Genomic DNA, 278,348 nt, shown 5'->3' with positions numbered 1-278,348 from the left:
GTCTTTCTCTGATTGACTTATTTCCCTCAGCATAACACCCTCCAGTTCCATCCACGTCGTTGCAAATGGCAAGATCTCATTCCTTTTGATGGCTGCATAATATTCCATTGTGTATATATACCACATCTTCTTTATCCATTCATCTGTCGATGGACATCTTGGCTCTTTCCACAGTTTGGCTATTGTGGACATTGCTGCTATAAACATCGGGGTGCACGTACCCCTTCGGATCCCTACATTTGTATCTTTGTGGTAAATACGAAACTGGATCGCTTTCTTATGCCACACACAAAAATAAACTCAAAATGGATTAAGGACCTAATTGTGAGACCTGAAATCATAAAAATCCTAGAAGAGAGCACAAGCACCGTGATTTCTCTGACACTGATCGTAGCAACATCCTTCTAGATAGGTCTCCTGAGGCAAGGGAAACAAGCAAAAATAAACTACTGGGACTACCTCAAAACAAAAAGCTTCTGCATAGCAAAGGAAACCACCAACAAAACTAAAAGACAACCTACTGAATAGGAGAAGATATTTACAAATGACATAACCGATAAAGATTTAGTATCCAAAATATACAAAGAACTATACAACACCAAAAAAAATCAAATAATCCAATTATAAAATGGACAGAAGACCTGAAGAGACATTTCCCTAAAGAAGACATCCAGATGGCCAACAGACATGAAAAGATGCTCAAAATCACTCATCACCAGGGAAATGCAAATCAAAACTACAATGAGCTATCACCTCACACCTGTCAGAACGGCTAAAATAAAAACCACAAGAAACAAGAGGTGCTGGCAAGGATGTGGAGGAAAAGGCACCCTGGTGCACTGTTGGCGGGAATGCACACTGGTGCAGCCACTGCGGAAAACAGTATGGAGGGTCCTCAAAAAGTTAAAAACAGAACTACCCTACGATCCAGTAATCACACTACTCTATCTACCCAAAGAACACAAAAACACTAATTTGAAGGGATACATGCACTCCCGTGTTTACTGCAGCATTATTTACAAATAGCCAAGATATGGAAGCAGCCCAAGCGTCCGTCAACAGATGAATGGATCAAGATATGGTATTTACATACAATGGATATTATTTAGCCATTAAAAAAAATGAAATCTCGCCATTTGCAACAATATGGATGGAGCTGCTGTGTATTATGGTTAAGAGAGAGAAGCCACTCAGATTAAAGACAAACACCATGATTTCACTCATATGTGGAACTTAAGAAACAAAACAAATGAAGGAAAAAAAAGACAAACCAAGAAACAGACTCTTAACTAGAGAGGGCAAACTAACGGTCACCAGGGGGGAGGTGGGTGGGGGGGCAGGGGAACAGGTGAAGGGGATGAAGAGGAGACTTATCAGGATGAACACTGAGTAACATACGGAACTGCTGCGTCCCTATGTTGTACAGCTGAAACTAACAGGACACTGTATGTTAACTACACTGGAATTAAAGTAAAATAAAAAAATTTTCAGGTCTCTGTAGCTTCACCAAACATTTAAGAAAAAAAAAATCAGTCTTAGAGAATTCTTCCCAAGAATATATAAAGGAGTGTTTCCCGACTTCTGAGTCCTATACAACCCTGACACTAAAATCTGACAGACATTACGAAAAAAGAAAACCAAAGACTCATATCTCTGGTAAATGTAGAAACAAAAATCCTAAATATGGGCCAAATGAATGTAGCAATACATTAAAATTTCATGACCAAGTGGGATTTATCTCAGAAATGTAAGAGTTGCTCAACATTAAAAAGGTCAATGGAATTCACCACATTAACAGAATAAAGGCTTTAAAAACAGTCAGCATTTGATAAAATCCAAACTCTATTCAAGATGAACTATCAGTCAACAATTAAAAAAAGCTAACTCCCTCAAACTTATAAAGGGTATTTATATTTTTAAAAAACCTGCACAGCTAATGTCACGCTTAAGACTAAGATACCGAGACAGTGACCCAATCATTTTAAATGAAAACCTTAAAAGCTATGCTGCGGACTCAGAGTCATTAAGGCAACACTCATTTCTGAAGTGTGGTCTAATTAAAAGATGCACTTAAATACTTACTGAAGTGTGTAAGCTCCTTGCTTCTGTAAGTAAATAAAAATATTTACTAAGTGTTGCTGTGTTTGCTGTGTGTTTTCAGTCAAGTTGTTCGACCTGTGTTGTTTTTGCACCTAATCTCACAGCTTAGGAAACGTGATCACCAAATTTAACAGGATTACGTGTAAAACAAAGATCAAGGGAAAATTGTGGGAACGCCTTAAGACATTTCTATAAGGAAAATGATGAGCTTTAGGGTATGAACTTCATGACATTTTTTTGCTGTTGTATTACAAGCCTTTCCCCTCTTTTTCTCCTTCTTGATTCTATGATAAATTACTTAATAACTTAACACTTAATAAGTAACTTAATTGAACTTTAACCATTAAATAAAAATACTGATTTTATTTTCACCTAAATTTTCGATGTAAAGGGATCATAATAAAATTTCCTGGCATAGGACCTCCTGTACGGATGTCATGTATTACCTTTCGCAGTGGTCCATACTGTTTTCTGTACTTCTTGTTCCAAGACGTTCCTATCTTTTTCAAGAGTTTCTGGCCCAGCTGATCAACAGGAATTACATTATTCTCCTCCTTTTGAAAGAAACAATCATTTAAGAAAATGTGATGAGATGTAACTGTAACATTTATGAGTTCAAAGGGACCAACAGGATTAAATCCAATTAAATGGGCCTAAGACAGCGAACATGTAAGTGGATTAACCATAACTGTTTCAAAATAAAAAATTTTTTTTAAAAAGTAGATTAAGCCTCAGTGTAGAAAACTTGAATTGTGCATTCCTGCACCAAAGTTTAAACGCTTATTTATTTATTTTTAAAGACTTATTTTAGGGAAAGAGAGAGAGAGCATGTGCACGCATGAATGGGAGGAGGCGCAGAGGGAGAGAGAGAATCCTAAGCAGACTCCCTGCTAAGGGCAGAGCCTGATGTGGAGCTCCATCTCACAACCCTAAGATCATGGCCTGAGCTGAAATGAAGAGTTGGACGTTCAACGACTAAGCCACCCAGGCGCCCCAAGTTTAAACGTTTAAAGAGTATCCAAAGAGTATTCTGAGATTGGGTAAATTCCTGATATTTTGTGGGATTTTTACAAGAAATATTTAAGTGCGCCTGGGTGTCTCAGTCGTTAAGCATCTGCCTTTGGCTCGGATCACGATCCCGGGGTCCTGGGATCGAGCCCCGCATCGGGCTCCCCGCTCCGCGGGAAGCCTGCTTCTCCCTCTCCCGCTCCCCCTGCTTGTGTTCCTTCTCTCGCTGTCAAATAAATAAATAAAACCTTTAAAAAAAAAAAAAGAAATATTTAAGTGCAAAAGTGGATTATCAGTATCTCTTCTGAATGTTTCCAAATATAAACAAGTTCTAAAAGGGAGTAAGAAGCGACTATTTTGGGCTGAAATGTGTCCATCCCCCACCCCCCTGCCAATTCATATGTTGACTCCTTAACCCTCAAGATTTCAACTTTGACTTTATTTGGATAGGGCCTGAAGTGTTGATGTTAAAAATGAGGTCATTAGGATGGGTCCTAGTCTAATCTGACTGGAGTCCTTATAGGAAGAAGAAAAGACACACAGAGATCCTCGAGATGCATAGGTACAGAGGAAAGACCATGTGAGCACACAGCGAGGAGGTGGCCATCTGCCAGCCACGGAGAGGCCTCGGGAGAGAACAAACCTGTTGGCACCTTGATCTTGGACTCCCAGCCTCCACGACTGGGGGAAAATAAATTTGTTGTTTTTAGTCCCCCAGTCTGTGGTCCTTTATTATGGCAGCCCCAGCAGACTGATACAGTGGCCACAGACCAAGGTGGTTAAAGGACTCACCCGAGGTCCATGGTAAAGAGTTAAGAAAGTCTTTTCAAGAATGGATAAATACATGCAAGGAACTTACCACCTTTACAACACAGCGCTAAGGAAACGTTAAAAAGTCATATACTTGAGGCATTATCGGTGTATCAATATTAGGAATGAAAAAGGGGGCATAACCTCAGGAACTACAGAGTAGAAGGATAAGATGGGAAGACAGCAAATTCCAAAAATAATACGTACATTTAGGTAAATCCCACTTCTATTTAAAAGGACAGTAATACCCAAAACCCTATAACCCAATCCCAATATATGTACATAAACACAAAGAAGACAGAATGCAAAGAATATACATCAAAGTGTTATCAACTATTGGGTACTTGGTTTATTTATACTTTTAACATATTTCCCAGTTTTTTTTCTCTCAAATTTTCTACCACCAACATTAATTTTTTAATAACCAGAAAGTGTCCCAATAAACAAACTGTAAAAATAGAGAACGTCCCAAAGGAATAAGACTACAAATAGTACCGATATCAGTTCTGTCAATGAATTCTCACACATATGCGTACATATCTGAAACACACACACAAATATAAACTCTCTCTCTACCTGTAGTAAGATCACTTTCAGAATTATCAGTGGATCATCGTCAATCTCTTCTTCATTCTGGAGATCTTTTAAATTCACATCTGGTTTGCTTTTTTCCTCCTAGAAAGGAAAACAATAAAAATTTATCCCTTAAAAGGTAATTAACAAAATAGAAATGTTCATGTTGTGGAAGTTTCAAAATGGAGAAATGACGATAAAAACATCGTTATAACTTATGTATACTTTGGAATTCTGCAGACCTGGCTTTGATTTCCAGCTCTGGTTGACTAATCCCAGATACGTCATTTAATCTCTCTGGCATGATCTGTGAACGGGACCATGAGATAACTCCCAGCACAAGACACACATGGTAGGTCCTGACAGGTTCCCAGTAGGTACCACTTCAGCTGCACCCTACAAATCCTGACATGTTGTGTGTCACTGGCAAGTGCAGCTTAGTGCTTGCTTCTATTTCCTGATCATCCAAATTTGCACCCCACTCTATGAAGTTATTAGGGAACATGTCAAAATAAGGTATTTTTACTCATTGATTTTTTTTATATATGCCATCTTGCAAAAGTATTTTCATTTGACACAAAACCATAAATCAAACAGACCTAATAACAAGAGACAAAAATAATAAAGAGACAGCAAAACAAAATGGTAGACTAAATACAACTATTCTACTAAAAGATTACTAAAAATGCTGGATGTAAACACAACAAAACAAACAAAGGCACTTTTTTTTAAAACACACACTGAATTACCAAGAGACTATCAGGGAAATCCTCAGAGAACAAGTGAAATGGGAACCCAGGGAGGAAATCCAGAGTTGAGGCCTCCAGCTGTCCCACCTTGCTGACACAGCTTCCACTCTGATGCTCATACAGGATGAGGTCTGAGAGACAAAGTCCAAGGACCCCCCCAAAGTATGGAGTTGAACCACTGGTTTTCCAAACAACCAGTTCTCTGCCCCTCTGACACCATCTGGGTGTCACAATTCAGTTCAGTTTTGATACCAACTTCATGCAGTCCCACAAGACTGCCCCCACATCAGACAACAGCCACAAATGGGGTCCCGGGCCACCTGCACTTCTGCCTGGCTGATTACAAGTTCTACGGTTCCTACAATCCCCACTTCAGGTTTGATAATTTCCTGGAATGGCTCACAGAGCTCAGTACCTTATACACAGAACTATAGTTTAGTACAAAGGCTACAAATGAACAGCCAGATGAAGAGGTACACAGGACGAGGTCAGGAAGGGCCCTGAGGGCAGGAGCCTCTGTCCCCATGGAGTCAGGGTGGCCACCCTCCCTGCATGTTCACCATCCAGAAGCTCCTTAGTCTCCTGGTTTGAATTTTTTTTCTTTTTTAAGATTTTATTTATTTGAGAGAGAAAGAGAGCGCGAGCTCACGCACGAGCAGGGGTACAGGGAGAGGTTTTGAGAAGCAGACTCCCTGCCGAGCAGGGTGCCCGACATGGGGCTTAATCCCAGAATCCTGAGATCATGACCTGAGCTGAAGGCAGACACTTAACTAACAGCCACCCAGGCGTACCTTGCTTCAGAGTTTTAACTGAAGTTTCAACATGTAGGCATGACTGACTGACTGAACTCAATCACCAGCTCCTCTTCCCTCCACAGATCAGGAGCTGAGGCTAAAAACACCAATGCTCTATTCATGTGGTTGTTTCCTCTGGTGACCAGGCCTCACTCTGAAGAGATCTAGGCCCCACCAAGAGTCATCCCATTAGCATGAACTCAGGTGTGGTTGAAAGGGGTTCATTATGAACAACAAAAGACATGCCTATCACTCATGCAATTTCATGGACCTCTATTCCAGGAACCTGGGATAAAGACCAAGTACACACTTTTTTCTTTTTTTTTTTTTTTTAAAGATTTACTTATTTGAGAGAGAGAGAGAGAGATTGAAAGAGTACACATGAGCCGGGTTCAGAGGGGCAGAGGGAGATGGAGAGAAAGAATCTCAAGCAGACTCCCTCCCCATTGAGCACAGAGCCTGACGCAGGGCTCAATCTCACGACCCATGACATCATGACCTGAGCTGAAATCATGAGTCAGACACTTAACTGACTTAGCCACCCCAAGCGCCCCAAGTATATACTTTTTAATTATACCACAAAGATAAATTTCAGCAGGCAGCTAGAAAGAGCTACCTACCTTCTCAGTACAAATATGACCTAGACAAAATACACCCCACAATAAAGGACAATGAGGAACTCGCTTGCTTTGACCTCGATATTAGATAAAGGTAGAAAAACATTTCTAATAATTTGTAATCACAAGTAGGTCCCCATTTGGGTTTGTGGTCCAAACTTACACTAGCTGTATGGCTCTAAAACCATTAAATCAGGATCTGATTTTAAAGTAGGGTTGGAAGTGACCCCAGGCATGTGATAGAGATAAACACTTTTTTCGGAGGAAGGCACTTTCAACTCAGTCCTCAAATTACTCCAGTAAATCACATTCTTAAAAAACCAACCAAACAAGGCTACAGTCTAAAATAACCAGATCATAAGGAAGTAGAATCAGCAGATATCCAGGGGCGCCTGGGTGGCTCAGATGGTTAAGCGTCTGCCTTCGGCTCAGGTCACGATCCCGGGGTCCTGGGATCAAGCCCCACATCGGGCTCCTGGCTCAGCAGGGAGAGCCTGCTTCTCCCTCTCCCTCTGCCTCTCTCCCTGCTCATGCTCTCTCTCGCTCTCTCTGTATCTTTGTGTCTCAGAGGAATAAATAAAATCTTAAAAAAAAGAATCAGCAGATACCCAAATCAGACCTACAAAGTCTTCAGATACTGCAATTATCAGACCAATAAAATAGCACGTTTAGTATGTTTAAGACGTGATTAAGGAAAAAGAGATTTAAAAATGGTAGAAGGGGAGAGGTAGGCCAGCACTGCCCCCTATTTGACATGCTGGTACAGGTGACAAACAGGCGAGGCCCAGCCCTCCTCCACTTTGCCAGTGTCCAACCCTGGCCTTGCTGGGACAGTAGAAACTAGTTCCGGGCTGCCTACCGGGAGCTGTTGTGAAGCCTTCTCTGACCCACTTCCTCAAATGTGCAAGATAATGTCACTCAACCATCGATGAAGCAAAAGGTCGCTAAAGAAGCAGAAAGCAAAGATCAGGCTCCTTTTCACAGCCAGATCTAGAGTCACATTTTGAATAGTTAATGGCCTCCATACTAGAAGAAAGGGATCATCTTCTAGACAAAGAGAGACAGAAATGTTGCCTTTATTATTTTTATTGTTTTTTAAAATAAATTCTACCCCCAAAACGGGGCTCAAACTTACCACCCTGAGATCAAGAGTTGCACATTCTACCGACTGAGCCAGCCAGGAGCCCCTGAAATGTTGCCTTAAAACCAGGGAAAATTATGTCTGACTGGTCATGTAAGTTTTCTTTGCATACAGTACCCACTAAAGAACTCCATGCATGCAGGGAACAGCTTCTTGAAAGGGAAGAAAGAATTGCCAAACTCTAAGAAGAAAGAACAAGACCAGGCTATGATTAGAACATACGGAATCCTAGGTCTCTGGGCACAAGAAATCTCTCAGAATAATGGTAATAAAAAGACAGGCCGGGTCCAGCAGGTATATGTACTGAAGTTGAAATTCTTAAAGCACTACTGATTATTTGAATACCATAGAGCTCTGGATGAAAAAGTAGTGATTCTGGAAAAACACAATAAGGAAAAAAATTTAACAAATGGGATGCTTCACAGAAGGCATGAACAAGGAGGAATACAAAGCACAAATGGAAAGCGATCTTCTGATTGTTCTTCAAGCCTGGAGGAAGACCTTGCTAATGTAACAAAGCTTCAGGAACAGAGAAGCAGTGTGGAGAGCAAAACCAAACGACAGAGTGCCTGTGTGCCCTCTCAAGTCACACAGCAGACTCAGGAGAAGAGCCCGACGATGCCAGGGAAGAGCAAAGGGATTCTGAGGAAGTGCACACGTAAGCGCAGAGCTGTCCAAGGAAGCACAACCCAGAAGGAAGACACGGGAGAGAGAATCACCGCTCGAGACACGTGACCTCACCACTGTACGAGGCTATCTCTGTGAGTGACCTCAACGATAAAATGGAAAATAAAACTGCAAATAAATATTTGATGGGTCAAAGACTGACGCTAAACCTCAGCACCTCTAAAAGTGCCGGAAATCAGACAGTGGCTGAACAAAACCTGGAGCGGCGCTGAGGAGAGCGGAGGCGCACGCCCTGAGCTGGAAGCTGAACCAGGGTGGAAAGCGGGAGCACTTCCTCAGACTGAAGAGACAGGGCAACACTGGAAAAAAAGGTTACACAGATGAAGGCATACCTGGAAAAAAGAAGCCAAGACTATGGTGGGCAAAGCTAAGAAAAGAAATGAACCACATAATAAATATTTATTAGACCTGTTCACAAGCTTATTATTGGCATCTGAGAAAAACCTTCAACATCATTTTTTTAGGGAAAGTGAAATTAAGCTCAAATAATTGTTTGGGGGGGGGAGGCTGCTCTAGAGAACCCGAACTCTCTACTACAGGACCCTGGAAATAAGAAAGCAGCAAAGACAGGCAGCATGATAGGAATCAGCTCCAACTAAGCACAGAAACCTTGAGGGCCGAATGAGACCAGATGAGGGTAGGAGACCTTCTCTTGGTCTGAATGGGAATGTGTCCCACAAACCAGCGTCTTGGCAAATGTGGCATAAGCATTTGGGAGTGATGCTTGTACGGCGTTCTCGGCCGAACGAAATGGAAGGTCAAGGACTGGAAAGGGTGAAACAAAACAGTCTTTCTCCAAAGATGTCTGCAACATAAGAGGGTTTAGCAAGATGGCTGATTTGTAAAATCAATAAACTAACAGTAACTGCATTTCATACACTAGCCACAAACAGTCCAAAAAATACACAGTTGAGACAAAGCCCCACAGAACATCTCCCTGGTAAATACCAAATAAAAAGTCTGACTTTTTAAATATCCATATACTTTTTAATACCAAAATACAATGGACGGAGCATGAGAAATGCAGACAGATGTTCTGAAAAGCAAACAATGCCAAGGAGAACATGCATCTAGAACACTGGTGTCACCCAGAGAAGCTGTATTACTATATGTGGTGCAACTACTGATTAACAATAGCACCTGTCTGATAATCGGGAAGACATCATAAGCATCCTACATCCTCCCACGATGATTTGTAACTTATAGGCGGAAATTTCACTGTGTTTTAGGTACATGTTAGAAAACTGGTTGAGAGGCTGGGGTTGGTGTGTAACATACTTTGAGTCTTCCCGTTGCAAATAACTGGAAATAGACGTCCAGGTGGTGCTTTCCCTCAGAACATCTGCAAATTCTTAAGAAAATTACAAAGCTTTTTCAATAAGAAGCTCTAAAATATGAAAAGATTTATCTGACTTACAGATGTAGGTTCAAAATTCTACTACTTCTGAGAATGGGTGTTGTGTGTGTGTGAATACTGACAAGCTGATTCTAGAAATGGTCACAGAAGTATAAAAGGCCAAGACACTCCTGAAGAGTAACACCACACAGGGAGACTTGCCCTACCAGATATCATGACTGCTATAATGCTACAGAAACTAACAATGTGGTATTGGCCTAAGAATAGAGAAAAGGAACAATGAAACAGAATAGAGGGGCCCCAAAGGACTCATACATAAATAAACAATTGATATAAAAGAACTGGCACTGTGGACTGGTGGGGAAAGACTGGATTATTCAATAAATGGTAATGGGCAACCGGGTTAAAAAAAGAAAAAAAATCACACCCCATTCATAGGAAACCATTCCAGAACGACTGAGAAGTTTTAAATGTAAAAGGCAAAACTATAAAACCTTTAGAAGACAGTATAGGAGGAAAATCTTCATCATCTTTGGCTGGTGCCACAAAAGACAAAGAGAAGCCGAGGGACAGTTATTGATTACAGGAGATCTAAGAGATATGCTAACTAAATATAATGCAGGACCCTGCAGTTGACACTAGAGTGGGGAAGAAAATGCTATAAAGGATCTGAGGAGACAACCGGTGGAATGTGGAAGTTTCCGACTTTGATCTAAAACACCTTATTCTCAGGAGATAAACACGGAAGTACTTAGGGGTAGAGGGATCTGACGTCTTCAGCTTAATTTCAGATGGTTCAGTACTCATAAGATAATGTTAACTGTGTGTGTATGTTTGCACAGACTTGGCAAATTGTTAACAACTGAAGGATGCAGGTGAAGAGTATCTATAGAAGGTGTTCCTACAATGCTGGTTATTTTTCTGTTAGAAACAAAAATTTAAAACTTCTAACTGTATTGACTTTCCATGCCTATAAAAATTTCCGAGGGTGAATATATACATAATACGTGGCAAAAGATGATCCTCACCAAAACAGTAAGACTAGAACTAATTGCTATGCTTACCTGAGATTGCCAGTTTCCCAGATGATCAACATCTTTAATATACACGTGGTAATGTCCTCCATAGCAACCACCTTTATGTATAATAACCGAGAAAAGATCATATACATGCTCCAAGTCATCCAAGTCACTCTGTGGGAAAAAGAGCGTAAACAGTGAGAGTTTATGTAAAATGGGAAAGACACATGACCAAAGAGAAGAAAGAATTTCAACTATTAAAATAAGAAACCTGTTTAATATCATTATTTAGGGGTAAATTAAGATAAATTTGAGTAATTGGCTTTAAATTTCAACATTCTTAATTCTTAGATTGAAAACTGTCATTCATCTAATACCAATCACACAACAACCAAGCAAATTCTGCCTCTTAAATATGAAAACACACAAAATGTTATTTTTATGTACTTTGGCTAAGATCACGTATGCCAAAGTGCTAATAAAACACACTCCCCAATGCATCTGCGATAGTTTTAGCAAGAGAAAACCACCTTTGTCTTATACCTACTATGCCGCTTCAGAAATGTGTTCTTTAGCTGTTGAATTTGTCCTATATTCCAACATGGGCCTCAGAGTCAGAGCCATATCCACTACCACCCTCCTGACATTGCGCTCCGCAGAACAGGAATGAAGCAATTATGAATACTAGCTGTTTGTTTAGAGGCAGTTTAGTGGGATGAACAAGTTCTTTCTTCTATGATCAATCTTTTCTATAATTAACATGCTCTATAATTATGACTGACCCAACTGATGAACACTTATACTGGCATTAAAAAAAAAAAATCTACTTTGGGTTGAGATACTTTGCATGTGAACATGCTACTTGAAGGGTGCCAATTATCGAAGAAACTTATTTCCCTGAAACATTGTACTCTTATTTTTTTGTACTTTTAAAGTAAGCAGTATTTTTAAAATGTCTGGTTCAGGCAAAAGAGAGATGAACAAAGATGCAAAGTGACAATTTTTTTCATAAATAATAAAAAAGTAAAATTATGGTCAATTTCTTAGCTAGTGCTCAATGGTTCACCTATTTCAATTTTGTAATTTCAAAGTATGTTAAAATAATGTGACAAACTACTTTTTTTATTTTTAATTTTTTTAAGATTTTATTTATTTGACAGAGAGAGAGACAGCGAGAGAGGGAACACAAGCAGGGGGAGTGGGAGAGGCAGAAGCAGGCTTCCCGCTGAGCAGGGAGCCCGATGTGGGGCTCGATCCCAGGACCCCGGGATCATGACCTGAGCCGAAGACAGACGCTTAACGACTGAGCCACCCAGGCGCCCCAAAACTACTTTTTTAAAGAGCTAAAATTTGTCCATATGAGATGATACATGTTAACTAAATCTAGTGTGGTCATTTTGCAATATATGTAAATCAAACCATCATCCTGTACACCTTAAACGTACAGTGATGTCTGTCAATTATTTCTCAACAAAACTGGAAAATTATAAAAGAATTAACTCAGTTATCCTGAAAAAAAATTATTGTTGTTGTTGTTAAGTAGGCTTCACGCCCAGCACGGAGCCCAGTGCAAGGGCTCGTGACCCTGAGATCAAGACCCGAGCTGAGATCAAGAGTCGGATGCTTAATCGACTGAGCCGCCCGGGCGCCCCCAAAAACTGTTCTGTTCAGGCAGTAAATGGGGGGGTATATTAACTTACTCTGGAAAAACTGTTCATTCTGTATGTGCCAATCAAACAAAACCCAAAAAGCTCAGCTATGAGGCTTGAAGTAGAAGGCGGCCCATCCGAATGGAAGAATAAAGAAAATATAATTTTTATACAAAGAAACTCAATAGCTACTTAATAAATGTTCTTTCTGGTCTTGATAAACATACAAATAATGATTTGTAGTAAGAAATGCAGCAGTCTCATGACTCTGATCTTGGCATGTACAGCGATTATATAGAAAATATTTTAAAATGGCTTATAAAGTACATTGTATAATTAATTTGTTTTCAAAACTTTCCTTCCTGTATCTCAAAGATTATGAATTCTAGCAAAGTTCCAATCACCTATTCACTTTCTAGACGTGTAATTCATTATTGCATCTCATGTAAACTAAATCTAAATAACAAGGTACTAATTAATGGTCATTTCTCCTAATGTTGGGTCATTTCTAATTTTGTTCTTAAGTTTTCTTTTCAAAGATTTTTCAAGGAGCGTTTAATAAAAAGAACTGAGAACAAATCTGTATTTTGGGAATTCAAAACTACTGTAATAAACCGGCAGTTCTCAGCTGGGACTGATTTTATCCACGCTCTCCCCCAGGAGACACAGGCACTTGGTAAGGCCTGGACACTTTTGTCACCACTGGGGGTGGGGTGGGAGGGTGGGATGCTACTGTCATCTAGCAGGCAGAAGCCAGGGAGGCAGCTTCCAACCCTACAACACAGGAGATACAGACCCCACAACAAAGAACTACCCAACTCAAAATATTAACTGTGCCAGGTTAAAAGATTCTGCAATAAGCCAACTGAAAATGAGACCAAAAAAAGACTCAATCTTGAGAGGAGAAAAGAAAGAATTTCACAATAAAATAATTCAAACCTGTTCACAAAAAGGCTTGAGATTGATCCGGAGAGGGAACGTGTAACAGCTAGTTTCCTTGTATCGTTCACGCTTCACAAAATCAAAATTAAATCTTAATAATGAAACAGTAAGAAAGGGAGGCAGCTTACGTAATTTGGCCGACTGTTGAAAGAAAAATTTTTACAGTTGTTTTAAAAGCAGAGTTATAGAAAAGAATACATAATGTTTCTTAAGATATGAAAAAGCAACCCGTGATGCAGTTTTAAGAGAAACGTATCCTTCAATCACATAAATTCATCATCTTGGATTCAAGTGAGCTCTTGATATGAATTCATCTCTTTTATGGAACTAAAGGTGATACTGCTCATTTATGTTAACTAAAAATTTACAACCCAAGTTCATGTTTTTAGCATTGATATCCTATAATCAAAGCTATCCGACAAGCGTGTTGTAACTGGTGCCCCCCCCTTCTAACACTGCTCCTTCCCTGTGTGAGTCCTGGCCTCCTCGGTGCCTCCACTTTGCCTAGCACGCACACGGTCCTTTTATTTACTGAAGGACTGGAGCTCTTCACCTGGGACCTATGGACCTATTTCAGTGGATGTGAACCCTTGAAATTACATGGTCTGCGTACTTGTATTTTTATGGGGAGAAGATCCACAGTTTTCATTAGACTTTCAAAAGGCTCTCACTCCCCAAATGTTAAGACCCATTGATTGGGGTTTTATAATGACTGTCCTTAAAAGCAGGTAAAAAGGTTTTTTTTTATTTCCTTGCTTTAAAACAAAATGCTAGATGATGCTGCGTTTTATTTAAAAGTCATCAGCTTCCCAACCCCTTAACACTAATGGTATGTTGGGTAGGGAGTGGCAAAAAAAAATCCTTTCCATCTATAAAGCTGTCCTTAATTATAATATTATCCTTACATATAAATATCTAACATTCCTAAAAAGAAATTTAAAACAATTCCACAAATTGGGGGTTAAAAAAGTTAAGTGAAAAAACAGCAATGTAACACGGCAGATTCTCCAACATGTTAAAAAAAATATACATCTAAAAAACCCAAGTATTTCTTCTATACTACAGCTGAGAAAAGTCCGCTCAGAATAAGAAAACCTACATTGATTTAGGTACACAACAAATGGAAATTTAGGGTGCAATTTTAAAAGTATTGAGATGAAAAAATTTCCACTGAAAAAGAATTAAACCAGTAACATAAAAAGTACATGCCAAGAACTGCTTTTGTTGAGCTAAAGGTTCTTGTTTTACTAATGTGCAAATAAGTTCAACCAAAATTAGGAATGTGTTTAAGTATCCTTCCAAGACTTTTCATCTTCTGAATTTTATATTTATTAGATCGTAGCTTTAAACACCAAAGGTGAAATGAAAAATTGATAAGCGAAAGATAAACCTATTTGCGCGTCACAAAAAGGCAAAGGTTGGATGGAAATACACATTAAACAGTGTAAAATTACCCTGGTTTCCAATCCTATTGTGAAAGCTACAGGCATGGAGTTTTTTTGTTTTGTTTTGTTTTGTTTTGTTTTAACATTCTCACCTACAACCTCCAGGATCTAAATCAATATGGTATGTTCTATGAATCAGTCCTCATTATGTTTGTTGGAAAATTCAGTAACTGTCAGCTCTAGGAACGGTGCTTTCTGTTACAGGTAGCTGCAAAGACCCATCTTTTGTGGGAGCCCTACAAGCCAGTGCCCACTAACCACCGACTGGAGAGCCCATCACATCATCCAGCAGCAGTGGAATAGTTAAGTTACTAAGGCTTGTCTTCCTCTCATCCCTGAGTAAGAAACCCACAGGTACCCTGTCAGGCCCTTTAATCAGCAAGATGAGTACCCCCACTGGGGGAGGCAGAAGGGGCGTATTAGACTTGCTAATCAGGGAGGGTGTACCTATCAATATTGTAAAGCAACTCCATGTGCAGAAAACGAAGCTGTTTTCGCAGTAGTAAGCAAAGAAAGGAAAGCTCAATGAGCTTCTCGGCAGAAACAAAAATCCATCGCCCTCCTCCTTATGTTCGTTTGCAAAAAGCAAGGATATGGGGAGTTTATTTTAAAAAAAGGCACACTTAAGAAACACTGAAGTACACATAAATTTTTCCTGGGACAGAAAGAAGTTGAGAGACCTGTTGGGTTGAAAGCTTAAAAAAATTCTTGATTGTAAAAATTTAAAATACAGACATATGTAGAAAGTAACTGTCTTTTCAATCCTTAGCTGCAATTAAGAGGTTCATGTGTAGCTTCCAGACTTTCTCACACAAGCTGACTTCACTTGGCAAACCTTCATGCTACCAAGTACTGAGTGGGCCCCTGGGAGAAGGCAGGTATCTGGCTTACCTTGGCAGCTTTAACCAGCCTGTCACAAGTCCCACAGTGGTATAAGTTGTCACAGTCAAACATTTCCTCTTCTACATACATGGTCCAGAGGGCATCTTCCAAACCTGACACATTTTTTACTGCTACTGTTAGATCTAAGAAGTCTTCCTGAAATACACATGATTATAATATTGAAAAAACAATTTCACAGCGGTTCACGAACACACCACCAACTCCTAAACATACTGGGAATAACAGATAACTTTTCCCTAAAACACTGTATGTGTGAAGGTATAGACCTCCCAATCAGATACTGTGAAATTGATCACACAAAATTACCCTAAAACAAATTATAATTTGGCTTAAAATACATCAGGATTTTCCTTAAGTTCGTTGTAGCTATAATCAAGCCTATTTTAGCAGGAACTAAAACAAACCACCGAAAACACATCTGAACTGGTAAGTGTGTGGTGCCTATCAGTTCTGTCTCAGTCCTGGGCAGGGCTGGAGTCTCTAGCATAAACCCCACTTCCTTCTCCTCTTCTGCTAGGGCTGGCTTAAGATATACTAAGGAAGTTGTAAGAAAAAAATTGTTTTGAGCCAGGATTAAAAGGTATTTTTATGAAAATTAAGAGGAGAGCATTTTGCAAACAGGAGTCTATCGACTCTACTATAACTACATTTGAATTATAATTTACTTGTAGTAAAAAACACTTAAAATCTGACAAGTTGAAATCATTCAGTTTTGTGTGTTTGTGCACTAGCATTACTCCGAGGGGCTATTACAGGGACTGTAAAATAATGAGTTCTAACTAGTTCGTGGTGGAAATCTAAATACAAACAACACATACAATTTATAATATGTATGTATGAAAAGTTAAAGTTGATAATTATGTGCCTTCATATACATTATTTCTTGAAATTTCTTTGTGAATTATTACAGTATAGTTAAGGCAATCATATGGTAATCCAAAGACACACAACATCTTAATATTTCCAATCTAGGCTGACTAAACTCTCTAGTAGCACAGGCAAAAGGACCAAAAAGTATTTTTCATTCCCAGGTCTTTCATAAAAAGCAAAAAAAATATATATATATATCTCTATGTATCCAAAAAAGCAATTAACGCAAAATTTAGAAAATGGCATTTAATTTTTTACCCACAGTCAATCACAGCAATTTTCTATTAACTCTTGCGATAACAAAAGGAGATTTTCATTAAGCGACAACTATTCAGTGATGCAATCATGTGCCGTACAAGATTTATAGAGCAAGAGGAGATTATTCTACTTCATGAGCAAATTTCCGATTTCTAATTTCCAATGGATTAAATGGACAACATAAGCTCATGCACATACAAATGCACTTTCTGAAGGACATTAATAAATGAAATCTAATATTTAATTATCGGTTTATCAATGTAAACATTCCTTAGTAATCTCTATTTTTATTACTTCTTTAATTAATTTTTGTTAGAATACTCCCACCAACCATGATATTGACTTTTCTCATGAGGGCACAGACCTCTACCTATAAACATCCCCCAAATTTATTTTCTGAATATCAGAGAACTGAATAAAAGATTAAAGCTATGCTTTAAGACATTTGCTTCTTTCAGTTTATAAGAAGAAATCTGGATTATAAATTTAGGATTGAAGTGTAGAATAAAAGAAAAAAAAACCTGATAAGGTTATTTCTAGTAATAAACACTTTGCTCCTCACGATATTACAGATCACAGATTTAATCATGTGCGTTATAAATTACGACACAACTTATTACTACAACACACTTGCATATTCACCTGCTTTTCACTGACATTCTTACACTCTTTACAAACAACCTGGTTAACAACGGTTCCATGATACAGACGATTGATGAGGTCATGGCCGGAGGTCCCGACTAAAGAGGTTTCCAAAGCACTAAAGAGAATTCGATTCAGTTCCTGCACATCATGTTGCCTCATTTCCTATAAAACAGGTAACTTTTAAATGTAATTTTGTGCTTCAGATTTTTAAAAACAGATTTTTAAAATGGTATTAGGTAAAAAAACACAAGATTTATCTAGAAATCCAAAGGTAAGTCTTGATCAAATATTAAGGATGACTAAGCTAAACAAACCGAGATCAGGTTAAGAGATCACCACTGCTTTTAGTTTCACTCCAAAATGAAATATGAACAGGTGGTGTTCAGTGTGTACATATAACTCAACTCACTTGCAACAGGAAAGTGCTTTTGTTCGTGTGGGAAACCACACATATGCCCGCGCCCCAGAAGCAGAGGAGGGAAGAACCCAAGAGGCACAGAGCAGTCTCTCAGAGCTGGCAACATCTCACTTACATCAGGGGATCTGAATTATCAGCATTTGAAAGGAACCAGAATTTACTGCTTACAGATACAAACCAAGTACCACAGAGATGAGAAAAATTCCGATGGCACTCGCTTCACTCCACCACGAGTCATGCAACTGTGTGAGAACAGACTGAATGCCTTAAGAACGACTGATAAACCAGAGGCAAGGGGGACACCAACACTCAGAAGTGGAGCAGAGGAGGAAGACAGTGGGGGGGTGGGGGAGACCAGGAGATGAGGTCACGAACAGGTGCTGACTTGTACCCTGAAGAGTGAATCTTACGGCATGTGAACTGTATCTCAACAGAGAGGCCATTTTTAGAACAAAGAAGGAACAAGTGGGAGCTGGTGCTTTGACGGGGTCGGGGGTGGGGAGGGGTGGTGAATGCCCGAGAGCCCGCTGAGAGCACAGAAGTGTCTCCTAGAACTTGGCACATGGATGTCATGAGTGACTCTGACAAGAAAGGCAGAAAGGAGGCAGATGAACAAATGGAAGGTGCAGAAGTAGAGACCATGAGGAAAGACAATTTTAAAGAAAAGTGTCATGTGAAAAGAAGCTGATAAAGTGGATGAGAGCTGGAGCAGTAAGTGGGCCTCAGGATCTTTTTTCTTGTTTTTCAACATACAAGACACTAAATTTCTCCTGTATCACTGCCTCTGAAGGGAACCTGTGCAAGTTTTTAAGCTCTGTTTCTGAACAATTCTAAGTTTGGCAAAGATGTCTCTGAGTCCCTCTCTCCCAATCCTAGCAGGTTTCCTGAGAGATTTTATTTAGAGATTAATAAATAGGGTTTTCACTGCTTTAAGAGTATGAAATCAGCAACTCAGTGGAAGCTCATGATCAAAAACGAAAATCCATCAGCTGATGATGAGATTAAAAAAAATGTGGCCCATCCCTCCAGCAGGATATTACTTGGCAATAAAAAGGGATGGAGTGCTGATACATATTGTAACATGCTTGAATCTTGAAAACATGATTTTAAGTGAATAAAACTACTTTAAAAAGATCTCATATCGTATAATTCCATGTCTATTTCTGTGAAATACACAAAACAGGCAAATCTGGGAAGGCAGAAAGGTGGTGAGTGGTTGCCAGGGTCTAGGGGGGAAGAGTGACTGCTAATGGGTATGGGGTTTCTTTTTGGGGTGAAGAAAATGTTCTAAAATTGACTGTTTTGATGGTTGTACAACTCTGTGAATATACTGAACAAATGCTGACTTGTACCCTGAAGAGTGAATCTATAGGCATGTGAACTGTATCTCAACAGAGAGGCCATTTTTAAAACAAGGAAGGAACAAGGAATTAACCCTAAGCACCTGCCCTACACCAGAAATTTAACTGTGTGATACCCCATTTTCTTCAAAGCCTAAGCCCTACCTCTTCAATCTCACAGCCTTGTCTGGTTTAGGAGCGTTCCTCATTAGAAGACCACACTGTAAAGTTTACTTTGAAGGCAATATAACATTCTTCTGGTCATTGCCTCTTTAAATTCTCCCACACCTCTCTCTTTCAAGAATACATGTAGTCCATAAAAAAATCGCAGCTCATCAGTATTGACAACAAGCACCTTTACTCACTGTTGACATGTTCAGTTTGCATAGAGTGAAGTACTCTTTAGAAACTCCAACAGAAAATCAGACAACGTCCACACACAGGAGGATACAGGAAGAAAATGAAGAGAGTCTGGAGAAAAGCAGGACATGGAAAATGCAAAGACCTGCCAAGAATGTTTTTACCCTTTTGCTTGAAGCGAGTGTTCCAATGAGAATACCCAGACCCAAACACAAAAGCACGTCATAAAGGCAGACAGAACTATTGCCAGTCAGCTTTTTGGGCTGATTAGCAGTTTGTTACATAAATGGTAATTTGCATGTAGATGTTGTATCCCAACTCGACTATATAAAGGGTAGAAATTGTAAAAGCCAGTTCTACTTCTCCCTCTATCTACAATCCTCTCTCCCATGCCAAATCATTCCCATTCATAAAATCCTGCACAGGGCAAGTGTCTAGAAATATACCTCTGGCTTGTAGTTATTGAACATGAGAAGTAAATATTTAAACTATTTCTTCAGACCCTAAGACAAAATTAAAGGAAGTTAGATAATGTTATTAAACCAGTGTTTACTCTTTATTGCTGATAACTTTGTTCCTTGGAGAAGCTGATCTTCATACCTCATTGCTGGTCCACCCGAAGCTGTCAGTGAGGTCTGCTGTGGATGCTGCATCCTGGTCTAAGAGCAGAAGCTGGGCAAACAACCGTTGTAACTGTAAAGGTATGATCCGAACCTGATCGAGAAGCAAATGCATTTCTAAATGAAATCGGTTCACATCAGTTGGGGTGTTTTAAAAGAACTGCAAACTAGATTTCTCCTCTTTCCTAGTTCATTCAGTTCAATCTGGAGGAAGTTTAAAACTATTACACAGGATGAAGTAAGATTCACTCTTCTTCTAAAATTCTAATTCAATCCAAAAAGTTTTAGCTATCTGGAGTTTTCTACCTTGACATAGTACAGATCAATACGAACACCCCCGTAGGCCCCAAGAAACCACCTGACTGATTGCTGCCAATCATTTCAGTCTCTTGCTAGTTCACTCCTTCTCTGAAACCTCTCAGATAGAGACACACTCCCTGTGAGGAAAATTCCAGTCACGACTCTCACTTGCTGTGGAGTCTGGACACCTCCGAGAGCTGGATGCACCTGCCTCACGGTCTTCCTGCTTTATCTGGTGTGGGGAGGGTTAGGGCAGGCAGAGAAGGGTGCTCAGAGCCTCGTGGGCAGACTGGACTTTCATATATAAAGCAAGAATAAGACTTCAGACACTTCTATGGCAATTTGACGTTAGAGTATGATCTGCGAGAGATTGGGAAGAAAAGGAAATACACAAAAATTGGCTCTTTGCAGCACAGGTGGTTTGAGAAGAGCTGGGCCAGATTACAGAAGACTATTTTTTTTTTTAAAGATTTTATTTATTTATTTGACAGAGAGAGAGAGAGAAAGAGATCAGAAGTAGGCAGACAGGCAGGCAGGCAGAGGGAGAGTGAGAAGCAGGCTCCCCACTGAGCAGGGAGCCCGATGTGGGGTTCAATCCCAGGACCCTGGGATCATGACCTGAGCCGAAGGCGGATGCTTAACCAACTGAGCCACCCAGGCACCCCAAAGAAGACTCCTATTAAGAAACGCAGATTTTAGCCTGAAAGCAATAAACTTCTGAATGGTATTTAAAGCCAGGAAGAAGAAGATGAGATATGTACTTATAATAAACCGATTCCTCACTCAGCTTATTTCCAGAATATCAAACTGAAAGAACACCAGTCTCTACTTTTTGTTGTTGTTACAAATCTGTGCATTAAGTAGATGTCCTGGTAGGCTAGTGTGGGTCAGCTGCAAATATCTTCTCGACCAAGCTAGGTCTATAAAGCAGTACCAGCTCTATATTTGAAGTAATTCTTTTTTGAAAGGAAGATTCCATTCAGTCCCACATATAGGCCAAGTCACTTCTTGAAAAAAAAGATTAATATTTGGTAATTAATAAAATTATGAATTTCTATGAATAAGGAACTCAATTCCTTCCTTAAAAAACATTTCTTTAATACTCCAAAGAAAGACCCTGTAAATCATAGATTTAATACCTTTGCATCAGGTTTATCCTTATCTTCGAACGAACCAAGCTCTTCTGGGCCAAGGGAAAACAAAGCTTCTAAACAAAACGTAGAATCAGAGAGATAAATGATGTTATTTCATCTTAAAAAACGGTTTTAGAAAACCAAAGCCTCCAGTAAATAAAATCAGTTAAAGATTCAGAAGCACGATGGTGGCAGTATTTATACTGTTACTCTACACATTTTACTTCCCGATAACATTACTTTTGACCCCCGACTCTATATAAAGTGTCATGCTAAGGTTTCAGTACAGAAGATCTATAAAAGGAAAACTATGCTTATAAAAGTTAAAAACAGTAACATCAGAAATCTCTGATGGCTTCCTATTGCCTATGACAGTGGGTCCCAAAAGCCACATGAGGAAATATACAGTATATAATAGCGTCATGTGTGTTCATTCACAAGCCACGTGTGAGGCTTCCAACCATCCTTTTGAGAGAAAGGCCACCTTTAACTCTCAACGCCCTTACTTTTTTTGGTATAAGAATGTCTTTTCTGTGTTAAAGGCAGTAACAGAGGGTTAGTGACCTTACCTGGAACAGTAAGTTGGTAACCCAGGGCCAGTCTCCACAGTTGTTTTACACTCCCAAGTCTACGCATGCCACTCACGAGGGCGTATCGGAATCGTACAGGGAGGCTGTACTCAAACTAGCTGGGAACTCCTACTGCGAAACTTTGATCTACTCTAGGGGGAGAAGGAATGGGATGGGTACTGGGTCCCTCTGAAAACCCCGCTGCCCTGGTTACGAATGTTATATTCCTCCTAAGCTCCTGGCACGAACTGGGAAGAAACGAACTACAAACATACGGCTTAAAGCACAAAACCATACAAGGACTTTTACAATTATTACCCAGTACTCTCAGCCACCCTGACTAGTACAGTGGAACCCAATCAAGCCCTACTCAAGATACCATCCCAAAAAGTTCCAGAATTCTTCTCCCCACCAGTACTCTGCCAGTTCTTACCCCTTCTGAATTACATCTCCCCTTCAATAAGCATCAGGATTCCTACGAAGCCTTATATGGAATGCAGAGCCCACATTAAGATACAAGCCCACAGGCTTGGCCAGCGATCTCCTTTGCTGAGAGTAAGATGGCCTGGGCTCTTGCTCAGTTGCCTTCTCCATTCAGCCCTAACCCTTGCTCAGTGGCCCTCTGTATGACCTGGACTGCTTGCCCACCAATCACCTTTCTCAGTCTCTTTTAAGGCTAATTTTCTACTTCAACTATATTAAAACTTGGAAAAATTTAACTCTCCCTAGCAATCTGTTGAAATGTACGTTGCAAGTTTCTAACGGTGGAATAGCTGAATACGTTAGGGAGAGATTTTTACGGAGAGGATGGAGTCAAGGACAAATGCCACCATTCTGAAATCCCACATGCAGCTTAATCCATTAGAATAGCCCTGGGGGAGGGGATAATGGTAAATATTTACTAAATCTCTGGAGGCAGGAAGTCTTTCTAAACTTAGAAGCCAACAGAAAATGTCAAAAAATTTGCCAAATTCGGTAGTGATGGGAAGATGGATGAGATACTGGATACAGGATGAGCCAAGCTGTCTGTCCTCAGTGTAAGGAGACACTGTGGAGAGCTGAGCCAGTCATGCAGCTTTGTGGCTGAAGGCCCCAGTCAGGGCCATGTGAAGGTAATGTTCATATTGAAACCAAGGGATCAAAGAGACTAAGACCCTTGTGGAGGAAGCTAGTGTGCAGAGATGGGAATGGGACAAACAGAGAGAAAAACAGGGGCAAGAAATCAAGGCTCCAATGAGGTCAGGCTGGCTTCCCGTAGTGGTTTCAAGGAGATTCCCCCATATTCGTACAGTAAATTCCCCTTTTAATTGAGCTAATACACGTGGGTTTCTGTTTCTTATACATAGTCCCTTCTCTGACATACTGGGTCTTTGGACTTTGCAGATTTTAGAAAGGTAATACGAAGGGTCACAGTAGGTTAACCCTACATCCCCAGCAGGGTTTGGGATAAACAGTATCCATTAATCAAGGAATTAATATTCCTGTAATAAATGTATGAATATCCACCCAACTGAGATAACCAAGACTATAAACAGCCTCACATCAGGTCAGGTTCTGATGCCAAACCAGTTCAGATCAGGTGTCAGAACATTCTGGATTTCAGAATTGCAGATAAATGACTGTGGACTGTATAAATAATGTGACGCCCCGTCCCCACTCCAAAAGGCAGGACAGAATTGTTTTGGGTAACTCTGGCTGGAGTGTTTATTACTTTAGGGAAATTTTAAAACTCAAAAAAAAAAAATAGCATAACAATAACGAAGGCTGGCAAAATTCTTTGTTGTATTTTAAATTACAGGAATTAGAAATCGATTGCCTTATTTTTTGTTACTAAAAATTACTATGCTTGCACAGAGTATATTTAATTTAAGCTTCACATTTCCCTACGGAGAAAATTAGCATTTCTTACATTAGCAACAATAAACGCATACTGGGGAATACTCCTTTAAGATAATTTGTAATTTTGCCTAATTGATTACGTGTAGAGATAAGAGTACATATTACTAATCAAAAGCATGGAACAGCATACCTCTGAATTCAGGTGTGAAATGAAGAGTCTGAAGAAGGGAATTGAGGTAACAGGTTCCACCCTGATTTCTAATTCCGCTTAAATTGGTGAATTCTCTAGGAGCTGGTGGCTCCAAAGCTTTGGTCTTTAATTTCTTCTCTTTTCCATACTCATAATTTGACACACTGGAATAATCTTCTTCAAATAGATCCCCAAACATTGTGAAACTAGAGCCTACCCTTAAAAAAAAAAAAAAAAATGACATGTTATACAAAGGCTTTTAGTTTTAAAACAAAATTGTCCACACCTCTCCCAATCTTATACTTGGGATTATCTATCAGAAAGTTTATCCAGTAGTTTGGGTTTTGGAGACTGCAAGACCTGGATTTTCTCATCCTTGCTCCACAGTACCTGGGTGACCTCAGGCAAGTTACCTAACCCGTGTCCTTATATGTAAAATGGGATACCAACTACCATGCAGGGTCATTTAAACCAAATGAGAGGCTTTTAAGAAAGGCACTTGGTGCACAGCGTTTGGCTCACAATAAATAATAGCTGCTTTAAAAAAAAAAAGGCATAGTGAAAAAAGAAAGAAAACCCCTCATTCCACCTCATCTACTGCTGGGGGTGGCAAAGCCAATCCTAGATTCTGAGAGTTGACAAGGGCCTGGGGACCATCAACCACTTCCTGAAATCTCAGCTTCTCACACTTCTTGTGCCAGATTATGACACTCAAAAGAAATTAGATGGAACAAATTAATCTTTTACAGCAGTTTAGTACATGGTCCCAAAGCTAAAGAGCCAGAAGGAGGTTCACTGGGAAAAAAAAAAAAGACTGCCATTAAAACCAACGAGCCTAAAGGCCCTCCACGATGTATCCAGTCGATGCCAACACTAGCTGTGAGGACCTGCAGGGCCCGCTCAAGGTCTCACCTCGAGTGTGGCGGAGGGTCACTTGGAGATGAGAAATGCAAAGCGCCTAGCACAGTTCCTAAGGGACAGGAAGCGCCGAAATGCAAGAGATTCCTTTTCAACCCGTTCCTCGGGGAAAAAAAAAAAAAGGCACCAAAAAATGGAACTTGAAAGGCCGGCCTCGAGTTCGTGGTCTGGATTTCGGTTTCCCCCACGCCCTGGTCGAGGCCAGGACCCCCAGCCCTCCAACGCCACTATGGGGCCCAGAGGCGCGAGAAAGCAGAAGGTCCCCGTAGCCCCGTACCGCTGACCCGACGCCAGAAAAGCGCCGCGTCCGGAGGCCGCCGGGGCAGCCCCTCGCTTCGCAGTCCTCAGGCGTGCCGCCCACAGCTTCCCTGCGCCTCCCACGTCCCCACCCCGAGAACCCCAGCTGCCAGCCCCACTTACTGCCTAAAGCCCAGCCCCACGAGCCGGCCCAGGCCCACATTCGGAACACACATACGCGCCCCAGGCGGGCGCAGCCATGCTGGCGTGGGCAACTCCCCCGCGGGCTGGAGCGTGGGCCGTTTATGGAACGCGCGGACTACGTTTCCCAGGATGCCCCGCGAGAGCGCCGGGCCGCCGCGCGGGACCTTATGGGCAATGTAGTTCCAAAATAGTCTTTCGGCGTGGTTAATTTACAAGTTACCTGAACGTTGGAAACTGTAGGGCTTCAGGTTTGTCACGCTCTTCCGAAGACATTTCCCAAATGTGTCCCCAGTGAACAATGTTCCACGTAACCTGTGCAATATCTTCAGTGTTTATTTTGTCTGCACCAACTCTAAGTAGCATACACAGGAATACATAAAAACCTTAAAAATCTCCTCTCGCCCCGTTGGACACCTTTAGTGGACTATTTCAATGGCCTGTTTAGGCTCTACTTCTGGCATCTCCCCTGTCTAATCCAGCTTCCATCCAGGAGTGGATGAGCAAGACAGGGAGAACGTCGTTTTTACTTCAGCGAAAGGTTTGAGAGATTAAGAACAGCTATAGTGATCGATGAAATTGCAAGGCAGGTGTCAAAGCGAACCCTCAGGGATTTGTACTTGGAACATTTTAGGGAGATTCGTGTGGCTGCGCTGTTCAGGAAGTGTTGATAGGGAAAGAACTGGAGACAGAGGACCAGCTAGGAGGCTAAGGGTTAGATTAGGAAACCACAGTAGGAATGGCTGTTCCCAGTTAACAGTCATCACTGGGCTACCTTGGCAGCCTCCTCTTCATGAAGCTCCGTGGCATTCTATCCTGCCCTTTGAATGCTTCTCCCTTCCCTGCTGTGCTTCATGCCCCTCTTCCTTAAAAGTAGATATTCCTCAAACTTCCATTCCCTGACCAAGAATGAATGCCAGAAGATTAGCTCCAGGAAGACACAGGCTCTCCGTTCTGCAGAACTGTATCCCAGCCACCTCAACAGTTCCTGGCTCATTAAAGGTTTTTAATAAATATTTGTTGAGTGAATGAATGAATGAGTGGCCTGTTAAAACCACCATCCTTCTCCTCCTCCAGCATCAAAGTCTTGTAGCTGTATTTGGAATTTCATCTTTTTGTCCATGAAGTGTGACTCAAAGTATTGCCTGGACAATGCTTCTTGCATTTCTACAGCTCCCTCTCTGCCCATCAGACTCTCACTGAGCCTCACCTGCATTAGGCCAACAGCCTTTTCAGTGGACTCCCACTTTATCCATCCCATCCTACATGTCACTCACTACGAGATCCACCTTGAGGTCACACTTTTTTTTTTTTTTTTTTTTTTACCAAGAAGCTCAGTGTTTCCCCAGTGTCTTCTGTAGAAACTCCTCATTTTGATGTTCTTAGTCCACTGTGGTCCCAACACACTTCACTCTGTATTTCTCACTACTCACCTGTTTTCTAGTTAAAGTGTTTCCAGGGGTGCTGTCTGCCTTCCTCCTTCAGTGACCTGTTTCATGTTGTCCTCTCTGTGAGGGATATCTGTCCTCCCGGATCCTCCCTTCACTGCTTTCAATGAAAGTCATCTCAAACTCTAACTCATCCATAAAGGTTTTCTAGATCTCTAAACAAGATCTGACCTTTTCTCTCACTAAGCCTTCAGGATTATGTGTAACTCTCTTATAACCCATGAATCTGGCAATCACATCTGATCATTTTGTCAGTATCTCCAAGTCAGGGATCATACCTTTATTTGCCCTGTCACCTCTACAGCAGTTAACACTAAAAATATGAGTTGCATTATCATTAATAACACCAATATGTGGCTTTGTAGTTTATGGTGAAATTTTAGAATTTTTTTAAAGGATGTATTTATTTATTTGAGAGAGAGAGCGAGCATGCATGTGCGAGTGGGAGGAGGGGCAGAGGGAGAGGGAGAGATTTTCAAGCAGACTCCCTATGGAGCTGGGAGCCCAATGCTGGGCTTGATCCTAGGACCCTGAGATCATGACGTGACCTGAAATCAAGACTGGATGCTTAACTGACTGAGCCACCCAGGTGACCCTTTATGGTGAAATTTTAAATCCTTTATTTGCTCCCCAGAAAATTGGAGTTGAACCTATAAAACTATTGACCAGACTCTGCGCTCATGAAGGTTTCACAGGATTTCAGCCTTGTGAGGTGCTGTGCAAGAAAAGTTAACGATGCTTTAAAAAAGTTGTGAGCATTTATATTGCAGATGGTTTCTAAGCACTATCTCATTTAATTCTCATAACAATGCCCCCTGGTGGGAACTGATATCATTCCCATTCTATAGATGAGGAGACTGAGGTCCTGGGAGGTATGTAATTCCTACAAAGTTACACAGACTCTCCAACCAAGATTTGAGTCCTCTGGATCTGTCTCTAGGGCTTGCACTCTTAATCACTGATTCTACCTTGCCTCTCTAAAGTCAGTCACCTACTTGCTGGCTTGGCCATCCTCTCTCCCTCCTTCTTTCTCTTCTTCCTTCCCTTCTTTTTTCTTCTTCTTCTTCTTTTTTTTTTTTTAGCATGATAAGTAATTTTTTTTAAAAGATTTTATTTATTTATTTGACACAGAGAGAGAACAAGTAGGCCGAGAGGCAGGAAGGGGGAGAGGGAGAAGCAGGCTCCCGCAGAGCGGGGAGCCCGACGAGGGACTCGATCCCAGGATCCTGCGATCATGACCTGAACCGAAGGCAGCTGCTTAACCGGCTAAGCCACCCAGGCGCCCCCTTCTTCTTTCTTTTTGCGATATTGATGAGCCCTTCTCCTGTGTCTGGCACTGGGGATATTACAAAGAGTGAGACAGAGATTGTGGGAGCACTGCTACCAGCCTGTTCAATATGCTTCTCTCCTTCTTCTTTACTAACAGACCCCCAATTTTATAAGGGGCAGGATTTCCCCCTCTCTGAGTGGTCACGTGACACAGTTCTAGCCAATGAGTAATAATGATGGCTAACACATAGCCCCGCTGGCATGCCAGGCAGGAAGTGTGTTCGTATACTGTTAACCTTAAAGATAAAAACTCTCATTTATTTTACCAGCAAAAATGGGTTTATTTGGGAATAGCAGAAAATTATATTCTATTCCGGACATGGAAGCTATGGCAAAACCATAGGCAAGTTCAGAGAACAAAAGAGAAGAATGGTGCTTTCATAGGGGGAAGGGGGTTGTTGGAAGGGGCTCTTATAAACAAAAAGTCCACTAGAATAAACTGGAGGTTCTAAGGGCTGTGGTTTTTCACTGGCTGAGTTGTGGCAGCCCCTCATTGGCTGGGCCGTTGCTGGGCAAGGAGACAATCCTTCCTCCTCCAGGGGGTGGTAAAGTATAGGCTTCTTCCTGTTGGGAATGCAAGGTACTGTCTCTTCCTATTGGGGTCTGCAATTGCAGACGTGGGGTAGGGTAGGAGAGCTCCCCCTTCTGGCCAACCGACTGCATTTTATTTTATTTTATTTAAAAAAAAGATTTACTTATTTGAGAAAGAGAGAGAGCATGAGCAGGAGGGCTAAAGGCAGAACAAGAGAGAATCCAAAGCCAACTCCGTGCTCAACATGGAGCCTGAGTTGGGGCACCATCTCACGACCCTGAAATCATGACCAGAGCTGAAACCAAGAGTCTGACAGTTAACCGACTATGCCACCCAGGAAGCCCAACCAACTCCTTTTAAATGAGGTTTTCTTTATTCAGTTTCACGATATGAATTTATTTAATTAAGTGTCCACAACAATCCTGTGAGGTGTTATAATAGCAGAAGCCATTCCTTGGGGCTTCCAGGAAAATCTTTGAAAAGAGACTCAAATTGTTTTGCCCTTACCCCTCCTTCTCTTACCCTAGAGATGTAGACACGATGGCTAGGGCTCTGGCAGCCACTAAAAACATGAGGATGCAGATCACTCCATAAAGACAGAAGGAATCTAGATTGCTGATGACACTATAAAACTGTCCTATCAGTCCTTGAGTATTTACCTCTTGATTTCTTTTCTGCAAGAGAAAAAGTATGCCTTCATTTAAGTTACTGTGTGGTGGTGTCTCTGGCGTTCAAAGCTGAAAAAAATTCCTAACTGGGACACAAGGCTTCAGGAGGGCAAAGTGAGTAGAGAAGAGCAAGAGATAAAAAGTAAAAATATGACATGTCATTAGAGTGATATTCTTTCCTTGCACGTGTAACTTGTATAAAAGTTAAGCAGGACAAAGCCAGTGATGCAGGAAGTTTTAATCCCTGAGAGATGTGGATGCAGTTTACTAAACCACCACTTCTGAGTAATGGGGAGAAACTCAGCAGGCAATACTCACCAGGATCTAACTTTCTCCTGATTAAAATTCAGGATCAGGCTCCTGGGTGGCTCAGTGGGTTAAGCATCAACCTTTGGCTTAGGTCATGATCTCCAGGTCCTGGGATCAAGCCCCATGTCTGGCTTCCTGCTCAGTGGGGAGTCTGCTTCTCTCTCTCTCAGTCTCCCTCTCTCTCTCCCTGTGCCCCTCCCCACTGCTCGTTCTCTCTTCCTCGCTCTCTCCCTTTTGCAAATAAATAAATAAAATCTTAAAATAAAATAAAATTCAGGCCCAACAACTCACATGTCCATCGATGGATGAACAGATAAACAAAATGAGTATATACATGTAAAGGAATATTATTCAGCCTTTAAAATGCTGATACATGCTATCAAATGGACACAAAAGGACAAATACTGTATGATCCACTTATATAAGGTACCTAGATTAGGCAAATTGATAGAGACATAAAATAGAATGTTCGTTTCCAGGGACTAGGGGGAAGGGAGAATGGAGAGCTAATGTTTAATGGGTTGCACAATGTGAATGTATTTAATGTCACTGGATTGAACCTTTAAAAACAGTTAAAATGTTAATCTTATGTAACATACATTTTACCACACTAAATCAAAAAATTTTTAAATTATTTTTAAATCAAATGTAATGTATTTTGTGCAACTATAACCACTATCCATCTCCAGAAGTCTTTCATCTTGCAAAACTGAAACTCTATACCCATTAAATAATAATTAACAATGACCCCCTACCCCCAGCCCCTGGCAATCACCTTTCTACTTTTGAAAAAATATCCCCTTTACCCCAATGCTCATGCTTACCATACCATTATTTTTGTCACTATGAGTTCTTAAAAAAAAATACAGATCTTCCTCAACTTACAATGGGGTTATGTCCTGATAAATATTATAAGTCAAAAATGCATTTAATACACCTAACCTACTGAACATCATAGGTTAGCCTAGCCCAACTTAAATGTGCTCAGAACACTTCCATTAGCTTGCAGTTGGGTAAAATCATCTGACACAGGCATATTTTATAATAAAGTGTTGAATATCTCATGTGATTTATTGAATACTGTACTGAAAGTGAAAAACAGAGTGGTTATATGGATGCAGAATGGTTATCACTGTATCAGTTGTTTATCCTTGTGTTCATGGGGCTGGTTGGGAGCTGTGGCTCATGGCCACTGCCCAGAATCAACAGAAAGGATTATACTACATACTGCTAGCCTTGGAAAAGATCCAAATTCAAAATTGTAGGTAAGGTTTCTACTGGAGGTATATCATTTTCACGCCATCATATAGTCAAAATATCGTAAGTCAAACCATTGTTAATTCAGGGACCGTTTGTATATATATTCCATATATCAGTAAGATCAGGCAATATTTATCTTTCTGTATCTGGCTTATTTCACTTAGCATAATGTCCTCCAGGTCCATCTGTGTTGCAGGATCTCCTTTTTTATAGCTGAATAATATTTCCTTGTATATGTATACATATATATATATATATATATATATATACATACATACATATATACCACATCTTTATCCATTCATCCATCAATGGGCATTTAGGTTGTTTTCATATCTTGGCTAGTGTGAGTAATGCTACCATGAATAAGGAAGTGAAGACACATTTTCAAGATCCTGGTTTCATTTCCTTTAGGTGTATACCCAAAAGTGAGATTGCTGGCATATGGTACTTCCGTTTTTAATTTATTGGGAGACTTACATACTATGTCCTTCAGTGGCTATAACAATACATATTCGCACCAACAGTGTACGAAAGTTCACTTTTTTCTTTTTGAAGATTTTATTTATTTATTTGATAGAGAGATAGAGAGAGAGCACAAGTAGGCAGAGTGGCAGGCAGAGGGAGAGGGAGAAGCAGGCTCTCCACTGAGCAGGGAGCTGGACGTCGGGCTCGATCCCAGGACCCCAGGATCATGACCTGAGCCGAAGGCAGCTGCTTAACCGACTGAGCCACCCAGGCGCCCCAAAAGTTCAATTTTTTCTACATCTAACACTTGTTTTATTTTGACTTTGTGAGAATACATTCTAAAAGCTGCTAAGTGATATCTGGTTTTGGTTCTGATTTGCATTTCCCTGGTAATTAGTGATGTTGAGCATCTTGTCATGTACCTATTGGCTGGCCATTTGTATGTCTTCTTTGGAAAAATGTCTATTTAGGTCCTATGCCCATTTAAAAAATTTTATTTATTTTTTATTGTAAAAGTCCCTTAGATATTTTGGGTATTAACTCTGTCAGAATTATAGTTTGCAAATATTTTCTTTTATTCCATAGGTTGCCTTTTCATTTTGTTGTTTCTTTTGCTGTGCAAACCCTTTTTAGTTTGATGTAAACTACTTGTTTAATTTTGCTTTAAACTACTTGTTTAATTTTGCCTTTCCTTTTGGCGTCAAATCCAAAAAATTATTGCCAAGACCAATGTTCAGAAGCTTTCCCCATCTTTCTTCTAGGAGTTTTACTTGTGTGACTTACATTTCTAGCTTTAATCTATTTTGAGTTGATTTTTGTGTATGGTGTAAGATAAGGGTCTAATTTCTTTTTCTTTCTTTTTCTCTTTTGTTTTGAGTGTAGATATCCAATTTTCCCAACACCATTTATTGAACAGACTATCCTTTCCCCATTGTGTATTCTTGGCAGCTTTGTTGAAAATTATGCAATCCATATATGCATGGATTTATTTCTGGGGTTTCTATTCCTTTTCACTGATCTATGTGTCTGTTTTTATGCTAATACCATATTGTTTTGATTACTACCACTTTGTAATATAGTTTGAAGTCATGAAGTATGATGCCTCCAGCTTTGTTCTTTTTGTTCAAGGTTGCTTAGCTATTGGGGATCTTTTGTGGTTCTATGCAAATTTTAGAATTGTTATTTTTATTTCTGTGAAAAAAAATGCCATTAAAATTTTGATAGAGATTGCATTGAATCTGTAGATCACTTTGGATAGTATGACCATCTTAATAATAAGACTTCTTACAGTCCATGAACACTGAATATTTTTCCATTTATTTGTGTCTTCTTCAAATTCGTTCATCAATGTCTCATAGTTTTCGGTGTACAGATCTTTCACATCTCCCTTTGGTTCCCTTCCGCGGGAAGCCTGCTTCTCCCTCTCCCTCTGCCCCTGATTGTGTTCCATCTCTCACCGTGTCTCTCTCTGTCAAATAAATAAATAAGATTTTATTTATTTTATTCCCGCAGAGCAGGGAGCCCAATGTGGGGCTCGATCCCAGGGCCCTGGGATCATGATCTGAGCCGAAGGCAAGCACTTAACTGACTGAGCCACCCAGATGCCAAAAAGTACAATTGATTTTTGAGTATTGATCTTGTATCCTGCAACTGTGCTAAACTTATTTATTTGTTCTAGGATATTTTGTCGACTCCATTGGAATTCCTTTAGAAATGATCCTGTTGTCTGTGAATAAGGCAGTTAGACTCTTTCTTTCCAATCTCGATTCCTTTTATTTTTCTTGACAGACTGCATTGGATAGAATCTCCAGAACAATATAGAATAGAAGCGGTAAGACAGTCATCCTTGACTTGTATCTGATTAGGAGTAAAGCATTCAGTCATTCACCACTAAACTTGATGTTAGTTATAGGTTTTTCATAAATGCTCTTTATTAGGTAGAGAACCTTCCCTTCTTGTCCTAGTTTTGTGATGATTTTTATCAGGAATGGACGTTGGATTTTGTCAAATATGTTTTCTGTGCCTATGGAGATGATTGTATGGTTGTACTTTTTCAGTTTATTTATATGGTGAATTATCTTGATTGATTTTCTTTTTTTTTAAGATTTTATTTATTTAACAGAGAGAGAGCGAGAGAGGGAACACAAGCAGGGGGAGTGTGAGAAGGAGAAGCAGGCTTCCCGCTGAGCAGGGAGGCCGATGCGGGGCTTGATCCCAGGACCCTGGGATCATGACCTGAGCCGAAGGCAGTCGCTTAATGACTGAGCCATTCAGGCGCCCCTTGATTGATTTTCTAATGTTAAAGCACTCTTGTATTCCTAGGATAAGTCCCACTATCATTTTGTATATTAATATTATATGTCTTTTATATTTTTATATACATTTATATAATTTAACTTGATTTACTAAAATTTTGTTTAGAATTTTTTCATTATATTTATGAGGGGTATGGGTTTCTACATTTTTCTTTTTTATGATGTCTATCTAGTTTTGGTATGTGGCAATGCTGGTCTCACACACCAATTCTGTGGTCTCCTAAAAGATTAGGAAGTTCTCTATGCATCTGTTCTCTAGAATATATCTTCCCTCATTTCAGAATATAATCTGGAATAATAATTGGTTTTATTTCTTCCTCCAATGGGTGGTAGCTTTTATCACAGAAGCCATCTGGGCTTGAAGATTTCTTTGTGGGGAAAGTTTGAATTCAAATTTAATTCAACTTAAAACATACAAGTTATTTTTATTCAACTTATTTCTTTCTTCTTGATTAAATTCCAGTAGTTTGCATCTTTTGAGGAATTTGTCCATTTCATCTAAGTTGTAGAATATATTGGCATAAATCTGTTCTTGATATTCTCTCTTATTATTCTTTTTTAAAATTTAAATTCAATTTAATAACATGTAATGTATTATTTGTCTCAGCAGTACAGGTCTGTTATTGATCAGTCTTATATAATATCCAACCCAATAATATGTTGCTCATTACAGCACATACCCTCCCCAGTGTCCATCACCCAGTTACCCCACCCCTCCACCACTTTCCCCTCCAGCAACCCTCAGTTTCTTTCCTGTGATTAAGAGTCTGTTATGGTTTGTCTCCCTCTCTGGTGTTGTCTTGTTTCATATTTTCCTCTCTTCCCCTATGATCCTCTGCCTTGCTTCTTAAATTCCTCATATCAGTGAGATCATATGATAATTGTCTTTGTCTGATTGACTTACTTCGCTTCGCCTAATACCCTCTAGTTCCATCCACATCTTCACAAATGGCAAGATTTCATTTTTTTGATGGCTGCATAATATTCCATTGTATATATATACCATATCTTCTTTATCCATTCATCTGTCTATGGGACATCTGGGCTCTTTCCATAGTTTGGCTATTGTGAACTTTGCTGCTATAAACATTGAGGCACATGTGCCCTTTTGGATCTCTACATTTGTATCTTTGTGGTAAATACCCAGTAGTGCAATTGCCGGGTCGTAGGGTAGCTCTATTTTCAACTTTTTGAGGAACCTCCATACTGTTTTCCAGAGTGGTTGCACCAGCTTGCATTCCCACCAACAGTGTAGGAGGGTTCCCTTTCTCCGCATCCTCGCCAACATCTGTTGTTTCTTGACTTGTTAATTTTAGCCATTCTGACTGGTGTGAGGTGGTATCTCATTGTGGTTTTGATTTGTATTTCCCTGATGCCGAATGATGTTGAGCACTTTTTCATGTATCTGTTGGCCACTTGGATGTCTTCTTTGGCAAAATGTTCGTGTCTTCTGCCCATTTCTTGATTGGATTATTTGTTCTTTGGGTATTAAGCTCTTTATAGATAAGTTCTTTATAGATTTCGGATACTAGCCCTTTATCTGATATGTCATTTGTAAATATCTTCTCCCATTCTGTCGGTTGTCTTTTGGTTTTGTTGACTGTTTCCTTTGTTGTGCAAAAGCTTTTGTCTTGACAAAGTACCAATAGTTCATTTTTGCCTTTGTTTCCTTGCCTTTGGCGATGTTTCTAGGAAGAAGTCGCTGCGGCTGAGGTCGAAGAGGTTGCTGCCTGTGTTCTCCTTTAGGATTTTGATGGATTCCTGTCTCACATTTAGGTCTTTCAACCATTTTGACTTTACTTTTGTGTATAGTGTAAGAAAAATGATCCAGTTTCATTCTTCTGCATGTGGCTGTCCGATTTTCCCAGCACCATTTGTTGAAGAGACTGTCTTTTTTTCCCACTGGATATTCTTTCCTGCTTTGTTGAAAATTAGTTGACCATAGAGTTGAGGGTCCATTTCTGGGTTCTCTATTCTGCTCCATTGATCTATGTGTCTGCTTTTGTGCCAGTACCATACTGTCTCGATGATTACAGCTTTGTAATAGTGCTGGAAGTCCGGAATTGTGATGCCACCAGCTTTGCTTTTCTTTTTCAACATTCCTCTGGCTATTCGGGGTCTTTTCTGGTTCCATACAAATTTTAGGATTATTTGTTCCATTTCTTTGAAAAAAGTTGATGGTACTTTGAGAGGGATTGCATTGAATGTGTAGGTTGTTCTAGATAGTATAGACATTTTAGCAATATTTGTTCTTCTAACCCATGAGCATGGAACATTTTTGCATTTCTTTGTGTCTTCCTCAATTTCTTCCATGAATATTCTATAGTTTTCTGAGTACAGATCCTTTGCCTCTTTGGTTAGGCTTATTCCTAGGTATCTTATGGTTTTGGGTGCAATTGTAAATGGAATCAACTCCTTAATTTCTCTTTCTTCTGTTTCATTGTTGGTGTATAGAAATGCAACTGATTTCTGGCATTGATTTTATACCCTGCCACTTTACTGAATTCCTGTATGAGTTCTAGCAATTTTGGGGTGGAGTCTTTGAGTTTTCCACATAAAGTATCCTGTCATCTGCAAACAGTGAGAGTTTGACTTCTTTGCCAATTCAGATGCCTTTGATTTCTTTTTGTTGTCTGATTGCTGTGGCTAGGACTTCTAGTACTGTGTTTAATAGCAGTGGCGACAGTGGACATCCCTGCCGTGTTCCTGACCTTAGGGTCAGTTTTTCCCCATTGAGAATGATATTGGCTGTGGGTTTTTCGTAGATGTCTTTTATGACATTGACGTATGCACCTTCTATCTCTACACTGTGAAGGGTTTCATCAAGAAAGGATGCTGTACTTTGTCAAATGCTTCTTCTGCATCTATTGAGAGAATCATACGGTTCTTGTCATTTCTTTTATTTATGTAGTTTATCATTTGATTGATTTGCGGAGGTTGAACCAACCTTGCAGCCCAGGAGTAAATCCCACTTGGTCGTGGTGAATAATCCTTTTAATGTGCTGTTGGATCCTATTGGCTAGTATCTTGGTGAGAATTTTTGCATCCATGTTCATCAGGGATATTGGTCTGTAATTCTACTTTGTGGTGGGGTCTTTGGTTTTGGGATCAAGGTACTGCTGGTCTCATAGAAAGAGTTTGGAAGTTTTCCTTCCATTTCGATATTTTGAAATGGTTTCAGAAGAATAGGTATTAAATATTCTTTAAATATTTGGTAGAATTCCCCTGGGAAGCCATCTGGCCCTGGGCTCTTGTTTGTTGGGAGATTTTTGATGACTGCTTCAATTTCCTCAGTGGTTATGGATCTGTTCAGGTTTTCTATTTTTTCCTGGTTCTGTTTTGGTAGTTTATACATCCCTGGGAATGCATCCATTTCTTCCAGATTGCCTAATTTGTTGGCATATAGTTGCTCATAATATGTTCTTCTAATTGTTTGTATTTCTTCGGGGTTGGCTGTGATCTGCCCTCCTTCATTCATGATTTTACTTATTTGGGTCCTTTTTCTTTTCTTTGGATAAGTCTGGCCAGGGGTTTATCAATCTTATGAATTCTTTCAAAGAACAAGCTCCTAGTTCCCTCAATCTGTTCTACTGTTCATTTGGTTTCTATTTCATTGATTTCTGCTCTAATCTTTATTATTTCTCTTCTCCTGCTGGGTTTAGGCTTTATTTGCTGTTCTTTCTCCAGCTCCTTTAGATGTAGGGTTAGGTTGTGTATTTGAGACCTTTCTTGCTTCTTGAGAAAGGTTTGTAGTGCTACGTACTTCCCTTTTAGGACCGCCTTTGCTGCATCCTGAAGATTTTGAACAGTTGTGCTTTCCTTTTCATTTGTTTCCATGAATTTTTAAAATTCTTCTTTAATTGCTTTGTTGACCCATTCATTCTTTAGTAGGATGCTCTTTAGCCTCCATGTATCTGAGGTCTCTCCAACCTTCCTCTTGTGACTGAGTTCCAGTTTCAGAGCACTGTGGCCCGAAAATATGCAGGGAGTGATCCCAATCTTCTGGTACCTGTTAAGACCTGATTTGTGACCCAGGATGTGACCTATTCTGGAGAATTTTCCGTGTGTACTAGAGAAGAATGTATATTCTGTTGCTTTGGGATGGAATATTCTGAATATATCTGTGAAGTCCATCTGGTCCAGTGTATCATTCAAAGCCCTCATTTCCTTGCTGATCTTCTGCTTCGATGACCTGTCCATTGCAGTGAGGGGGGTGTTAAAGTCCCCTATTAGTATTGTATTATTATTGATGTGTTTCTTTGATTTTGTTATTAATTGGCTTATATAATTGGCTGCTCCCATGTTAGGGACATAAATATTTACAATTGTTAGATCTTCTTGTTGGCTAGACCCTTTAAGTATGATATAGTGTCCTTCCTCATCTCTTATTAGTTTTTGGTTTAAAATCTAATTTGTCTGATATAAGGATTGCCACCCCAGCTTTCTTTTGATGTCCATTAGCATGATAAATGGTTTTCCACTCCCTCATTTTCAATCTGGTGGTGTGTTTGGGTCTAAAACGAGTCTCTTGCAGACAGCATATTGATGGGTCTTGCTTTTTATCCAATCTGATACCCTGTGTCTTTTGATTGGGGCATTTAGCCCATTTACTTTCAGAGTAACTATTGAAAGATATGAATTTAGTGCCATTGTATTGCCCGTAAAGTGACTGTCACTGTGTATTGTCTCTGTTCCTTTCTGGTCTATGTTACTTTTGGACTCTCTCTTTGCTTAGAGGACCTCTTTCAAAGTTTCCTGTAGAGCTGGTTTGGTGATCACAAATTCTTTTAGTTTCTGTTTGTCCTGGAAGCTTTTTTATCACTCCTTCTATTTTGAATGACATCCTAGCTGGATAAAGTATCGTTGGCTGCATATTTTTCTCATTTAGTACCCTGAATAGATCATGCCAGTCCTTTCTGGCCTGCCAGGTCTCCATGGATGGGTCTGCTGCCAGTCTAATGTTTCCACCCTTGGAGCTTACAGACCTCTTATCCCCGAGCTGCTTTCAGGATTGTCTCTTTGTCTCTGAGATTTGTAAGTTTCACTATTATATGTTGGGGTGTTGACTTATTTTTATTGATTTTGAGGAGGTTCTCTGTGCCTCCTGGATTTTAATGCCTGTTTCCTTCCCCAGATTAGGGAAGTTCTCCAGTATAATTTTCTCCAATATACTTTCTGCCCCTCTATCTTTCCTCTTTTTCTGGGAACCCAATTATTCTAAAATTGTTCCACTTTATGGTATCACTTATTTCTCGAATTCTGCCCTTGTGATCCAGTAGTGTTTACCTCTCTTTTTCTCAGCTTCTTTATTCTCCATCATTGGTCTTCTATATCACTAATTCTCTCTTTTGCTTAATTTACCCTAATCATTAGAGCCTTCATTTTTTTTATTGCACCTCATTAATAGTCCTTTTTTTCCCCAGCTTTGTTAGATTTAATTCTTTTATTTCTCCAGGAAGAGATTCTCTTGTGTCTTCTATCCCTTTTTCAAGCCCAGCTAGTATCTTTATAATCATTATTCTGAACTCTAGTTCTGACATCTTACTAATGGTCATATTGATTACGTCCCTGGCAGTCAGTACTGCCTCTTTGTTTTCTTTTTTGAGGTGAGTTTTTCCATCTTGTCATTCTTTCCAGCAAAGAATAGATGAATGAAAGAACAAAATACTAAAATGGCAATAACGAACCCAGAGAAATATACACTTGCAGAAAGTGGTCACTTTTCTCTTTGTAGAGTTGTAGCTATTCTTTGCTTAGATCTCCAGTTGAGTTTGCAGGTGTTCAGAATGATTTGATAGATATCTAGCTGAATTCCTGGGACCAGATGAAATTAAGGTCTCCTGCCCCTTGCCATCTTGGTCTCGAACCTCTTATTTTTCTTTTAACAACTGTGGAATCTGTAGTGATGCCACATTTCTCATTCCTGATATTGGTAATTTTTCCTTTTTTCTCTCTCTCTCTCTTTTTTTTCCTGGTCAGTTAAGTTAGAATTTTATCAGGTAAATTCATCTTCTCAAAGAACCAGCTTTTGGGTTCACTGATTATCTCTATTGTTCTTCTATTTTCTGTTTTATTTATATCTATTCGGAAGTAAGCCTCCTGGGAAGGTAGATCATTTTGCCCCATTTTTATTTTTCAGACATTCATCTGAAAGTCCCTCAGTCACTGAAGTATATGGTGACTAAGCAAATGTCTAATAATAGTTCAGGCATCTCAGAAGGAGCCATGTTGGCTCCTAACAATGATTATGCCCCCCAGGTGAGCTCTAGAATCCGTTAATAAATGTTTCTCTTATTTGACGTACACCACTGAGCTCATCCATAAAGGTTTCTAGAAAACTTGCATAGTGTAATTCAGTCCAATGCAACAAACATTCCTTGTGTGTTTTCTCTGAGTGAGGCATAGCATGGGTCCTGTCAGAGGAGGGTGCAAATATGGAGAAGATATATCCTCTGGCCTCAACGAGTGCTGGGTAGAGTGTGGGAGACAGATAAAGAGATGCCTGAAGTAGGGTAACAGGCCGATTGGGGCGAGCCCACAGCAGAGAGGTCTAGACAGAGGAATGCAGAAGCAGAGAGGAAAGAGAGAGCAGAGTGCTTCTGGCAAGCATAGGGCAGGTGACCACCCACTGCACTGTGATGCATCTAGAGAACGTGATTTTAAAATAGATGACATCACATTCCATCAATCACATCCCTAGAATGGTCCATGGAGGTGGGGTCGTCACTCTTGGCATTTTGGAGACCTCAGAGGATTTGGATATGGAACAAACAAGTGGCAATGCCAGATATTTCAGAGACTTTTGTGAACACAGTTCCACTGCCCATGAGGAAGGTAGTGGTAAGTGATTCAGGTCTTTCCTTGGAAACTGAGACGCCAATCTCTTTCTGACCAAATTGTCTTATGTAGTCTGAGGATAAAACCTAAATTTTCCTTGGAAAAAATTGCAAAATATCATGTTTATTGATGTTTACTTTCATTTTTATCACTCTGAGTCCTCAAAAGCATTGCTTAATAATTCTTTTCCCAAATGACTGTTGCCTGTGAATCAGTGCGTGATCTCCGTCCAAGGCAAAGATCAAAAGTTACTCTTATCTGGAAAACATACACACATGTGTCTCGGCAAATGGGACTCATTCATTATTGTTCTGGTGAGTGAATCATTGGTAGTGCTTTTTCTTAAATGAATGTGTGACTACACACCCTCTCCTGGGACTGTATTACACCAGCTCAGAATCCAAGCAGCTGGATTGCTCTGGGCTCCATTTTCCCCAATGGCTCCTGTGATTTTGACCAGCTTCCCTCCTCTCTGTGTGTGTCTCCTGCTGACTTATGGCTTTGCTGAGGCAGGCAAATTGCTGGTAGTACCCATGGATGGGAGCCACTGGTTTACCACGTGTTCGGTGGTGGAGGAACTCATCCACAGAGGGCATGAGGTGGTTTTAATCATGCCAGAGGTGAGTTGGCAACTGGGAAAATCTTCCAATTTTACAGTGAAGACTTATTCCACAGCTTACACTCTGGAGGAGTTCAATCAGCATTTCAAGATTTTCTCTGACTCTCAATGGAAAACTCGGCAACAAAGTTTACTTTCTTTGATAATGAGTTCATCCAGCAACATTTTTCAAGACCTTTTTTTACATTGTAAGAATTTGTTTAACGACACAAAATTAATAGAATACATAAAGGAGAGTTCTTTTGATGCAGTGTTTATGGATCCTTTTGATATGTGTGGCTTAATTGTAGCCAAGTATTTCTCACTCCCATCTGTGGTCTTCACTAGGGGAGTATTTTGCCATTAGCTTGAAGAAGGCACACAGTGTCCCAGACCCGCATCCTATGTTCCTAGATTTTTCTTAGCATTCTCAGATACCATGACTTTCAGAGAGAGAGTATGGAATCATATCTTCTCCTTGGAGGAACATCTATTTTGTTATTTTTTTAAAAAAAAATGCTATAGAGGTTGCATCCGAGATTCTCCAAAAGACTGTCACACCATATGATCTCTACAGCCAAACGTCGATTTGGTTGTTAAGAACTGACTTTATTTTGGAATATCCCGGACCTGTGATGCCCAACATGGTCTTCATCGGAGGCATCAACTGCTAGGAGAGAAAGCCATTGCCAAAGGTAAGTTACCTCTTCTTTTGCATAGTAAGAATAACCTCGCTTTGGACATTAAAAAAAAAAATTCCTTACTGAACTGTGGTTTGTCATTTACATTCGTCACATCTGGAAATTTTTTCCTGGTTGAATGAATTATTTTGTGCCAATTTATTGAATTGTGCATTAGCAAATTGTATAAAGTTGCCCTCTTTGATATGCGTATGTACACAATTGATATAATTGTATATAATTTCTAGGCTGTGTTTTGTAATACTATCCTTGGGAAACTACTGAAAACACAGTAAGAAAAGAAACTTCCATTTTTGTTAATCTAATGCCAACCCTTATAGGAAAATGCTCTTAGGAGTTCTGTATGCTGCTTTTCCAATTTTTCTGAAATTATTTTATATATATATATGTATATATCTAATGTAAATTCTCACACCTGTTTTATTAAAAGAAAATCTAGTAAAAGATTGGACATATTGTTCTTTACCTTGCCTTTTTCACTTACTAACCAATCATTAACATCTTTATAGTCAACCCCTACAAATCTGTCACATTCTTTGTAATAGTTGCATAAAATTCTTTACTTTGGATGTACCATAGTTCATTCGACTAAGCAATACTGATAGGTATTTAAGCTTTTCCCACTGTTTGCTTTATAAGGAAGACTGTACTAACCATTCTTAAATAATTTCTTTGCATTCCCACATTTCTATATTCTTGCTCTTATCTCTGTAGGCTGCATGTCCTTAGCAGTAGGGCACACATTGGTATGCACACATTGCGTTTTAATACCTTTGACAGATTGCTTTCAAAAGATTGAACAGTCTGACACTTTGGTCAACAGTAGTGAGTCCTCTAGTGTTTCCGTAACTTCCCCAGCTTCAGATGTTGTCAAACTTTTAAAACTCTTTTGGCAAAAGAATAATTCTGCATAGCAGCTTTAATTTTCGTAGATTGGCCTTTTGATTTCAACTTTCAGGAAGTACGTATTCAGATTCTTTAATCATTTTTCTCGGGCTATTTGTCTTTTTATAGGTAATGACTAAGTCTCTTGAGTATTAGGAATATTAATATTAACACTTTTTATGAACTGCAAATATTTTTTCCTTGGTTATTCTTCATCTTTTGTCATAGAAGGTTTTCATTTTTGGATAGTCAAACTTTTTAACTTTTTTTCTAGTGGTTTCTGGATTTCAACTTGTTTAGGTCTTTCTAAGCCTGAGGGATATAAACGTTTTTTCCATACTATGTCTTAGTATTTTTAATTCCTCCAGGGTTAACAGTTAAATTTTTGGCAGTGAAGACATTACATAGTGTAAGGATCTAACTTTGTTATTTTTCTAAATGGGTAGTCATTGTCCCAACATCATTTAATAAAAAAATCCATTCTTTATCTGTTGAATCCAAATGCGTCTTTATCCTATTTTAAACTTCCATATTTATTTGCATCTACTTTTGAACTCTCAGTTTTGTTCCATCGATTGATGTATTTACTCATGTGCCAGTATCATATTTTGATTGTAGTAGCTTTGTAGTAAGTTTTAATATGTGGTGAGGCAAGTCCCATACATCAGTATTTTTCTAAATTTTCTTGGTGATTCTTGTTATTTACTCTCCTTCACAAAATTGAAAATTGTTTAGTCTCATTCCAAATGGAGAAATAAAGTATTAGGGTTCTGCTAAAAGACATAAAATTCTTTTATTAATTTGAGAAAGATCGACGTCTTTTTGCTTGGAAGACTTCCTACTTCTGGTTGTAGTATTTCTCTTTATTTATTCAGATCTTGCTTTATGTCTATCAATAAAGTTTTGCATTTTACTTTATGTCTTTCCCTTCTCTTATTAAAATTTTTTCCTACGCATATTATTATTTTTGAAATTATTGTGATCATGCTGTTTTTCATTGCTATTTTGAACTGATTATTAGTCATTAAAGTGTAGTTTTGGTTTTGGCACATTTATCTTGTATCTAGCCATATTACTAATTTCTCTTTTAGTTGGTAAGACTCTTAGGTATATAATATCACCTGCAGGTAAAAATCCCTCCCCATATTCATACCTCTTATGTTGCTTTATTGGAGCACATAACCTCCAAAAGCACGACACCTCCAAGTGTCGAACAATTAGTTCAGAACAATTATTCAATAGTTCCTGAATAATGTCGAATACTTGGTCTGGCCAGTTTGATTTGGGGTTCAGTTGTTGCAATTGGAAAGGTCTTGACAAATACAAGAGTAAGATTCTTGGTGACTACATTGCCTCTAACTCCTGATGAAACACCTGGTGGCATGTTTCAGGGGAGTATTTTATTAGATATGTACTATACATTTTATCTATTGATCTGGCTGCTGACACGGCTCAGCACATTTTGTAAAAGTCATACTGTCTCATATATTGGGAGCCTTATTCTCCCCTTTGAACTAAGGAGTGGCTAGGAATGGATCCTGCCCTCAGGGGATCTGTGTGGTGAACATGCTGCTTCTATAACTCAGACTACTCACAGCCTGAACCACGTCTGGTGAGGACAGCATTATGTAAGGGGGCTCTGCTCACCTTGCCTTGCCCACTGTGGGCACCAGGATCTTCACATAGCTGAAAAAGTTGTGCTCAGATTAGGTACACACATGCATATATGAAACCTAAGATGATAATGATGGGTTTATTTAGCATGACTGCAAGCAAATGAGAATTGGGGTATTTGTTGGCGTGGAGGATGTACAGACTTATATAATGCATGCCATTGATATCAAGAAATTTGGGGGACGTGGGACGCCTGGGTGGCTCAGCCGGTTAAGCGTCTGCCTTCAGCTCAGGTCATGATCCCAGGGTCCTGGGATCGGGTCCTGCATCGGGCTCCCTGCTCAGTGGGGAGTCTGCTTCTCCCTCTGCCTGCCGCTCCCCCTGCTTGTGCTCACTTGCTCTCACTCTCCTCTCTCTCTCTGACAAATAAATAAAATCTTAAAAAAAAAAAAGAAATTTGGGGGACGTAAGAATAACAAGCACTTTCCATCATCCATATGTTAAAAGTGAATTGAAATGTCGTAGCAGAGATCACTTGTTTTGTTTGTGTAAATTTAAGATGCTGCATCAGAGACTGGCAAACTTTTTTGTAAAGGGCAAGAGAGCAAATGTTTCAGACTTTGCAGGTCATATATGATCTCTGTCCTATAACTTTGTTTGTTTGTTTGTTTGCAGGTCTTTAAAAATGTAAAATCCATTCTTAGCTCATGGGTCATACAAAAATAAGTTGCTCAGATTTTCCCATCCCTTTGGAGGTGGAGAACAAGATTTCTGGGCCCCCCTAGGGGAAAGAGAGAAATGAAATGACTGAGGAAGAAGGGGGAGCTAGTAATAAAACGGAAGTTTTAGATATACGGTAATACTGTACTCACCCTGAAAAAAGCCATTGCACCACCAGATCATGAGAAGTATAATAACGTAAATGAATGCTACTGGCACAAGGCAGGGTTACTTAAAGGAGTAATAAATTTGAATTTATTACATTTGGGAGGTAACTGAAGTCCTTCTGATCAGGTGTGAGCCCATGGTTTGTGTTTGCATTTATTTTTTAGGCAAAGTACTGTGATTGGATGTAAAGGTCATGTTTTTTGCTACTACAGTTGGGATTCCACTGTCCCCCTGCATGCATCTTTCCATCAGTAACAAGTGCATTGGAAGCAGGGCTTATTTTGTAATGCTCTTGACCCCCAGGTGCCACTCCTTTAGGATTTCGCATGTCCCTGAACCTTTGTGGTTGATGGGGTCTCTGTCCTGGCCATCTGACTCCCCTTCTCCTTCGTTCTTTTCCTTCTGGATTTTCCCGGGGTGGGGGCAGAAATGTCCCTCACCTCCAAAGTGATGTGACATTTCCTGGGTCACGTCATTGGGCTTTCTCTCCCTTGCACATCCCAGGAGTGCTTCAAGTAATGCTTTGTAAAGGTAGAAAACAAAAGCCTTTTCTTTCTTCCTGGAAAGACACTCAATTCCATAGACCTTGCTGGGAAGCTATCATGCACATTACTAAGAGATACTGAAATGTGGTGGTCCTACACTGATGTTTTCCATATTTGCACCTGGAATACAATGGTGTTAGGTCTGTGCTCTAGCTAGAAGGGCCATTTGAGCTCTGGTCCACGGGACAGACCCAGGAAGTGGAAATGTCCACACTGTGTGTGGATGTGCACAGAAAGGGGAGCACGGAATCCCATGGCTGGGAAAATCAGGGTGGGTTCCAGAGAGGAGGTGATTCAGAACTGGGACAGGAGGGCTATCTAGAAAAGTGGGAGGGGAGTTAAACCTTACAGATAGTCTAGCACCAGGCCTGCCTTGCCCTTTTATGGTCTCTCGGACATAGGCCAGTGGTTGCTCAAACACCCAGTTTCATACCGGCCCGACCCCTCCTCAGAGTAGGACAGAACTGGGGTGCACACTAGCCTTGGGGAAGTGGGAAAGAGGAAGAGCTAAACCTTCTCCAGAGTGGCTGTCAGGTACCTGGGGCTGGGCGCAGGAGGAGCCTGAGCACAGCCCAAAGGTGTCAGTGGTGTCCTCAGTTGAGCTCCTATTAACTTGGGATTGATACCCACACACCTAGGCTGGTAGAAGCCAGCCAGAGCCTGCCCAGAGGCACCTGTTTGTGGCTCTTGTGTGGTGATGGTGCAGCAGGTGGGTCTAAGTCCCTAATAAGAGAGCTGGCAGAACAGTGCCACCTGCGTGGCATCATTTGCCTGTCTTCCCTGCTAGAGGTGCTCTCCTGGAGGCCAGGAGGGAGCCTCCATCTTTTTTTTTTTTTTTTTTTCTAAATAAACTTCAGTTTTTAGAGAAGTTTTAGGTTGACAGCAAAATTGAGTGGAAGGAGCAAAGGTATCCCATATACCCCCTGGACCCTTATTGGCCCCTAATGTCTAGTCCCATGCTCAGAACCCAGCACATTCTCAGCAGATGTTTGGTGAATAAGTGAATTTTCAGCCAACAGATGGGAAAGTGAAATCATGCTCTTTCTAAAATCCAGGTGATTAGGCCTGTCAAAATTAGGCATGGCTTTCTGCTCTTGTCAAGAACAGGCTGTGGTTCTCTTGATGGCGATGAGACTGAGTTGCAGGTTTCTGAGAGGCTGAGCCTCCCGGTTTGCTCTGTATCAGCAAAAGTGCCAAGTACCACCTGGGTATCACCTGAACCCTTGCCCTCTACCCAAGGGTCCTGCAGCTTCCTGAACCAGTGGTGGACTAGGTCACTCAGAGGAGTTTAGAGATATATAAAGCCATATAGGATTTTATAGCTACCTATTATATAGAGATCTGTAAAATGTACTGAACCATATACAGTTTTATATATGTGTGGATATATAGATCTACAAATGTATCTAAAATATATATGGTTTTCTATATCTATTAAAGGATGCATATGTATGAAAACTTTTAATATATGTGAAAGGTTATATATTTATAAATATATGTTTCTATTTTTAAAGCATATATTTATAAATATAAGTTTAAAGTAAGTATAATTCTTGCTTTACACCCAATGTGTGGTTTGAACACACAACCCCAAGATCAAGATCACATGCTCTACTGACTGAGCCAGCCGGGTGTCCCAAAGTAAGTATAGTTCTTAAAGAGGAACTCCGGTCTTAAAGAGGACCCTTTAACAAAGAACGTTGGATATAGCATAACTGCAAAAGCAAATGTTCATCAAAAGACCTATAAACAAAGAGGCAACCCACAGAATGGGAGAAGATATTTGCAAATGACAGTACAGATAAAGGGCTGGTATCCAAGATCTATAAAGAACTTCTCAAACTCAACACCCAAAAAACAAATAATCAAGTCAAAAAGTGGGCAGAAGATATGAAAAGACACTTCTCTGAAGAAGACATACAAAGGGCTAACAGACATGAAAAAATGTTCATCATCATTAGCCATCAGGGAAATTCAAATCAAAACCACATTGAGATACCACCTTAAACCAGTTAGAATGGCAAAATGGACAGGGAAAGAAACAACAAATGTTGGAGAGGTTGTGGAGAAACGGGAAACCTCTTACACTGTTGGTGGGAATGCAAGTTGGTACAGCCGCTTTGGAAAACAGTGTGGAGGTGTCTCAAAAATTTAAAAGTAGAGCTACCCTATGACCCAGTAATTGCACTTCTGGGTATTTACCCCAAAGACACAGATGTAGTGAAAAGAAGGGCCAGATGCACCCCAATGTTCATAGCTACAATGTCCGCAATAGCCAAACTGTGGAAAGAACCGAGGTGCCCTTCAACAGATGAATGGATAAAGAAGATGTGGTCCATAGATACAATGGAATATGACTCAGTCATCAGAAAGGATGAACACCCAACTTTTACATCAACATGGATGGGACTGGAGGAGATTATGCTAAGTGAAATAAGTCAAGCAGAGAAAGTCAATTATCATCATATGGTTTCACTTATTTGTGGAACATAAGGCATAGCACGGAGGACATTAGGAGAAGGAAGGGAAAAATGAAGGGGGGGGAATCAGAGGGAGAGACGAACCATGAGAGATTATGGACTCTGAGAGACAAACAGGGTTTTAGAGGGGAGGGGGGGATTGGTTAGCCGGGTGATGGGTATTAAGGAGGGCATGTACTGCATGGAGCACTGGGTGTTGTATGAAAACAATGGATCGTGGATCACCACATCAAAAACTAATGATGTATTGTATGGTGCTAACATAATAAAATTTAAAAAATAAAAATAAAAATGCACCCCCCCAAAAAAACCCACAAAACCTATGGACATTGCGTATGTCTCCTGCCTTGTTTTAATGGGCAGGATGTCTCTTGGAAAAAGCACATAGTTTGTTGTACCTTGCTTGAGAACAGGAGTCATAGTCTGAATCTCATCTGTCTGATAGAAGAACACATGGCCTGATAACAGTGTGTGTTATGCACGTGTGTCTTTGGTCGTGTGCCGTGTCTCAAGTGCCATGAGGGGGATTTTCTTGAGAGTCTCCTATAACAAAATCTCCCTTAGTCTGTCCAGGGGAATTATATTCAAGGATGTAATTAAATACTTTAACAAGGATGACAAATCGTCATTCAGGAGAACACTAAGATAGTTTTAATGGGAGAAGAAATCACTTCCAGTGTTTTTCAATTTTTGGTGAGTTCCCACGGAATTGATTAAGGGGTCCAGCTGGAAAGAATACAATTCAGGGCCGTTGTTCCAGCTCTGGAGAACTGGAAACAGGATGAGTTTACACAGCAATGAAAGATCTATGCTTCCTCATTTCTCTCAGCTTCTGGCTCCATTCCAAAATTCAAATTCAAATTCAAATTTATCTGTTAGTGGGGAAACACAGCACCTCTTACCAAGATTGTTTATTTCAACTTTTTATCGTCAAAGTTTTCAAACATTGGCGAAAGAAGAGACTGTTGAGTAATTAACACCCCTATATCCATCCTTAAGGTTAAATAATTTTCAATATTTTGCTGTACTGGTTCATCTATTCCCTTTTTTATTTCTTAAAATTTTTTCGACTTTTATTATTTTTAAATTTTATTTATTTATTTATTTTTTTGATGTAGTGTTCCATGATTTATTGTTTGCATATAACACCCAGTGCTCCATGCAATACGTGCCCTCCTTAATACCCATCACCAGGCTAACCCATCCCCCCACCCTCCTCCCCTCTAAAACCCTCAGTTTGTTTCTCAGAGTCCATAGTCTCTCATGGTTTGTCTCCCCCTCCGATTTCCCCCCCTTCATTTTTCCCTCCTACTACCTTCTTCTTCTTCTTCTTCCTTAACATATAATGTATTATTTGTTTCAGAGGTACAGGTCTGTGATTCATCAGTCTTACACAATTCACAGCCCTTACCATAGCACATACCCTCCCCAATGTCTATCACCCAGCCACCCCATCCCTCCCACCCTCCACCACCCCAGCAACCCTCAGTTTGTTTCTTGAGATTAAGAATTCCTCATATCAGTGAGGTCATATGATACATGTCTTTCTCTGACTTTTTTCGCTCAGCATAACACCCTCCAGTTCCATCCACGTCGTTGCAAATGATAAGCTCTCATTCCTTTTGATGGCTGCATAATATTCCATTGTAAATATATACCATATCTTCTTTATCCATTCATCTGTCGATGGACATCTTGGCTCTTTCCACAGTTTGGCTATTGTGGACATTGTTCCTATAATCATTGGGGGTGCATGTACCCCTTTGGATCCCTACATTTGTATCTTTGGGGTAAATACCTAGCAGTGCAATTGCTGGATCGTATGGTAGCTCTATTTTCAGCTTTTTGAGGAACCTCCATACTGTTTTCCAGAGTGGTTGCACCAGCTTGCATTCCCACCAACAGTGTAGGAGGGTTCCCCTTTTCTGCATCCCCGCCAATATCTGTCATTTCCTGACTTGTTAATTTTAGCCATTCTGACTGGTGTGAGGTGGTATCTCATTGATGTTTTGATTTGGATTTCCCTGATGCCGAGCGATGTTGAGCACTTTTTCATGTGTCTGTTGGCCATTTGGATGTCTTCTTTGGAAAAATGTCTTTTCATGTCTTCTGCCCATTTCTTGATCGGATTATTTGTTCTCTGGGTGTTGAGTTTGATAAATTCTTTATAGATTTTGGATACTAGCCCTTTATCTGATGTGTCATTTTCAAATATCTTCTCCCATTCTATTGGTTGTCTTTTGTTTTTGTTGACTGTTTCTTTGGCTGTGCAAAAGCTTTTTATCTTGATGAAATCCCAATAGTTCATTTTTGCCCTTGCTTCCCTTGCCTTTGGTGATGTTTCTAGGAAGAAGTTGCTGCGGCTGAGGTCGAAGAGGTTGCTGCCTGTGTTCTCCTTTAGGATTTTGATGGACTCCTGTGTCACATTGAGGTCTTTCAACCATTTTGAGTCTATTTTTGTGTGTGGTGTAAGGAAATGGTCCAGTTTCATTCTTCTGCATGTGGCTGTCCAATTTTCCCAACACCATTTGTTGAGGAGACTCTTTTTTCCATTGGACATTCTTTCTTGCTTTGTCGAAGATGAGTTGACCATAGAGTTGAGGGTCCATTTCTGGGCTCTCTATTCCGTTCCATTGATCTATGTGTCTGTTTTTGTGCCAGTACCATACTGTCTCGATGATGACAGCTTTGTAATAGAGCTCGAAGTCCGGAATCGTGATGCCGCCAGCTTTGCTTTTCTTTTTCAACATTCCTCTGGCTATTCGGGGTCTTTTCTGGTTCCATACAAATTTTAGGATTATTTGTTCCATTTCTTTGAAAAAAGTTGATGGTATTTTGAGAGGGATTGCATGGAATGTGTAGATTGCTCTAGGGAGCACTGACATCTTCACAATATTTGTTCTTTCAATCCATGAGCATGGAACGTTTTTCCATTTCTTTGTGTCTTCCTCAATTTCTTTCATGAGTATTTCATAGTTTTCTGAGAACAGATCCTTTGCCTCTTTGGTTAGGTTTATTCCTAGGTATCTTATGGTTTTGGGTGCAGTTGTAAATGGGATTGACTCCTTAATTTCTCTTTCTTCTGTCTTGTTGTTGGTGTATAGGAATGCCACTGATTTCTGTGCATTGATTTTATGTCCTGCCACTTTACTGAATTCCTGGATGAGTTCTAGCAGTTTTGGGGTGGAGTCTTTTGGGTTTTCCACATAAAGTATCATATCATCTGCAAACAGTGAGAGTTGGACTTCTTCTTTGCTGATTTGGATGCCTTTGATTTCTCTTTGTTGTCTGATTGCTGTGGTTAGGACTTCTAATACTATGTTGAATAGCAGTGGTGAGAGTGGACATCCCTGCCGCATTCCTGACCTTAGGGGGATAGCTCTCAGTTTTTCCCCATTGAGAATGATATTTGCTGTAGGTTTTTCATAGATGGCTTTTAGGATATTGAGGTATATACCCTCTATCCCTATACTCTGAAGAGTTTTGATCAAGAAAGGATGCTGTACTTTGTCAAATGCTTTTTCTGCATCTATTGAGAGGATCATATGATTCTTGTTCGTTCTTTTGTTAATTTATTGTATCACGTTGATTGATTTGCGGATGTTGAACCAACCTTGCAGCCCAGGGATAAATTGGGTGTGGTGAATAATCCTTTCAATGTACTGTTGGATCCTACTGGCTAGTATTTTGGTGAGAATTTTTGCATCCATGTTCATCAAGGATATTGGTCTGTAATTCTCCTTTTTGATGCGGTCTTTGGTTTGGGGATCAAAGTAATGGTGGCCCATAAAATGAGTTTGGAAGTTTTCCTTCCATTTCTATTTTTTGGAACAGTTTCAGAAGAATAGGTATTAATTCTTCTTTAAATGTTTGGGAGAATTCCCCTGGGAAGCCATCTGGCCCCGGGCTTTTGTTTATTGGGAGATTTTTGATGACTGCTTCAATTTCTTCAGTGGTTATAGGTCTGTTCAGGTTTTCTACTTCTTCCTGGTTCAGTTTTGGTAGTTGATACATCTCTAGGAATGCACCCATTTCTTCCAGGTTATCCAATTTGCTGGCATAGAGTTGCTCATAATATGTTCTTATAATCGTTTGTATTTCTTTGGTGTTGGTTGTGATCTCTCCTCTTTCATTCATGATTTTGTTGATTTGGGTCATTTCTCTTTTCTTTTTGATAAGTCTGGCCAGGGGTTTATCAATCTTATTAATTCTTTCAAAGAACCAGCTCCTTGTTTCGTTGATCTGTTCTACTGTTCTTTTGGTTTCTATTTCATTGATTTCTGCTCTGATCTTTATTATTTCTCTTCTCCTGCTGGGTTTAGGCTTTATTTGCTGTTCTCTCTCCAGCTCCTTTAGGTGTAGGGTTAGGTTGTGGATTTGAGACCTTTCTTGTTTCTTGAGAAAGGCTTGTATTGCTATATACTTTCCTCTTAGGACTGCCTTTGCTGCATCCCAAAGATTTTGAACAGTTGTGTTTTCATTTTCATTGGTTTCCATGAATTTTTAAAATTCTTCTTTAATTTCCTGGCTGACCCATTCATTCTTTAGTAGGATGCTCTTTAGCCTCCATGTATTTGAGTTCTTTTCGACTTTCCTCTTGTGATTGAGTTCTAGTTTCAAAGCATTGTGGTCTGAAAATATGCAGGGAATGATCCCAGTCTTTTGGTGCCGGTTGAGACCTGATTTGTGACCTAGGATGTGATCTATTCTGGAGAATGTTCCATGGGCACTAGAGAAGAATGTGTATTCTGTTACTTTGGGATGGAATGTTCTGAATATGTCTGTGAAGTCCATTGGGTCCAGTGTGTCATTTAAAGTCTTTATTTCCTTGTTGATCTTTTGCTTAGATGATCTGTCCGTTTCAGTCAGGGGGGTGTGAAAGTCCCCCACTATTATTGTATTGTTGTCAATGTGTTTCTTTGCTTTTGTTATTAATTGGCTTATATAATTGGCTGCTCCCATGTTAGGGGCATAGATATTTACAATTGTTAGATCTTCTTGTTGGGTAGACCCTTTAAGTAGAATATGGTGTCCTTCCTCATCTCTTATTAAAGTCTTTGGTTTAAAATCTAATTTGTCTGATATAAGGATTGCCACCCCAGCTTTCTTTTGGTGTCCATTAGCATGGTAAATGGTTTTCCACCCCCTCACTTTCAATGTGGGGGTGTCTTCGGGTCTAAAATGAGTCTCTTGCAGACAGCATATCAATGGGTCTTGTTTTTTAATCCAATCTGATAGCCTGTGTCTTTTGATTGGGGCATTTAGCCCATTTACATTCAGGGTAACTATTGAAAGATATGAATTTAGTGCCATTGTATTGCCTATAAGGTGACTGTTACTGTATATTGTCTCTATTCCTTTCTGGTCTATGTTACTTTTTGGCTCTCTCCTTGCTTAGAGGACCCCTTTCAATATTTCTTTTTTTTTTTAAAGATTTTATTTATTCATTCATGAGAGACAGAGGGATAGAGAGAGAGAGAGAGAGAGAGAGAGAGAGAAGCAGAGGGAGAAGCAGGCTCCCAAGGAGTAGGGAGCCTGATGCGGGACTCGATCCCAGGACCCTGGGATCATGACCTGAGCCGAAGGCAGACGCTTAACCATCTGAGCCACCCAGGCGCCCTCAATATTTCTTGTAGGGCTGGTTTTGTGTTTGCAAATTCCTTTAGTTTTTGTTTGTCCTGGAAGCTTTTTATCTCTCCTTCTATTTTCAATGACAGCCTGGATATAGTATTCTTGGCTGCATATTTTTCTCGTTTAGTGCTCTGAATATATCATGCCAGTCCTTTCTGGCCTGCCAGGTCTCTGTGAATAGGTCTCTTGCCAATCTAATGTTTCTACCATTGTAGGTTACATCTGTCTTCTCCCAAGCTACTTTCAGGATTTTCTCTTTGTCTCTGAGACTCGTAAGTTTTACTATTAGATGTCAGGGTGTTGACCTATTTTTATTGATTTTGAGAGGGGTTCTCTGTGCGTCCTGGAGTTTGATGCCTGTTTCCTTCCTGAAATTAGGGAAGTTCTCTGCTATAATTTGCTCCAATATACCTTCTGCCCCCCTCTCTCTTTCTTCTTCTTCTGGGATCCCAATTAGTCTAATGTTTCATCTTTTTTTTTTTAAGATTTTTATTTATTTATTCATGAGAGACAGAGAGAGAGAGAGAGAGAGAGAGAGAGGCAGAGGGAGAAGCAGGCTCCCAAGGAGCAGGGAGCCTGATGTGGGACTCGACTCCAGGGCTCTGGGATCATGACCTGAGCCGAAGGCAGACGCTGAACCGTCTGAGCCACCCAGGCGCCCATAATGTTGTTTCGTCTTACGGTATCGCTTATCTCTCGAATTCTGCCCTTGTGATCCAGTAGTTGTTTATCTCTCTTTTTCTCAGCTTCTTTATTTTCCATCATTTGGTCTCCTATATCACTGATTCTCTCTTCTGCCTCATTTATCCTAGCAGTTAGTGCCCCCGTTTTTTTTAAAGATTTTATTTATTTAGTTTTTTGAGAGAGAGAGAGAATGAGAGAGAGAGAGAGCACATGAGAGGGGGGAGGGTCAGAGGGAGAAGCAGACTCCTCACTCAGCAGGGAGCCCAATGCGGGACTCGATCCAGGGACTCCAGGATCATCACCTGAGCCAAAGGCAGTCACTCAAGCACCTCATTAATAGCCTTTTTGATTTTGACTGGGTTAGATTTTAGTTCTTTTATTTCTCCAGAAAGTGTTTCTCTAATAACTGCCATGCTTTTTTCAAGCCCAGCTAGTATCTTTAAAATCATCATTCTGAACTCTAGGTCCAACATCGTACTAATGTCCGTATTGAGTAGGTCCCTGGCGGTCGGTACTGCCTCTTGTTCTTTTTGTTGAGGTGATTTTTTCCGTCTTGTCATTTTGTCCAGAGGAGAATAGATGAATGAGAGAACAAAATGTTAACAGGGTAACAACGTCCCCAGAAAATACACTCTAAACAAATCAGAAAAGACCTTCCAGAAAGTGGTCACTTTTCTGTTCAGAGAGTTGTTGCTATTCTTTTCTTCGATCTCCTGTTGAGTTCGTAGGTGTTCAGAATGGTTTGATCCCTATTCAGCTGAATTCCTGAGACCAGACAAAATCTAGGTCTCCTACTCTTCCGCCATCTTGCTCCTCCCCCTTTTCCCAGGCTTCTTGCTGAACAACACAAAGACCAGAGCAAGGCTCTGCTAGGAAGGGCCCAGGCCAAAGTCCTCAGCAGAATGGGGGTCTGGTGTGAAGCAGCTGAGGTCTGTAGCACATCTCGCTTCTCCCACCTCCCACCTCCACATATTTGCTTAAGCCTTTCTGCCTCCCAATGTACTGCTCTTAGAAAGGACCTGCTTAGCTCCTGCCTACTCTGGAGGGGTGGACCTGTTCTGTGCTCACTTTGTAACCATCTTGGGGTCTTACTGCTATCTAGATGGACACAAACCAGGATGCTGCCCCCCTCTAGACTCTGATCATTGTAAGTGGGAAATCCTGCTGGCATCCCTCCCTGGAGGAGGTTACAATTAATTTGCATCTTGGCTGCGTTCCTGGGGATGTGCTTGGGATGGTGCCTTCTGTGCCATTCCTCAGGCTTCTTCTCCTTTCCTAGGTCCCAGCATGCGTCTGGAGCCAACAGGCCTGGGTTATGACAAGACCTTTTGTGACAATTCAGTTGTGCGTGACTATCTGTGGGCGAGTCTGTTCTAGCCATGCAAGGAACCACCTTTCCCTTAGACAGCCTTGTTTCCACATCTATCATCCTCTTGGACCTCCCCCGGTCATGTGGTCGGATAAACATGACCCCTCTCTCTCTGGGTCTCCGTTGAGAAACCAGACAGTCAGGAGATGGGTCATGCCCCAGGCTGACAGGGAGCAGGGCTGGAAGCGGGCTCCAAGCTGTCCAAATCCTGCTCCAGGGCCCTCTCCACCTGCTGGCTACACTTAGACTTCTGAGATCTTAACTTTCTAAAAGGCAAGTGACCCATCACATGCTCATAATGCCATTGACCAGTTTCTTCTCAAAAAAGAGCATATGGTTCCTTAAATTTCATATGTGAATTCTCACAACTTGGAAAGAAACATGAAAATGAAACGTAGGAGGGAGGTGCCTGGGTGGCTCAGTTGGTTTTAAGCATCTGGCTCTTGGTTTCAGCTCAGGTCTTGATCTCAGGGTGGTGAGTTCAAGCCCCATGATGGGCTCCATGCTGGGCATGGAGTCTGCTTTAAAAAAAGAAAAAAAAAAAAAGGAAAAAAAGAGAAAAGAAATGTAGGAACAAAACAGGTAAACCAAAGTCTCGTTCATTAATCAGCAAACATTTATGGAGAGCCTACTGTATGCTTGGCATTCTTCTAGACACAGGGCATACAGCAGAGAACAAAACAAATATTGTTCCTGCCCTCAGGGTGCTCCCATTCTAGTTGGGGGAGACACATAAGTAAACAATAGGTCAGGTAGTGATGAATGAAACAGAGAAATATAAGGAGGGTGAAGGGCTTCCCAGTGTTGGGCTGCGTTATTTAATAATAAGCTCACCGGAGAAGGTCCCTTGGACATGACACTGACTGAAGCTGACATGAAGGGAGGGAGTGAACCATGTGGATATGGGGGGCAGGGAAGAGGTGATCTCTTGGCTTGTATCATTAACTAGGGCAATGGCCTACAAAAGCTCAAATATGTACTATTTAGGCCTTTCCAGAAAAAAAAATTGCTATCCCCTGATCTAGAGCAGTGATTTTCAAAGTACAGAAACTGAGGGATCCCTGAGACCCTTCCTGGGAGTTTCTGAGGTCAAATGATTTCATAATAGTGCTAAGACGTTACTTGCTTTTTCCACTTCATCTTCTCACCATGGTACTGTGGAGTTTTCCAAAGGCTCCGTGACGTGTGGTGTTGGACAGGCTGAGTGCAGAGGTGGGTGGCAGAGTCCTGCTGTCCTCTACCAAGCCAGACAGACGTTCATACCACAAGGGCTTGCTTGCAGAATGTGTAAAACAATGTCGCACTTCTGACCAATTTTTTGTTTGTTTGGGGAAATAGAGTATTTTTTTTCACAAAAGATATCGGTCATGCTAACTTGTCATGGGCTTATTCTTGTTATTGTAAATGAGTGAGGAAGTCTTTTTTATATGTGTCAGTTTTAGTTTCTAAAACGGTTCATCTGGATAGACATGACCCACATAAACAAAAGTTTTGGGGGGGGTCTTCCATTGTTGCCAAGAGGGTAAAGGAGTCCTGAGATGGAAAGGTTTGAGAATGGCAGATCTGGAAGGGTCGGTCCAGTTCTTGTATTTCCTTCTGAGCTGCAGAAGTTCCCCCAAAATGCCCTTTCTGTAAAGCAGCAAGCCTCAGTTTCTTGCATGTACAAGGATGATCGGACCTGTACTTTGGGGTTTGAATTGTGTGAGATGATAGATGAGCGCTATGGGTTAACTTGTGTCCCTGGAAAGATGTGTTGAAGTCCTAATACCCAGGACCTTGGAATGTGACCTTTTTTGGAAATACGTTAGTTAAGAGGAGATCATTGGCGGTGGGCGTTAATCCAGTATGATGTCCTAATGAAAGGGGAAATTCGGACACAGACAAACACAGGAAGAAGGGTGAACATGAAGGTAGAGATGCAGTGATGCCTGCATCTATCTAGTAATGCCAAAGATTGCCAGCAAACCACCAGGAGCTAGGAGAGAGGAACAGACTCTGTCTTGGAGCCTCCAGGACTCAACTTTGCTGATGCCTTGGTCTCAGACTTCCGGCCTGCAGAACTATGGGAATACGTTTCTGTTGTTTGGGCCAGCCAGTGTGGGATACTTTGTTGCAGAGACCCTAGGACGCTAAGACAATGGGAACCTGTTTTGCAAGCCAGAAAGCCTTCTGCAGGTGTCAAGGCTCCTGAAGCTAGAGCCTCTTTTTTATTTTTTATTTATTTATTTATTTTTATTTATTTTTTTTAATTTTTTTATTGTTATGTTAATCACCATATATTACATCATTAGTTTTTGATGCAGTGTTCCATGATTCATTGTTTGTTCATAACACCCAGTGCTCCATGCAGAACGTGCCCTCCTCAATACCCATCACCAGGCTAACCCATCCCCCCACCCCCCTACCCTCTAGAACCCTCAGTTTGTTTTTCAGAGTCCATCATCTCTCATGGTTCGTCTCCCCCTCTGACATACTCCCCTTTTCTTCCTCTCCTGTTATCTTCTTCTTTTCCTTTTTTCTTAAAATATGTTGCGTTATTTGTTTCAGAAGTACAGATCTGTGATTCAACAGTCTTGCACAATTCACAGCGCTCACCGTAGCACATACCCTCCCCAATGTCTATCACCCAGCCACCCCATCCCTCCCACCCCCAACCACTCCAGTAACACTCAGTTTGTTTCCTGAGATTAAGAATTCCTCATATCAGTGAGGTCATGTGATACATGTCTTTCTCTGATTGACTTATTTCACTCAGCATAACACCCTCCAGTTCCATCCACGTCGTTGCAAATGGCAAGATCTCATTCCTTTTGATGGCTGCATAATATTCCATTGTGTATATATACCACATCTTCTTTATCCATTCATCTGTCGATGGGCATCTTGGCTCTTTCCACAGTTTGGCTATTGTGGACATTGCTGCTATAAACATTGGGGTACACGTACCCCTTCGGGTCCCTACATTTGTATCTTTGTGGTAAATACCCAGTAGTGCAATTGCTGGATCGAACGGTAGCTCTAATTTCAACTGTTTGAGGAACCTCCATACTGTTTTCCAGAGGGGTTGCACCAGCTTGCATTCCCACCAACAGTGTAGGAGGGTTCCCCTTTCTCCACATCCCCGCCAACATCTGTCGTTCCCTGACTTGTTAATTTTAGCCATTCTGACGGGTGTGAGGTGGTATCTCATTGAGGTTTTGATTTGGATTTCCCTGATGCCGAGTGATGTTGAGCACTTTTTCATGTGCCTGTTGGCCATTTGGATGTCTTCTTTGAGCCTCCTTTTTATTTTGACTGCTGGGTTGGTCAGTTGCTGTCGTCAAATGCCTTGTCACCGGATGCCTTCCCATGGTTTTATATTTCTATATTTTCTTCCCTTTTAATTTTTCCACCTCCTCTTCTGTCCCCTTGTATTCCTCCTATACTCTCGCATTGACAGTGCAGAGCTGGATCTTTCAATTGCTGAGATTTTAGGAGCTACTTTCTGACCACCAGAGTGCTCCTTAGTTCATATCACATAGAACCCAGCTGCCTGATGACAGCCAGAGGGAGCCCCTCCAAGGCACCTGTCCTGGGCACCCACGGATTACGAACTGACTCACTAATTTTCACAGCCCTCCCCCCACCCCTCCGGGGGGTGGTACAGAGGCAACTCCCGTTTGAGAAATGGCAAGTCAGGCCCAGAGCAGTGGGAATGCACAGCTCGGAAGGGGTAGGCTGACTCCAAAACTTTTACTTTTAACCACGGTCAACGTGGGAATTCTGGTTTTAGAGCATGTATCTTCAGGATTAGATTCCGTCTTCTGATAGAACAGAAAGCTCCCCCAAACAGTGGTTTACCCCAGAGAATGGGGGGAGCTAGATCAGACTTCTCTCTGTCCCCTCAGCTTCCTGCAGTCCACTTTTTAGTGCAGCTATGGCTATGGTAGCCAGATCACCAGGAACTGGAGTAGGCAGCTCCTTTCTGTTGTTTCAAATCTTGAATTTGGCATCTGCTGACACTTCCTTTCGGAGAAAAGTTGAGGGAGCGGAGAAGGGCTGAGAGCTATTCATCTGTGGACCTCATCCCCAAACTGTGGAATCCAGAAAACTCAGGACAGAGGCCTGCCACCAGCCTCCAGGGCCCTCGCAAGCTGTCCTCCAAGTGTGACTGGGTTTGGGAAGGGGAGGCCGAGTGGTGGAGAGAAGGAGAAAAATAAACCCAGAAGCTCAGGTGAAATCTGATAAGGGACCTCATTGGTTCAGGTTCACTTGAGCTATAAAAATGGTTAAATATTAATTTAGGTTCTTTTAAAACAAGGGGCAAAATTCAGAGCAAGGAGAGGTGGGCAGGGGCTATAAAGAGCACTGGTTTGTTTAGGGAAAAGAGCCAGGAGCCATGAGGTTTAGAGAGCATGAACTGTTTATTCTTTTTTTTTTTTTTTAAATTTATTTATTCATGAGAGACAGAGCGAGAGAGAGAGAGAGGCAGAGGGAGAAGCAGGCTCCCAAGGAGCAGGGAGCCCGATGCGGGACTCGATCCCAGGACCCTGGGATCATGACCTGAGCCGAAGGCAGATGCTTAACCATCTGAGCCACCCAGGTGCCCCTGAACTGTTTATTCTTGTTGCTACCTGTACTCTCCCCCAGATGGCCGGCCTCCTCCACATGTTTCAGAAAGTTCTCTTCTTAGTGCTCTGGGCGGGGGTTGTAGGTGACAAGATGCTGGTGGTCTCTCAGGTTGGAAGCCACTGGCTCAGTATGAAGAACATAGTTGAGCTCCTCAGTGAAAAGGGGCATGACATTGTGGTGCTGGTACCAGAAGTCAATTTATGCTTCTGAAGGAATCCAAGCACTACACAAGAAAAATCTACCCAGTGCCATTCGACCAGAAAGAGCTGGAGAATCGTTACCACTCTTTTGGAAACAATCACTTTGCTGAGAGATGGCTCCTGAACGCTGCTCAGATGGAGTACGGGAATAGCGTAATTGTTATTGACATGTACTTCACCAACTGCCAGAGCCTCCTGGAGGACTCGGCCACCCTGAGTGTCCTCAGGGAGAGCAAGTTCGATGCCCTTTACACAGACCCAGCCCTATCCTGCGGGGTCATCCTGGCCGAGTACCTGGGCCTGCCCTCTATGTACCTCTTCAGGGGGCTTCCCATGCTCCCTGGAGCATACAATGAGCAGGAGCCCAAACCCTGTGTCCCACATTCCCAGATGCTACACTCAGTTCTCAGACCAGATGACGTTCCCCCAACGGGTGGCCAACTACCTCGTTAATTACTTGGAGACCTATCTGTTCTACTGCCTGTAGTCAAAGTATGAAGACCTCACCTCCAATATCCTCAAGAGAGCTGTGCACTTACCCACCTTGTATCAGAGGGGCTCCATTTGGCCGTTAAGATATGACTTTGTGTTTGAGTAACCCAGACCGGTCATGCCCAATATGGTTTTCATTGGAGGGACCAACTGCAAGAAGAAAGGAGTCCTGTCTCAGGTTGGTAGTTTTATTTCTTTCTGATTGCTCTGCTTCTTTATGGGCAGATGTTGTTCTTACATGCTCAATCTTCCCTCACTCATTGCGCTCTTAGCCAACTGTCACCTGTGAGGGCTTCCTGAAGAAGGGGATGCTGGGCTCAGAGTAGAAGGGTATGAGTCTGAGGCTGAGGTTCTGAATGAGGCTGAGGCTTTGGATGAAGACAGGGGGCATGCCTGGCAACAATAGGAGGTTATCTTCAGCGAGGTCATCTGGGGACAGTCACAGAACATAAGAATGAGCCTTAGAAATTTCCAGTCTAAATCATACACCCACCTGTTGAAGAAGCAAGTGAAGGCTTGAACAAGAGGATGCACTGCTGAGAGGAGAGTCCATGGGGAAACCCATTCTCCCACCTCTGTAACCTGCTTTTTTCTGGGCCCACAAAGCAGAGATCATCAAACAGCAGCTAGTGGACCAAATCTGCCCAGAGGGCTGTTTTTTTTTATATGGCCCAGAGCTAAGAATGGTTTTTATATTTTTATTTCATGTTTTAATTTTTATTTTATTTGAGAGAGAAGGCGAGAGCAAGTGTGGGGGGCGTGGAGAGGGGTAGAAGGAGATGGAGAAGCAGGCTTCCTGCTGAGCAGGGAGCCCAACTTGGGGCTCGATCGCAGAACCCCGGGATCATGACCTGAGCCAAAGGCAGACACTTAACCAACTGAGCCACACAGTCACCTTGTTTTTATATTTTTAAAGGGATATTAAAAACAGCAACCACAAAGAATACGTGGCAGAGAGGCATGTGGCCCACTGAGCCTACATATTTACTACCTGACCTTTTATAGAAAAAGTATATTGACCTCTGACCTAAGGCAAATGTTCTTAGATGCCTTCCTGACATATGGGAAGAGAGCCCAGAGCTACTATGGAAAGTTAAAAACTTGTGAGTTCTTTGTTTTTGTTTTAATATTTATACCTTTGAAAGGCTTCAGATCACTCTTTCCCAGCAGAATTCTCTTTTTCAATGCATTTTTCATCAGAAAGAAAGCCTCAAATAGGTCCCAGAGACCCTCATCCCTCTTCTTTCACATCTGACAATTTCTTTGTTAGCACGTTGGACAGTTGGCCATACCCCTGAGAGCTGGCAGGAGCAGGGGCAATGAGCATAATTGGACTGGTTCCAGGAAGTGTGGGGCACAGAATACAAATCCCACATGCCAGGAAAATTTAACCAAGAAATTAATAAGCAAAAATATTATAAGAAACATTTGGCATAAAAAGGAAAAAAATCGCTTTTTTGGTAACTTTCGTCCCGACCATCCTATTTTTGCAAAAAGAATTAGATTTAGTCATATTGCAAAGCAAACTGTAGTGAATGCATTTTTTTGAGCATCATGAACTTACATTGGCATCTCAGCTGTTACCCAAATGTCCACCATAGAGAACCTTCTGTATTACACGATATGTAATTATCAACTTGTATTTTTATATTAGGAATTAAAGTGATCAAAATCAGAGGGTTTTTTTTGCTGTTGTTGTTAGATGATCAAACCATTTCAACGCTGTGGGGAAAAATGTGTACTTGACGTGATGGAAATGTTTTGGAATCATATAGAGGTGGTCGTTGCATAACATGGTGAATATACTAAATGCATTTACCATTCACTTAAAATCGCTAATTGTGTTATGTGACTTCATCTAAAAAGATTACTTAAAAAAGAAGATACATCATAGATCAGGAAAAATAAAGACCTGGTTTATAGCTGGAAACAAACCAACAACAACAAAACAAACCTAAACACTCCTTAGGAGGCAAATAACTCGATCAGGCAACACAGAGCCACCATACAAGGGTCCACTAAAAGTTTAGAAACATATTTGACTTCAGAAATAATCTAAGAAATTCAAATTAATAAACAATGAAATTCAATTTTGCTCATCAAATTGGCAAGCATGTTTTATAGGTAACTATTGGCCTACCTACAAAACAACTATAATTAAGTTTCTTATTATGCTCTTGCTAATGTGCAGAGCCTTTTGAAAACCAGAGCCTGGTGAACGCTCCTTGCAATAATGCTATGATTCACAATCTGGGGAGGTGTGTTTATTCTCAGGGTCACCTGTGTGCTGCCAAGCTTGCGTGTGTAACAGAGCATGAGATCACTCCCCAACACCCACAGTAGCGTGACTGACTACAGCTCCTCCTGTCTCCTCTGCCCCGGGAGGGACTCAGCCCCCTCAGAGGGCTTCCTGGTTGTTTTTGCACAAGATGCTCCCAGAGAAGCTGCTCAGGCACCTGGCTGATGGTTCGCACTGGGGAGACCAGATGTCCTGAAGCCACTTATCCCGGTCTCCACCCAGGGCCTCCTTTCCAACCCCGTGCACCCTGTCACCTGGTCTCTCCTTTTCCCTCTGCCCACAGGGGCTGTAATCCAGGCCAGATGCTGGAACACTCTCTCCGCTGTCCTTGTTTCTTAGTTGAGACTCATCTGTCCCATGGCTAATCTCTTTTCCTTAGGTTTCCAATATCTCCATTTTTAAAAAAGTTTGAAAGTGATCTCTACACCCAACGTGGAGCTCGAACTCATGACCCTGAGATCAAGAGTCAGACGCTCTCCCGACTGAGCCATTTTAGAAGGGTTTGATGTGACATTTCAGTATTAGAAGGGCCGTTGAGGTGTTTTCCTTAGAATAAAGGAATTCAGAGATAAATCCTACTCTCTTCCACTTGCAAAGCAGAGAACTGCTCAAAGCTTCAGGGACAGGTTTTTACTCTCCCTTTTAGGGGCCACACAGTCCCAGGGAGCTCAGGCTCTCGGACTAGCACATCCTCTCTGCCTAGCCTGCTGTGGGAGGGAATGCACCAGAGCCCAGCCCTAGCTTGAGCCAGGATGGGAAAGGACCAGGTTTCCCTCCCCTGCTGGCTCCAGGGATCCCTTCTTTGTCCTCATTCCATTAGTAGAGTAAGGACTATAAGACTTGGCTTTAAGTCCAGCTGTGTGGCCAAGGCAGGTGGCCTATCTCTGGTGTTCATTTCTCCATCTGTGAAATGGGAACACTCTAGAGGTCAAGGCTGGGGGCAGGGAAGATAGAGTTTATGGGAAAACTTTGAAACTGTAAATGCAACACATGCAGGACAGGCTGCTTTAGGCTGGAGTAACAGGATGGAGGCCCTTCAGACAGGAGATAGTCCAGTTTTCCCACACATGAGCAAACCAAATTTTCCAGGCAAGCTGAGTGAGCTCCCTGAGGCGACCGGCTGCAGCAAGGGGCTGAGGCAGGGTAGAACCCACCACCTTGTTACTCTCCCACCCGGAGGCCACATGTTTGCCCAGAACTCTTTTCCCAGCTATACCAGACCTGGAGGGTAGCAGCCCCATGAAGGGAAGGAAGGAGGCAGAAAGATGAGTCAGCAGATCTGAGGAGCTTTGGCCTTGGACTTGAGTCTTCTCATCTCACAGTGGGGCTGACAGCATGTGCCTCACTCCTCACAGGCTGTTTGAGGATCATGAGGGCAATGTGTGAAGGGACTCAGTGGACTATCAGGGGAAGTCATGGCTCCTGGCCCTCTCTTCTCTGGACCTTCTCTCAATGCAGGCTGAAATGTTCTTTCTGCAAGCTGATACGAACAACATGACTTTCTCACACCATTCTTTGGGGAGCATTTTCTCAGAAAACTAGATCCCAATTCCTCAGGACTCGTTCTTCTGTTCCCAGGTTGCCTTGTGTTCTGGAGTCATCTAGAGAGTGGTTCTCAAATAGGGGCAATTTTGCAACCCTGGGGGGCAACATCTAGAGACATGTTTGATGTCACAATTAGGGGATGACACTGTCTAATTTTAGAGGCCAGGGATGCTGTTAGAAATCCTTTGTAAAGCACAAGAAATACCCACCCACCCACACCCAACAAAGAATTATCTGTCCCCCAATAGTGCTGAAGTTGAGAAATGCTGATCTAAATCAATGCCACGTGACTATCAGTGACTTCTACCAGCAGGGCCCCAGCTGGATGGTGAGGGGCCCCAGGGATCCTTTGCCCACTCCCTGAGCCATCTGGTCTCCCTTCAGGGGTCTCTACAAGTAATAGTCACTTGGGCTTCAGTCTCTACATTTGTTGGTTGAGCTGAGGATTGAATTCCAGGCAAGTCAGGGGAACAAAACCCCAAAATGCCAAGTCATTCTTAATAGGTACTTTTTAAAGTACATGACTTAGGCCAATGTCTACAATGCCTTTCATGGTTTGTTTTTCTTTCAAAAAGGATTTTGAAATGTGTTTATCTTTATGACTGATCGGACATGCAGAACATTTTGACAGTATTGTTTCTGTTAATAAGTAATTATCCAGAGTAGCTAAATATTAGCAGGAGTCAGCATTTTTAAAAAGATTTTATTTATTTATTTGACAGAGAGAGACATAGCGAGAGAGGGAACACAAGGAGAACTGGTAGAGGGAGAAGCAGGCTTCCGGCGGAGCAGGGAGCCCGATGTGGGGCTCGATCCCAGGACTCTGGGATCATGACCTGAGCCGAAGGCAGACGCTTAATGACTGAGCCACCCAGGTGCCCCTGGGAGTCAGCATTTTTTTGAAAAAGTATTCAACATGAGTATCTGAAAAACTCGAGAACCTTGCTTGATTAATAATTGACATAATTCTAAGAGAATGAGATTAAGTGGGTTTAAAAAAACAAACAAATATCCTGAGCTATAAGTCATGGATCATACAATTCATTCATGGCAAGTTTACGGTTCAGTGGTTTCTAGCATATCTTTAGCAACCATCACCACAATTGGTTTTGGAATGTTTGCAGTCACCCCTAAAAGAAACTCCCACCCCATTAGCAGTCACACTTCAGCTCCTGGCAATCACTGATTTATTCTTCTGTCTCTATGGATTTGCCTATTCTGATCATCTCAAATAAATGGGAATCACAGAATATGTGACTGGCTTTTTTAACGTGGCATAATGTTTTCGGGGTTCATTCATGTTGTAGCATTATTTTTTATTACTGAATAATATTTCCTTCTATGGATATACCACACTTCATGTATCTACCCATCAGTCGATGGACTTTGGGGTTGTTTCTACTTCTTGGCCATTATAAATAATGCTGCTGTGAACATTCATGGGCAAGTTTTGTGTGGACATATGTTTTCAATTCTGTTGGATATGTACCGAGGAGTGGAATGGCTAGGTTGTGTGATTACTCTATGTTTTATCTTTGAGGAACTGCCAGATTGTTGTTCAAAGTGCCTGCTCCATTTGTTTTATTGCAACAAAATACACATAAAATAAAATTCACCATTTTAAAGTGTGCAATTCAGTGGTGTTTGGTACACCCGGCATGTACACTGTCACCACTACCTAGTTCCAGAAGATTCTTGTCACCCCAAAAGGACATGCACATACCTTTTAAGTAGTCTCTCTGCATTCTGCCCTCCCCAACCCCTAGCGACCACCAATCTGCTTTCTGTCTATAGATTTGCCTATTCTAGATATTTCACAGAAATGAAATCGTACAATGGGTGGCCTTTTGTATCTGACTTCTTTACTTAATGTAATGTTTCAAGGTTCATCCATGTTGTAGCATGTGTTGGTACTTAATTCCTTTTTTTTTTTAAGATTTATATATTTATTTGGGGGAGGAGGGGCAGAGAGAGAGAGGGAGGGAAAGAGAGAATCCTGGAACATACTCCCCGCTGAGTGTGGAGCCTGACACGGGCGCTCCATCCCAGGACTCTGAGACCGTGACCTGAGTGGAAACCAAGAGTCGGACGCTTAACGGACTGAGCCACCAAGGTGCCCTGGTACTTCATTTCTTTTTATGGCTGAATAATATTCCATTGTGTGGATGGACCACTGTTTGTACATTTATCAGTTGATGGACATTTCTTTTTTTTTTTTTTTAAGATTTATTTATTTATTTGAGAGAGCGAGAATGAGAGAGAGCACATGAGAGGGGGTTGGGTCAGAGGGAGAAGCAGGCTCCCTGATGAGCAGGGAGCCTGATGTGGGACTTGATCCCCGGACTCCGGGACCATGACCTGAGCCGAAGGCAGTCGCTTAACCAACTGAGCCACCCAGGCGCCCGGACATTTCTTTTTTTTTTTTTTTTAAGTTTTATTTATTTAAGTAATCTCTGCATCCATTGTGGAGCTTGACCTCACCATCTCAAAATCAAGAGCTGCATGATCTTCTGACGGAGCCAGACAGGTGCCTGATGCTGGACATTTATGTCATCAGTTGATGGGTTTACACTCTTTGCCATTGTGAATAGTGCTGCTATGAGCATTTGTGGACAACTCTTTGTTTAACAGTTGTTTTCAGTTCTTTTGAGTATATCCCCAGGAGCAGAATTGCTGGGTCAGATAGTATTTCTATGTGTAACTTATGGAGGAACTGACAAACTGTTTTCCACAGTGGCTACACCATTTTATATTCCTACAAGTAAGGTATGGATATTCCAGTTTCTCCACATCTTTGCCAACACTTGTTATTTTGCATTTAAAATTTTTTATTATAGCTATCCTAGTGGGCAAGAGGTGATATCTCATTTTTATTTGCATTGCCCTAATGACTACTGATGTTGAGCTTGTTGACTGTTCTTATATCTTCTTTGGACAATAATCTATTCAAATCCTTTGTTTAGTTAAAAAATTTGTTTTTGTTGTTGTTGTTGAGTGTTGGAGGGAGTAATTGGGAGGGATGCTCATGCTGGTTTACCTGGGGGCTGGACAGGCCATTGGAAGCTTCTCGGCTCCTTCGCTGTCCTGGGGATGTATGTTCTGCCCACCATTCTCCAGTGGGAGCTGTTTCCAAGGATGTAGCCTTGAGAGAGTCAGGTGTTGTTGATGGTATACTATCTGGATCATATAGAGGACTGAACCCAGTTAAGGCCTCTATGTAAACTTTTAAGATTTGGCAGGCAGGGGCAGAGATCTACTGGTCTTGTGGGCACTCAAGACAAGCCTTGTGAGTGAGTTCCCTTTTTATTACCCCTGCCACCCACCATCTGGAGTGGCCTGCCTCTTTGTTCAGTCTCTCCTTGCCCTCTGTGTATGGTGGCCAGTTTGTGAGCCAACAATTAGTGAACCAGCCAGGAAACTGAAGAAATGGGCCTTGGGAAAGGGTGTCAGGAGCATTATAATGTTAAATCTTCCCATCCCGTCTCCTTATTTATTCTGTCTAGATTTGTGTCTTAGAGTTGCTAAAGAACAAAAGTCCAACTGAGTAAATTTGCAGATCTAATTGGCCTTATTAAGGATTCATGAATTGGGCAACATCCCATCTAGGAAGTACAGGGGAGCTCTGAGGCATTGTATGAAATGGGTGGTTTTCATGGGAAGGAGGTTGGGGTAAGGAAGTTATTAGTAACTTCCTTAGTGAAAGACCCCTGTCCCTAAACAGAGTAGTAGAAGACTGGAGAAGAGGAGTGGAGTCAGCTTGATCCGAGGCTGGCTGACCACTACCTCTTGTTCCGAGGAAAGCAGGCTCTGGGGGAGGGTGCTCTCTGGTCCCACTATGTCATCGATAAAGGTTGTTTTGCCCATTTATGCTTTAGATAACAGCAACTTTTATTCTGTGAAGTAAATATAGAACCCTCAACAAATCCTTGTGTTGTCCTCATGTCTCCAGCACAGGATCCTTTGAGATATTTACATATTTGATGGCCGCTTCAAGTAGATCCTTCCCTGACCATTGCAAGAGATGTCCTGGTGTGGAAAAGGAACAAAATCAAAGGGCTAGTGCCTCCCTTCCTGTTTAGAGAAAGCTGTCTTAGCAATGTTATATATTCTTCTGGGTGTGCTCCACGTTCCCCACAAATGGGAGGAAAGAGTTTTAGAGATCTCAGGTAAGGTCACATCCAACAGAGAGGTCATCCTTGGAGACTGGGGCATTGGTGACTCCTCAGACCTCAGAAATAGGAGGAGATCAAGTGAAATGGGCATCCACAGCCCTGTTTTGGGAACTGGATAAAAAGCAACAGAGTGAATTAGAGTGTTCCCTGGAGAAAGCAGCCAAGGCAGATGAGTTTTTCCATGATAAGGGAGATTGATCTCTCCCTGCGTGGAAGCAGAAGGGTAAGGCCGGTGGTGAAAGTGAGGGATAGATCTAGTCTGTAATAATTAACACAAGAAGGGCATACTGCCTGCCAGTTACCTGCCATTCTAAGTGGCTCAATGATAAGATAAAGACAAAGGAAATAAAGGCATAGGAGGCATAGCCTGATCTGAAAAGTCAGCTGCTTTGGGCTTCTATGGACAGGGCTGCAAGATTCCTGGTTCCCCTGCCAACACTCATGGGGCTATTGATTTTCCTGTGCGTCAGACCCGGGGCTGAAGGGGGGAAGGTGCTGGTGGTGCCCATGGATGGCAGCCACTGGCTCAGCATGAAGGAGGCCGTGCAGGAGCTCCATGCTAGAGGCCACCAAATGGTGGTTGTTTCACCAGAGTTGAACATGCATATCAAAGAGGATTTTTTCACCCTGACAACCTATGCCTCTCCGTACACCCAGGATGAATTTAATCATCTCCTGCTGGGCCAGACTTATCTGATATTTGAAAGAACGCATTTTCTAAAGATGTTTTTGAAAGCTATGGAAAGTTTAAAGAGTGCTGCTTTGGTTTTTCAAAGGTCTTGTGAGGAGCTGCTGCATAACAAGGAGCTGATCAGGCACCTGAATGCCAGCTCCTTTGAGGTGGTTTTAACTGATCCCGTTTACCCCTGTGGGGCAGTACTGGCTAAGTACCTGTCACTACCTGCTGTGTCTTTTTTGAGTTCCATTCCATGTGACTTAGATGTTGAGGGGGCACAGTGCCCAAACCCTTCCTCATATATTCCCAGGTTATTCACAATGAATTCAGACCACATGACATTCCTGCAAAGGGTCAAGAACATGCTCTACCCTCTGGCCCTGAAGTACATTTGCCACATTTCTTTCACTCCTTATGCAAGCCTTGCGTCTGAGCTTCTTCAGAAGAGAGGTGTCAATGGTGGACGTTTTCAGCTTCGCATCCGTGTGGCTGTTCAGAGGAGACTTTGTCCTGGACTACCCCAGGCCAATCATGCCCAACATGGTCTTCAGTGGGGGTATAAACTGTGGTCACAGGAAGCCATTGTCTCAGGTCTGTATTAGTGCTTATGTCCAATCAATGTTCCAGCTGGAACACGTTTTTTTGGTTGTTGTTGTTTGTTTGTTTTGTTTTTGTTTTTAATTTACTTCCAGGTGCTTATTTATCTGCCAGTCTTTCTAAGATTTCTACTTCTCATTCTCCTAACAGTTTGGTGAGATAAATGTTAAAGTACCTCCACTAGGGTAGTAAAGGTTTGCAATGGTCACCAAAAGAAATGAGAGGCAGGGGTGCCGGTCTGCGATAGGATTGACAAGCACTGGTGTGAGTCAACCAGGACTGTCCTTTCGTAAAGGCACCATTTTCGTGGTTGTGCAATTTTCTCAAACTGTGTAGGAGCAGGGATGCTGAGTTGTGAGCTGATCCACCAGGGGATTTTGCTTGTGGGGTGTTTGCTTGTTCAGGAGGACAAAGGAACCAAGAAATTGCGTTTGTTGACATGATAGTTTTTAGTGGCCCTGTCTCAGAAGGGACTAGAGTGTGATCTGATCACAGGAGACCTAAACACCAAAAGGAAGCAGAAGTGTCAGAGAGCTTGAATAAATTAAGTGGAAGTGAGAAAATGTGGAAGAGATAAGAAGGGGTCTGTGTGGTCCAAGAAAGAAGTAAGTGAGTTCAACTTTTCAGAGATGGAGCTGTGCCGACAAAGTTTTCTGACCAGGAGTTGATGTCAGGGATATGACATGGGGACAATCAGAGTTGGACTGCAGGTTGGATAGGTCTTATACTTGGGATGCCGAAGTCATCAAAGGATGGTGGGAGGGACTTGGAAGATCAAACTATGAGCCTATAAACCCAGTGAAGGGGGCGGGCAGTGATGAAGAGAACAGAGTCTAAAAGGGGAAAGGGGATGTTAGGAGGAGAAATCAAGAGTTGGACGCTTAACCTACTGCGCCACCCCTATACCGCGTCTTTATCCATTCACCTATTTTATTTTATCATCCATTCTATTTATTTTATTTTATTTTATTTTTTTTAAAGATTTTATTTATTTATTTGACAGAGAGAGACACAGCAAGAGAAGGAACACAAGCAGGGAAAGTAGGAGAGGGAGAAGCAGGCTTCCCGCCGAGCAAGGAGCCCGATGCGGGGCTCGATCCCAGGACCCCGGGATCACGACCTGAGCTGAAGGCAGACGCTCAACGACTGAGCCACCCAGGCGCCCCCTATTTTTTTTATTTTAATTTTATTATGTTATGTTAGTCACCATACAATACATCATTAGTTTTTGATGTGGTGATCCACGATCCATTGTTTTCGTATACCACCCAGTGCTCCATGCAGTACGTGCCCCCCTTAATACCCATCACCAGGCTAACCAATCCCCCCTCCCCACTTCCCTCTAAAACCCTGTTTGTTTCTCAGAGCCCACAGTCTCTCACGGTTCGTCTCCCCCTCCGATTCCCCCCTTCATCTTTCCCTTCCTTCTCCTAATGTCCTCCATGCTGTTCCTTATGTTCCACAAATAAGTGAAACCATATGATAATTGACTTTCTCTTCTTGACTTATTTCATTTAGCATAATCTCCTCCCGTCCCAACCATGTTGATGTAAAAGTTGGGTGTTCATCCTTTCTGATGGCTGAGTCATATTCCATCGTATCTATGGACCACACCTTCTTTATCCATTCGTCTGTTGAAGGGCATCTTGGCTCTTTCCACAGTTTGGCTATTGCTACTATATCATCCATTCTATTGATGGACATTTGGGCTCTTTCCATAATTTGGCTATTGTAGATTATGCTGCTATAAACATCAGGGTGCATGGATTCCCTTCAAATTAGTACTTTTGTATTCTTTAGGTACATAGTAGTGCGATTGCTGGATTGTAAGGTTGTTCTATTTTTAACTTTTTAAAAATTTTCTTATTATTTATTTATTTATTTATTTATTTGTTTTTAACTTTTTGAGGAAACTCCATACTGTTTTCCAGAGTGGCTGCATCTTTTAGTTTTCCTATGTGAATATATTCTCTGGAGTTAACTGCACTGGTTCAAATTCTCCCATTTTTCTAGCTGAATGGGCAGGTGAGCAAGTGACCTAACTATTCTGACCTCACTATTGTCACAATGAGTACACAATAAGTATTTTCTATTATCATTATTTAAAAAGTGCCCAGCAGGACAAGGTATGTCATCTGAAGACCTTTAGATATGTTTGTGCCAAATTTATTGGGTACACGAGAGATCATTTATATTGAAATTCTCAAGCATTATAGGTGATAAGCATACCATTATTGCTTTTGTTCCACTAAATTCTTTTTTACCTTGAGATCTTGTCACCCTTATTTATTTGGTTTGGTTTACCCTTAAATGTGACTTCTTTAAGTAGTTTATGGAAATTTTCTCCAAGTATGAAAGATTGGAGTCTAAGTCTTTCATATTTTTGCTCCTTTTCTTTCTCCTTTAAGATTTATGATGGGTGAGGGGCACCTGGGTGGCTCAGTCAGTTAAGCATGTGACTCTTGATTTCGGCTAAGTCTTGGTATCAGGATCGTGAATTGAAGCCTCACGTTGGGCTCCACGCTGGGCATGGAGTCTACTTAAAAAATTTTTTTTATGATGGGTGAAATTATTTTATTGGTTTTCTCAAAGAAATAATTTTGGGAATTGCTTATTCTTTTTACTATTTTTGTTTTCTATTTCATTAATCCCAGCTTGCTTTTTATTAATGATGGTCATTCTTGTGTCTTTTGGTTTATTTTATAGTTATTTTTCTAATATTCTTTAGGTAAGCATTAAGTTCCTTTCTGTAAGAGTTTTCTTAATAATGAAACATTGAAGTTCATAGAACATTTTCTATGTCTCCTAGGTTTTGGCATTAATCATTTTTTTTCTCTTTGTTTTGTTTTTGGTCATTTAATTTTCTGGTTTGGATTTCTTTAGGTCCATGGCTATCTTCAAACCTGTTTATTCCCACATAGTTAAAATTTATTTTAGCTATCTCTCTCTTATTTTTTTTCTAATTATTTTAGATTTTAATCAGAGAATGTTTCTTATGAAATCCCTACGTTAAATAATTTGATAGGTTTTCTTTGTGGTCTAGTACAGAACTGCCCAATGGAAGTATAATGCAGGCCATATATATAATTAAAAAAATTAGTAGACATGTTACAAAAAAGGCAAAAAGAGGGCTAAAATTAATTATATCTTATTTAATCAAATATATCTAAACATACTTTCAACATATACTCAATATAAAATTATTGAGATATTTTACATTCTTTTGCTTTCATACTAAGTCTTCAAAATCTGATACGTATTTTATACTTACAGCATATCTCAATTTGGACTGGCCACATTTCAAGTGCTTAGTAGTCACGTGTAGCTTCCTTATTTAACTGGTGTGTTCCATGGGAAGGGGCTGGTAGTGAGTCCTTGGAAATAGTCCACTGCAGGGTCCTCCAGATGGTCATCTTTGCACCAGAGAAAGTGCTGTTTTCTCTGCTCTGAAAGCCTACTCAAGCTATTCCATAAATGAGGAATACTGATATACAGGACTGTAATTTTGGAGCCAAGACATTTTTTAAAAGCAGCTTTCAGTTTTGAAAATTCTTTAGAGAAAATGCTTTTATATTTCTGCCAAAGAGAAACTTCCCACTTAGCAGCACTAATCCAGATCTCTAACTGAATGCTGTTTGTTTCAACAAATGCTGTTAAAACCCCTGGCAACCTGCAATCTACTGTCTTCCCTAACTTGACCACTCTAGGTACCTTATATAAATGGAATCATAGAGTATTTGTCTTTTTTCGACTGACTTATTTCACTTAGCCTAATGTCCTCAAGGCTCGTTCATGTTGCAGCATATGCCAGAGTTTCCTTACTTTTAAAGGCTGAATAATATTCCATTGAATGAATTGACCGCATTTGCCTATATATTCATCCATTGACTTGTAGGTTGCTTCCACTAGAGCTGTTAAGATCCATGACTGGATCCAACTTGAAGGCTTTCCTGACCAATGGAGGCTTATGTTAACCAACTGTATAGACACAAATGCACTTATTCTGTCCCATACAGAGTGGTGATTTTTAACCCTTAATTAGCATAACCACCATGAAATTGTGCACCCGCTTTTCTTATCACTTCAAAACTCTTGACATCCCTTCTCTCCCTGCTCCTCCTCCCCTCCCCACCAACAACTATGAATATCTTCACTGGTCTGAGTTCCCTAGCCTAGCAAGCAAATGAGCTGATTTTTTAAAAGCCCCGGTACTCTGTGTTATTCTGATACTTCTTGTACAATTAGTGGGTGAGAAGCACTGCCTGGGTACCTCAGTGACCATTTGATGTAGTTTTAACAGACTGTGTGCCCTCGTGGGACAGTAGTGGCTGAATCCTATGTTCCTGCTGCATAACTGTTTGCATGCCATTCCATGGGAATTGGACTTTACAGGCATCAAATTCGATTTCATATATTCCTGGTTGTGCTCAAGTCACACGACCTTCCTGGAAAGGATATGCTGCACTTTTAGTCGGTCTAGTTCAGTTGCCTTTTTGCTCCCATGCCTTATGCAAAGTTTTCCTTAGACATGACCAAAGGGGATGGCACAATTTGTGATGGACTATCCCAAGGCAACCATGCCCAAAACGGTTTTCACTGGGGGTATAAACTGTGCACAACAGAGATGTACCCTCTCAGATGTATGCTGCCTCACCCAAACTGTACTCCAAGCTTTCCAATATTCTTGGCTTTTGTCAACCTAATTTGAAATGAGATACATCCTGCACGCAGCAATGGGATAGTTTTGTGTAGCCTCACAGAAACACTTTCCACATTTTCATCAATCATAGTTGTAGAACCAAGTTGGGTACAGGCTAGCAATCAGATTTGTATTAAGGCTTTGAGTTATCACTACCACTGGTTCTTTTTTTTTATTGCTTAAGTGACCTGAATAAAGTCCACAGGATGCTCTTAACTAATCATACAACTGTAATGCACTTAAGCATTTTGCTCAAGCCTCTGGAGGGAACGTGTTCCTGCTTACACTGCCTTCAGTCCCCCGAAACGGACTTCAGACTTCTGACCTCCAGATCTTTAAGAGAATAAATCTGCGTTGTCTTAAGCCACCAAATTTGTGGTAATCTGTTACAGTAGCCATAGGAAACGAATACATCCACTTTGCCAGGTTTACGTTTTTTAAAAAGCCTAGGCTTATTATATTGAAACGGAGAACTCTCACTAGTCACCAGCATTTATGTGGGACTAAAAACCATCCTTAAGCCAGAGGTATTGGTGTATTCACATCTTTTACTGTTATGTGTTGAAAAAAACTGAAGTAAAACGATTTATCTTGGCAACGTTAACTTCAGAGAAAACTACCTGGCTGACATTTCAAAACAAAATGGAAAGGCAAGGTTCAAGGTGCTGGAACATTTTGTCCTAGTACTAAGAAATAATCACCGCTTCGGGATTATGTTTAATAAATAGCAAAGTGCATAGAGCTATTTACAACAGTTTTAAAGACAAACAGAGGTCCCATTCGTGCAGTCCCAACAATAACAACAAAGAGGCACTGGCATATGACTGTTTATAAATTCCTGAGAACAGTTGTTCTGAAAGTAGAGTGCCCTTGTAAGCCTCAAAAAAAAAAAAGAAAAAGAAAAGAAAAGAAAAGAAAGTCCATTCCTCACAGGGTGCTCTAAATCAAACGTGGCCTGGAACTACTCGGTGTCGACGCGCAGCAGCTGCTCTTGGCCATTTATCGTCAGGGACTTCAGCTCTCCGTCTTCTTCCACCTCCACTCTTTCTTGGCCATTCTCAACGATTCTCTTGGTGGTGATGTTTTTGCCACTGACGATGTCGGCGGAAGTCGCCACGGACCGGAAGTTGCGGGACCCACCCCTTCCACAAGACACGGCGAAGGAAGAAAGGCCTCCGCTCCCCAGGGAACCAAAGGAACTGAATCCTGTGTCAAAAGAAGAAAAACCACCCCCAAAGGCTGGAAATTCACTGAAGGCCGAGAAGAAGGGCGCGGTTCCTCCGCTTCTGATTCCCCGGGAGCTCCTCCGACCGCCCACGATGTTCTCCGGCGGGTCTCCGAAGAAGTCGAACGAAAATGGGTCGCGGCCCCGGAAGAACTCCCTGAAGACCTCAGCCGGGTCGCGGAAGGTGAAGACGTACCCGAACGGGTCGCGGCAGGGCCCGCCGCCGCCGCCGCCGCCCTCCCCCACTCCCGCCTCGCCATACCGGTCGTAGACGTCCCTCTTTCTGGCGTCGGACAAGACCTCGTAGGCCTGGGCCACTTGCTTGAACCGCCTCTCCGCCGCCGCCTTGTTCTCAGGGTTTTTGTCGGGGTGCCACTTGAGCGCCAGCTTGCGGTATGCTTTCTTGATGGCCTCGGGCGTCGCCTGGCGGGGCACGCCCAGCACCTCGTAGTAGTCCACCATGTCGGAAGGCCCAGCACGACACGACCCGCGGGCCACTGGCACGACGACGGGCGGCGCTGGCTGCCCCCGGGGCACGGGCCCGAGCGCCCCGCGAGCCCACGCCGTCCAGAAGAGGCGCCCTTGTGACGGAGCCCGCATCTCATTGGTCGAGACGGCATCCCAGAATGCACTGCGGGGTGGGGGGCGCGGCTTGCCGCCCTTCCGTGAGGGCCTGTGTGGCGTGTCTCGCCCTGGCGCGGACGCCCCGCCCATTGAGGCCCCGCCCCCCCGCCCCCAAAGCGAGCTGGAGTCTCCAAATCGCCCCCCCCCCCGCCCCCACCCTGCCGGCGCAGGAAGAAGAGGAAGTTAGCGGGAGGAAGGCGGTCTGGGGCTGTGGCGGCCGGGGCGAAGGATTGTGCCGACGTGGGCTTTCTGTCAGGCTTCTCCTCGCCTGTGGGCGTAGAGTGATGGGGGCGCGTTTCGTCTGACCTCGTGCTCAAGGACAGCCGCATCATTTGTCCAGAACAGCAGTTCTCTGGTTTTTTGTCTCCAGGACCCTTTTGCTTTTTTTTAATGTAGGTTGTATCTATCGACACCTACCCCATTAGAAATTAAAGCAATGGAAAAAACTCGTTAGTGAATTTAATAGCAATGAAACCTTATATGGTAACATAAATCATATTTTTATGGGAAAATCACTTTTTAAAAAAGATTTTAGAGAGAGCGAGAGCACGCATGCGCTTGCGCGAGGGTGGGGGAGGGGCAGAGGGGGAGGGGGAGGGAAAGAATCCCCAAGCTGACTCCGCTCTCATCGCAGAGACTGCGTGGGGCTTCATCTCAGGACCTGGAGGTCATGACCCCAACCGAAATCAAGAGTCCTGTGCTTAACTGACTGAGCCACCCTGGCGCCCCCAAATAACTTTTTCAAAGCGAAAATATTAGTGAAGAGGGGCATCATACTACATCTTCCACGTTTCTCTGGTTTTAAAGAAGAGAAGGGGACTCTTCCATCGGCTTCTGCAGCCAATCTATGGCTATATCACGGGTGATGTGGCCACGCAGAAACTCCACTGTACCCTTAAGGGAGCATGTGAGTGAAAAAGCCAAATATCATTATGGAAATAGTTTGACTTTGCAAAATTCCCCTAAAAAATTCTTGGGTATCCCCAGGGTGTCCTGGCCCATAGTTTGAGAGCTCCTGGTCTAGTTTATCAAAACGATTAAAACTTGCCGGCCATGCTTGTAGTGCTGTTGGTCAACGTTGCTGCAGTAATTATTTCCACTAAAACTGCTATACCATGACCATGACTTTCTTTTTGGCATTTTTGGACATTTGACCTCTCCCTACTTTCTCCTTATTCTCTGACACTATATTTTTTTTGCTTTGATAAATGGCAAGGCAATACCAATAAAGGTCACTTAGTTCTAAGAGGAAAATGATTAACCAGTGAACTCTAATATTTCATCATGAAGGGTAGTAGATCCAATGAGGCACTCTATGTCACCAGGACAAACTTCATGTCACCTTGAGGGGCCGAGTACGATCCTGGAGCTGGCGCTTTATAGTCATGCAATAAACAGCAGTAGGAAGTGGATTGAGAGTAGAGTCTAGTGTGAACAAAGCCATGTGGGAAAAGCCTGTTTGGGGAAGGTCAAGTGATCCAGAATGAGTGGAGGGAAAGGGGCAGAGGGGGAGGGGTCAGGTGAAAGGGCTGGAGAGGAGGAATGAGCTTGGACAGGTGGGCTGAAGGTCCATTCCAGGGAATTTTGAGGGCAAGGCTGAAGAGTCTAAATTTTATCCTGGATCCTAGGAAGCTGTTGACCAAGGTTTCAGGGATGGTGGTGGGGTGGGGCAGTGCAGGGAGCAGCTGAATGCTGGGACTCAGAAAGGGTAGATAGGGGTTGGGGGCCCCCACACAGGACTATGGCAGCTGGGTCTCAGAGACAGTGGATTCAGCACTTGCTTGCTCGGATATGGGGCCTAGACTGAAGGAGGGAAGGGTCACATCTATACAAAAACATTTACTGAGTGCTTACTGTCTGCAAAACCATGGACTGGCACCCAAGTGAGTGATTCCAAGGCTGAAACCCTGCTTGTAAGGGCAGAGTCATGTCCCCAAACCATCCAGGTACACAGAAGCCTCAAAAAGTCCTGAGGCTCTGTGTGATGCAGAAAAGTCATAAAATCATTATAATGGTGACTGTGTGTTTACAGCTCTTTTGCTATGGATAATTTACACGTGAACTCTTACGACATCGAGAGTTGAGAAGAATTATTGCCCCTAATGTTTAAACTGGACTATGAATTTCAGAATTGCGGATAGGGGCACACCAATGGGTTGAAGCCTTGCTGCCTCTTTTCTAGCCACCTAGAACCTTAGCCCAGGAGAAGGGGAAGTGCTTGGGGTGGGGTGGGGCTCTGTGTGGGTGGGGAGCTTCAGAGTGCATGTGTGTTTGAGCATGTGTGTACGCGTGCACCCATATATAAGCGTATGTGAGCCTGGAGATCTGTGGAGGAAGGATGTATAGGGAAAAGGGATATGTATGGAGTATGGTACTCTAAGTACCTGTTCTAAGTACCAGAATGGAGGAGTCCCTGTGAATATGCCCCACAGTACATCACAATTTTAAGAGTTAGCAGTTTCTCCGTGACCTTCCTATCAGGTCCCTGAATATGGGTGGCTAGTGATGTCCACAGTCAAAATATTGAGATCTGCACTCCCATCCTGGGATTGTAACATACAGCAACAGATCCCCAAAGGACAGGGTGAGATGATCAGTTCTGTCTGCACTCAGATTTGCCTTTTCTTCGGGAAGGGCATTTCTGTTGGCGACTACCATGCTTGCTCCCTGACCCTACCCTGGAGCTTTTGGGGCACCAGCTAGTGCTGGGTATTACTGTGTGAGCACATCTGCCTTCTCCCCATTTATTTCGATTGGGTAGTGACCGTGGGGATCACCGCTTTACTTCTGGCTCCTAGTTGGCTGTAAATTTCCAGCCTGGCCCTAAGATCTGGATAGTGGCCACGGGGAGTTGTGGTTAAGAGCAGGGTCTCCACGCTCTGCCGCTCAGGGCCTGCGTCTCAGCTCTGTCACTTAGTAAATGCAGGACTCTGGTTGGTCGTATTATCGCTCTGAGCCTCAGTGTCTTCCTTCGTAAAATGGGAATAATAGTATCTGCCTTTAAGGGATACTTTTAGGGGATTACGTAAGATGTGTTGTAAAGTGCTTAGCCCCGTACTTGATACCTAGTACATACTCCATACATATATGTTCTTACTGGTTTTGTTCACCTTTCCAGTTTGCTTCAACCGGGTCGTCAGAATTTCTCAGAGTGTCTGCTCTCACTGCTGCCTGTCTGAGCGAAGGCACGTCTGTCCTGAGAAAGGCCTTCTGCGCATGTATGCGCGAGTGGGCTTCCCTTCCTGCCATTCACTAGCCAGCAGCATCCGTCTCCTTCTTGACATGCTTCCCAACCTCTGACGTGCCTGTTTATCTACTTTCATTGTCAGTCTGTCTCTTCTGATGGAGCCCGAGTTCTGGGGAAGAGGGAGACTCATTTGTGGTGGTCTCTGTGGGCACTCCCTAGGCCCGGTGCCATGTAGGACTAAATAAGTATTTTGTTGGATGAATGCATCCAAATCATGATGGGTTGGGCAAGACCCTGAGTGACCGTGGGAAGGACATCCTGCAAGACTGCTATGGGCCAAAAGTAGGCTTGCAGTGTCATGCTCTTCTCTTTCTAAAAGGCATATTCTGCTTTCTATTTCATTCCTAAAAAGGAAGTCTAATTTGTCACCACATAACCTTTTTCTCCCCTCTTGGTCCATGGAAATACTCATTTAATGCATTCAAAGGTGCTGGAGCTGCTCTCCCTTCTCTGGCCCCTCAAGAATGTGATTTGAGTGGTTGGTAAAGAATTCCAGCCAGTTAAACTGTTGCTGCCTATCAAGAAAGCTAGTACGCTTGTCGGGATGAGCACCGGGTGATGGATGGAAGTGTTGAATTGTACACCTGAAACCAATATTACACGGTATGTTAACCTAACTGGAAATAAAAGAAAAACTTGAGTAAATAAATAAAAACTAAAAATCTTGGGGAAAAGAAAAGAAACCTAGTAAAGCTCTGCCCTCGTTAGCTCTAAAGGTAAACTTCCTGCTATTTTCAGCTGACTGACCAGCTATAATCATGTGATACAATCAACCATTAACTTTGAGTATAGATTGATTCTTGCGACAGGAAAGTAGGAGAAGGCAGATTTTGGCAGGAGAGAGTCTTGGTGGCAAAGGCAGGGGAACCATGGCGGCAGGGTCCCAGGGTCTACGTCCGCTTGTCCTAGGTCTGCTGCTGTGCGCACTGAACCCCACTGTGTCCCAGGGTGGGAAGCTGTTGTTGGTCCCGGTGGATGGCAGCCATTGGCTGAGCATGCTCGGGATCGTCCAGCAGCTGCACCAGAGGGGACATGACATAGTGGTCCTAGCTCACGAGGCCTCCGTGCACATCAAAGAAGGAGCATTATACACCTTGAAGAGGTACCCTGTGCCATTCCGAAGGGAGGACGTGGAAGCGGCTTTTATCAGACTTGGGCACGGTGTTTTTGAGAATGAGCCTTTGCTGCAGCGTGTGGTCAAAATGTATAAGAAAGTCAAGGAGGACTCTGCCCTGCTTTTGTCTGCCTGCTCCCACTTACTGCACAACAAGGAGCTAATGGCCTCGCTGGTGGAAAGCAGCTTCGATGCCGTGTTGACAGACCCTTTCCTCCCTTGTGGCCCCATCGTGGCCCTGTACCTGGGTCTGCCTGCCGTGTTCTTCTTGAATGCGCTGCCGTGTGGCCTAGATTTTCAAGGTACCCTGTGTCCCAACCCACCATCCTATGTGCCCAGGGCTCTGTCCCTTAACTCAGATCACATGACCTTCCTACCGCGGGTGAAGAACATGCTCATTTTCTTGTCAGAGAGCTTTCTGTGCAATGTGGTTTATTCCCCGTACGGACCACTTGCCTCTGAAGTCCTTCAGAAAGATATGACTGTCCAGGACCTGATGGGCTCTGCATCTCTCTGGCTTCTCAGAAGTGACTTTGTCAAGGATTACTCCAGGCCCATCATGCCCAACATGGTTTTTGTTGGTGGGATCAACTGTGCCAGCAAAAGCCCACTGTCCAAGGTGTGTATTTGAGGGGGAACTTTACAAGTCCATATCCTTGCAAGTACTTTGGATGGATGAACTTGCCTCCAATATATGCTGAATGAGCATGCTGAAATAGTCTCAAATGCCCTCTTTCACTAGTTTCTACCTTACAAATCTCCCGGGTCTGGGTTGTAATTTATATCTGTCTTAGGCATCCTCTTCTGGGTTATTTCTTTGTATAGGACACTTTAGGAAAGTATACTTTGGGCATTTTCTTCTGTGTGCTCCACTGAACAGTAATCAATTAGCTGCGACAAAGGCTAATTGTCATAAGCACAGAGCAATGAGTGTAGGGATCCTTGCAGAGAACACAGATTTGCATGCACCTTGCCCTGGATTGGGTCAGACACACAAGGGTCAAGACTGCTGAAGCAATTCTTTGACATCTATGGGTCCTGATGGCAAAAGTCGCCGTTATGTTTCTGGTTAAAGATCCAGTTGCTAAATATTCTGATAGGAAGCTCGCTCCTGTGGTCCCTTCTCTTCTAATAAGTAAATACCGTACAATCAGATTCTGGCACTGGGCAGAAAGGTCCTGAGTTTCATTCTCTGCAATGCTTATGAATGAATTGTTTCCCATACAGAATTTGAGGTATGCAAAAAAGTAGCATTCACATCCTCTTCCAGTCTCAACGGAGGTGATAGAGAATAACAGGAGAACCTCTGTCAGATGAGGGGTTGGGAAGAATTTTCCAAGGAGGTGACATTTCAGTGGGCATTCATTTATTTTTCAAGTACTGGTTGAGGATTAACGGGTAGGCCCAGGCACTTTGCAGGTGCTGAGTCTGGCTACTACTAAGGGACTGTCATCACCCTCGGAGAGCCCTGAATCTTATTCCCAGAGTGACTCGAACGTGATTCACATCCTAAATGATCATGTCATTGTCATGGCGTGGAGAAACTATGGATGGCAGAAAAAAAAACACCACGTGAGAAATCCGGTGCTGTGTGGATGCCTCCACCCCATTGCTGCGTGACAAGATTCCCTCTGTGGGGCTCTGATTCCTCCCCCATAATGTGAAGAGCGATCTGGTGACCTCCTCAGATCTCCCACCAGTGAGATTCTGACACCCCATGGCCTGTTGGAGAAGGATATGTCTGATGGGGTGGTCTGGTTAAGAAAGAAGGAGATGGTGTTGATTTTTTGGAAAGGAAAATGAGAAAACCGCATGTTATAGAAAACCAGTAATAATTCTTTCATATATAGGAAAAGGTGAAATATTACCAAACCAAGGGTCACATCACAGATCAAAGAAAAGAGAGCTAGTCAGCATGTCTAAGTTAGAGTGGAATTAAAGAGGAATATTTTTGGCATCATTATATAGGATCCAAGTGAAAACAATTGTGTTTCGCCTTTACTTTGAAATGTAAAACTTTGGGGATGTGCATGCATAAACGAAAATTCCACTTGAAATAGAAGGGCTTGCTTATAAATCTGTGTGGGTATCCTCCATTACACTGGCCTTCTTTCTATTCCTGGGACATTCCAAAATCTTTCACTGTTCAGGACCCTTGAACATGATGTTCTGTCCTTCTGGGATGCTGTGCCTGAATTTGTGAGGTGGCTGTCTTCTTGTTTTTTAGGTCAGCTGTAATGGCACTTCTTCAGGGAGTCCTTCTCTCTAAGATAGGATCCTATGCTCTTTCCTTCATAGCACATCAAGTACTGTGATCATCTCATTTAGATAATTGTTTATTGATCATCTCTTCCATACATGTGGGGGCAGGGACCACTGCTGCCCGTTACCATGCCCTTAACACCTGGCAATGGGTTTGCACGTGGTTGGTGTCTCGTAAATATCAGCATCTTGGGCATATAATTAGCACTTGCTAAAAGTTTGTTAAAGGAATGAATGAAAACCACGAACGGGTATGAACTGAGGACTAGTCACCAGATAGGCAGTAATCTCCCCCCGTTCTTTATACTCCTACAATTACATAAAACATATGTGCTTTTTTTTTTTCTTTTTTCTTAGGTGATTTTTTTAAAATTGAAATTCAATTAGCCAACATATAGTACATCATTAGTTTTTGATGTAATGTTCAATGATTCATTAGTTGTGTATAACACCCAGTGCTCTCATCAGATCACGTGCCCTCCTTAATGCCCATCACCCAGTTACCCCAACCCCCCACTCCCCTCCATTCCACAACCCTCCTGTATTCTGTTAACCACGTAATCTTGTTCCCTAGGAAGAACACTGAAGTTTATATTCCAGGGCCTTGCTCTTGTTGTTACTTCAAATATCACCTTACCAAGGATCAAGCTCTTTGTAGTTTTCTTCATATTTGTTCTGTTCCTTTCTTGTTCAGTTTTTCTTAAGTATTTTACACTTTTTTTTTTTTTTTGGTCACTCCTGTGAATGTGATAGTTTTTCCATTTCTGTTTGTAGCTGGTTATCTACTCACTATTCAGCCCCAAATCAAAATTGAGCCTAATCAAAATATTGATTTCATCATTAAAAAAAACTAGCATGCAGACTTTTATCGTAAATAAAATATGGTTTCTTCTGTTCTGAATTCTATGCCAGGTATTGGTCTTATTGAATTCACTAGAATGTTTAAAAACAGTTGAATAATTTTGGCAATCGCAAGGATTCTTGTCTTGCTCCTGATTATAATGAAGATTGATTTTCATTTCATCATTTTATATCATGTTTGCCATTGTTTTTTGGCAAATAGTCTTTATTTATTTAGGTAATTTCTTTCTTTACTTTAGGATGTTTACTAGGAGGGGCTACAGGACTTTATCTACCATCTTTCTCAATATCATAGTTTTGTCATCATTTATCGATATATTTTCTTTGCCTGAAATTTGTCTAAGTGCTGAGCTGTAATGATTATGTGCTGTTTGCAGCTTTGTTTGGTGCAAGCAAGCCTTGGTGTGAGAATGTCTCTGTAAGTTGTACCGGATGGCAACCCTCTTTGTCTTACTTAGTATTTTTAATTTGAAATTCCACTTTTTTTGATACTAATATTACCATTTCTGTATTATCTTGTTTACCTTTCCCTAGTGCCTCTTTGGTACCCCTTTGTCTTCAAGATTTTTTCTTTTTTTTTTAAACAACACGGAGCTGATATTTTTAACCTGGTTGGAAAACTTTTGCCTGTTTGCACTTAATTTAACAATTGCTAGATTTGATTCTAACTTTACCAGTTTATTTTTATTTTACTTGGTCATTATCCCTTTTCTTGGCAAGTGGCTGTTTATTTTCTTTTTCCCCCTTGGTTAATTAAAGAATGCTTTTCTAGGCTTCCATTACTCTAGTGGAAATCATCCTGGTCCCAGTGCTCTTGGTCAAAGTCCTGAACTTCAAGAATAGAGATAACAACGTTTAGCTGATAAAGAGAGTCCATGTGGAAGGCACACCTGGTGTTGGGCATGTCTGGGATGCCTGGCAGATAAAAGATAGTAGGACAGTATTAAGAACAAAGCTCAAGGATTCTAAGATGTCCTTCCCCACTCAGGGTGAGAGACCATCTTTGGGGACATGTGGGGATTCAGAGATGATATCCATCCAGACATGTTGGGTCTGAGGGAAACAGCCAAACAGAAGGTCAGTGAGAACAGAGACTTGACAATGGCAAGGAGAAGAAACACTGGTGAGCGGGGAAGCTGGCAGTCTTTGTCCGTGGCTCTGAATCCGTAGTGATAAAGCAACAGTTTTCCAACATGCTAAGTGCTTACCGAGCATTTTGAGAAACAGATGACATTTGGGAAGAGAAAATCTAATAGAAGCCTGGAGCTCAAAATACTAAACTCTCAGCAAAAGTTAGGACCTGTGTCAAAGTCATCGACAGGGTGGGCAAGTGCTTTCACGTCGGAGGGGGCCTCATCCTTTTTGGAAGGGGTAAGAGGTGGGGCAGTCGAGGGTTATTTTCGTTAACCTGTCACTTCCCTCTTTGGCCACTCTAGAGTCTGTGAAGTCAGGGCCAGATTTGGGGAAGTTTTGCCAAGTAGAGTGTGGACCTCACCATTGCTGAATTCCAGAAGAGCTGGCCCCGAAGAGGTATTGGTCGCAATAACACAATCTCTGCAGTTTGCCCTTCTGTGATCTGTAGATGAACCTCTGTGACATTTAAACTTCAGTCTTGCTATGTACCTTTGGGTGTTTATGGACCTGTGGGTTCCATTTTATGATAATCACACCCTGCTGGGTGCCGAGTGGGTGTGGGAGAGTGTGCAAGGAGGGGAAATCAGACATGGCCCTTTGTAGATATGGTGAAAGTAAGAGTGGGTTTCATAAAGGAGGGAAGGTCCTAGGAAGTGAGGTGATCTGTTTACCTTCACTCAGAAAAAGGAGCTCAAAAGGTACTTGGAGATGAGCCTTCCTTCCGAGGAAAGAAGGATGTGGTGCAATCCAGGGGAGGAAGGACTTCAGGAAAACCGTCCTTAGGATGTTTTTGTCATAGACCAGAAATGCAGCGTGGTGGTGGGGAAGATGATGCTGGCCTCCCTGACCTTTCAGATGAGCCCAGTGGAGAAGGCTGGCACACACCTGCTAGGAGCCTGAGGCCTTGAAGAGAGCTGGTGGGGGTGGACCAGACTGGGGCCTCCCCCCTGAGGGGGGCTGCAGTGTTTGGGCTTTATTTGTCACGCTCTGAACCGAACCTGAAAGAAGTCTCTTAAAATCACACGTGCTGAGCCCTGTGGGAAATGCTTTCCATGTCACACTCAGGGTGGCCAGGGTTCTGGTTTGAACAGAACTGAAAGTCCCATATCTCAGGAAACCCCTCAGTTCTGGGCAAACCCCAGCACATCACACAGTCTCATTAATGTCCTTGGCGTTCTTGGGAAACATAAAACCATTTGGAAGACTCTAGGGGAGTTCATTAGATCATGAAAACCTACAGTTGGGGGAAAATTGCCACACTCGCACCTACTCTATTTCCTTTATGTGGAATTGCCACTCTGTGTGTGTGCGTGCCCCCCCACACGTGTGTATGCAGGTGTGTGCCTGTGTGTGTGCATGTGTGTATGCCCAAGTGTGTATATGTTTCCTGAAGACCACAGCACACTGGAGTTGGCATTTGAAGGTTGGGGCCAGATCAGGCTAGGCTGAGATTATTGCTGAGGGTTGAGTCTGGGGGCTTCTTTCCCCTTAATGCTGCTCTTCTTCTGATTGGATCATTTTTTGTTGCTTCCTCTCAGAGCTTTTGTCTGACATTCATCTCTAAAGTCTATTCCTTGTTACTTTAGGGGTAGAGGCTTGAGAGGTCATAATCTGTGATCTGTACTTACTAGTGGGGTCCCAGCCATCACTGTCTCTCACCCTTATACATGCAGACACTTCTGAAGATCCCATCCGCCTGCTTCATCCAAGGGAACCATGGATTGTCCATTTTCTAGTAGTTTTAAGTTTCATTATTGACTAGAAAACCACTCACAGTTCATTCCTTATTCCTTGGGTCATCTGGCGCGGAAGTTTCTTCAGAAACAAGTCCCATTGCTTTGTCTTGAGTTTCGTCCTTATGTAGCCAAGCCTGTAATGCCCAATGGTGGTCTTGGTTGGAGGAGTCGGAGCAGCCTTAGAGTTGCAGTTCTTCCTCGGATGATGGTGATGGATATATTGCTAGAAGGGATCAGCTTCTGGAATGGGACAGGAACGCTCTGCGGAGGTCATGTGCTAGGTGGGTTGAGACTCACTGCTTGTTTATCCTTCCCACTGGTGGCTGGTACTCAGGGTTTGCTCACATGCCCTTGACCCTCTCTGAACTCTGCAGAAGGGTCTCAGATTCTGGTGCACCCTTGGCAAGGTTTTCTGTCCCATTTTGCACCTCTCATATCTAGAGAGAAATATTTTGCTTTTTACAGTACATTATGAAGCCAGCAAACAAAGATTCAGGTATCTTTCTATATGTTCTTGCTAAGGTAGGAAAGTTGACTTAGACTCTTCAGAAAGCTCTTCTCCAGGAAAGGTAGGAAATTGCCTGGTTGACTGGTTAAGTTTCAGCACGGAGTTGACATGAATATGATCCCTAATCACCCCAATGTATTGGCTGCCACATGGAAGACTGCTGTAGGCTGTGGGGAAGCAAGAATTGTTACAGGCTGTCCTGGCTATTTGAGGTTTTTTCTTAACCACGAGCCTCATCTTCAACACTATTTGCAGCTTTCTGCTTTGGCTCCATTCATTCTTTTAACATAAAAGGAATATTCCAGAAGCCTTGGAAAATAATACACATCTTTACTGTAGATTTTCACAAAGGGGCGGTGCAGGAGTTTTAGAGTCTGCAGAAAGCTTTCTGAAATCCTCCTCGGACAGCTTTCCTCTCTCCCAAGGTCTCCCGTCACTGATCTGCTAAATGGCTCTCTCCCTTCTCTGTGGTGCTCATTCACCTTTCCCTCCTCCTTCCGTACTGCCTTCTGCTCTCTCCTTTAGTTCCCTTCCTGAAAGCCTGTTTTCTCCCAAGACCCTTCCAGCTGCTTGAAGCCCCTGGGAAGTGGATCTGGTCTTATCTCTGATTGTTTTTCCTTCGGGAAATTAGCATACTACCTGGATTCTGCATCTCAAAGAAGAAGAGGAGAACCCAGGAGACAACCCAATATGCAAGAAGCCTTCCTCCTTTGGAAGGGAGTAAGGGGAGGAGGGAGGAAGGCTGTAATGTGCGTTAATATTTTGTATCTCTAACACACACACACACACACACACACACACACACACACACACCTTTAATCACTTGTTAAGATGAAGACATCTGATTCATAGCTGAATGTATGCAGTTCCCGAAGAAGGTGAGAAAAAAGTTAACTGGAAATTTCTCTTGTGGTTCTAGGAATTTGAAACCTATGTTAATGCTTCCGGAGAACATGGAATTGTGGTTTTCTCTTTGGGCTCCATGGTCTCAGAGATTCCTGAGAAGAAAGCTATGGAAATTGCTGATGCTTTGGGCAAAATATCTCAGACAGTAAGAAGATTCCATACCATTCTATCTTCCCAAGAGTTGGAAGCCCAGACTTCTAGCATCGATGTTAATCCTATGAGTTGGACTTTTGGTTTGGGTTTCCCTGCAACTTCTCAATTATTAATCCAAAGTTCTCTTTGCCATGTCACTCTTAACTACTCTGTTAAACCACGGTCTGCGTGACATGGAGGTCTCATTTTCTCTAAGAAACTCAAAAGTGTACTAAGGAAAATTTATTTTATTTTATTTTATTAACTAATTTATTTGTAAGGATTTTATTTTTTTAAGTAATCTCTGTATCCAACCTGGGTCTCGAACACACAACCCTGAGATCAAGAGTGGCATGCTCCACTGATTAAGCCAGCCAGGGGCCCCAAGGAGAATTTATTTTAAAGATAAAGTAGACAGGGTAATGTACAGGATAGTGTTTCTTCATGTTATGCAAGAGTATTTCCACAAAAAGCTGCTGGTCAGGACACTGGATTCATTTCTTATATTTCTGCTTCTCTAATTCTACATCCACTCACTTTATTAAGTAAATTCCCTTTGAAGTGCAGAAAAGTGCAAAAGTTGTAACTGTATAACTTGATGAATTTGCACAAATACACAGAATGTTACCAGTCCCCAAAGCCTTCCCAGTCCTGACACCTCCCACCCTTGCCAAGGTTATGTTCATTCAGAGGACTCCACATTGTGGCTACAATGGCAGATGTTTTTGAATCATTGTGTTCCTTAAACGCTGTTCTTGTCTCTGCAAGGTCCTGTGGCGGTATACTGGCACTCCACCCCCAAATCTCGCGAAGAACACAATCCTTGTCAAGTGGCTGCCCCAGAATGATCTGCTTGGTATGTGGGCAGGATTGGGTGTGTTGGTCAAACCCAAGTGAAATTAGGGAAGTGGCTCACGCTGGGCTGTTCTAAAGGATTGTTTAGCTGGGAAATATTATGGCCAAAGTATTCCACATTGCTTTTTTATCCAGTGGGGCATCTCAACCCACATTTTCCTCTGCAGACTTCTGCAGGAGCCACATGTGGATGGCACTGAGTCCTCAGAACGCTTTCAGAACCTAGATGGTGTCAGACTGTGAAACTTGGTGACTTGACCGCTGGCGTCCCTCCCTGCTTTGCTTCTCAGGTCACCCGAAAACTCGGGCCTTTATCACACATTCTGGCTCCCATGGCATATATGAGGCAATTTGCAACGGCGTTCCAATGGTGATGCTGCCCTTGTTTGGTGATCAGATGGACAACGCGAAGCGCATGGAGACCCGGGGCGCTGGCGTGACCTTGAACATCCTGGAAATGACTTCTGAAGATTTAGCAAATGCCATAAAAACTGTCATCAATGACAAAAGGTAAGAGAGAAGGTACAGAGGAATGTTGCCTGTATTTTGGCCATCTCATTCAGAACAAATATGCAAATGTGAAAACAAATGAATAAAAACCCAATTTATAAGTAAGGTGATTTGGGGATTATTATTATTCATTTTTATAAAAGGATGCTTTAACTCCTATAGAACTTATCATCGAAATGATTTTAAATATTATTTCCCTCGGTAGGATTAAAACTTCAATTAATTAAAAAATACAGTCACCAAGTAGACATCTGATCTGTAAATTCCTGCAAAGAGAGAAATATTCCATTACAAGAAGCATAGTGTCCATGAGATAAGAACAAGCCAGGAGCTTAGAAGTACATCCCTCTCTAGCACCGAAGCAAATGAGAAGTTTTGTTCATGGGGATTTATAAGGGGGATGGGTCATGTGATCGCACAGACAAAGGCTTATAATAAGAGCAAAGATCAGTCTGCTCAAATGTGGCTCTGAAAACAATTCAAGAGGCAAAAGCCATCAGATCAAGTGATCTCTGCATGAAATTTATCGTATTGCTGTCAAGTTCCCTAGTAATAATAGACTGGCCAAAACCTTATGGGAAGAAGTGATGGCCAGGGGTGGACTTCATCCAACCATTAATGTGTGCGTGTGTGCACGCGTGCGTGGGCATGTGTGGGTGCCTGTGCATACGTGTGTGTCTAAGAGCGTGTCAGGAGTCTTGACCCATAGTTGCTTCATTTTGAAAGAGATGTCAATCAGAGGGACAGGTGTGAAAAGACTGGAGTGTGTTCAGATGGGAGGAGACATGCCACAGGGGGGCACGGTGAGCCTGGGGAAGGACAAACGGAGAAATGGGGCACTCACGTGTGTGGTGCTGATGGATGAGAAAGAAAAGTCCACATAACCCCCGGGGTAAATGCCCAGTGTGTCCAGAGCAGCGGGTGGCATCCCTCCATCCTGATGGGCCTCTTTGGACAGTCCAGCTTGCCGGCATCAGGCCGTGCTGCCCCCATGTCGAAGGCACTGAAACCCCGACTTCTCTCCACGCGCTGACGAAAAAACTCATTCCTGAGGTTCGCATTAGTAGTACAATTTTGATCTTCTGTTGAGTGGTACATATACTACCTGGAACCTACAAATGACTTGGTAGAGGTTCTCTTATGTTTAAAAAAAAAACCTTCATCAATCAGCTTAAGTTACCAGCAGACTTCATCTATTTGCTCGGGAGTCATCTCTGCCTAATCGTGAACCTCCATATTCCCAACATGCCAAGCTGGGACATAAAATTAAAGACAAATGGAAAAATTTTGAACATCAGATGACGCACCCAGGCCATAACAAGTGCTCAGTAAATGGTGGATGAATGAATGAAAGTTCTAGAAAATCTATTTTGTTTAAGTGGAGATTTATATAAAAGGAAGATGTTTAACAAGACTTATGGCCAAATATTATTATCACAGTATAGTAATGTATCCAGATATAATGACAGGCCTGTTTAAAGATAGCGGTTGTCATAACTGCTCTTGAATAAGATTGAATAAGAGTGTCTTACTCTGGTCTTTCTTCTCCTTTTTTTCCCTCTTCCAACTCTCTCTCTTTCTTCTTCTAGGGCATCCACACTAAGGGTCAAGTCATCTAACCCAGTTTGGCTTTGGATGTTCCGATTCAGCTATCCACACTGTCCAAAACCAACAAAAATCTGTTTGTTGAACAGGCTGCATAGACACAACCTCGTGCTCACGTTAGCGCTTGGGTGGTGTGATGTGTCACCACTTGCAGATGGCACTTATAAGTCACTTTTGCTTTGACTAGATGTGATTGTTTATTTTTTTATTTTTATTTTTTTAAAGATTTTATTTATTTATTTGAGAGAGGGAATGAGAGATAGCGAGCACGAGAGGGAAGAGGGTCAGAGGGAGAAGCAGACTCCCCGCCGAGCAGGGAGCCCGATGTGGGACTCGATCCCAGGACTCCAGGACCATGACCCGAGCCGAAGGCAGTCGCTTAACCAACTGAGCCACCCAGGCGCCCTAGATGTGATTGTTTAAAACCGTGAAAGGAAAACTGCTCCTAATTTCTGACACACCCTTTTCTTTTATTTCTTTCTCTTACTGTAAAAGTATCTAATTTCCTACAAAAATACCAAGAAAAAGAAAAGAAGAAAATAGGAAGCAAGGTTCAAATAATTTAATATTATAATTTTGGCTTCCAGTTTTCTTTCTACATTTTTTTTTTAAATTTCAGAGATAAAGACCATTTAGTGTGTGTGTGTGTGTGTGTGTGTGTGTGTGTGTGTGTGTGTGTGTTTTGTCTATAATGGAAACACATTTCCTCTGCCAAGGTTAGCAACTTCCCAACCACAGCAAGCCTAAAGGGAGAATGGTTCACTGAGGCCAACGTTCCAGACACTCATAACTGTCTCTGTGTTTAGCTATAAGGAGAACATCATGCACCTCTCCGGGCTGCACAAGGACCGCCCCATCGAGCCCCTGGACCTGGCTGTGTTCTGGGTGGAGTTTGTGATGAGGCACAAGGGGGCTCCACACCTGCGCGCTGTAGCCCACGATCTCACCTGGTACCAGTACCACTCTCTGGATGTGATCGGCTTCCTCCTGGCCATTGTGCTGGGGGTTGTCTTCATCACTTATGAATGTTGCGCCTTGGGCTGCCGGAAGTGCTTTGGGAAGAAAGGACGAGTTAAGAAATCTCACAAATCCAAGGCACACTGAGAAGTAGGTGGGAAATGAGATGACCCAAAGTTGCAACCACAGGCAACGTTAAATTCATGTTCTGCTTATTAAAGAAATACTTAGCCCTGAATGAGATACCCCTGAGTGTTTTTTTAAAAATAAAAACAATCTAATTGCTAGTGACACCTACAGGTTGAGACACTTGAATCGCTTCTGCCCCCTCTGGTATCTTTAATCTGGACTACCCTTGTCATCTTTAAAATGACTTGCCAAAAGGGTCGGACAGGTCCCTCCTGCACTTTGCATTACTTTTCTTACTTAGAAGTGAGGCCTCTTTGGGGGGCACAGATTTCAGAGTTCCTCCCCAGCCCCACCCCGCAACCTGGGAGGACGGTTCTAACATCATCGTCTGGCTTCTGTAGACTGTTGTGATCAATTCCTTCACCAGTGACGGCAGGTCTTAACTTAATGCTCGCGCTTCACAGATGTCACTTTGTGTATTTAAAGAAGGAGACACCAGGGCATAGTGCTTTGTACTTGAAATAAATGAATGATACAGGATCTTTTGAGAATAGTGTCTGATTTCTGTCTTTAGGGAAAAGAATGGTGTATAAAACTGATGAGTGATGTGTTCAAGAGGATAATCATGGCTTGTGGCAAATGGATGTCATTTGAGAAAAGCCCAAAGTAGAGTGTCTCACAAGTGTATTTTCTCTGATGTTTCCCACAAGTGAAAACATTAATAAATTCATATAAATTATATTTCTTAGGTGTTCTTCTCTTCATTGTCGTAACCATTTCTTGGTTAACTACATGTGCTGATTACAAAAATGATACATGATTACAACAGAATTAGAAAAATATAGAGGTGCACACATACACACACAAGAAAATAAAAATCGGGTAATCATGTTCCCCAGAAATAACCACAGTTACTATTTTGGCAAATGTATATTCTTATAAAATACTGCAGCTACACCAAATATATCTAGCACTTTCTAACACTCTTTTTCACTTCACCCTACCAGGAATGCCCTTCCCACACTTTTCTATAACATTTAATTCATTTTTAGTGGCCAAGAAGTAATTATTGCTTGGATGTGGCAGGATTGATTTAACTAAGACTTCTGGGTGGATTCACTTTTAGTTTTCTTTGATAAAGGAGCCCTCCTTGAATAGTCCAATGGCTAGATCTTTGCACATCTTTGTGACTGTCTCCATCAACTCCATGGTTGTCTAAGCCTGGGTTCCCTTGAGGCAAGGATTCCAGGGCAAGTAGCTTATTTGGTAAGTGAAGGAAGCCCTGACATGGGAGTGGGGAGTGGGACCGGGAGTGAGGGCCTCCAAGAAGCTGCTCTCCTGTGGGCGGCTGGAGCTGAATCCCTCTGTTGATGCTGGGGGCCGATGTAAGACGCCAGACTTATCCCATCTTAGCGAGACGCCAAGTCTGAGCACCCGCCCTGTCCATGACCGGCTGCTCCCAGGTCCTGTTAATGTCCCTTCGCCTCCAGTCAGCCACGAGGGCAGGCAAGGGGACCCTAAAGGCCGGAAAGAGCCCCCGGGAGAGAAACTGAGGTGTGGCGTTGGAGGCGGGCCCTAACACAGAAGGACACAGGGATCTTGGGTCGGGCACCACAGCATTGCAACCCTGAGCGGATGGCTTGAGTTATTCCCAGACTGCGCACAGAGAGGTGCTCTCCGTGTGTGGGAGAGCCATTTCCTGCACCCTCTTTGGTGTAAAGTATTATCTTGAAGGAAAGTATCAGTTGGTAGATGGACAGTGGGATCTTGTTTTAAATTTTTTTAAAAGATTTATTTATTTGAGAGAGAGAGAGAGAGGGAGGAAGAGGGTGAGCTGAAGGAGGGGCAGAGAGAGAGGGAGAGAGAGAATTTCAAACAGACTCCCCACTGAGCACAGAGCACAAAGCCCAACATAGGGCTCGATCTCGTGACCCTGAGATCATGACCTGAGCCAAAACCAAGAGTCAGAAGCTTAATGGAGACTGAGCCACCCAGGCACCCTGCTGGGGTCTTGTTTTAAATGTGTTTCTATTACTATTATTACTTCAAAGGTTGTTGTTGTTGTTGTTGTTGTTTTTAAAGCTTCTGAGCCATTTGTGTTTCTTTTTTGGAGAATATCCTTCCCTGCCTTCCTATGGGGTGTATTACTCTGAGGCTTTGTTCAGAGAGTTTACTGCATTAATGAAAATATCCTTCCGACTTGTACTGTATTTTCTCCCCCTTGTTCTGTGCCTTTAATTTGGCTCACACTTTTTTGCGTGTTTGTGTGTTACAAGTGAAAGTTTTAAATGTGTAGGCTTCAAGCTGGAGCTGGGGTCACGTGGATAGCTAGTTTCTAGCTGACCCCAGCCCCATATATTCCTTCCCTTGGCTTCTTTTGGGAAGCTGTTCACGCCAGATCCCTCCCCACATCTTTGAGCCTTGCAGGGACTCATGGACTTCGTCCACCGTCCTCTAAGGCCCTTCTTGGTCCGTCCAGGGACCAGTTCCTGGGCTTACTGCCCCTGGTTCCCTGCCACCCCCATCTCTCCGGACCTGAGCTGCTCTGGCCTCCACCAGCTCGTACTCCTTCACACTTCTATTTTTCTGGCCCCTATGTCCTCTTGTTGGGATATCCTAAGCAAAAAAAGGGGGCCTCCTTATAAGGAGGCAGACTTCCTAAGGATGTGGGGCTCATGGCCAGGCCCCAGCGGTGCCGAGCGGAGCCTCTCTTGCCTGGCCCGGTCCCTGCACACTCTAGGGGCTGGCCCTGCTCTTCCTTCTCCTCTTGGCCTTGCCTGCTCCTCAGTCCCCAAGATCCCACAGGACCGCGGGGGACTGACCAGATTCTCTCTTACCCAGAGGGGAAGAATCCGATTGGTCCAGGTCAGGTGTCCACTCCCGGCCATCCGATCGGGAATGTTGAGGGAGGGATTGCACAGGGAAGACGTGGCCTCGGGGAGCCATAACTGACCCCAAGGGTCAGGAAAGAGGGAGCCCAGTGAGCTGGGGGAGACATTCCCAAATGTGTCCACTCCATACGTACGTTGTGTCCAGTTTTTCTACTTCCTGCCTTGGCAATTTCATGCATTTAAACCCACAGGTTTCTACAATTCAGTTTTTTCTTGTTTTCAAGGTAGTTCCTGTAGAAGGCGGGAAGCTCAGTTGAGTAACAGCACGTAAGAGTGACTGACTTCATGGATGGATTGTATGGGAGTCGAATACTATTGTCCTAATCTGAAGAAAAAAAAAAAAAAACCCTGAGAAGTATTTTTATTTCAGAAAACCAAGCAGAACCCACTTCTCTCTCCTTGACCCCATTGTCTCAGTGTCTTCTCTGGGTAGTGCGTTTCACTCTTGGCCATGGCTGACACATTCATTATGTATGCAACCACAAAATGGCCCCATACTCCACCCCTCCTGACAGCCGTCACGAGGCGGCTCTGCAGCTCTTCCCATCGAGAGGCGGGATCCATTTCCCCACTGCCTCGAGACCTGGCTGGCCTGGGACCTGTGTTTAGCTAGTAGCATGTGGTAGAGGGGCGGGTGCCATGTTCCTGCTCACTCTCGTGGAAGCCCACCTGCCTCTGTGAGAACAGCCTGGGCTAGCCCTGCTGTGGGACAGACATGTGTCCCAATCACCCTAGGCACTTCAACCAGTAGCTAGCCAACTGCCAGACCTGCCAAGCTGTGGGAGGCTGTCCTAGACCAGCCAGCCTTCACCCAGCCCACCAGCTGACTGCAGATGGAAGAGTGACTCCATGGCTGGATATGGCCCCGATCAACAGAACCACCCAGTTGACCCGTAGATTTATGAACAATGATAAATGGTTGTTTTCAGTTGTTAAGCTTTGAGGTGGTTTGTTACACAGCAATAGCTAACGGATACGTTCAGTCCTAGCTCTCAGTCCACAGTCTTTCATGCGTTGGGTCTTTCGACTGTCAGAGGACACAGGTGTCCTACCCACCTCTGTATCCACTGCTACCCGGAGAGCTATGTCAGCTGCACACAACAGGCAGGCAGCTAGGGTCTGCGGAATGGAATGGCACCCATGGCACTTGAGTGATCCCAAGTGAAGGAGAAGAGCAGGCCCAGAGGGGAGTGGAAGGCGGTAGGGCCGAGGTAGCTATGAAAGAGGGGCAGGGGATAACGGTCTTCTTGTGCCTGTTCCATATTGGTTAGTACGTCACCAAAGGGCAGAGAGAGGAACAGTGCAGGAATTTATGGGGAAGAAGGGTTTGGCACTATGCTGGGGAAGCTTGTTTTCCAAGCATCCGGCTTCAATGAAGTAGAGCTGGGCTAGGAAGGGTCACGAGCACCCTGGTATCAGAGGTGTCCAAGCTGAGGAACTTCCTCTCGGGAGGGAGAACAAACTTCGAGTGGGAATTTTAATAAAGCAGTCTTGGACCTAGGTGCTTCTGAGTCTTGTTCTGTTGCCCTGGAATGCACAGAAAGGTTTCCAAAGGCCAATATTTCATTGCTCAGACTCTTGATCTGGCCTGTCTCACAGCTACAACTGACAGGCGAATCCTTGGGCCCCACTTCGGGCTCAGGGAAACAGGGTCCCTACCTTCTCCCCTGTCCTTGAGATGCTTTATCTTCTAAGTATTCTGCCAGGGGAACCCCCTTCCCCATCCTGTAATTTGTCCAGGAGCCCTCTCTCACCCAGCCCACGCCAGCTGCCCCGACCACAGCTTCCCACCCTGAGGTCCTATGACCACATGTTGGAAGAGGTCACTGAGAAGACATGACTGCCAGTTGGCCTGTGAGCTGGGCCTGGGAAATTGGAGGCTCCCCATACCCTCTCCTGTCCTTGGAATGAAGGTTCTGCTTGCCTGCCCACTACCAGAGGCTGGTCCAAGGACACGGCCTTGAGGTGCTGATATGGTGTTGAGGTCATCTGGATGGTATACGTGACTGAACCCAATTAAGGCCTCTGTGTGAACTTTTAAGATGAGGTTGGCAGGTGCAGGGATCCATTGGTCTTGCTGCTGCCCAGGATGATCATTGCCTGTAAGTTCTCTTGCTTATTAAAGCTGCCCCCTACCAACCTGGAGTGGCCTCTCTTGGGTCTCTCCCTGCTCTCTGAGTACAAGGGGCCAGCTTCAGGTTTCACCCAGGAAGCCCCCGTGGAGCTTGCAAACCACCAGTGCATCCCCAGGGGACTTGGTAGTGAATCGCCCCCACTGCCCCCATGCCCCTTTCCCAAACAGGCCACCGTACTTCACCACACATGTGGGTAACAGAAACATTGAGTGACAACATAAGGTGAGGTTTTAATCACAGGGCCCTGTGCACTCCTCAAAGCCCTCACTTGATAAAGACTCAGGAAGGCAGTTAGATCTCAAAGTTCCAAGGGTCTGCGACCTAACGGTGATGATTCTAATGAAACCCTCCCACCCGACCAGGGGGCCCATTCCTCACCCGCATTACAACTGAGAAGCCAACTGTCCCACTTCTTCGACAACCCCTCCTGCTATTGTCCACATTACCATCGATGTGTATTAGGCAAAGAACGGGGCTTTTTCTTGTGGTATATTTTTGTTCCATCCAGGAAAGGACTCCAAGGAAAGGTCAGTATTTAGGTCCCAGAGTAGCTCTTTAAAGGATGCCCAGGAGGGAACGAGCACAGGACAGATCTGGGAGTGTTCAGCCCTCCATTTTGACATCTGTGTTGTTTGCCAACCCTTAAGAAGCTGCTGATGTTGCAAAAGCCCCTTGAGAGGAGCAATGAGGGCAGCTAAGGTGGATTTCTTGTTAATCATTAGTTTTCAGTATCGAGAGAAGAGAGAGGAAGAGCCCTTCTTAATGAAGTGTATTAGTTAGCTACTGCTGTGTAACAAATGAATTGACTTCATGCCTTAAAACAACACCCATCTATTATCACACAGTTTCTGTGGGTCAGGATTCTGGGTGGGTAGGGTCTCACAGGCTGCATTCAAGGTGTGAACAGAGCCGTGTCCTCTCTGGAGCTCGGTTCTCGTCCAAGCTTATGTGGTTGTTGGCAAAATCCAGTTCCTTGTGGTTGTAGGACTGGGGCCCTCACTTTCTTGCCACATGGCCCCTTCCACAGGCAGTTTGTGTCATTCGGTTTCCATTTCAATGTTAGTGTGAGAATCCCTCTCCAGTCTTGTATGAGATTGTGTGACCATGGGAGAGGCTTCCCATCACCTATGCCATGGTCCACTGCTTAGAACATGGGTCTAGGGCGCCTGGGTGGCTCAGTTGGTTGGGCGACTGCCTTCAGCTCAGGTCATGATCCTGGAGTCCCGGGATCGAGTCCCGCATCGGGCTCCCTGCTGCTCAGCAGGGAGTCTGCTTCTCCCTCTGACCCTCCCCCCTCTCATGTGCTCTCTCTCTCTCTCATTCTCGTTCTCTCAAATAAATAAATAAATAAATAAAATCTTTGGGGGAAAAAAAAAAGGACATGGGTCCAACCAAGTCACGGTTCTGCCCACACTCAAGGGGAGAGGGTCATACAGGGCATGACTCACTGGGGGTCATCTTAGGGTGTGTTGACGCACCAACTATTTTACAAATTTGGTCTCCTTTAGAGGAGGTTGAGGAAGAGATGACAGAAGCAGCCGCAGACTCAAATGAGGACCCGTCAGAGGAAATGGAGGACCTGGAACCTCTGGAACAAGGTAACAGGGGTGAGAAAGTCAGCCCCAACCCTGCATTCCTGCCTCCCTCCCCTACCCCCCGTCCTGGCCACCAACTCTCTGGGGGCAGGTCCCAGCCTCGGTCTCAGTGTCTCCTTCTGCACGGTGGACAGGGAGGCCCGGCTCAATCACGGGGCAGGTGGAGCTGAAGCTGTGCGGCATTGGGAAGGCCTGGGCACGGGAGCACCTCCCGTGACGGCCCTCTCAGTACCACACCTGTGCCACGTTGTCTCAGGTACTTTCCAACAAGTCACAAACCTCCTCAACATCATGGACAGCGGGCCAGCCAAGACGGACGCTGCCGGGGCAGGTCCTGACATGCGGAAGACACTGGCCTCGGTGATAATCACGGAGAAGGCCACCACAGAGCCCTCGGTGGTGATGAACGCTCTCATCCACTGCCTGCAGGTGCCGGAGGTAGGTCCTGCTCGCCCTCGGCTGCCCCTCTGAGCCCGGCCACCTGGGGACTGCTTGTGTGCCCAGTCACGGCTCAGTGCACGTTACTGACTATGGCAAGCATGGGGCCAGGTGCTGGGGCACAGAGATGGGCGAGACTGTGAAGTTCTTACTCGGAGGGCCGACGGGGGCCTGGGGCTTTCGTAATTTTTGAAAAGCTGCCTTATTCTGACACAGTGGATTTGGGAGCCATTGTCCTAGGGCGCGCGGACTTAGTTACAAGGTGTTGAGCAGGACTGAAGCAGGTGGACGCAGGGCAGCACAGACCCAACAGAGCTGGATACAGGGTCGACTTGGCCAGTGGGGAGACCAGCTGGAGTCGGGGCTGGGGTGGAGGGTGTTGGAGGGAGTGATGGGAAGTGTAATGGAAAATCACAGTGAGTCTTGTTAAGACAGGGCAGAGTTTGGATCAGAGCATCAGAATTCCCTGGAAAGCTTCTCAAAAACCCAGATGACTGGGCCCCGCCCTGAGACTTACCGATTCAGTAAGGTCTGTGGGGATGGCCCAAGAATCAGCATTTCTAACGCCTTCCCAGGTGATGCTGATGCTGCTGGTCTGGAGACCACACTTGGAGAGCTGCTGGATTTTAGACTATCCTGTAGCCTTTGGGGGTGGGAAGCACAAGAGTTCTTTGTAGGAGTTCTTGATTTTATGGGAAGATGTGTGCAGGCTGAGAGGAAGGTGGGCCAGAGTCTGGGAGCACAGGCAAAGGGTTTTTGTAACAGATTTATAAAATGCAGGTTTTCTTATTATGCTGATGTCAACACTCAGGAGGTGAGGGCAGGCCACACCATGCAGGACCCCAGGAGCCAGCATCAGGGTTGGCCAGGAGGCAGAGGGAGTGAGGAGAAAATGTGGACAAGGGTCTATATTGTGGTCTCTGTCGGGGAGGATGGGGCAATTTGAATAATTGAGTAATAATGGGCACGGGGCATGAGGACTGTCCAGGTCATCTGACATCTGGCTCCCAAGTGTGAGAATCTGATGGGGGAGGAAGTTGGGGTGCAGGCTCTGGATTGGTTGGTTTGCATTTGAAAAGCATGCTCTGGGCTGAGTTGTTTGCTCCCTGTGGTAATTGGCTCATCCTGGGAGGGGCTGTCTCCCGAGGATCAGCGAGGCCCCAAGATGTCGGGAAATATAAAAAAAATTTAAGCACAGGATTAATACCCAGGCCATAATCAGTGATAAGCGGCAATAAATAGACAATAAACAAGTAGGCATATTTTAAAAATGAACATGTTTCAAAGATTTGTTATTCATTAAATAGTGAAGGAACCGGCAACATATTAAAATCTGTTAAGATAAGCATTTTACTTACAGAGATTTATATACTCTACCCGGCAAAACTCATTTACGTTGCCATGTACAGGAACAATGTTTGTTGCTACGGAGGAAACATTTGCATTGATATCAGTTTCTTAAGACTGAGCTTCTGTCCCCATGGAGCCATAACCTAGCCTAGAGGATCACGGGAGATCAAGGACATGCTCTCCTTGAGGCCCCATAATCCGAGAGCGTCTGCAGACTCTGCAGGCGGCACCCAGACCTCCTCGGGTGCCTGTTTTATACTAGTTTCCAAGGCTTGGACAGTTTTTGTCTCGTGACCATAAATATTCTCCAGAGATTCCTCCTGATCACAGATAAGGCTGGTCTTGTACTTTACCTGACGGTTAACGTAGGTGCTACAGGAGTGTTAATTAAACATACAGACCTCCTTGTGTTCTCTTTGAAAATCTAGTGCATGCGTTCTCAACAGGGGTGATACTGTCCCAAAGTGGGTAAAATGGGTTCTGGGGTAGGAGGGGACATGAAGAAAACCTTAGTTTTTTTTATGTATAAAACACGGAGATGTATATAGCCCATAAACAGATACATAATATATTGTGGTGTTAAGGTTTCATGGTGGGGGAGGGGGAAATCAGGAAAAAATGTCTAAGAAGGATCTTTAGGGAGCAATTAAAAAAAAAAAAAGATAGAAGGACACTGGTCCAGGGCCAGGCAGTACTGCACAGCCGAGGCCCCACAGTTTTCTTCCTTCCAGCGGTTTTCATGAGGAATCTCTGATTGGAGTTTAGAATCGTTGGTTTTTTTGCTATGCCAAGACCAGGCAAACAAGGCCAAAACTCTCTGGAGCAGATTTCACTAGGAGAACATACACATTTGGGTGAATTCCTTTCTTCTTGAGGTGCCCACACTTTCCAAGGCCTCTGGGCTGTTGGGAAGTGACCGCCCTATCACCTGAGAGCAGAGGTCGCCTTCCCAGGGCTTTGCAGGCCATGGCCCACACTCATCCTTTAAAGAGCGGCTCATCATACCTGATTAAGTAAGAGTTATTCTCAAATGCGGATCTGCAGGCGTGGTCTGGGTTGTACCGTCTATTTGTCCAATTCTGTCCTAAACCAGGTTGTTTAAAATGGTGATAAGGCTATCTAGAAATCAAAGCAGAGTAAGAGGCACACTTCCTGACCTCGGGTCCTCCCACACCAGGGCGAAGGGCAGGGCAGTCTGCTTTCTTGGACTTTCAAGGGGGCCGGTGCTGGAGGGCACCTCTCTCCCAGAATCTCCACGTGTTCTGAGCCCCGTCCTACAGAGGTCTCATTACAGAGGCACGGTGGATCAAGTCATTGGCTATGGTTCATCCATTCAGATTCCAGCCCCTCTGAAAGGTCCAACCCTCTAATTGAAGGGTTGGTTCTCCAGGCAGCCAGCCCCCATCCTTAGAGGCTTTCCAAGTCACCCCATTAACATAACAAAGGACACTCTAGATTGCCCTCCTCACTTAGGAAACGCCAAGTTTTAGGAGGTCTGTGCCAGAAAGGGGACAAAGATCACATATACGTATCTTACAAATCACGGGTACATGGGAGGAGGGCCGGTGGAGGAAGATGATGGTGGACGGTGCGGGGCGCGGGGCGGGGTCCAGGATCTTGCCACTCGTCATACTTGTTTCCCAGATTTCTACCCAGCGCACAGTCAACATCTACAACATCCTCCAGGAGATCATCCAGCAGGAGGGGGAGCTGGAGGAGCAGGGAGTCCAGAGGCTGGTCACCATCGCCTCCAAGGAGATGAGGCAGACCCTGGAGGTAGGAGAGCCCTCCCCCCACCCCCTCAAACCCCCACCAACCCAGGGGCTGGGCCGCAGGCATGGCCTGGGATGCGCAAGGCCCTGGTCCAGTGACCTCAGGGGGCAAGAAGAGGCTGAGCCCAAGGAGCACACGGGGCCGGAGCAGGTGTGGGGCAGGAGGGTTTTCATGAAGGCCGAGCGGATGGTGGAGCCCCATGTCCCTCTCCCGTCCCCTGCAGGTGGAGGGCTACGTGAAGGCAGAGGTGGCCAGTGACACACTGGTGGCTCTGTCCCGAAACCACTTCAGCATGGTCATGTACGAGCTGCAGCACCACCTCAAGCCCCTCAACCTCACGGACGAATTTGTCATCATCACCTTGGCGAAGCTAGCCAACGGCAATGGTAGGTGCCCGCGGGTCCTCAGCCCTGTGTCCGGCCCCGAGGGCCTGCCCGGCGCCCCCTCCTGGTCTCTGCCTCTCTCTTCTCTGACCACCCCCCCTTCCTCTCTTTTCTACTTTTAAAATGATACGCATCACGTGCAAAGGCCCTGAGGCAGGAAAAGGCTTGGTTCCTCTGAGGAACTGAGGGGTTACCATGGTTGTAGTTAGGGTGGGGGAGATGGTGTAAAGAGGGGTTGGAGAGGGCACCTGGGTGGCTCAGTTGGTTAAGCGACTGCCTTCGGCTCAGGTCATGATCCTGGAGTCCCGGGATCGAGTCCCGCGTCGGGCTCCCTGCTCGGCGGGGAGTCTGCTTCTCCCTCTGACCCTCCCCCCGTCTCATGTGCTCTCTCTCTCTCATTCTCTCTCGCAAATAAATAAATAAAATAATAAAAAAAAAAAAAGAGGGGTTGGAGAGGCTGTCAGGGCCTCGGGGGCGGGGGGGGGGGAGGGCCCGTGTGGTGGTGTCTGGACTTTATTTGAGGGCCCTGAAAAGCTGTTGAGGGATTCAGAGCTACAGTTGCCTTGTGGAAGGTAGGTTCTGGGAAGACCATTCTAGCTGTTGTGTGGACAGAGAAGGGATAAGAGGTGTGTACCTGAGAGGCGCTGGTGGCTAGGGCTCGGGAGAATTTGGGGAGCGGTGGACAGAAGGGAGATACAAGGGAGACTCCAGTGGATGGGACTTGCTGATGACATGTGTGCTGAAGGTGAAGGAATAATTGGAAGTGGCCAAGGATGACTCCCAGTCTTCAGGTTTGAGCAGCTGGCTGTACGGTGCGTGCCCTGAGTTCACATGCATGTGGGACGTCTGATGAATGGGGACAGGGAGCCAGCGGGTGTGCGGATGCAGAACTCGAGGGCAAGGTGGGGGGCCTTCCTCACAGGGTCCTCAGCATGCAGGTGGTGCTCAAAGCGGCCCACGCCTGCGGAGTGGCGCAGAGAGAGGAGAGGCGAGGCCAGCACCCGCCGGGGAAGCCCAGCGCAGGGAGAGAGGTGACAGGGACTCGGGGACAGTGCTTGGCGTGGAGCCTGCGAGGCTAGTGACTCAGGAAGGGCCCAGGGGCGCGTGTGTCCCGTTTGGCACGGGCTCCGGTCGCACGGGGCCGGGTGGATGGAGAGAGACGGCAGAGAGACAGTGGGGCCGGGAGGACTAGCCACTCTGAGGGGGCAGCTGGAGGGACCGGGCCTGGGGGGGGGGTTCCGTCCCCCCCCCAGCCCCTCCTCACTCCCCCGCCCACCTCTCGGTTTCCTTCCTCTCTCTCTTCTGGTCCGTCTTCCTCACTGGCTGTCTCCTAGGTTCTTCCTTCATCCAAGGACATTTGTGGGACACCTAAAGAGCCGGGCGTGTACCCCCGTGAGCCACGCTGGGTCTCCCCTCCCCAACTTGCAGCTCTGCACACTCTTCCCTGCGGCTGTCTCTGCTTCTTCCACCTCCTTCTGTCTCCTTGTCCCTGGCTCCTTCCCCCGCCACTTGTTTCTAGCTCCTTTCTTTCCCAACACACTGACGTCCATGCTGTTTCCTGCGGCCCTGGCCATGCGCTCTGCCCGGTGGGGGCTGCAGGCGGCGGGCGGCGGGTTGTCCTCTCGCCTCGGCCCCGCTGACTCCCTGCCTCCTCTCGCCCCACTGCACAGTGTTTGAGTTCATGCCATACATGGGCATCACCTTGGCCACCATATTCACGATGCTGAGACTCGCCACTGAGGCCAAGATGCGCCAGGTGATCTGCAGCGGTACGTGTCCGGCCCGGTCACGGGAGGAGGGACTGCGGCGAACAGGTGGAGGGGTTCATTGAACAGGAGGTGGGTTGTTCATTTCTTCCCAAACATTGGCCGAATCGCCTGCGTCGCGTGGCCTCTGATTGCCTCTCGGGGAGGGGGCAGGGCACGGGTGGCGGCACCGCGGCGCGTGCTTTCGGGAGAATGCGGCTTCGCGGGAGCAAGTCGTCACTGTGACTCAGTTTAGCTGGCTCTAATTTCAAGCAGGACGGTGAGATTCACAGGACAGGAACCAGGGAAAATGGGTCTATGGTGGGCCTGCCCAAGTCAGGCCGAAGACAGGGTTTTCCTGGCTGGCTGAGGCCATCGGGGTCACCTGCTGGTTCCAGAAGTGTCGCGAGTGCACTCTGCTGGAGGAGGTGGTCTGGGGACACCTGGTCCCCCTCCTGCCCCTCTGGGCTCACTGCTTCCCCCCCACTCGGCAGCCATGGAGACCTTCTGTGAGACAGTGCAGTTTTACCTGAAGCATCTGGAGGACAGCGTGTACCCTGTGATGACCGAGGATCAGTTTGCCATGAAGTTGTTCCCCATGTACCGCTATTTTGTGACCGTGTGGCTGAGGAACCACAACCCTGAGGTGAGAAACACCTTTCTCGGGTGGGGAGGAAGGTCCCGTGGTCCCCCCAGGTCATGGCTCCCCAGCTGGTGTGGCCAGGAGGGCTGAGAGGCCACTGGGTCCAGCCTCATTCCCAGAACCCGGGAGAGAGACAGTGACCTGATAAACAGAGTTGCTGAACCGTGTGGGCCCTGGATCCTCAGGAGGCCGGCTTGAGAAAGGCCCCGGGATCGCTGGATGAGGGTCCCCGTTACAGCGCCTTTTACCTAGGGGAGCTATTTCCACGTCAACTCTGTGCTATGGGACTGTTTTGCAGATGAGGAAACTGAGGCGCTCAGAGAGGTTCTCCTAAGTGACAGAGCTGGGACTCGCAGGGACAGTCCGGCCTCATTGCCTGCCTGTGGGGTCTCGGGCGGGGGCCTCGACTACTTCCCAGGTCCCCTCTCTCACGCGTCCTTGACTCTCTGGATGGGGTGACATCACTGGGCCTTGCTGAGGGTCCTGGGCTCCTTGGGTAGGTGAAGCTGGGGGTCATCAAGTCCTTGAAGCCCATGCTGAACCTCCTCCTGCCCAACGATGACCTGCGGGATCAGTTGTACGACTACATCCCCCTGCTGCTGGCGGAGTACCGAGGCAACCTGGAGGCGCTCTTTATCACGCAGGTGAGAGGTTGCTGGGCGGCAGCCGGCCTGGAGGCTGGGTGTCACCCGGGGAGAAGTTGGGCCTGGTACCTGTGGGGTTTTTGCTGTTCCAGGCGGAAGGGATGAGATCCCTAAGGGTCTTGGAGGCCACGGTGAGGTTGTGTGTTAGTTTCCCGGGGCTGCCATAACAGAGAACCACAAAGCGGGTGGCCTAAAGTAACAGAAACGGATTCTCTCATAGTTCCAGGGGTCGAGGTGTTGGTGGGGCTGCGATCCTTCCATAGGCCCTGGGGAAGAATCCTTTCTTGCCTCTTCCAGCTTCTGGTGGCCACATCGTTCCAGTGTGATTGCCCCCCCTCCCTCACGTGGTCTCTTCTCTGTGTCTGCCTCTGTGTCCTCTCCTTTTCTTATAAGGACACCGGTTGCTGGACTTAAGGCCCACCTTAAATCCAGGATGGTCTCATGTGCGACCCCTAACTAATTACATCTGGAAAGCCTCATTTTCAGATAAGGCCATGTTCTGAGGTTCCAGGTGTACATGCATTTTAGGGGGACCCTTTAAGCCATGACAGCCCTTAACCCACATAAGATGGAGTCTTGGCAGTGTTCTGCATGGAGGCGTGACGCAGGCTGAATGTATTGTAAGGGGATCACTCATCTGCAGACGAGGCGTGCTCCTCAACTCTAAAAGCAAGGAGCAGAAATTAATGTGGTAGATCTAAGGGGCCGCCTGTAGATCACTCTGACAAAAGAATGGGATTCATCTCCAGGTGGATAGAAGAGAAAGGGGAAGAGGGCCTTGAATGCCACGCTCAGTGGCCTCACACAGCACTTTGCAAGCTTTACTGTGTGTAGGCATTCCCGGGAGGCTGGCTGAAATGGAGGGTTGCATTCAGCAGGTCTGAAGCAGGGACGGAGAGGCTGCTTTTTTTTTTTTTTTTCTTTCTTTCTTTCTTTCTTTCTTTTTTTCTTTCTTTTTTTTTTTCTTTCTTTTGAGAAAAAGAGAGGAAGGGGGAAGCACATGGGAGGGGGGAGGGTCAGAGGGAGAAGCAGACTCCCCGCTGAGCAGGGAGCCCGATGTGGGACTCGATGCCGGGACTCCATCCAGGGACTCCAGGATCATGACCTGAGCTGAAGGCAGTCGCTTAACTGACTGAGCCACGCAGGTGCCCTGAGAGGCTGCATTTCTAACTAGCTCCCGGGGGATGCTGATACCACCGGCTGATGGGCCACGCTGAGTAGCAAGAGTCTAGAGTTAAACTGACCCTGAATCGGCAGAAGGTCATCTGCAATCATCCGCCTCTCCATTGTAGGTCTTGAGGCAGATCCTGGAAATGTCGGTCACCACCAACACTCCGGTCCCCCAAATGCAGCTTCACACCATTTTCACAGAACTCCACACCCAGGTGAGGCCAGCAAGCTTGGCTGAGAACCGGCGTTCTCAGGGTGGATCAGTGGGAAGTGGGTTGCAGCAGGTGGTGTGGCCGACCAGGGGAAAGGGTGTGATGGTGGTGGAGCGCCCGTCTCGCCCATCTGGCTCCTGTATCCCACGGGGGTGCGAGGCGGTGGTGCGCACGTGGCTCTGGCACGACGGCGCTGGGCCGCCCCTGCACGTGCGTCCCCCTCCAGGTGCGATCTCCCCACCCTCCCTGCACGCCCGCTCCCCAGGTGTGTGCCAGGGCTCCTGCCCACCAGCGGTACAGCAGCCAAAACCTGACGGAGATCATACACTGCTTCATAGCCCTTGGTGAGCGCCCCCCCCTGCCCCCCAGGTCCACTGTGAGCCTACGGGAGCCCCAGCCCCTGTGAGGCCTGGGCCCAGGGCTGCCTTTTCTGGCTCATTCTGGCTCCGAGGGCATGAGTAAAGCTGTCCTTCCTCCTGCAGCCCGGTCCTACCCCAAGGAGCTGATGAAGTTCTTCCTCAGTCAGATGGAGATGAGCAAGGAGGCCATCCGCGTGGGGACCCTGACACTGATTAGGGCAGTGGTGAGCGCAGATGGTGAGCAAGAGCGGGAAGCCAGGCGGGAGGCCGGGGAGGCAGGTCTCACCCAATCTGGGCCTTCATCATTTCCTCTTTTATAGACACGACTGGGTGGACCAAGGTTGCTTCATATTTTCTGCCCTTGAACCTAACCAGCACTGTGACCCCCATGACCCGCACCCTCAACCTTCCCCTCAAACTCTGAATCCCAGCTTCCACCTGAGTCTGAATTTCAGACTGTTAACCTGAATCCTAGAACTACCCCCCAAATGTGAAATCAAAGGCCTTAAATAAGGCCTAGTTATATCGTGTAGGTGTAGTCCTAAAGCCCCACTGTCCCAATGCCCAAACGTAGTCAAAACTCCTGATTCTAAATCCCTAAGCCCAAACTCTGAACCTGGCCTTGCCATCAAAAGGGAAATCCCGTCCTCAATGATGACACCAGCTCAGACAGCACCTTTGTGTGAAATTGGAACAAGGCACCCCTTGCTGGCAGCATGTGGCCCTGCAAGTACATGATTTGTTTAGAAGAGCATGGGCCACCCAGTTGAAAACTGGGTGCCCTTGTGCAGTACGCAGACTGGGCAACTGTATATAAAGCACATTCTACTGACAGTAAAGTCTTCTCTGAAAAAACCCGCAAATTTAAGCAACAATGAGACCATTTTTATGTGTCTGACAGACAGAGGTGATAATGACTAGTGTTGGCCTAGCCATTTTTCTTTAAGAGGCTTGATAGTAAAAATATTTTTGGCTTTACAGGCCATATGATCTCTGTGACAGTTACTCAAGTGTGCAAAAGCAATCATACACTGCAGAGTGTGGCTGTGTTCTAATAAAACTTTATTTACAAAAACAGGCTTAGGGCTGGTTTTAGTCTGCGGGTTATATTTTGCTAATCCCTGTGCTAGAATAATTAGAAACTAGTTTCTTGCACTTTATTGACAAGGGTGTAGATTGATAAAGCGTTCTGAGTGCTCAGTTGCATAGGGACCGAAACTTGGGCTCAACCATCTAACTTTCTGACCATTGTCCAAAGGAACTCATTGCCCAAAGGTAACTGGACAGCAATGTTCATTAGCACGTTGTGCATAAAAGCAACACATTAGAAGCAACCTAACTGTTTTTCTATAGGGAATTTCTGGAACAAATGATAGTTTATCCACAGAGTAGAATATGACTCAACCATAAAGGGCGTAGTCAATTTATGCTTTTTCCGTGGACAAGATGCCCTCTCTATATTAAGTGCCCCAGCATGGTATGGGGCAGTGTATGCAGCATGACCTTGGTTACTTGCAAGAAATCTATAAATGAGCTTAGGGACGCACCTGAACTGTCGAGTGGTTTTTATTTTAACCTTGCAGTGAGCATATACTATTTTTATTTTATCTTTATTATTTATTTATTTATTTGGATGGATTTTATTCAGAAAATAATTTTTGAATAATTTTCTAACTTCTTAGGGAAAAAAAGGATGACAATGTGTTTTCTTACTGCTTACATCAAAATACATTCAATTTGGAGAAGATTTTAATGTAAGCCCTCTTACAGAGGCCGGTTTTCCTCTTTTAGAGCCCAGAATGAATATCAGGACCATCTGCCTGGCCATCCGGGTCGTCAAGAATACCCTCTGTGACACCCGCTTCAAGGTAACAGGGCAGAGACCTGGAAGGGGTTGGTGTTCAGGGCACTCTGCGGGGGGAGCAGAGGGAAGTCCTGCAGGTGGCCCTCATTCTTCTCCCGCTCTGTGGGTGGGGGCTGCCTGCCGAAGGCTCTTTGCTGGAAAACCTAGCTTCCTGGCCAGCACTGAGTAGGGCTGGAGGGGAGAGGCTCCCCGGAGTTGTGGTCCTGCTCCTGAGACACCTGCTCTTGTCAAGGACCTGGAGTTTCCCAATGAAGGGTCTCGGACACTGTCCTGGACAGAGGAGAGGCTGAGTGAATCCAGCTTCATCCAGAGCCATGTGGCTGCCTCAGGGTTTTATATAAAACCTTTCCTGTGTTTGAAAAAAGCAACTGAGGAATACACCCTGTACCCTTCAAATAAAAGCTAAAAAAAAAAAAAACCCCACAGTCCAGGCTCCACTGGAGCCACGACCACCTTGGAATGTAGCTTCAGGTCTGGCCCGCAGGCCCTGGAGGCCGCGGCACGGCCTCTGGGGAAGGGAGGTCCAGGAGGGCGAGGGTCTGCACAAATGGGAGGGGACATGAGGTGGGGCGGGGGAGGGATTTGGGCTGGAGATTTAAAGCAGAGCTCTTCTCAAAATGTGGAGGCTGTCAAGGGAAGACAAACCCCCCACGTAGCAAGCCTGAGCCCAGGATAAGAGTCAGCCTGTCCCTCTGCCTGAGGATGGAGCAGCCTGTCTAGAAGGCAGTGTGCTCTAGGCTCAGACAAGGCTCCTGGGTGGCCATGCTGCACACGGGGAGTCCCTGGGTGGGGCAGGGGGTGGTGGACGGAGTGGGCAGTAGCCCCCAAGGCCCCTTCCCACCCGGAGCACCCCCAATTCCTAGCTGTCTCATGGGACAGGATTGGGTGTTAGGTGCCAAGCCCTCCACCCTGGAGCCCACCCCAGTTCCCGCTTGTCCGCCGCCCTGTCCCCTCAGGTGAGGGTGGCTACTCTCCGCGTCATCGGCCAGTTGGCTCTGTCCGGTTACCAGGACAGAATCAAAGGCTGGGGCCTGAAGTACGTGTCGGTGCAGCTGACTCTATCCACCTACAAACTGGTGAGTGGCCCTGATGGGAAGCCCAGGGTGCGGCTGGTCTGTGCAAGTGGTTTCCAGAGCGTTGAGGAAGGAGTCTGCCTGCGGCACCTGTGCTATAGATCCCGCACGAATCTGCCTTCATGACACCAGCGCCCGGGCACACGGCAGCTGTAGGTAGGGGTGTGTGCAGGCCGTCCAGAAAACTCTGGAGACCCAGTATCCGGGCATGGAGCCTCACGGGGGTGAGGAGACCACACCCAAGACTGCAGCAAGCCCCGGCCGGCACACGAGCCGGGACCCCCTCGATTCTGGCTTTCAGACAAATCACCGAGAGAGCTTTTATCAGAGGGACCTGGAGGAGAAGATGGTCCACAAAGTCACCATGGACACCGTGAAGATCATAACCTCTTCCGTCAGTGGGATGACCAACGTGAGTGTGCCCCCCGCCCCCTGGGCCGGGCCCCTGCAGCTGACGGCTTGACTTGTGTGCGCCCTTCCCCGGGCTCAGAAGGGAACGGTGCATGCCCAGAATTCCACGCTGTTGCTTCTCCCATTCCCACTGTCGGAGATGCCTGGAGGGGTCCCCGATCTTCCCACTGCCTGAGCTATTGTTCTTGAAGATCCGGTTCCAGAGCTGGGTCCTTGATGGGAACTTAGTCCCCCAGAGGCTGAGGCGGTGCCTGGCACACTGACTTATAACCAGTAATGTGTCGATTACCTTAAAGCCCCTTCAGTCCAGGTGCCTGTGTGTGTGTGTGTGTGTGTGTGTAGAGATGATTTTAACGGATTAATTCCACAAGCATCCAGTGAGTTCCTACCATGTGAAGACATGAAGGCATATGCTAGAAGTGCTCAGTATAACCCTAAGGAGGTCACAGGCGGAAGGGGAAACGGATGTGCCAACTTTTCATTGCAATACAGTGTGACATAGCGAAGAAAAGTAGAAAAAATTTACCGTGATAGCACAACGAAGGGATCACTGTCCATTAAGTGAGGCCTTGGGCTGGATGCTCCCTGTCCGGGGGGCAGTTTACCTTATTAGCAGAGGTACTGAGAAGAATCATGGGAGCCGCCAGTTGTCCAGCAGCTGCTTAGGGCAGGTGGGCTGTGCGGCAAGCGTGACGGATCTCCTACACGGCCGTAGATGCCCCAGGTAATGCTGCCCTCTCCCCCCGACCCAGGAGTTTTGGGTGAGGCTCCTGTGCTACATCATGGAGACGGATTACACAGAGGCCTTGACCCCCATCTGCATCAGCCTCACAAACCTGGCGGAACGCCAGGTCCACGCCGAGGACGTGGAGGCCGGCATGGCCCACAAAAGCAGGCACGGTGGGCAGCATCCTGGCACTAGCCGGTGGGACTGGGCAGGTGGGCTGCTCTGTGTCCTGGGAAGCTTCCCTTCTGCATTTTTCAGGAAGCGGCCGGGAGTCCCAGCCAGCCAGGCCAAAGGCCCACCCTTACCGTGTCTGAGGAGGTGTTAAAATTGGGCAAACTTCCTTTGGCAGTTCGTTCCCCATGTCCCTTCCTCCCGCACCCTGTCCCAGGACCCCTCCCTGTGGAGGTGCAGCCTTTCTCCATGTGTGGCTTGTCTGGGTCTCTGTGAGCCAGCGGGTCCCATCCGAGTCCTCTGCAAACTATCATACTGTGCTCCCCCCTCCCCCTGGCCCCCGATTCAGTGCTGTCAACAGCAGACGTTCAAAAAAGTGACTGTCACCACTTAACGGTGGGGTGACACTGCTCTTCCAAGGCGGCTGTTCTCATGGGCCTGGAGCTTGGCTGGATGGGTGTCGCCGGCGGTGGGTGTGATTTTGGGAGCCCTGTAGGACCCAGGGATGGCAAGTGGTGGTGGTGGGGGTCTTCTTCATGACCTCACCTGGACTCTGGGCTCGGCCACCCCCTTGACATCTTCTAAGCCCTAACCCAAAACATTATTCTCCCCTCTTCCAAGGATAAACCAATTAAAATGTTGTTCCTTATGGACAGATCACTGGTCCCTCCTGTGCCAATCCATTCTTGTTCTGGGGGCAATGGGATGATGTTGGGGAAGTAACTTCCAGGGCAGCACCATTCTTGGGCTCAGGGGCATGGGGGCACGGGGGCATGTCCTGGTATGAACCTGGCGACTGGAGCAGGTTCGCATCTCCTTCTTCCTTAGTGGACCTGCCTGCACCCCAGAAACTGTTGGCCCGTCTCCTGGTGAGTGACTCACCCAGGCCTGACTGAGACCATGGCCTGTGGCCCCTCTCCCTTTGGTTCCTAATTCCCAAAGCCTCCAGAGGGAGGAGGGAGCTAGACACTTGGTAGGACAGATCTTTCTGGGTCCCTCTCATTCCTCTTGGGTAGACGGGGCAGGGGCAGTGTGCTCGGATGCCCAGGGACCTGGTGAGGACATGCTCCCGGATTCCTCTGCTCAGCCTTCGAGCAGGCCCGAAGCATCCCCAGGACACCGTCAATGGCCTGCCGGCCCCCGGGACTCCTGTACCTACGCCTTCTCCTCCTTTTTTTTTTTTTTTAGAGAGAGAGAGAGAGGGGAGGGGAGAGGGGCAAAGGAAGAAGGAGAGAGAAAATCCCAAGCAGGCTCCATGCCCAGCACAGAGCTCGACATGGGGCTCGATCTCATGACCCTGAGATCATGACCTGCCAAAATTAAGAGTGAGATGCTTAACCGACTGAACCGCCCAGGCACCCCGGTTCTCCTCCTTATGTTGACTGTGGGCGTGAATCCACACTCCATGGAAGCCTGGGTGGGGAGAAAGCCTACTACCTTACCCCTCTTCTTCTTTCTGGGAACAAAATGCCTGGCACTGCCCAGCCTGGGGCAGGGCCCCACCGGAGGCTTGGTGTTCCCCAGGTGCTGATGTCATCCCCCTACAAGGGGGAGGGCCGTGGGATAGCCATGCTCAACCTCCTGAGGACCCTGAGCCAGAGCATTGCACCCTCCATGGCTGACATGTGGGAGCTGGAGATCCCACTGCTGGTCAAGTACCTGGAAGGTGAGGCATCCGGGGCACCAACCCCAAGTCAGCTCCCCTCTCAGTGCGCATGCTGGAGTACGAATCACACGGCTTGAATAATAGGAACCAAAGCTCAAGGTGGACCAGTATGGCCTACTTAGGTCCTTGGGGAAGTGGGGAGGGAAATGCAGCATGTGCTGAGCCCATCCACGGAGGGCTTCGCATGCCTGACAGAGGAGGTTGATCCAGAGGGGAGCAGCAGAAGAAAGCAGCATGTGTGCACCTTCTTTCTGCAGAGCATACTGAGTTTACTTGGAATCAGAAGGCCTGGGAGGACAAGCTGATTCAGGTAAGGACGTGATCCAGCTTGCTGAGGTTGGGTTGGGAGAAAGGGGAGGGGTGCATGGGAAGAGCCTTGGTGGCGTTGGCACGTGGAGAGCTTAGGAGTCCCTAAAGGACACCTCTTCCGTCACAGAAGACTTAGGGAGTACCAAGCATGTCCACAGCTGTATCCATCAGCAGGAGAGAACAGAGAGCCTTCTATCCTGGGGGACCAAGTGTTCAAGAAAGCAGCACAGGGGTGACCCTTCTCCCTCCAGCCCCAAAACCACAGCTGTTCGCCAGGCCCACAGACTGTTAGCAGTGGGTTGGGGTTCGACAGGTCGAGCAATCTAGAGATTGGGGAAGGGGGTTGGAGAGGGTGAGTCACTGCTCAGTGTCACACAGCACTCCTGGAGCCTGGGAGAGAACAGGACTGGGGGCCTCTGGCGCCGCCCACCGACATCTTCTGTCTCCTCAGTTTCTGAGAAACTCCCTTAAGAAGACCCGAGGTTCCAACTGGAGCTTGCGTCTGAGCAAAGAGCTGAACAACCAGATCGAAAGCTTCGACAGCCCCTCCCTGGAGAAGGTTTGTGCTCACAGCGTCAGGGCAGTTCAGATGGGGAGGGGACTTCAGGGCTGGTGGAATGGAGGCTCACGTTGTGTGTGAGACCAGCTGTACCTGTGGCTGTCTACAGGGTCCTGGGAGGAGAGGTGGGTGGTTTCTGCCAGTGGGTTTTCGTGTCTTGTTCTGTTTTGTTTTTCCTCTAAGAACCTGCTTTGTGGAAGCTGGCGGGGGGCGGGGGGGTGTCTTCTCCAGTCTTCCTGATCTTCTCACTTCACTCTCCACCTGAAGTGGTCTCCTGGCAGAGTCCAACAGGCAAGGATCAAGATGTCTGAACAGGTTTTGGCAGTGAAAATGATGAGGATGACACTGAACCACAGAAGCCTAAAGCGGTTGCTGAGTTCTAGCTCGGCAGTGAAGTTGATGAGGCTGGGAGGGGCAAAGAAAGAGTAGGCAGGCTGAGGTTTGGAGCATGACTTTCAACTGTCCCCACCTCACTGGCAGATTGTTGGGTGTCGTTGTGTACACCTGACCCATCCAGCTACTGGCTCATGATCACGTGTGTGTATTTCGTTGTAAAAAGGTCTTTATAAAACTTCGAACGTTGTTGAAATCAGGGAAGGTCTCAGTTAACGGAAGGGATCCCATGTTCACAGGTTGGAAGATGATATGGTCAGGATGGCACACTCCCCAAATCTCTCTACAGATTCATTGTGACCCCTGTCATAAACCCTAGCTGGCATTTCTTTTTTGTTTTGTTTTGTTTTGTTTTTTTAGAGACTGACAAGCTGATCCTAAGTTCATGTGGGAATACAAGGGGCCCAGAACAGACAACGTAATTATGATTAAGAGAAAGGCCAGAGTTGGAGGACCCAAACTTTGCAATTTCAAGACTTTTTACTACAGTAAACAAGACAGTGTAGTACTGGCATAAGGATGGGCAGACAGGTTGATGTAACAGAAAATCAAGAATGCAGAAATAAACCTCACACTTGCTGTCAGCTAATTTTGGGCAAAATCTTCTTGGATATGACACCAAAAGCTCTAGTGAGGAAAGAAAAAAAATAGATAACTCGGACATCATCACACTAAAAACTCTCATGTTGAAAATCAAACCATCAAGAAAGTGAAAAGACAACCCCCAGAATGAGAGAAAATATTTACAAATTAAGTCCTTGGTAAGGGACTTGTATCTATAATATATAAAGAGCTCTCCTCACTCAATAACAAAAAGATAAGCCCAGTTAAGAAACGGGCAAACTATATGAATAGACATTTCTTCAAAGAAGGTACGTACATGGTGAATAAGCACATGAAAAAAAAGTGTTCAAAATTATCACCATTAGGGAAAACACAAATCAGAGCCACAAGGACATACCACCTCACACCCACTAGGATGGCTGTAATAAAGAAGACATAATAACAGGTGTTGGTAAGAATGTGGAGAAATTTGAACACTCATATACTGCTGGTGTGAATGGAAAACCAGTTCCTTGAAGTATTAAATACAGAGTTACCATATGACCCAGGAATTCTGCTCGGAGTTGTATATGCCCAGGGGAAATGGAAACATAAATATTCACAGTAGTGTTATTCATAAAGCCAAAAAACAGAAGCAACCCAAATGCCCACCAATGGATGAAAAGATAAACAAAACGTGGTCTATCCGTACAATGGCATATTATTCATTAAAAGGAACAAAGTACTGATTAATGGTACAGAAAGGATGACCCTTGAAGACACTATGCTAAGTGACAGAAGCCAGACACAAAGGAATGCAAACCACCACATATTATATGGTTCTGTTTACTTGAAATGTCCAGAATAGGCATCTTTTTAGAGACAGAAAGTAGATTAGTGGTTGCCAGAGGCTGCAGGAAATGTGCAGTGACTGCCAACAGGAGTCTCGGTGGGGGCTGGTGTGATAAAAGTGTTCTAAGTTTAGATTGTGCTGATGGTTGCACAACTCTGTGAATAGACCATTGAATCTGTTAACCTTAAATGGGTTAATTTTATGGTATGTGAATTATATCTCAATGAGATGTCTAAGAAAAGGTATTTACAGGTCTCAACCAAAAACTGTGTTTGTTCAAATAGATAGTCTTTATAGGTGAGCATGTAAAATAACAAAAAGCAAGGATATCTTACAGACAATCTTCTATAGCTAAACATAAATTTGTAGGTTTAAGATTTTATCCAATATCAATTTAAGGACAGATGTCCGTTTGGAAGAAAGTTGTATATAGGATGGGAGGGCAATCTGGCTGCGACATTTGTTACCCCACTGATTGCTGGGTTGATTCGGGTTATCTGGCTGGCTAGCTGGGTATCCCATCCTCCCTCACTGCTCCATGTGTGTCTCTCCTGAAGCGGAATGCCTGGTAAAAGAAGATGACCTTCCTCCGCAGAGGAGGACCGTTCCTTGGTCAAGGGTATAGAAGTAGCTTCTCTCCCTGGCTAGACCCTCCCAACAAGCTCTCAAGGTCCATTTATAAGAGAACATAGTATAGTCAGGCTTCCAAGACCCCAGACACATCCAAATGAGGCGCTGCACGTGGTAATCTGCCTTTCTTAAAAAAGAAAGTTGTATATAGTATTTGATAAGCAAATGCATGGAATTCAATCATATTTCAACAGATCACCTAGCTTAGGGAAAGTAAATCAGCAAGTAGGATTAGAAAACTTAGGAAGGCGCAGTTGTATACAGTGGCTTAAGGAACTTCACCAGAACCCTCCTGTCTCTTCGCCGCTCAACTGGCACCTCTAAGACAGGGCAAGGTGATCACCAGTAGCCTCCAGACCTGCAGCCCCAGTTGTCAGAGCCAGTCTTCTCCCAAAATTGATATGCAGAAATCATTCTCTCCCACATACAAATAAAACAAAAATATGATTTGATGAAGAAAGATCCCATTACAAGTAGCGACACAACGTAAATATGTAATCGAATAAATTATTGACTACGTGACATATGTGAGGAGCACAAAATGACAAGGAGGTGCAGGGACACTGAAAGAAACTGGATGACATTGACACAATCTTTTGTTCTTGGATGGGAAGTCTCAATGTTGGAGAGGTGTCCACGTTGCTCAAATTAATGTGCCGTACATTGTACTCCCCATCAAATTCCCAAAAGGAGTTTTTGTGGACACTGAGCACTTTTATGGAATTTGACAAGATTATTTCCAAAGTTCACCTGAATTGTTAAGAATGTATTGACAGTAAAGCTCGAGAAGGAAGGATTTACTCTCTGGGAACAGATCAAAGATTGAAGTGTACGAAATGAAAGAAAACCATGGAACGACTAGGAGCATACATCAATGAATAGCTTTTTTTTTTAATCTTGACATGGGGTAGGCCTTCATATGCATGAAAGGAAACCAAGAAAGACAAAGGGAAAGAAAGACACTTTCCTCTGTGAAAATGAACGTTTTCTGTGTGACAAAACAAAGTCACAATACATAAAATCAAAAAGGAACGGAGACTCTGGGGGGAAATACAGCAGTAGAGTGATCTGGGGTTGAGACCTCTGGTACGCGATCCTTAAGAAAGGAGCCTCAGACCATGCTTGATTTTTTTTTCAAGATTTTATTTGTTATTGATTTCGAGTGAGTGGGGGAGGGCAGAGGGAGAGGGAGAATCCTTAAGCAGACCCCGTGCTGAGCGCAGAGCCCAATGCCGGGCTCCATCTCATGACCCTGAGACCATGACCTGAGCTGAAACCAAGAGTCAGATGCTCAACCCACTGAGCCACCCACGTGCCCCAGACAATGTTTGATTTAAAATCCTGGTTCTACATGAGGGACTATGGACTCTGAGAAACAAACTGAGGGTTCTGGGGGGGAGGGGGGGGGGGGATGGGTTAGCCCGGTGACGGGTATTAAGGAGGGCACGTTCTGCGTGGAGCACTGGGTGTTATACGAAAACAATGAAGCGTGGATCACTACATCAAAAACTAATGATGTATCGTATGGTGACTAACATAACATAATAAAATAAAATTTAAATAAAATAAAATAAAATAAAAAATAAAATAAAAAAGTCCTGGTTCTGCCACCTCCTGCTTGCTTTTCCATCTCCCAAAACAGCAACCGCATCTACAGTCTGGACTTGCTGCGTGGGTTAAATGAAATAAGATATGTTTGTTCTTGTTTTTCCAAATATACACACGAAGCTCTTACAAGTAGAAGAAAAGACAGGGAGAATAAGCCAACGGGCATGGGCCAAGACTACAGCAGGGATTCAGAGACTGGATGGTGAGAATGCGCAAAGGTCATCAGCGTGGCTCATCAGCAGGTGCTCCTAGATTTGTTAGTGTGAGGGAAAATGGGTTCAACCGCTATGGGAAGGAAATCTGGCCTCCCCTACTTATAACACGCTGGCCTGCAAGCAGTCCAACCCTCCAGAATAACCTAAATGTTTATTTTAGAGACTCTACGAAATGCACGGATGTCTGCGCCTTAAAACAAACGATCTAGAGTGTCAGGTGGGGGACTCCCCACAGCGGCAACCCCTGGAGCGCAGAGCAGGGAGGCCAGAAGCTCCTTTTGTCCCTCTGCCTCTCCAGGGCTTTCTGTACCGGGCCCTGGGCTTCACTCTGGCCACAGGCCTGGAGGCCGATAAGGTGGAGGGGCTGCTTCTGGAGCTGTTGTACAAGACAGACTATGGCAATGACTTTGACCGGGAGGTGAGGGTGCCCTGCAGCCCCCTTCTATCCACCAGACCCCTCTGATGCTAGGGGTTATGGGCACATGCATGCTTGGGTGTGCATGAGTGTATGCGTGCATGTGTGTATACTGGGGTGTGTGTGTGTGTGTGTGTGTGCGCGCGCACATGTGTTCATGTGTGTGCCTGTGTGTATAGGTACATGGGGGGGGCTCCTCCTCTGGCCCCTGCCCGCCGCCCGCCACCCTCACCCCAGCTGGCTGGGTCTCCCTGCAGGGCGTGATTCTGTGCTTTGGCCTGTGTGCCCGAGGCCAGGTGAAGACAGTGCTGAATGTGCTCCATGACTTCGAGGAGAGGATCCAGGAGTCGGAGCAGTCCTGGCAGATAGGTGCTTGGCAGGTAAGTCACCCTCGCTCCACAGTCCAGTCTCCAGGGGCCTCGTAGACTGGTGTCTTCTGCACTCCGCCCAGTTCTTGTTCGATCTTACGAGCCAACTCCCCTCAGGATCACCTGGAGGCCTCCTCCAGCAAAGCTGTTGCTGTTGGGTAATCGAAAGAGCACAGGGTGGGCCTTTTCAGGACCTAGCTATTACAAAGGAGTGCTCACCGTGGGCTCCTCAGAGCAGCAACAGGGGCACCCCTGGGTGCTGGAGCGGATGCAGGGTCCCAGGCCTCACGCAGACCCAGTGGATCTGAAGAAGCTGCTCAGGTAGTGCTCAGTGGGTACTTTGCACGTGTTGGGAGCTCTGCCTCAGTGAATCAATGGCCCTCGGGGGGAGGGGTTTTCATGCCCACTCTCCAATTTAAGAGAACGCTGAAGCTTGTCCAAAGGCATGTAGCTGGCCAGTGGTGAAGCCATGGGCCGGCCTCTGGAGGCTGCCCCTCTCCGCCACGGGCCACAGAGCCACAGGCTGGCTGACGCCCCGGTGGGCAACCATCCAGAGTCATCGATGCCTCAGGCTTTGGCCTTGACCTAGAACCCTTGCCCTGGGGGTCCGGTAGTTTGGATGGAGAGAACTAAGAGTGTCTCAGGCTTTTGGCCCAGCTTCTCCCTGAGATGTGGATTTCTATTCGAGGCCTGGCAGGGCATGGGCACCCCTGCCCACCTTCCATGGTGGGTTTGGTGGCCTGCAACTCCTCATCCCAGGCTTGTTCCCACTGGATTCCCAGTATCACGAGAGCCCCTGGCCCAGAGCAGGTGCCTGGCAGGTGAAGGCGTGGAGGAGTGCCCAGGCGGCTTCTGTTTAGTGGTGTCCACACAAACCACCTGCTCCCAGCTAATGGGTGCTCCTGGCATCTCGCTGGACTGAAGCCTCCGTGGGGGTACTGTGTACCCAGTGCCCAGCAAATTGTAGGTGCTCAATAAAGGTATGTTGAATGAATGAGTAAATGAATGAGCATTTCAGGCACCCAGAAAACTATCAGCTGACGCACTTTCGGCTGACTCTACGGCTCCTTTGGCCACGTGACCAGAGACTGTCCATGTGCAGCTGGGGCGGCCCTGCTCACCCTCGGAGGGGCAAGTTGAGCAGATCTCCCTTCCCACACGCACCTCCAGTGGTCCTTCCTCTTCTTGTTGGGCTCGCAGAAGGACCAGCCCTGGAGGCGGGAGACAGTGAAGAGCGCCCTCATGGTGATGTATAGCTGTGTGGCCTTGTACTGCCACCCCCAGATGCTCCTCACCCACGTGGACAACCCCATCACTGCGAAGATCATTCATCACTACTCCAGCAGCTGCCAGGTAACCCCGGATGCCACCCCCCCCCCACATCCAGAGCCAGGGTGGCAGAGAGTCACCTGCCTCATCTGCACACCCCATCCCCACGCAGCAGACAGTCAGGAGCCCGACCCAACACCCAGCTTTTGGGAAGCCCATTGCCTCAAACTGTGGTGTTCTCTGCTGTGGGGGGGGGTGGGGAACTGCCTTTCCCCGCATTGCTGGGCAGGTGAGTGTGTGTCCCAGAAGTCACAGGATGAGCACCCTCTCTTCCCAGCCTCGCTCACTCCCTCTGCCTTCCTCCCTCCTGACACCTGACCCAAGCCCTTTAACAAGGGACAAGAAGTGGGGCTGTCCTCAGGGAGGCCGAGGGACTTGCTACTTTCTTGGAATGGCAAGGAGGCAGAAACACAGAATAAAGCAAAAGTTATTTCATTATTGTTTTTAAAATTGTGGTAAGATACACATACCATAAAATCTGCCGTCGTAATCATTTTTAAACACGTGGTTCAATGGCACTAAGTACCCTCATGTTGCCGTCCCCCACGACTGTCCCCACCGGCTGTCTGCAGAACTCTTCATCTTCTGGAACTGAAACCCCACACCCACTGACCATGTGCTCATGCCCCCTCTCCCCGGCCCCTGGCAACCCCCATTCTACTCTCTGTCTCTGTGAATTTGACTACAGGGATCTCAAGGAACTGGAGTCACACGGTGTTTGCCTTTTTGTGACTGGCTTGTTTCATTTAGCATAACATCCTCAAGGCTCATCCATGTTGTAAAAGCAAAAACGATTGTATCTCAACTTATTCTGTCTCTGTGGTGACCCACAGGGCTTGGTGTCCGTGGCCAGTGAAGGCTCCCCCTGGCGGGCATGGCTGTCCTCGGGCACAGGTTGGGGGGGCCGGACAGAGATGGTGTTTTCAGCGGGGCGCAGAGATCCATGCCTTGTCCGGCTCCTGGCTGGCATCCTGGCCATGTGGCAGATGCTTGGTCAAGGTGGCTGAAGGACAGAATGAGGCCTGCCATCTCTCAGAGTGCCCCTGACCCTGCCTCTTCTTCGGCGCGGACGGAGGGTCCTTATGAGGGCTGTGGCTTGGGGTCTTCGGGCTCACTCACAGCACGCTCCTTCCCTTTCCTCTTCTTGGTCTGGGCACAGGACCTCTGCCTCAAAATGGCCTTCATGAAGAGTGTGGTGCAAGTCACCAATGCCATCAAAAACATCAAGGACCTGGAGGACTTTCAATTTGCCCAAAAGATGACGCTTACTGGCATTATAATGGTAAGCTGGGTGGGGGGCTTCCTTGGTCTTGGGCGGTTTTGGGGTCTAACTGCTGGGTGACTTCTCCTTGGTCAGAGGTTTTTAGAGGTCCCTCAGGGCGTCTGAGGGACAAGGGGGCTGTAGGAGTACCTGAAACCCCTCCCCGTCTTGATTCTGCTTCCATCCAACTATAGGAGTTCTGAGTACGAGATTTGTCTATCTGACAAAGGGTGTGATGGCCAGGAATCCGGTGGTGCCTGGAGGTGGCTGGTTCAGGGCTGGGGGATGGAGGTCCACTGGGTCTGCCCCTCCGTCGCCCCCGTGTTTCTCCATAGGGACGATCTAGGGGGCAGGTTCCGCGGCAGGCAAGTCTGAAAGCTCTTTTTGCACAGAGCTTCAGTAAGTTCTAGAAAACGTCGACTGACTAAGGGCAAGAAGCCTTGGCAGAGGCGGATGGAGGTGTGGGCAGCCACTGCCCTTCAGCCCCAGACCCTCCCCCACCCCCCTCCAATGCCGTGGTCCCTGGAAATGCTGCCCCTGCGTCGGAAGCCGACCCCGAGAGAAGTGAGGGGTGGATGAACAGGAGGCCCCGAGAAGGGAGAGAACACTCCCGCTCCCGCTCTGGGCCAGAAGCTGTCCGTGTGCCATCTCATGCTAGCTGGCCACAGCCCCGAGAAACAGGCCTTGTTTTACGTGTGATGGATCGGGCAGGGGAAGCGTTTGCCCAAGGACACACAGCAAGGAGGCAGCAGGCCTGGACGAGAAGCCCCCGGGCTCTCTGGAGCCCCCCTCCTTCCCACACCAGATTTGGCTGCCTCCCCTAAAATGCTCATGGCCAGGTGATCCTAAAAAGAGAGAATGTGGTATGGGGCGTGTCCACCCCGTAGAGGGCCAGACCCCGAGGACGCTCACTGCCCTCACTGGCGGGCTCTGGGCGGCTCGTTCACCGCCCTGCTGTGCCGGGCAGGCCACCATCAAGGCAGAAGCCACCGACAGCCTGGTTTCTCCGGTGCGGACCATGGCGATGGAGGCCCTCTCGCACCTGAGGTGAGCTGGGCCCCTGTTCCGGCCCCAAGTGTCTCCAAGGGTAGGGGCAAAGTCTGACACAACCCCTCAGTGCTCCTTGGCGGGTCACACCTACTTTGCCTCCCCACCTCTGTAGCAGGGCTCTTGGGGGGCAGCTCTGGGGGCAGTGGGCGGCCCTAGGAGGTGGGGTCTGCTTCCACCAGGTCTTTTCCCTAATTCTCAGCCGTAGTTCAAGTTGGGCTCTTCTCCTGGGTTGGGAGGTGACTGGCAGGTGGCTGGGTTGTTCCTCGGTCCATTAGGGGATATTCTGAGCAAGAAATCACACAGTGACACTGAATAGGACAGCAGGGAGATAGCACCCTTCTAGTTGGGTTGGGCGGGGTCAAGGAATTTACTGATTGATATGGTACTGATACAGTTAATACAAAGTAATATAATAGCCCAGGTTTGCCTTTCTGGAGCTGCCCATTCACTGGCAGGGAAGGGGGAAGAAGTTATGTAACACTAGTGTTTGGTGGTTGGGTGGTCTCTGGGCATTCTGCACCCGTGGGGCAGAGTTATTTGGGCTCGTAGCAGAACTACCTGTTGCATTTTTTTTTCTTGCTCCACCAACACCCACCTCGACTCCCTCACTTCTTTTTTTCCCTGTTGCATTTTTATTCCCCCCTGTTGCCTTAAGAGACAGCACATAGGCAGATTTTAAGTAAATTTCACAAACATCTCTTCGGGGACTTAGAGGTAAGATGAACGCATACAGAAGGAATTATAGGTCAGAGCTGAGTGTTTGTGGGTGAATAACAAGAACAAAAATCTAAGACCAGAAAAAGGGGGGGGGCTACTAACAAGATACAATTTTGTCGATATGACAGGGGCGATCGGAAGGTTTTGGCATCTGACACAAAATAGCAGGATTTGGGTAGGAGCTAGAAGCTCCCGGCTGGGCAAAATACAGGACCTCTTTGGGGGGGCAGGAATTTAAAGTTAAGCAGAACGGTGGCTCCCAATCTTGGAGGCACGACAGAGCCAACCGGGGACCTGTGAATAATACCGGTACCCTGGCTCCACCCCAGACCTTTAAATAAGGATCCCTGGAGCCTGGACGTGGCCCTTGGGCACCTCGGACCTTCTGTAGGTGATCCTAGTATGCACCTAGGCTTGAGAACTATTGATGAAGAGGTAGGAGAAGAATGAGCTAGCATGCACCAAGTACCACCCCTGAGAGTTCACTGAAGCTCAGACGGCTGGGCTCCATTCGGACTTTTTGATTCAGTAGCTCTGAGGTAGGGCCAGAGAGTTTGCATTTCTAAGAAGCTCCAAGGTGGTATGGTCCTGCTGATGCAGGTATTACACTTGAAAATGCTTGGGCCAGGGCCAGCCTGGGAAGCGGAGTCTATGGTTATAGCCAGGGAGGAGCAATGGAAAGTTTCTGAGAAGGAGAGGGACAGGCTCCGAGCAGGCAGCAAGTGGGAGAGCTGACCTTGGGCCCCTGGCTCTCCCCATCCATCACAGACCCAGTCACTGGATACTGGGGGCTGGGTGGACCCAGCACCCCTGGGGAAGGATGCATGCCTGCACCCCCAGCCGGGGAAGCTGGCCTCTCCCTCCCTCCCTGGGCAGTGGGGTAGTAGGGTCTCAATTCCCCTCTGACCTCTCCTCTTGTCACTTCTTTCCTTAGCAATCTGAAGCCTTTCTACTCCACAGAGGAAAACAATGAACTGATGGATATCAGTATTCGTTCTGTAATTTCTCTCCAACCCCCAGCAGAGGACAATGAGTCCATTCAGGTAGGTCCCTCGGGGCCACCTCATTTTCTGGGTCAGGACTTCGAAGTTTACAACAACTTGGGCAGTGCTGAGAGCCCACCATCCTGAACCACCTGTGAGTGGTTAAAGGCAGCAAAGTGCAGTAGGCCCTATTAGTTAGTATAAGGTGATGCTAACTGCTGTAACAGCTAGACCCTCAAGTTTCCATGATCTAACAAGAAGAAAGTTTATTTCTCACTCAAGTGAAGTCCAGTTGGTGGTGGGGGTGGAGATGGAGCTGCTGCAGGCAGTTATTTGGGAACCAGGCTGACAGAGGCCCCACTATCTTCAGTGCGTGGCTGTAGGTCCCTTGTGGGTACTGACATCCAGCCTGGAGAGGAAGAGCAAGAGTATGGAGGATTTATGAGCCACTCTGCCCACCTTTCATTGGCCAGAACTCAGTCACATGGTATGACTAGAGGCAAGGGGTGCTGGGAAATGTAGTTCCTGACTGGATGGCTGTTTCCCAGCAACAATGTGGAGGAGAATGACAGACCTTTTGTGGACAGGTAGCCCTGAGGTCCTGGTCCCGGATGAGGAGTCAGAAGAACTGGGCTGTGGGGGTTCAGTTTCCTCCTTTGTAAAATGGGTTCTTCTTCAGAGGTTGTCTCATATGTCACATGAGACTCTGGGTATAAATGACCCAGTCTGAGCAGAAGTAAAGGGATGATTTTCAGACCACCTCATACTTCTCAGCCCTGGCATGGATCCTTGCAGAGTCCTGGTGGGTGACTGTGCACAACCCCTCATTGCTGCCCAGTGCTCTCCTCTCTTGGCCATAGACCCTGTATGCGAATGCGAAGCATGCCCTGGAGCAGCTGATGGAGAGCCTTATGCAGAGGCAGCTGGACCCCAAGGGGCTGCAGGAGATGGTACATGTGAGTTCCTTGGTGGAGGGCTAGGAGCTAGGGATGGCCACCCCTCCCAGAAGGCTGGCCTGAGGGCCAGAGTCTATGGAAAACTGGGGAATGTGTTAAGATTGCTTTAGTAATTTTATTTTGGTAAAATTTCAGATTTGCTGAAAAGTTGCAAGAACAGTATGAAGAACTCCTGTATACCCTTCACCCAGATTCACAGTTCTTAATAGGTTGTCACATTTTCTTTTCCTCTCTTTCTCTTCCCTTCTCTTTCTTGTTTTACACACACACACACACACACACACACACACACACACACACATACACACCTTGAACCTTGGAGAGTTAGTTGCAGACATCAAGAACAAGAACACAACAGTACAGTGATCAAAATCAGGGAACTGTAATGTCGATACAATGCTATATTTTAATCTATGGCCAATATTCAAATTTCATGAATTGTCCCAATAATATCCTTTATAGCTATTTTCCCCAATTCGGGGTCTAAACTGGATTACACAGTGCATTTACTTGCCACGTCTCTTTAGTCTCCTTTAATCTGGAACAATTCCTCAGTCTTCCTTTATTTTCCATAATCTTGGCATTTTTGAAAGGTATTGGCTAGTTTTTTTTTTTTTAATTGGGTTGTTTGCTTTCTTATTATTGGGTTTTCGGAGGTTTTATATATTCTGAATACAAGTCCTTATCAGATATGTGATTTACAAATCTTTCCCCACAGTCTGTGACTTGTGTTTTCATTGATCTCACAGTGTCTTTTGAAAAACAGAAGTTTTAAAATGTGGACGAAGTCTGATTTACCATTCATTTTCTTTTATGGATCGTGGTGTTGATATTCTATCTAAGAAATCTGTGCCTGACCTAAGGTCACAAAGATTTTCTTTTAGGAGGTTGTAGTTTCAGGTTTCACAAGGAAGTCTAGGGTACATTTTGAGTTAAGTTTTGTATGAGTTGTGAGGTATGGAGCAAATTTTGTTTGTTTGTGCACAACCAGTTGTTCCAGTACCATTTGCTGGAGAGAATTTTCTCCGTTGAATTATCTTTGGGTCTTTGTCAAAAATCAATTGACCATGTATGTGTGGGTCTGTCTCTGGCACCTCTTCTGCTCCACTGCTGTATTTGTCTATCTTTACACCGATGTCATCCTGTCTTGATTACTGTAACATTATAATAAGTCTTGTGATCAGGAGTAGGTAGTATGAGTCCACTGACTTTGTTTTTTGCTGCTGTATCCCACAAATATTCATATGTGTTGTGTTCTCATTTTGTTTCAGTTCAAAATACATCTTATTTTCTCTTCTGATTTCTTCTTGGACCCTGGGGTTATTTAGAACATCCCAAATGTTTGAAGATTTTCCAGAGATCTTCCTGTTTTTGAGTCCCGTTTTAAATCCATCGTGGTCTGAGGACACACTTTGTATACTTTATATCCTTTTAAATCAACCCAGGCTTACTTTATTGCACAGAATGGTCTATCTTGGAGCATGTTCTTTGCGCACCTGTGTACTGTGTCCGGTGGAGCGTTCCTAAATATCAGGAAGCTGGTTGGTAGTGCTGTTCAGGTTTTCCCTGTCCTTCCTGACTTTCTGTCTTCTTGTTCTATCAGTTTTTAAGAACGGGGTACTGAAATCTCTGACTCTCCCCGTGGACTTGTTTCTTTCTCCTTTAGTTGTGGTAGTTTTGCTTCATGTATTGTTAAGCTCTGTTACTGTGTGCATGAACATCTAGGCCCTGGAGTGCAAGGCGGGTTATGCTCTTGGACTTTGACCTGCAGGCAAACATTTGGAGTAGGGCCAAACACATCTGCCAAGTGCCATCTTGGTGAGGACAGTGGGGACACCCTCTCTGCCCACAGCCTCATCTCCCTCATGGGGGTGCCTGGAAAGAGAACCAGAAGTGTCTAGAGCTAACCAACACCTCTGAAAGTCAGACTCCGAGTGGAGAGACGAGGTGGGCAATGGCTGGCTGGGAAAGGCTTGCCTTGGGATTTTAATGGCCCCTTCTGTGTTCTGGGCTCTACCCGTAGCTCCTGGAAAAGTGGATCTTGTCGGAGAAAGAAGAGGAGCGGGAGAAGGCCATGAAACTCCATCTCCATCTCATGCAGATCTATGTGCAAAGCATCGGTGTCTGTGTGAGTCCCCGAGCACCCGATCCCCCAGCCGGCTGCTCTGGCATCCACAGAAAAGTTCCTGTCTCTATTCATGAGAAGAGGGAACACTTTTGAAATCGAGTTCTGCTCCCTGCAGAGTCCCTTGGGAAGAGGCTGTCTTGTTTGGGAATGGCAGAGGAGGCCCCACGAGGAGCTAACCCTGAGGCTCTGTGGGTGCCAAGAGAGGGGTGGGCCGTGGCTCAGCATGGATCCAGGTTTGGTGGGGCCTGAGGCTCATACAGCGGTGAGGGCCCTCTTTTAAGAAAAAGAACACACACTTACGAATATCACATTGGTTAGGAAAGGGAATATCTACTTAGAAAATAAACCCATACGTAATCACAAACTTTACAGAGCTTGACAAGTACCACGAACATCACGAAATCTGGAAAAACAATGAGGTGTTTTTGTTGATTAACTCTCTGACCTGGCTCAATGAGACCGCTCTTTGTACATTTGTTGGCCTCATGCTCTTTGATGGCTTGGCCTTCAGTGATGGCGTTGGGAGAATGGTGTCCCTGGGGCACGGGGCCTGGGGTGTGGGGACGGCCTCAGGTCAGGGAACTGGTGCCTGGTGAGAACAAGATGGACAGCACCCCTGGTGGTCTGGGAGCACCATTCAGGTGGAGGCCCGGGCCCAGCAAAGCAAGGCCAGAGCCTAGCCTCATGCTAGGTTTGGAGCCAGATCCTGTGCAGAATGCATTGTCTGGAGTCTCTGACGCAATTCTCAACATCTCCTGGAAGAGGAAACACCGCGAATTATCTCCCCTTTATGAACGAGGAACATAAGGGCACAAGGCTCTGCACCCTGCCCAGGTCACACAGCTAGTGAGTGGGGGGGGGCTAGATTTGAACCCAGGGCTCAGTTACAGGAACAAGGCAGGTGCCCTGATACACAGCCTGGGCCTGAGGCCAGAGGGGCAAGCCCTGAGCCAGACTCCCCGGATCCTGGCTGCTGAGGCTCCAGGGGCGCCGCTGGGGTGTTTTCCAGCGGGGCTCACTCTCTCTGGCTGCCTGTTACGCTGCCCCTGGGCAGCGCCAGGTGTGCGTGAGCAGACAGAGGGTGTGAGCCTTGAGGTCTCCTGTCTCTCAGATCCACCTGAAGCTGGGGCAGTTTGGCTCGCTGGTGGGACTCGTCGCCCCTTGTACCTGTGACTCCCATAGAAGAACACGCATGGCCTCCATGGGTGTCCTGTCCGGCCTGCTGGATCTTCATGGTATGGGGAGGGCAAGACATCAGGACGTCAAGGTTGGGAGGGAGGTCTGAGAGCAGGGGAGTTAGCTGTGGGGCCATCCCGCGGGAGCATGGATTCTGGCTGAGTGGTGGAGAGGGTGCAGCGCTCGCTCAGAGGCCGTGGAAGTTTCCAGAAGGAGAGGCTCCCTGGTTTGGCACACAACTCATTGAGGGCCTGTCCTGGGTACTAAGGGGCCTCACTGGGAAAAGATCCGCTCACAGATACCAAGGACACAGCAGAAGTGACCAGAGATGAGCTCAGGGGTGAATGCAGGGTGGTGAGCTTCAAAGGGGGAGACTTTGTCTCTGGCTTGGTGGCTGGTAGCCTCCCAGGGCTGTGTGTAGAGGTGGTTTGGGGGGGGTAGGACAATGAAAACCAAAGCAAGAAGGGATGGGATGTCCAGACACTGAAGGGTGGTCCGGGCCTGCGGAGCCAGGGAGCCCTGTGGGCCAGGCCAGTAGGCCACCCTGATGTGGCCTATAGATGGGCCCTTTGTCCTTCTGATTGTTTATTTTCCCAACAGCAAGCCAGACCTGCTCCTCATGGGGCCCTTCCAAGGAGCTGGAGCTTGCAAAATGTAAGGAGGATCTCCAGGGCTTGGATGTGGAGAAGATTTTTAGTGCATCTTCCAGAATCGCCAAGGTGATGAGCTGGGAATGTGGTGTGGGCTCCTGGGCTGGACTCTGGTGCTTGGACCATCTCTGGGGTGTGGGACCTTGTTCAGCCTGGCCAGGCAGCCTTCCCCTTCCTCCCGAGGCCTCAGTTCCCATGGCTTTTGGCCCAGCTCATGCCCTCTGTACCTAAATGGCCTGCAATGTATAAGATCCCCACGGCGGTGCCTGGCACATAGTAGGTACTTACCCGCCTACCTTGTCTCCATCCCTATGGCGTGCTGCACTTGGGGTAGAGGGCCCCAGAGAGAATTAAACATAGAGCCTCGCACAGAGGTGTCAGCACATGGGCACACTGATGGCTGAATGCCCAGAGCCACCCGAACTCTGCAGAGGGGCCGAGTCACTTCTGCCTTGGGGGGCAGAGGCAGCTTTCTGGAGCAGGGGGGCTTAGGGGTGGCAGGAGGAGGTTGCAGGGTGTCAGGGCTCAGGGCGCACCCTGAGACAGGATGGGGAACATTTGGGTGGAGCTTCCTGAGCGGGGTTCAGGTGGGGCGGGTGGTGTCAGGTAAGTGAGGTGTGGGAGAAGTTGGGGGCACATGCCAGAAGCCTTGGAAAGCTGGGCTGAGCTTTGAGTCTTTGAGGTAGAGGAGTAACATCCCGAGAAGGTCGGCGATTGGGTGGGGCAGGGAGGCGGGGAGGAGGCCCCGGCAATGGTTTGAGAGGGGCTGGGGGGCTGGGCTGGGGCCGTGGTGTTGGGCAGAAGTGGGGGGGATGTCAGTGGTGGCAACTTGGTTGTTGGACCCCAGGAGTGGTCTGCTCTGGTCCTAGGTGGCTTGCATGCAATTTAGCTGCGATGAGGTGGTCTCGCTCATCCGGAAGCTCTGTGAGAACATCGGGGCCCTGGACCTACAGCATGATAAGGCCTCCGTCACCTGGATAGGCACCTGCCTCCAGATGCGGGCCAAGGAACTGGAGGACAAGGTGGCAGAGCCGTGGCTGGGCCACTTAGGGCCTGGGGCTGTCCACTATACCCAGGCTAGAGGGACAAGCAAGGGCCCAGCTACGCTTGCTGAGGTCTCCCCAAACCCTTGCTTGTAAAGAGGAGGAGGGAGTAGAGTTCTAGAATGAGAAAGAAACAAGGTGAAGGTAGCCCAGTTAGTAGGTGGACAGTGGACTAGAGGCCCGTGGCTCGCTCTCCTGGAGCATACTGCCTTCCACACAGAAAACCTGATCAAATCCAAGAAGAGACCAAATGATGCGCTGGCGGTTTAGCCTCCCCATCATCCAGTTGGGGAAGGGGCCCTGGAGGAGGGGTGTGCAGTGGGCAAGGGCAGAGGGCCATGGGGGTCCAGTCTGTGCCGGTGATGCCCGCCCCTCCCCAGGTGGATGAGATCCTGGGCGCCATCCTGGTCCAGCTGCCCGTGGTGGATCACCTGGAGGTGCGGCGTCTCCTCATTGAGGGCATCCTCCTGCTGGCGCACTACCACCAGGAGACTGTCCTCACGTCGCTCCTGAGGCAGCCCCTGCCCATGGAGAGGTGGGTGCCCTGGACAGGGAGTCACAGCCCCCTTTGCACCCCAGACCAGGCCCACCTCACCACCATGGACGTGTCCCAGAGGACAGGGCCCTCGAGCAGTGCCAGGTCTGAAGCTGGGATGGGTCCAAGCCTCTCCCTGCATCTCCTGTGGGAGGTACAGCCTCTGGGGACCACGGACCCAGAGCCCCAGCGTCTCAGTTCCGTCCTCTGGAGCTGGAGTCCAGATCCCGTAGCTTCTCACGAGTCCTGGTCATCCCCTCGGGACTCTGCCCGCAGCAGCCCTTTCATTCCCTGCAGAGGACAGAGCTCCGGGCCCTCTCCAAGTTTGGGCTTCCCCAGGATACACCCGAGGATGTGGTCACCAAGGCCTGAGCGGGCCTCTGGAGGAGCTCCACTCTGTCCCTCTTTCTTTTCTTTTTCTTTCTTTCTTTCTTTTTTTTTTTTTTTAAGATTTTATTTATTTGTTTGACAGAGAGAGACACTGAGAGAGAGGGAACACAAGCAGGGGGAATGGGGGAGGGAGAAGCAGGCTTCCCGCGGAGCAGGGACCCCGATGCGGGACTCAATCCCAGGACCCTGGGATCACGACCTGAGCCGAAGGCAGACGCTTAACGACTGAACCACCCAGGCGCCCCTACTCTGTCCCTCTTTCCTTCCACATGCGGCGGCCCTGAGAGGGAGGTCTCACATTAAAGCAGCCTGACCCCCTGCTTCCCGGTGTTATCTGCAGACGGCTGAGTCCCTGTGGCTCTGTCACTCAGGTGTCACTCAGGCAGCCAGCACGATCTCACCGGCCTGGGGGAGTGTGTTTAGGATGGGACCAGGACTCACAGAAAGGGGTGGGCAGGTGTCCCCAGACCAGCCAAGGCTGCCGAGGGAAGAAAAGCCTTGAGACTGTAGGGGGAGGGACAGGTGGTGGATGTCACTCAGCATGCTGTGACACGAACGGAGAGGCCTCAGGTCAAGGACCTCAAAGGCTGCCCTGTGTGAAACGCAAGGCTGGCTTCTCATCAGGAGTGAGGACAGGGCAGATTGCTTGATCTGGTGGGGGTTAGTGGCTTTCAGAGCAGCGCTGGGGTGGGGGACAGTGTGCAGCATGGCCTCGGTGGCCGGGTGGTGCTGGCTGTCCCTGCACTGGTTAGCTCTCGCTGTGTAACAAATTGCCCCGAGCTTGGAAGCTCAGAACAAGCCCTGTCCTCACCTCACAGGGTCCGTGGCCAGGGGTCTGGGGACGGCGGAGCTGGGGCGTTGGCTCCCCCAGGCTCATGTGGTTATTTCTTGCTGTTGCAGGCTGAGGTCCTGCTTTCTTGCTTCCTTACACCCCAAGGGCTTCTTCATGGGAAGCGGTTGCTGGTGAGCTCATGGGCCCACCGTCCATTCAGTTCCTACCACCAGGCGTCCCGCCACATGAACCCCCAAACTCGCCTCCCTGCACTTGTGCATTTGGCCTTGTGGATTCACATAGGCTGCATGCACCTCTCCTTGTTTGATTTGATCTCAGTGGACTTGCCGCTTTAGCCCTTTAGAGCCCCCCCACCCCCGGCTCCCCACTCCCCTGTGCCTATGCACACGGGGCCTGTGAAGTCGCTGTCCTGGGGACCTTCCCTTCTCAGCAGAGCCACGGGCTTGGACTTGGGGATGGGGGTCTGCTTCAAACTGTCATCTGGCACCTGACCTCTGCAGGCCCCCCTTCCTCTTGTGTGGGCTACGGAGCTGAAAGCATCTTCCTCAAAGGTGTGTCAGGAGGAGGAGGTGCTTTGTGATCAGCCAGCCGCTTAGGACCAGCCTGACAAGCTGGGTACTTGGCAGCTGTTGCTGGATGGACCTATGAAGTCATCAGATAGGAGGCCTGGTGGGGACCTCTAAGGTCATCTAGCAGTGGGGCTGTGTGTCCGAGGGCGCTGTGGCAGAGGAAGGGAGCTGAGCACGGAGTCATGGACCTGGGTTCTGCTTATGTGACCTTTGGCAACGCACTCCACCGCCCTGAGGTTCAGCCTCCAGAGTTCAGCCGCTATTCAGGGGGCTGCCTGGGGGTCCAAAGAGGCTCTTACCTGCCAGGGCCCAAGGTGGGAGACCCACAGTGGCTTTGTCTCCTGTCTTTGGTTAGCCACCTGACGGAGGTGTGGCTGGCTGTGGCAGAGAATGTGCCCTTTGCCCGGACGATGCTCCACGGGCTGATGGGCCGGCTGCAGTCGAGGTTCACCCCCAGGGCCAACGCGACGTCCAAAGCTGACATCTGGCGTCTGGCCGCGGTGGATCCTCTGATGGTGAGTCACAGAGGCAGGCCCCAGGGCTCCTTGGGGGCTCTGAGTAGGAGCCCCGATACCCTACCCCTTCTCCCTGCAGACCCTGTGCACCATCCACCTTCTCATCCAGAAGATGGATATGGACGACAAGCTCTTGGACCTCTTCCCAGACCTTGTGTACACCCTCCTGCTGCAGCTCAGCAGTAGCCAGGGGCCAGAAGCTGTGTCGCCTGTCCTGAAGACATGGAGACTGGTCCACACGGGGACGCTGCCCGAGGAGATCAATCTGCAGAGGTGTTCTCGACGGTGGGGTGGGGGGGCATGGGGTGCAAGGCAGTGGGCCTGAGCTGGACGCTGCCTCTTCAAAGTCAAGGACCCCAAGAGTGACCTCCACCACCTCCAAGAGGACTTGCGGTCCTCTCCTGGTGGAGAGAAGTTTCTGGAAGCAGATCTTACAACCCTCCCTCACATGAGTCCAGCACGGTGTGGTTTTGTTTGTTTGCAGACGCACTCCCTCATGTGATCTCCCTTAGCCCCTTAAGCTAGGCCCAGCAGGCATGGGGACCCCTGTTTCTCCAACCTGGGTGCGGCGTTTGCCCCGCGGTGGGTGCTCCCAGCGGGGCAGTTCCTCTGGGCTATAGTTGCACCTTCTTCCAGGGTCACGATCAAGTCCATGCAGCTTTTGTTCAGAAGACTCAACAATGAGCAGCTGGTTCACACCCTGGAGGAGCAGGGCGTATGGGCCCTCCTGCAGAGCAGCTCCACATTCCTGCGAGGGGTGGGCCTGCTCGCCAGGTGGGCACCCAGCCTCCCAGGCCTGGGCAGTGGGACTTGCGGGGCCATCGTCTTCTTGCTGGAAGGTCTAGGTCACGGCTGAATGCCTGGCTTCTGAGGGATTGCCAAGTTGACCCATGTTCCAGACTCTGGGACGGCAGCATGTAGGGCAAAGGGAATCTTTTATTCCAACGCTTTCTGCTCCAAGACAGGAGATGTGAGGTCAGAGGCAGGGTGGGGCTCACCCAAGGCCACCCGGGGCTTCCAAGCTGGGCCAGGACGGAAAGCTACTTCCTGGGTCCTGGTCACTCATGAGTGGCCCTCATTCTGGTCCCTTTTTAGAAAAAATAATGAAAAGTAGGTACTCCAGTGACACCCTGACCAAACCCCCCTGGCGAGGAGGGAGAGGCCCAGAGAGGTTAAGGGATGTGCCCTGGGGGGTGCGTGCCCGCAGAGCAGCTCTGCAAGGCAGCAGCCGAGAGGCCTTCCCCACCCCTTGGCTGCATCCCCCCTGCAGGCTGTGCATGCGGAGCGTGGAGGGGTACAGGCAGCGACTGTCGGAGCTGGTGCTCAGAGGCATGGACTCGGATGTCCTCAGCTGCCGCATCAGCAGCACGGCGGTCTGCGTGGAGGTGAGGCTTGGGGCGCAGAGGGCTGGGTGAGCTGGGGCGGGGGCTGCTTGTTACCCCCCCGCCCCCAGTGCCCTGCCCTGGCTCCTCCAAGGGGCAGGAGCCCAGGCTCTGAGGGCCATCTGAGTCAAGGGGCAGGTGACTGTCCCACCCCTCGGGGGACATGAGTGATCCAGGGTGCGCACTGTGGGGAAAGTGGTCCCGAGACCTGGGGTGCACAGCTAAGTGAGGCGTGCTGTGCTGAGTGCCGGCAACACCCAGGGGCCCGGATGAGGGCACCTTGGCTCTTGCCGGGATCGATGGTGCTGGGGAAGGCTTTGTGGGAAGGCCTTGAGGAGCCAACAAGGCTTTGCCAGGCGTGAAGTCCAGGGAAGAGTGGTGGTGGTGGTGACGGCCACTGGGGCCCAGTGACCCTCCTGAGCAGTTGAGGCTCTTACAGGGTCCTGCGGAAATTGGCCAGAAAAATTTTAGGAGGAATTGTGTTGACTGCATGATTCCCAACATGCCTTAGGAGCCCAACATCCTCCTAGGGTGGGGTCGGCAAACATTTTCTATAAAGGGCTGGATAGTAAATTTCCTTTTGGGGGTGACCAATTTGGTGTTTAGTTTTAGTTTTCTTTAGGTTTATTTAAAATGTGCGTATGTGTGCATGCATGCACACACACAAGCCAGAGGCGTCCCCCTTGGCCTGAGGTCCGGACACCCTGAGTGCTGGGAGCTGGCTGGGACTCTCTGAGTCCCGGAGTGAAGTTCATGCCCTTGCCGAGACCCAGGGGGCCGGGCTCCTGCTCACGGGAGCTGCTATGCCAGGTTCACCGAATGAACCTATTCCTATAGGTCACGCTTGCGAGGCTTTCCCCACACATTTCCTTATGAAGCCTCACAACAGCTCTGTGAGGCAGGCTCTGGTGTCAGCCCCTTCTTGCAGGTGGGGAGGCCGAGGCTCGGAGGGGTTCTAAGTGACTGGCCAGGGGCCCCAGCTGGAGCCACGCGCTGGTCCTCAGGAGCTGGGGCTCTGGGTCCTCTCCTATTCACAGTAGACCGCTCTGTGCATTGGATCTAGTCACACGTCCGGTCCTGTGGCTGAGAAAGGGGCCCACAAGGGGCATAGCTGTCAAAAAGTTCTCTTTTCTAGTTCATGAGCGACCCGGTTCTGTACCAGGAGAAGCTGCTGAAGCCCACGGTGTGGATGCTGGAGAAGGGCGCGGACCAGGAGGACGAGGCTTTGAGGGTGCTCTCGCTGCGTGCCCTCGGCAACATGGCCCTTGGTGCCCCCAAGAAGGTGCTGCGCCCGACCCTGAGCCCAGGGGCCCGGCGTGCACGGCCCGGCGGGCTGAGGGTCTGGGGCTGGTGTGTTCTGGTCAAGCAGGGAGGTGAAGCAGGTGGAGACTGAAGCTCCTCGCGCTCCCCCTCCCCCTGCCCCAGGTGAGGCAGTACCGGAAGCTGTTGCTCGAGAAGTGCCTGGACTCCCTGAGGGAGCCCGTGAACACCAGCGTGACCTCCGAGGGCATGGAGGCCCTGGCCAAGATCCTGGCTGAGCTCCGGGAGGGAGACATGGGGTCCTCGTTTGGCATCATCTGTGAGCATTGCAGGGCCTTCTTTGACAACGTGAGTCTAGATTACTGCCTCACTGGGCCCTGGCTCTCCGGGTTGGGGGGGGGTTCCCCAAATGCCTCCTCAGCCAATGGCTGAGCACTTCTCCCCTAAAGAAAAGGCATGCTCTGGGACAGAAGGGGTCGCAGGTTTGCCTTGGCGTCGATGCATCCGCTAGCTGATCGTGGGATCTTGTGAAAGAACACCAGAAACTCTTGCTCGAGGACTCATGGGCCCCCTCCCCCGCTCTTAGGGTGTGAGCTTCCCCTTCGAATTCCTTGCAGCCTACAGCTGCTCCTCGGGCACCTGTGAGGTACTGGGCAGGCCCTCTGCCAGGCGGCGGTGTGCGCTCACCTCCGACTCGGGCCTCCTCTGGGGAAGAGAAGGTCACGGGTGCCAGAATGGTGCCCAGTCCCGAGAGCCCTGCGGGAGAGCCTCCACGCTGGTGGAACGATCCAGAAGCCTTGGCAGGGGCCAAGGTGGTTGGAAGGGTCCACGGAGAGCAGCTAGGGCTTTGTTGGGCTCCCTGCTTCCCGGATTTCAGGACACGTTTGTGCATCTCGGCCACAGGAGAGCGAGCTGCTGCGTTTAAAAGCCTTCGTCTTGTTCGGGAAGCTGGCGAAGGTGGTCAGGAGCTCCAAGAAGCACTTCTTCAAGGAGGAAGTGAGAAGAGCCTGGATCCCCCTCATGCTGCACTGCCAGGACCCCTGCCCGGACGCAGCCCAGGTAAGACGGGCCCTCCTCCCTCCTCCCTCCAAAGTGTCGGGGCCGCTGGCCCCAAAAAGGAGAATGTGTGGGGGGGTCTCTGCCCCGCCTCCCTTGGCCGGCCCAGTTCCCCATGCCAGGCTGGGGAGGGGGCCGTTCAGACAGCCCGCAAACCGCTCTGTGGGGGCACACGGTGTAGTTTTCTTCTGTGGTGGCTGCCTGCAGGCATCCTCTGCCCCAGCACCCTTCTCTTCCAGTGGATTCTAGAGCTTGCCATCACTCTTGGGTGTGATGACTCGGTGGCGCTTAAAGCTCACCTTAAATCCCTCCTCAGCGGCTCCCCGGGGGGCAGGCCAGTGCTGGGGCTGCTGGGGGTGGCGAGGGAGGGGTGCCCGGCCTGGCCCTGCACACCGCGGTTCTCCTCCCGACGGAGGCCCATCTCCTCTGCCGTTTGAGCTCCTCCCCCAGCTCCCACCTGTCTGATGGCTGCCCCTCACCCCGTGCGGGCCCCTGACCCTGACGTCTGTCTTCTCTCTCCCCGTCTTCCTGGGGGGACTGGGGAGGGACACGGGGAGGGGGCTGGGATTAGAGGCTGTTCTGCCGCCTCCCAGTGAGCTGTGGGGTACTCAGCAGCTCGTGCTCAGCTAGCGCCTCGGTCTCCGGTTCTGGGGTCCCACGAATCCTGCGCGTGTCCACGTGGGGCGGGGTGGGACGGTGGCACCCGTAGGTTGGTGAGGGCATCCCTCCCGACTCCCGCCAGGCTCCTGACCCCAACATCCTGGAGGGGCGGGTCCCAGGCAGGGCTGCCGAGGGCACCGAGGTGCTGGCCGAGGGCGCAAGTGGGCTACATCCGCCCCCAAGGGGTCTTTCGTAAATGCACACACAGCCACTATATAAGCTGGCAGGGCTCCGGTCCCAGGTACCCTTCTGTGGCTTCCTGAAGGTTCTCCAGGGCTGCCCTCTGGCCTATCGGTGGGACGTCAGCCCTGCCATGTGAGCCCCCTTGGTCTGCCTGACGCCCTCCCTCCATCCTCGGCCCGCTGTCCCTCCAGGCTTGCATGGCCACCATGTTTCAGTGTGTGCACTTCTGGGGCTGGAAGGCCCTGGAGAGCAGCTCGGGCCGAAGGGACAGCAGTACGGCTGATGGGATGACCGTGTTCCAGACAACGCTGTGCTCCATCTTGGTGAGGAAGCTGAGGGCCATGGGCCTGTTGGAGGTTGGCCGCTCTGGGGCTTGGGGTTTAGGGTCGCGGCTGCCGTAGACTTCCGACCCTGTGCTCACCTTCTGGACGTGAAGCATCAAGACCAGCACCTTCCAACAGAGCCACAATGCAAGCCACATACCCGTACATTTTCTGGCCGCTACGTTAAGAAAAGTGAAAGAGCTGAAACCAAACTGAATAATAGATTTGACTCAACCCGGTGGATCCAAACCATTGTCATTTCAAAATGTAATCAATGTACAAATTATTGGTGTGATATTTTACATTTTTGAGTTCCTGTCATCAAAATGCAGGAGGCTCTTCATACTTAGTTCAGACTAGTCACATTTCAAGTGCTCAAGGGCCATATGTGGCCAGCGGCCACGGTATTGGACAGCCACGCCATTTGCAGACAATATCATCTCTCCTCTGGTCAGACGGAATGTAACAGGAGTCTGAAGGTCCTTACGTCGTCCAGCTACTAATTTGCTGTGTGGTGCTGGGATGAGCACTTGCCCTTTCTGGGCAGACCCTCCCACATCAGACAGATGGGAACACACTCCGTGAGTAGCCGATCTCTAGGACCTCATCCTCCATGATGGCTCTGTCCATCCTTTGTCTTTTGCAGACTCAGAAAAAACCTGCTGTGCTCTATAGCTTCTTGCTAGAAACAATGACCTACGTTAATAGTAACTTGCCAAGGATCAGAATTTCTGCCTGCAACCTGGCAGGTGAGTGGGGATGTCTCCTGATGCGGGAGGGACATTGAGGGCCAGCCCCGGACCTGGAGTGGGAGGGGGACAGGCAGCAGGGTAGGGGCCAGACTCAGTGGAAGTTCCCTTCTCTGCGTCCTCTCCCACTTTGCTTCACACCTGCCTGATTCTCAATTAGGCATCTTCAGTGGAGTCCTAAACAGTTATCTCAAAAGGTAAAACAGACTCTCTCGCTGACCTAATATTTGTGTGATGAGCATTTCGCTGGCTCTCATTTTAGGAATTATTATGAAGCAGATGTCTGCACATCATCTGAGAAAACTGGACTTTCCGACATTAAGGAATTGTAAGTAGTAGAGGCTCACTCATACCGAGCCCACTAACCTCATTTGGGGAGCTCAGAGAAACCGCCCAGGGAAGAGCCAGCCGACCCTTCCTTGTGTGATCGGGGCACGGAAGGACGCATGGGCCTGCAGAGGGCTTTCCAGGAAGACAGCTATTTGGGCGTGGAGTCCTTTCGTGCCCCGTGCCTCCGGCCCGCCTCCCCATCATAAATATTTACGAAACGTTTCCACCCTGATTCCTTCCACTGATCCACACGGCGCTCGGGTTCTGTGGGTGATCTTTCTGTCCCTGGTAGAGAAGTAGTGGAAGCTCGGATGGGGGGATGTGTGTGCAGACACAGCTCCACCTGCCATCCTCTGCCTGCAAACACGGGGTTCCCCTCTGCAGCCCACGTGAGCCCCATGCTGCACAGGTGGCTGGGGGCAGGGGGGCAAGGCCTCCCACCAGCTCAGCCGCCCAGGGTGGAGGGCGCTGCCACGCCAGGTCCTGATTCTCTCCTCTGTGCTCACTCTCAGCTCTCCAGGAGCTGCAGCTCGACTTGGATCCTGGGGTCCGCAAGGCAGCCCTGGAGACTCTCAACATCTTGGATACATGTAGCCAGCACCCGCTTTGGGCTTCCTCCGGAGGACTTTGCTAGATGGTTCGAACGTAAAGTGTAAACTGCCTCCTCCGAGTGCCAAACCAAAGCCGCACCGCAGCAAGGCAAAACATTTTTAATTTAGTTTGTTAAGAAAAGCATTGTTCTAAAATAATCAGCATCCCTTTCTTTCCTCCCCTTGAAATAAACCTCCGTTGCCGTTGGGAGTGCAGATTTCTGACTCTAAGGTGACAACACGCCAGAGCCAAGACAGTGGGGCAGAGGGAGAATTTGGACCCAACGCTTCCCCGGAGTGTGCGTGTGTCCAACAGCCCCCTCAGCCCAGAGGGTCTGAATCCACCTTGGTGCAGTCCGCTGCGGGCATCGTGCCAGACGGTGAGGGGAGGCAGGCGGCTGTCCAGCCTCGGCCCCCCAGAACCCCACCCTTGAAGGGAAAAGAGGTGTCTGCTGCTAGGGACTGTGATAGGCATCCGAGTAAGGAGGGTGGCAGCCAGGGTGCAGGGGTCGGGGGGTGGCGGCGGAGGAAAGAGCTATGGGACATACAACCAGGTGTTATCCCCTTCGTGCCCAAGCAGAACATCTCCAGATGGTTCCTAGACCTAAATTTGAAAAGCAAAGATGCAAGACAATAGAGTATTTTTAATCCTGAGACTTGTCTGGTTTTCTCTAAAAAGTTAACAGCAGATGCCAGGAAAAATAAAAGGGTTCAGCTATCTGACTCAGTTAAAATATAACTTCTGTACAGTAAGATGCCATAAAGTTCAAGGACACGTCACAGATGGAAGAAGTTACTTGCAATTTATACAAAACTACATTGGTTTGTATAATCAACTTGGCATCCAGGATATACCCAGATCAGAAAAAACAAGGCCAATGAGAGAGACAGTCCTGAGAGGACACTTGAAAAGTCAGTACCCCAGAAATGCAAACTGCAATACGTTTCACACCTCCGGCCCCGCCGCCCTCCCCAGAGTGGCGCCCACTTGTGGCAGTAATGTGGGAAAGGGGCTCTCTTCTATTACTGGACAGAGCACTAACTGAATAGCCATTTGGGAAAGCGATTTGGCAATAATTAGAGAAGTTGAAGACACACCTATCCACGACCAGCTCACCTCCAGATGTATGCCACAGGTAAACCCACGTATGCACTCAAGGGTCGTGGCTGCACGCGTCCTTAGCAGCAGACCCAGCAGGACCGTGGAGGAGACCAGCTACCTAGACTCTTGAAAAACAAGACACCCACACCCATCAGCTCCTGTCCAGTGCAAACACCTTGTGGTGAAGCCAAGTTGCAGAATACGCGCAGTACTAAACTGTGCATGTTCAAAATACAGACCATCCCACATACAGTCTAAGGCGTCCTTTATTGGCAGATCCTATAAATTACCCAAGACCCATGCCTGAGCTCATCTACCTTGCCTTCTTCCACTGGATGACACCCAAACCCCTGACATTCCAGCAGTGAGGCCTGGCTGGGCCAGAGAACGGTAGCATAAGCCCGCTGGGTAGGAGGCGGGAGGTGGGGGGAGGGATGGGGGGGCGGTGGGGGTATGAGCAAGTGCTTCGTCAGGGACGCCGTGTGGCTGCAAGGTTTGGGACCATCCCAGGACTGTCTGACTACGGCACGTTTTTAGCCAAAAACATTAAGATGTTAGGAATTACTTTTCAAGGGTGAGTTAATGTTTCAATTTTCTACTGCTAATATGGAAGAGACCAAGTCCCTGCTTCTGAATTCAAACCTTAAACCATCATATCTGGGGCTTACACGGGTTTTAGAGCAAACACGGTTCTCTAACGAATGGGAATGGAGAGCTTTCTGAGGACGTGTCTAGATTTTAAAAAGAACACACGGGGAAAATAGACCTATAAAGGATCACATGAAAAATTTTAATTGAGCAACTTTATTCAAATAATTTCTAAGCCAAGAACTCAGAGTCATTTCAATGGGACCAGTTTCACTGAAATTGGCTTTGAAGGGCAGATAAGCGAAGCCAGTTCTCACATATTCTTGAGGATTAAACACACACACACACACACACACACACACACACACAGAGTAAGGGGCAACAGGGACAAACTCTTAAAAATAACTTGGTTATACATCTTCAGCATTCAGTTTTTCTAAGTACAAAGTCACTTTTCTCTTCCATCTTGAAAGGTGTGTTCTTTCCTTTAGAAAAAAAAAAAAAAGACAAGGAAAATGATTTCAGTAAAATTCCACTAGAATTCCCAAGCCACCGAAAGCTTAACTGTTTTGTATTTGTTCCACTGCATATATATATAAGCATTTGTGTGCCACTATAGAAAATGCCACCATGCCTTTAAGTGTCAAGGATGTAAAAACCGACCCGAGGGTAACCCCCCTCCCGGCAGCAGCGCCACCTAGTGGTTGCGCCCCCAGGCTTCCACTCCGGCCTGGCCTCCCATGCCTGGGTGGACTCAGGAGTCACGAGACTTCAGCTACACTCCCTTATTTATAAAATGAGAGACAGAACCTGCCCGTTGGATGAGACCTATCTCATCAAAGGGTTCGTGTGGGGATTAAGGAAGGAGGGCGTGAGAAGGTTCTACACGGCCTGGGACCCAGAAAGGGACTCAGACATCAGCCATTAACAGTCCTTCTGTAGTCACAGCTCATGAAGATTTGGTCCCTTTCCTCAAGACATTTATAGTTTAAGTAGAAAAAGAAGAAAAATGTGGAAAATGGTTGAGTATGTTTCTATCACAGTTTTAAGACAAAACCCTCCAGGGGGCAGCCATCATGACTTATCAAATTCCAGGGGGGGCCGGCAGGGCCCCACAGAGGGCTGAATTCTCCTCCGGGTGCTCCACTGCCTGGCACAAGGCATGGCTCATGGCTGTGACCTTGGCGGGCCGACCCTGCTCCCCGCGCCCTCGCTGGGCAGGTGAAGGAGAGGAGGCTGCCAGGCATTGAGAAAGAAGATCTCCGAAGGCGGGAGGGGTGCGTCGGGCACAGCTGAGGCGGAAGAGGGTGGGGGAGTGACCCCGCTGAGCTCCAGGGGTCGGGTCAGCAGGTGGCTTGACGTGGCCGCAAATCTGGGGGCGAGGTGGGAAAAGCCAGAGAGGTGAGCCTGAGGGAGCGGACGGTGCAGACGACAGGTCGGGGGAATGCCGTGTGAGCAGCTGCAGGCTCAGACCAGCGGGGCTGGCTCTCACTTGAGGAGCTGCCTTCGGTGACAACCCCCTCTCCACTGAGAAGGAAGGTCATCCTGAGAGGTCACACGGGAGCTTCGCTCTCAAGTCTCCTGGGAGCGCCTGCCATGATCCCCGAAAGCCTCGACGCCACAGGACTCAGCATGCGGCTCCGACTTGCCCTGCGGGTGGTCTGGTCTGAGATGGGTGCAGGCAAAGAGTCCCAGGCCCAGACAAAAGGGGAAGCCTTGTGCTGTGAGGGGAAGAGCCACCAACCCAGTAGGACCCTGCCCATGGTGGGGCCTTCTGGGGTGCGGGCCGCTCTCCTGGTCTGGCTGGGCCAGGCGGACCCCTCCTTTTTTGCTCCAGCTCCACGTCGGGCCTCACCTAAGGTCCCTGACTTCATTCCTTGACCAGAAAGACCAATCACAATGCAGGTCTGCTTATCTGACCAAGGCCATGGCGAGGTTAAGGCCACAGGACGTGGCCGACGGAGGCGCTGGTGGAGAGAGTGGCTTTGGTGGGGCGCGAGCTAGATGGCAGGCCAAGGCAACGGGAGCCGCCGAAGGACGTGGAAGCAGAGGGAACAGAGACCAGGCCACGATTCTGGCCGGGAGGAGCCGGCGCCGGCCACCACGCGTTGCGCCCATGCAGGAAGGAGCCATCCTCTCCTGCACCCAAAGCGCTCTAAGGTTTTTGGAAATACTCTCCAAGAGGGGAGCCATGGGGGTCTGAACGCTGAGAAGCGTGAGGAGGCAAAGGCAGGGAAGGACCAGTGGGGTCACTCAGGGGTGGCGACAGCAACAACTCGGGGCTCATCTCTGAGAGGAACGTAACTGTCCCTGGGAGGGATCATAGCAGGGGAAAGAGAACACGGGACATTTAGGGCAGATGGGGTCCATCTGAACGGCCGCTGAGTGGGGCCTCCCACCTGCTGGGGGCCAGGAGGGAGAAGCTGTCGACGCGGCGTCACCTGCCCACGCCACCGATGCATAAAACCCCAAACGTGCGCTCACTCAGAAGAGTCACATCGTCCGAATCCCGGCCTGGGGACACTGAGGCAGGCACTGGAAAGCCTGGCGCTCACGGGAAGACGTTGAACAACCCACGGTGACTTGCTCCACCCCACCTTCTTGCAGCTCGCCTCCCAAGAGGATGGTGCACGCACGTTAAGTGGGCCGCACAAACCCGACTGTGGGACGAGGTGGGACCTCCGTGCCAAGCAGAGATCGTGCTCAGGGCAGCAGCGTGTGGCCCGAGCCGGCCGCCCCCGCTGGCCCCATTAGCGAATCCAGAAATAAAAGCAAAGTCACTATTTGCAGATCAGTTCTGCTTTACAACAGCTGTTTTCTGAGTGAGACCAGGAGAGGCTGGGAAGGACACAGTTTGACAAGGACAGACAGAGCACCCTAGTGAGGCTTTTTAGAAAAGTCCCCTAAGGGCATCGCAGTGGGAAAGGTGTAAAATGTTCCCGGTAAGAACACTTTCAGCCCCAACCCTGATGCATCTTACACATGCACAGGTTCTGGATATAAACACTCCTTTCAGAGGAAGGGAAAGAATTTGGGAGAAAGTTTGGAAAACGGACACAGAAGAATCCTCCTTGTAAAACACCCACATTCAACCAATAGGAACGCACCTTCTTTTCCCAGGGGGGCTGTTGGGAGCTGGCTGCTGGATGGCTCGGCCCAGCACACATGGTGGATCCTGGGAGTTGGCCCACTGTCCATACAGCAGGGAATCTGATAATCGGCGTCTCTTCAGAGGGGACTGGTGGCCCCTCCTGGCAGTGAGCCCAAAGCGCATAGACGGTTGGGCCCCAAGTGTGGTCGAGCCCAGTGGACTTTCTACGCTCCACTGGGGTGATGCTGACAGCTTTGGGGGACCCTGGAAGCCAGAGTCTGGGTTTGATTTTTCCAAGGTGACTCCTTTGGGATACTGAACTTGCACACTTGCTCTGTCTGGAGATGTTCCGCTACGTAAAGGGGCCTGTGTCCACTGCAGTGACTGTTGGCAATACTGTTGATAGAACTTGTCAAATTTTTCCTTTATTGCATTGTAACGATTCCTTCCACAGTGCAGAGGCTGTCCGCCTGCTACAGAAGTAGCTTTGCTGGGTGATATGGACTTTCCAAGTGTTCCAAGATCGTTTCCTGGAAAAAGAAGGTCAAGTGTCTGCTCCGAGCAGCCTGGGCTCTGCACGGAGCTGGTCTCTGAAAGCAAGGGAGGGGCACCCCTCTTCGGCAGGCATCTCGCCGCTCCAATAGCTCGTTCACCCAGGTCTTCAAAAGCCTCATGGAACCTCCTAGCTTCTGCTCTGCCGAAAGGTCTGCTGAGCCCGCGGGTGTCGAAGCTCGCTGGACCGCCCCTGTACACGGCCACAGCCGAGGGTCCCGGGAGGCAGGTCAGGCAGGGCTCCTTCCCGGGACGTGGGCAATATTCCTGATGAAGCTTATCAAATTTGATTTCAATTTCCCTGTAACGATTCCCTCCCTTGCCTGGCAGTATTCTGGGTCTGGAAATGATTTTTACAGGAGAAATTAACCATTTTAGTGCCATAAGTCTATTTTCCTGACCACGATGATGCATCGCACTAGCTCCTCCATACGTCAGCGAAGAACACCTCCAGGGCATTAAACTCTGCAACCCCTTAAGCTCCTTCCAACTTGGCTCTAATTCGTGGATTTCGGGTTTGTTTACTTCAGGGAAAGCTTTTTCCAATTTTAAACCTGCCTTCCGGTCAGAAGCATCTAGTAAGTTCTCGCGATCTCTTAACACTTCCCCGTCCCTCAGTGGCTCAGAACGGGGGGGGGGTGTCTCCTGGGAACCCCTTCGAGAGGGCCCACCTCCTTGGCAGTGCGTCCTGTTCATTCTGTTCTTATACTTATGCCTCCTTCTGGAACTCCTGCTGTGAGCGATGAACGATGTCTTGGTGGAGATGATGCACGACGGCTTCGTGCTCAGCAGCCGGCTCATCGAGTGCAGCATGCCTGCGTACAGGTCACTGATGGTCACATCACAGATGTTGTCGGCCTCGAAGGCTGGGCTGCTTGAGGAGCTGTTCCCCCTGGCCCCACGTAACGAGAGGCTGTCGCTCCTCGGCATGATGGCCAGGTCTGCCGAGCAGGGGCGTGAAGGATCACACTCTCTGGGACATGAAGCCGGCTTGACTGGGCCGCCAGGACTCCTTCCAGGCACACGGCCACGGCTTCCTGGAGGAAAACACACACAAGGTAAAGTGCCACTGTTCAAGACTGTCATCTGCAGAGACCCCAGAACTAAAGGGTGGAGGGTGACGAGGCTTTTTTAAGCAATACAAAACAGCAAGAGAAAAATTCCATGAAAATGTGGGAATAGATTCTTCTCGGAGATTTCTTTCTAGCTATCAAACTTAAATTTCTACTTTCCACCCAAATTTCCCCAATGAGGTCTTTCCTCCCCAGGTGATGGTGTACACGTTGGATGCCTTTTCAAAGTCTCAGGAGAAACCAGTGACACTGTTTACCTGCGGGGCTGGGGGGTGGGGAAGACACAGGACTTGCGGATACACCCCTTTGGGCAGATTTGACTTTCACATCATGTGCATTGTTTTATGTATTTAAAAAATAAAATTAAACCAACAAGGATAAGGGAGAACTCTAAAAGTGAAAACAGACCCAGAAAGAACTCAAGTGCTTATCAAATTGAGGGTAACGGAAAGAGGGCAAAGCAGCCCAACGACTTTGAACACCGTACCCAAAACACGTAGCCTCAGTGGGTTACTGAGGATCAAAGAGCTGCTTGGAACTCGGGAACCTTCTTTAGCAGGTTGTCAAGCACGTGGTAGCCGGGGCCGTGACTCTGAAACGGCTTCGCGCCGCACAACCAACCAGACGAGCGGAGGGCTGTGGTGCCGGCGATCACGGGGGCCGGGGGCAGCTGTGGGGTCAGGGTGAGCGCACCAAGTGCTCAAAACTGCCGGGCCGGGCCAAAGCACGCGGAAGCCAGTGAGAAGGGCTCCTGCAGCCTACATGTGGGACAACTTGAGCATCAGTGGCTTCTGACACGTGTGAATTAAAAAAAAAAGAAAAAGTTCAGGGATTTGTATTGATTCTAGAAAATTTTTTTTTTTTTTTTTTTTTTTTTTTAAAGTAAGACCATGTGGGGATAAAGGAGCAAAATTCAGGAAAGAAGTGAGACTGTGCTTGTTTAAGGGAGAATGCCAGCAGGTGTACCCGAGGAGGGAGGGCAGGACTGGCAGAGGGAGGGTTTGCTGCATGGACTCAGGCGGGTATTAGGGCCCGAAGCCAAAACCACAGGGTGGGGGGGTCTGTGGGGAACCAGGCAATCTCAGAGGGGCACCCACAGACGACTCTGAGGAAGCAAGGAACCTGGAGGGTCCTCCCTTAGCTAAGTGCCCAGGCTCGAGCGTCTCCAACAACGGGACGGAGTGATGGGCCATCCTCGGAGAACACATCGCCGCCTACGCAGTGTTTTTGCCAAAAATGGTTAACATGAACTTAACCTTGAGAAAGTCCAGAGAAGTCCAAATCGAGGGACGTTCTGCAAAACTACCGGTGGCCGGGATGATTCAGGAAAGTCGTGATAGGAGACAGCCCAGGAGCCTTCTAGCCTTCAGGGACAGCTACACCCTGGCCTGTGCCGGGGTTTCCCTGTTCTTAGGAGACCGGGGGGCACTTAGGGACCGCACATATGTGAAGGCAAGTCGATGTACACGGGATGGGTGTGTGGGTGCAGCGGGCGGATAAGCAAATGCCACAAAATGTGGATTGTTACATGCCAGCAAAGGATGTTTATCGTAGGAGCCCTGAGTTTCCGGAGATTCGAAAAGTTTCAGAGCGGTAGGTTGGGCTAAAGAGCTAATCAGTACTTAGCATGCCGGAGTCTTAGGGAAAAAAAGCAGTTCATTGGTTAAATGTGAATTATTTACCTATTAAGTGCTGGTGTCTCTAACTGTTTATGTCAGTGAAACATGCACGTAAGCAAAAGGGACACGGTTCATGCAAAGTTTCTATGTCACACTCACCGTGGGTAGGCCTGGCAGGCGAGGCCAAGGAAGGGGTCAGTGTCACACGGGTGTCCTCTCCGTCTCCGTCATCAGTACACTGAAATCGAAGCACATGATTTTAACATGTGGGGGCGTCCTGAGATGCCCCCCACCGCCAGCGCCGTGCCCCGCAGCATGGTGTGAGCCGCTCCTCCCCAACCACAGGCTGTGCATCTGAGCTCGGCAGCAGACGCGACAAGTGTGACCACAACCACAGTGGCCATAGCCTCCAGCGGTGGTCGGAAGAGGTGTCTTAGTAAAGCCTGGGAGCTTGCTCCACGTGGTCCCCAGGGACCCCCCAGAGGGCCACCGCCGCCACGGACCGCCCCCCTCTGCTCTAGGATTAAGGGAAAGGCCGTTTCCAGTACATCAACCCATTCAATGGTCCTCAGCCACGGCCTTCTCACTGGTCAGCAGCACAATAAGATAAGGTATATGTTCCTGTGAAGTTTGCTGCCTTTGAGATAAAGGACTCAATCCACCACCTGTACCTCCTAGTTACTGGATATGAAAATGTCCTTTCTTTATGAGAAGACCCTGACAGAACTTCAAAAGCTACAGATGGAATCCTGGTTCTTTGTCGGGCCAAGCTCTGGGAGACTGGCTGCGGAGGAGCGCAGTGGGCACCCCCCCCCCGGGCGAGGGCCCGCCGGGGCAGCCCAGACCCCAGCGTGAACCCCCCGCCACACAACCGCAGATCAGGTGCAGCGGGCACCTTGCTGCCGATACCCGGTCACCCCAGAGCCGCGGGGAGGTGGGAGCTCTCGCTTCCCCATCACTGCCCCCAAGGTGGGGCCCCTTACATTTCCAGGAGCTGCCCCAGAACAGAGGGCAACGGAGGGCACACCCCACGAGTTTCCCTGATGGTCGCTGACCCTGGGGACCCAAGCGCTTCCTCAAGAACGGAAGTCTGCGAGCCCGGGAATGAAATGGTTTATACACTTGCTCAGGAGGCTCCTTCTGGGCCCCACGGAAGGTGAACAAGAACTTGATTAATGGACCTTCAATTATCAGCAGATGCATGCCGGGAAGCACATTACCTCTGAACACCCTTCATCCTGGAGCAGTGCATCCACTTGGGTCAAGTATTTCCTCCTTAACTCATTTTTCAAAGGGCTCCAAGGCACTGCAGGCTGATAAAGAAGAGAATCAGTATTCGTAAGAGCTTTTGGGTCTGGTTGAGCTCTTGGGTTCTGGAACAAACTGGCAAGTTCATTAACTACACATCGGTAAATGAAGTTCCTCAAAGTCACTTTTCGCTCCTTGCTGTTAGTGCAAAGCGGTCCAGACCCTCTGAAAAGCCACCTGACCCAGAAATCAAACTTGAGATAATTTACCCAGTGGCAACCATCCAAAAGAAAGTAAAAAAAGACAAAAAAAAATAGAAGCCTGTGGAGGTTTAGGACAGCATTACTAGAACAGAAAATAATTTAAAACAATCTGAATATCCTCAGGTGAGTTCAGGACTCAACTATGAGAATCAGCCCCGATCAGTACGTTTACAAGACGCTCAGCATTTGGCTCAGGAGGGAGAACAGCCGCCTCTCCACGCCCCTTCTGCCTCGCGCCGGGGAGAGGGCGTCTCGACCTTCACTCTGCACCCGAGTGGGATGCAGATGGGGCATAACACAAACATACCTTGTCCAGAATGTTCCTTATTGCTGGGGCCACCTACTTCCCCTTCACTGCCGCCCCTATGTAATACTTCACAAAGTACCTCCCCTCCTCCCCCAGGGTCACGACCCACTCTAGTTAGACACTAGAAAGTCACACATCGGGTATATGGGCAAACTCTGCATGAAAAGAGCAATTTTAGAGAAAACCCACACACTAGCTATTCCAGCATCTGACACTGGGGCCAGGAAAGATGCTCCTTTAGACTATGTTGTGTGTTCTCGTGTACCCCAGTGGAGGGAAGGTGAGACCCGATCCTGACGGATCGGGAGGAGACAGGTGGTTCTGGGACCACTAGGGCCACTGGGGGAGGCAGACAGAACAACGGCCTGAAGACATGACCTCATGACCACATGGGCTTCCAAGGGCTGATCTGGAAATACCTCCCAGAAACAACCTCCTTATGACATTGCCTCTTCGGGCAAAGGCCAACTTAGAGCCTAACTTTCAATATCGCGTGCTCGATCAAAGGCATGGGCACCCTGTGAACTGTGATTGGTCTATGTGCAGACGGAACATCATCCAACGTGTATGAAAGTTCAGTAAACCGGGCTTGAACCGGGGGCAGTAATGGTTGCCGCATGCTAGACAGAAGGAGCCCCTCGCTGCCTTGGGGGATCTGAAGGAGGACCAGACGTGAGGGGTAGTATTAGCAAAGAGCGAGCCTCCAAAGAGGACAAGAAAGACACCGGAAATGAGGATGTGCCCTTGTACCTCCGAGCCCTGGCTCAGTCCCTTCATTCCAACAGGCAGGTCTTACCATGAAGGACCCAGCAACCACATCTTCCTGATATAAAGATGTATCATCATTGCTTTTTGAATCTAAAAGCAAAAAAAGGAAATCTAAATTAGCATTTTAAAGAAATGCTTGCATTTTCCTCTTAAGGATAGTTTTCGCACCACTGCAGTATGTTCTAGAGTGCTCCCTTTAATAAGGACACAGCTATCTGTCGCTGTCCTGATTACTAGGAATGCAACAAACCCATCAGAACAGGAATACGACCGGAGAAGCAGCTTTTTTCTTTTTTTTTTTTTTAAAGATTTTATTTATTTGAGAGAGAGAGAGAGAGAGACGAGTGTGCAGCAGGGGGAGGGGTAGAGGGAGAGGGAGAAGCAGACTCCTTGCTGAGCGCAGAGCCCGACATAGGACTCGATCCCAGGACCCTGAGATCATGACCTGAGATGAAGGTAGACGCCCAACCGACTGAGCCACCCAGGTGGCCCTGGAAGAGCATTCTATCACCTCGAGCTCCTTCAGTGGCCTCTGATTCTAGGAGCTGAGTCGCTCTGGCCCAGGGCTGTCCTACTCTGTGATGATGTAAAGTTCCTTACTTGCTGTCTGGTATGTCAGCCACTGGCCACACGTGGCTGGTGAACACTCGGAATGTGGCTCATGAGGACAGGGAACTTAATGATTAAATTTTATTTAATTTTCAATTCATTTGAATAGCCACGGGCAACGAATGCCACCATGCTGGACAGTGCAGCTCTGGGATAAACGATTTCTAATTATTTCAAATGGTCCAGAAACTCATGGACCTAAGGATTTACGGAGTTGAAATCGGGATCAAAGAGTAAACACCTTCATTTAGGGCTTTCTAGTTCTACTTGGCAAGACTACCCAGTGTTTCCCCGAAGGACTGAACCCGTTTTACAGCTGGCCCGGCGGGCTGGGCAGCGCACACAAAGCCTGGGGAGGACCAGTGCCGGCAGGAGACGGGGGTTTTGGACCCGTTACAAAGTCTGACATTACAGACATAGAGTCTAGTTAACCGCTACCCGGAGAAGAGCTGGTGTATGGAGCCTGGGTGAAGGTGGGAGTCTGTTCGGATCTGGGGGTCAGGGGGCTTCCTGGGGGCAGTGGAACATGGCAGGCAGGTCAGGATTCTGGTCTTTATCCTAAGAGCAACAGGAAGTCACTGCCCTGCTTTGAGCAGAGAAGTGGCGTGACCAGATGGGCACGGTCACAGATGCCAGGGGGCAGAGCTGGTACTGTGGGGGGTGCTGTGGGACAACGGGGGCAGAGCCGCACAAGGGATGGGGGGGGGGGACAGGCACAGGAGGGGGATGTCTGGGGTAGGAGGGAGGGAGGGGCTGGGTTTCTGGCTCATCCTACAGATGTGCCGAGGGCAATTCTGCTGGGTTGACCTTTTCAGTTTAGATGTGCCAAGTTTAGACAAAGTATTCAAGAAGAGAAGCTGACAGGGTCTGGGCTGGGGGTTCCACCAGATTGAGGGGCTCAGACCAATCTCAAGAAAGGGCATCTGGTGAAGAGGAAAGGTGGGCTGGCAGGACAGGGGAGAAGGAAGAAAATCCACAGAGAACAGGACCACTGGCTAATGCCAGGATTTCCAGAAGCTTCGAATGCTACCAAGAGGGCAATGGGATGGAAGCCACAGAACGCCGATGGGTCAGCAGTGGGGTGGTTGGGACCACTGAGAGTTAGGCCTCCCGGATGGAGTCGGGAGCCAGAACGGAGCTGGTGGAGTGCACGGCAGGTGGTGAGCATGAGCAGGCCCTACACGTTGGGTTGCGAAGGGAAGTCGAACAAAGGCAGGTGACTAGAGAGAGGGGCACGGGGCGGGGAGACTGGTCAACTATGCTCTGTGCGCTTGAGGTGAAATCTGAGCGCGTTCAACACCGACGGGCTGCACCCAGAGCAGAGGGAGACACCCAAGAGAGAAAGGTGGCAGCGATCGACAGATTCCCCAGAAAACCGGCTGGGTCGGGGTTTGGGCAGCAGGACTGGCCTGAGAAAGGAAACGAGGCCCCTCTGAGGACAAGGAAGGACGACACGGCGGTGCAGAGGCAGGAAGATGTCACACAGAAGTCAGCAGTTCAAACACTGCCCCATGGCGCAAATCTGAAGTCTCATGAAATTCCTGAGATTCATTTTTTTAAGGGGGGGGGCGATAAGTTAAGAAACGAACGGGGGGGTGCACGTCCATTCTTCAAGAAGGTTTGAGTGCTGTTTAGGTGTCATGTACCACAGATGTAACGGAGTAAGACAGAAGGAAGTAGCAGGCACTTTAAGACACTCTGGTTTTTAAAACAGCCCTGGAAGAAGTCCTAGTGAGGGATCTGGACTTTAGATGCGGTACCAGGGACCCGTGCCCCTCCCGACCCCGCCGCCCAGCACAGGGACACTCACCCACTGCCAGGACCCGTGTGCCGGGCACGGGAGGTGCCGGACCGCTGGCGCTCGCTTCCGTGGGGCTGCCACCACTCCTGCCGACCGTCTCCACCAGGGAGTCCTCAAAAGCACAGAAGTGGATCAAGACAGCCTCGATTCAGTAATAACACACTTCAAAGCCGCTGTGAAGTAACAACCCTATAGTCCTTCCTTTAGCATGTGAGAGAACAGGGTTTTGCGTGCTTCTCTTCTAGTACTTTCCCGCATAAAGGGCCTCGAGGCTCCCCGTCGATTGGAGGGGCCCCCCTCAGAGAAGGAACGGCTTTCTTCCTCCAGGTGTGCCCTGGGCTACTGCTCCCTGAGCCACTCGGATGGTGAGGGACAGAGCAGGGGAAGCGAGGAGAAAAGGCGGGAATGCAGGGGCCAGACCGCGGCCCAGGTGCGGCGGCAACACAGAACCCAGACGCCACAGGACAGCCTTGTCGCTCGATCAGCAGGTAGAACCCAGAAATCTGAGAGGCCCTGAGGGACTTCCTGTGACCTCGTCTGTGACCCTGTGCATGTGAAGTCAGTTCTCGGGGGCAGTCAGCCGTCCTGGCCAGGACTCACGCCACGGGGGGGCGACCAGCAGGCCACGTGCTTCTCTCCACAGCCTGGTCTCTACCACTGGCCTCGCTAACAGTCCTGACAAATGCCCTCAATGGGTTCTCATTAGTCAAACCTGAGAATTCAAGACACCAGACTGGCTAAAGTTTCTTAGGAACTCCCCGGCCCTGCACGAACAGGAGTGAGAACGTGGTGAAGCCTGTCCCTTCACGGATGACCCTGAGCTGTCATCAGGGGGCATCTGGGGCTGGCTGTGAACGCCGCGCGGTAACTGAATCTTGCCTTGGGGAATGTCGCCTCCTTTGCCTCAGGTAAGAAGGGACTGAACCACCTAGAACAGAGGGGAGACTAGAGGGGCCTCTGGAGCTGTTTCACGGCTGCCGTGTCTGGAGGTGAGGCCAAACTTGATTTGAGAACTAGGGGGAAGCGGAGCCATGGACGCCGACCTCCCAGCAACTGGAAGCTCTGGAGGCTACAAAGAGAGCGCAGGCCTTGTGTGAGGACCAGACCAACAGGTCAACACACGCACAGCCCAGCGGGGCTTACTGCCTCCCACAGCCTCCAGGCACCGTCTCGGGGGTGCGGTGGGGGGCCAGCTGAGTATCTGGCTGTCTGGGGAAAGAAGGCAGATTTGGGCACAGTCACACATAGTAACTTCGGGGGGGTTGCAGACATCTGAGTGGTCAGCACAGATGATGCCCAGTTTTCTAATCCTAGGAGAGGAGCTTAAAATTCTATATACCCCAGGCAGGGGTGGTCCTACACTTCAAGCAAAAACCTTAAATAAATGTCCAGATGAAAACACTTGGCTACCGGGGCCATTCAAGCACCGGTCTGATCGGTGGGCATCGCTATTACGCATAATTTAGAGTGCGTATCCTTTGACCTGATAATCACACTTCTTGGCAGCTATTATATAAGGGATAATATTGGCGCTGGGAAGAGCCAAGGATGGTCCTCCGAGGAGCATTTCTAACAGGGGTCTTATAAATAAAGTTTCACAGGAGCACAGCCATGCCCGTTCACATATGGCATATGGGAGCCTTCCCCTCATAATACAGAGCAGAGTAGCTGGAACCACATGGCCAGCCAAGCCTAAAATACTTCTCACCTGGCCCTTCGTCAGAAGTGTGCTGATCCCAATTTTTTATAATAAAGGAAGGTGCAAACAGCTAAATGCCTATCCACGAGAGCAGTTTTTTAAAAAAGGTAATTGAATTATACAGTGGATGATGAAAAGAAATGTTCACAATGTATATTATGTGGAAAAACGAGGATGAAAAACGTGTATCATGAGCAGGAATTATACTAAAATATCATTAGTGACTATGGAAGTCAGGTTGATTTTAATAGTTATATGTATTTCTAACATTTCTGCAACTAAATACATGATGTGTGTGATGAAAATAATTGGGAAGAAATTTTGTTTCAGAATTGCTGTTAATGACTTGGGAATCCTACCCGATGTTCTCATTCCAGGGTACAGGCTTCTTGGCTGAGAAACAGTCATTAAGGGGATACCGGACGTCCTTGCAAAAATTACTGTAGCAAGGCTCCGTGGGTGTCCCAGCAGGAAGGCAAGCTGCTGCGGTGTGCGTGGATAAATTCGGGGAAAAGCACACCCGGGTTTTGGAAGGTAGCTCCATGGGAGAAAGAAGCGTGATCCTGCACCCTCTCCCTAATCTCTTCCCCTTGCAGGAGAGAAAAGAGGCCACTTTCTTTCCTCAGAGGAACTGGGTCAGGTCTTTTCTCTAAGGACCCAACAAAGTAAGCTCGCAGCTGTGGCTGAAGCTGGGGCAGGAGTGGGTTTCTCCCGCCGGCCAGCCCTGAACGTGGGGCTGTTGTCAAGAGCCCCTCGGCCTACAGCAGAGGAAACGGGGACTGGTCCTGACAAGCAACAGAAGTGAAGCTTCTCAGTAAATCCTTAGAGGAAAATGGGGTAGTTTGGGCAAGAAACCAGAGATCAGGAGCCCTGCGGTGACCTCCGGAGGCTCCCGGCGGCGCGGTCACAGCTGAGCCACACCTTTATTCACACTGATACTCCTGCACGGCAGCATGTGTTGGCGATAACATTTGACATTAAATACCTGGATGTGTCCTTTGTTTCTCTCCTTTACTAGTCCTCCGCCCCAAATTCTCAATCCTTCAGAAAAGAAATAAAATAAAAATTACCACTTAAGCAATCCTGGCCGCTGAATTTCCGTTCAATCCATGTCAAAGAAAACTGAAGTGACGGGCAAAAGACAGATGTAACACTGAAAGAAAGCCCTACTTCTGATATTCTGTTGTTTTTCATCTTTGTGAGGTTGAAGGTTTTTTTTTTTTTTAATTAAGATTAGACAAAAACCTGTCATTAATGTAGGCAGCAGCTCGTCCAATTCTGTCATTAAACCAGAGTTAAACGCGAACAAGGAACACACATAGGCCAAGTATTGTCCTTAAAATAGATATATTGAGAGCAAACTATGCACTACGTATAGACTGGAAGCACTGTTTGAAGGCAATCTCTCTATCCCGTGTACGGAGTGCTTTCTGAGGGCAATCTATATGTACAGAGCACGGCCCAAGCATGCAGGTGAGCACTGAGATATGGGAGTCCTGCCACTTACTAGCTAGCAGGACCTGGACAAGAATACTTAATCTCCAACCACTCTGGAAAACAGTATGGAGGTTCCTTAAACACTTGAAAATAGAGCTACCATACGATCCAGCAATTGCACTACTGGGTATTTACCACAAAGATACAAATGTAGGGATCCGAAGGGGTACGTGCACCCCAATGTTTATAGCAGCAATGTGCACAATAGCCAAACTGTGGAAAGAGCCAAGATGTCCATCGACAGATGAATGGATAAAGAAGATGTGATATATATACACAATGGAATATTATGCAGCCATCAAAAGGAATGAGATCTTGCCATTTGCAATGACATGGATGGAACTGGAGGGTGTTATGCTGAGTGAAATAAGTCAATCAGAGAAAGACATGTATCATAGGACCTCACTGATATGAGGAATTCTTAATCTCAGGAAACAAACTGAGGGTTGGTGGGGGGGGGGGGGGGGGGGAGGGTGGGGGTGGCTGAGTGATAGACATTGGGGAGGGTATGTGCTATGGTGAGTGCTGTGAATTGTGCAAGACTGTTGAATCACAGATCTGTACCTCTGAAACAAATAATGCAATATATGTTAAGAAAAAAAAAAGAAGATAGCAGGAAGGGAAGAATGAAGGGGAGTAAGTCGGAGGGGGAGACGAACCATGAGAGACGATGGACTCTGAAAAACAAACTGAGGGTTCTGAGGGGGGGGGGGGGGGGGGGATGGGTCAGCCTGGTGATGGGTATTAAAGAGGGCACGTTCTGCGTGGAGCACTGGGTGTTATGCACAATGAATCATGGAACACTACATCAAAAACTAATGATGTAATGTATGGTGATTAACATAACAATAAAAAATTTAAAGTAAAAAAACCCGAAACAATACTTAATCTCTCCCTAAACCTCCCTTTGCTCCCAGGTAAATTCAAAGTGAGTAAGAGGGATCACTGGGTTGAGGTGGTTGCTACTGATGATAATAGCAGCAAACGTTTGCATGGTGCTTACAATGTCCCAGGCTCTATTCTAAACACTTCTCATGTATATCACATTTAGTATTTACAACTCACTTCTATGGAACTCGTGGACTACTCCTAACTCCCTAGGGGGTAGGCACTCACCAAGTTCATTGTACAGATGGAGACAGAGAGGTAAGAAGTAGGTCAAGTCACCAAGCCCAGGCCGCGAACCCAGGGGAGTGACTCTCTGTGCTCCTGCCCACTGTGCCATGTGGCCTTTCCAGAACAGAGTGATGCTGAGCAACCGTGCTGAGTCAAGTCAAGGTTTTGCCGGTGTGGCTAAGTGACATGGGGCTAGTTCCCAAACCTCTTTCTGCTGCATCTCTGCTAGGAAACAATGATCCTAAGAACAGTACCTACCTCAAAGTGTGGCTACGAATCAAAAACATGAGACTCTCAGAAGCATAGGGCACACGGTTGGCTGTCAACCCATGTGGACAACTATTATTCCCCTACTGTCTTCATCATCAGCGGTGGGGGAGTGTTAGCTACACTCTACACCCTATGGCGTTGCTTTTAAATCGGGAATTCCTGCCACAAGGTGGTCTGCTAGCTCTAAGCAGAAAGTACCTCTCCAGGCTAAGCAACAGGTCAGTGGAACTGCGTTATCATCAGCCAGGAGTTCCTTAGATCTACTGAATCCACACCCAGCACTTGCTGCCCGAGGCCCCAGGAATCTGTGTTTTAATGAGCTCTCCAGGAGGCCTTGGTGCTCGAAAGTCCGAGTGCCCTCAAGCTGTTTGATGCTTCAATTACCATGCTCCTCAAACCAGAGTCAGAGTGAGTTTCACTGGTGGAGTTAGTGGTGCTCTAGGTATATGGAGGGGCCAAAATATTCCTGGCACCGCCCATCCTTGCGGAGACAGTGCATAAGACCAGAGTGAAGCCTGCTGATGGCACCCTCAGGAATGATTCCTACGTGGCCCTGTGTCCTGCCCTCTGGTTAGATTTTCATCGCCTGATACTACACTTGATCTCAGCCAAAGGGCCGAGAAGCGATTGTCATCGCCCGACAGAGACCAGAGAGTAAGTGAAACCTGGAGCTGAGTATCTTAGCTTCTGTCTTCATGAACTTTTTACACAAGGTGCAGCTGGCTCACCTAAAAAGGCAGACAGTTAACATTTTATTTAACTTCAGAAGTTGATCCTATGAAACTTTTAGTGCCTGTCTGTCCAGTGCACAGAACTGGATCCGAGATTTGCCTTCATTAGTAGGTCAGAATGAGCGGGTAATAAGACTGAGTGGGTGGAACTGACCTCTTAACCTAGTTACCGAAGAGAATCCATGAGATTTAAGTCAGCTTACAGCATCAACCACTAAACGGAATGGCTCCTTCTCCCTACATTCAGGTCAAGTTCCAAGTGCTCGGAACCTCGAAGAGGACAGTTAATACTCCAAGTCAGATAGGTCAAATAACAGTCAATAGGGGTGTTTACTAGGGCCAGGCCCTGTTCCAAGAGCTCCACAAACATGCTTATGTGACTTACAACATCCCCATCAAATAACCCATTGGACAAGTGAAGAAAAAGAGACAGGCCCACAGTTAAAGCAACCAGCCTAAGCTGACAGGATAAGTGGCCAGGCAGGGGCATTTTTAACCAGCATGCATCTATGGGTCTGCAGAAATCTGTTTTAACAAGTAATTCTGCCGGAAATTAGTAAATTAAGTATCTTATAGGTTCGAGGGAATTAGTGATGTTTTAGTTCCTACTAGGTGAACAAAGTTTATTTTCGTAAGAGGGCAAGGACAGCATTTCAAACTCAGGGAAGACGCTATTCTGTTCACACTCTTAACTGTAAATATTCAGAAGGTGGGAATGACTCCGTACCCTGGGGTGTCTCATAGGTCAGCGTGGACATCTGCACCAGCGGGGCATCCTCGAAGGGCTGGTCGTACTGCGGGAGAGACAGGGGCGTCCCCTCAGGTCCGAGGGCCACGAGGAGGTCCTGACCCGGGCGCTGGAGGCGCCGGCGCGAGGCTGGAAGTCTGGAGGAACCCCAAACCCCGCTCCCTCCCTCTCGCCCCCCAACCACCTCCCCCCTCCACCCCAGCCCCCCAATCCCATCTCCCCAGCCGCGCTTCCTCCTCTCCATACCCGTCTCCCCTACCCTTCCCGCCCTGTTGGCCCCGCGCTCGGCCGCCTCCATCCTTACCCCAGCCCCCAACCCCGTTTTCCTCCATCGGCCTCGCGCCCCGACTCCCCCACTCCAGTGGGCCTGTGTGTGTGTGTGTGGGGGGGGCGTACCTTTTCTATCAGTCGCTGCATGTGCCTCTGGAAGCGGCGGCGGCTGTCCCGGAGCTTCCAGAGCAGCGCGTCCTCCCCCAGGAGCTGGTCCTCCATGGCTCACCGAGACGCACACCCGACTCCAGCGGGAAGCAGAACCGCAGCCCGTCCCGCGCCCCGGTTCAAATAGCGACTCCCGCCCTCTCTGTCGGCCCCTCCGACTGCCTATTGGCTGGCGCGGAGAGGCCGGGCGCTGATTGGGCCTTTCAAACGTATCTACGCATCTTACTCCCGGCCAATCCGCGCCCGAGTTCCGGCCCCGCCCCGCTAACGCGCCGGGGCGAAAAGGAGAGGGGTGGGGTCTGCCACCGCGCCTGCGCTCCGAGGTGGCCCGGGGGTAGGTCTGCGGTGAAGTGCCTGTTAATCCGCGGAGCTACTCGAGAATCCTGCGAAACACGTACGAGTCTTCCGTTGTGCACATGCGCTGTCCGGGTGACTTGCGGGGTGGGTCTCGCCGCAGTGTGGGGGCCGCCCCTCTCAGGGCCGTGCGCAGTTAGGACCCCGCGGGGGGTGGGGGAGTCCAAGAAAGACACCACCAAATTACCATTACAGAAGGAGGAGAGCGAACGTATGTTTAAGAAGAAATACCATAAATGTCACAGGATCCAAGAAAATATAATATTTTTATTAACGTCCTGGCGCACCTTTTTTCCCTGCATATTTTCGAGTGCTTACTCAGCCTCTTCATTGATACTAATTTTGTAGTATTTTCTCCAGAGAGAATGGAAAGATAATTCAGTCTTTTGCATAGCTGATAGAATTTATTTTATGATTGACATTTTAGATGTTTTATTCAGCTTCATAGGTTGGCCGTATTTATGTGCTTGTGCCGACGTGATTACCGCAGCGTGTGACTGAAAAGGGGGGAGGGTAGCTAAATTTAATATTGGACAAAATCAACTTTAAAACAAAGACTGTAATAAGAGACAAGGGTGTTACATGATGATAAGGGAGTCAATCCAATAAGAGACATTACATTTGTAAATATGTATGCACGCAACATAGCACCTGAACACGTAAAGCAAATATTAACGGACTTGAAGGGGGAAATAGACAGCAGTATGATAATATAGTAGGGGACTTTAATATTCCATTTACGTCAATGGATAGATCATCCAGACACAAATCAATAAGGAAACATTGGCCTTAAATGATGTGTTAGATCAGATGGATTTGGATATATATGGAGCCTTCCATCCAAAAGCAACAATACACATTCTTCTCAAGTGCACATGGAACGTTCTCCAGGACAGACTGTGTGTTAGAAAACAAGTTAGAAAACAAGTCTTCATAAATTCAAGAATATTGAAATCAACAAGCACCTATTCTGACCACTGAAACTAGAAATCAATTCCATGGAGAACACTGTAAAATTCCGTAACTTTGAGCACCATTCGGTCCCTTAGATGGGGCTCTTCACCTCCTCTCAGCCTGCACCCCAATCCTCTCAGGACATCGGGCAGAGATTAAGGGAGAAGTAGGGGGTGAGAACTTTGGAGAGCATGGAGTGTTAAGTGTCCAGGAAATGTACTGTGATGGGCACAGAGATATGCCACCTGGATCTGCCTTCGAGATGCCTCAGCTGCTGGGAGGGCTATCTGCAGGTACTCTCAGCTGTCAGCCTTTTCAGGGATTGCCCCTCAGTTGCAGAGGACCTCCTCACCTATGGTGTGTAGCCGAGGGTGGCCCAAATTCACTGACCGATCTAGATGGGAATATGAGGGCTGGGCCATTTCACTCCAATGGAGGACTTCAGTGGGCCATTTCACTCCAATGGAGTCCTGATGGTTCATTCCAGCTCCTGAACTCTCCATGGGATCCGTGGAGGCAACCTGTCCCATCTTGATACCTTCCCTCCCTTCGACAGTTGTCAACCTGAAGGGCACTTCCCAACAAACACCCTGCACAATAACTCAGTCTTCCAGTCTGATCTCTGCAGGACCCAACCCGTAACAAGGACCTTGCCCCAAGTGGCCACTGAATCTACACATTCAATTTCTCGCTTTTTGAATTTTTGCAGATAGGCTACATTTTCTTCCTCCCCCTCCCTTGGGAGTGTTCAGAAATTTAACATGCTCTTCCCTGTTAACACACAAGTTAGTTTCAAACATTTAACTCATCGCATTTAGAGATTTGAGACTTCAAAATTGGCCTCTCCTGGGGTTTGGTGCCCACTCCTAGGAAACCACTCCCAGATTTCAGGGCTAACCTCCCTCACTGCACTGACTGTCCAAGGATCTGCCTCCATCCCAGGGATTCATGGGCGGCTTCAGGGGAACAATTTCTTAATCTCAAGTTCATGTCTTTAATTGAAATTCCCCAAACACACCCACCCTTAGCCAATCCCCTGTGAACCAACCAAAGCCAGGGCATTGGCTTTTTTCCTTCTGGCCAGAAGCGGAGATCTTTGATGGGAGTTTTACCCATCCCATGGTCCAAAATGGTGGCCCGGCTAAGCAAGGAGCCCTGCAAGATGCTTCTTATTTGATACCATTCCCTACAAACAACCTGCCCCTATGTAACCAGCCTAAACATGTGACCTCAGGATTCCAGAGTGGCTACGCAAACTCCACCCCGCACCGCTTCCGTGTAACGGGGGAGGATCACAAGTCAGCTCCTTCCCTGGTAGCAGAACTGGCTGGGTGCAGCACCCAGGGTCTCACAGGGTTTCCATAGCAACAGAGATGAAGGCGTGCTCAGCCCTGCCGCAGGATCTCCGCTTCTGGTTGCACCTGCATAGCGCCCTCTGCTGGCCTGGCCAGAATTTTCAAGCCTCCAAGTGCTGTTTAAAATTATGGGCATAGGAAATAATTCTCACCGGAATTATTTTATGACTGCTCTCAAAAAATGTGTCTAAATTTTATAAAATTTTTATATAATAGATGGGTATTTGTTCTTCAGAGTTTTCATGCATATAATTCTGTGTTGGAAAGGTGTGGAAATGTCACCACCATCTGTGGTTGGAGAAGCAGTTTTGGGCTGGTCCCAAAGTTGATATAGCAACTGCTATGTAACAGTGAAAACATCGGTCCGAGATGAATTATCAACCACAAGCGTCAAAGCTCTATCCGTTAGGCTGCCAAGAAAAAGGTTCACTCTCTTAGGTGGCTCTGGAGCTGATGGAAAGAGACTGTAGTGGCTGACAAGTTGGCTTTCCAAAAGGTGTCAGTCCAAGTTCACAAATGGTGCTTTGTCTTTGACTTAATGAGTCTACTTTTTGAAATCTATTTTAAGTAATTAAGGATGTTGGCAAAGATTTAGCTGTAGGACCTTTAGTGAAGCACTGTTTATAAAGTCCAACCCTAGATGGGTGGCTGAATAAATGGTCACAGATACGCAGTGTGTTCCATTCACAACAATTTTGAGAAACTGTATATTGGCATCTGAAATGTATGTTATTTTTTTAGTATAAAAGGTTACAGGCTGGTATTATATATCTGCACTTAAAATATACATTGTATATTTTAAAACTTTGGCTATGTATCAAAATGTTTCTAGTGTTACTTCTGGGTGATGGCATTATGGATTATTTTTAATATTAGTTTTCCTTAGCTACATTTTCTAGAACAAACGGGTATTCTGCAATTATGAGCGTGCATGTAATAGAAAACACAGCAGATCTAGTCATATGTTTTTGCCTTGGCTCTACAAAGTTAGAGACCACTTATCCAAACAAGACATGTGTGGCTCCAAACATTCTAAAACTGCTATCATACAGCTGGACAATGTTTTATCATAATGATACCTCACCTCCCAGCTTTTACCCGGAAATGGTTTTTTTCCCCGGGAAAAGTAGGGCTCCAGCTCTCTTTGGTGATATTCCCGCCTCAGCTTCATGTGGTGGGAAATTGCTTTTTATTCTTCACCTTAGGCTTTTTGCAATACAAGCACACTTTTAGGGTCATGATAAATGTGTTTTAATGGACTATCCATTTTAAAAATCAATGAAAAGAATTTATATTAAAAATAGAAGGCAATTAGATTGGTTTGGATGACCTATTTTTAATCAACCCCATTATTTATGGATCTGAAAACTCTGAGGACATCTTTCTCTGAAACATTCAAGGATCAGCTCCTCTGTTATTATGTGTGAATAGTTTTAAAACAGGAGGCACCAGGTTAATTGATAACTTGCTAGATACTTAAAAAAAATTACTTACCTTAGAAGTGTTCCAGGATTATCTCTCTTCTTTGACAAGTCATTGCAATTCTCTTTCCTCCCAGGGTCGAAGGCAGTCCCCTCTGCACAGAAAACACCCTGTTCTGGTTTTTGCAAAGTTTTGGTGCATCCAGTCCTTACTTAAAGTTAACTTTTACGTTCATTCATAGCGTTAGCTCTTCTCTCAACTACCTTTACCTTTTTATATTTAACTACTGTCACCATTTTTGTAAGGTTATTTCCTGCAGGAGATAAGAATTATTTCTGTGTCTCTCTCATTTATCACAATGATTTCTTAACATTGTTGTAAAATGTGCAGAATGTAGGCTTTTTAAGAATTCTCACCTGTTTTCTCATCTTCCATATTTTAAATGTCTTGCTTAATATCCCAGGTTTTTTTTTTCTATTGCTGAGTGGAATGTGTATTTTAGAACTCTTTATGAATTTTCTTAATTCTATTGTTTTGGAAGTATTTGACAAAAACAATAATAACTGCCATTTCAATTCCTACTCCTTTCCATGGTCCATGAGTAGTGTTTTTTTGTTGTTGTTTTTTGTTTTTTACCACACATTGAGTTCATTATGAAAATGTTATGTTCTTCATTTGCAAGTCATTCCTCTGAAATTAAGGATATAATCTGCTACTGTTCAGAGGAGGAGAAACTACAGAAACCATTGTCTCCTTTATTTGGAACATTCATTAGTTATTTGCAGTAAGTGTCCTTGAGCCTGATTGTCCATCCCTGAAGGAACTGCGAATTCCTCATATCATGAAGATGTTGACACGAAATGAGCAAACCTTTTAGAATCTCTAAAAGTGGGAAAGAGAATTTTATTTGAGGCCAAGTTAGGACAGCTGCCTGGGAAATACGCTCTTCACAGGAAGAAAGTGCTCCAGGGAATGAACAGTTTTTACAGGGTTATTTATGTTTTACATCTTGTAAAATCTCAAAAGATTATAGATTAACACATAGGCAGGAATTAGGAGTTTCCCTGTCAAGAAATGCAGGCAGTAGGAGCGTCAGTCTGTATCCCAAGGACAAGATGGTTTTCCTTAAGGCAACTCATTCACAAAGCAGTTGTACTATTTTGTGGCAGGGCATAAACCAGGCTTTTGGTTTGAACAAAATTTTTTGCAGTCCTGTTGACTTGGAAAGAAATCTAAAATGACTTCCCTTGTATATCAGACCTTTAGAGAGTTTTTCTGTCATTATATGAAAAATCTTAGTCAGTTTTGGTTAGGTATAATTTATATACAGTAGCATTTATTGATTCAGTGTAGGGTCTATGAGTTTTAACAAAAGCATAGTCATGTAATAGCCCCAGTGATCAAGATATAGAAGAGTTTCATCAATTCCCCAAATTCCCTTGTGCTTTTGTTGTCAAACCCTTACCCACCCCCAGGCCCGGGCCACCACCTTAGAGTTATTGATTTCAAGTGTAATTCTGTTATGGTCATAGAATCACACTTTGCATAATTTCAGTTCTTTTAAATTTGTTGAGGACTTTTCTTTATGGTCCAAAATATGGTCAATCTTGGTGATCGCACACTTGAAAAGAATATATATTCTGCTGTTGTTATATGTCAGTTAAGTCAAGTGTGATTGTATTATTCAGGTCTTCCATACCCTTACTGATTTTCTGTCTACTTGTTTTATCAATTATGGAGAGAAGAGTTTTGAATTTTTCAACTAAAATTGTTTGTCTATTTCTTCATTCGGTTCTATCAGTTTTCACTCTGTGTATTTTGAAACTCTGCTGCTATCTACATCTGGGATGATTATATCTTCTCAGTGAATTGATCACTTTACCATTTTATAATGTCCCTCTTTATTTGTGGCACATTCTTGCCCTGAGGTCTAACTTGTCTGTTATTGATATAACCATACCATCTTAGGTTTGATTAGTGTTTGAATGGTATATCCTTTTCCATTCATTTTCTTTTAATTTATTTATGTCTTTATGTTTAAGACAGATTTCTTATAGACAGACTGTGGTAGGATATTGCATTAAAAAATTTAATCTGGTATCTCTGCTTATTATTCAGTTAGTTTAGATCATTTACATTTAGTGTAATTATTGATATGGTTGGAATGCAATGTACCTTCTTCCTGGTTGTTTTCTCTTGTCCCATCTTCTTTTTGTTCTCTTTTCCTCTAGCTCAGCTTACTTTTAGATTAATTATTTTCTTTTATTCCATTTTATCTCCAGCTACTGGCATAAGCCTTTTTTTTTTTTAAATGGTTGTACATGGTTTACAACATAATTTTTATTTCTCACAGTCTACCTTCAAATGATATCATATCACTTCAAATATAGCATAAGAGCCTTAAAATGGTATACTTCCAATTCCCCCATTCCATCCTTTGTGCTATTATTATCATGTAAAAGTAAAACTTACACATTATAAACCCTATAACTCATTGTTTCTATCTTTGCTTCAGACAGTTAATTGTTTTTTAGAGCAAATGAGAATATTATTTTTTTATATGTACTTCCATTTTTACCATTTCTGGAGATCTTATTCTTTTTTTAATCTGTTATCATTGTCTTTCTCCCTAAAGAATTTCCCTTGACATTTCTTATAATATGACTACTGGCAATAACATTTCTTGGCCTTAAAAAGTATATGTTTTTTCTAGGCTTTTTTGTGGGGGGTCTGAAAAGCTCTTCGTTTGGTCTTCAGTGTGAAAAATAATTTTGATGGGGTCTGCAGCATAGTGTAGCAGGTGTGTGGGACTCTGGGCCAGTCTGCCTGATTCAGAGCCTGCCTCTGTCACTTCCTAGTTTTGTGTGAGCTTGGGAAAGTATTTACCCTTTTTGTGCCTTTGCTTTCTCATCTGGGGATAGGAAAAGCACCCTTCTCATGGGGTCTTTAACAGCTGCTGAGAATGGCATAGCATGCATGTGTCACCCTTTGTCTAACTGGCTCGCTACTGATGAGTAGATGGTTCTCATCTTTGATCTCTAACTATTGAAAAAAACAGAGCTCTGCATTTCCTTGTCCCTGCATGCCACAGATTGAGAAGTATGTGGAAGTGAGCAGAGTTAATTCAGAGATAGCGAATCGATGATTGCACGTAATATTTGATAGACCTTGCCAAACTGCCGACTTTGGGGTCTACCAGTTGACAGTCTGAGAAGAAATGTACTCCTCAATGTCTAGTGTTATCAAAATCTTTGACCTTTGCTCCTCCAATCTGCTGATCTAGATAAACTTTTAGCTCATGTTAGTTTTCCTTATTATGTTGAGCATATTTTTACAGGTTTAATGGCCACTGTTTTTTTCTTTTTCTGTAAACTGTCCTTTTTTTGGCCTTTTGCCCATGGTAGTCTCTGCTTAGGGGATCAATGGACCTCAAGGGTGGCCCTGACTGAATGACTCTTTGAAAGGGTAATGTAAGGGGATGGGGAGGTGGGTCCTGGGGCAATCCATTTCCTATAAATTACTAATAACAATAATCCTGGTCATGGAGCAGACTGGGCTAAGCTGCTTACATTGTGTCTTTCAATCATCTTGGCAAAGGAAGAGGACAACCCATGTTGAAGTCCCAATTCTGCTTGTGATAAGACCACCTTGGGTGATTTATCTGAGCCTCAGTTCCATCATCTGGAAAATGGAAATAGTGTTTACTTCATGGAGTTGTGTTAATTCAATCAGACAAGCTATGTAAAAGCTGCTGATCCAGTGCTTGACTTGAACTGCGATGGCTGCTAAGGAGCATAGTTTGCTGACTTGCAGGAGTGGGGCTGGGGAACAGGCAGAAGAGAGGGGCTACTTCTAAGTCTCCTTGCAATGCCCTGAGTTGCAGGGACAGAAGCCTGTTGATCCAAGGTACGTAGTTAGAGTGGAATCTGGGTGGAGGCGCCATTTTCCAATTAGCATCCCGAATCTCAGGCCAGGAAAGAACTACCAATTTATTTCAGAGAATAGTTCTTGGATCTAGCTTTAAGGTTTTGAAGAGCCAAATGGAAACCAAATAAGTATTAGCACAAGTATAAAGACAGAGATTTCTAAATGGCTCTGGAGCGGGGGCTTTAGCTAAATTACTTTCTTTCTCCCCTTTCTGGAGGGCAGCCCTTTTGCATTTTCCAGGTATCTACTTTGTGCTTGCTTTCTTGGCTTTTACAGGACACCTACCCTGTTGTGGATGGAGCCTAATGGACCATCTTGCCTCAGAAAGGTCTAACAATATCACACTTCTTTGCCGCAAGCTTGAATGGCTGTGAACGGGCAGTGTTGCTTTCAGGCTGTGGCTTTCTTCCTTATTGGAGTGTGAGGCTGGTACTAAGCTTTCTGATGGCTTTGAGGATGATGGGAAGGAAATTTCTAAGCCGTGGTGTTTCCTTGGGCTGCATTTCCTCTAGCAGCTCATCTGTTGGAATGATGAGGTTCAGCTCTCCTCCATTTGTTGGGGATTTTTACATCCATCTTGGTGTCTACTTGTTCTTTTATTGAATACAAGTCTCAGGGAGGGGAGAATGTCCATTAAAGTCACAGAGAAGGTCAACTGATGTGAAACTAACATCCCGGGGTTGGGCTCATACATCCTTCTGCTGGGAAGAGCAGGTAACACGAGACCCGATCTCATCATTCGTGGAAGCAGGTCAAGAAGGCAGGCATGACTTTGTCAGACCACCTGAAAAAAACCCTCATTGCTACTCACCTACACTGATTCTACTTACAATTCCTCTCTGTTAGGAAACTTGGATGCCAACGTTTGGGAACACAGTTGTCACACAGCCTTGGCTCTATGTTATATTTACAGGGAAGCCTGAATAAATGGTCTTTCTTTCTTCCTGCCTATTGGAGGGGACAGAATCCAGAACAGTGGACAGCGCCACAAATAAATGTTAACGGTGACAGTAATGATGAGAGTAAGTCTACTTTTTTGTTGTTAAATCTCTTCTTTTTTTAATGTGAGATTTAACATTACAGAGGACTGCATAAAACATCCATGTACAGTGGAAAGAATACTTGTAAAGCAAACACCACTGGAACCCCACAAAGATCAAGAAATGAGACATCTCCAGCCCCCCCCCCCAGAACTCACTGTGTGCCCCCTCCCACTTAGGTGACCTCTGTTCTGATGTTGTGGCGCTAGCACCGTCACTCTCCTGCGGTTTTGCAGACTGGGAATGCACCCCTAAATGATAGGTTCTTTTGGCCTGTTTCTGAGCTAAAAATGTACAGTATGGTTTCCTTTGTAATGTGCTGTCCTATCAGGTTGGGAGGAGAACTTTGAGATGGAGTCTGAGACAGGAGGTTTATTTGGGGTCCTCAGGACTGACCCCTGTGGGAGGGAGGGGGTGGCCCTGGGGGTGGACAGAGGGAGAAGTCAGCTGCCCCTGGGGCAGTTCTGGTGCTAGATGGGTCTCTGGATTGCCCCGAGTTGGACCAAAATAGCCAGGCCTTTCAACATCGATCAGTTGTTGGATCTGGACCCCCCAGGAAGGAGCACAACCTTGGGCCAGGTGGTCGCTCTCTACAGCTGAGGTGAGCCAAGAAGAGGCTGCAGCTAAAGGCACTTACACACCAAGGAGCTCAAATGGTGGCTTCTCCATCAGCACAGGAAGATGCTGCTTAGGATCACCATACTTTCAAGGGCCACAAAAATGTTTAAATTTCCTTGAAAATCAGAAGAAAAAAAATGGATATAGCCCAGCTTGAATTATATTAGTCTTTATACCCCCGCAGTCATAAAAATATAAATTTTAATATATATGTATTTTTTTTTTAATAGGGGAAGAGGCCCATCATGAAAGCAACATTACCTAGGGCACCTGAGAGTCATAATGCTGCCTTGTTGGGTCCTGGGTTACAGGGGTCTGGGTGGTACAGCACAGCATCCCCTGCAGTCCGTGAGCATGGCATTTGCTTTTGGCACCAGATAATTCTTTTATTTTATTAAGAAATTTCCTCACCGCCCCATGCCCCAATTTTGCTGAACATTTGGATCTTTAATTTTATCAACATTTTGATCTTTAATTTTTCTTTTTTTAAAGATTTTATTTATTTATTTGAGAGGGAGAGAATGAGAGATAGAGAGCAAGAGAGGGAAGAGGGTCAGAGGGAGAAACAGACTCCCTGCTGAGCAGGGAGCCCGATGTGGGACTCGATCCCAGGACTCCAGGATCATGACCTGAGCTGAAGGCAGTCGCTTAACCAGCTGAGCCACCCAGGCGCCCTGATCTTTAATTTTTCAACTGCCATTTTGGTGTCTATCAATATGATAGTGTTGGTTTTTACCTTCACCCACCTAGTACTGTGAGTTGTCCTTATTAATTTCCCAATGTTAAATAATCCCAGAATATATCCCACTCGGTCAAAGAGCTTTGCCCCTTCTCCTGCTGCTGGACTTCGTTTTTATCCATCATTGTAAATGAGCATGTTCCATAATTTTCTGTCTTTGTCCTATCCTAGTCAGGTTTTTGTTGTCTTAGCAACTCCTTGTTTGGTTGAATAAATTGGGAAACTTTCCATCTTTTGTGTGTGTGTGTGTGTGTGTGTGTGTGTGTGTGTGTTTTGAAAAAGCATAAATGACACGGGGATTATCTGTTTAGCAAAATTGGTAAAACTTTATGATAAAGCTCTGTGAGATTTGAGATGTGTTTAGCGTGCAATAAATGTCTCCTGCCTGGTTTTTTAAAGTTATAAATCCCAAACGGTGCTTCATGGAAAACTTGTTTTGCAAGATCTTAAAAAAAAAAAAAAAAAGTTTCCCTGGTTGAAAACACTGGTTTAAGCTAAGTTAAACCACTTTCTTTACAAGATTCTCAGAGCCTTTGTATTCTAATTACATCTTTAAGAGGCACTAACAGATTCCTCGCTTCTCAAAATTGTAAGACCCTCATGTCCTGCAGAGCACAATCTAAGGAATACTAAAATATGTTCATTTTTTGGTCTCTTCCCTAGAAATTTTAGGTTTTACTCCTTGTTGTTGTCAACATGCCACTTTAATTGTTTTGGCAGACTAGAAACCATGTAGTAAAACTTATTAGAAGTGTGTCAAAAGTAATCATACACTGATTCTTTATGATCTCCATGAGAGCTTGAGGTAATTTTCCATGGACGAAATGGTTTTTATACATAAATATTGGAATACCTATTTTGGCTGCTGAGCAATCACTTCTTCCTGGGTTCTTGGCCATGTTCTAGACCTGAGCTGTCCAGTGCTCTTGCATATAGCCATCTGGCTATTAGAATCAAAATTAATATTTAAATCTCAGTCACTCTGTCACACTAGTCACATTTCAAGCGCTCAATAGCCAAATGTGGCCTGGTCACTGGCTACCATACTGGACAGAGCAGATAGGGGCCTATCCATCATCATCAAGTTCTGTTAGACAGGCTGTTCCAGATGGTTGATCATGACAGGTAACTGATGAATCTGTATTTTAAACCAGGACTCCTAACTTAACTTGGAAGAGTATGTACTAATGGTCTTATATGATAACTAATGTTTTAGTCTCATTTAATCTCACTTTTCTGAAATAAATTCTCCAAGTAGAGGCAGGCAGATTTGTTTATCCAATAAGGGAGGACCTGATTTCAGTTTCATAACAATGTTTGATGTGAACAGTTTCAGACTCAGTAAGAATTTACTTTCTAAATGCCTTAAAGATTAATTTTATCTCCCCACAAGACTGTCAGTGCTTATAGACAAGGACCACATCTTCGTGCCCATGGCCTAAGCATGTCATAAAAATTTGTTACCCTAATGATTAATTTTCAAGATGATGGAGTTCACAAAGGCAAGTCATTACATTTGAGCCAGAGATAACTTCTCACAACAGAACTTCAAATGATACTTTAGTTGATGAATGCTTTGATGGCAGCTCTGTTAATGTGCATTGGCCCAAGCCATCATACAGATATGGTATAGCCCATTGCTTTAGTGATAAAAATCCAAAATCCTTAGCATGGTCCATGAGACACTGTGTGATCTAGATCAGCCTACATATCGAGCCTCATCTCACAAGACTCTTTTCTCTTTCTAGAGTGCTCCAGCTATACTGGCCTTCTTCCAGGTCCTTGAACGTCTGGCTTCTCCCTCCGGTTCTAGTGGATGAGCTCAGCAACCCGTTATTTCAGAATGAATTGTTATTCTGGTGGGGCTGTCAATCATATGGCCTCACCTCTGCTGCAGAGGTGAGGGTGTTACTTAGGATGGGCCAGTGACATTCCTTTATGGAAGGACGCTGGGAGAGAAGCCTCCTTCCTTCTAGAGTTGCCAGCCCCCAAAGCTGTCTGTGGCTCACATGTGCCCAGGCTTTGCCCTCTGGCATCCAGGAAACCATGTGTGGTAGGGGAGAATGAGGGCATCACTCAGAGAAGCAAAGCTGAGGGGCGAAAGAGTTGAGTGGGGACAGAAGGGCTTCTTAAGCCAAGCACAGAAAAATATTAACAGTAAAAAGAAATGGATACACTTGGCTACATTAAACTTAAGATAAATCAAAAGATACCATAAAGTAAAGAAACAGAGTGGGAGAAGCTAAAACAAAAGCATATTTAATGACACAATAATATATAGTGTATTTATTCTAGATCAATATGAATCAATCAGTCAAACATGGGGCAGAGATTTGAACATGCCCGTCTCAACAGCAGAACTCTCAATGGCCGATAAACACATGACAAAGCGCTCTGCTTCATTCATAGGGAAATATAAAATAAAATGACAATAAGATACCATTATGCACTATTGCGTTGGTAAGAATTTAAAAGTCTGGTAATAATACCACGTGTTGGCAAGGATATGGAGCAACTAGAATTTGAACACCCTGCTGATGAGAATGTAAATTAGGTCCACTACTTTGGAAAACACTTGGACATTATCTACGTACTTTCAACCAACGATTCCATGCCTAAGGAGTGTATGCCCCAGAGGAAGTATATATACCCTTAGAGAAGCTCGTGAACATGTGCAGAAAGGAACACATAGGAGAATATTAGTAGCAGCCCCAAACTGGAATCATACTGCATCAGTTTGCTTAGGCTGTCATAACAAAGGACCACAGACCAGGTGGGTAGCTAAAACAACAGAAATTTATTTTGCCACAGTCCTGGAGCCTGGAAGTCTGAGGTCAAGGTGTTGGCAGGACTGTTTTCTTTGAGGCCCCTCTCCCTGGTTTATAGGTGTGGCCGTGTCTTCACAGGATCATCTCTGTGTGTGTGTCTGTGTCCTAATCTCCTCTTCCTAACTGGATTAGGACCCACCCTAATGGTCTCCCTTTAGCGTGATTACCTCTTTAAAGGCCTTATCTCCAAACACAGTCACCTTGTGAGGTACTGGAGGTTAGGACTACAACATTTGGATTTGGGCGGGGGCAGGGTGGGGTGGGGAGGGACACACACAATTCATCTCATAACCGAAACCAGATGTCAATCAATAGTAGACATGTGGCATATTCAAACCACGGACACCTATTGCAGTACAAAGAGCTGAACTACACATAATGAGAAAACAGATGAATTTTTACAAAAACAGTGCTGAGCCAAGGGATTTTTATAAAACAGTATTTTTTGAATTTTACAATATTTAAAATTTACAAAAACAGTATTGGGCCAAAGAAGCTGTGTTGCACACTGTGACGTGCCACTTAGATTCTGTGATGAAGGGCTCCGTGCCTCAGCCACTGGGAGGGTGGTTGGCAGACACACCCGGGGCAGGCAGCATCTCCAGGGGTCGCCTCAGTTATAGAAAGCTGCCTCAGCCAAGGACACACGCAGCCAGGGTGGTCCACACCCATGACGGATCACTGTGCCCGTCTTGACCCAATCTGAGTCAACTCCAAGGGTCAACCAAGGCTGGAGTTGGACCTGAGCAGAGGCTCAACCCTCTGTCCACTTTTGCTTCTGCCCCCAACCTTCCCTTGCACAGGTACTGGTTCCAAGGACAGTCTTCAATAATTATTCTGTGTTCTAAACTCCATCTCAAAGTCAGCCTCCTCGGGGACGCAATTTGAGATAGTTATTTCCAAGGTGGTTCTACAAAGAAGATTGTATTAGTTTCCTAGGGCTTCCCTGATAAGTGACGAGGAACTGGATGGCTTAAAACAGCAGTCTGGAGATTGTAACTCTAAATTAGTGTGTCAGCAGGGTTGGCTCCTCCTCTAGGCTCTGGAGCACAATCCGCAGGCAATCCTTGGTGTCCTTGGCCTGAAGATGCTTGGCTCAGCTCCAGTCTCTGTCTCCATCCTCATTTCACCTCCTCTGTCTTCTTGGCTTCTCTGATAAAGACACATGTCTTTGGATCCAGGGTCCACTCTAATCCAGGATGATCTCAGTTCAAGATCCTCACCGCAGTGACAACTGCAAAGATTTTTCCAATACAGTTCCATTTACAGGTTCTGGGAGACATGTCTTTTTGAGGGACCACTGCTCAACCCACTACATAGGTGATAAGATGGGGTTTTGGACCTTGTCCTGATGGGAGCCGGGTACCAAGTGGAGGTCTAATTGTTGCTTCTTTCTCTGGTGGTGGATGAGGAAGGTGCAGTGTTGGAAGGGAATGTGTTAACTGGTGCAGTGTTTCAGGCAGTCGGGACATATGGCGGGAAGTAGCAGCCCGAAGAACAACGGAACAGGATGGCTATGATAACTGGACTGATGTTCTGGGCATAGATAATAAACTGAGAGCAGAGGTCTCCTTGGTAGCATAGAAAGAGGCTCATCTCCTGCAGGAGGGAGGCAGAGAGAGCCGAGGTCCAGGCCCGGGACTGAGTGCTCAGTGTGGCTGAGCTCTGGAAAAAGTGAAATCCCCAAACAAGGCAGGTGTACTGTGCCCAGGTCGGGCCTCTGGTTGGGAATGAATGGGACATTCAGGCTGGTGTCTCCAGCAACCTGGCATTCCCAGAGCCTTGGAAAGAGCTCACTGGTCCTTATGAGTGAGGACCCCCTCCCCTTTTACTTGGAGACGATGCAGTCTTTAGCCTCTCCGGACAGCGTGAGCCTCTCCTGCGCTTGGCTGTAACTAGGGCTAAGTCAAAACAAAACCTAGCAGGTGCTGCGCTGGGTATGCCACAGGCTGCAACACCAAGACAGCATGTTCCAAAAGGAGCCAGGAGCCCACAGCGGTAACTATGACAAAATTACAGGGGTATTACTATTTAGAGGGACAGGTCTGTGTGTTAGAAACATTATAATTATGTCTATGCAGCATATGATTATATCAACATTAATATAAAGAACTACCCAGTGTATTGTGTGTAAAAAAAGAAAGAGTTTAAACACCGGGAAAAAATAAACCGATGATTCGCAGATGATACAATTGTCTACTGAGAAAATTCAAGAGAATAAGTCAACTGAGAAACACGTAGAATTAAGGATTTTATCAAGTGACTGAATTTTCTCCCCCTAGTCTCCCTCCTTTTCTACGTAACTGAAATAAAAAAAAAATTAAATACATAAGTAAAATTTTCTAGTTTTCTCACATATCAACCACTAACTATAATATATTGTAGAAAAATAGAAAAATTGGAATATAAATAATAATATATAAAGTCTATATGATTGTAACTGCGAAATTTTTTTGAAGGAGGCAAAAAATTTAAAAAAATTGAGTGATATACCATGTCCTTGAATGGCTAGACAAAATGTGGTATAGTACAACTGTTAATTCAGGATTAATGAACTAATTGGTCAATTGGATATTTAACTATATAACTTTTTTTTAAAGATTTCACTTATTTATTCATGAGAGACAGAGGAGGAGAGAGAGAGAGGGAGAGAGAGAGAGAGAGAGAGAGAGAGAGAGAGAAGCAGAGGGAGAAGCAGGCTCCCAAGGAGCAGGGAGCCCGATGCGGGACTCGATCCCAGGACCCTGGGATCATGACCTGAGCCGAAGGCAGATGCTTAACCATCTGAGCCACCCAGGTACCCTAACTTTTTGTTTTTTGAACAATGGCTAATTATAAAAAATTAGTCAAGTAATGTAGAAAGTGCAAAAAAGAGAAAGAAGCTGAAGGGAATTATGTAGAAATAATTATTATAATAGGTTTAATACTCTTTCAGACAGGTGTCTCTGAATATGACATATATAGATCTATGTATACAAGCTCACATTAGAATACTACTGAACTTCATATTTCAGAACCTGCATTCTTCATTCAATAATACATCATGGACATCTTTCCAGTTTAAATAAGGATACAACCACATCATTACAGCATTCCCTTGGGATGTACCAAGATTTACACGAGTGGTTCTCTATTCTTGGGCATTGTCGTTATTCTTTTCTGTAATTAAAAATGCTACATACTAAATAGTTTATATATTTTTCATAATTCCAAACACTATCCTAGTGGATTTTTTTTTTAAATTTATAAAAGGGACAGAAAGTGCATCTGGAATTACAAATGTACAAGTTTAGGCAGGAAATATTTCAAAGAGAAAACCAACGTGGGATATTTGTCCTACAAGATGTTAAAATACCTTCTAAAGCTATAATGATTAGAATATGGGTAGACAAGCCAAGTTTCAGAAACAAAGCAAAATAACTATTTAGAAAAAAATTGAAGTTAGATTCTAATCTCTCACCATGAGCAAAAGATACATTTCAAATTAAGTAAATATTTAAATATAAAATGTATTAGGACAAATTATAGGCTAGCATTAATATAACTGTGGGGTGTGGAGTATATAAGCCTGATACTGAAAACCAAAACCACAAAGGAAACACCAGATAGATTTTACTTTAGTAAAGAAAATTAAGAACTTATATACACAAAACATTACATCTTTATGATATAGAATGGTTCTGTTTGACAGAAATACAATGGGAGCCACATATATGAGCCACATATGTAATTGTAAGCTTACTAGTAGATACATTAAGAAAGTGAAAAGCAGGTGACATTATTTCAATGACATATTTCATTTAATTCAATGTACCTAAAATATTACCATTTCTACATGTAATCAATATGATTTCACTCATATGTAGAATTTAAGAAACAAAACAGATGAAATAGGGGATGCGAAGGAAAAATCAAACAAGACGAAATCAGAGAGGGAGGCAAACCATAAGAGACTCTTAATCATAGGGAGCAAACTGAGGGTTGCTGGAGGGGAGGTGGGTGGGGGGATGGGGTTACTGGGTGTTGGGTATTAAGGAGGGCACGTGATGTGATGAGCACTGGGTGTTATAGGCAACTGACAAATCACTGAATTCTACCCCTGAAACTAATAATACACTATATGTTAACAAAATTGAATTTAAATAAGAAACTAAAGAAAACATTATTAATGGAATATCTTATGTTCTTTGCTTTCATGACAAGTCTTCAAAATCTGGTATGTATTTTATACAAGCAGCACATCTCACATGGGAACAGCCATATGTGAAGTCTCAATAGCCATATGCGGCTCTAGAGGTTACCGTAATAGGTAGCACAAACACAGGGGCCCCTGGTGGGCTCAGTGGGTAGAGCGCGTCACTCTTGATCTCGGGGTTGTGAGTTTGAGCCCTAGGTTGAGTGTAGAGATTACTTAAAAATAAAATCTTAAAACAAGATAGTACAAGTATAAACTATTAAACATTAAAAGCCAAATGAAAACTCGGAAAGGTAAGGTGTTTTCTTCGCGTGTGTCTGAGGCAAGTAGACCCATAGAAAAATGGGTAAAGGATAGGAACAAGTAATTCACAAACGAATTAATGAGCATATAAGGATGTCCAAGTACTAGTGATCAAATAAGGCAGATTAAAATACAATAAGATAGGTTTACCTATCGTACTGTGAAATGTTGTAAGACAAATTCTAATTTCCTGGATTAGTAAGAATATGATAAAATGGATTCTTGTAGATGTTGCAGTTGGAAATGTAAATAGATACAACCTTTGTGATAGCAATATGTATCAAAAACCGTAATAGATGTTTCCTCTGAAGTGGCAATTCTGTTGTAGGAATTTATCCTAGGGAGGTGTTATTAGTGGCTAGGGCTGCTGTAACAAAGTACCACAAGCTGGGTGGCTTCAAACAACAGAAATGTATTGTCTCACAGCGCTGGAGGTTAGAAAGTTCAAGGTCAAGGTGTCAGCAGGGTTGGTTCCTTCTGGAGGCTCTGAAGGAAAAACTCGTTTCACACCTCTCTCCTAGCATCCGGTGATTTGCTAGCAGGCTTTTCCCTGGCTTATAGAAGCGTCACCTGCTCTCTGTCTTCCTCTTTGCATGGTGTCCTTCCCTTGTGTACCTCTGTCCCCCAATTTTTCCCTTTTGTGGGACATCGGTCATATTGAATGAGGGACCCACCTTACTCCAGTATGACCTCATCTCAACTAATTATATTGGCACTGACCCTCTTTCCAAATAAGGTCACATTTTAAGGTACTGGAAATCAGGACTTCAACAAAGGAATTTTGTGGGGGCAGGGCACAGTTCAACCCGTAACAGAAGGTAAAGGTGTGAACAAAGATTTGGTTGCAAGAACTCTCCATGCCCACTTTCCTGACCTTGGCTAAGCCACCACCATTCTCATTTGGATTTTGTAATTACCTTCCCACTGGTGATGATGCTTTTAGCCCTGCCTTCCTGTGGCTCTGCTCTCCATAAGCAGCAGTTGCGAAGAACACAACTCAGTCCTGTCCCTCCTCTGTTAGGAACGCTCTGCGGCTCCCCTCTTACGTAGGGTAAAATCCCAAGTACTGACCTGCGTTCTCCAACGTCCTGTGTCATCTGCTTCTCCCATCCCCTCTGCCTCTTGCCTGCTCCACTCCAGACACGGGGGCCATCTTGGTGTAACTTGAGCACCTGTCCTTCTGTCTGGATGTGCTTCCCCTGGGTATATGTGCTTGACTCCCTCCTTCACCACATATATTTCTCTGCTCAGGTGTAAGTTCCTCACCTGGTCACCCGGTTAACATACCAACCTCCCCCCTGCTCTCATTCGATTTCCCTTATAGCCCTTGTCGCTGTCCCACAGATTTTATGTTTGTTTTTTTCCTGTCACTTTTCCCCGGTTGGAAGGGATTTTATTTGCTCCTTGCTATACCCTTATTGCTTTGAACAATGCCTGGCATAAAGCAGACACTTAGTAATATTTCTTAAGTCAAAGAATGAATAAACACATGAATGAATGTTTATTGCAATGCTGTTTATAACATACAGAAACTGGAAACATTATTTGTTCAAAAAAAGAGAGGGCATGACTAAATATATTATGGTAGCTTCTAGAATAGAATAATAAATCTTAGAAATATTATTTATCAACATGAAAATATTCCTGAAATGTTAAAGTAGAAAATGTAGATTTTAAAACAGTATACCTTGAATGATCTATTTTTTTTAATTTTAGAGAGAAAGAGAGAGAGAGAGAGAGAGAGAGCAGGGGGAGGGGCAGAGGAAGACAATCCTGGAGCGGACTCCCCGCTGAGTGGGAAGCCTGCTGTGAGGTGACCCCAGGACCCTGAGATGATGACCTGACCTGAATTAAAGCCAAGAGTCAGCTGCTCAACCGACTGAGCCACCCAGGCTCCCCTTGAATGTTCTACTTTTGGAACATATACCTGGTTACTAAAATCTGGACAAGTATCCAATGACATGCGAATAGTAGTTTTCTCTAGTGTGGGATTATAGGAGATTTAAATGCATTTTTATGGACTGTTCTTTCCTAATTTCTAATTACCTATGTGAATTTTAAAAAGTTATTAATAGAAAAAAAGAATAAGTGAAAGTATGCAGCATATTTTAAAGACCTTTGCTGCAAGAATAGCTAAAAGGCAAGGAAAATCACTAATTAAAGTGGAAGTCAAAAGTCACTGGCAGCCCCGTGCCACGATGATGCAGGTAAACCTGCTGGTGATTGCACACATCTGCCACACATACTAAACACTCCGGAATGTGTGCCAGGCACTGTGCTAGGTGATTCTGTCACTTAACTTAGGGGGAGGGGTGTCTCAATGCTGCCTGTGTATTTGAATCACCCCGGGGAACTTTTAAAATACTGGTGTCTGGATGGCCAGGCTCCACGCCAGATATTCTGCTATCATTGGCCCTGGGTGCCTGGGCATCAGTATTTTTAAAAACCCTCCTGATGGGGGCAGCTGGATGGCTCAGTCAGTTAAGCAGCTGACTCTTGATTTCGGGTCAGGTCATGATCTCAGGGTCGTGGGATTGGGCCCTGTGTCCGGCTTTACACTCAGTGGGGAGTCTGCTTGAGGATTCTCTTTCTCTCTCCCTCTGCCCCTCTGCCTACTTGCTCTCTCTCTCTCCCTCTCTCTTTCTCAAATAAATAAATAAATCTTAAAAAAAACCCTTCCCGATGGCTCTAATATGCATCCCAGGTTGAGAACCACAGCATTAACTAATTTTGTATCTCATGACAACCCTCAAAGGAAGATTCAACTATTATCTTCATTTTATAGATGAAGGAACTAAGGCTCAGAGAAATTATGCAACCTGCCTAAAGTCACACAGCTTGTCTGTGATGAATGTGACTGGAACAGAGGCAGCCTGGCTTTAAAGCGACCCTCTTAAATGAGATCTATCTGGCTATGTGCCATGCTGGAATGCCAGATACCTGGGTTTCATCTCATCCGGGTCAGCATTTAGCTGAAATATGGGTAAATAAAAAGGTACAGTCTATTCAAAAGTACTTTATAACTGATAAGGAACTATTTAAATGTGAGAAATTATTATTTAGGGTCATACAGTTTCCCATTTGAAATCTTATTCTTTTACTGAATGGTATCTATGATTTGACCAATATCAGGTTTTTCATCCTTTTTTTAGAAATAAGGCCTTAAAATCTACTCTTCTTTTAGTAGATTATTTTTACCAACTATCTAAATTTGAGATGAAACCGCAGTGGTGAGAATGTCTGGGGAAAGAGTCTAGCGTGTGAATTATACAGAAGAAAAGAATTCAAATCCCAAGACTTGAAATGGATGAGGCATTTCTAAGTTAGTCAACAGGAACAGTTTCCCCCTAGGAATTGCTCGCTAGTTTTTGGGGCGGTTCATCAGTTACACAACAGAGACCAAGCACTCTCTGACTGTCTTGGGTGTCCCAGAATGCCAGAAGACATCAGCCCTGTCCTCACAGAAGTCACAACACAGTGGGGGACAGGGGTAGCGGCAGTGATGGTCACATGAGGTGTGACTCAGGGAAGCAAAGGGTGGGAACTGAGAACAAGGTTCTTGAAATAGGAAATGAATGAGTTGGGTCTTTCAAGGCTGTGTAGACCTTAGCCAGGCAGAGAAGGTGAGAGAGAAAATGCCCTGATAAGAGAGCAAGCCGACATGAAAAGCATGGAGGAGAGAAGGCATCAGGTCATGGTTGTTCAGCCTGATGGGGGCATGAGATCAAAGGCAGTCATGAAAAAAAAGGGAAGGGATGCATTGGCCAGCCAGCTTGTTGGTTTTTAGATAAGAAGGCAGGTTGGAGTTTAGTAGGTTGAGCCAGGCTGGCAAATGGTTTTCCCAATGAGTTGGCACCTGCAGCTGAGTTTGTCTTGGAGTGAAAACATCTTCCCCACCATCACCACTACTTCTATCCTGAGTCACCTTCACCACTTTTCCTACCTCTCCCCTGGCACTGGGGAGGTTTCTGTGCTGTATACAGCAGGCACTGTTGTTACCGCTAGAGATCCCAGAACAGGAAACAGCACAAAGGCAAAAAGAGACTAGAACAGCCGTATGTTAAATACCGTTACCTGGACTTGAGTTCTGAGTTCATGTTCCCTGGGCGGGGTGGGGGGTTGACCAGATGTCATAAAGAAACCAGGGACAAGTCTGATCTCATGCTCGTGGGTGTGGCCAGGACAACCAATGGGCCATCTAATCAGGATGCTATCTGAGCCAGGACACTGCCTAAGATGCCCATTGTGTCGGACCACCAATTCTTAAGAATAGCATCATCTCTGTAATCAAGGAACTTAATGGCTTCCCCCTTTCCCCCCTCCCAAAAAAGTTGTAAAAATTCTCACCATAACTTTAGGGAGTGGAGGGCAGGAGAAATAAGTTCCTTGTAAGGATGAGGTTGATTTTGATCCCAACAGCTTATTCTTTCTTTCCATGCCAGTCACAAGAGAGAAAGCCTGTCTTGAAGTGGAATCTATAGTCTGTCCCTTTAAAGAACACATTAAAGCACCCAGTCCTAAGTGGTTTTAAGCACACAGCATCAGAGGAATTGATAAATAATTGATATAAATTAATGGCCAATGAAAGAAACATATCCGCACTGATCTATAATTACTGGAAGCAACCTCATCTATTTTTCATAAAAGTGTCGTTTCATTGCAGTCTTTTTTTTCCTAAAATTCAGTGTATTTAGAATTTAAATTGTTTTCAATAATTGCTTTCAACTGCTTTCAAATGGCTGAGCTTCTCTGTCAAAATGGGCATCAGAGAAGCCTGTGATTTGGGTGTTCCTATCTTATCTTCTGATCCTGCCTGGCTCTCACCTGGAATAGCGGTGCAAAAGAAGGGATTTGGGATGCCCAGGAACACCTGTGGCACACGCTTCAGGTGACTGTAGCTCTGAATGAGGCTCTCATCAAGCCTCGGGGGGGAATGTTGTTGCTTCAGAAGCTTGTGGGAGCCAAGGCCGGGGTTGGCACGAGAACAAGTTTACAGCCAAACCGACTGACGGTTCCACTGGGTCCAGCATAGACATATGATTTCACAATGAAACGAACATTTTAAGCAGTGGTTGAGACTTCAGCTAGTGTTCTAAATTAACTGCAATTTAGAACAATTAAGAACAATTATTCAGGCAAAACAATAACAACCAACACCTGGACCTGATCTGGAAACTGACTTTTGTTGTGAAGAGCACAGTCTCTGGAGCTGGACAGACTGTGGTTCGGTTTCTGGATCTGACACTTGTAGCCAAACGTGGGCACATTACCTCATATTTTTGAGCCTCAATTTCCTCATCTGTGAAGTGCAATAATGATGCCCACTCCATGGGGTGAATCAGAGACCAAATGAACTGAAACAGCCAAAGCTTTTGGTACAGTGACTAAAAGCTGGTATTTGACAACCAATCAGGACAATTGAAATCGGTCATTTTGAGAAGACCTGTCTCCAAAGTGGGCACTTAAGGCATTAAGTGTCATCTTGAGGGGCGCCTGGGTGGCTCAGCCAGTTGAGCCTCTGACTCTTGGCTCAGGTCATGATCTCAGGGTCGTGGGATCGAGAGCCACGTCAGGCTCTGTGCTCAGCAGGAAGTCTGCTTGAGATCCTCTCCCTCTCCCTCCCACTCACTCTCTCTCAAATAAATAAATAAAATCTTTTTTTTTTTTAAAGTGTCCTCCTGAGGGATAAGGGATGTGGAGACTATGGTCCAAGCGAATGTAACCCTTCATTTGCATGATAGCTCCTCAAAGATTCTGGCTAGCTGTTCACAGACTCTATTTTCTTTTCTTCCTGGTCACACAGCTAGACTACATTCCCAGGTTCTCTTCAAGGTAGGTGTGCTCACAGACTAGGTTCTGGTTGGTGTAATGTAGTTGGAAGCCATATTTGTCACGTCTAGGCCCAGTCTCACGATTTCCCACTTCCCTTTTGTCTGCTGAATTTCACAGGTGATCTAACAGAGGGCTGCAGGGCCCAGTGGATGCCAGAGTCACAGAATGATGGAGATTGGTCCTTGAACACGGTGTGGGCAGCTGCCTCCTAAACACCCACGTGTAACTTAGGCATGAAGAAGAAAGACATTTTTTAAAAAACTGTTTTTTTTTCCATTAGTCCTCAGAGATAGAACATGTTGACAAGGGATTACCATTACAGAAATAGTCTCCAGGCATTTTTGCACACACACATCATTTTATCCTCATGGAAGTCTCCTGGGGCACAGAGATATGCCCAAGGCCCATGGTTACATCTGATTAAGTGGACCCAATCCCCAAGTCCTGTAGACTCTTGATTAAGAAGGTAATGTTCTTTGTTGATTGGTAGATTGATGAGTCTAATTCAATATTTTTACAAGCTCTAAAGACATAAGATGAATCGGTGCCCAAAGATCATGAGTTTAGCTACACTGAATTCTTGAGTTCCATCTACAATGGTGCCCCCAAATCAACTGTCTGCCAGGACCAGGCAATGATGTCAGTGTGTAAGTCAGTGTGAGCAGAGACTGGGGGAATCAGCTAAAGATGCCCGAATGGAAGATCTCAAAACACTGTACTGGCCTAACAAGAAATATATTGGGTTGGGTTCAGCCCACCAGCTCCCAGCTGGTGACCGCTGCTCTACAACATCCCCCAAAATGGGCTTGTGGTCTGTGCACAAGCCGACCATTGAATTGTATTTGCTGGTAACAGTAATTGGCGAGGGTAGACACATGACCTCGGTCAGGCCAATCAGAAATCTAAAGATTCCATTTTGAGACTTCTGTTTATGTGGTCTGGGAAGTGGACACTCTTTCCCCTATGGGCTTTGCACAAGAGATGATGTAGATCTAGCTGTGTGGTCATCCTAGAATCATGAGTAGAAAAACATGTCTGAGAACAAAGCCTGGAGAGAGGAATACACAGACAGAGGCCAGATCCTGGTGACGTTATCTGAGCCCCTGACCAAGCTGATCCTTAAGATGGTATGACCTTGTTACTTTCAGTTTCCTGAGCCAGTAAACCCCACACTTACTTATGCCAACTTGAGTTTGGGTTGGGTTTTCATTTACTTGTAGCAGAGAGTCAAACAGGCTGATGTCTTTAGAAAATCTGGTGCATAACGTTTCCCCAAGTTCTCTAATATAATAGATATGCCATGGAGGGTAGAGAAAGATCTAGCAACTTTCAAGTCTGAGTATCAGCGGTTGGGCTCAGAGGTGATACTGGAATGGCCGAGTCCCAACACACTGGTGAAAGAGAAGGTACAAAATGAGGAGTGAAAAGGGCAGGGAGAGACAGAGAAACAGAGACAGAGACAGACAGAGAGAAGGAAATGTCCTTCACAGAGAAAGAATCATGGTGGGAAGAAAAGTCCTTGTATGCATTTCTGTTCTCTTTTGCAGCCTGAATAGGATGGGCTTGTTCTTAGTCCACAGCTGATGACTTTCTATGACTTGAGCCCAGAAATAGAGTTGTTTGCAGATAAGAGTCTCTCGATGAAGGAGACTTTTTTTTTTTTTTAAGATTTATTTATTTATATTAGAGAGAGAGAGAGTACACACGCATGGTGGGGGGAGAGGCAGAGGGAGAGAGAGTCTTAAGCGGAGATTGCAGGCTGAGTGCAGAGCCTGGTGCTGGGCTTGATCTCAAGACCCTGAGATCACAGTCTGAGCCAAAACCAAGAGTCGGCTGCTTAACCACCTGCAACACCCAGGTGCCCTGAGACTTCTTATTTTCAAATGAAGTAGAAAAGGAGCCCATGTTCTGGAGAGGTGGGAGCACAGGAAGGGCGCCTATTGGGCCTTAGTTTCTCTTTAGAGAAATGTCATTCAGAGGAGCCTGGCGGATGTGCTGATGAATCAATCAACCACTATGGATTGGGCGCTGGCCATACCAGCAGCTAAGGGAAGCACGGGTATTATGCTGTCATCACCCTCTCTACACCTGAGATATAGCATCACACAGCAACTAATTTTCCATTTGTTTGTAGTTTATGAGAAAATGAACAAGAAAGCATTGAACGGATTTGAGTCTTAAATATCTTATCTTGTTCTAGGATTAGGAAAAAGTTAGTGAGGGGCCAGAAAAGCAAAACCACCTAGCAAACACACCGGTAGTTCCCAGGACTGCACGTCAATGTGTGGCCAGTCTTGGTTGTTGTCAGAGTTATAGCCTTCTTTGTGTAAAGACTAAAGATATATACGTTGGTGTTGATCCTCGATCCACAGCTTGCAATTGATCGAAGATGACGTATTCAAAAGGAAGTTCAAGGCTTTCTTCTACTGTGTTTCGTGGTAAAGAAGCTAATGTAAGTGGTGATCAACACAATGATGAAAAACAAGACAGGGGATGTGACAGAGTGATGGGGGTAGGAGATCAGGGTGGGCCTCTCAAATGAGGGGATGGTTTCTGAGTGTTTACTGTGTGCCAAGTACTATTTTGAATGCCTTACATGTATTAACTAATGAAATCCTCACAAAATATCTATGAGGATGGTGTAATAATTACATCCCTTTTACAAATGGGAAAAGTGGGCACAGAGAGGTCAAGCAACTTGCGAGTTCACACAGGTGAAATGGTGGAGCTGGGGTGGAGCCGGGCAGTCCTCTTCTGAAGACTGCGCTCTTAACTTCTGCTCTAGTCCTCCTCAAAGCAGCCGTGTGCTAGGAGACCTGGGGGAAGAGAGTTCTAGACCTGGCAAATGGAACATGCCAAGAGCCTGAGGAGGGGCAAGAGAGACGATGCTGTGGGAAGAGGTTCGCAGGTTGCTGCAGACATGATTTTATCCTGGCGACAGTGGGAAGCCCTCTGAAGATTCCACAATGGGGACTGATGCTATCTGATAGGGGCTTTGAGGAGATGGCTTGGGAAGAGGGGTGGAGAATGGGCCATGGAGCACAAGCGAAAGAGAACAGACTGGTAGACACCGTGTCGGCTTCCAGGAAAGAGACAGTGGTGCCCTGGGTGGAGGAGGTAGCAGCAGTGACCAGAGGAATGGTTGGATTTGGGGTGCACAAAATCGGGACTGGGGGCAGAGCCCACAGGAGCTACTGACGAATTGGATCATGTGGGAAGGGAGAGCCAAGAACAACTCAAGGGTGGTGGGTGACAGTCACCAGCCATCCTGGGGGAGGCGCAGGTTAGGGATGGGGCGCTGTGGACTCAAGAGCTCTGGTTGGGACTGTTAAGTCTGAGATGCTTACTAGACACGGAAGTGAGATATCAAGCAGATTCCTTGGAAATCCCTGAAAACATAACGTGTCCCACAAAAGTGTGGCTGAAGAAGGCAGCCGAACAGTCCTGCCTTTCTTTGAGTTTTATTAGGGCCAACCTGCCTCCCTGTGCCTCCTATCTAAGTAACTGTGTGTGTGTGTGTGTGTGTGTGTGTGTAGGTAAGTGTGTATCTGTGTTCATGTCTCTCTGTGTACGTCTGTCTGTCTGTGTGTGTGTCTGTGTGTGATGTGTGCCTGTGGCACAGAAGTTACACAAAAGGACCCTGGAAACAGGCTGGATTTCAAACCTTGATCTACCACTTGCCAGTTATGTAACTTTGGGCAAATTACTTACCCTGTCTGTGCCTCGGTTTTTACTCCCTGTAAAAAGGGGTCTGATGATACCAATGGTTCCCACCTGTGGGTTTCTTGGGAGGTTCCAGGAGTCAGCACGTGGAAAGCACTTCAACCCTTGCTTGGCATAGAACAGACGCTCAATAAATGGCAGCCTATGTCCCAGGTGTGTGTGGACATGTGCACAGGACATACAGACAGGAGGGAGTTTATGATTGTACACTTGTTAAAAATAGGACTACTTTATTGGGTGAATGGTCCAATACTTTCCATTTTTGAGATGTCATCATTATAGGATGGATATAAGGGAAGAAACTTAATGGAAAGCCTATCCTTGGTCTCTGGATGGAATGCCTCACTGAAACAGACCAGAATCCCACCCCATGAAAGACTCCTATTTCTCCATTGCCTATCACGATTTTTACTGGACTGCATTCCTCATGTGCCGGGCTTTGCCGTCAGCGTGTTTGAATTGGCAGCCCCCAGCCCAGGACCTGGCAGCCAGCCGCTCTGGCCTGATGAGTGGGGACGGGGCTTCTAGGGGCCAGCATGCTGTGGTGCCCACTCTCCCCTCGGAAAACATCTTTCCCGTCACGTGACTTTTGGGGCAAACGCTCAGTTATCAACTGGGGTCTCTTGGCTATTTTTATTTCTGACATTTGAGCCCTTTTCCACTTAGGGCCTGCTCTGGGGGACGGCAATACTTCTAATAATCCTAATTGTCCACCACTTTTCACACTGTCTTTCCATTATCCTCCATCGCCCGTGGCCACCGCGTGCTTTTAAGTAGCGCTCAAGCGTCCTTCCTGTCTTGGGCTGGGTTTCTCATCCCCCCGGAGCAGAAGGAAGGTGGAGCGTTCTTCTAACCCAAGTGGGTCTGCTGCTCTTCCCATGCTGTTCGTGACCACATAAAGTGGTCAGAAATCACTCAGAACTTATTTTGTCTCCTTCAAGCAAAATTTCAGTAATTTGGATAAAAGGGAAGAAATGGGTTCTTATGGCCTTGAGCTCGAAAATGGGACTGAGCAAGGTCATAGAGGCCACATTGACCACTATGTGAGTTTTCAATGCGCAAAGTAGTCTCCCTTTCTCTGGCACCCCGAGCCCAAGCACCCTGGCGCTGGAGTCAAGGCAAAAGTGGTTCCTCAAAAGACTCACCTCCCACCTTCCCACCTCATCCCCCTGTTGGCTTTGTCTGAATTGCAGATTTTTCAATGCAGTTTCCGCCGAGGCTCTTTGAAATGATCTACTTTAAGTCTCAAATGCTCTTGCTCATTCCTTGTTCGTCAGTGTCAGGGGCAAGCTTGTCAGGGAATGTCATGCCTGTGGCCAGAGGGTGCACACTCCCTGATGCTTTACACCTGCCATGTCACCTGAGCTGAGAGCTTTATAGGTGGTGGTGTTAGAGGTGAGGGCACGAGGCTCAGAGAGGTCAGGGACCTTGCCCAAGTTTGTCCCGGAGCCTGGACTGTAGTCCAGATCTGTGTTCCAGAGACAAAGTGCTCAGTGCCTATGGTATTCTGCCTTAGTCTGAGTGATTGCTCAAAAAGCATAAGGCGGGTGCCTGGGTGGCTCAGTCGGTTCAGCGTCTGCCTCCAGCTCAGGTCATGATCCTGGAGTCCCGGGATAAAGTCCCGCAACGGGCTCCCTGCTCAGCGGGGAGGTTGCTTCTCCCTCTGACCCTCCCCCATCTCGTGCTCTCTCTCTCTCTCTCTCTCTCAAATAAGTAAATAAAATCTTAAAAAAAAAGAAAAGGAAAGCATAACGCAAGTTGTCACTGTTGACAACATGTGGCAGAAGGAACCTAAGCTCTGGGAGAAAGGTGCTTGTGTTGACCTTTTCCTTCCCCTGTGGTCAGTGAGCCTTGGGGGTCGTGGAGTGTGGCCACCTCTGCATGTGCCTTTCCCCCAGGGCAGCACGCGCTGTGCCCGGCCCAGCAGGCTGAGTTTCTGCCTAGTTCCTGCTGAGCAACAGGACAGCATTTCTTCTGATGGCCCTTGTTTCTTCAGAGCTGAGCTTGTCAAACTGCCCATCTTGAGGATCATCAGATTCCTCAGACCCGCCCTGAGATCCTGGTTCAACAGGTCTAGGGTGGGGCTCGGAGCATCATTTTCAACCCGTGCTCCTGAAATGTGGATGCAGGTGACCACGGGCCACCCATGAAGAAACAGTTGTGGAAGCATGTGGGACTCACTACCGATAGTGGGGTGGCGAGCCCCCACCACCCTCTTAGTGGGGGTTGGGCTGCAGGAAGAGACCCCCTTCTCCTTGCCCTGACACAGGGGCACTGAGTTGGAGGGACAGACAAAATTGAAGGGAGAAAGGACACTAGTAGAGCGGATCCATCCACTTTGCCTGGTCCTTCCAGAACACCCCCCACCCCCCGCCCCAATCCTGCCACAGCCTGAGATGCAGGCATTAGGATCTCATGTGACCGAGGGACTGGGGCTCGGGGCTTGAGTGGTGTGTCCAAACACCCCACCTTTAGCAAAGGCCCAGGGCTGGTGCTCAAACCCTCAGTGGTTTCCTTCAATATTCTTGAAAATGATTTTTCATTGGGATGAAGCACACATAACATAACATTTGCCATCTCACCTGTTTCTAAGTGTACAGTTCGGGGCCATTAAGTACGTTTACACTGTGATGGAGCCAGCATCTCTGGTTCGTTCAGTTCTGACACGCTTGCTCACGGCACAGAAAACAGGAAAGCAAAGCTGAGAATCCGGGCCTACGGATTTGGCAGGGAGCGTGCTGACAGGCTTTGCTTATCTGATGGGGGCAAAGAAGAGTCTGGAGGAGGATGCATGGCCCGCGTCATGAGTCACCTGTGAAACCTGCTTTGAAGATAGAGGTGCATGAACCCATCTCCAGCAGCCACTGATTTTGCTCAGAGAGGCCACCTGCTGGCACTGAAAGATAATGCAATCACCTAGCGTTTCAAAAGTCTTAAAAAAAAAAATCTTGCCGCTTGCCTCTGTAGAGGAATCTGGGCATTTTGTTAAGTCTTGGATAAAATGACAAATCTGAGGGTTTTACGTCTGTCCCTCTCCCTCTCCCTGTCCTGTACCCATACATCTATACTACACCTGTGTACCCATTCCTGTACATCTCTCTATCTCCACCCTGCCCCGTGCACGATGGCATTGACTTACAGCAAGGATCCATTCACTTAGGACTTTCAAGATGTACCGAAGACATTTGACTGGAACTTGTTGAGGCCAGGTGACACTTTGCTTGTTATGGATAGAAGTTTGGAATTAGGGTGCGCATTGGGATGGAACAAAGAACCTGTTGGTTTAAGAATCAGGAAATGAAAGAGAGGAGCCCACACTAGCTTCATCCGTCTCACTCTGAGGGCAGGACAGGGCCACTTGGCTCCCAACATTGCAGGAGGGACCCTCAGAGGGACGTGCTGGGCTGGGCAGCGCCGAGGTGGGGGCCGGGCGGGAGTGGGAGTGCCCCCGACCTCCATGGGGATTCTTTGCTCTTCCCTGGCCGGTCTGTGGTGGTCCTGGCTGTTCCCCAGGGACGGGTTGATAACCCCCTCCTCACCTGACCTCAGGGGTTCTATTAGTCTGCAAGGGCTGCTATAACAAAACTCCACAGACCGGGTGATTTCAATAATCAAAACGTTTTTCCTCACCATCTTGGAGTTTCCGGATCAAGTTGGCAGGTCTGGTTTCTTCCGAGGCCTCTCTCCTTGGCTTGCGGATGACTGTCTTCTCCCGTGTCCTCACATGGTCTTCCCTCTGTGTGTGTCTGGGTCCCCAGTCTTATCTCCTTATAAGGACACCGGTCACATGGGATCAGGGCCCACCCTGAAGACTTCATTTTGATTCGGCTCCCTCTGTAAGAAAGGGCCTGTCTCCAAATACGGTCACGTTCTGAGGGATGGGGGTGAGGGGCACAGTTCAGCCCAGAACAGGGCCTGACTCCAGTCTTCTGGGACAGGAAGTATACAGTAAGTGCAGCTACCAGGCCTGGAGTTTGGACCTACCCTCTTCAGTCTCAGGAGGCATCGGCTTTCCCTGGACCTCACAGGGACTGTGTCCACCTGGAGACTCCTCCTTGCAGTACCGACCCTTCCAGTCCATGCTGTGTGTGACCTCCAGCACGGGAGCCACTCTTGCTGTCACTATTAAGGACCTACAGGGGACCGCCCATCAAATCAAATCTGAGCCTCCAGCCTTGTACTCAAAACCCCGTCTTTCTTTTGTACCTGGGTGCCATGACATCCCCACGTGGATTCTCCCAAACACCACCCCCTCCCCTTCAGTCCCTACCCCAGCTTCCCCATCCTTTGGTCCTTCTCTCCAAGTATATTTTAAACCCAAGATGAAATTGTACCCCCAATTTTGCAACCTACACCATTCACTTGACGGCATGTATTTTGAGTCTTTCCCCATGACTATGCTCTAAGTCAAGAAGCTCCCTGGCTCTGTAATGTGGCATCCGGTGAAAGGCCATGCTCCACCCCGTCTCTCATTCCCACATCATGCTCTCCCCGCCTCGGCCGCCAGCTTTCTCTCTGCCAGCCTGGGATGTTTGCTTTGTTCCCTCAAACTGGTATTCCTGCATGCATATCGTTGTGCACTTTGCACTTCAGTCGATCATTTTCTAGCTTTCTAGTCCTTTCCAGTTCATTTTCTGGTTTTCAAACTAGAGTTTAGGTTCCGCCTTCTGATTCCTTTATTTCTGAAAACACCTGGAAGGAGGTTGTGTAGGCTGCGGGCTAAGGCAAGAGGGGACGGGACCCAGGGGCTCAGTCTGTGTGTGGATGTGTGTCGGGGGCAGGGGAGGAAATCGTAGGAGTGTGGGAATTTTAGTCCTAGGGTCCACATTAAGGGTGATTTTGAGATCTCTCGGATTCTGTCTGTTTCCTGCTAGATCTCTTCTCACGTGGGTCCTTATTTACACGTGGCACCTGTCATTCCCAATTTTCCATAGCCCCCACTCTTCCCCATTGCCTTGCACTTGGTAGCTCCATTTCTTTCCATGACCTGCCTGACCCTCGGAGTATTTGAGTTTGTGGTCCCATCTGAACGTTTTTGTTTCTCTTTGTCAAAGGGGTTTCTCCCTTTGAATTGAACATGCTCTCTCTAGGAGCTGCCGCTCTAATTGCATCTTAATCTCTCCTTTCAGATCTTGCCCAAATCCCTCTGCCTTTACAGAATTGCCCCTTGACATTCCTGATGTTTAATCTCCAACGCTTTTGCATTCGTTTGTACTGTATAATCAATTTTTATTATTTATTTATTTTTTTTCAAAGATTTTATTTATTTGACAGAGAGAGACACAGCGAGAGAGGGAACACAAGCAGGGGGAGTGGGAGAGGGAGAAGCAGTCTCCCCGCCGAGCAGGGAGCCCGATGGGGGCTCGATCCCAGGACTCTGGGATCATGACCTGAGCCGAAGGCAGACGCTTAACCCACTGAGCCACCCAGGAGTCCCTGTACAATCAGTTTTTAAATTATACCATCTTCTTCTTGCCTGTAGCGCACACTTCATATATAACTACATAACAGAAAGAGTAGGCAGGGCGCCTGGCTGGTTCAGTCGGGAGAGTGTGCGACGCTTGATATCCGGGTTGTGAGTTCGAGCTCCACGTTGGGCGTGGAGATTACTTAAAAATAAAATCTTAAAAAAAGTAAAAAAAAGAAAGAATAGCCAACACTCTAGGAGGATCAGCTATAACAAAACTATTGCAATGACATCTGTGACATCGTTTAAAGGAAACGACCGAAAGTTGCCTCCTGGTGATCATCTCTGCTAGCGGTGTGTTCATAAAGACAAGGTGTAAGGAAGGCATGGAGATCACTATCAATTAGGCTTCCTGCCGCCCCTCACTTCCCCCGACCCAGCTAGCCCAGTGCAGAATATATGTCAGTGTGGAGAAAGTTAACGGGATCTTAAAAAAAGGGACAGTTTATTAAATGTCCTCTATTCACGGTTTTTTTCTAATCAATTAAAAGCTTTCAATCTGTTGATTAATCTTGTCATTACCTTCCATAGTGAGCATTTCCTATTTCATTTGTGGTTTTTAAGATGTGCCACAAATTGTAGAAATTAAATTTTAGTGTGACTTAATACTAGGACTGGCAGGCCAAGATAAGGAAGTTTATGTTTACTTTCTTAGCATTTAAAATGCCATGTTCTATAGTTATGCCTGAGTCACTCATATTCGATCACCAAATTGCTACCGTACACCACGGCTTTAAGAGTCTTCTCTCAGTGGCTTAAATTTTTTTGTTCTCTTCAAAGAGCCCGAGGGAGGAGGGCGGAGCTGAGGAAGCTCCCGTTATAAAAGCCTTCTTCCTTCGCAAGACGGGGAGGCCAGCAGGATCTTTCCAGTGAAAGCAAATCCTGCCTGACAAACCTCAACTGGTATGTTATCAACTTTTGCTTTTCATGTCTCTATAAATGTTGCAATTGCTGTAACTTGTAGAACTGGTATGAATAGAGGATGTTTGGCAAGGACATCATTTAGATTTTCTATGAAGATTTGAAACTAACAAGACAAAAGGTGAAATTTCTCAAAGAGCTGTTGGGATAAGCAATAAATGCTAGTTCACAGATATTTATAGTACTCGTTTGGATTTATTTAGAGACGTAGGAGACTGCACTAGGTTTTTGAATGATTTAAAATACAATCACAGCTTTTTTTTTTCCTGATTGACAGAATCAGAAGTTTCCTCAAATGAGCTTTACTAAAAAATTCACGGGCATCTAAACTCTGCAACTGACTGTCTAAAGCAATCCTATGTTCTTTTTTTTTTTTTAAGATTTTTAAAAAAATTTATTCATGAGAGACAGAGAGAGAGAAAGGCAGAGGCAGAGGGAGAAGCAGGCTCCCCGCAGAGCAGGGAGCCCGATGCGGGGCTCGATCCCAGGACCCCGGGATCATGACCTGAGCCGAAGGCAGATGCTTAACGACTGAGCCACCCAGGCGCCCCAATCCTATGTTCTCAGACCTATCGAGGACATCACAAAACAGGTTTTTCTTAAATCAAGACTATGATGGGGCCTAAATTAGCCTCAAGAAAGAATGTATTCCAACAGCCAACAGTCTTTGATAAAGAAGAAAAGTATATTTGACTTATTTTTACATACAGCTTCTGAAACACGCTCATGGCTTGTATTCTTTAGAAGCAAAAGGGAAACACTGGGGGTTGGATGAATAATTAAAGGTCTTATCTCTAATTTTGAGGCCATGATTGCCAATGCTGACTTCTTCAGAGTTAAGATTCTTAGGCAGAAAACAAGTAGTACACTTACGGTAGGGGTTTCGGCTCCTCGGTGTCTGGAGAGTGTAAAGAACTTTCTTTCAAGGTTGTGACTTTTGATTTATAATTCTTTAAAATCTGGAACAAAGCTGGTATCACCCATTATTCATCTTTTTTGTCTTGCCTAAGAGTTGTCGTTAATCTTGGCACCTGTGAAGAAAATAGGATCCAGGCACCTAGGGACCCCCAGCCTTTCCCCTTATTCTAGGGGTGGAGGGGCTCTCAGCAAATAGCACCTTCCAGCTCATTTGCTGCCTGGACTCACCTCCTGTCTCTCACTTCTCCACTTTGGGGCAGGAGACACCAGAATCATTGACTTTAGGAGCTCCCCTGGGCTTTCACCGTGGGGGTTTAACCCACCGATGCAAACTTTAAAAATGTGGCTGACAAAAATATGGCAATTAGAAAAGTGGGGTAATTCCTACAAGGAAACGGATCTCGTTTCTCCAGGGCGAAGGAGGTGGGGGAGGCTAGGTGCACGTCGACCCTCGCAGGTCCACTGTAGTTCCCGCGTGTACCTCAGGCCAGAATGGGAATTGAGATTTCTCCGATGGTGTCATTTCTATCTGGAGCTTCCGCCAAGTGTCACACTCACCATTATAATGAATAATTGATGGAAACGAAGAGTGGAGATGGCCGGGGTTTGGTATGGGGCCCTTTGGAACATTCTTTCAGAGCACGAACGACACAGTTCCTCTCATTCAGTGCTTTGTAAGGAAGACTTCTCCCGTCTCCTTTACCGTATGGAGACTTAGATATACATCCTGGTTGAAAACGACATCTCAGGACTGGTGTGACCGTGGCGAGAGGCAGGTAAACCATAATCTTGAAAATATGCCACATGCCATTCTTGTGTTTGGACAATAACAGAACAGATTGGTTTTTGATTTTGGTTTTGTTTTTGCAACTGGCTCACAGGATATGAGAGTATTCTGTTGTGAATGGGTGATTTCTAGATTATTTAAAATTAGTTATGAGCATCAGTAATAAAAATAGTGTTAGGCCAACCTCACCCCTGGCCAACAAAACCAGGCTTCTAATCCTTGATTTAAATGTTAATGGTGTATTCATATAGTATAAATGACAATCTATTTCTTCCCAAAGAGGTATTAAAGTAGCACACAATAGCTACTTATTAAACTTACAGCTTAGTGTTCAAGGATTGGGCTCTCAGGCCAGCCTGTCTGAATTTGAATCCTGTATCCTCTACTGATCTGCTGTGTGGCTTTGGGGAAGGTATTTAACCTTTCTGTGCCTTGGTTTCTTCATCCGTTTAAGTGGGAAAAATAAGAATCATATAGTTCACAGGAGGGCTGAGGGTTGATATATGTTAAGCGCTGAGTATAGCACCTGGAACCTGAGACATCACAGGAGACATGGCCATTATTCACTGCTAGCGTTAGGGTGCCGTTCACGGCCCGACGAAATGTGTTTCATGGGCTCCCAGGAGGAACTGTATATATGGTCCATAGATTCAAGCCATGACCACAAAAGCACACTAAGCCCAGACTGATAGGATATGGTCTCTGAATCATCCCAGTTGGGTGCTTTGTGTCTTAGATCCAGTTACAAGCTCTGAAGGGCTGGGATCACAGCTGTGGATGAGAGCGTCCTTGGCGCTGTTGGCAGGGTCCTGGGTGAGCCCAGCGGTTCTCTCTCACTGGCCCCCCGCCCGCCCAGCAGCACCAGCCACACCTGGGACCTTGTTAGAGATGCGGAGTCTGTGGGCCACCCCAGAGCTGATGAGCACTTTTGGGGGCCCAGCAAATTCGGTTTGTGCAGAGAAGGTGTGTTTCTCTGGGTGGGAAACTGAAGATGCTGTCAGTCTTCAGGTTGGAACTGCTGTCCCTCCTGAGGTGCATGGGAATCAGTATCTTCGCAATCGTATTATGAAAGTGTGACCGTGTGAATAGCAATTCAGAGTCCGTTTTGGTTTTAATTTTTACGGAGGCAATCTCCATAGCACAGTACTAGGATTCCATTAATTTCATCAGACCCCTCCGCAATCTTTGAGAGAAAGGACCATAAAGAAAAATAATTGCGATATTGATAAAAACATGAAAGCAAAGATCATACAGAGTTAAACAAGTTAAGTCCTAAATCTGGCCAGACTCTCAGGTGTCTGTACCCTGGGGCCCATCGCTTGGCCTACCACGGAACCCCTCCCTCTGAGCTTTACATTACCGACGCACCTTCCACTTGCCTTCAGGACTTTACAGGGAACAGGCGCACAGGTTGGTGCTGTAGGCGTTACCGGCTCCATCTAGGATGTCCCCCACCATGTGGCCCCGGTGTTCTTTTTACCCAGGAGTTATTTTCCTCTTAAATTTTTATTTGGAAATCATGGTAGATTCACAGGAAGTTGGAAAACTCATACCAAGAGGTCCCATGTATCCTTCACCCATTTCCCCCAATGGCGACACCACACAGAGCTCTAGTATAATACCAAAAACCAGGAAACTGACATTGACACTGAGACCTTACTCTGATTTCTCACTGGTTTTACGTGTACTCATTTGTGTGTGTATAGTTTTATTCACTTTTAGCAGGACTCCAATAGTGTAGCCACCTCCACAGTCCAGCTTTGGACCGGTTCCATCGCTGGAAAGATCCCCCTTTATAGTTCCGCCCATCCCGCCCCACCCCCTCCCCTGACGCAGGTGGTCTTGGTACCCTGGCGGCTGTCTCAGGACATGTGGTTGGGTCCTGCTTGCACCTGACCGCGTTCATACCTTTGCCTTGGCCCCCAGCAAGATCAGGCTGCAGTTAGTTTCTATCAGCCCTGCAGGTTGGCTTCCCAGGTCCTGGACCAGCCCCTCACAGTCACCAGCGTTACCCTCTCCTTTGACCCTCTGCTCTTGCCTTGCTCTTTGCTTCCTTGGTATTCAGCAATATTTTAGTTAAGTCTCTTCAAAACTTCGCGTACTGAGGAGAAAACAAAAATTTAAACTGTGAAGAAAAGAAGTGGTACCCTGTGTTCTCCATTTATTATTTAGGCTCGTTCCCCCCACACCCCACCCCTTTCCAGAACTACTTGAAGTTGTGGGGACAACTCCCTAACCCACTGCTGCAGTTCCTGGGTCTGCCCCTCTGCCGCGTTCACGGATGAACTGGCTGAAGACATAATTCCTAGATCCAGTCTTTTCCCTCTAAGAAATCCAAAGATGCTTCATCTTCTAGCTTGCAGAAGTTTGATGCCAGCCTTACTCCCTTCCCTCTTGTCCCTTATTTTTTTTTCTGCTGTGCTCTGTGTCTAATTTTGTGTTTATTCTTATCCTTGAATGATTTCACCAGGACACCTGTAAGCCGATTAATTTTGCCTGGCATGAGACTCAGTGCGATTTTTTTTTTTTTTTTTTTGTACTGAAGACTCTTACTAGACAGTGACCTTTTCCGAGCATCCACCCTTCTCTCTTGGTCCCAACTGCCTTCATTACACATTATAAGACTGGGGCGGCAACACTCTCCCTGTGGGCTGTAATCGGAGCACGGTAATAAAACGACAACAACAAGCTTTCCAGGGCTGCAAAAAACAAAACAACAAAACAACCAAACTTGAGTCTGCTAGTAAAAAGAGCAAATGGTCGAAGTAAAAATTTTAGGTCACTATCTAATAAGAGTCAATAAAAATATTAGCATTTAAGAATAAGGGGAAAAAGCAAATAAATGTTGGCCAGAAAGAGTAAAAATGAGGCTGCCCTCGGGGTTTTCCTTTACCAGGTCGAAAGTCTAGTAAGAATGGATCAGGTTCTACAGTGGGGGGGAAAGCGTTGCCAAGCCATCCACAGGCGAAAAGACATTCACGTGAATAAAAAGTTCCTCACGTACACCTCCTAGGAGTCGCTCCGCTGAAATCATCCCTAGGGACTTCCTCTTGATGCGGACTGATGAGTCCAGGATGGACAAGTCAGGTACGAATGGCCTTCTACTGGGCAGGGACACCAGTGACTCGTGAAGAGGATCGAAGTCATGCCATGAAATTAATATGTAAATAAAAATTATTCTCGTGCGTGAAAATATACAATCTAAAAAGAATAGCATGATAATAACAAGCTGGGTCTAAATCCCAGATTACATTGACCACCATGGTGGGGGGGGGGGGGGGGGGGGGGAGTAGCTCAGAGAGTGACCTGAAGGTCGCGGCAGGTGAGCAGACTTGACCCAAGGCCGACTTTGTGCCGTTAGAGTCAGGTTTGCTGTGGGCTCTGTCATTCTTTCCTAAAGCTACTCGGATTTCCTCCTTAGCATTGCTGCAGAATCTGATATTTTAGGGATCCTGCATCTGATTTTGACATGTATGGGACCCGAGTAAAATTGAGGAGTCTTAATGGCCGGTCTCGGCGCGATGCCTTATTCAAAAGATACTCAGGTCCGACAGAGCAAGAGCATTGGAAATAAGTGTGAACGCAAGGGCACAGTGGTCGGCAGACTTCTGCGATGACCCGAAGCCCCCCCGCCCCCACCTCCTGGTGTTCCTGCCCCTGTGTGGTCCCCTCCCCTGGGATGCTGGCAGGACCCAGTGACTTGCTTCTAACAGTAGAACATGGCAAAGGTGATTTGGGATGTCACTTGCGTGGTTAGGTTACACGGCCTGTGACTTTGCCTTGTGGCAAAGATTCTCTCTGTTGCCTTATCAGCTGGCATGCTTTGAAAAAGCCGGTTCCACGTCGGAGGACCCACAGAGCCAGAAACTGCGGGTGGCCTCCAGTCTCCAGCCTCCAGCCACCAGCCGGTGAGGTCCCTCGGAACTCAACGCTCACTCAAGCCATGTGAGCTTGAAGCAGGGCCTTGTCCCGTCCAGCCTTGAGATGAGACCCAGCCCCTGCCGGTACCCGGATGGCAGAGAGCCCAGCTCAGCTCTGCCTGGGTTCCTGACCTGAAGAAACTGTGAGATCAAAGCACGTGTTGTTTTTAGTACTTACATTCTGAGATAATTTCCGACACAGCGAGAGAGAACTGATAGGAATGGTTGAGCTCAGAAAGGCGTCCACTTCTCTTGCCACCACCTTATTCCTGGTGGCAGCCCTTGACCCATCCAGCCTGCGTGCCCGGCTCTCCTCACACACCCCTACCTTCTCTCGTCTCCTCCTCCTGTTCTTCCACACCGGTTCTCCTGGGACTGTCTCTGGGTCCTTTGAATGTAAATCTTTTCAGCTTTTTTGGGCTACTCCCCATTTTCACTCTACCTGGGTCCCAGGAGCTGAGCAGATGAAACACGTTTCCCTGGTGGACGAGACGGGAGAAGGTGGCGACGCTTATGTGTCAGTAATGTTTTTTGCCGCTTTGCTTTTCCTGAGACACCTTATGCACTCTTCTTAGGAAGTCCCCACACTAGTAGGGGTAGTAAGAGCAGGAGTGCGGACGTCGATGTCACCCAAGCACCAGGCCAAGCTACTGTGGGCTCGTCCCGTGTGAGGCTCACCATGTACCGGGGGACGCTGCTGGTCAGCCTCAAGTGTGGCTCTTCCTGACCTCAAGCCCTTGCTGTTGTTTTGTTTTGTTTTGTTTTGTTTTTCTATCACACAGTCTTATTTCCCTCAAAGTTAGATTGTATAAATAGATGGTTCCCCATGTGTTGATGTGCATTCCTCTTGACATTGAATTTTTCATTACTACAGGCAAGTATTTTGACAAGTCTTTTGGTTTTGCCTGAAAGTTGGACTCCCTGGCCTGTGGTGTGATGTTCGAACTTTCCTGATGTGTTCACCGACCCCGTGATTTTTGAGAACAGCACAGTGAATTGAGTGTGTGCGTGACATGAAATCATCCTTTGCAAATATGATATTAAAGATGTGGGGCGCTCTTGCTGTCATTTTACTGGTGGATTCTTCTTTTGAAAATTTTTTATTTAAATTCAATTTAACATGTACTGTATTATTAATATCAGAGAGAGAATTTAGTGATTCATCAGTTGCATATAACACCCAGTGCTCATTACATCCAGTGCCCTCCTTAATACCCAACACCCAGTAACCCCATCCCCCCACCTCCCCTCCAGCAACCCTCAGTTTGTTCCCTAGAGTTAAGAGTCTTTCGTGGTTTGCCTCCCTCTCTGGTTTTGTTTTATTTTATAGTTCCTTCCCTTCCCCTATGTTTATCTGTTTTGTTTCTTAAATTCCACATATCAGTGAGAGCATATGGTATTTGTCTTTCTCTGACTGACTTATTTCGCTTAGCATAATGCCCTCTAGTTCCGTCCACAGTGTTGCAAGTGGCAAGATTTCATTCTTTTTGATGACTGAGTAGTATTCCATTGTATGCATATATACCACATGTTATTTATCCATTCATCTGTTGATGGACATCCTGGCTCTTTCCACAGTTTGGCTATTACGGACATTGCTGCTATGAACATTGGGGTGCACATGCCCCTTCGAATCACTGCGTTTGTATCCTTGGAACAAATACCTAGTCATGCAATTCCTGGGTCATAGGGTAGCTCTATTTTTAACTTTTTGAGGAACCTCCATACTGTTTTTCAGAGGGGCTGCACCAGCTTGCATTCTCACCAACTTACTGGTGGATTCTATCAGGTGAGGTCCATCCACACCATGGGCTGTCATTTTCTTGACTTAGTTTTCCAATTTCTAGTTGAGAGTTCCATTAGTTTGGAGAAATAACACTCAGAGTTGAAGATAAAATAAGGGGATGGTCCTAGACTTGAAATTTGTACTTTTAAGCATCATTACTGCAGTGCCCTCCAAATGGGTGGAATGCCGGTGCCTCTTTCATGTGAATGCCAAATACTGCAAATCAGATCCATGGAAAGAAGTAGTATCCCAGTAGGAATTCTGGAGAGGCTTCAAGACCATATACTTACATACGGTGGATATCGAATGCTGTATCCTGTTACGTCGTGTTATAGTTTTGGAGTTATGCCATCATATTTCCCAAGTTGCGTGTGAAACTCCAACTCCTGATTGTCGTGGTTGTCATGAATAAATCCATCACCTTTGGAGCTTGGTAAACCATCTATAAACTTATTCTTCCTCAATGACAGTGGTGGCTCTCTTATCCATTCCAAGAGACTGAGGTTCCAGGTGTCCCCCATCTGCCTGTGCAGGTGGGTGATGGGAGCAGGTGTACAGAGCAGACCAAAGCTCTAGAGCGGATGTTCCAGGCTGCTATTTGGCAGCAGAAACCTTTCCTCAGAGGGGACCTTCTAGGACCTTGGATACCAGAATGTGATGAAGGCAGGACTGCTCCCACTAATGTGGGTGGGGGGGGGTCCCTGAGCCCCTCTTAACAAGAAGGCCCTGAGGACCCCCTTTTATTTTTTTAATTTTTAATTATTTTTTTAGGATTTTTTTTTTATTTTTGAGAGAGAGAGAGAGAGAGCCCATGGTGGGGGGGGGGGGGGAGCAGAGCAAGAGGGAGAGAGAAACTTGAGCAGACTCCCCACTGAGTGTGGAGCCCGACATAGGGCTTGATCTTATGATCCTGAGATCATGACCTGAGCCGAAATCAAGAGTCGGGTGCTCAACTGACTGAGCCACCCAGACATCCCAAGGACCCCTTTTAAAACCACTCTCTAGACTTGGCTGTTGAGTGAAGCCCTGAACACCTGTGTGTTGTCCCCATTTCTTCTCTGGAGTCAGATTTAGGCAGGCCAGGTAGGCCCCGGGTGTTGGGGTTGGAACGTCAATCAATCAGTTCCTTGTCCAGGAAGGATTTCAGACAATATGATGCGAGAGGGAAAAGCAATCAAAATTTTTCATCAGTATTTATTATGTTACTGTTGGCTCTTTTTTCCTTTGACCTTCAATTGGTTATCTATCTTTGATCGATGACATTAGGGGGGGGATTTGCCTGCCCGACAAAGCCCTTCTGCTCCATGCTCTGTTATTCTTACACATGTCACATCTGCCATGTGCTTTCATGTCTCCCTGTTTGCTAGTTTTCTTCTTGCAAGATTGAAACAGGACTCAACGAATCAGCTGCCGGCCCCTCCTCCCATTTGCTCCTGTGGAGGGGAGGTCTACACTGGTTGTCTACACACTCTCTCAACGCCCCCTATTGCTGAAACCCCTGGTCACTGGTTATCTTCCCCTTGCCCAGCCTCTAGATGCTTATCCTGTTTGTTAAGTATATTTTCCAGATTACATGAGCAATGTGTTTAACTTTGGTAAATATAAAAAGTAAAAAAAAAAAAAAAAAGAATTACTCACCATTCCACCCCTTACGTTAGCATATAATGGCTAGCATTTGGGTGTATTTACTCTTGGGTGCCTTCTACACATTAGCCCTGAGGCACTTACCTTCCCTACAGCTGGAGCTGCCTTTCCTGTGGACGCTGAGCCACCTTTATAAGGAGCTGGGAGGGGGACGGATCCACTCAAGGTTCACAGCTTAGCGCCGCACCCAAGCCCCTGTCTGTGAGGCGGGAACTCTTAACTGCCAGGAATTCCTGCCTTCTGCTGTTTCTTTTTCTACTTGCAACAGATCATCATAATTTCTCCATGCCCTTGAATTATGCCCCCTTAATGGCTCCACCCTTTTATTTCTTTTGGGTGGAATGTTATATTAATGGAAATTTAGGTTGCTTCCAATGGTCCCTATTAGAAATAACTCAGCAATGAAAAGTTTTTCAGTTCACCTTTTTTTGTGTTTCTATTTCTTTTATCTAGGGCCCCCGAAGCCAGTTCATTCGGTCAACAATATTTAAGTGCCTTGCTATACATTGCCCAGTTGTTTTGCACGCAGTAAAATGGTTTCCACCCCACCCCAGTCATCTGGAAGAATCTGTCTCATCACCCTCTTCCCAACATCAAATACTATCATCTGAAAATACCTCCTCTCGGCGTTTCATTGTCGTTGGGCTTTTACGTAAAGGGAGGCTTAGTCTGTTTTCGAATTTACTAGCGATCTGTGTTCTCTCTAAAGTGGATTTGGATTTTAGCCCTTAGACTATTTTTCTACCGGGTTTTGTATTGTTCTGCCTGGTGGTACGACTTTGTTACTTTTCCTTAGCACATGATGATGCATCGACTGGTTTCTCCCTAGTGTGACTTTCTTTTTTTTTTTTTTAAAGATTTATTCATTCATTTGAGAGAGAGAGAGAGAGAGAGAGAGCGAGCGCACGTGAGGAGAGAGAGAATCCTCAAGCAGAGTTCCCAATGAGTGTGGAGCACAATGCGTGGCTCAATCCCAGGACCCCGAGATCATGACCTGAGCCGAAACTGAGTAGGACTCCTAAACGACTGAGCCCCCCAGACGCCCCTACCTGGTGTGACTTTCACTCCTTCCTCCCCTCCTGGCTATGGTCTTATCCAATTTACCTGCCCTTTCCCAAGGTTCCCCGGGGAGCCCCTGGGATGTAAGACGTCCTAAAGAAAGCCCAAACTCATAATCAGTCAACCTGAACATCAGCTGGGCTCAGGAAAGCAGTTGGAAATGAATACCTAATGTAGACATTTGACATGTCAGAAAGGGGCAGCCCACTGCACGTCTCACGCAACTTGCCCATTTCTTGTTTGAGGTGTGACTAAAAAAGCAAATATACACCTTTTCCCGTTGCAACGAAAAAAGCAGTTTTTCATTGTGAGGCCAATGAAATCATTTCCTGACCGTTGGTGCCCTACTTAGAAGCAATTTTCTGTATGGGGATCACAGTAAGTACCTTGCAGGATTGATCTGTGGTTTTACAGTAATGTATGTAAAGTACCAATTAATACTCGGGGCCTCTCTTTGAAATGTCTGGGGAGAGAAGTAAAAGCGCTGGTCATTTTAAACAACCTGTACTAGCTGCTCTGAATGGGTTTCAAAGAAGCTTCCAGACTCTGTGGGGTGGGAGAGTTCTGAGGCTGCCTGGGAGGGGCAGTTGGGACGGAGATGTCAGGCCCACCGGGCTGAGGGTCAGGAACATGTGGCTGAGCGGCAGGTCTAGGCCTCTCCACATCCAGGGGTTCTAGAAGGCTATGTGGAAGCAGTTTGAAAGCGGCAGGAGGATTTAGGGTTTGGGAGGGGCTGTTATTTATTCATTTAAATTGTTCACTCACTAAATATTTGTACAGATCTACTCTGCACACCTTGCCGGGTCCTGGGACTATAGTACGGAACCAGAGAGATCCGGTCCGGAGACCAAACAGATCATTAAACAAATCAGGGCTCCCACGGCTGTGTGGAGGGTAGAGATGCTGCAGGACCAGTCAGCAGGACATGCCCCCGCCCGGGGGGGTAACAGAGCCCCTCCCCAGAAAAGTGGTGCACACGTGAGGCCCGGAAGATGCGCAGACGACGAGCAGACAGGGGATCTGGGGAAGAGGGTTCCAGACAGAGGGTGGGACCCCGGGGGCCATTAGAGAGGCTGGTGAGGGGGAAGGAGGTGGGACTGGCTCTTGGTGACTGGACAGCTGGCATGGGTAGCTGGGGGAGCTTGGTGTCAGAGGAGGAGACTCGGAGACCAGGAAGGATGAGGCTTTCGTTCTAGGAAATGTTGTGTCTACTGTGTCTGCCGGACAACACAGGGATGTGGGTGGAGTAGCCATTGGTGGTTTTTGTCTGCAGCCCGGGCTGAGGGTCGGAGGCCCCTGCCGGTTGGGATGGGAGGGTCCGGGTGTGAGGAGAACTGGGGCAGCCGGGGAAGCCTCCCTGTGGTGGCTGAGGCTTCTGCGTCTCCGGGACTAAAGACCAGCTGCCAGAGCTGAGAGGGGATGGCCGGGTGTCCCTGGGGCCCAAGTGCCGGCTCTGAGTCTCAGGGCGACCTGGACACCCAGGCCCTTGGCCCCTGCCACCACGGGGTGGATCGGGGCCTGGATCCTGCTCCGAGTCCGGCCCCTTCCTCTAGCTGACATAAGCCATCGTTAGGGCTTGTTCTTTCCATTCCTTTTACTCCATATCCCTTAAGCTGGAAGTACCTATTGCGAACCTCCCAAGTGTGGTGGTCTGTGTTGCGGGACCCCACCTCGGAGAGGGACATCGAGGGGTGGGGCAGGGCCGGTGCCGTGAGGACGGGAACTCAAGCAGGTCCTGGAGGATGCGGGGGGATGAGGCCAGAAGAGCAGGGCAGGGGTACAGTTACCTGTGGGGGTCCTGGGCTGGAGCAGGAGATGGTGGAGCCAGAGGGCCCTGAGACGGGGCTTTTTGCGAAGCCCTTTAACTGTCTGCAGCTCAAACTAACCCCCCTGCCCTGCCGCATTCTCCACAGACAAGATGTCCTTCGAGGGGGCCAGGCTCAGCATGAGAAACAGAAGGAACGGCACGATGGACAGCACCCGGACCCTGTACTCCAGCATGTCTCGGAGCACAGACGTGTCCTACAGCGAAAGCGTGAGTCCCCAGCGGCGTGGTCACGTCAGAAGGCAGCACTCTGGCCGTTGTGTTATTTAGGGGACCCACTGCCTCTTTAAAAAGATCGTACCATATAGTGTTCTGTTCTGTGGGCTGTTTTAGTCACACGTGGAAATATTTTCTCTTCTGTGTTGTTTTCCCAGCATCCTTATTTTAAGAGTTGTAACCTTAATACGTTGTTACCTGATGCGTTTGTTAATGGGCGGCTCGTGCGGTTTGCAATACTGAGCTGTTAACACTCGTTTTCCTGCTTCGTGCTTGGTGTTCTTGCCTCCAGTCCCACAGGGCTGCGAAAATGATTCTTGAATCTAAGTCCTTCTCTTCAGCTCTACGGCCGGGTCTCAGTTTGGGTCCTTCTTTGTTCTTGCAACAGCTTCTAACTGTTCTCCTGGGCACCCGTGTCTCGGGTTCGGAGCCAGCGTCCGTGCTGCCCTGCAGATGTGGGGACCGGCCAGTCGTGCTTCCTGGGGGCCAGCAGAGGCCTCTTCCTCCCGTCCCTGTCCACCGTGTGGCTGCTTGGGCACATCCCACTGGCTTCGTGCCCACCCTGCGGGCAGACCCAACATGCTCGCTTGTCAGGAAATGAAGACAGGAGTCCAGTCTGACACCAAGGGCCCCCCTCGGCTGCGATGTTGGAAGGCAGGATGGTGGCTCGCTGTGGGGACGAGGGCGGAGGAGGGGTTGGGAGGGGTGCTGGGCATGTCAGTGTTTAGGTCTGGCTGATGGTTACATGGGGCTGGCTTTGTGATCTGTCAGTGAGCTCTAAGACAACAAACGAGGGGCAAAACGGCCCCCCATACTGCGTCTGTAAGGAAGCGCTGGTTCTCGCAGGGGCCCATCCCCAACACGGAGCGCCTCCTTAGATTTTACACCTGGTCTCCCTTAGTCCTGGCCCTGCAGGAAACGAATGATGGACGGAGACAGTGGGGGCCTCTCCTCCAGCCTCAAGCAATGAGAGGCCTCTGGGAAGGCAGGAAAGGCACTTAACCCATCTCGCTCTTGGACTCGGGCTGTGATGCCCGTGGGAGATGGACAAAGGCTGACTTTTTCTCTTGCCACACTCCATGGCTCCCAAAGGATTTCTCCCATGCTCTCAGAGGTGTTGGCTGCCCCCTGGGTAGGACTTCTGAGACCACCCAAGGACACTTCAGTTTTGGGGGTCCTGTTGGCAGCCCCCCCCCCCCCCCCCCCCCGTGAACATACAGCTCTGCAAAGTGCATTTTCAGAGGGAATTTTTAGCCACAAAGCAGTGTTTATGCCACCACTCCTCCCTGGTCACTGACTTCACAGGAGTATACATCTGTTGAGTTCTCTCTCTCTTTTTCTTTTTAAATTTTATTTATTTATTTGACAGAGAGAGAGAGAGAGAGAACAAGCAGGGGGAGCGGGTAGAGGGAGAGGGAGAAGCAGACTCCCTACTGAGCAAGAAGCCTGATGCGGGGCTCGATCCCAGGACCCTGGGATCATGACCTGAGCTGAAGGCAGATGCTTAACCGACTGAGCCACCCAGGTGCTCCGCTGTTGAGTTCTCTTCGTTTGGTTAAGATTAGTTAAGATGTTAGAAAATATCACCAGGGAGAAAGGGCATCATAGGCTTTCAAGATTTTTGCATTCAGATGAGTGTAGGAATTATGGTTGCTTTCCACATTTTTATTGTCTATGGAAGAGAATGTCCAAGTGTTAATTTCCAGCTTAAGGAAGAGTAATAAAACGAACACTTTTGTACCCACCACCAGCTTAAGGAACAGGATATCAGCAGGACTTCGGGAGGCCCCACGTACCCCCCCATGTCGTCCCCTCCCTCCTGCCAGAGGTGACAGCAAGACTGCATTTTGTGTCACTCATTCCTCGCTTTTGTTTATAACTTTATTATTTGACTATATATATATATCCCTAAACAATATATTGTTTATTTTTAAAAGGATTTTATTTATTTGAAAGAGAGAGAGCATGAGCAGGAGGGAGCAGCAGAGGGAGAGGGAGAAGCAGGCTCCCTGCTGAGCAGGGAGCCCGATGTGGGGCTCGATCCCAGGACCCCGGGATCATGCCCTGAGCCGAAGGCAGATACCTAACCGACTGAGCCACCCAGGAGTCCCTGTATTGTTTACTTTTATCTGGTTTTGATACACATGGAATTCTACAAGTATTCTTTTGGGAGTTTTGTTATTGTTGTTCATCATTATGTTTTTGAGATTCGTCCGTGTTGATAGTTGTAGCAACTGCTGATCCATTTCACTGCTGTTCAGTGCTCCGTCATGTACATGTCTATCCAGCTTGAGGAGAACATTTGGATTTTAGGGATTTGCTTTTAGGAGCGATGCCACATGAATACTTTTGGATGTGTGAGCTAGGGTTCCCTGGGAAATGTTCTTAGGGTGAAGCCGGGTGGGTGAGGGTAGACACCTTGCCCTCATGGGGTCTGGGTTTAAGACACAGGATTTATGGGATCACTTTTGTTCAAAGGGCCAGGAAGAGGAGGCGTGTGGTCCCTGTTTCTCTGATGTTTCAGAATGCAGGGCGGCGGGGAGCAGGGGGCAGCAGACTGTTGAATGCACTGTGGACTTCATTCCTACCCTCTGTTTTTGTGGGGCACAGCTGGTGGCAGCTTCGCTGTTGGGGATGAGGGGTCAAGGCTGGCTTTGGTGCTAGCGGGCTGATTTGGGAGGCCAAACCTGCATGAAGTTGTTGGAGAACTCAGTGGCCTGAGGGAAGGGGGTTTGGACGGCCAGCCCCACCTCCCCAGGGCAAGACATCCCTGTAAGGCTGACAACCCATTGCCAGGCATTCTGAGCTTGTGGGCTGTTCACGGGACAACCCTACCTCTCTCTCCCCAGGGCATGATTTCTAAGGGGATCACTTTGCTGGCCATGGTAGATAATTTTCCAGAGTGGTTGTACCAGTTTACTCACCCACCCCTAGTGGGCGTGAGGCCCCACTGCCTCACATTTGGTATCAGCTGCCTTTTTGATTTTTCCAACCTGGTGTGTGTGCAATGGGAAGTCACTGTGGTTTTCCTTCACAGTAGCTTCATTACTGGTGAGGCTGAGCCCTCTTTACACATTTGTGGGTTATTTTTGTGTCCTCTTTTATTCGATGCATGCTCATGCCTTTTGTCATTTTCCCCTTCATCCTCTTGTTAGTGATTTCAAGTCCTTGGTAGATAGTCTTATCTACCAATCCTGTGATTATCAATGTGTATTGCAATTATATTCTCCCACTTGAGGAGTGTAGTTTTTTCCAGTGTATTCTTCAGCTCTTTCCAAATAGTTTGCTTTTGCCTCTGAAGGTAAGCCTTTGGTGTATAGGAACTTGTGGTTGTTTATCAGAATGAGGTCCCGGATATGCCTTACCACCTTGTCCATGGGGGAGCAAACACAACCCTTGAAGGAGTCTTTGGAATACATCTTCTTTTGAAAAGCAAGTGTAAGAGGGAAGAGAATCTGCTTTGATACATTATTTATGCTAAACTATCAACAAATGCTTACATTCCCTTGGTAGTCTTAGAGACAGAAAAACATAATTTGTATGTGTATCATGACATTTATTACAAGATAAGGCCAAGTTAACTTGTAGAAAAATTTGCATTTAGTTATAAAAATTTAAATGCATGCCTCTTTTAAAAAACTGTTGTAGTACTCTAAAAACATGAACGGATGCTGGGTGCTATGAATATGTGGTAAATTCTTGAAACCTTTGAAGTAGGTGTAGATCACATTAAGTATTCGTTAATGACAGCAGTGTGTGAGAATAAATTAGTGATATGCTGTCTAATGTTCTTTCTCCAAAGGACTTGGTGAATTTTGTTCAAGCAAATTTTAAGAAACGGGAATGTGTCTTCTTTACCAAAGATTCCAAGGCCACGTAAGCAACGATTTTCCCTCCGTTTTTGCTTCCATGTTGGGAAAATAAATCATTAACAACCATTACAATGAACAAACGAATGTTCACTAGTTCATTATTAAAGTTGTTTTCATCTTGCAATTCTCAGAAATGGTGGGTGAGCAGGAAGAATTTGGCAAGTCGCTTGGACTTGGTCCCTAGAGTGAGTGCCTAGAGTGGTATCATTTCGTTTTATATTTTTAGCTTTGGCAATAGTTGGTAGAGGCTCCAAGAGAGGCTGTCGCCCACTTCGGTGTTCCCATGTGCCTGGGAGCCCACCTGAGTGGCCACCTGAAGGTTGTTGTGCTGTAGTGGTTGGCAGATGACCCCAAGAATGAGCGTGTGTGGCAATCTGGCTCTTCTGTTAGGCTGTTGACTTTGGGCCTTCCCATCCAATCGGGTGTTCATCTACTCTGAGTCTCAAGTGTTTTGGAGCATCAAGGCTGGGTTTCAAAAGCCACGGAGAGCGGCCCTTGGCAGCTGTAAATGCAGGAGGTGCTCGATGAATGTTAGCTAATGAGCGAGTGAGTGAATGGACCGACTGCTGATTTTTCCCATAGAAGATGCGCCTGGACCCAAAGAGATAATTTTAGTGCTACCCCCCTCTCATCCTGTCCCTCTGCCTTTCCTTGGTTGCCTGGGGCTGAGAGGAGAAAGAATCTAGCTATTAACTGGTTGGACAGTTGCTGCTGTAGTTTATAATTAAAGCACTGACCTTCTGCTGAGCTGAGGCAGCCAACAGAGGAAGGATGTAAGAACAAGCAAGAGGAGGTACATTAGAACCAGCCCTGGATCCAACCTTGGCTCAGCCGTCTGCTCGCTGCATGACCTTGAGCCAATTATTCTTCTTTCTGAACCAAATTCTCTGATGCTAAAACGCTAGCAAAGAATGCCTCATGGGTTGTGGCAAGGATTCAGTGCAGTAGCACACAAAATACCTATTATAGTGCCACAGAGCATAAAAAGGTCCTAATAAATGCATTTTCTTGATTTGTGTCAGTTAGAAAATGACCCTCAGAACAACTAAGAATCTCTATTTTGTCGCTGGTGGAAACTTACTCATCATGAGTCATTTTGACAGAGTATAAACTTCATGAGTCAGCTATTTTTTCCCTGAATGGTTTCAATGAAAGATTTTGCTGTTAATCTATTGTTTGACCGGTAGAAAATACAGTTTGGATTCATTCATTCACTCAACAAATGTTTATTGAGCATCTACTATGTCATGGGGACTTACGTATTTGATTGCTAGTTCTACAATCAACCCCTTTTCAAGATAGCTGCTTTTTTTTTTTTAAGATTTTATTTATTTATTTGAGAGAGAGAGAGAGAGTGAGAGACAGCGTACAAGTTGGGCGAGGGGCAGAAGGAGAGGGAGAAGCAGGGTCCTCATTGAACAGGGCGCCTGATGCGGGGCTTGATCCCAGGACACTGAGATCACGATCTGGGTTGAAGGCAGACACTTAACGAACTGAGCCACCCAGGCGCCCCATGGTAGCTGTTCTTATCACTCGACAGACAAGGCATGTGAGCCCCAAGAGTTCAGTATTTTCCCCAAGGTCACCCTGCCAGTGGGAGAAGGATGAGGGGGGACTGGACCCAGGTTTTCCGATTCCTAGCTTGTGTGTTCTTTTTATGTCCTGCCCCCACCCTTTCTAAGAACAACACTGCCTCAGGCTGACTGTATTCATCAGCAATTTCTTAGGTGCAGAAATCCAGTCTAATTGGTTTAAGTGAGAAGGGTAGTAATGGGAACTTCTGGCTGAAAAGCACAACCAGAGCCAGGGCTCAACGGTGCAGAGACTCTGTCTCTTCCCACCTGTCATCTCTGTTGTTCTCTGGGTGGGCAGGCTCTTCACAAGTGGTGGCAAAGTGGTCACCATATCTGACATGTTACCAGCTTACCATTTTACCAGTGGGGGAAAGAGGGCCTCATTTTTAGCAAATCCTCCAAAAATTCTGGACAGCTGTTCATGGCTCTTCTTGGCCTTAGTTGGGCCATGTGCCCACCTCTATACCTGTGTCTGGGGCTGGGGAATAGGACATGTTGATTGGCCAGGCTTGGGCATCGTGTCCACACGGGCTCTGTGTGGAAAGGAAGGATTCCTCAAAGGAAAATCGGGGTGCTCCTACTAACAGAACAGGAAATGGATGCAAGGTAGGGAAACCTATAGCTGTCCACTTGAAAGTGCTTGATTACAGCTTGAGTCTGGCCCAAAACAAAGGGATCTCCATCTTCAACAACACAAGCAGAGGGCAGGACCTTGTGTCCCAAAGACCTCAGGGTCTTCTGGTTCCCTTCCAGAAGGGCACAAGGTTGTAGACCAGGGTCAAGACTCTCTACTCTTTGAAATTCCCTGTATTTATTACTATTATCTCTCCATAGGTGGTAGGAATACTCTGTGTCATCCAAGTTACCCATTGGACAAGGAAATCAAATGGAGTGACTGTTAATATTGATACCCTGAATTTGCTTGCTTGCCACACAAGCTGACAGAGGCTGTCCAAGTCTCCCCAGAGAATCCCTGGGGTTGCTCACATGTGCTACGCCCAGACTGCTCAGGTTTCTCTGCTCTACCCCTTGTGGATGTCTATTTCTTGAGTAGTCACTGGAGAATGATGCCCAACCATTGCCCCCACTGGTGAAGGCCTTCTGAAACATTGCTGCCCAGCTTAGGGGCTGCGTCCTGGCACTCCTGAGGCTGCAAGCCCCTGATCTGTGTTTGCTCTCCTCTGTTCTCACCGCCTCGGCCATGCTGCATTCTAGCTAGAAATAGGGAGGACCCTACTTTCTCTAGAGCTACTCTCTGCAATGGAACTTTCTGTCATGATTGAAATATCCCATATCTGCACTGTCCAATATGATAGTCACTAGCCACAGGTGGCTCTTGAGCATTTGAAATGTGGCTAGTACAATCAAGGAACTGAATGTATGTAATTTTAATTTTAACTAATTTCAAAATTGCAACATGTGGCTAAAGTCTACCTTATTGACAGTGTAGCTCTGTAGGATTCAGACCTGAGCTGAGAGGGTCCTGATGTCCTCCTGTCTGCTCCATCTCTCCTTTCTGTCACCCCTACCTCTCCTGTAGGTATCGGCACTCCTAGTGCCTTCCTGGCCTCCTCTCCATTTGTAAACCAAGTCATGCAAATTGGTGCTTAGAGGGCTACCAGCCTGCAGACCATCAGGATGGAGCCTACAATTCTCTCAGCCGAGGTCACCTGAGGCACACCCCTACCCTTAAAAGGAAAAAGGGCTTAAGAGTCTGTCTTCAGTTATAGGAAGAAGAGGTGGGGCAGTGACTTCTCTTTGCCATCCTGCAAGGAGCTTTGGTGGGTGTGGACAGACCCCGGCAGGGCGCAAGATGGTAACCGCAGAGAGAGGAGGAAGCCACCTTGGACTCGAGTGGGAGGACTCTGAGACCACTGGGGAGCCGCCTTGGCTCGGTGAGAGAGCGGGCTGAGGACCCCGAGTAAGGGCCTGAGTAAGAGAAAGGACTGAGGAAGTTGAGATCAGCTCTGGTTGTCTTTCTTTTCTTGGCCGAACTGCGTGACGCCCCGCAAACTCTTCCAGAAAGGAGGCGAGATTACTGCCGAAGGAGGGATTTTGGTTCCAGGCGTTACCTCAATTCTTATAGCCCTGGAAAATACTGAAAGTCTGACATATATTTTGAACCCAGATAATTTCCATACTCTATAGTAATTAGGACTTTGAGTTACAAGGAACTCAAGCTAGCTTAGCCCAAAAGCGTTGGTTTACTCTAAGGAAACAGTAATGCCACACAGAACCCAAGAAAAGGCTTGTCTCGGTCCAGTGGTGTAGGTGGGATCGTAGAGCAGGGACAGCCTCACTGGGGTCCCTGTCACATGTGTACTCTCCAGCAGGAACTCACACTGGTGTATCATTCACAGCCTCACCCTTAGTAGGGTGAGCTTCTTGTGAGGATTCCTGCCACAATGTATTTGTTCCTGGCTATCTAAGGTCTTCATTGTGTGGCTTTGGTAGTTACCCTGGGCTTCCAGCACTTCAAGACGATCTCCGTTAGCAGGGTGACTCATTTCATGTAACACAGTTGAGGCCAGTTGCTTCCGGGTAGTAGAATCTCGGTCACAATTAGAATCTGTCTGCTTCTGGAGCAATCATAAAACCTCGTCCCCAAACTAGTTTTTGCTCCATTGTATTTTTAGAAGCTACCACAGAAAAGCAGGCCACTATTATCCTTTTGTAAAATGAAAATGTGATCTACTACCATAGAGTGTTTTTAGAACTAATTCTACGTTTTGTCAAATAAGCTCATCAGTGAAGAAGACCTTGAGAATACAGTCCTTCCTGTGACAGCTATGTAACAGCTATGTACGCTTAAGCCCACCTTCTGGAAGGCAAAAACAAAACAGAAAACTTACTTTACAAAGATCACTGAGGAATGATGAGGATTCAAGTTATTTACAAGAAGACTAAATCAATGTATTTACTCATTTATGCCTTCATCATTTGGAGGATATTCGTTGAAAGCCAAGAGCAGAGAATAGAAGATAAACAGAGTCTAGTTAGAAGCAAACCCTAACAGAGTTTCTCAGCCTCTTGTATACCTTTATTTGACCCAGTCTGCACAGGGAATCCTTGCTCCAGAGTCACCACATACAGTTGCCCAGGCTGTGCACTGCACAAGTGTGCTAGGGGTCACAGGCCTATGTCTGCCAGAGGGGGCATCTTTTCTAGCATGTTGGTGGTTAGGGTGACTACATACTTTATTTTGAGACTCGGAACACTGATAAGCAGGTTGCAGGCTCCGACCGTACTCGGGCTTGGGCAGCAGGTATAAACTGGGATTGTTCTGGGCAGATCAGGATGTTTGGTCACTGATGCTGTTCTGCTTCTCCACCGGCCATGGCTCCCTTGAATTCTTAGCACCTTCTGACTCTTGTCCAAAAACCGATGGGGGAGAGAGAGAGAGAATAGGGGGAGCCAAATGGGTGGGGCAGGCAGAAAGAAACTGGGAGAACGGAGAATTGCTTTGGCCATATTCACATTTTTGTTGTGGCTCTTGTTCATTTCTTTGGAGACATGATGGTCAAGGTGCAACGCAGCTCTGGATAGAGCAGCCAGGTAGCCATGGCATGCATTTTTAGATTTTTTTTAAACTGCATTTTTCTTCTTTTCTGTTGCCATTGCCTCTGCTATTCCTTGATTTGCATGTATGGCACCAGCCCAGCCTAAAAGTCACTCGATAGAGGGTGTGCCATTGTTCCCACCCTCTCAGCAACCCTGAGAGGAGTGGAGCTGTGCTGGGGGAAAGGAGGGCTTGGCTTGTTCTGCGCTAAACTGTGCGGTCCCCCTAACTGGAGAGCAGGCGTCCCATCCAGTTAAGCCCTGGGCGCGGCGAGCTTCGCCGAGGCCCTCCTCACAGCAGATTTTCAACCCTTTACCTCTTACTGCCTATCTTTTCATCCTCCTCCAACTTCGTAGATGCACACGTGTCCCTTAACAAACACATACATTTTAGTTCTGTGGCACTTTTGACGGGAAGAAATAGCGGTCATTTATTGCAGTTTGTCCTCGTCTAGCCCAAATGATTGAAAGTCTCCCAAGCAGCTGATGTCCGGTATGGACAGGATGGTCTCTCTGATTTCTGGATCGCTTTGGGTCCCTGCCAGGGGACCCACTGTCTCCAGTGAGTACCATCCCCAGGAAGGAGGGCTCGCTCACTTCATCTCAGGAGAACGTTACTGGCCGGGCACACTGGCAGGGCCGGCACTCGGGGCTCCTGCGTGTTATGACCCATGCGGGAAGCTACATAAGTGATCTCCAGATTTCGAAGGCTTAATCCCATAATAACCTCATGGCTATGTATGCAGGGGCAGACTCCATGAAGGCACTCCTGTATCCCAGCTCTCAATACAGAGCCAGTTTTTGGGGCATGGACAACAGACAACAGGGAAAAAAACACCAAGATAGATGGCTCTTAAACAATCCACCGAGATGATGAATATAGTCTGAAAATAAGACTTGATGGTCAGATCTCTTTCTGTGTTTATTTAAGCTAATAATGTGTAGTTTATTCTAAAAATGTGATGAATGATGAAATCTGTTCCTTCCTGTCAACATCACCCTGCTCAGGGACAATGTGTGCAAGTGTGGCTATGCCCAGAGCCAGCACATAGAAGGCACGCAGATCAACCCAAATGAGAAATGGAGTTACAAGAAACACACCAAGGAATTTCCGACCGATGCCTTTGGGGATATTCAGTTTGAGACCCTGGGGAAGAAAGGGAAGGTAAGCAAAGGTTTTCTACTTTAGCTAATTCACACAACCTGGACTACCTTGAGGTACCTTGAATTGGCTCAGAGTGTGGAGGCGGGAGAAATGGGTAGTCAATGCAAAAACGGTGGCAGGAAAAGATAAACCTTGTTAAAGGTCGAAGAGCTGTGATTAGGTTAGGTGCCACTGGAAAACTCAGCTCATGGCTGGCTGCGGCTCAGAGGCCTTCCCCTGAGCGCACCGCAGGCGTGTTACATCTGCGTTGAGCCCCCCTCTGCTACAAAAGGCCCCTGAACCTTTCTATGCCTTGTCCCATTTAGTTTAGCTTATGGCAGTCTTGAGAATACATATGGCCCTGAATAAGGTGACATTTCCCTCTACACACCCTCATTTGAGGCTTGTCCACCCGGCCTTAGGACAAGGTTTAATGACTGGGAAGTGGTATCCTCAAATGCGTGGGGGTCTTCTGTCTCCATGGCAGCACCATCCCTAGGCAGCTGGAAAGCCTGGGCCTACACTCCTGCACCCCCAAGCCCTGTGTTTGCCGCGCTGGAAGGTGGCCCGCTGCTGTCTCTTCCCAGGGCCCCAGTGGCCATCTCTTGCCTGCCCTCAGCCCCCCTACCTCGGTCCCCAGTCAACGCTGGCGCTGGAGGGCTCCCTAACATGTAAATCCCGTCCTGTTTCTACTCTGCTTCAGACACCTCACAGGCACCCCACGGCCTTTGGGATAAATTCCCGGGTTCTCCAGCTGGCCCCGATGACTCGTCGGTGGCACCCGCCCCCCAGCCTACTGCTTTCCTTCCACTTCCCCGTGGGGACCCCCCTTAGCTGCTGGCCCGTGCGCCTCGCCCCTCCCACAAGAACAGGTGGTTGGGAGGACAGGTGTCGACCCTGACACTTTCCCTCTTCCCTGCAGTATATCCGCTTGTCCTGTGACACGGACGCGGAGACCCTCTATGAGCTGCTGACCCAGCACTGGCACCTGAAAACGCCCAACCTTGTCATTTCTGTGACCGGCGGTGCCAAGAACTTCGCCCTGAAGCCGCGCATGCGCAAGATCTTCAGCCGCCTCATCTACATCGCTCAGTCCAAAGGTGCGGGCGGTCCCTGCGGGGCGGGGGACAGTGCGCTGCCTCGGTGGAGGCTGCACCCTCTTGTCCTTGGAGATGGAACCGAGTCCCCAAATGCAGTTCTTGCGCAGAATCTAGACGCTCTAGAAGTACACGATTAATCACGATCTATGAATCAAATGAATGGACAGACAGGGAGCTCTGGCAGGTGGTGGTTGGGGGGCCTGGGGGTGAGGGGTGATGGTAGGGGGTCACAAGGTAAAAATCAGCGTCAAGGTGCTTCCTTGTGGGTACTTTTGTTTCCTTGAATCGTCTAAGGTTTTCATTGAGTGGTTTCTACATATAAAATTGTACCGAGAAAATACTCTGCCAAATCGAAAAGGAAAGTTTCATTTCTTTGCTATTTAAGTTTGAGAGCTGTGATGAACCTTTGGAAATAGCGATGGTGCTTGGCAGATTGTAAGCACCAGGTAAGAGTTTGATTGAGATCAAGACGAGTAACTGTGGCTTTGTTACCTGAAATATTCAGCGTAGTGCTGAAGTTTTAATTTTTTCTTTTTAATTTTTTATTATGAAAAATTTCAAACCTACAGAAGAGTTGAAAGAATCATATAATGCACATCTGTACACCCTTCACTTAGAATCACAAATTATTAACATTTTCCCACATTTGTCTTATTACTTTCCAAAAAACAGTCTCATGTTATGATTTTTAAAGACTCATTTGAGAGTAAATTGCAGGCATCATGCCCTTGGCCCCTAAGTATGTCAGCATGAATCTCTCAAGAACAGGGGTGTTCTCTCCCATAACCCGGTACAATTTTCAAACCTGAGAAAGTTAGCTGCCCAATACTGTTATCTAAAAAACAGTCCATATTTTAATTTTGCTAATTGTTTCAACATTGTCCTTGTAAGCAAACAAAACAAAGCAAAAACCCCAAAACAAAAAACACCCCCCCAAAACCAAAACTCCCTCAAACCACAAAACCAACCAACCAAACAAAAAAACCCCTTTTTCCCCCTCAATGGACTCTGTTGAATTTGGCTTTCCATGTCATAGCAAACCAAAAAGCTTTTTTTCATCTGGGATTGTTCTGCAGAGGTTCTTGGTCTTTCAGGCCATTTTGAGGAATATAGACAAATCGTTTTTGCAGACTGTCCCTTCATTTGATATGAGGTTTCCTCATGATTAGTTTCAGTTTATCAAAGCCTATTATTTAAAAAATTTCTTCATTAAGAATATTAGTTAACTGACAGAGCTAGGGACACATGTCTTATTTTAGATGAGAGTTTTCTTTTAACGTCAAGAAGAAACCCGGATGTTGTTCCCATTTGTTCTCCATTTCCTGACCCACCAGAGGGAGCTGCAGCAGGATGTTACTTTATTAGGAAACTGAGCAGCATGGCTTCCTTACTACTAAATCCTGAACACACATCATTCATTCAGAATACTCATAAAATGCCTACTATGTGTCAGGAATTGTTTTAAGTGCTGGGCATATAACAGAACAAGACAGATAACAGTCCCTGGCCTGCGTACCTCCAGTCAGATGAAGGGAGGGGCTGGTGCTGGATGTTAACAGTCCTGTGGCCTCTGCGTTGGCTTTACTTCCCCTTGCCTGGTGTGAAGGGGAAACGTTGACAACTAAAATCTGTCTAGAGGAAGGAGACCGGGTGCCGAGGGTCTGCAGTTCATGTCCAGTGAGAAATGGTTGCAGGAATCGGGTAGGACAATCCCAAGGACCATGCTGCATTTATACCTTAGAATATTGGAAGGGCTTTTATCTGGGAGACGACTAAACCCGTTTCTTATCGTTGAAGAGAGTATGTACAATTACAGAATGGAGACAGATAATGAGCAAAGGTACTTTCTAGCAAATGGGGGAGAGGGCCGCCCAGAGACTCTTGAGCTTTCCATCACCAGGGCTAATCAAGACACGCCAGTGACCATCCTCAGGCTGGATTCCTGCCTGGGTAGTACATTAGATCAGGGTCGCTTACAACTTAGATTCTATCATAATGCTAAATAATATTTTATAAGTATTTTCTTTACTTCATTTCTGAAAAAAAAGTGCAAAACTCTTGACATTGTGAAGATCATCAAATATAAACCTTAACATACTGGTGTGCACAATTGTGTAATTATAAAGTAAAGCCACATGGTAGGCACCAGGGTCATGGCACCGCTCCCAGAGTGCTCTGCTTTCCATGGCGGCACTGCCTTAATTTGCTCACAAGCTCGGGCGCATAACAAGATTGGGATGCAGATTCCCTGGCTCCACCCCCTGGAGGATCTGATGATTTAGATCGAGCGTGGGGTCCAGAATTTGTATCTTTTTTAAAAACAACATCTCTTAGAAATGCCTCCAAAGATCCTCTTCTCCTTCCTCATCATAGGGTCCTCGGCAAAGCCCACTGCAAGGGGTGGCTGGCAGTGCTGCATCCTGGTGCTTACATGGTGGGGGCTTCTTCAGGGGTCTGTGAGCACAGGATGGGAAGCTTATTCAGAGCCAGCTGAGCATTTGCTCTCCTCCCTCATTGACAGGTGCCTGGATTCTCACTGGAGGCACCCATTATGGCCTGATGAAGTACATCGGGGAGGTGGTGAGAGACAACACCATCAGCAGGAATTCAGAGGAGAACATTGTAGCCATTGGCATAGCGGCTTGGGGCATGGTCTCCAACAGGGACACCCTCCTCAGGAATTGCGATGCCGAGGTATGGGACAGGTGGAGGTCTGCAAGGCCACGTGGGAGAAAGACCATGGCATGAGGTTCTGGCCTGAACACCGTGGCTCTGTGATGGGGCCAGCTCCTGGGGAAGTCAGCCTTACGAGGATCACCTTTGGGACAGACAATTAAAGACAAGGATGACATGGGTACTTGGGCGGTGCAGTCAGTTAAACTTCCGAATCTTGATTTTGGCTCAGGTCATGATCTCAAAGGTCATGAGCTTGAGCCCTGCGTCTGGTTCTGCGTCTGTGGGCATGGAGCTTGCTCGGGACTCCCTCTCCCTCTATCCCCTGCCCCACCAACTCTCCCTCTCTGAAAAACAACAAATCCCCCAAAACAACCAGCAACAAAAAACCCCCAAAACCAAAACCTCCCCCCGCAAAAAGCAAGGATGACACAATCAAAGAAGTCCTGAGAAGGAGTTACTAAAGAGCGTGTCTTGTTTATTAAAATTTCTTGCCGGCAATATCATGTTGAAGTCAGATTCTTTAGTCTTTATAACCATGACCCGAGTCTGTCCCAGGAGGGCTCAAGCCCTGGCCACCATACCTTTATTGTTTGGCCACTCACAGGAATTGTTGTGAACCCTGTTTAATTTGGCATTAAGAGAGCTGTGAACAGTTTTCCCCTCAAAGTTTCCTGAGCATATTTAGAGAGTAATCAACACACATTTCATGTTCTAAATGCAAGGTAGACGTATGAAGTTTTGTATCAAGTGTAGAATTTTGAAAACAGCATTTCTAGTGAGTGGAAAACCTCCTTAAGCAATGGGTGATGTCTACCTAGAAGCTTTGGACCAGATGTTCAGAAATCTCAATTTAATCTACACCTTCTTTCATCTGGGACTCCTTGGAAGTTTAGGTGGTAAATGTTCAGAATTTTTGGAATTATTCTGGTTCTTTTTATTTTTATTTTAAAAGATTTTATTTATTTATTTAGAAAGCTAGAGCATGCCGAGCAGGGGGAGGGGCAGAGGGAGAGGGAGAGAGAGAAAATCTCAAGCAGAGTCCACACAGAGCGTGGAGCGGGATGCGGGGCTTGATCTCATGACCCTGAGATCATAACCTGAGCTGAAATCAAGAGTCAGATACTTCATTGACTGAGCCACCCAGGCGTTCCTGGTTCTTTTCATTTTTAAAAATGATATTACTTTTGTACCTGTTAACATTTTTGAGGTGTATAAGGGACAGAAGAGAATGGGGAGCCTTTTCTGAGCATTTCCCAGGAGGCAGCAGGTGGGGTCGGGGCAGGAGGGCTTTGCAGAGCGAGTAGACTAGGTGTGAGGAACTTTTCTAGCTAGATAGTCTAGAGCGAGCTCTCTGAGTTTTTATAATAATAGCCTTGTATTATCATGGGATGGATTAATTGTGCAGAGTGAATGATAGCTTTTATTATTATTTCCAGATGCTCAGCCAGGGTGGCAAAATCATCTCCCATCAGATGCCAACTTCAGGGTCAGAGTGGCCCGGGATAGGATTCTGAGGACAGCGGCAGGCTGGTGGGGAAAGAATGTGGTATTTATCTCTTAGCCATGTTTGTCCTGGGCATCAGCTTAGTGTTGTATAATCACCATTCTGTGGTGATACATTCTATATATGAATTCATAAAATCACAAGAACAACCCCGTAAAGTAGGTACTTTCCACCCCTGGATTGGAACAGCAACAACACAAGACTTCAGTATTTCTCTGGTGGCGTCCTCTGTCATCAAGTAAAACATGAATTGAATATGTAAAGACTAAATAGAGAGTTCCAATCACTTGGAAATTAAGAAACAAACGAACAACATCTTGCTAAATAACTATTGGGTCAAAAGTATAATCACAGGTCACTTAGAAAGCAATGGAAATGAAAACATTATATGTTAGGACTGACAGTATATGGTCAAAGCTGCACTCAGAGTGGAATGTATTGCCCTATACCTTTATTAGCAAAAATCAAGAAAATAATTCAATAATAATAATAATATCTAACATGCTTTAATCTTCACAACAATGAAGTTAACGACGCGTTAAGTGCTACTATTACCTTCTCATTACAGATGAGAAAACTAAGTCATAGAGAAAGTAAGAAGCTTTCTTTATTCACATGACTAGTAAGCGTCAGAGCCATGGTTCACAGTCTTTTAGCCACCACGGTGTTCACATTAATAGGTTTGAAAAAATAATACCACTAACAACACTTGAGAAGGAGGAAAAGAATAATATTCCATCGGAAATAAATTAATTAGAAAAGAAAAAGTGGAAGAATAGAAATATTCTTTATTCTCGGAAATCATTTTAGCAATTTAATTAAGGAATAAATAGAACTAAGAAATCAAATATAATAATAAATATTGAGAAAAATTGTACAGATGTGACAAACAACCATATGTCAATATGTTTGAAAATCTCATGGAAATTTTTCTGTAAAACTATTAATTTCCAAAAGCTGACTCAACAAGAACTAGAAAATCTGATTAGATGAATATCTGTGAATGAGCTCAAAGGGAAATAAACATCTTTAAAATTGCTCCGGGCTAGATGATTTCACCCAGAAAAAAATTTAAAAGTCTATTAAGAGTTAATTTAAAAAATGATTGTAGTCTCCAACACATACAGAAGCATGAGATCCTTAGAAATTGCTGCAGAAAGATCAAATCTACGCCCTTTCTGGAAAACCATTTCAAAATTTGTATCAAGTGCATGAAGACTGTTCATACCATACTTACAAATATCACTGGAGAATTTTATATTTAGACATTATTAAAACATTATTAAAATATTTCTGATGGTATCAAGAATTGACATAAGCCTAAATACCTAGTAATATCAAGAACAGTGGGATCTTCCGGTAGATTACTGTATAAACATGAAGGAAAATGGTGCAAAATAATATTTCCAAAGGTTTTCTGATAATATAGAAAGTATTTGCAGTTTTAAATAGAAAATTATGAAAACAACGTGAATTAATCTATATGCTTAAGAAAGACATAAGTACACTAAAGTCTTGATGGTGATTATCACTGAGTTGTGGAATTAAGCATGATTTTAATTTTTCTTGTACTTTTCTGCATTTTTTATGTTTTCTACAATGAGTATGTATTATTTTTAGATATTCAGGTTATAGCACTGGTTTTTATTCCTTTTATATGTCTGTTAATGATACTCTCTAGTGACTTAGAGTAGTTTCATAGTAAACTCGTATGATCTTGTGGTCAACTTCTTTGTTTCTTTTCTGTCTTCCCTGGAAAATAGTGCTTGGTCTTTTGCATAAGTTGAACCCAGTAGTTGTTCACAATAACTTTGTCGACCATATCTTCCCATGAGGTTTCTATTCATGGCTTCATTACAACAAACCCCACTACTAGTAGATGGACTCTACCAGGACGCAGATTGAGCTGGCCTGAAACAATACCAGATTTCACAAACACTGAAATTTTATTCCTCTGGAGTCAGTGTTAAACTGCCAAAAGTATTGTTGCATTATATATGCACAAAAAAGAGCTCATGCCTCTCCTATTCTTGTTATTTAAACTTTAAAATCCCTTTGTCAAAGTACAACCACATAGGGACGTCTGGGTGGCTCAGTCGTTAAGTGTCTACCTTCGGCTCAGGTCATGATCCCAGGGTCCAGGGATCAAGCCCCACATCGGGCTCCCTGCTCAGCAGAGAGTCTGCTTCTCCCTCTCCCTCTGCCTGCCACTCCCACTGCTTGTTCTCTCTCTTATCAAATAAATAAAATCTTAAAAAAAAAAGTACAACCACAAAGGCAAACCATAAGGCAAAACAACACAAAATTTCACACTCACTGAGTGGGTTCATGTTAAAATCTATAAACCGATGCACGAAAATTGAAATTTTGTAATATCAAGTCTTCTTCCGGTGATAGGGTATGTCCCTCAATTTATACAAGTCTGTGCCTTGGAGGAAAATTTTACGGTTTTCCTCATTAGGACCTACATGTTTCTTCTTAATATCATTTCTAGAGATTTTGTGTTTTTGTTATTATTGTGATGGGGTCTTTATGCATTGTAATTTTGGAAGAGATTTTCATGTAAAAAGGGATTTATTTGTTGTTTTGAATAAAATGTTTTATGAACTCTTTTTTTTGTTCTAATAGTTTTTCAGTAGATTCACAGGGTATTCTATGTTTGCAACCATATCACTGGTAAATAGTGTTACTTTTAAACATAACTCTTTCATTTAATTATACCTTGCATTTTTTGCTTATCTTGATGCCTGGGCTAAAATGTCCAGAGTAATGTTAAATAACAGCGATGATAACAGGTATCCCAACAGGCATCCAAAATACCTGGTATCATAGTGGTGGAAACGAGACTAGTATTTTCACCATAAATAGGATTTGGTGAAAGCTTCAATAAACATATATTTTAAGAAAGTACCATAAGGCATCATCCTTTTATTTCTAGTTTATAATTTTTTTAAATCGAGAATGAATATTGAGTACCAAATGTTTTTTGCATCTGTTGGTTTGCTATTTTTTCCCTTTAAACCATGATCTAATGGACTGAGTTCTGGAAACAATGCTAATTATTCCTTAATAAACCTATTGGTTTTAATTAGCCAATGTTAGGAGTTTTATATCCTCATTCATTAGAGAGCATGGTCTTTGGCTTTTCCTTTTGTGATTCTTTCCTTGTTAAGGTTTTGGAATTTGTGTTGTGTTCTGGAAGAATGTAGATAGAATATGAATGCTTTGTTCCAGGAAAGTGTGTAGGGCTCCTCTGTAATTTGCCTGGGTGCCTGTCTTGCCCATATTACCCTGTCATTTCTAGGACTCTCCTGATTGGAGCTCCCGGCTGGGCGAGGACCACTTTGAGAAGAGAACTGTAACATTTGAATTTCTTTTTCATTCTTCCTTTGTTCTGATTGGATATATATGCCATTAATAGAGTCAGTAACCTTCCTCTCCTCATTGAAATTTCAACTTCACTTGTATTCTTAGAAGTCAGATTGAACTTCTTTTAATGCTGCCCGAATACTTTAAGAACCAAACACCTTTGAATGGACATGGAGGTCAGGAACTCCTTTGTTTATTCCACGGTATTAAGTGTTAGGACAAAATATCTGTTTGTTTCCTTTTCTGGTCCTGTAACTATGGGCTTCTAAAGAGCAGAGACCCCATCTTGTTCATGTTCTAACTCATAGACCCTGGCAAAGGTGTTGGCATATGATAGATTCCAGACAACTATATATGTGTCTGTATCGATGTCTACCGCTACCTGTATCCAGACACACACAGACACAAATATAAGTCTGTGTATGTATGTGTGTGCATGTGTACAAAAATACATGCACACACACACATACGTGTGTGCATCTGGATACAGACACGTATACACATAAGCACACATAACACACACACTTCCCTGAATGCTATCAGTTTCAACGAATTTATACAAATGAGCACAGGGCAATGGAATAAGAACTGAAGTGGGAATCTGATCCTTACACTGTCACTGGCCATTTATGTGACAACGGGCAAGTGACCCAACCATTTTGAACCTTCATTTCTTCATATTTAAAATGAAGTCCTGTACTATAAGATCTCTAAGACCCTTCTGAACTTAGAACTCTGGGAGGAGGCATCAATATAGCTGAACCTGAAGGGTTAGCCTTAATATTAACATATAAAAATGTTATCATGCACATTGGCCAACAAATAAATCTCATAGACAAGATTCTCTGTACTTTTGGGGCACGTGGGTGGCTCAGTCATTAAGTGTCTGCCTTCAGCTCAGGTCATGATCCCAGGGTCCTGGGATCGAGCCCCTCATTTTGGGCTCCTGCTCTGCGGGAAGCCTGCTTCTCCCTCTCCCACTCCCCCTGCTTGTGTTCCCTCTCTTGCTGTGCCTCTCTCTGTCAAATAAATAAATAAAATCTTAATAAAAGGATTCTCTGTACTTTTCAGGGATATTTTTCAGCTCAGTACATAATGGATGACTTCAAGAGAGACCCTCTGTATATCCTGGACAACAATCACACCCATCTGCTACTTGTGGACAATGGCTGCCACGGACATCCTACAGTTGAAGCAAAACTCCGGAATCAGCTGGAGAAGTACATCTCCGAGCGCACTATTCAAGGTCAGGATTTAGGAAGTGGATCTTACACAGACATAGTATCAAGGGCAGTAGCAACAACACCAACAACAGCTAGCCATCAATCTTTGAGTGAAGCATGCTGAACCCACTCAATTAGGTGTCCTATTGCCAAAGAAGAACTGTTGTTTCTCTTTTCTCCTGTGACGGTACCTTCAGTGTGCTGGAGCATAAATGCTGCCTTGTCACACTCTGATTTGTCAGTATAGAAAACCTGCTGTCTCTTCTTCTGCTAGACAACATTTAAGAACAAATAAAATCCATAATGGCAAATCTGAGCTTATGAAACAATGCAGTTAGCTAGGGTAAAAATAATAAGAACCAACCCGTTAGCTCAACAGTTGGATGGGTTACGTGTTTGAATCTTGGCTATTTCTATATAATAGAACCTAAAATATTGGTTCAAGGGAAGAATGCAGCAGTTGAGTGAAGGCTTTTATTTGCCTTGGGAAGTGACAAATTCTCTCTCTTACCACTGCTGAGATGTTGGTGTTGAGATATGTCTTGTTATAGAACCAGAGTACCTCACGATGTAGTGACAGACTCCATAACAGGGACATTTTGGAGATGTTTTCAACATCCTTTTCCTTTTTTAGTGGGACATACATGAAGGAAGACATTTATATATGTAATACTCTTTCTTGAGAGATCATAGTTATGCAAATTTTTCACCCACTCAAGAAAGCATAGGATTATGCAAATTAGCGAGAATGTATTATTATAAGGATAAACTTGAAGCTGGTCTAATATATATTAGCCAAAGTAAATCATTCACAGGCTTTAGCATTTTAAATATCGGTAACAAATCGCAACATGACCTGTGTCATACTGGTTTGGGGTGCAGAGACACATCCGTCATGATCAACAGAGAGATAGTCAAGTCTGAGATCTGCTGCCATCACCCCACACCCTGGGCTCTTTGGAACAGAAACTCCTGGTCTGCTTCTTCTTGAGATAGGTGAGTATTTCTAATGAGCCCAGAGTAAGTTTTACCTCTTATGCCTTACAGATTCCAACTATGGTGGCAAGATCCCCATTGTGTGTTTTGCCCAAGGAGGTGGCAAAGAGACTCTGAAGGTGAGTCTTGGTTTGGTTTTCTAGAAAATTGATCAACAAACGAACCCAGCAAATTTGTATTTTCAGAGCTTTGGAGCTCACGTAATTTAACCTGACTAATTTCTTTTACTATGGCAAGTAGGTAGTTGTATTTTCACGATACAGGGTTCCCTAACAGAACAGAGGGGACTTCGGAAGAACATGAATAGCTTATATACCTAATGTTGGCTTTGGCCATCAAGCCCATCAAGGAGAAGGGTTGACATTAACTCATAAGACTTACAGATAATAACCACCATATATATTGGAAAACCATGGCCACCCCATCTGCATGGAGATGAGCTGTGATCATACACAGACAAACTGGGGTTCCTAGACCACCAAAGGCCCATCCATGTGCTTCCTGGGCCTGCAAGGACTCCACCCCCATAAGAAAGAACCCCGAGCCCTAAGTGACTCTGGGATCACAGAAAGCTTCCTGGACGATTCTGCACCTGCAGTGTTGAGCAGTGGAGCAGGGAATTCTGCTTCCCACCCCATCTGTGTTACTCTGATGTTTCTGAGTTCCTGTTACGGGCAGCCAGGCTTCTGCCTGACCTTTTAGAAAGCATCAGTGTGATTGCATTCTTGTTGGTATTTGAAGGCATGCACATCATGTTGAAGATCTCACTGTTTTGGCAATAGGACTTTACAAGAAAGTGATTTGTAACTCCTCCTTTTAATTAATTTCCACGTTGATTTGCCTACCCGCTGTATCCTCTATCCCGTGTATCATGATTCTTGATCCTCTCTCCACTCCCTCCGGGTCTCCTCCTGGAGTTACACGTAATTCCTGTTGAAGTTATTTGGAATCATAATCTAGCACTTGTTTATTCTTTTATATAACAATGGCCTATTCATTCATTCATTCATTCATTCATTCATTCACACATATTTATTGAGCACCTGCTGTGAGATCTCCTGCTGAGACATTGTTAAATGAAGGTTTTCAGGGAAAGACTTTTCAGGGAAAAATTAAAGATTTTTTGAAATTGTCAGTATGTGAATGCTTGAAGAGCAGAAGAGAGGAAGAGAGACAGAGAGAAAGGAATTGAAAGATGGTTATGTTTACTAGTTAGAATTCTCTGATTTCCAGAGAACCACTGAGGCCCAGGCACTGAAGTTCTGTGACATTTTCCCCAAATGGCTGTGTGGCCAGTAACCACGCCCAGGACAGGGGACAGGAGAGCGGGGGGACAGCTCTCTGTCTGATCACCCTACTCTGGCCCCAGCATGTGGATACCCGTCCGCAGGGCAGGCAGTGGGGTTCAGAGCTGGAAACACCCCTCTGTCCCCCCAGGATGAGGCACCATGTGCTATGGGCGATGTGTTCTCCAGGAAGGTGTTTAGTGTCTGCTAAAGACAGGGGCTCCACCATTTCTTTTGTGCCTATAGATCACTGTGTCTTGCTGTCAAGTGATTTAAAATTCTTAAGACCTATAAAAGCCTCTGTGGTTTTTATAAAGGAACTAATAAAAGCGTGGTGTGTATATATCTGGGGAACAGATTTAATTTTATTCTTTTTTCATAAAAGAGGTAAAGAAAATTATTTGGGAGTTATAAGGGAAATATGTGTCAACATAATACAAAATATATGGCTTTTGCTTTGAAGGTATTTTCATACCTTAAAAGTATGAATGCGATAACCTCTGTCAGATAAGTTGTCAACGATAATATTGAATACCGTTTTAGGAGTTGTCATGCATATCTATGATGTCAGTATTTGGAATGATGACTTTGTATATAGAGGTATTTTAAGTACTTATTTATGGAGAACTTAAGCTCGTGACACGTGTCCTTATTATGGGAATTGGTATTAGCACAGGATATAACATAACTGGCTTATGTTGTTCATTCATAGACAGTTGCAAATACTTCGTTTGCTTGTGACTAAAATAAAACCCCAAAGGAAAAAGTGCAGAGATGTGTCCAGGTGTCTGGTGGACCAGCTTGGTCCTGGAGCGCGTTTGGTCGGTCATCAGTGTGTCTTCCGTCTGACCAACTCTGTCTCCTGTTTCCCAGGCCATCAACACCTCCATCAAAAGTAAAATCCCCTGTGTGGTGGTGGAAGGCTCAGGGCAGATTGCGGATGTGATCGCGAGCCTGGTGGAGGTGGAGGATGCCCTGACGTCATCCATGGTCAAGGAGAAGCTCGTGCGCTTCTTACCCCGCACGGTGTCCCGGCTGCCTGAGGAGGAGACTGAGAGCTGGATCAAATGGGTGAGCTGTAGGGGGCTTCTGGGGGCTGAGAAGAAGACAGCCAAGTTCATGGCAGGGAGGAAGCTGTAAGTGCCTGACTCCCCTAGAACTGTGGCTGTTTTGTCCATTCTCAGTGACACTGAAGCGATACTCTGGCCCAAACTAGGTCTCTTGCTGCTCATAAAAGTTAAATAACTCGCCAGGTGTCCATACCTGGTAAGGGGTGGCATTCAGGTTCAGACTCAAGTCTGTTAGCCAAGCTGGTAATCATTTTACGCCATGACTTCAACAAACAGTTAGCTTCTGAGTTTTGTGTGTGTCGGGGGAGCAGAGGAAAGAAATCCCTGGTAATAATGCTTTAGAACTGCAGATGTTAAACTGAGTCTACATCCATCGGAAACATTGTTACTACAGAATAATTGCCTTTCTAAGTTAACTGGCCCGTGATTCAATTCAGAATGTCTCCCCTTTCTCATCAGATCATGTAAGAAATGTGTACTTATCAGAATCTCTATTATACTTCTTATGGCTAAGCCTATAGCACTATTTTGACATGGTACCATGGCTTCTAACTATTCTGTTTCGTGAATGTTGTTGACTTGGACTGACTTCCATTTCCTTGACTGCTCAGTTCATTAGAAAGCCCATGTTAGTATTAGTGGGCACATTCACATCAGCTCATTCCAGAATGGCCTTCGATGTTTGGATATTTTTTAGGAGTATGTGCTGCCACTTGGGAATTTTTCCATAAAGGAAATAACAAGCTAGACAATGAGAGAGCTATTTTAGTCATAGAGCCCATTTCGTCATGAGAGTTCAAGGTTGAATTTAGTCTAAAAAAATATTCTTTAACTAGACTGCTATTTCAACAGTATTTAGTTGTGAAAGCACCTCAAAATATCCAGTGCAGCAAACTGAAACCCTAGTATAGTGAAGGTAGTCTTGCTCATGGTAGCCTCTGCCATTGTTTAAGGCAAGCTTGGATGAACCAAATCCTTGTAAATCACGGGAAAAATCAACCCAGCCTTCTAGGCTGCCCGGTTCTCTGTGGTAAATTAACACACAGTGGGACCCTATTGGTCTTATTTAATTTCAGATGCATGGACAGTTAGCTGATAATTCTGGTGAGGGGCAGTGGGGTTGAAGTGATCAGGAAGCAAGTCCTTTCTGGATTAAGCTTTATTACCTTAAATTTAGAATTTAAAAACACAGATGCATCTTCTTCCAGAGTCAGTGTTGGTGCTGAATGATGGCCTGCCCCACAAATGCTTGTATGATATTCCTACTTGAATTATTACATTTTCCAGATTTTACTAACAATGTAAAGCTGGGGGTTTTATATGAAAGTTCATGCTGGGATTTTCTTTTATCTTCGCCAAGTCCACTGGAGAGACAGACACAAGAATCAGGCAAATAGAGATCAAATTTTATCAGCTTCATTGATGATGAAGGCAAAGTTGATGGATGTGGCTTAGGTGTGTAGTTGTAATGGGCTTCCTGGTGCTCAGCCCCAGAATGAGACAGATGAGCCCACCCAGCCATAAACAGCGGCTGCCTTCCCCCAGGCTAGGTGTGTGGCTGATGACAGACCAGAGCACCAGCACTCTGCAAGGAGCAGATCCCAATGAAGAAGCAGGAAAGGGTTGGCCAGGCAAGGTGAAAGTTACCAATCAGACATGTCACTCCCCCACCCTGAGTGGGAGTAAGCAAAGGGGTGGAGAATATCAAGGGGCTTGATTCAGATGGAGCCTGCTCTGCATGGAAATATGTGGGTAAGGAATAGGAGTCCTCCCTCCCCAAAGTGGTTATACAGTTTTGATTCTCCACATATGGAGACCTAAATGGTCTGAGTCAATTCCAAATACATCAGCAGAGCAATCCCAGAGACACTGTGTGTTGAGCACTGTACTCAAGGTGTTTTCCTGTGATGGATGGAAGAAATTCAGGGGTTGGTTTAAGGTTATCCACAGAGGAAGAAATAAACAACTCTTAGCTTACCCACCAAAGATGGCCCTGAGTCCTCTCCAGTGCCTTTTCTCTCACTCATGCAAGTTGGCTTGAAGAATCTGAGCCAGGTCATGTCCAAAAAATGGGAGCCATCTCATGGGTCCCCCACCCTTGATGAGGGATTTTGATTTCTGTTTTCAGAAAACTATTACAGAAATCTGAAATAGGCTAAAAATCAGACACATTTCACTTATCCTTTCTGGGATTCATACCTCATTCATATTCCTATCTAATATGCTAATGATCCATCATAATTATAAGCATGTCAGAAGACATCCATCAATAATAAAAATTAGTCCAGCATTTTAATTATGCACTTATATGAAGGTTTGCAATTGGTACAGATTTCCCAAAAGACCAAGCTCAAGAGAGGAATTATTAATTAATGACTGTATACATCCAGTCAGATATTAATTGAGCACCCTCCTAGGCTAATTAGAGGTGACCTCACTGATCTCGTGGACGACCAACCCCAAACTCTGAACTCATGGTTTCCTGACCTTTCCAGGGGACCGTTTACCTCTCCACTGGGATCATGCTTTCTCCTTCTACCAGTTTACCCAGAGTTGTTCCCCTGTGCCTACGCCTCACCTCCTCAAGAACTTGACCCTCCGTAATGTCCCAATCTCTCAGTCAGCCTAGATACCATTCATTACATCAAATTCTTTCATCTATTCATTTATTCAGTTGATATTTATTGCACATATACCATATGCCAGGTTCTGGAATAAGCACTTCAGAAAGAACAGTATACACAATAGGAAGAGTCCTTGTCCTCATAGAGAAAACAGGAATTGGAAAAAAAAAGTTTATGTTGAGTAATGACAATATCTAGCATAGTATAATATCAAACTGAAATGAGTATGCTAAAGAAAGGTGACATGGGTTCTGAAGGGCATGAGCCAAGGGAGCTCAGCCTGCTGTGAAGGGCCTCTCAGGGGAAGACTTCTCAGAGGAGGTGATGTGGGACCTGTGATCTGAAGGCTGGGTAGTCGTGGGGTGAGGACTGGGATTGTAATGGTGAGAACAGCATGTGCAAAGGTCCTGAGGTGCAAGGCAAGCATGGCCTACCCAGTGACCTGGAATACGTCAGTGAAGGTAAAAGTTTTGAGTGGAAGCTGGAGAGCTTATGAGGGGCCAGGCCAGGCAGCTTCTTGAACACTGTTTAGGTTTGGGTCTTATTCAAGTGGAACGGGAAGCCACTGAAAGGTCGAAGCAGGGTGAGAATGTGGTGAGTTGTGTTCAGTAAAACTCATACTGGCTGTGGTGCATGGATAGGGCTGAAGGAGGCAAGAGGGAGGGGTCAGGGAGGGAGATCAGATAGGATCCCCCACAGTTGTCCCTGGGCCCCATCAGTTTGCTCTGTATCCATATTCATTCACTGTCCCCTTCTCCCTTTTTGTTTGGGAGGAAAAGATGTCTCAGCCCCTCTGTGCTGCCCACCCCCACTTGTGCCCAGACTCTTGGGACCTGGACCTCTCCTGCCTGTCCTTTCCTTTCTTTTCTTTTCTTTTTCCTTTCCTTTATATTTATCTGTCAGTCAGAGAGAGAGAGAGAGAGAGAGCACAGGCAGGGGGGGCAGCAGAGGCAGAGGGAGAGGCAGGCTCCCCGCCCAGCAGGGAGCCCGAAGCGGGCCTCCATCCCAGGAGCCCGGGATCATGACCTGAGACAAAGGCAGACGCTTAACGACTGAACCACCCAGGCGTCCCTCCTTTTCTTTTTTTTAAAGATTTTATTTATTTGAGAGACAGAGTGAGAGAGAGAGAGAGAGCAAGAGAGCGCACAAGTTGCGGGGAAGGACAGAGAGAGTAGAAGACTTCCTGCCGAGCAGGGAGCCTGATACAGGGCTAGATGCAGGGCTGGATGTGGGCTCGATGCCGGGCTCAAGCCCAGGACCCCAGGGTCACGGCCTGAGCTGAAGGCAGACGCTTAACTGACTGAGCCCGTCCCTGTCATTTCTAGTTGGACTCCTTTCCTTCTGCCTGAGTTAGGGCTGCCCGCATGGAGAGAGGACCCTTCCCTTCATGCTCCCCCACCACTGCCCACAGTGAGTGCATCCCTGTGGTTTTCCTTTATTTCCTGGTCACCCCTGGACGCTGCATCCTCTGAACTAAGGCCTCCAGCACTGCCTTCCCGGGAGACTGCAGCCTGAACCGTCCCACCTAACGTTCAAATCCAAAGTCCGTGCCTGCTGCACGGCTTCCACTCTCCCACCCTGGCCTGAGACCTTCCTCCCCCTGTCCAGGCGAGACTCTCTGCAGTTCCAGATGCTCATTTCCAAATGTTGCCGGGCCCCCACCCCCAACCTGGAGCTCAGTAAACCGAAACCAGGCTGGCTTCCTCCTCTAGAGGAGATCTGCCTCCGCAAGCTCCTGCCAAGCTCAATGATGCCTGAAGCCTTGGGATCAGGTTTTAAAGTTAAATATTACAGAAAAATCACAAAGGATAACAGCAAATTCCTTATCTCTTTATCCAATTACCAAGTCCTCTTGGATATTGTTTGCATTGAACTTCTCCTTCCCACGGGTTAAGCCCTTAAGACCACACTTGGATGGTTTCTGTGGCTTTCTGTTGCTCTTGTCTCCTTTATTCATTCATTCAACAATTGAGTGCCTACCATGTGCTGGCTTGGTGACATGTGTGTGCATGTGTGCACACATACACTCATACGTGCACACTCACACATGCACACACATACATGCACACACATACACATACACACTCACCCACGCACAAACTCACACAATGCACACTCTCCCATACATATGCATACCCATGTACACACTTGCACACTCACACTCACATGTGCATACTGACAATGCACACTCTCACATACATATGCACACTCACACACACACACCCTGCACACTCACACATGCATACTCACAATGCACACACTCACATACATATGCACATTCACTCACACACTCATGCACACACACGCATACTCACACATGCACTCTCACGAACTCACTCGCACATGCACACTCACATTGCACACACACGCACACTCACACATGTGCACTCTCACACGCACACTTGCACACTCACTCACACATGCACGCATGCACACACACACTCACCCCATTCCGAGTCTCAGCTCTTCAATGGGGACTTTTTCCCATGTGTTGCTCTTGTTCAACGAGTACTTTGTTCTCATTGTGGTTAAGGACTCATTATTCCAATTCAGATGTTAGGCACTATGGGTACGGTGCTGTAGGTGAGGGAAGGGGATCTGGATCACTCCTATAGGCGGTCTTCAAAAAAGAATGGAATAAAAGGTTCTTCACCAAAAGAGAGAAGTTTTTCTCCTTATGCCTGAAATCAATTGCCTAACTGTGCTCTTTAAATCCTGCCAGCTCAAAGAAATTCTCGAAAGTTCTCACCTATTAACAGTTATTAAAATGGAAGAAGCTGGGGATGAAATTGTGAGCAATGCTATTTCCTATGCTTTGTACAAAGGTGAGTAAAAAATAGCTCCTCTGGAAGTTTCAGCTTTGTGTTGCTTTCTGTGGCTTCTAACGGCCGGTGTTTATTTTTTGAACAGCTTTATTGAAATATAATCTTGTACTTAATTTTGGTTATCGTGGATTGGAAGCTAGAATAATTACTATTGGCCTGCTGAGTTGAATCTCTTTGGTTGAATGTATTTAATAGAACAAGAATTTTTATGTCCTTAAAATACTGGCCAAACACAATCCCAGCATGCTCCAAAGCGCTGTCTGTAACAGTGGTTTAAAATTTTCATGAGTCTCAGGAGGTGGTAAAAGCTATGGGCCTTTGTCCTAGGGTTTCACATGTATGTTCACACATGCACACACATTTCACACACATAAATAATTTTGCATGCAGTTTCAGGAATTTACAAATCTCCTGAAGCTTATGAATGAACCTGTTTTAAAATTCTCATCTGTGATCTTTGCTGTCTTAGAATTCCATCAAGGTGGATGTTACCTAAGTAAATCGATCCTTGGCAAAGACCATGTAGAGTTGAGCCACCTGATCAATATATGTAAGGTATGCAGAGTAGGGTAAGGTACCTAGGAAGTGTGATTTAAGCATTAACTATTTATTGAATTATTCTTATTGTGTTTTCCAGAAATCTGGTTGTAAGTGTATTTACTAAAATGGGATTATATTTGTAGAGATACATAGATGCAGAATATATTTGCTCTGGAAAAGATATTAGAACATTGTTATAATAGAGCTCATTATTTTGTAGATTTAGATAGAATATAAGTCAGATATGGTCCTTGAAATGTAACAGTCATGGAATTTGAATCTATGGAAAATATCAATATAGCATAATTACACCGTTAGGATTTGAAATGGAAAGATATTATTATGGTTTGAATTGATCCTCATTATATGCTTTAGGACATGCAGAATCCGGACAAGAGTGAATAAAATAAAGAATATTTAGTATAAGAATGGGTGGAATGACAGTTCTGAGGGTCTGATTCGAAGAGAACGTGCTTAGAATTTGCTTTATAAATGGCTCTGATAATTGGCTGTGGGATGGTTCCAACTCTCTTTTTTCCGGTGAGTTGATTTTTTTCCCTCCTGTCTTCCTACAGCTTTTAGCACCAATGAACAAGATAAGGATAACTGGAATGGGCAGCTGAAGCTTCTGTTGGAATGGAACCAGCTGGACCTCGCCAATGACGAGATCTTCACCAATGACCGCCGGTGGGAGGTAAAGAGCAGTTCTCCTGGGTTAGTCAGGAGTGTCAGGTCGGGTCCGCTTCTCACGAGGTCTCCAATACCGGATCTTGCAGAGGACTGTCCCCTCTGGTGCCAACCATCACTTTCCTCATCCGTAGTATATATAGGACAATCACATGGACTTAGTAGGTTTGTAGTCAAGAGATAATCAAAACAAAAACACTTATGTAAGAAAATATCAATCCACTGGCACCATCCAGCGTTCATAGCCCACGGTCCCAACATGAGAGGCGCTTCTCCATCTAGGTGCAGAGGTGCAGACCCCCTCCTGGGAGTGGATGGGGACACGTATGGGGACAATATGCACAAGATGGTTGAAAGGGATTTATCGGGAGTAGCTTGACTGAAGATCAAGACAGCAGTGCTCATTTTGCACCTTGCCCCATCTGCCCAGCCAAGCTGTGATAAGAGGGTTGTCAACAGTGAGACGTGTAAGGGTAAAATAGAACAACTTGATTGAAGACACACAATGAATGTCTTAGAGCTAGAGACTCTAGACTCTCAGCCAAACAAGCACCTCCAATACGGAAATTGTATTGTCCAATAAAAACTATTTTTTCCCAGTAGACTGATTCTTTTCACTTTTAATTTGATCAGAGGTATGTAAGACTGCATTTTTAGCAGCGTCCTCTCGTGTACAGCTCAAGGTAAATCAGCCTTAGGAGCTCTGTTCAGTAGGAACAATTACAACCCATCACCCTTGGATCTGCGAGGCTGTGTGCTGCTTTGTTGTCTGCTCTTTTGGATCAATCTAAGTCGTTAGTCGGCAGTGAGAATCTATTGAATTTTATACGTGTATGTGGAGATCGGAAGGTTTGTGTATTTCATGATGTTCATCCTGCATAGTCAGGTTCAGCAAACACTTCTAGGCTCTTTGTTGCAGAATCAGATGAAGACTTGGTTTATATTAATACGTTATCAATTTTAATAATGTAAAGTAATGGCTTCTGGATTTTTAAATTATTCATCCCCGTAGCAAACATTATCTTGTGTTTGGTCTTTGCAGTAGGATGAACTCTATTGCACGCTGCAAGGCTTTAGTAAGTAGAGAGAAGGTAGAATTATAAGTAGATCGAGTTAATTGATTTGTAAATTAATCCCTTTGTGTGAAATGTTCTATTTAAGTAAGGTCAGATGGTGCATATAAACATAAATTTAGGCATATATTGAATGGTACATTTAATTGTATTAACTCTGCTAAAGATAGTTCGGGGTGAAGGGCGTAATGGCTAAGAGAACGGACCCTGGACCCAGTCCATCTGCATGACTTAGCCTCTGCAAGTCACTTAAGCTCCCTGTACCTCAATTTCCCTCTACGTGGTGTGTTGGAGTCAGCTCATGTTGGCTTGCACGAGCTGACTGCTAAGGATTCAGAGAGTTTGTGAGTCAGTTGTTAAGTACAGTCATTATTAAAAATTAAATTATATAAACTCAGACTTAAATTTTTGTATTAAAAACAAAGGCAATAAATAATCAAAACGCATCACTTTCTACTTATTTTACTACATTTGCTATTATGTGTGCTCTGGAAGTTGTTTAAATCTGTTATATCTTCATGCTGGAAATACTAGACAGTGGGGCGCTTCTCCACGTCTGTTCGCAATTCTGCCTTCAGTGAGGTCACACTGGTGGCTGAAAATTGGGCATAGTGGGAGGATTTGCACCACAGGAATTGGCAGGTACGACAAATCAGGGCTTATTATTTTCTCTCAGAGATGTGGTTGTTAAACATTTACCCGCACCCCAGCTCTCATCTGATAATGAAGCTGATGATCATAGAATCAGAGCAGTACCTACCTGATTGGATTGTTCTAATGATTAAATCAGATCATGTTTCTGAAGCGCTTAGGACACTGGCACATATTAAACACTATATAAGTATTTGTTGAAAAACAAGTGAAAGCCTTTGGAATCATGGTAATATTTGTGTGAAATCTTACCCCCCACACCAACCCATAGCAGGAATGATCTCATTCTGCCGGTTCATAATCCAGGACTCCATGAACACCAGCGGATCGAGTTACTGATTTTTTTTTTTGAAGATCTGTTCTGACCTCAAATCTCTGAAAAGATCTTGACCTGTGTTAGCTCATTTCACCCTGGCAAGCACCTGTTTTATAGAAGAGCAAGCTGAGGCTCGGAGACACAGTCTTGGTCTAGGTCACACATCTAGACAATGGTAGAACCAGGATTTGGAAACAAAGATGTGTCTGACTGCAAAGCTTTTCTCTTTCCCCGTCTGCCGCGGTTCTCACAGTGTGGTCCCCGGACCGGTGGCGGCATGGGCATAACCTGGGAACTGGTGAGCAACACACATCTTCAGACCTCACCTCAACCTGCTAAAGCAGAAATTCTAAGATAGTCTCTGGCAACCTGTGTTTTAGTTAGCCCTCCAGGTGACGCTGATTGAAGTTTGGGGACCACTGCCCTGTCCAGGGTGTGACCAAGGGGAAAGCAAACGATCTAGAAGGATATGGGAAATGCTGGGCAATGGGACACAAGCCTTGAGGACAGGGGCGAACGTACAGCTGCCTCCTGCCACCCCAGGGCAGCCATCCTTTCCCTTTCCTATCCCACCTGGAGCCACAGTGTGGGGACTTAGGGGACACTTGACCATTCCCTCTCTAGGCAATGTGTGATCCCCAGCAGTCCATCATGAGGCAGAAATAGTTAATGCTGCCCTTGGCAGGGGATGTTCACCGAAAGCCGGCATCAGGCAAGCATTGTGAGTGGAGCGGGCTGTGTGGACAGTCATGAGGAGTGTGTGTGTGTGTGTGTAGGGGGACTTCGGGGACTAGAGACTCTAGGTCCTGGGAGTGGCTGCCCTTTAGTGCCAGCTGATGGTTCTCCGTGTTGTCAGAGTTTCTGGTTTTCCCTTCTAAATCTGGATTTTGATGCTGGAATGTGGGGATTTTTATGAACCTTCTAAATGGTAACGTTGGCAACTGAATCAAACGGTGAGGAATATTCTGGAAGGTGTGAAAGCTAGGGTGGCCTGTTGCCCACTGGTTTGTGTCTGAGGTAAACACTAATCATCTTTAATAAGAGTCTCAATAAGCTCCCCTATGGGATAGGTTTATCAGGGAGCCCAGCAAGTGGAGGTAAAGATAAATAATACCCAGGTGTAATTGTCAAGTGTCCCAGTGACTTACTGCGATGTAGCATGACCCGCCCTTTGCCTGGTGGTGCGTAGCTAGAAGGGCAGCTCCCAAGGTGCAGAGCGAAGAGCGGGCTGGTGGTCCTTTCACAGTCAGTGACTACTGTAGACTTCAAAGAGATGGTGCGAGCCGCATTGCCCCTGCGTGCTTCTTGTATGCCAGGTGCTGGGGTAACCTCCTGACCGACATTCTCCGCACGTAATTCTCTCTCCTGTGCAATAGCAAGAGGCCAGGTCACCTTCAAGCCCACATCTGGCTGACCTCAAAGATTCCACCTTGCCACTTCCCTGTCTGTTTGAACTACGATCCAATGTTGTGTTAGAGCTGAAAAGATAAAATTTATTCCCAAAACAAGATTAAAAGAGAAGTTGAAGGTACTCTTACTTTGTAGCTGGAAATGCGATACGATTGAGAAAGAAAACACTTTGTGTTTCCTTTGCCGGCCGTGGGGTCTGAGCCCTCCTCTGCTTTCTCCGCAGTCTGCTGACCTTCAAGAGGTCATGTTTACGGCTCTCATAAAGGACAGACCCAAGTTCGTCCGCCTCTTTCTGGAGAACGGGTTGAACTTGCGGAAGTTTCTCACCAATGATGTCCTCACTGAACTCTTCTCCAACCACTTCAGCACCCTCGTCTACCGGAACCTGCAGATTGCCAAGAATTCCTATAATGACGCCCTCCTCACATTCGTCTGGAAACTGGTGGCTAACTTCCGGAGAGGCTTCCGGAAGGAAAACAGAAATAGCAGGGACGACATAGATGTAGAACTTCACGTAGGTACTGGGGCGGGTTGTCTGCTTTTGAGTCTTCCCACACAAAATATCTCCATCTTTCTCACTTCTTCCCTTATTGCCACAAGTAGGTAGCATGTAGGCACTGTTAATTTTTGCTACTGCCTTTACTTAAGATAACGAGTCTACCTGGTGAGTTGTCTGATATCTTGCTCTAAGCTCTGTGCTATACTTCAAATTACTGTTGCAATTTTTCTTAATTGCAAAGCTTGGTGTGGCACACACACTTTCTGAAGGCATCTAACAGGAAGAGGGACAAATGAATGGCTCCCTGTTCATGTCTCAGCCTTTTGGGTCTGATCAATTGCCCATGTGAAAGTCGGCCAAGTTTTCCTTTGTAGATAAAAGGGGCAGTGAATATTTCCAAAGGGATAATCCAGGTTCCCATCCGGGAGGCTGTTTGTGGAGGTACCACCTGAATTCTCCCAGGCCTTCGTGTTTCAACCACAGGCGGTTCTTTTTTTGTTTGTTTGTTTAGTTTTTAAATTGCTGTTGGCACATGTTTCTACCCTTTGTGCCTTTCTGTCTAGTCATACATCATCTTTTATGATAAGTAAGAGATTTTGTGTCAAATTATCCTACCTGGTGAGTTGCAGTGATGAAAATCACACCACTGTGCGGCTGGGATGGATTCATATACCAATACAAGGAGCCCTCCACACATGGGGTGCTCCCTCGGGGCATCCTGATACCCGCTTTCGTTCTTATGCCAGTACATGTACTAAAGGGACATTCCATTCGCATGCTGACCACATGCTCTAACTCCTCGCAGGACGTGTCTCCTATCACTCGGCACCCGCTGCAAGCGCTTTTCATCTGGGCCATTCTTCAGAACAAGAAGGAACTCTCCAAGGTCATTTGGGAGCAGGTAAATGTCTAGGTCCATGCCAAATTTACCCCAGATGCTTGCTTTCTTGTGGTTCTTTTGACCTCAGAACTCACATGCCTAATCTAAGACATCACCAATAAAATGGAATGTCTTATGTCAAGTGAATATGGTTGTGCCTCTGTTTCCATGTTGGTGGAGGTGTGGTTGCGAGGGGAGGTCCCTGAAAGGTAGCTGCGCTTGGTGGGCAACCCGGTAGGCACTTGCTTCTCAGGTGTGTGTAGGTGTGGGATTGTTTTCCAAGTAGATACAGTTTTGAAGTTTAATTTAAAAAATTAATTTCTAGTTTTATTGCATTAGACGTAGGAAGTAGGGCTTGTCTAAATTCTGTTTTGGGGAACTTACTGAGATTTTTCCTTGTGATTTAGTACATTATGGTTTATGTCAGTTGTGGAGAAGCTACCTTCTCCATTATCAGAACATAAAGTCGGATATTGAGTATAGAGTTCATACGCAGTCTTACGAACTACGTTGTCGGCTCTCCCGTGTCCTCATCCGGTCTTCCCGTTTGAGCTGCGACTGTGTGGTGCTGGGCAGTCAGGCCTCATGCTGTCAGTTTCTCATGGCATTTATCTTGATGTTTTCTTTTCATGTGCTAATTCCACGTTCACGACTGTGAGTACCTTCAGGGTCCAAGACTGTTTTGTGTACATTGCAAATTTTACTCTGAATCATTCAAATTTCACCACTTCCTGCTTTTGCCATGAGTTTGTCCTTGTCTGACGTTAATGTTGACTTGACCGCTTCAAGGGATGATGAATTAACTAACATTATCCACCCCTCTAAAAGACTAGGGGCTGCACTCTGGCAGCCTTGGGAGCCAGCAAGCTTCTGAAGACTCTGGCCAAGGTGAAGAATGACATCAATGCCGCGGGGGAGTCCGAGGAGCTGGCAAATGAGTACGAGACCCGTGCAGTTGGTGAGTCTCCAGGAATGGGCCACCACAGTGGGCACCCATGTGGCAGGGGGCACGCACGCACCTGTTGCACTCATGCCAGGTGGCAGAGGTCAGCGGCATGTCCAGACTCCCCTCTCTGGCCTGATTTAGGGGCTGCAGGCCACATGGTCAAGGGTGTGCATGCCATGGCAGAAGCCAGAGGCTCCTTGGCCCTGCCACTTACTGATGTTTCCAAGAATGGACGCAGGATAACGTGAGTGTCTCATCTCACAAGCTCCAGGGCCACACACGGGCTAGATCTAAGAAACTCAGCACCCCAGCCTGGGGGCAGGGAAGGAGTGTTTTTGGATGCTTTTGAGAAACTGTGACAGATCTGAGATTTTTGCCTGACTTGCAAGTTATCAAGTTGGCCTGTCCGTTTCATAGAGAGAAGACCCCACACCCCCGGGTCAGGGACATGGATGGTTTATTACTAAGGGCCCAGGCAGCAGCCAGAGCAGCATCGTGGGTTGGTCCCCATGCCTTCATTCCCATGGAGTGACATGACTGAGGGCTGCTGTTGCCTACCTTGCAGCTCCCCCAAAGTTTAGGGGACTAGGGGCTTCTCCTGGGGCCTCAGGTGACCCACCCACGCTCCCCTCTAGGGCGCAATTGCTCATTACCTGGAATGGAATCGGGGAGAGGCAATGTTAAGCAATACCCTTCTGAAATGTCTGTCTTCTGTTTGCTGTTCAGTCATCCTTGACCAAAGCTTGTCAGTGCTGTTTGCTCAGAAGGTCCGGACCATGCAGGAGCATGAGAAACCCAGAACAACTGCCTCCCGATGACAGAGAGTTTGGGCCTGCTCAGTTTTTCCTTTTTCACTTGGGAGTTTCCAGTTCACAATGGGGCACGCCGCAAAATGCACACCTCTTTGTCTGTTGTCTTATGTGATGAACAAAATACTTGTGCGTTTGGCTTCTCTGTGTTGGCAAAAGGGTGTCCAATCGTTCTTTTAATAGACTAAAATTTCGAAGATATTTTATTAATTTCTGATGAACTTCAGAAAATGGATCTCAGTATTTTGACTTCTAAAAAATTTCCCGTCAGGATTTATACTCCAATTTCTATCATTAGGTCTCGAAATGTAAGCACACCTTTAATGCAATAGGTCAGTGTTTCCTACACTTGTTGGTTGGTTGGTTGGTTGGTTTGCACCGGGTGCCTTATGGGGCAAAGAGCCCTCACCAGGGATCACAGAGAATGTAAATGGAGGGAGGTGGAGCTGCTCTGGTGGAGGGAGCAGAGGGTCTGCATCCCTCCCCAGTGCTGAGCCCCACCAGAGAGTGGTGGGGGGGCTCCCCGTGTTCCATGCAGCTCAGTTCAGTGGGCTTTTATCAACACCTGCTGCCATCAGGAGCTGTGTCGAGCGTGGTGGGCCTCCAGAGTCCCTTTGTTCAGCGAGGGATTACGCGGTGCCCGCGTTCTCTATGCCTTTTAGAAGCCAGGCTTTTCCCGAAGTCAGGGCTCCGTTGTGGGGGCGGGGCAGGCCAGAGCTGTGTCTTTGCCAGTGCGGCTCCCAGTGGTAATGTCCCTGCAGAGCTGTTCACGGAGTGCTACAGCAGCGATGAGGAGCTGGCGGAGCAGCTGCTCGTCTACTCCTGCGAAGCCTGGGGCGGGAGCAACTGCCTGGAGCTGGCTGTGGAGGCGACAGACCAGCACTTCATCGCCCAGCCCGGGGTCCAGGTAAACGGCGTGCAGTCACCAAACGTCACCTCCAGAAAGGGGCCCTTTCAATCAGACGCTATTTGTGGTGTTAAACAAGACAGTATTAAAAGCAGACCTTCACCTCCGCTCTGAAAACTGTAGCAGGGAAAACTGAGTGCCATTCCAGGAGATGGCAGCACAGAGGCGTTGGGAGAGACCCCGGCTTCAGGAGATGGTGGGGAGGGGCGGGGGAGGGAGAACAGGCTTGGAGTTTCCACAAAGCTCACAGTACGGCACCGGCACCTTAATCAGGGGCTGGGTCTCTGGATCCCACGCCTGGGTCTCAATCCACTGTGTCCCCAGTTATGTGTGTGGTGATGGGCCACGGCACACAAGCTCTCTGAGCCTTAGCTCCCTCGTCTGTAAAGGAAGGGTTGCTGGGTTCGGTGGGGTAGATGTGACAGGTGCCAGCCCTCGACTTCAGTGGGTGCTGTTATAGTTATTATGGGTAGTAACGGCACAAGGGGAACCAGCAGGAAATGGGTAAAGCCAGCCCAGAGGTTTCCTGCACTGAGTTAAACTAATGACGGTTTGCACTTGGCGTCTCAGCTTGCAGAGGGGAGATTTTCCCACCCATAATCCCAGTTGGAGGGGTCTGGGTGTGAAGCGGGGGGGTAGGAAGTTGTGGGCGGACGGACCCTCATCTGTCACACACACATGATGTGCGTGATTGCGTTTGATCTTCACAGCATGTGTGGAGGCGGAGGTCATCTCATTTTACTGATAAGGACTCAGCTGTTCAGAGAGGTTCTGGAACGTTCTCCAGGTTGCACTGCTAGGAAGTAGCAGAGCTGAGATTTGGTTCCATGTTGATTGTCCATTTTGTGGACTTCCCGTTACTCCGTGCAGCCAATAATTAGCAAACTTAGCAAGGCGTTTGTGAAATAAGTCCATTTGCTGCCACAGCTAAGCGAGAGTAAAGAGCAGCAGTCATCAGTGACAAGGGACACATAAAGAAAGACTCTTGCTATTGCTGTTTTAGCCTCTGCACCGTAGCGCATTGGAGTGAGGCTGGCGCTGGGGTCGGGATTACCCAGGGGGCTGGGCTGGAGGCCAAGGTGGGCCACAGCTCCTTTGGCCCCAAGCCCCATCTTGCTGGTGCCCCAGAGCTTGGGGCTGGGGGAGGCTGACTCTTGACCTTGTCCAAGCTTACCGGTCCCAGGGGTTTCAGCCAGATGCCAATTCATTAATATTCATGAGAAATCTCACTGCCAGACACATAGCACCAGGGAGCTGGCTTCCTGTGCGCAGGCTGCTGCCTGGGGTCAGATGTTGCTGGCGGCCGTGGAACCCGAGCTAGGGGAGAAACTTCTGTGACTGGAGGGGCCTAGTGATGCGGCTAGATGTGTTCATCACCTCCGCAGGAATATAAGAGTGAGGAAGGCTGGAGTGAGGAAGGCTCTCTTTGTTTGGCTCTCTGAGAAGCGGGCCCCAAAGCAAGGATTTAAATGCAAGGAGTTTGTTTTGGAGGTGAGCCTGGGAAGTGCATGCAGGCGGTGGGGACAGTGAGAGAGGCAAGGGAAGGAAGCAGACGCGGGCGTGCTAAGGAGCAAGTTGCCACTGTGCTCAGCGGGGCTCAACCCCGTGGAGACTTCCCGGGTCTGCATGGAACCTGTCCTGGTGTGGCCAGCAAGCCGGCATTGACCCACCAAGTGCGGTTTGTCCTTTGTAGGGGCTGCCCCTCATGGGCCAAGCACATGCTTGGCTGCAGCAGCCTAGGCAGAGCCTGGCAGACTCCCCGGAAGAAGCAGCTTTTGCGAGAGGGAAGGTCTGATGGGGCACGCGGGCTCTAGTCTTCCCAGCCAGTGCGTCCATGCCAATCCCCTTCTGACGAACAGGGCTGTCTTTGAGAGCTGTGGGTTCCTTTGATGTGGACCAGTCTATGCTCACCCTTTTGTGTTGCCATGAAGTGCGCGTCTCAGAGGCAACCTGAGTTTTCTAATTCCCACCTTTGTGGGAGGCCCCGTTCCACCTCTCCGGGTTTGGTAGTCTGGGAAGAGCTTTTTCATGCATTTTGGCTCCAACTGATGTTGAGACGCCAGCTGTCGTCCCGTTCCTGTCACCTGTTTGCCTCCAGCAGTGAGTCCTGGGGGTCCTGCAGGTAGCACCGGACGGGTGTGTGAATGTGCAGTCATGGAGGAGGAAGGAGCCAGAAGGACGCTTGTTTAAACTTACATAGAAAGAATTAGAGGTGGTTAAAATTCATAGCTTTAGGGAGTTTGGACTCACACAACCTCTGTTTTAAAGTTCATAGACCCCAAGTTGGGAAAGGACTGAAAATCAAACAGACTTGTGAACGGTTTTATCGTATCCCCTCAGAGTCCAAGTAACTAATATCAAAGGAGAGGACCTTAATTTGGAGAGTTATTTATTTTGAAGGGGTGCAAGGACTGGGAAGAGAGGTTGCATACCATCCTGAATTTCGTTGCATTAATGAGGACCCGTGTCTTTTGTCTCTGTCTCCCTGTAGAATTTTCTTTCCAAGCAATGGTATGGAGAGATTTCCCGAGACACCAAGAACTGGAAGATTATCCTGTGCTTGTTTATTATCCCCTTGGTTGGCTGTGGCTTTGTATCCTTTAGGTATGAAACCAAGACACATGATCATGTGTGTGAATGTGTATGTGTGCACACGCTCTTATGTAAAGGGTTACAAAGCCTGGAATTTAGGACATTCTCGGGAAAGCCTACACAGTAGGGTGGGGGATCTTCTCTGGCTTTTCCTGAGTTTGATTTCAAATAGGTAATCGTAGAGGTATGTCTTCAATATCTAAGGCAGAATTCAGATTTGTTGACCCTAGAAGGCCAGAGGCTGAGTTTTGGCTGGGTTGCTCTTAGAAGGCAGTTCTGGCTCCCCTACCCCAGGCTCTGGGCCTGGGTTCATCTGTGTTCAAGAGGAGGGCTGCAGCCCCCACAGGAGGCGATGCTCCAGAGGCCAATGACGGTGCTCTCACCTTTCGGTCCAGGAAAAAGCCCATCGACAAGCACAAGAAGATCCTGTGGTACTACGTGGCCTTCTTCACCTCCCCCTTTGTGGTCTTTGCCTGGAACGTGGTCTTCTACATCGCCTTCCTTCTGCTCTTTGCCTACGTGCTGCTCATGGATTTTCACTCCATGCCACACTCCCCCGAGCTGGTCCTCTACGCACTGGTCTTTGTCCTGTTCTGCGATGAAGTGAGACAGGTAGGACAGTCCCCACGCGAGGCACCTCCTCCTTTCCTTAGCAGGTGGCATCTTCCTCGAGCCAACGAGGAGCAGAAGTTCCTTCTGAAGCTCCAAAGTCGTGATTTTTCTAAAGCAAATGATGCATTTTCAAGCCTCTTAGCACTCCAGTGAGGTTTCTTAGCACCAAGCTCACTCCTTGCTGATTAATATTAATTGATGGAAATGAATTACTCAGGATTGGGAATGTGTTCAGAGAGAAGATTGACCTTGGACTGTAAACCCACTCCTGCTATTACCATCACCAGGGGAGGCAGGCGAGCTGGGGGGGGGGGGACTTTCAAGCTAAGAGCATCTTAATGCCCAGTGTGTCAGAGTGACAGTGTTGGAAAGTCATATAAGTCCCTGCAGATTTCAGGGAGTGCGTGTGAATTATTCATGGTGCTTTTCTGCAGTTTTTTGGGATCTGCATTTTTTGGCAGCCTCTCCCCGCCATCAAACCCAAAACTTTAGCCCAGGCAGGCCTGGCCCATAGCAGGTGCTCAGTTAGTCATTGTTAGATGGATAAATGTTGATGGTGTAGGATGATGCTGTCCCTAAACCATTATGAAAAGTCATCCCAGAAACTTCTCAGACTCAGTGATTATCTGAACACTGCTATTACTGTCGCTTCTGTTGTCCCTCCCAAGCCCAAACTCATCATCATACCCATTCAGTAAGTATGCTGATGTTTACACGGTACTATGACAGGCGCTACAAGAGATTTGGAGGGGCACAGAATGCTATTCTTGACCTCCGGAGTTGTCGCCTAGTGTAGGAATCCTAAATTGCTTTCAGCTATCATGCCAAGTCTGATGGACTTTTTTTTTTTTTTGTGGCTTCCAGGGGCCCTGGATGGAGGATGATTCTGACTTTTTCTGTTCTCCGCAGGAGAGTGTCTTGATCGATTATCAATGTGTGCTGTGGGCAGGAGGGCTGGCAGGAGTTCCTGGCACCAGTGCCCTGCCTCTGCCCTCCCCTGCCGAGCAGGTGCAGAAGGGGGATAGAGATGGGGTAGAGGTGGAGGGAGAACAAGACAAATGACACAAGTCAGTGCTGAACATGGACAGGTACAGGCTTTCTGTCTCCAGCAACGCTCCCCCAGGACAGGGCCCTCCCGATGGGTGGGGGATGCTACGACCTCACATCAGTCTCTTGAAGACCCCACGTCGTGGCTCGTGAGGTCACAGCTCCATCTAGGCACGTGGGGGTTGGGACTTCAATGTGTGAATTTTGGGGGTGCAGTTCACCCCATAACCCTTCCATATAGGCTCTTTCTCCTGGCTGTCATTTTTGCTAGTTCTCCTTCGACTTACGTGTGTCGGCAGCCAGGGGGGTGAAAATATCGTGCTGGGGAAAAGCAAAGGCAGAAGGGGATTCAACATTTAAAGGGGGAATGGGCCCAGGCCAACGCGAGGAAGTAAGGGGACAGCACCCTTTTTACTGGGAATCTCCTGAACACTGTCACAGGAGCTGGCTCTGCACAAAGTCACGCGAGTTCCCTTCTCCTAACCTGACGTGGCCGGGTTCCGGGGTCCTGCCTTCCTCCTTGTCCTCCACTTCCAAAGGCACAAAGAGAAAGAGACAGCATTCCCAGGGCAGCTTTTGCAGAGGAAGGAGGTAAACGGTGAGGTTGGAAGGCTTTGTTGCGCTGGAGGGGGTGATACTCTGTCCTCCGGGGTCTGGTGGTGGGGGGGCAGTTCTTTCAGCTGCAGTGTCTGTCCGGTAGTGAAGCTGCTGCCAGAGGCCTTGACGGGTCTGTGGAAGCAGGGGGAGCTGGAGGGGCCACCCGGGAGGTCATGCAGGACTCTGAGGGGCCCCCGGTGGTTTGAGTCACGCACGTGAACCGGAGCTCGAGTGGGCTTTTGCACATTCTGGGGAGCGGTGTGGGGTGCCAGGAGAGGCATGGGGTTTGTGGAGACTTGAGCCACACACCCCGTGGTTCTGGTTCTGGTTCTGGTTCTGGTTTCTTCACATCAGGTGACCAGCCCAACACTTTAAATGCAGTCACTGAATAGGATCACATAACCACGAATTCATAGCCTGGGGGGGAAAAGTCATGGGTACTTATAAATAAGCAGGGAGAGAGAGAGAGAGAGAGAGGGAGGGAGTGGGGTGGGCACAAAAAGCCAGCAGAAATTGCACACAGACAGTATGGTAATAACTTACTTAATTTCTTTGATCTTTTGGTTCCTCATCCCTAAATGGGCCTCTTCCCTACCGCGAGGGATGATGGCGAGGAACAAGAAGCCCGATGCCTTTCATGGAAGCCTTGTGGGTCTCGTCCAGCACCAGCGCCTCTGCCTGGCCCCTTTGCGTTTCTCCAGCTCCTCATGCATACACGGCTGTTGGCCAGAAGCGAGTGGCCTGGAAATGGCCCGATGCTGATGTTTGTTTCTTATTCATATCCGACCCTTCGGGGCTAGTGCGAGGGAGGGCGTCGGTGTATTTCTGGCAGGTGTGTGTATGTTTTTTAAGAAACGAGTTGACGAGCAGGGTCTTCCTAACTCAGAGCCAGAGCTGTGCTGTGACTGGGAGCCGGCAGGGAGCCACAGCGGTGGCTGGCGAGGCCAGAGCGGGGGAGATGCGGGAAGCCGGGCATGCCGGGGCGCAGAGGTACCCTGGGGAGCAGAGGCTGCATGGGTGACTGCTTCTTGCAATGGCTGGCAAGAAGTAAAAGGTTCTTTTCTTGCTTTTCCCACTCCTCATTTGTGCTTCCCTATCTGTCTCGGGCCGAACCCTGTCTCCCTCTCTGCACTAAGGTACAGAAGCTGCTGTGAAAGTCCAGACGTTGTTTGGTTCCTCCAGGCATTGAAAGAAGTCATGAGGCCTGGAGACAGGACTTATTCTGGGTTGCTTTAGAGGACCGGGGTGGGCACGGATGGAAGACGCAGGGAGACCCGTCTTGGCATAGGGCAGACACTTCATTCATGCATTCCTTTTATTTATTTATTTATTTATTTATTCCTTTTAATTATTTATTGAGCACCTACTAGGTGCCAGGCACTGTTCTAGACACTGGGGATACAGCAATGAACCAAACACACAATTATCTCTGTCCTTATGTAGCTTTCTGCCAGATAAAGAGGATTGGCAGGGTCATTTCTGAGAGCTTCCAAGGAGAGAACAACACTGCACAATGAGTCATACGTTTACTGGGGGTTTGGCCTAGAGGATTTGAAACGTGAAATTTGAAGTCCTTAGGTCACAAACATCTCCATACAATGTTGTATGTACATTTAACTACTAAGTTGTTTGTCTGAAGGAGACTCAAGGCAAGTACATGTTGTTTGGAGAAGGACCCTGGGCAGACAGTGTGAGGTGTTGCCCAGTGCAGTGTGAAGTGTTACCCAGGAGTAGTGTGAGGTGTCCTCAAGGAGAAGTGTGAGGTGTTACCCAGGAGTAGTGTGCAGTGTTGCCCAGGTGCAGTGTGAGGTGTTGCCCAGGAGCAGTGTGAGGTGTTCTCCAGGAGCAGTGTGAGGTGTTGCCCAGGTGCAGTGTGTGGTGTTGCCCAGGTGCAGTGTGAGGTGTTGCCCAGGAGCAGTGTGAGGTGTTCTCCAGGAGCAGTGTGAGGTGTTGCCCAGGTGCAGTGTGAGGTGTTGCCCAGGTGCAGTGTGAAGTGTTCTCCAGGAGCAGTGTGAGGTGTTGCCCAGGAGCAGTGTGTGGTGTTGTCCAGGAGCAGTGTGAGGTGTTGCCCAGGAGCAGTGTGTGGTGTTGCCCAGGAGCAGTGTGAGGTGTTGCCCAGGAGCAGTGTGAGGTGTTGTGCAGGTGCAGTGTGAGGTGTTGCCCAGGTGCAGTGTGAAGTGTTCTCCAGGAGCAGTGTGCAGTGTCCTCCAGGTGCAGTGTGAGGTGTTCTCCAGGAGCAGTGTAAAGTGTTGCCCAGGAGCAGTGTGAGGTGTTGCGCAGGTGCAGTGTGAGGTGTTGCCCAGGTGCAGTGTGAGGTGTTCTCCAGGAGCAGTGTGAGGTGTTGCCCAGGAGCAGTGTGAGGTGTTGCGCAGGTGCAGTGTGAGGTGTTGCCCAGGTGCAGTGTGAAGTGTTCTCCAGGAGCAGTGTGCAGTGTCCTCCAGGTGCAGTGTGAGGTGTTGTGCGGGTGCAGTGTGAAGTGTTGCACAGAGCGGGGACACTGAGTAGAGGGTAGGGTGGGCAGGTGGGAAGGCACCTCAGGGAGAGAAGTGAGCTATAGGGTGCCTGGGTAAGGTAATGCACTTCCTAGTCATTCCGGGGGCCTGCCGGGAGGAGGCGACGCTCACAGGTTCTGGCTGAGTCCCCCTATTCTGTCTACGGGTGATGTTCGAAGGGGAGGGTGATAACGTGGGTGTGTAGGTTCGAGCAAATGTTTCTTTTCTTTCCTTTTTAAACATTATTTTGAACAGACCAGTTTAATCCAGCAGTCCTGTGTATTAAGGCGATGATCCTGTGTATTAAGGCGCCTTGGGCTGAGGGCTGGGATCGGGGATTCAAGTCCAGCTCTGCTGTGGGAGAGCTGATCCTGCAGTCTGTGAGCCGGGCGGCGGGACATGGCCTCCAAGAGTCTCCTCGTTCAAGGAATCTGACGCTCGGGGTCGCTGTTTCTCTTCTGGCTGCAGGCTCCCGCGGCTGGAATCCTCAGGTTGCTTTCCTCTGCTGACCTGGCGCTGTCTTAAGGAACATAATTCACACTTGTTAGGAGAAAAAGAGAACCGAACGGGATGTTACCTGTTGTAGCTTGTGACTGGGTATCACAAAGCCTACTCTCCTTATGTCTCCTTCCTTTGGGGCAGATGTAATATACGGAGTTGAAATTTTCAACCAAGGCAGTTCATAAGTACAAATGCCCAGTAATCAAATTGTGGATGTTTATGTAACATGAGACGAGTTGCACCATCCCTTTGTGGAAAACGCTGTTCAGTCTTAGGGCTCATTGAATCCCCAAATCCTGAAAGATATGGTGAAATGTGGTTCTGGTATTTTATGAATATAGCCTCTCTCTGTCATTCTGTTCAGAAAAGAGGCCTCTATTCATTAAAAAAAAAAAAAAAAATGCTTTCTCACTGCAGCGGTGCCTCCAAGCCCCAGAATCGATCTATTTAGAGTTTTTCCCATCGCTCAGGCCAGGCTTCTGAGAGGCTAAGCTGGGCTGGGGCTGTGGCTTGCCCTATACGTATCTGCCTCCCGGACCAGGGTTTTGGAGGGGGATTGGGGGGCAGGTAGGGCCTGTCCCACCCACTCTCATTTCGCAGACGGTTCTTGGTGGGTCATCAGTGAGACTGGGACCACCCCAATGGATGGTGAGGGATGCTGACTCGGTTTCTGGACCCACCCATTCAGCCATCCCACAGAGGAGTGTGGTCACCACCCTGGGGCTGGGAGAGATTTTATTTCCTTGGGGCTTGATTGCGTAAGGCCCCCATCACCTTTGTCCACCAAAGCTGTTGTTTGCATTTATAAATGAAGAAAAGGAAATACTTTTTGAGAAATGGATGATGTTTCTTGAATCCCTTCCAAGTCTAAAGTTGTAGGATCTCTGTGGGATGTAGGGAAGCAGCGTAAGGCTCAAGATGAAACTCTCTGAGACCCAGAACCCCTGAGGCTGACACTTGCTGGCCGTCTGCCTCAGGCAAGTTCCTTAGCTTCTGTTTCCCTATGCCTTGTTTTCGGGGACAGAATAGGAAACGTGATATCTGAGTATCAGATGGACCCATAGAGGTGCATTCATTTAGTGAAATAGTAAGGTTCGAGCTGATGACACTTCCTTGGTGTTGGTTTCTTGCCTTACACAAGGCGGTATGTTGGTTTCCTTACCCGAGCTCCCCTGGTCTTTGTCCCAGCTCCCACAAATGTCTAATGACTGCCTTTGCCTCGGGGCCAGTGGCTTCCTTGAGAATTCCTGTTGCACCTAATCTGACGTCCTGTGTGCCAGGAGCCTGGCACAGGTGTTTGGAATCCTGTGGGCTCTCAGTACATGTGTTTGAAATGGACGGATGAACGAGAGGGTCAGAGGTCCCCCCTGGAAGCCCCCAGACCCAGCAGACAGATCACCAAGAGGCTGTCCAGATGCAGTCTTCTCCTGGATCGTCCTTTCTCTATCTCCTGACATGCTTTCTTCTAAGAAATCATGCCAATTACACACGCATGATGAAAGGATCACTGAGGCACACTGTTCCCGTCATTTCTGCAAACATTTCTGCTCTCACCAGGTGCCACATACAACCCCTGTGTGCAAATTAAAAAAAAAAAACAAACAACTTTTTATCAAGATGTTTTATTGCCATGTGCCAAAAAGTATTTATGAGAAATACACAACTCTATGATGACAACAGTATGGCTAATACCCTCTAGAGTTGTGCAGTGCACAGCTCACACCACTGTACTGGATGGCCTGGGTATATACTACATTTGCCCACACAGGTTGGGCCCACTGTCTGCGGGTTCATCTTTAAAGAACAGGAAGGATGCATGAGTCCCTTTTCTGACTTTGTCAGCAACACATGCATAACGGAACAGCAAGTGTGCAACCTACTTTCTAATCCCCCTGGAATATCGTGGGGCATGTGGTAGGGCATACTGTCAGCTCAAAAAGGATCTGGGGAAAAAAAAAATGTGTGAACATTTAAAAAAAAAATCTGGAAGCAGTTGATGTTTCCCAGCTGCTGATGTTCTCTCTCTGTCCCTTTCCATGCTGCAGTGGTACATGAATGGGGTGAATTATTTTACTGACCTGTGGAATGTCATGGACACACTTGGGCTTTTTTACTTCATAGCAGGCATTGTGTTTCGGTAAGTCGGCCTCACCATCTTTCCCAGTTTCAGGTGCTTTTGGATCTTCTTGGGTGGAGAGGTGAAGAAAAGATCTTTGATATTTCAAGCCCAAAATGAGCCTGTTTCCCCATCCTCCCCCATTTCGAGATTATTGCAAATGCCATAGTCTTGGCCTCTTCGAGACACAGCTTGGTTGGAATAAAGTTGCATCTCCTCTCTGCTCCCTCCTGGTGATATATACTTGAGAAGATCTTGGCCGTATGTCTCTTGGTGCGCACAGAATTTGCTGGAGATGATTAGAAATTGAGGAGAGTCATATAATCTTTGAAAATGCTCTTCTGCTTGGATGCTGGCTATGGAGGCTGTCCTCCCAAAGCCAGAGGATAGGATGAGAAAAACCAATCTAGAATCACCGTTGAAAAGCAATGTGTACTCCATGTGGGAGAGAAATCGAGGCATGCCCAGACCGTGGCTTACATTGCCCATGCCCGCCTCCCTCCAGGCCTGCCTTCCCCCCGGTAGCTTCAAGGTAAAGCTCCCGGTCATACCTGAGCTGCACGCATGGTGTCCCTGCGCAGAGAAGCCTCACTCTTCATGTTTATGCCTACCCATGCTCACTCTGCAATTTGAAGTGAGTAAAAACTCACTTTCTGCTTGGGTTCAGCATTTGAACCACATAATTTCTAGAGAATTCCAGGTAGAAGGCATATATAGGTTTCAATGAACACATTAGCAAGGGGTCAGCTAATCAAATGATCTGGCGCCAAGGAGGTAAATCTCATTACGGGAAACCTGGCAGAGCCACTTCCCAAGTGGTTGGGCAGGGATGGGGACTGGGATCATTACAGGGGCTGCAGGAGCCGGGAAGTTAGCGATAATGTGATTGGGCTCTTGCAGTAGCAGTGTTGGAGGGTGAAGGATCCAAGGGTAAGAACCTCTAAAAGCTCTATCTTATGCACTGTCATTGCTTTCCTGGAGGCCATAGGAGCAGAAGACCAGCGACTGACAGGTGGTGTCCTTGGTCTGTTTCCACTCACTCCCAGGCCCCTGACTCTGTTTCTTCGTGTTTGGTTATTTTTAAAAACAAAATTTTGAACTGTTTTGTCAATATCTCACACGTTCTGCTCCCCTTCCTTCCATAGGCTCCACCCTTCTAATAAAACCTCTTTGTATTCCGGACGAGTCATCTTTTGCCTGGATTACATTATATTCACTCTAAGGTTGATCCACATTTTCACCGTAAGCAGAAATTTAGGACCCAAGATTATAATGTTGCAGAGGATGGTAAGAACGGAGAATATTTGTGGTTGTCATTCTCCTTGCTAGAACCAGGGTTCCTTCTGTTGTCGGTAGAAGGGTTTTGCCCATAGACATGTCACAATTGGGAAGGTTTGCTTTCCTTGATGTGTTTTTTGTCAGGGACCTCTCTCCCAGCTTAAAATTTAACAGAAGGTGACTAGTAGGAGCAAGTGGTTGACTAAGCACATTGCTAAGAAAGATATCTTTTCAGATTTTACTCTTTCCCAGGCGCTTTCATTTGCGTCACATGAGTCAAACTGAGTCACAGCTCAGTAAGAGCATGGACAGGATAGGGATGTTTATACCCATTTTATAGATGTGGACCATGGAGGTTAATATGTTTGTCTGGAGGTGTGCAGCGGATTAGGGCTTCAATTCTACAGCCACATAGTATAGACACAGGATGAGTACTACCGGCCCTGTTTCACAGGGACGCCCAACAGAAAGATAATTACACACCGAAGACGTTGGTTCCCTAAGCTTGCTTTCCAGATGACCCACACCTCCCGTGCTTCTGTCTTTAAATCAGATGGGCATTTGGATTAGCTCATCTGGAGGTTGCTTTCCAACACTGAGGTTCTTTTGAGTTTGTGGTTTTAATTCAAAGCATATCTGAGGCATCAAGTCACCATGAAGTCATGCTGTGTGTGCAAAAAGTTAAAAAACGTGAAACTGTGCGTTCTTGTCTCATAAAGATAGTTTTTATTTTCTTTAAAAGAAGCACTGAGGACACAACGTAGGGATTTCAAGAATGGGAGCCTGATGAGAAGTAGAGGACAGGTACTCTGAGTTGGGTCCCTCTTCTGCTCTCAAGCTGGTCTCTCTTCCAGAAAGTTTCTGTTGCTGAGCTGGTTTGGAGACCTACAGGCACAAATGCATCAGTTTTAATTCTGGAAGATAGATGTCCCAAGACCGCCATTTTTAAAATTAGGGAGAACACTGGGTGACTGGAACCTCCGCCCTTCCCTGGGGTCAAATGAGCAGACGAGCCGCGGGGGGCACACACCTGACTACGTTCTCTTGTCCCCCCTTGACAGCTGATCGATGTGTTCTTCTTCCTCTTCCTCTTTGCCGTGTGGATGGTGGCCTTTGGTGTGGCCAGGCAAGGGATCCTCAGGCAAAACGAGCATCGTTGGAGGTGGATATTCCGCTCAGTTATCTACGAGCCCTACCTGGCCATGTTCGGCCAGGTGCCCAGCGATGTGGATGGTGAGCCTGACTGGGCCTGGGAGGGGACATCTGGGAGCAGGTGGTTGCTTCCAGAACCAGCCCCCAGGGCTCCCTTCTCTGACCCACAGCAGGAGTTGGGCCAATACCAGGGAGTGAAAGTTGACCCTCACAACCTTGTCTTTGTGTCTGAGCGGGATTTTCACGTCCGCCTTGCCAATGTGCCCAACAACGTTAGTCTGCAATTTTGGAAACTTCTTGGCAATAGCGTTTCTTAGGTTTTCAACAGCGATGTGGCAATTGACAGCAAAGAAACTCACTAGTGTAGAAATGGGTGTTGTGAGTTGTACTGTTATATAACTGGGTGCCCATTTATTTCCAAAAGAGCAGCATTGAAAATTTTGCTCGGGAACCTGGAATTTCAACTTCCGGCCTTTGCCTCTGCCGAGCATCTTTTAGAGGCAGGATAATGTGGTGCAGATGACATCAATGTGCACACGCCTGGTTTACGTGCGGAAAGTACAGGGCACATGGAGCCCAGCATGTGTCTTGAGTGAGCTGTCGAAAGCATCTTTATGATGCGGACAATAGCCTGGGCTTGTCATGTTCTGTCCTGCCAGGACACGATGATCCCGACGTTTCCCCCGCCCTACTGGTCGCATTTCTCAGCTCCCTGGTGTTTTCTCCATTATCCTTGTGGCCTCGGGCTGTCCTGGCCTCTTCTGCTGCACCCTCTTCCAAGACCTCAGCTCTTTACCTGTGTCCTGATGGGGAGGCACGTTGTTGGCATTATTTCCCTTCTGCGTGCTGTACTCGCCATTTTACCTGAGGGAGCGCATTTTGTCCTCAGCACAACCCTACACCCCAGTGGCTTTAGTCCTATGTGAGGACTTGGACTTTCTCCAAGGCCCCCATCCTGGGGTCTGTCACTACCGTTCACACAGTTGTGCAAATCCCGTCCTTGATCTCTCCTATGATTTCATCCCTCATCTCCAATTCATCAGCTCATTCGATTGATTTTATCTCATCAATGTCTATGAAACCTGAACACTTTTTACCATCCCCATCGCTCCAAGCCCTCCTCGTTACGTGATCCTTGTTTTGTGCCCCCTGCCCCACCCCGGGGTGCTGTGGTACTGCCCCCTCCAGAGGGTCCTCACTTTGCCTTTTGGTTTCTACATCCTCAGGTACCACGTACGACTTTGCCCACTGCACCTTCACTGGGAATGAGTCCAAGCCACTGTGTGTGGAGCTGGATGAGCACAACCTTCCTCGGTTCCCCGAGTGGATCACCATCCCCCTGGTGTGCATCTACATGCTCTCCACCAACATCCTGCTGGTCAACCTGCTCGTTGCCATGTTTGGGTAGGTGCTCAGTCATGAGTTTCTCGGGTGTTCATGGTGTGGCAGGCCATGTGCCAGGCTGGGCTGGAGGAACCAGGAGCAAGGCCATGAAGGTCCACCCTTGAGCAACTTGTGTTAGAGCTAGAGCTTGGGGGACTGGTGGTCTGGGGAGGGGGTGTAGTCTTAAAGGTACCATATTAAAAATACGGTATGTCCCTATTTGCTGTGCTGTAAGCTTATATGACCTCACAGCCAGGTACCTGTGACACGCTCCAGCATGTTCAGACCCTGTATGTCTAGCACGCATTCAGTTGTCTCCCTGAGCGCCACGATGTGGGCAGGGTGCTGATGCAGTGCAGCGCAGCTCCTCCCCAACCTCCTTGTTTTCTGTGGACTCGGTGGTGTGGATTCTAGGGTTTAAAGGACTCAGCCTCTAGTTAGTTGCTGCTTTGAAGTTTTTCAGTTTTTTTAAATATTTTTTTTGCAGATTTTATTTATTTGAGAGCAAGCGAGAGAGTAAGTGAGAGAGAGAGAACGAGCATGAACACGGGTGAGGGGCAGAGGCAGAGGGAGAAGCAGACTCCCTGCTGAGCAGGGAGCCCGATGCGGGACTCGATCCCAGGACCCTGGGATCATGACCTGAGCCGAAGGCAGATGCTTAACCGAATGAGCCAGCCAGGTGACCGAAATTTTTCAGTTTAAATACAGATCGCAAGAGCAGAGTCAGAAGAGTGACTTTCTTTTGGGGCTCATGTCTAATGAGGTGGAGGGAGAATATGATGGTTAATCTAAAAAAATTTGATTGCCTTTGGCAGCTTTCCTTACTACTTTTAGAAAATCATGATTTTCGTTTCCCTTCATCTTTCTTCGGAGGGTTTCCAGGGGCTCCAGGGTAGTTAAAGTGCGAGCACCGTATTATGTTGCGGCTTTAAGGTAGGTAGCCATTTTGAGTATGTGATCCCAGCACAGACAGATGGAGAGACAATTTAGCAATGAAATATTCTTGTTAAACCTTGGGGTGGAAGAGAAACAGAATCGGAAACTGAGAAACTGTGACAGACAAGATAAACACTTTTGATTTCATAAAGCAAGTGTTGAAGGTAAAGGTTTGCTCTCAGATGACGTCCACTGATAAGTGATAGAATGGCGGAAATGTGTGGTGGCCAAAGACTTTAGATTCCTAATGTAGCAAAAGCTTCTGCCAATTGGTAGCAGAAAGAAGACCCAATAGAAAATTGGCAGAGTAAGTGCAGTCCCGAGAAGGACAATCCAAACGGCAGAAAATCACATGAAAAGGGGCTCCATCTTGTTGATGGGAAGGGCCCGATGAAGCCAACAAGATGCTGGTCTAGGACTCATCAGATGAGCAGAAATTTTAAAAAGCCATTTGTGTTGGGAATGAGGCTGGGAAATGGGCATTGCTGCTGGCAATGTGAATTGCCTCTAAGTCTGTGGAAAGTGATATGAAAAGAGTTATTAAGAGAAAAAACACACAAATCTTTGACCCAACTCTCTCACATCTGGGATTCTATTCTAAAAACCTATGTACAAGGATGCATGTTAGCTCATTGTTTGATGCCTGTTGATAGTGTGATGGTCGAATAAAGCTTGTTATAGATGACTGCGTTTTGTGCAGGTCTTACAAAAGGTAGACCTCTATTTACTGACTTGAAAGGATGATATTTTGTTAAATATAAAAAGCAAATTGCAGACAAATTTTTATGGTATAATCTCATTTCCTTCCAGTAAAGAATAAGAAATGAAAAGAATCAAGTATGTATTTCACTTTCACAGTGATCGTATATTGCTTTCAGAATTTAGAAGAGAAATAAGAAAAAGACAGTTGTCACATAGAGCCCTGGGCTCCTGAGAGACACAAGGATTGTGGATGAGGGTCAGTCGCCTCCCTTCACACAGGGCTGGGGGGGAGCATGTGCCTCTGGGGATGTCACCCACCTATCAGGGTGAGCAGTGAGTGGCCATCTGGTCTTCCAGTGTACAAAGAAACCCTCCTCAGTCCAACCTCTACACTGTCATGTTTCTAAAATGTCACTGCTCTACTTAAAATTCTGGAAGGATTTTAGTATATCCCTATAGCTCTCAGGGTAAATTTCAGGCTCTTCAGCTTTTTCCCAAGGCCCTCCCGGACCTGGCTTTTGAGCACACCCAGGCATCTCACTGTCTGTCCCTGGGAGGCACCCAGCTGTCTGTCCCAAAACAGGGTGATCTGTTGCATCTGACACTCTGCAAGTGCCGGTCCCTCTGCCAGGATTACTTGCTCCATCTTGACTGTCTCTTGCCCCAGCCCTGCTGGCCTTTTAGGGAGCTACGCATCATCCTTTGCCTGAGTGGTCCCCAGTGCCCTCCTTTGTGTAGAGACTCCTTGCACCCCTTGTGCAGTGACAACCTTCTCTCCTTCAGGATGATATGTTCTAGAGGATGGAGATTAGGCCTGTCTCAGCACCTGGCAGCTTGTGGGTTGGATGAGTGAAAAGAACAGGGCTTTTCCCGGGTTTAGTTCACTATTCAGTTATCTCTCAGGAGCCTGGCTTCTGGGTCTCATACTCCCTGAGAAGAATCAGTGGTGAATAACAGACCGGCAAGGGCTTCATTACATAAATGTATAATGTCTGTTCCGTGGCAGGCGCCTGGACCATGGAGATCATGTGGCTGTTATTTCCACATGGACTTAAAGAGGGAATGGGCTACCTTCTCCATCATCACCTCCAGCTGGTGGCCAGGTGACTCAGGAGTCAGGAAGCTAGACGGCGTCCTACTCTGAGCTGCAGAGACAGGTGGCAGAGGCTAGGTGATCAAGAGTCCATGTGAGAGCATGATGGGAGGGCAACTCCCAAAGGTGAAGCTAGGGCAGAGAGGAAAATGGGGTGGTGTGGGGTCCCATCTTACAGTGATGACACACCCTCACGACCTTTACATCAATCACTGGCTAGATCCTGTGAAATCTGACCACAGAGATAATTTCCACAGAAATTAAACAAAAGGGCTGACAGCCCCCAGTGCCAAACAGCTGAGCTACACTAATTTGGTAAATCTCAGCGAGGCACCGAGTAGAGGATTACTTAGAGCTGTCCTGAATCTGCGTGCTGTGAGATGTTCACAAAAGCCCTTCTCGAGGACCACGCCACATGGGTAATCCATTATCTGTATCACAATCATGAACTGATAGAACTTGGAGCCAGGAGGGACTGGAAGCCAGCCTGTCATTTTCATGTTGAGGAACTGGATGCCGGGCAGCCCCATGTCCACAGCTCTGGCCACACTGCTGTCCATTCAAGGCTGGATGCAGTTCTCTTCCTCACGAGACCCCAGCCACGGCATGGTTCCTTCCTGTCGCCCTATTCAGCGCTTCTTGGGGGCATCCCTTCCCTGGGGGGGCCTTCTAGAATAGTCTTGGGTTCAACCAGGGGCCTTTTCTTCATTAATGCCTGTCCTGGGAACTTGTGAGCAACTAGAGCCACTCCCTTACCATCCTTGGGCTAAATCATCAGAACGCTGTTTCTGATGGTGGTGGTCATTGTTCTGGGCTTTGTGAGCCCACGGCCCCAGGCTGCGACCCCTGCCTGGCACCACATCCAAATATTCATGTAAAAGCGTGGCCATGCACAATGGCAACCTTGTGAACTGTAGCGTAAATGTGCACTTGGGAATTTTAAAGCAGTGTTGGAGTGCTCTCCAGATGGTATTCAACGGGGAGAGGTAATGGATGTAAACCTCTGTGATTATTCTGCATTACAGTTATCGATCACAGGCCCTGCGTGGCTTATCAGAGCATGAAGTGAACTTAAAGTCAGTAGATGACTCTGGGTCATCTCGACACGCAGCTGATGCTTGCGGGCACCATGTCCTGGAGATAGATCCACCCTATGCGTTTCTTCCAAAGCTGACGGGTCAAACATGCTCTGATAGAGGATAATTTCTGTGACCCAAATATGTTTTAGGCTTAGGAAAAATACGTGTTCATTATGAATATGCAGAAAAATAGAAAAAAAGGAAATAATCACCTGGTACCCACTAAAGGTTTGGTGCCTCTTCACCCGGCTAAGGAGAGCTCTTGAAATGGATTAAAAAAAAGGGGGGGTGCAGATAGTGTGATCGTAAGAAGAGCTCATGTTTACTGATACTCCTCTGGGCCTGGGTGTCCAAGTGCCCATCATGGGCTACCTCACTTAATTATCGATCATTTTTGTGTAGGTGTGGCTTTCTTATTTTACAAATGAGGAGTTGGAGGCAGAGAGAGGTTAAGTCTCTGCTGTTAAGGGAGTTGCTGGGCACATAAACAGATACATATAATATAATACAATAAGTAATATGATGTAGTGTAGCAATATAATGTAATAGAATGGAACACAGTATCATATAAGCAGCCCTGAAAAGCCTGTTACAGGGACTATGGTGCACAGGGGGCGGTTAGGAAGCGAAACAGAACATTGGGAGCAGGGCTAGGGTGAGCAGCCCTGAGCAGAGGAGACATTTGCTCAGAGGACCCCTTCCTGGGAGCCCAGAGCCCAGAGCCCGGCCCCGGGGTGGGGCCTGAGGGGTGAGGGTAGGAGGACGAAGCAGGGGGAGATAAAGCTCGTCTGGAGAGAATCAGCCACTGAGGAAGGTGGAAAGGTAGGCAGGGGCTAGGTTGTGGGGCGTCTTTTATGCCACGTTAAAGAAGTTGGACGTTTTCTTGCAGGCAGAGGGAGATCTCATGGGTCTTTAGACAGTCACATGGCTTGGCCTTAGTGGTGTGACTCTGATAGCAAAATCCTAAACCGAGTTAGCACTCACTTCAAAACTCAGTGCGGTGAGATCTCTGTCTGTCTTTTACTGTTGACCTTGTACCCGTTTTCTTGATGCTGTCGAACGAGAGGGGAACCAGGATGTGCACGATGGGGCTGCAGAAGTCAGGGTCCCCGGGGCCACAGGGCAGTGCTGGCTGGATATCGCTGGTGTGTCAGGGAAGGAGGAACAGATGGAAAACGTATGAAATCTGTGAAAAGCTTACAGGAGGTGTTTCCTGATTGAAATCTAGCTGGCAAGCTCTCGTCTTTCAATTTATTCTAAAATTCTGCCATTGTTTTAGCAACTACTTTTCTTTTGTGATTTTTTTTTTTTTTGCAGACTTGACATTCTGTTCTGTTGATTAGTCTATTTTGGTTTTTACTACCAAATGGTTTTAATTACTGACTTTAAAAAAATTATTTTCGCATCTGTTGTACAAGTTCCTCTCATTATTCTGATGCAAAACTCCTTTTGGCTTTTCTCATGTATTTAATAATATGGAGGCGCCTAAGGCTCATCTTCTGAAATCCTTTTCTCTTTCCCCTTCCGAAAAAAAAAAAAAGAGGTCTTGTGAATTTTATTGTGATGATGTGAACTTTGCGGAATCATTCAGGGGAAGCTGGCATCTTTAAAAAATGGTATCTTACCATCCAGAAAAAAAAATGGTATGATTTTCCATTTACTCAAATGTACATAATTTGCTGGTGATATTTAATGGTTTTATTCCTATGGATCTGGAAGATTTTTGGTTACTTTTCTTCCCAGCCATTTGTGATTGTGAGAAAGATATTTTTTCTATTTTTTTTTCCAACAGGTAATTTTTGATATGTAGGAAGGCCATTAAAGTTTTGCTTATTTATTTTGGAACAAGTCTCCTTACTAAATTCTTTTTTCCCCCACTTTTTTTTTTATTGTGTCATGGAAGTTTCCTCATATTTCTTATTTATTAACCTCCTTTATTTTTCTCCTACTTCTTTTTTTTTTTCTAATCAGAAATGGATGTTGAATTTGCCAGAAGACTTTCTAGCAACTATCGAAATGACATTTTTCCTTTTGATCTATGATGTATTATGAGAATGATGAATTATATAAATGATCTTAATACTTAGTCATCTTCTGTTCTTTGGTCATGGCATATTATTCTTTGAACGTACTGCTGGATTTCATTTACGCTCAAGGCTGTCTGAGTCCTGAACATTTGTTATCTCTTGGTAACGTTTTCAGTGTCAGCAACTTTCTGAAACTTCATCCCCCTGTGGGGGGCTCCTGTCTCCTCCTGTCCTGCTCAGAGGAGGGTGCTCAGGGGGTTTTAGGGGACCGAGTCCAGTGGCCTCACCGCGCTGGGTAGCAGAGGGCACAAGATATCACTGGAGTTGTAGGGGCGGAGGGGACATTGTGTTATTCCTCTCAGGGAAGACTCTGGATGGCCAGGGGCTGGCAGGGAGACTCCCAGAGCCTGTTGGGAGAGATGGTCTCTGAGCTGCTCTCGACATCTGGGTTTGCTGAAGGGGGTGGGCATGTTTTGGTGCCAGAATGCTGCCTTTCCTCTACAGAAATGGGAGACAGTGTCTCAGGAATATAAAAATGATTTTAACAAAGCAGTTTGAGGCAGTGCTCAATTATCAGCCTTCCCTGGGGAACTCGTGTGTCTTTGGCTGAGGCCAGAACTAATTTGGGGGGGGGAGAAAGAGGGGCGCCTGGGTGGCTCAGATGGTTAAGCGTCTGCCTTCGGCTCAGGTCATGATTCCTGGGGTCCTGGGATCGAGCACCACATCGGGCTCCTTGCTCAGCAGGGAGCCTGCTTCTCCCTCTGCTGCTGCCTCCCCCCCTGCTCATGCTCTCTCTCTCTCTCTCTCTCTCTGTATCTCTGTGTCTTGAATGAATAAATAATATCTTTTGAAAAAAAAGAGAGAACGATTTGGAAGCTGCTATCATATGGGGAAAATGGGCCTCAGTATAGATGAACCTCAGCATGGCCAGCCCCAGAAATGTGTTATTTATGCAAAGCAGCTTTGGGGTATTAATGTCCAGTAATCGGCTAGCTCACTCTCAGCGCCTGGGATGTGGATAAGGGTTTTTACTGTTTGCCCCGGAAAGGAAGGCAGCTCGCTGGATCCGCCTGTGCCCGGAGGTGCAGAGGAAACGGGGTTTCCAACAGGAGGCCACTGGGTTGTCCCGAGGGACACATGAAGCGACGATAGGAGGCGGAGCTTTTCAGACTAGAGAATGCTACAAATGCAGGCCTTAGTTTGCAGGCGTTGGCCCCAATCCTTTCTAGGCTGGGAATTGGCTGGCGACTTTTTCTGTGAGAGACAGCTAGGGTCTTCGCTTTGGCTGGATGCCAAGCACCCATCCCCACCTCTCTGCTTTGGAAGGGCCATTCTAAGCTGACGATCCCTGCAAAACCATGGGGATGGGCGGGAGTTGGCCCCCGGTCCCAGTTTGTCAATCCCTTTTCTAGATGACCTGGAAGACATGAGATGTTTTCACTGCCTCTGAGTGACCAGTTAAGCCAAGATGCAAATCTCTTCCCACTGGAACCCTTCTCTCGGCCGAGGAAGGGAGGGAGGCCCACGGGCTGGAGAGGTCGGCTTCCACTGCTCTTAGCATGCTTCCACTGCTCTTAGCTGTTAATTCCTTCCAGGTGGAACCTCAGAGAACAACATTTGATGGATTAAAAAGGATGGTATTGCTTTTTTGTGTTGGCCTCTTAAGTTGTAGGCATGGAGGGGCAGTCAGTAGATTTCATTTTTGACTAGATATGTTAGCATTTTAAGACATACCCAGGGACAATAATTTGAATGGTGACACTTGTTCTGTGGTAAAGACTGATTTCTGGCAAGTTCTTAGCTTGGACCTCATGAATCTGGGGTGTGCCCACTATCGTCCCCATTGCAATGAGGGGCCTGCAGTATCCTTTGCAGGCAGAGTCAGTGGGGACTAGCAAGGACAGACAAAGATGTTGGAATTAGCCTCAAAGCAACCTGACCTACATTTGGAAGATACCGCAGGCTCACTGCAGGATTCACTCGGCTACACTCTCGTACGTACAGTCCTGTTTTTCACCTAAAAAAAAATCTACCCCATAGAACTGACATGAGAATCAGTCAAGCAGCCATTTTGCATGCCTAGTGGAGGAGCTTCTATGCGATAGATGTTCAAGAAATGTTAACTCCTTTCCCTGCAAAGACTGCACCCTGGGGTTGAGTTTTAGGTGTTGATGGGGCACTGGCTGCTAACACCTGCCCTGCACAGAATCCGGGATCTGGGGTGTCCCATTCATCAGTAAACTCCCACATGAGCAAAGCCAAGCTTATAAGCAAAGCCACAATTGTGATGTGTGTAGGGTAGTGTTTTGCTTGTGTGTATGATCTTTTCTTAGTTAAAGATAATTACGTCTTAGATCGTAAGATACCATGGGGCAAGAATGAGGTCTTACAACAAACGGATCTGGCCCCTCTGCCTGATCACCTCCTTCAGGTTTGGCCTGTGAAGTTTTTACCCAGAATTGGGAGAACTGAATGCATCCCCAGTCAGGATTTGCTTATAGGAGATTTCAAATGTTGATTGCTCCTTCTCTGGCTCTCGAAGGGGTGATTTGATATCAGCAATAAAGGTATCTTGGATGGTTGAACTTCACAAATGGTAAAATGCTTCATCGTTTTCTTTAATTAAGTAGTCCAACCGAATCCTTTGGAAATAGGGCATAGCTCAAAGCATTGCATGCTCCACTCCGTGAGGCGGCAAGGCAAACAGACCCTGGGCTGGATTGCAGGGCCCAGGTCCTGGCTTCATCATTTCCTCGTTGGGAGACTCAGACAATATTTGCTTGCTATGCCTCAGTGTCCTGATCTGTTCATCATAGATGATAAAAGGACTTACATCCTCTAGAGAGTTGTTTGCAGATTACATCATTAATACAAGTAAGCTGCTTAGAACAATGTCTGGTACATGATGAGCATTAGCTATGCTATAGCTGGTTTGACTTGTAACTGATAAATCAGTGGCACAATAAGACATTTTTCTGATCCATGGACACTTTTTCTAATTATGTAAGTAATTCATGCCCATTGTGTAATGCTTGGAAAGCAGACAACGGAGAATAAAAAACATTCATGATGTGTGCCAGGGATGAATGACCACTGCTGATGATGGGTTTATTTCTCTCCGTGACTTACGATTTATGCACTGAGATCATGTTGTAAGTATGAGTTTGAGCCTAATTATTTCACTTAACATGTATCAGAAGCATTTCCCCAAAGTACAAAAATTATTCACAATCATTATTTTTAAGGGCAGGGTAATGCAATCCTATTGATTAACCATAATGGGTGATATATTTTGTGAGTGTTAGACATTTCCGTTGTCCCATTCTGTTGAGGTGGGAGCTTGGAGCCGCTGTTACTTTCAGGACTATAGCAGACAGCTTTGTGTGCATATCCATTTATAATATATATTTTTCTCAGTACCTCCTTAGCCTTAGATTTCCAGAACTAAAGTCATTGGACCCAAGGGATGAACATTTCTAAGGGCCTTGATAAATATTAGCAAACTTCCTCTGCAGATTATTTACAATTAAACTCCCATTAGCAATGTATGAGGGGCAAATTGTTCCAAAAAGAGTTGACACCTTTGGCCTCTTTGTGGCTAATACGGTAACAGACTTAACGAGAAAAGGGAATCCTTGAAAGCTCTTGAAGTAAAGCATTTTTTAAAGTTCACCAGACAGCCTTTTTTTTTTTTTTTTTTTTTTTTTTGGTGATAAAAACAAAAACCCCAAACCCCAAAAGCCAGACACAATGCTGGTTCGGCACGAGTGGAAGAGTGCCCGGCGCTGAGTTGTCCTTGCCCCGGGCTCCGTGGGGCTCATCCTCTCTTCTTCTGGACTCAAGCTGTCCCAGGAATTACCTGGTTATCAATATTATCATGCTTGCCAGTGACATGAGGAGACACGTGGAAGGCTGAGGCTTACTCTTCTCTCCCCCTTCCCACCTCCCCGGCCAGCTACACTGTGGGCACCGTCCAGGAGAACAACGACCAGGTCTGGAAGTTCCAGAGGTACTTTCTGGTGCAGGAGTATTGCAACCGCCTGAACATCCCCTTCCCCTTCGTGGTCTTCGCCTACTTCTACATGGTGGTCAAGAAGTGCTTCGGGTGCTTCTGCAGGGAGAAAGACGCCGAGCCTTCCGCCTGCTGTGAGTGGCTTACCGGTCTGTGCAGGGGATCAAAAGCAGTGATTTGTCACAGGGAAGCGCACCCGGTCTGCGTGGCCGCGGGAAGGCATTATGCACCGTGGTGTCGCCGCGCACGTCTGTAGGTCTGTAAAGATCGGGCACCGGGCCAGCCCGTGAATGACGCAGTGGGGAAAGAGTGGATTAAGGGAGCATGGCAGATCTGCTGGGATGGTCTCATTCTGGGGGAATGACTTTCGGGGCGAGCATCATAATAACGTAAATAGGACATGGAGCAAGCATGATTCATGGGAGGGTGTCAAGACCTGACTTTGTGTTTGCTTCTGGGAGATGTTAGCCCTACTCCAGCAGAGCTCATGACTTTTCTGGCCGCTCCTAGGGAAATAGGAAATTCTTACAATTACTTTACTTTAGTAAATACAGTCTGTCTATTAACCAGCCGCTTAATTGCCATTCAGGCCGGGGGGGGGGGGCAGTGTGGCGGAGACTTCCCTTTTTGCTGCACCCCGTCTTAGCTGGCACAGTTGTCAGGAAGGGGGAGCCGCTGGCTTCTTCCTCCCTTACTCCCCTTCTCTCCCACCCACCAGCTGCCGTCGCTGACACGCTGTGGGTTGGAGCACAGGAAGGAAGGAGGAGAAAGAAGCAGAAAGTCTTTTCCAGAAACAGGGGTACTGTTCTAGGCTGGCTCCATGCTTTCTGACCTGGCACGTGTGTAAAACTGATCCTTTATTGTGTGGGCACTTGGTGGGCCCTTCAGCTATTCCCCGGCCGGCCCCTCACCTCTGAGGACTTGGCAACCCTTTCTCTGGTGGCTGCATCCCCTGAGCCTCCGAAAGCCGGGGGTCCACACTGCGCACACTCTCCCTGATGGGGACCCACCTCCTTCCAGAAAGTAGGAATGTCCACAGCTCGGTTGGTTCTCTCTCTCCTGTAGCCACCCACCTCCTTAGCTCTGGCAAGGACTGAGGCGCAGGAGGGTCCCCACCCAGCTCCCTCTCCTTACCCCTGCAGGAGGAGCCAGAATCTGTCACTGGGGGATTCTCGTCACACTTGGGTACCCCTCCTCAGGTACAACTGTCTTCCCTGCACCAGGCTAGGTTTTCTTAACACCTGATCCTGGAGCCTCTGAGCCAGACAGATAGTCCTAGAGCACAGACATGTTTCAACCACATTAAGCAGGAAAGAAGGGAGAGGACTATTTTTATTCATTTGGTTGTTTGGACACAGAAAAAAAGATAGAAAGGGTACTGCCAGCCCATTAACTTTGACTTCTAACCTCAGATTTAAGCCAAGGGATCTGGCTCTGGGGTGGGCTGGGGTAGCCTCTCCAACACCCACAGCCCTGGAGCTCATGCACTGGAGGGACCACGAAAATCTTTACATTTCTTTTAAAAATCAGAAGAAAAAGAATGAACTGTTAGGTCACAAACTTTTAATTTAGGAAAGCAAAGCATGAAAAGGGATATACCCTATAGCACATAGGGAAGAAACAGTGTAGGAAGAGTCGTCTTGCTCAAGGCCTGCCTTCCTTTGCAGATACAAACTTGGTTCTGGGGGTGCAGTTACCAGCAAAGTCACTTGATGGCTGGACTGCTCGGGCCACATTTTTACTTGAACGGCTCTAGAGAAAAAACAAGCAAGGGATAAAAGTTGCAGGGAGGAAGACTTTGACTTGGTATAAGTTTAAAACAAAGTCCACCAAATTTGTGCTATCAGGAAATGAAATGAATAGCTCTGTGAGGTCGTGAATCTCCGCCCCTGGCTGAAGTCCATTTGGGCATGGGTGGACGGAAGGGCTATAGGGAATGAAGGTCCACTCTCCAAAGGTACACTGTGCTCAGTCCAGGATCAGTGGAACCAGAAAACTCAGTGTATGATTAAGGACAAATCTGTCTTTTGAATATGGGGTTGAGAAGGCAGGACAAAATGCATTATGTTCCCCTCCCAAACTTATTTAATGATTAAGCACAATAGGAACATAAAATGGGAACAAATCCCCCAATTTGGACATCAAATGGACAGGAGCTTCAGCTTCAGGAGGCAAACAGGTCAGAAACGAACTCTGTGAATCTGCATGTGTTTCCCTGATGGGCCCTGGGAGAATGATGTTCTTACAACCATTTGGAGAAAAAGATAATGTAAGCTGCTGATGCTCTCTCTCTTCGAACAGTTCTTAGTCTCAGGAAGGAATAAAGAAATAGAGGGAATGGGTTGACCATAGCAGGGCAGGTCCTTCTCCACCCAGCGTGCCGTGATTACAGAGATGGGGAGCCGAGAACCCCCTGTTTACGCATTCGAGACTTCTGGAGGTGCCTGCTCACCACACATTCATTTGCTTCTTCCTGAAGATCACTAATTCCAGAAACCACAGCACTCTGTGGTTGGCAGAGTCTCTTGTGGTAATTCGCTTCCCAAATTCACTTTGCGTTTGCCTGCAAGTGAGGGGGACATCATGGGATTTAAGTTCGAAATTGTCCTTCTTTGGAGAAGAATGCAAGATTTTTCAAATAACTTTTCAGAAAACATAGAATCAAAACTTCCATTTTGGGTATGTTCTGGTGACATCTTAAAGTGATCATGAAAAGGTATGCTACCCAGTGATCCACTTTTATAAAATATATTTCTTTCTATGATTAAAAAGTAATATTCATTATAGAACATTTGAAAGCTATAGAAAAACACAAATAAGAAAGAGCCAAGAGCACATGCAACTCACCACTCAGAGATAAATATTGCCAACATAATCGTATCTAGTCAATTATTTTTGTGTGGGTATGTAATAATGAGGTTGTTCTGTAAACACATATTCATAATCTGATCTGTTCATTTGGCTAATGATACATCATGAACATTTTCCATATCCCTAAATATGCATCTATATGACAGTTCTGACCTGTAGGGTATCCCAGCCTGTGGTCGCACCATATTTAATGTAACCAATCCCTTGCCGTTAAACAGGTAGATTGTTTCAATTCTTTCAGTCACAGTACTATGATAAACAGATGCCTTCATTTCTTAGCACATCAATGACTTTTTTCCTTGGAGTTATTTATAGGAGAGAAATTTCTAGATAAAGGTATGCACAGGTTTAAGTCTTTTGATATCATTGGCCACCTTCCTCCTCCACCTTCTCATCCATCATGCCCAAAGGCCATAACAAATTTACAGATTTTTTCCCGGTATATAGGAAGACAGTTTATCCACATCTTTGCCCACATAGGCTATAGCTGTTACTGTAGACTCTGCTAATTTTCCACTTTGGTTGTGCAAATGCCATGGCATCATCTCAATAGCGTTGTTTTGACTGCTAGAGAAGTTGGCCACTTTTTCCTGGTCATTAGTCACTGTTGCTCTTTGGCTATCTGTGTTCAGGAGTGTGTTGATCCTTTCCATGTTCATTTTTAAGTACTCCTATTGGGCTTCTGCATACATTTTAGTTTGAGGAAAAGACATTGGAAATCACTTGGCTAGGAAAAATACAATTAAAAGAAATCAATTAGGGATTATTTTCTATAAATCTGTATTTGGTATGTAGGCTTTGCTTCAGTCCTGTCACTTGCCTTATTGGCTCTGTCTTTGATTCCCAATTAATTCTTTCTAAATCCAGGAAGATCTTATAATTTAGAGACAATTTAAAAACAAAACTTGATAGATTTTTTTTCTAAGTGGACACCTGCATGAACATATGTGCTTTTCTTTCCCCCTGAATTCATATGGAGGATTGCTGTCCAATGCACCAGTGTCTGAAACACAGGTGCCATGGTGATCTGTTACTTTGTTTGCTTGCCTTCTGAAAGGCCCAAGAAACTGAAAGGCTGTAAGAAACTGAACTGAGAAATCTTGCTGGAACATGCCCCCGAGCCAATTTTATAGCAAGCCCTGTCTTAGAGGAAAGGAAAAGACTAGACGTAAGAATTTTCCTTGAGGTCCACACCCAGACTGCATGACGTCCAAGGCTTATTTTCCTCTCCTCCAAAGTTCCGACCCCGGTTTTAGGCTTACAGTAGCAATCCATCAGTAGTTCTCCAACTGAGTGGTTGGTTGATTTAGCATTTTTATGTCATCCAAATGAAAGAGGAGCACATATAAAACGTGAGGACAAAATTCATTAGTGAAATGATTTTGCTAAGTCACAAAACACACAGACAGGCTTTAGACTGATCTCTATTTAGAATAAAGATTGCATTCCTATTTCATTCAGGCAGCTCCAATTCCTCATTGTTACCAAGAAATTCATTAACATTCCATTGCTCTGCTGTTGTCACTAGTAAGTAACATTACTCAGATCAGCCTGTGCGGGACAAATCTAAATCTTCTGGCTCTGGGGTATCACAAAATGACTTGCAGGTGTTGATTTAAGAGGTAAGGGGCAAATGAAACAATTTGAATGTGCTGTGGTTTTTTTTTTTTCTTTTTTGTCTCATTATTCAAGGTTTCAAAAATGAAGACAACGAGACTCTGGCGTGGGAGGGTGTCATGAAAGAAAATTACCTTGTCAAGATCAACACGAAAGCCAATGACACCTCAGAGGAGTATGTTCACTTCTGCTTTGCAAGGCTCCGCTTGCATAAGTTGGCAGAACATAAGTAGCTTATTTGTGTAAACTCTGTAAAGAGAATTTACAGCAGAAAGAACTAGCACCAGAAAGATACTACCTAGGCAATTGAAGATGACAAATACGTAAGTGTGTGCCAGCCTTTCAAGAAGGGCAGAACCACCCACCTGCCATCCTGATTGTCCTCCAAGGCTCTGGGGAAGAAAGAGGTATTTTGGGACTGCAGTTCAGGGCCTTGGGACCAGGTAACAAGAGTGTGCAGCCATGGCAGAGGTGGGTTCCTGGGAGACCCACAGATCCTGGGCAATTGGCATGATCTTGCAGGTGCTGCACACATGTCTCTGTGATGAAGAAATAGAATTGAAAACCATTTGGTAGATCTGTTACAGTTGTCCTTGAGAAGTCCTGACCATCATTTATGAATCACATGGAGTTGTTATAAATGGCCCATAGAACTAGATAAGTCACAGCTAAATCCATAGGTGGTCCCCAAGTAATGCGTCATGCATGGCCTTTACACGCGTGCCCTTCTTCTTATGCACGTTAACATGGTTAACGGTCTGATGTCACTCTTACTGAGAGCTCCAAACATACCTTAAAATTTACTTTGACAAAGAAAGTGTAAACGTAAGCACACCCAATCCCTGTGCTAAGTTCAACACAGCTACTCGGACACATGGGATAGATGGCGTGCTCTCTATCTTTGAGCAACAAGGTAGGCTCCCTAAGCTCTTCTCCATTCCTGGACTCTGAGATCTTGATTCTGGAAAGGAGGGTTGGACCTTACCGCCCTCTCAGCGGAGGTATCATGTACTCGCTGTGCTGCTGACTGGGGTGAGGATGGGTGGGATCCCCCTTCGTGTGGGTGCTGGGGAGAAAATGGCAGTTGACATGGATTTAGTTGAAAATGACCCTGATCTGTGTTTTGTTCTTTAAAAGACTGTAAAATGGCATCTAATGGCCTCTTCTCTCCCCCCTCCCCCTTCTCTTGTTCTCTCTCTGTTTTTTTTTTTTTTTTTTAACTTCTTTGAAGAATGAGGCATCGCTTTAGACAGCTGGATATAAAGGTATAGTTCTGATAATAGTATGGGAAACATTTTTTTAAAAGTCTGTGTTATCTGGGGCGCCCGGGCGGCTCAGTCGGTTAAGCGTCCGACTCCTGGTTTCAGCTCAGGTCCTGATCTCAGGGTCGTGGGACTGAGCCCCGGGTCGGGCTCTGCGCTCAGGGTAGAGTCAGCTTGAGGTTCTTTCCCTCTCCCTCTCCCGGTGCCCCTCCCCCTCCCCACCTCACCCCCCTGCTCATGTGCACTTGCTCTTTCTCAAAAAATCTGTGTTATCTTTGAGCTTTCAGATAGAGGCCAGTGATTGTGGTCTGAAAACGAAAGAAGTTAATTATTAAAAAAAAAAAAAGATAGAAGTGACTCTGTTCCATATTCATCTTTCTTCATTCACTGAGTAAGGTCTGGGTGCTGGAACAGAGCTGCTTCTCAGATGTTCCCGGCCCCTCTGGACAACGGTGCTGGAGTCCCATTCCCGTGACCTCTGAACTCTTTCATGTCTCTGTCGGACCCAGGCCCCTTTTTCTCCTTCTCTCAGCTGTGAAAGCAGGTGTAAGATGCTTGTAGTTACAGAAACACCAGCGAGGCTCAGAAGAGCAATTTGGGAGCCTGTGGGTCTCTGGGCTCGTCTTCGATACCACTCTAATTTGCTAGCTATTTAATTTGAAGGGCACTGCAGATGCATGAATACACATGTGAACATTAGGCGTAGGGAGAGTGTGCTCACATCCACCCCGAGCTGGGTGGCCAGAAATGATGATTAGGTTTAGCAGAAATTACAATTGACTCATAAATACTGGATCGCTTTTAGGCTCTGTGGAGGAGATGATATCTGGTATTTTATCATGGTATTTTGAGACAAGCATCCTGGGTGATGATAGTCACACTCCCTCCCAGTGCTGTGTTGTTTGCTGGCTGGACAGTCCCCCATCAGGTGAGGCCGAATCTCGGGCACCCAGTGCCTTGCCTGGACCACTAGGGTCTCAATGAACATTTGCTGAGTGAATAAATGACTCAAAGTTGCCCCTCATGGAGATCTTACATAAGAATTTGTCCAGTTCAAACTTTCTTGGTTATTTATGTATTATTTACCACCAACAGTCTTAAAAAACCAAGGCTGTGTTTTCATAAGCCTCATCTCTTGAAGCCTGGTCCTGACAGGATGGTATGCCTTCCTGGTCCCCCTGGAGTAGCTCTTCTCTTCCTCCTGCGTCTCCGTCCCCTTTCCTTTCTCTGGAACGGCCAGCTCTATACATTGGAGTCAGCTACCCGGGAGGATCAAATGCTTTGCTGCGTAACAAACAACCCCTACACTTCAGTGGCTTCAACCCACCATTTATTTTGTGCTTGCTTTCTCTCATGGGCCAGGAATTTGGGAAGAGCTCATCCGGGCAGTTCTGCTTCGTGTGGACACGGCTGGGTTTCTTGGGCTGGATTCAGCTGGTGACGAGGCCAGGATCTGGCATCTCGGTGCTCGTCCATGTGGCTTCTCTGTCACCCGTGACGTTTGACCCTTGTGGCTTGGGCTGGTCACCACATGGCGGTCTTGAGGCAGCCCCCCCCTCTTCCAAGAGTGAGGAAGCTAAGACTGCCATCGCTCTTGAGGTCTAGGCCTGGACCTGAGGTGACGTCACGTCCACCAGAGTCTATTGGTCAGAGCAGCCACGGGCCAGCCCGCATTCAGTCGCCCGCCTCTTGCGGTGGGAGTGGCACTGGTGGACAGGCACAAAGGAACCATCGGCAGCCATCTTTGGGGACTCACCATCACGTAACAGTGTATCTTGTTACAGCTTCTCTCATCCTGATGTTGTGTTGTTGACCATTCACTGAGGGGCTGGGAAGATTCCTATTTGATTGGAGTTGAGTGTTGTACGTAAATGATCATGCTAGGATGTATATCATGATTATAATCAACGGAGAGGGAAAAGAAAAGTGCTAGGTGTGTTTAAAGATTATAGAAAATTTAGCGAATATTAAGAGAATATATGAAAGAAGCAATAGGAGATAGTATTCTAAGTATTTGTATTAGACACATATAGTATGTGATAAATAATATATATCCTCACGTGATAAATTTTCTTTTCCACCTCATGTATTTATATTTACACGTATTGTCTGCTGCTTCTGTGCCTAGGCCACATAGTACATAATATTTACCGAGCACCTGCGATGTGCCAGGCATGGGGCTAAGAGCCATCGAAGCAGATGTGGCCCCCCCCAATGTCATGAATGGACCCCTTTGTGAAGCGGTGTGGTTATAGAAGCTGAACTGTGCAGGATTCGATGGCAACAATGATTTTCAATGCAGTATCTGGCACGCATTCCACAGATCGCCCGTGTCTGCGTCAGCAGGGAGCAGGGTCAGCACCTGTGAAGGCCCTGAGTCCGGAGAAACGGGGAGAGTTCCAGGCAGCGACCAAGGGGCAGTGTGAACCAGGGGAGCTCTGAGTGGGAGGAAGTGGGGGCGGCTGGGCTGCCCTGTGTGGGAACTTGCTTATGTCCAGTTGGATTTTATCCCTGTGCAGGGGAGGCCTCTGCAGAGTTTTAGCCCGAGAGGGGCACATCTGGTGGACTCTTTCAAAGACCCTCCGAGCCATCGGGGTGGCTGCAGAAGAGCAACTTAAACAGTCTGGTTTGGGAATAGAGGCCGCCTGGACTTGTCTAGGTGTGTGTTTCTGCAGAAATCAGGCTATTTTGGGTTGTGGTGTTGTGTTGTTTTTACTTGTGGTCTCACTTGGGGTGGCTTTGGAGGGAGAGAGGGGCAGGGCTGGAGCCTCCGCCCTCCTGGAGTCCGCCAGGCCTGGGTCAGAGGTCATCAGGTGAACCAGGGCACTGGACGAGCTGACCTGACTCCCAGGGGCCACGCTGTTGGCAGACCGAGACCTCCTGACCGCTGAGGGGCTGGTAGTGACACGGTCAGTGGGGACAGTGGGCCTGAGCTGTGGAGGTGGTGGGAGGTGGGGGTGAAGAAGTTGCTTGTCACTGAAAGCACAGTTGAAGGCTGTCCATGCACATGTGCAGGACAGGAGTCCCCAGGGCCCTCAGAGAAGAGCTTACAGGTTCTATCCCCTTTGCATGCCCCTGGCTGTGGAGCTCAGCGCCTTTGCTGGTTCCTACCGGAAGCTCACCGATGCCATGTATTTTGTAGGTTTGGGGAGAATCTGGGTGGGTCCCAGGGAGGCCTCAAACTGTGCGGGATTTCGCTACCTTTTGCCCTGCTTCTCATCCTGCCCCCCTCCCCCCCCCCCCTTATTCCCTCCTGGATCCTGTACCCCTCCCCTCCTGAGCAACAAAAAAGTCTCTCTTTTCCCTATACAGAGAACTTTAGGGATCATCACCTGTTTGTTGAGCAAGCTCTCAGAATCTTACGTCTGCTTTAAACAGCTTATTGAAGTGATTCTACCACCAACAAATACAGGGCTCTCACCAAGCCCCTGGGCGAATAAAAGATTTCTCCATCTCATTATACCCGAAAACAAAGTCAATTCGCAATCGACCTTAGGTCTGCAAGTAGGGATCTTACTAGATCTTCTTCATTTTAGGCAGCTATTAGCCCTTATGGATTCTTTTTGTTCTTAGAAAAAAAGGAAAAAGTTAAATGAAGAGATTATTACTGGAAATAAGCCCAAGATAAACACAGATTTTTTTCCCTTGAGCGAGAAGTATGGCAAGTTAGAAACCAACTGTATTGAAATTGCACTATGTCCATGAGCTTTTATCAAATATACCGATAAGGTGTGTAATTTAGAACGAGCTTCATTCGTCTTGTGTCATAAGCTTGTGAAAGATGCATGTACCGAAAATAATTTTATTATGCCTTTTACTTAAATTGTTTTACTATTTATACTTTTTTTGTGAGAGTAGACATTTTGGTTGCATATTTGATTTATTAGTATTGTATCATATTATTATTATTTTAAAATATTTATTTATTTATTTGAGAGAGAGAGGGCGTGAGCGTGCGCATGAGTGGGGGAAGGGGCAAGGGGAGAGGGAGAAGCAGACTCCCCGCTGAGCAGAGAGCCTGACCTGGGGTTCGATCTCAGGACCCCGGGATCATGACCTGAGCCAAAGGCAGACACTTAACCAACTGAGCCACCCAGGCGCCCCCGTATCATATTTTTATTAGTATTATACTTCTACCGAAGTGACACTTTGTCAGTATCTTATAATTTTATTAGTGTTAATTACATATGCCATGATTATTTCTACATAGTATTTCTCTGTGTGGTTAAAACCTGTCATTTCTATGTGAGAACCATTACTGATTTGCCTTTGAGAAAAACTCACACTCCTTGGTGCTGATGAGTATTTGCTAGTGGACATGATTTCAGAAAGTAAGCAGTGGGCGGGGTCCATATCACCTGCCATGCATTCTGCCCTATTCCAGGATGTGCCATACTTACTGCTTAGTATCTACATCTGTTTCATGGAAAAGCCATAGAGTAATCATTTAAATCATTGACAGTTGGAAAATTTATCTTAAGACCAGTTCTATTTTTTTGCCCCTTTCCAAGATTAATGATCTCAAGGGTCTTCTGAAAGAGATTGCTAATAAAATCAAATAGAACTTCATGGACTGTAATGGAGAAAAATCTAATTATAGCAAGGTAAGTCATGTTAATGGGCTATATTTTTGCTCTGAAAATTTACATATTTTAAGACTAATTTAAAATCATGGTATTTTTTTCTTCATTGTTTTATTTTCCTATATTACCAGGTTTGGAAATAATGCATTATTTAAAAAATTCAAACAATATAGGCTTATAGGAAGGAACAAGTAGAAGCCTCTCTTCACGTTCCTTTCCCACCAATTTTGCTCCCCAGAGGAGGTTAGCACTGCTAGCAATAAGGTACAAGTATCCTTTTGAATCTTTTATTTATTTTTTAAAAGATGAGCGAGAGAGAGAACACAAGCAGGGGTAGAGGGAGAGGGAGAGGCGGGCTCCCTGCGGGGCTCCGTCCCAGGACCC

The 278,348-nt window shown here is 46.3% G+C and overlaps 8 protein-coding genes and 2 long non-coding RNA genes across 22 annotated transcripts in view; 6 read left to right on the top strand and 4 right to left on the bottom strand.

Moving 5' to 3' along the window:
- Positions 1 to 25,782, bottom strand: part of USP40 (ubiquitin specific peptidase 40) — a 77,388-nt gene extending 51,606 nt beyond the window's left edge. For 5 of the 9 annotated variants that reach the window (XR_003211641.2, XM_025889269.2, XM_025889285.2 and 2 more), the window contains exons 1-11: positions 25,675 to 25,780; positions 25,249 to 25,356; positions 24,337 to 24,554; positions 21,745 to 21,812; positions 20,286 to 20,399; positions 17,565 to 17,729; positions 15,783 to 15,929; positions 13,444 to 13,587; positions 10,901 to 11,029; positions 4,495 to 4,593; positions 2,547 to 2,654 (exon numbers count right to left, since the gene is read on the bottom strand). Coding sequence is in view for 8 of the 9 variants with exons in the window: in XM_025889269.2 (XP_025745054.1) it covers positions 2,547 to 2,654; positions 4,495 to 4,593; positions 10,901 to 11,029; positions 13,444 to 13,587; positions 15,783 to 15,929; positions 17,565 to 17,729; positions 20,286 to 20,399; positions 21,745 to 21,812; positions 24,337 to 24,554; positions 25,249 to 25,356; positions 25,675 to 25,727 (1,353 nt within the window). In the remaining variant the exon portion in view is untranslated. Of the gene's footprint in view, positions 1 to 2,546; positions 2,655 to 4,494; positions 4,594 to 10,900; positions 11,030 to 13,443; positions 13,588 to 15,782; positions 15,930 to 17,564; positions 17,730 to 20,285; positions 20,400 to 21,744; positions 21,813 to 24,336; positions 24,555 to 25,248; positions 25,357 to 25,674 lie in introns of those variants that run through there. The other 4 variants (XM_025889276.2, XM_073876943.1, XM_073876952.1 and 1 more) reach the window with 4 other exon arrangements.
- Positions 25,783 to 41,295: 15,513 nt separating this feature from the next.
- LOC112836383 (UDP-glucuronosyltransferase 1A10-like) lies at positions 41,296 to 61,551 on the top strand. The gene is given in 4 exon segments (XM_025888034.2): positions 41,296 to 41,967; positions 41,969 to 42,151; positions 61,077 to 61,375; positions 61,455 to 61,551. Coding segments are annotated over 4 exon segments (1,251 nt in total).
- An 8,420-nt stretch (positions 61,552 to 69,971) lies between these two features.
- Positions 69,972 to 72,882, top strand: LOC112836366 (UDP-glucuronosyltransferase 1A3-like). The gene is given in 3 exon segments (XM_025888009.1): positions 69,972 to 70,691; positions 70,693 to 70,839; positions 72,859 to 72,882. Coding segments are annotated over 3 exon segments (891 nt in total).
- A 3,366-nt stretch (positions 72,883 to 76,248) lies between these two features.
- Positions 76,249 to 77,919, bottom strand: LOC112837136 (dnaJ homolog subfamily B member 3). The gene has a single exon (XM_025889256.2). It carries the CDS (start codon positions 77,481 to 77,483, stop codon positions 76,506 to 76,508), a length of 978 nt encoding a protein of 325 aa, XP_025745041.2. The 5' UTR covers positions 77,484 to 77,919; the 3' UTR covers positions 76,249 to 76,505.
- Positions 77,920 to 81,461: 3,542 nt separating this feature from the next.
- LOC112835111 (UDP-glucuronosyltransferase 1A1) lies at positions 81,462 to 94,090 on the top strand. Its single transcript, XM_025886652.2, has 5 exons — positions 81,462 to 82,373; positions 89,175 to 89,306; positions 90,062 to 90,149; positions 90,439 to 90,658; positions 93,070 to 94,090. The coding sequence occupies exons 1-5, from the start codon at positions 81,510 to 81,512 to the stop codon at positions 93,365 to 93,367; spliced, it is 1,602 nt and encodes a 533-aa protein (XP_025742437.1). The 5' UTR covers positions 81,462 to 81,509; the 3' UTR covers positions 93,368 to 94,090.
- A 4,639-nt stretch (positions 94,091 to 98,729) lies between these two features.
- MROH2A (maestro heat like repeat family member 2A) lies at positions 98,730 to 141,324 on the top strand. 4 transcript variants are annotated; one of them, XM_025888002.2, is made up of 42 exons: positions 98,730 to 98,902; positions 99,884 to 99,973; positions 100,227 to 100,408; positions 103,403 to 103,534; positions 103,755 to 103,917; positions 105,585 to 105,683; positions 106,154 to 106,305; positions 106,803 to 106,946; positions 108,239 to 108,331; positions 108,594 to 108,672; positions 108,811 to 108,924; positions 110,479 to 110,555; positions 111,508 to 111,627; positions 111,926 to 112,036; positions 112,788 to 112,935; positions 113,762 to 113,802; positions 114,458 to 114,599; positions 114,857 to 114,909; positions 115,360 to 115,467; positions 120,008 to 120,127; positions 120,382 to 120,504; positions 121,693 to 121,845; positions 122,981 to 123,103; positions 124,050 to 124,129; positions 125,784 to 125,892; positions 126,693 to 126,788; positions 128,812 to 128,916; positions 130,028 to 130,151; positions 130,693 to 130,811; positions 131,612 to 131,764; positions 132,166 to 132,320; positions 134,428 to 134,587; positions 134,667 to 134,860; positions 135,224 to 135,361; positions 135,858 to 135,972; positions 137,105 to 137,251; positions 137,395 to 137,577; positions 138,133 to 138,288; positions 139,320 to 139,451; positions 140,098 to 140,200; positions 140,463 to 140,528; positions 141,043 to 141,324. In XM_025888002.2, the coding sequence occupies exons 1-42, from the start codon at positions 98,827 to 98,829 to the stop codon at positions 141,162 to 141,164; spliced, it is 5,100 nt and encodes a 1,699-aa protein (XP_025743787.1). In that variant the 5' UTR covers positions 98,730 to 98,826; the 3' UTR covers positions 141,165 to 141,324. The 4 variants fall into 4 exon arrangements, with proteins under 4 accessions (XP_025743787.1, XP_073733034.1, XP_073733031.1 ...); XM_073876933.1 differs by having other exon boundaries at positions 112,788 to 112,974; XM_073876930.1 differs by having other exon boundaries at positions 108,555 to 108,672.
- Positions 141,325 to 143,010: 1,686 nt separating this feature from the next.
- HJURP (Holliday junction recognition protein) lies at positions 143,011 to 160,744 on the bottom strand. 2 transcript variants are annotated; one of them, XM_025889246.2, is made up of 9 exons: positions 160,599 to 160,744; positions 160,182 to 160,248; positions 156,826 to 156,881; positions 154,151 to 154,253; positions 151,760 to 151,821; positions 150,366 to 150,458; positions 149,305 to 149,383; positions 145,918 to 147,490; positions 143,011 to 143,295 (listed from the first exon to the last, which is right to left on the bottom strand). In XM_025889246.2, the coding sequence occupies exons 1-9, from the start codon at positions 160,692 to 160,694 to the stop codon at positions 143,259 to 143,261; spliced, it is 2,166 nt and encodes a 721-aa protein (XP_025745031.1). In that variant the 5' UTR covers positions 160,695 to 160,744; the 3' UTR covers positions 143,011 to 143,258. The 2 variants fall into 2 exon arrangements, with proteins under 2 accessions (XP_025745031.1, XP_073733018.1); XM_073876917.1 differs by lacking the exon at positions 143,011 to 143,295 and adding an exon at positions 143,308 to 144,182.
- Positions 160,745 to 160,947: 203 nt separating this feature from the next.
- LOC141374586 (uncharacterized) lies at positions 160,948 to 184,955 on the top strand. Its single transcript, XR_012381601.1, has 3 exons — positions 160,948 to 161,034; positions 184,047 to 184,207; positions 184,325 to 184,955. It is a non-coding gene; the product is annotated as an uncharacterized lncRNA (long non-coding RNA).
- Positions 184,956 to 206,350: 21,395 nt separating this feature from the next.
- Positions 206,351 to 278,348, top strand: part of TRPM8 (transient receptor potential cation channel subfamily M member 8) — a 79,598-nt gene continuing 7,600 nt past the window's right edge. Inside the window, exons 1-24 of the mRNA XM_025886642.2 lie at positions 206,351 to 206,467; positions 210,276 to 210,349; positions 216,486 to 216,642; positions 217,544 to 217,721; positions 220,243 to 220,415; positions 226,342 to 226,516; positions 227,541 to 227,608; positions 229,649 to 229,846; positions 235,192 to 235,294; positions 236,410 to 236,528; positions 240,195 to 240,485; positions 241,276 to 241,371; positions 242,179 to 242,308; positions 243,867 to 244,012; positions 246,504 to 246,616; positions 247,000 to 247,216; positions 253,899 to 253,990; positions 255,115 to 255,256; positions 256,309 to 256,480; positions 257,626 to 257,803; positions 267,575 to 267,765; positions 272,195 to 272,294; positions 273,351 to 273,384; positions 277,893 to 277,985. Of these exons, the coding sequence (XP_025742427.1) occupies positions 206,351 to 206,467; positions 210,276 to 210,349; positions 216,486 to 216,642; positions 217,544 to 217,721; positions 220,243 to 220,415; positions 226,342 to 226,516; positions 227,541 to 227,608; positions 229,649 to 229,846; positions 235,192 to 235,294; positions 236,410 to 236,528; positions 240,195 to 240,485; positions 241,276 to 241,371; positions 242,179 to 242,308; positions 243,867 to 244,012; positions 246,504 to 246,616; positions 247,000 to 247,216; positions 253,899 to 253,990; positions 255,115 to 255,256; positions 256,309 to 256,480; positions 257,626 to 257,803; positions 267,575 to 267,765; positions 272,195 to 272,294; positions 273,351 to 273,384; positions 277,893 to 277,943 (3,315 nt within the window). The 3' untranslated portion in view covers positions 277,944 to 277,985. The remainder of the gene's footprint in view (positions 206,468 to 210,275; positions 210,350 to 216,485; positions 216,643 to 217,543; positions 217,722 to 220,242; positions 220,416 to 226,341; positions 226,517 to 227,540; positions 227,609 to 229,648; positions 229,847 to 235,191; positions 235,295 to 236,409; positions 236,529 to 240,194; positions 240,486 to 241,275; positions 241,372 to 242,178; positions 242,309 to 243,866; positions 244,013 to 246,503; positions 246,617 to 246,999; positions 247,217 to 253,898; positions 253,991 to 255,114; positions 255,257 to 256,308; positions 256,481 to 257,625; positions 257,804 to 267,574; positions 267,766 to 272,194; positions 272,295 to 273,350; positions 273,385 to 277,892; positions 277,986 to 278,348) is intronic.
- LOC141374585 (uncharacterized) lies at positions 255,968 to 257,733 on the bottom strand. Its single transcript, XR_012381599.1, has 3 exons — positions 257,599 to 257,733; positions 256,278 to 257,202; positions 255,968 to 256,132 (listed from the first exon to the last, which is right to left on the bottom strand). It is a non-coding gene; the product is annotated as an uncharacterized lncRNA (long non-coding RNA).

The sequence above is a fragment of the Callorhinus ursinus genome, unplaced genomic scaffold (genome assembly GCF_003265705.2).
Source record: "Callorhinus ursinus isolate GAN/ISIS: 27379988/994484 unplaced genomic scaffold, GSC_fseal_2.0 scaffold2, whole genome shotgun sequence".
In the NCBI taxonomy this organism is placed as follows: Eukaryota; Metazoa; Chordata; class Mammalia; order Carnivora; family Otariidae; genus Callorhinus; species Callorhinus ursinus.
The sequence above is the reverse complement of the archived record's forward strand: the minus strand, read 5'-3'. Positions and strand labels throughout refer to the sequence as shown.

Bases quoted from the DNA above. Each gene is read 5' to 3' on its own strand.
- LOC112837136 (XM_025889256.2), bottom strand. From the start codon at position 77,483: ATGGGCGGGGCGTCCGCGCCAGGGCGAGACACGCCACACAGGCCCTCA.
- LOC112835111 (XM_025886652.2), top strand. From the start codon at position 81,510: ATGGCGGCAGGGTCCCAGGGTCTACGTCCGCTTGTCCTAGGTCTGCTG. The intron at 82,374-89,174 runs GTGTGTATTTGA...TTGTGGTTCTAG, and splicing joins GCAAAAGCCCACTGTCCAAG to GAATTTGAAACCTATGTTAA. The intron at 90,659-93,069 runs GTAAGAGAGAAG...CTCTGTGTTTAG, and splicing joins ACTGTCATCAATGACAAAAG to CTATAAGGAGAACATCATGC.
- MROH2A (XM_073876926.1), top strand. From the start codon at position 98,827: ATGTGTATTAGGCAAAGAACGGGGCTTTTTCTTGTGGTATATTTTTGT. The intron at 99,974-100,226 runs GTAACAGGGGTG...ACGTTGTCTCAG, and splicing joins CCTGGAACCTCTGGAACAAG to GTACTTTCCAACAAGTCACA. The intron at 130,152-130,692 runs GTATGGGGAGGG...TTTTCCCAACAG, and splicing joins CGGCCTGCTGGATCTTCATG to CAAGCCAGACCTGCTCCTCA.
- HJURP (XM_073876917.1), bottom strand. From the start codon at position 160,694: ATGGAGGACCAGCTCCTGGGGGAGGACGCGCTGCTCTGGAAGCTCCGG. The intron at 151,822-154,150 runs GTGAGTGTCCCT...TTTTGCTTTTAG, and splicing joins CACACGGGTCCTGGCAGTGG to ATTCAAAAAGCAATGATGAT. The intron at 150,459-151,759 runs GTAAGACCTGCC...CTTCTTTATCAG, and splicing joins TGGTTGCTGGGTCCTTCATG to CCTGCAGTGCCTTGGAGCCC.